Here is a 244,647-nt window from a genome sequence, read left to right as displayed (position 1 = left end):
AGTGTCATTAGGAGAGCTCAGCCATCTAACCACAAAAAGGCATCATTAGATGTTCACATTTCCTCTGAACCCCTCTCTCAGTGTGACAGCTCCTGGCTCACCACCACCACCATCCATGTGGACCTGGGGCTCCACAGGAAAGAGCTGTTGATTTATGGACCGGGATCAGCTCCAGTTTTGCCAGCATTTTTCCCCCCAAAGGACCCAAAACAGATAACAAAAATCTTTACTGTTGCAACACGGCTTCAAAACAGCCCTCCCAAGCCGGGGAGCTCTGGCCAAAAATGAGTGAATATCAATTTATGTCCTGGCACTGGGATCTCCTCCCCTGCTCTCCATAAGATCTTCCCACTGCAAGCAGATCCACGTGGCTTCCCACACCTTCTGAGCACTGCTCCTAAACAGGGATGGCAAAAACAAGAGCCAGGGGCAGAAAGCAGGGGATGAGTCACTGCTGGAGTGTTGCAGCTCCCTGGGCTCCTTTGAGACAGGACACAACAGCACTGAGAACAGAAGTCAGCAGTAAACTCGAGCTGAGAACAGCCCAGATGAGCAAATACTACTTGGATTAATGTGCCAACGTGGATCAGAGGTGAAGTGCAGCCTCACCTTCCCTTTCTGTCCCTGCTCCCTCGTGGCAACTCTTACTGCACTGCCCACCAAGGGAAACTGCCTCTCACTGACTGAGCTGGAACTCCTTAAATACAGGATAATAACATCCTGGGACACATTTACCCTCAGCACAGGATGAGGGGCTCAGAAAAGCCTTCCCTGGGCACTGGAGCCAGTTTTGTGCCCCCAGAGGCAGCGACTGAATCCACCCTTGGATCAGACCCGTGCTGAGAATGTCCCTCACACGTTCACACACACAGCCCCCACCAGCACAGAAATCCTTCCCCATCCCTCAGCAGGGACTCAAAGGCTTTCCACAGCAGAGATGTGAGCTCCACAAGGGAAAAGGAAAGGGAGGGAGGCACCCTCCAGGCTCCAGGGGAAGAAGGGAGGCAGGAGGAGGATGCCCAGGTGATGCAGGAGGTGTTGCTTTGTGCTGATTGTTCTGTTCATCAGCTTCAGTGGCTGAAACCTCTGCCAGTTCATGGCACAAAAGCATCTTACCCTTAAGCTGCATTAAGCAGCTTCCCCTCGTGTTTGGTGCTGGCTTTAGAGCCTATTTTAAACCCAGGGCACCTGTCTGCACAGGTAGGCATTTAAAACCAGCTCTGAACACGCTGCTGGGCAGGTTTGCATCCACAATGACCCATCTGGGGAACCCAAGGAGAGAGAAAACATCTTGAGACCCCTGATAAATAGATTTTCATGCTTTACTCTGCAACAAAAATGCCAGCCAGAGACAATGGTCCAGCAGAGGGAATTGCTGCACTGGAAATCCAGTGGACATTGTGGCTAAGCAGGTGTCATTTCCACCTGGAAAAAATGGGGGATAACTACAAAAAAACAGATTTCCAAGCAGTGCAACACTTTCAAGTGAAAACAGACAGGACTAAAGCTTCACATGTGCTCCACATCACCATGGCAGCAGGTGTATAATGTTGTTAACACAGAACCAGCAACCTCTCCCAAAGGTCTCAGGCAAAGATTTCCTGGATGACCAGCACTCCAAGGGAACTGGGATTTACTTCAATGGCAGGAGGAAGAACGGGAAGGACAAACAGTCAAACCAAAAACCTCGTGCTGGGAATTTGGAAGCAAAAAAAATCAAACCAAATCATCAAAGCCCACGATTTGGAAAGCAGAAAAAACCTCCCTTTTCCTTCTTGTTTTTACCCCCCTTTCCTCTCTCGTTTTTATCCCTTTCCCCTCTTGTTTTTACCTCTTTTCTCTCATTTTTGCCCTTTCCCCTCTTGTTTTTACCTCTTTTCTCTCTTGTCTTTACCCCTTTTCTCTCTTGTCTTTAACCCTTTTCCTTCTTGTTTTTACTCCTTTTCTCTCATTTTTATCCCTTTTCCCTCTTGTCTTTACCCCTTTCCCCTCTTGTCTTTACCCCTTTCCCCTCTTGTCTTTACCCCTTTCCCCTCTTGTCTTTACCCCTTTCCCCTCTTGTCTTTAACCCTTTTCTCTCTTTACTCTTTTTCTCTCTTGCCTCTACCCCTTTTCCCTCGTCTTCACCCCTTTTCCCTCATTTTTATCCCTTTTCCCTCTTGTTTTTACCCCTTTTCTCTCTTGTTTTTACCCCTTTTCCCTCTTGTTTTTACCCCTTTCCCCTCTTGTTTTTACCCCTTTCCCCTCTTGTTTTTACCCCTTTTCTCTCTTGTTTTCCCCTTCTGTCCCTTGTTTCCCCAGGGGTTTCTCCTCTCCCCAGCTGTGCTGCCTGGGGGAGCTGATGCAAACTGCTGAGACACGTTGCTGTCACTGAATTTTCCTGTTAAGCCCAGAAGAAGCTTCAAGCAGAAACATGCCCTGGGCTGGTTTTTGTGCTGCTCAGGTTCTTCCCTTTGCTGAAACATTTTGCCACCCTCAGCAGCCCACAGTGCCCAGTGGGAGAGCTCAGGCCCTTCTGAAGAGCCTTCAGCTGAGCACTCACACCCAAAATCATTTGTCAGTGCTGAAAATCTCATCTCATTACATTTTAAACAGCCAGGACCAGACAAAGGCAGCATTATTAGCCTCACTGTACACGGGGGAAATGAGGCAGAGAAATTCAAATTCACCCCAAAGCAGAGCAGCAGCCCCTGACACGGCAAGACAGCAGCCAGGCTCCTGCTGGGGAGATCCCCCTGCCTGGGGATGCTCCTGCCCTCACACCTTTCAGCCCCTATTTCTGGGCAGCAGCAAAGAAAGGACCAAACCCAGCCCCAGCAGAGAGATCCCAGCCCTCCCCGTGCTGCAGAGACATCAACCACCGTCCTCATGCTGCACTTATTAAATAAATCTAATCTTATTAAACTGCATTACAAGCTTTTATTTCATAAATCTGTGTGCCTCCCCGAGCAGGCAGAGAATTAACTCCTGCCTGGGCTCTGCCTTTCCCCCCTGTGGCCTGGCAGACCCCCCATCCCTGCAATCCCACTGCAGCTTGGGAGGGGTCACACAGGGGATGGAAACATCCCAGATGCTGCTTTGACACCCCCTAAACTTGGTGCTGCTCTTTCAAAAAGAGTACAAGTTGCATCCCCTCCAACATGTGCTTTATACACAGAAATATTTGCCTGAAATCACCCAAAAAGCCTCTTGCAATGAAATCACAGGGTGCCAGTAACTCCTGGAGGGGAGCAGGACCACGAGGTCAGGTCTGTGGCATCCTCAGATGCTGTGACATCCTCTGCAAAACAGCCCTTCCTGCCCTGGGGTGCTGGGATTGTGTTTGAATGATCCGAGGTCAAGGCAAAACAATTTGTTAGATAAACTTCAGTGAATCAAAATGCAAAATTTCAGGCCTCCATCCAGCAGGAAACATTTCATCTGGGGGCTGAGCAGGTGGTTGTTTTTTTTTTTTTTTTAAAGCTGAGTTGGACTTTTTGTAGGACCAAAGGAAACATTTGCAGAGAAAGATGTTCTCATTTCAAAATGCACTTGTTTAAGATCATTTAGAATATTTTAACTCTTCAAAAAAAAATTCCCTCTCAAGCATTTTGACAAGGGGCTCAAATCCATTTTGCCTCAATAGATAGGTTTATATTCAATACATACCAAATCCATTTTGGCTCAGTAGATAGGTTTATATTCAATACATACATGTGGGTAAAGAATATCCAGGATTTAAAGCTCCACACTCCCAAGTCTGAGCCCCACAACAGGCAGAATCCTCCCCAGGTCCATTAGAGCCTAATTAGTTTTTAATCTGGGTTTTTCCAATCTCCCAGAGATAAAACAAACAAACAATCTCCCTCCAATTACTCCCCACTTTCTTTCTCAAACAGAAGCCAAGAAATTCCCATTACAGAGGGGAAATATGCACAGAAACATTTCCTGTTTGCTCGGCAGAGGAGAGACTGGAATCTCGAGGCTGCTTTGGCAGGTATGTGAAGCACTCACTTGAGTGAGTCTTTACAAGCAAACCAGTCCCCTTTAGCAGCTTGTTCTGTTCCACCCTGAACACCAAAGCCTGGCAAGAGAAGCCTCAACATCACTTGTTCAGGGAAGGAAAATTCAGGTTCCCTGCTTGGCTTCCCAACTGACTCCTTTGGTGACCCCTGGCACCATCACTGCTTCCACCTGTGCCTAATGAGTGCTCCTAATATTAATTACCTGCAACTGATAGGGTCCTTAACTCCTTAATGAGTAGAGACTCATTTCAGACGTGGGGATCAAAGATCAAAAAGGCACAATAACAAGATGAAATTATTTAAGAAGTCTGCTGTGCCGTGCACTAATTAATCAGCACCTCAAAAATCAGGTTTGAGGAATATGAGCGTTGATATTTGCTGATAAAAACATGTGCACAGCTCAGCACTGAGCACAGTGTTCCCATCTTCTGAGAATCCAGGAAAGTCCAGTCAATTAGGAAAAGCAGGATTTTAAAGCCCAGTATTCCTATCATCTGCAAATCTGGGAAAGTCCAGTCAATTAGGAAAAGCAGGGGTTTAAAGCACACAATTTTTCAAAGGATCTCTCTCAGTTCAAGGCAGGGCACGTAGGATATATTCACACTCTCAAACACCAACAAACAAAATTCAAGTTAAGGCAAACCTTGAAAATGTTCCACCATCACCCCTGTGGGGGGAGGAATGTTCAGGTCTGGTAGAAAAGATGCTCTAACTGAGGATAAATTTGAGGCTGCTGGGAGGAAATGGTCACCACTAGGACTGGAAATGGTCACCATCTCTGGGAATAGTTAAGTTGGGAAGGTGGTTTAATTCTACCACAAGGAATGTGGTCTCTGGAAACCTGTCTCCTCACTGGAGGTGATTCAGAGTCTCTCACCTGTGCCTGTGCCCCCTCTGCCCCCCCTTTGGTGGTACCTGGGCACGTGCCCCCTTCACAATTAGGTCATTGCCGAGGTCATTTGGGTTCCGTTCTAAACAAAGGCTGTCGATGTGCCAGCGACCCCAAATTCCTGAGCTCCTTCCCCAGTTCTGGGGGAGCCCCCAACTCCTTTAACCGGGACGAGCCACTTAAAGGGCAGAGCCAGCAGTGCCCTGCTGCTCCCCCCGGACCGACCCACCCATCTCCTGTTTTCCACAGCAGATCCCAGAGGGAGGATGTGCTGGCAGGAGGAAAAGAGCTGCGTTCTGTCCGGAGAGGGGATGCCTGAATGGCGATAAAGGAGCACAAAGTCAGCCCTGGGAGCTGCCGGGTCCCCTTCACCTTGCACCGCCAGCTCCCACCTCCCCAAAAATGCCCGGCACTCCAAAGATCCGAGCGTTCCAAGCCCCCGGATCCCCCTCTTTGTGTGCCGAGCACATGTGGCTCGTTGCTGAGGGCGCGGAGACAAAAGGGAGGGAGCTCGGGCTCACAAAGGAACCCCCGGCTAAAAAGCCCCGTCCGCTCAAGGGTTAACGGGGAAAGCGAGCCGGGAGGATGTTTGGAACAGCGGGGCATCAGCTGGAGCCCGCCCGGAGCCTTCCCCGCCGCCATTCAGAGCAAAATCAGGAGGCAGAAAGTTACTATAGCAATGGGAGCAGAATGCAGCACTCGAGAGGGCAGGAGAGGCTGGGCGGACAGCGGGGCTCTGTGTGACACCCCTCGGGGTCTGTGACACCCATCAGGGCTCTGGGACACCCCTTGGGGCTCTGGGACACCCCTCGGGGTCTGTGACACCCACGGGGGCTCTGTGTGACACCCCTCGGGGCTCTGTGACACCCCTCGGGGTCTGTGACACCCACGGGGGCTCTGTGTGACACCCCTCGGGGCTCTGTGACACCCCTCGGGGCTCTGGGACACCCATGGGGGCTCTGTGTGACACCCATGAGGGCTCTGTGTGACACCCCTCGGGGTCTGTGACACCCCTCGGGGTCTGTGACACCCCTTAGGGCTCTGTGTGACACCCATGGGGGCTCTGGGACACCCCTCGGGGCTCTGTGTGACACCCCTCGGGGTCTGTGACACCCCTCGGGGCTCTGTGACAACCCTCGGGGTCTGTGACACCCCTCGGGGCTCTGTGTGACACCCCTCGGGGCTCTGTGACACCCATCAGGGCTCTGGGACACCCCTCGGGGCTCTGTGACACCCATCAGGGCTCTGTGACACCCATCAGGGCTCTGTGTGACCCATCAGGGCTCTGTGTGACCCATCGGGGCTCTGTGTGACACCCATCAGCTCCACTGCCCCAGCACACCCCCCCCCCCCTCCGAGGAACCCTCACTGCAGATCGCTGAATTTTAGCTTAAACCCCGCTGAGAGGAGGCCCAGCTGCAGACAAAGCACAACCACCCACCCCTGCACCCTCCAGGTGCTGAAGCAGCCAAAAAGCTGCCCAACAAAAGGCTGGGTTGGCTTCCCGAGGCAGAAGCACTGGGCAGTAAAAACGCCCGTGGCTGCAGACCCCTCCCCTAACGCCTTCAGCCAGGCAGTTTATCAGCTTCGGAAGGGATTTGCCCACTCCCAGCACGTGAAAGCTGAGCTGTGGGTGGGTGTGCCAGGGCATGGCAGGGGATTCTGCAGCCCAGGAGTTCAGGACCAGGCTCAGGCTTTGCCAGGAGGGTCCTGCAGAGCTGGACTCGCTCCCTGGCTCAGCCCCCATGGCCAGATTCGACACGACTTGGGCAGCTCAGCAGCCTTGGATGGTCTGGAATCAGTGCAGGGTTGTTGGTTCAGCTCTGGGGATCCCAGATCCCACCTGTGCTGAGGCAAAACTGAGCTCATCCCTCGGCAGATCCGATTGTCCAGGCACTGGAAAAACCCCGGGAATCCTGGACCACAAGGACTGGCTGGGACAGAGGGACAGAGGGACAGAGGGACAGAGAGCAGCCCCCTGCAGCTGTAGGAAAGCCCCCAGACGAGGCGTGGTTCAGATGCATCCCAAGATCCCCTCCCTACACCACAGATCCTTTCCTAAAAGCCTGAAATCACCACCTCGGGACTGAGCAGGAGAGATGCTGGAGGGATGTTGAGTGAAGGGAAAGAGGCCACCAGGCAAAGGACACCCCGGGGGGAATGCAAATGAAGGCAGCCCTCATACCTGTTAACCCTGGGAATGCAAATGAAGGCAGCCCTAATACCTGTTAACCCCTTACCCCTAATTCCTGTTAACCCCGGCTCGTTTAACAGACGAGGGGAGCACAAAAGTGCTTTAAGACACTCCCTGTGTCTCCCTCCCGTTTATCCCCATGGCAAATCGAGCCGTTCAAACCAGACCCAGAGGAATTTCCCCATTCAGGGGAGGCTTTCAGCTACATTTGGCCCCTTTCGTTGCAGCGTTGCAGGCTGAGTCCTGCCACTGAATTACAGCGTGAAAGCAGAGCCCGCTGGGAACTACTTTTACCCAAAAACTGCCCTTGCAATCCCTGTTCTCAGCTCTCAGCTGCCCACCCATCCCCACGGGGACCTGCCCTCACTCTGGGATGCAGCTCCACCGATTCCTTTGTTTGCCTCCCCCACCTCACCCTGTCCTCCCGAATTCCCAGTGCTGCCCAGTTCCCTGCACAAACTGGAGGGGCTGCAGCAAACTCTCAGCTCAGGAGAGGCCTCGTTGCCTTGGTTACCCATCACCAAGCTCTGCCCAAACCTGCCTTTTCCTTGCATTCGTCCTGCTTTTCCTACTAAAAACTCAGATTTTTTTTTTTGTTTTTGCTCTCAGACAGCTGGACTCAGAAGAATAAATTAGATCTAAAAATTAATCGGTTAAATGCATTAAGTACATTAAATAAATTAAATAAATAAATAAAAACCACGAGGGGAACGCCCTCGGATGTGCATTGGTCGTGAATTCTGGTACAAATCCCAGTGAGAAAGAGTAAAACCAGCAGAGGGGGAACAGCAGGATTTTCCAAGAGGATTGTCACATCTGGAGCCTGCACAGGTGCCAGGCAAGGGGTGGGGGGTGTTTGGCACACGTGCTCACAGAAAAAAGGGGGCTGAACACCCACCCCCACAGCACAGACCAACATCTACACCCAGACATTCACCAGGGGCTGCTTCTGATAAACAGAAAATCTTGGATGTGCCACTGGATAAACCTAAAGGAGAAAAGGAAGCCAAATCCAATGAAAACAACACTTACTGTTTAACTGTCCTCCGTTTCCTAAAAATTAGCTATTTTCTCTATCCACTGTTACACAGTTAAAAATAACATCTGATTTAATTTTTTCAGCACTGTCTGGGAGAATTGAATCAGAGCCCACTAAAATGTTAACACACACTCAGAAAGGTCTCAGCATTCTTCTGTGGAGAGAGCAAGTTAGATTTGGTTAATCCCATTTTTGGAAAGAACACGCAACATTCTCAGCACTGCAAACCAATGTGACTCTCAGAAAAATCATTCCCATCTATGTTTATGATATTTCCAATTGTCACATCAAGTGAAAATTACTGAAGGATGTGAGCTAAGTAAGAGATCAGGCAGCTCTCCTGCTCCACCTATATTGAATTGCAAAGGCCACCTCTAACTCTTTTCAGTGTTGGAGCTTAATTGGGTCTTCCAGACAGAAACAATCCCCTCCTCACACGGGGAGTGCCAGGAAGGAGAAAGAAAAAGGACAAGGAATTTTAATTGCACTGTAACCCTTCCAGGGAGGTTTCTTGCAAGCACCACATTGCAGGCACCCAACAGACTAGAACCAAAAGCAAAATCCACCAGGAACCTCTCAAAGAAAACACACTCAAACAAAGGTGACCTGCAGGATCCAGAGGTGGGTCTCCAGGCACTTGGCCACGCTAGGGTTTGATGTAGGGAAGCAATGTAAATTAAACCATTTGTCAGGCCTGGCTGAAAGGGGGAAAAAGGCTGATTTGTCAGTGGGGTTTTGCCTTCATCATAATTGCTGTGTCCATCTTTCCTGCCCCTCCTCACCCCCCCTCACCCCAGTGCAGGCTGCCAGCAGCTCTCACACTCCCATCTGTGGCCGAGGCAATGCTCCACTCTCCAGTTCATATATCTTGATGAGAGGCCTATAAATAGACTGCATTTCCTCCCCCTTGTCCCTGTGCTGTATCCATCACCCTGCCAGCACAGTCACCTTTCAGCACTGCATCAACTCGAGGGTTCTCACTGCAGAGCCAGGAGGGGAGAGCCCCCCGAGCCCCCCTGCACTCTGGAACCCCTGCAGTGTCCTCAGGAGCTCCAGCACGTGACAGGAGTGGTCCCAGCCTCCCCAAAATATTCCAGGTTGACAACAGACTGCCAACCCAACTGCTGGTAACGCAGCCAAAGGCTGCCCAGGAGGACTTGAGCTCCACAGCTCCCATTCTGGTCTGTGGTGCACCAGGCAGGGCTCTGCTGTGCCCCAGAAAGGGCTGGCAGGATGTGGGATGGGGTGGATCTCTTGGGGAGTAATTTCCCTCTGGTGTCACCCACTGCCCAGACCCTGCCAGGACCTCCAGCCCCAATTTGGTTTGGCAGCACCTCATTCCAGGCCTTTTGCTGCACCCTGGAATGGTTTGGCTTGGAAGAGACCTTTAAATCCCATCCAGTGCCACACCCTGCCATGGGCAGGGACACCTTCCACTAGACCAGGTTGCTCCAACCTGACCTTGGACACTTCCAGGGATCCAGGGGCAGCCACAGCTTCTCTGGGAATTCCATCCCAGCCCCTCCCCACCCTCCCAGGGAACAATTTCTTCCCAGTATCCCATCTAAATTCTCTGTCAGTGTGAAGCCATTCCCCCTTGTCCTGTCACTCCAGGCCCTTCTAAACAGTCCCTCTCCATCCTTCTTTCAGCTCCTTCAGGTCCTGCAAGGCCACAGTCAGGTCACCCTGAAGCTTCCCTTCTCCAGGCTGAACAATCCCAGCTCTCCCAGCCTTTCCTCCCAGCAGAGCTGCTCCATCCCTCTGATCATCCTGGTGCCTGCTCTGGACTGTCCCCAACACCTGCTCCTTCCCAAACCAGCCATGGAGAGGCCCCCAAACTCTTCCCACAGCAAAGTTGACAAACCTCTCCCAGTTTTGCTCGCAGAGCTGTCCCAGCAGAAGTCCCAGTTGCTGCCCAGGCAGGGTCCTGGCAGCCCTTCTGCAGGGCACCCAGGCAGGGTCCTGGCAGCCCATCTGCAGGCACCCAGGCCTAGGTGGAGCAGTTTAGCTGTGCTGCCCTTCCAGGATGGGGCTGACCCGGGACTTCAAAGGGCTTCTGTGTCTCCGTGAGGGCGTTTTGCAACCCTGGTGAAAACCAAATTGCATGTGCTCGTTGTGCTTGTCCCTGACTGCCCCAGCTAATGAGTTTTTAGTGCACTGAACCCTACTTAATACATTGCTTAATAAAATGAGAGTAATTAATCAATTAGCCAAGAGGGCCCAGCTGATGATCGTTCCTACGCACTTATCGCACCGGGCACGGTCCTGCCCCCCTCAGCACCACGGATCACCCCTTTCTGGTGCTGTTCCAGACACAAAGAGGGACCTCTCTTCTCCAGGAGGGCTGCAGGGCTGCTGGGATAACGTGGCTGCTGGCCATGCTTTGTTCTGCTGGGGGGGACAAACACTTGACCTCGTGCCCGTCGTCCCTCGCCCGGCTACTCCCAGGTGGGGACCACAGACACCCCTGTTTGGGATGGACATGCTGGACAGGGCAGTTACCATGGGATGGTGTGGGTTGGAAGGGACCTTAAATCATTTCATTCCACCCCCTGCCATGGGCAGGGACACCTTCCATAGCCCAGGTTGCTCCAGCCTGGCCTTGGACACTCCCAGGACGGGGCAGCCACAGCCTGTGCCGGTGTCTCCCCACCATCCCACATCTCCACCGAGGACAGATCTTCTTCACCCAGCTCTGCTGAGCTGCCTGTGCTGCCAGCTGGATATCCACACTGTGCCTGCAGCTGTTTGCATTCCAGAGGTGAAGTGCAAACCCACTGCACTAGGGATGACAATCCCCCCGCTCCAAACCCAGCCCCTAAATCTGTCCCTTCCCTCAAGCCCTAAAATTGCCCTCACTGCCAGAGCTCCAGGGGGTTCTCCTGCTTCCACTTGGCTCTTTCTCCAGACTCTCCTGCTGCCCTGCTGACCTTGACAGATGCCAAGTCTCTCCTCCTCCTCTAGCCCACTGAAGCTTCCAACTTTCTCACACGTTCCCTCTTTAACTCCAGCTGCCCCTCTTCCGTGGCATCACAGCAGTGAAACGTTTGGAAGTCATCCTGAAAGAGGAACTGCTGTAAATGGCAGCACTTCGCTGTTTACGCCCCAGAACTGAGGAAAAAAGGACCTTCCTTTATCTCAGAACTGACAAAAAAGAACTGGTGCTCCTGCAGGAGTCCACCTGGCAGGAAAAAAAGGATTTCTTCCACCTTAGTGACAAATGTTGTTTCATCCTGGTGGAGAAAAAAAAAAGGAGAAATCCTGAGCAACCCTGTGAAATCAGCCAAGGCCTCTCCACTCCTTGTGAGGTGTTTCCAAAGCTCTCCTGAGCCCCACAGGGAACAGCTCTGGGTGCATTTATTTGCCCGGGATCTTTCTGGGAGCAGAAAATATGTAGGTTTCTTTCTTTTGTGAGAAGATAAAACAGCCCCTGCGTGGCCACCTGACCTTAAAATTTGCTGAAACAGCCCCTGCACAACCTTAAAAGCTGGAAGGCAGGAAGGGAGTGAGCCTGGGAGAGAGTAAAGGAATAGAAGGGACCTAAATATTAGAGTTCTACTGAAAAAAACCCTCACCCTGACTTAGGCCAAGATGATCCCAGAACTCCAGAGCGTTCCATTTCACTCAGCTATGCCTGGATACATCTGAATACATCAGGGTCAGGCCCTGCCAGAACAATTCATGCAGACTGTGAGTCACTGTGCTCTGCCCTCCTTCCCCTCGCTCACGGACACGGGCAGGGCAGGGCAGGCTCTCAGCTGGGGGAGTCCCTGCCAGGGGATGGGAGCTGAAACCCGGCAATTCCACCGGGTTCAGAGCTGAACAAAACCACCCTTCAGCCCTGAATTAGCCCCTGAGCCCGGATAAAGCCGGGAGGAGCCCAGCCCCGGCCACAGGTCTGACCAGGGAGAGAGGAGCAGAGCAGGCTGGTGCCAACAGCCCCGCAGTCCAGGCTGGGTGGATCCCGGGGACACTCGGGAAATACCGGCTCTGACAGCCCTGCAGGGCAGGCAGAGGCTCCTGCCAGGCTGCCTGTGATCTCTGAACCAGCAAACTCAGGCAGCTGACCCCAGAACTGACAGCTGGGAGCAGCCCAGAGCTCCCCAGCTCTGCCACGAGCAGCTCCTGGGAGGATCCCCCTGGGAAAGGGAGGGGGGAACAATAGAAATCCACTGGCCAGGTGCCCATCCCAACGGGAAAAACCCTGCAGTGCTTACAGCCAGGATGTCAAAAGGGCTCAGCAATTAAGATTCCCAATTTAAGCTGTCTCCCAGGGGCCTGGACTGTCAGTGTGCATCCCCAGCCAGGTGTGCATCCCATTGCATCCCATTGCATCCCATTGCATCCCATTTCCTGGCACCTGGGAACAGGGAGATGTTCCCTGGCAGGGGAACACGGATGTGGAGCAGGGAAGGAAGCAGGTATTGCTTTTTTTATCTTTGTTTATTTACTCACCCTCTCATTAGAAGGATGGAGCAGCTCTGCTGGGAGGGAAGGCTGAGGGAACTGGGGTTGCTCAGCTTCAGGATGACCCAATTGTGGCCTTCCAGGACCTGAAGGAGCTGAAAGAAGGATGGAGAGGGACTATTTAGAAGGTCCTGGGGTGACAGGACAAGGGGGGAATGGCTTCCCACTGAGAGAGAGCAGATTTAGATTGGATGTTGGAAAGAAATTGTTCCCTGGGAGGGTGATGAGGGGCTGGGATGGAATTCCCAGAGAAGCTGTGGCTGCCCCTGGATCCCTGGAAGTGTCTAAGGCCAGGTTGGAGCAACCTGGGCTAGTGGGAGGTGTCCCTGCCCATGGCAGGGGGTGGGACTGGATGGGCTTTAAGGTCTCTTCCAAGCCAAACCACTCCATGATCCTACAATTTGTCAGACAGAGACCCTGAAATAGGTAGGAAGAAGCCACTAAAGAAGGGCCTCACCTGCAGATTTCCACCTAGGGCACAGCAGCTTCCAATCTATAGGAATATATCTATATTTTTTCCTATAAATCCTTGGAAAACTGCCTTTCTGATCTAGAGGGATTTTGTAGTCAGTCAGTGAAAGAACAGCCCACAGCAAGCTCAGGGCATGAACTGACACAGAAGAGATGCTGCTTGAAAGAACCTGGGAAAGCACACAGAGGAAAAGCTGCTCATTCAAATCCAGGGAACTGCACATCCCTCCTGGAACAATGCAGGTGCTTGGAGTGATGGAGGTGGGAGGATAAATCCAGGGAAGACAAGAGTGATTCCTTTGGCAAGGCAAGCACATGGAGGGATTGCTGCCTGGCCAAGGAGAAGCCACGGGAGGCAGAGGCACCACAGCTCCCAGAGTTTAATGGTCACCAGAAAGGGGCTGCAGGGGACAAAACAAAGGCAGGACAAACTCAGCTGGGTTTGCCCTGGGGTTTTCCAGGGGTTACCTGCACCCAGCCCTGGGAACCTGCTGGGATCTGCTGAATCCCACCCTCCCTCCCAGCTCCAGCTCAGCTGGCCCAGCTTTCTCCTCAGCTTAATCCAGAATTATCCATCCACCAGCACTCTGCAAGAAACTCCAGCTCAGCACAGAGACAGCTGTTGGAAGCTTCATATTCAACTTCTGTCTGAGCTGCCTTATAAAACTCTGTGTTATCCCACCCTGCTGTGTGCAGAGAGGAAAAAAACACACACAGATAGAATAAATAGGACTAATGAGGAAAACATCGGGCTGTGCAGGCTGCTGCCTGGAAATGTTTGACAGGAGCATCTTCAGGCTAAACCCTGGTCCTTGTTTCCCTGTCTGAGCCTGATGCTACCAATGTGCAGCACACCTTCCTCTTTGCTCTTATGGCCCATCAAAGAGAGACAGATTTTACTCATTTTATCCCCCTTCATCCTGAGCCAAATCTCCTTGGACTTACCCTCGAGGTGAAACACAAAGTAATTTGTGCATTGAGGGAAATTTTCTTTTATTTCAAACTATTCCCTCCCCTCCTCCAGGAATAAAAAAAAAAAACAAACCCCACCAGAACTGCAGACTTTCTTTTAAACATTTGAAATAGGAACAGGAAAATACCTTTACGGCTGTGAGAAAATAGAGCCAATTTTACCCAAGTTGTAGGTGATTTTTTTTAAAAAAAACCAACTTTTTAAAATGACAATGTGCTCTGGCCATGAGCCAGATGTTGGGTTTCCTTCTGGTGTCACACAGGACCAGCACAGCAAAGGTCATATGACAAAAAATCAGTGCCCACTGATTTAATTCTTTTAAAAAAAATCAAGCTGGGAGGAGAGAAAAGTGTGGGTTTCCAGGGAAGCTGCTGCTTTCTCAGGAAGGGCTGCAGCAGCTCCTGCTTAATCAAGCTGCTGAAAGGTTAATTATCTGTCAGGATCCACGTGGGGTGGGGAGAAGTCCCTGTGAGCAGCTGCCAGGGAGTGGAGGCTTTGGGGACAGAAGGCAAACGGGAGCTTGGGGCAAGGAATCCTCCTCCCTCTCTTCCCAGAGCATCTCCTGCAGCCACAGCTCAGCTTTAGGCCTGGCTGGGAATAAAGTGCAGTGCAGAATAAACTGCACCTGCCAGTCTGAACTGCAGCCCAAGCCAGAGCATCTGGAGGCAGAGCTGGTGCAGCCTCAGGGCTCCTGGAGCCAAACCCTGCTCCAGGCTGGGAATGGGATCACCAGGGTGGGACCACCAACGAGCCAGGGGGTTCCAAAGACACAGCCTGGGAAGAAAATCTCTTCATTGTGCCTTTTCTCCTTCCTTTTTTTACACTTATCCCATTATTTATTCCTAAATGCTCCAGGTAACTTCGGTCCATTTGCCTTCCTCGTGTCTCCACCAGTGCAAGGATTTCCAGCAGCTCCTCAGAAACCCCAAAGCACTGAAATCTAATCCTCCCCCCACTAATTTCAAGTTAACTTGGCTCCCACTGCAGTGCTGAGAGGACACTGGGGATTTATGGGTGACTGTCACAGGAGGAAGTGGAACAGCACCTTCAGCATCTCCTCCTCATCCTTCACACCAGTCCTCTTCCCACAGATGGAAGGACACTGAGAAGCATCCACTGCTCCTCCAGGGCCCCTGAAGGAACCTGGGGTGTGACCCAGCTCTAGGACACTGCCACAGGGTCACCTCTGCCAGCACAACCATGCCACAGCCTCCAGAGAGCAGGTCCTGCAGCCAACACAGAGCAGAGTTCAGCTTCCCTCCATGGACAGCTCATCCCACTGTGCCAGGCTGGCAAACCCAGGCAGAGAGGATAAAATCAACCCCCAGCAGCCAGCTTGTGGCAGCTTGGCCAAAAACCCCACAGAAAATCACTTCAGGAGGAGGAAAAAGCAGCTGCTGGTTGAACATCATGGAAGTTCCAAGGGAGAAGCCAGAGGTGCCAGCACAGGGCACAGGAACATTAATCAAGGCCCATTTCTCCAGGAGTCAAAACACGGAGATATTCAAGTGGTGCCTTGGAGAAAAGCCTTCAGGAGGTTTGGGTTATTCTGTCCAACCAAGATTTTAATGGCTCTGCCCAACCCCTGGAGATCACCATCAGGTTTCTGGCTCACTGCCCCACTGCAGGGGATGAAAGCATTCCAGGCTCACCAGAGAGGTTTTCATCAGGGGAGACTGGGAAGGCACTGGATTGTGCCTGGAGAGGGCTGGGAAGGCACTGGATTGTGCCTGGAAAGGGCTGGAAAGGCACTGGATTGTGCCTGGAAAAGGTTGGGAAGGCACTGGATTGTGCCTGGAAAAGGTTGGGAAGGCACTGGATTGTGCCTTTCCCATTTCCTTGCTGATAAAACCAGGGGGGAACAGGTTGTGTAACAGGCTCTGTGTGTCCCAACCCGACAGCATCACTCATCCCACCTGGAGTCACCCACAGGGTGTCCACAGGCTCCAGAATTCCAGAGTTCTACCCAGCAGAATCTGACACAGTCCCAGTGTGGTTCACACTAATAAAAAATATCTAATACACACTAATAACAATCCCCCCAGACCTGACCACAGACCCCCTGCTCTCCAGTGAGGCTCCACATCATCAATTCACAGATTTTTCAGATCCTGACCCTCCTGGTTCATCCAGTTCACACAGGATTCCCACTGCCTGATCCCACTGGACAAACACAGCGTTGTGCTGGATATGAATTATTCAAATGACATTTTATCTCTCAAAAACAAGAGATTAAAAGTACTGCCACTGACTCAGCATGCTGACACATCCAGCTCAGTAATTTAAGATTAAAGACCATCAGCTTGTTATTTCCCCGAGATGTGGCCCCCAAAACCAGCCCATCCCAAATCCTGGAGCTCCACACAACTTTGAATCTCAGAAGAATATTCTTCCCTAGGAATATCAATTCAGTAATTGCTTCCTGGGTCATTAAATGGCTCTTATAAACTAAGACAGACACAGCATTTAATCCAAACCTAATCAAAGCAGCACAGGTCAGAGAGCTCCATCAGCTGACACTCAAATTATCTCCACTGGCTGAGAAGCTGGAAAAAAATACCTTTGGCAGTTGAGATCATTAAGCAAAAGTATCATAGAAATCCTTTGCTTTGAACTGACGTCATTAACACCTTGTGTGCCTGGTTAATATTTCCATTTTACAGATGAGCCCTGAGTCACAAAGACTTTCCTACAGCCACCATTAACTCAGTGGCACAAAGGCAGCTGCTGCTTTAAGTGCTCATCCTGGAAAACAAACCCACAATTCCTATTTCTAGCCCAATTTAAAAATAAAATCCTTAACACCTGGAGAACAAATTCCAAGCAAACCACAACTATTTAAAAAAAAATAAAAATAAAGGTCAAATCCAGCAGAAGGGGTTAGACAGTAAAATAAACTGGTAAGAAAAGGGTGCAAAGGGTGAAGTTGTCCAGCCTGTGTGGCTTGGCTTGCAGTGGGAATGTCAATTATATATGCAAATTAGATGCTCAACTAGGTGTGCACAGCAAGAACAACATACAAGTGCTCTGGGGCTAAAAAGACGTGTTTGTAGCATCCAGTGTCACCAAACCCGAGTCAGAGGGTTCCAAAGACACGGCCTGGGAACAAAATCTCTTCATTGTGCCTTTTTTCCTCCTTTTTTTTAACACTTATCCCATTATTTATTCCTAAATGCTCCAGGTAATTTCAGCGCATTTGCCTTCCTCGTGTCTCCACCAGCACAAGGATTCCCAGCAGCTCCTCAGAAACCCCAAAGCACCGAAATCTAATCCTCCCCCCACTGATTTCCCATCAACTTGGCTCCCACTGCAGTGCTGAGAGGACACTGGGGATTTATGGGTGGCTGTCACAGGGGGAAGTGGAACAGCACCTTCAGCATCTCTCCCTCCCTCAAACACGTTTGTGCCGGGAAATAAAAGGCTCCCACCAGAGCCTGGTGTGGAGCTGCCAGGGTGACATCACACATGGTACCACCGCAGCTGCAGCCAATTGGGGAGGGCTCTGACGCTCCCCCAGAGCAGGGAAGCCTATAGGAACCTGCTCCAGATGGGAGAGGACCCCCTCTTTGGTCGCTGCTTGTCTTGCCACTCCTCCTCCGTCCCCCCTTCCCACACACCCGGCACAGCCCGGGCACAACAACCTGCCCGGCCCCAGCGGGGTCTGGCTGTCACATTCCTGGCAGGGATTCCCACCAGAGCTTCCTGCTGCTGGAGAGCTGTGTGTTTGTTCAGAGCTTTCTGTTCGAGGGAGAAGCTTCCTCCTCATCACTGATGGTTTTAACCCCTCACAGAATCCCAGAATCAGCTGGGTTGGAAGGGACCTCCCAGATCATCCAGTCCAACCCTTGATCCAACCCCGCCGTGGTTCCCAGCCCATGGCACTGATGCCACATCCAGTCTCTGCTTAAAAACCTCCAGGGATGGAGAATCCACCCCTTCCCTGGGCAGCCCATTCCAATGGCTGAGCACCCTCTCTGCAAAGAAATTCTTCCTGATCTCCAACCTAACCCTCCCCTGGCACAGCTGCAGACCCAGCCCTCTTGTCTTGCTGATGGTTGCCTGGGAAAAGAGACCAACCCCCCCTGGCTCCCCCCTCCTGGCAGGGAGTTGCAGAGAGTGAGGAGGTCTCCCCTGAGCCTCCTCTTCTCCAGGCTGAGCCCCCCCAGCTCCCTCAGCCTCTCCTCACAGCACTTGTGCTCCAGTCCCTTCCCCAGCCTTGTTGCCCTTCTCTGGCCCTGCTCCAGCCCCTCCATGTCCTTCCTGAGCTGAGGGCCCAGAACTGGACACAGCACTCCAGGGGTGGCCTCACCAGTGCTGAGTCCAGGGGCAGAATCACTTCCCTGGCCCTGTTGGCCACCCTGTTCCTGAGCCAGGCCAGGATCCATTGGCATCCTCGTGGTGCCACCGCAGCTGACAGACTTTGTGTTTCTGTCCCAAATCCATGAAAAGCAGACCTCCAGGCACAGAGCTTTAAACCCAACTAACTCACAGCACCTAAAAAACCAACAAGTGCCAACAGATTCTTATTTCACCTTCATCACAAGAATATCTGAGCACTGCTCCAGCTCTGTATAGCTCTCACACACCACAAGGCTTTAATTCTGACTTTGCAAAGATAAAGCTGAAAAATCCACCTCCAGGTCCATCTTGCTCTCGCTGACTCTGACAGGAACTTTTGTTCCCACCTTATCAGCATTTACAAAAAAGTATCTGTATTTTTACAAAGAATCCTGCAACTGGAGCTGACTGGATAAGCCCAGGAGCAGGAACACCCCGTTCCTGCCACAGGGGCAGAGGCTGCAGCTCCCTCAGACCTCCCTGCTGTGGGAAACCGAGCTCCAAGAAACTGTGTGTCACCCAGCACCACTGGGAGGGAACACTGCTCACAAAGCATCCTCCAGGCCTCCAGCTGGACTTGTCAAGACAGAAAAACCCAGGATACAACTCCAAGTTTGGAGCTGAATCCCTGTTTAGGCTGCATGACCCTCTGACCTAGAAATGGGACTGAGAACTTCAGAGAACCCCAGAACAGTTTGGGTTGGAAGGGACCTTAAAATCATCCAGTGCCACCCCCTGCCATGTGCAGGGACACCTTCCACTGTCCCAGGCTGCTCCAACCTGGCCTTGGACACTTCCAGGGGTGGGGCAGCCACAGCTTCTCTGGGAATTCCATCCCAGCTCCTCCACATCCTCCCAGGAAGGAATTCCTCCCCAGTATCCCATGTTATCCTACTGTCCTTCAGTTCAAAGCCATTAAAAGCAGTTTAAAGAATTTCCTCCTACAAATTCAACGGTATCTCACTGTAATTCAGAATTTCTGCCCAACATTTCACCTACTCCCAGCTTGAACCCCTTCCTCCTTGTCCCAACCCTCCAGTTCCTGATGAAACTCTGAACTTCCTTCATATCCCACTTCCTTGGAGGCAAAAGCCACCACCCCAGCCCTGGCTGTGCCAGCCCCAATTAGACACATCACCCTCAAATTAACCCCCTGCAAGCTCTGGAGCTCTGCAAGTGGCCACACACCCACCTGGGGGAAGTGCTGAGCTCCTGGAACCAGGGGATGCTCAGAACAGGGCAGTGTTTTATCTCAGGAACCAAAACTCCTCCTGACACAGGTGAGGGCTCAAAGAGGCTCTGCTTGCTCACGGAATTCGAGCAGAAATGGGAAGCAGGGTGAAAACACGAGGGAAGGAAGGGAAAAGGAGCACCCCAGAGGCAGCTGGGAGGGAATTCAGTGAGGCAGGAGAGAGCAGAGGCATCCAAGCAATGAACTTGGTGGGGAATAATGAGAATAATGCAGAAGCAGGAGAGGGTTTGAGCCTGCAGGGAGCTGCAGAGGAGGAGGGTTGTTCCAGCTGCACCGGCAGGATGGTCCCAAAAGCTCCTGGAGGACAAACTCACTCCCTGCTCCCCTCACAGAACCAGCTGGAAGAACCACCTGGGGGAAGTTTGCACCTGGAATTCCACCTGTGCACCGTTTACACTCGGTTTAGTCAAAAGCTCAGGCGACACTTTTGAAGTAAATAAGGAATTTTTATTATTTACTTGAAAGAAAAGAGGGGTCAGAAATGTTTCACTCCAGATTTTGCACATTTTTTTTTTTCTGTGGACGAGTCTCCCTGTATTTAGATGCAGGTCACAGGTGAGAAATAAAAGGCTGGGAGGAGATTTGCCTTAAAACACAGAGGTTTTCATGAAAACACTTATTTAGGAGATGCACCTGAGAGTGAAAGGCTCCTTCCTGTACCATGGAAAGGGATTTCCAGTGGCTGAAATTTAAAGTCCAAAGGAAGGAGGAAGTTAAAGGCTGGAACAGCTCAAATACAGGGGCAGGTCCAGCACCAGCTTTGCAAGGACTTGGCCTTTTGTGACCTGAATTACACACCTGAACTGCAGCAACTTCAAAGAGTTTTAAGGTCAGAAAATACCTTTTTCTGGTGGATATAACAGCAGAGAAGAACAATCCCACAGCTGTTGATTCCTTAGACAACAGCCAGTCAAGCAAAACTGCACCACTACAGAAGACTCTCCCCACGAACTCCCCAGCCTGAGCAGGAAAGTGTCTGAGGGAACAGCTGAAAACAGAAAATGCCTCTTCCCATCCCCTCAGCGTTCTGGCAGCAGCTCAAGAAGTTCAGTCCTGTTTCCTCTCCCTCATGGCAAAGCACCCCTCGCTCTCCCCCTAATGTCAGGACTGGGTGAGCTCAAACCCAGGGAGGGAGCCCAGGAAAGGGAAATTCCTTTGGCTTTCTCTGTCCCAAGGGCATTATTCAGGCAGCCCGAGCTTTTCCAGGGGTACTTCAAGGTTTTAGTGCTGGTTTCAAAGTGCTGGTTGAACTACAGGCCTGGCTGAGGAATCCTCGGGGTTTATTTTGAGGTTTAAGACCCAAACACAGAAGAGTTTTTATCAGTACAAAGCAAAGATCCTACAAACACCTGCAGGGCATCAGGACTTCATTTCAGAGAGGCTTTTCGCATCTGGGCACAACACAAATGTATAAATAATGTTCTGACAGTGAACTTTTTCCTAAAACAGTTCAAATTCCAACCTTTTGATACTGAACTTTTTCCTAAAACAGTTCAAATTCCATCTTTTTCATAGTGAACGTCTTCCTAAAACAATTCAAATTTTAATCTTTTCATAGTGAACTTTTCCTAAAACAATTCAAATTCCAACCTTTTCATAGTGAACTTTCTCCTAAAACAGTTCAAATTCCAACCTTTTCATAGTGAACTTTTTCCTAAAACAGTTCAAATTCTATCCTTTTCATAGTGAACTTTTTCCTAAAACAATTCAACTTCTAATGTTTTCATAGTGAACTTTTTCCTAAAACAATTCAAATTTTAATCTTTTCATAGTGAACTTTTCCTGAAACAATTCAAATTCTAATGTTTTCATAGTGAACTTTTTCCTAAAACAGTCAAATTCTAATCTTTTCATCACAGTTAAGCACAGAATTTAAGGGGAAATAAAACTTCTTGGTGCTAATTGCAGAGACACCACAGAGCTCACCTACCCACCTCCAACAGATAATCAATATTACTGAGCTGCTCTAAATTAAACACACAAATAAATCCCTTTTCTTCAGTCTTTACTTGAACACTCCTGTACTGGAATGGAAAGAAGCTTGAAGATTCCACAACTCCTTCAAAATGTGATTAATAATAATAATAATAATAATAATAATAATAATAATAATAATAATAATAATCCCAGTGCAGAGAAACTGCTCCCTTATGCAATATTATCTTGTATTTATTCCTAATTAGGTTTTGAAGCACAGAACGGATTTTTTTTCCCTGCAAACCTACTAAATAAATGTGTTTATCTCAGTTGGCTGCAAAGAAAGAACCTGCTCAGGCCTCCAGCCCTACTCAAAATTCAGGCCCAAGTCCCAGACACTGAAACTTTCTGAAAGTAAGATTTATATTTTTATCTCGTTCCTACAAAAAAAATAGCAAAAAAATCCCATTTTCACAAAGTTCTGGATGTAAACATTAAAACCGTGTCAAAGAGTAATTAAAATGGGCAGCACCAGGATGAGAATGGGGAAAATTCCCACCAGGAATGAAGGAGTCTCCTCGTGATCCTCCAGGAAATCACCCTCTGAACCAAGAACATGGAGGCAGATTAACAATCAGGGGGTTTTTGTCCCTTACTCTTTAATCTGCAAATTCAACAGAATTAGGGAACAGAAGAGAAGTACAAGGAGTACAACAGTTATACAAAATCTCACCAATTCCACTCGACATTCCATTTGCCACCAGAATATTTCTGCTTCCAGAGTTTTCCTGGACAAGGTGCTGGAGGACTTGGCACAGGAACCAAGGCCAAGCAGGGTAATATTTTTGTGAAGAGCTTCAGGAAACGAAGCTGATGATCCCAGGTCACTGAAAATAATAAGAATAATAAAAAAAACCAAACGACAACCCCCCCCAAAAAAAAAATTGATTCCAGTCTCTGAACAGCAGCTTTGGTGTCCACAGAACCCAGAACTTAAAACATGAGACAAAACAATCCTGTAAAAAACAAAACAAAAGGAAAAGAGGAGGAGGACAAAGCAGGAAGAGGCGCAGCACGAAGGGATTTCAGACCAGCAGTTTTGTGAGAGCTTTAATGGCACAAAATGTTTTATAAGCTACAACTTATACATGTAAACTGTAGGTAATGTTACAAAGTGCTAACTAATGGGTGAAGAATGCAGAATCACTTTGGCTCAGTTAACTCCGAGATCTCAACGAATGTCAATTAAAAAAAAAAAATAAAGGCTGAATTGCCAACAATCTTCAGCTTTTCACTTCTGAAAACAGCAAGTAAAGATGCTTTTCTGCTGCAGTTAAGGTCAGCCTGCTGCACTTCTCATGTGCCAGTTTATGCCTTTTTTATTTTCTTGATCCTATTTACAAATAGTCGAGGCCAGTTTTTCACTGAATGTAAGAAAAATGAAGCCTACTTTGTGTGTGGTTTTTTGTGTTGTTGTTTTTTTTGTGTGTGTTTTTTTCTTTTTTATTTGTTTTTTCCAAAACTGTAAACAGTATAAAGCTTTTTTTTTTTTTTAAACAACGTTTATCTTAACAAAACTTCCAACTTGTCAAGAGTTGAAACCCCTTTTTCAAATTGTACAACAATCTGTTCCTGCTCAGTGTAAAACTAACAGTTGTAGACTTTTCCTCCAGAGCTTATGTAGGGTATCAATAAATACTGCATTGTGTCCCAGCCAGTGTTACAGTGACCTCAGCTCGAATTTGCACAATTTTTATTTCATTTTACTTCAAATCTCACAGGTGGTGTTGATACTCCAGCCACAAGCTTGCAATGTTATTTAGCAGATATCCTGAAGAATTAATTACCTTGGAATTCAGAAATGGGGAATTCATTGGTTTGTTTTTTTTTTTTCTCTTTAAAAAGTACTCCCTGCTTGGTAAAAATCTACTTTTCCACTACTCCCAATTTCCATACAAAACAAGGTGCTGGGTTAGAACTGAGAAGTGTTTCAGCCTTTCTCTCTCCCCTGCCCTGGTTTTTAGGGCTGTGAAATGAAGTGCTTGGTGCTCCCTAAAACCCCCTCCAGCACTTCCCCCTTCCCTCCCCCCCCTCTGGGTGAAACCCAACTCCAGCCTGGAACAAACACACACTTGGAGGCAACTCAAGTGCCACTAAAAGGGGGGAAAAAAGCAGATTATTCCAGAGGATTTGCTGTTAGGCTGCCCTGTCACCCCGAAAGCATTGTCTGCCAGTGCTCAGAAACAGAGAATACAAAGAAATACACTTCAGCAGTGGGGTCATACTGCACTTGTTTTACTTCCTGGGAGCTAACTAAGTTGTTTTAAACCACATCTCAGCTGGGCTATAGCTTCTATGCATCAACTGGTTCAAGCAATCACTGCTCTATCAAATAATCAACTTATTATAAAGTCTGATGCAAGCAAACAATTATAGGTAGCTGTTCTCTCCAAACTGGCTGACTGGATTTCTTTATCTTCTGCAAGTCAGCCAACTAAAGTTTTTATTTAATTAAGATTTTTGCTAGTCTTAAAATTAGCATTGGTTCCCTAAATACTTAGTATTAAAGTCTATATCATATTTTTTTTTTATATATTCATATATATATAAAAAAAGAGTATTCTATCCTTCAGAGTCATGCTACATGTTCTGAACTCCAATAAAATCTATTTAAGGACACGAGTGTCCCAATGCTTTGTAACAATTTGGTACTAAAGCTTCACATTTTTGAAAAAGAAGTGTCACTGAAGGAGGACAAGGCTTAATAATGTTCCCTAAGATAAAAGTTCAACGACATCAGTGAGAGTCTGTCTAAGATGGAGACACCACGAGTGACTTCCAGGTTTCCAAGAGTATCCCCAAAAAGGAGATTGTACAGTAAACAATGAGAGAGAGGAGGATGGAAAAAATTCACCTGCAGAAGACATTCCACGACTTCTGAACCTTTTTTATGCACCTGCAAGATTGTCCCCCCCCTTAATGAGAAATTAATAACGAGCAATCAAACATTTGCTGGCTGAAACTGCCGTTTCATCTCGGTTGTAAATGGTTCCACAACAAACAGAGGCATTTCCTTTTACACTTAAGAGCTTAAACTACACCTACAGCTGTTGGGGTTTTTCCTTAATTTAAAACTACTTTTCCAAGGAAAACTTTCACATTTCAAATTTCCCCTTAAGAAAACAAGGTAAAGGAAAAGAAAAAAACTCTTCTTTACATGCAAACGATGCCATTTTTTGTTTTTCTAATATATTCTAGGTATCAGACAGGTTTTTTTTTTTTCCTACAAGGAATAAAGGAGCCGACTTCATAGAAAAAAGACAAGATTACAACAATCACCTAATATTAAAATATGCTGATGGATTTAAGTTTATCCTACTGGAAAATTGATGCAGTCTTGGCCTCCTGCAAATCAAATGGTGCCCGTGAGCCAAGAGGAGGGGCCAAGGAAACTCTCCCCCCAAAAAGCTGCTTTGAACTGGGGTTTTATTGCCGGTGATTCCTTGGGTGATTCTCGGAAGGACTCTTCAGTCCCTCCCTTCCTTCCAGAGGCTTTCCCTGCTTCCAGCAGGCCCAGGGCTCGGGGGGGGCACGAAAGGATCGGGGGGGACTTGCTGGTGGCAGTTTTGGCGTGGAGAGAAGAGAAGCCCTTGCGACGACAGAGCCACGGGGGGAACTCCTGAAGGAGGAACTCCTGAAGGAAGAACTCACTCCTGAAGGAGGAACTCCTGTGGGAGGAACTCACTCCTGAAGGAGGAACTCCTGTGGGAGGAACTCACTCCTGAAGGAGGAGGAGGAACTCCCTCCTGCGGGGGGAGCTCTGCCGGGGCCGGGGGCGGCCAAAGCCCTGGCGAGAGCGGCAGCAAGGCGGAATTCCGGCGGCACCCCGGGAGGGGAGGGCAGGGCGGAGGCAGGGGCATGCGGAGATGGGCTCGAACAGAGGACACAGAAGGGCCGTCACGGGCGGGGCTCATCAGTAGGTGCTGGCCGAGGGCGTGGTCAGGCGCTTCCCGATGTAGATCCTGCAAGGGAAAGGACACGTGGTGGGAAGGAGAACCGGGAATGGAGGTGGGAATGGGTTTAACTGAGTCGCTGGTTTGGGGATTATTTAGGTTTATGGTTGTAAGGTTGAAGCGAAAGAAAATGGAAATTAAATTAATTTAGGGTGTATAAATATGTATCTCTAGAGTTAGGCATATATTTAGACATAGTTATATATAATATTGTTATATATATTATATAGATATAATATACACATTATATTCACATATATTATATAGGTATAATATACACATTATATTCACATATATTATATAGGTATAATATACACATTATATTCACATATATTATATAGATATAATATACACATTATATTCACATATATTATATAGGTATAATATACACATTATATTCACATATATTATATAGATATAATATACACATTATATTCACATATATTATATAGGTATAATATACACATTATATTCACATATATTATATAGATATAATATACACATTATATTCACATATATTATATAGATATAATATACACATTATATTCACATATATAGATATAATATACACATTATATTCACATATATTATATAGATATAACACACACACTATATTCATATATATGAATATAACATATTCATATGTATATCTATGTATAGATATAACATACATATTATATATATTATATGGATATAATATACATATTATATTTAAATATATATTATATATTATATAGATATAATATACACATCATATTTATATATATTATATAGATATAATATACACATCATATTTATATATATTATATAGATATAATATACACATCATATTTATATATATTATATAGATATAATATACACATCATATTTATATATATTATATAGATATTATAATATATTACCAATAATATCATAACATATTTATTCTATTCACTTAGTTATTTAGATATATTATAGATTATCAATAACATCATTGTATTTATTTAGATATTTAGATATACTATCATAGATTATCAATAATATCATATTTATAGCTGTTTGTTTTATTTATTTATATATTGTATATTATAATACATTATAAGAGATTATTAATATTACCATATTTATATATTCATTTTATTTACTTATATATTTAACAAAAGTTCATAATCATATATTTATAGATAATTACATATTAATATAAATAAAAATTAATAAAAATGAAAATGGAATTTAAATGAAGTTTAAATTTAAAAAATCAAATTTTAAGTGAAATAAAAATATTTATAAAACACATCAATGGCTTTTTTTAATTATTATTTTTAATTTTATTTTTTTAATTGAATTTTTATTTCTTAGTTTAGTCTGAATCACTTCCCACACTGATAATCAAATGCCACAAATGACACTTGCAAAGATGATTTAAAAGTTCACCCGTGCATTTTCAATACAAAAATCTTTATATCTGGGGAGAAATAAAACACATCAATGGCTTTTTTTTTTAATTATTATTTTTAATTTTAGTTTTTCAGCTGAATTTTGTTTCCAATTTTAGTTTTAATTGCTGCCAAGTTTTCCTGCTTTTCAGCAGGACCTGAATTAGGCAGGGAAAAGCAAAGGCACGTGCAAAAGTTGAAGGGAAAATTAGTTCAATACTTACCCTAATCCCAGAGCCAAAACATGAGATATGAACAGAGATGGAATGAAAACCTTAAGGAATTCTGCAGAGAAAATGCCCCCTTTTTTCATTGCTCCACTTTTTCTCATACTTAGGGACACTGAACGTTTGGGATGTCTGAAATGGAATTCCCTGCAACAAAAAAATTCAACAAAATTCTTTTTGTTTCCCCTTTTTTTCCCCTCTTTTTTTTTTTTTTTTTTTGCACAGATCTTTGTAGGAACACTGATTTATTTATTTATTTATTTTTTAAATACAAAGAGCTAGAGATCAAAGCACAAGATCTCTTACCCAGAGTAAGGAATCCAAGAGAATTCTAGGAGGGATTGTGGAGAGACCACTTCCACAGACAGTACAGACACAAAGGGAGCAGGAGCTCCAAGAGAGGGAATTTCAGGATGTGATTTGTTAGCAAGAGCCTCAGTTTTTGTTCCAAACAGAGACACAGAAATCTCTATTTTAATAAAAAGGCTCTGCACTCAAGGATCTCAAGGTTTCCCCTGCCGTGGATGAGCATTACATATTTTCCATGGAAAGAAAAAAAGGGACAGAGAATTTAGGAGACTTGCTCAACACTCAAGACTAAAATCCCATGAATCCCAGCTCCAGGTACCCAGCTCTCCCAGGAACTGCAATTTGGTCAAGAAACCTTGTGGATTTATGTTACTTTTAAATAATTCTGTTGCTATTAAGATTTTCATACTTCATTGGTTTGACTTTTTGCAGCCTCCCCAGAGAGAAATCGAACTTCTCCTAAGATGAACCAGCTTGGAAAGCCAGAGTCATTCCTCTCCTTCCTATATTCATCAGAAAATATGAATATTCATGAAGAAAAGCAGAGTTGAACTCACTTGGGAGGAATGTTTTCAGGCCTACTTGACCAGTCTGACACCCAGTCTGCACTTTTCTTCAAAACTTCCAATTCTTTCTCTCCTTCTGCTGCTTCTTCTTCGGACTGAAAACACACATGGGACAAGGCTTTTAACACTCAATTAGCTCCTCCTCGGGGTGTTGAACTGAGAGTGACAATAACAGTGGTAAAATGATAAGAACCCAAATGCTGGCACCTGATAAACCACCAAGTGTTCCTGGACTGCTGATTGTTGGGAAGAGATTTTACTTTGCTAACACGAGTCAGTAAACCACAAATTTTATTGCTGTAGCCAGGATTTCCACATCATTGCAAGTTGTTTGTTTAGTTGACAACAACAACAACAAAAAAGGGATTATTTTACTCCTAAATAAAGCAGAACCATGCAAAAAAAAAATTATTTGCAAACAGTAAAAACATTGAGTTGATGGCATTCCATTTAAAACTCACAGAACGTGCCTGAAGCACAGAAAGTCGAATAAAAAGGTTTCAAAACCAGTATTTTGACTTCTTAAATGCTGTTATTGGTAATTTGAAATTTATATTACTTGCAACCAGCAGCTTGTACTGACTGCAGCAGGAAAAGGCAAGCACTCACTGTAATTATATGAGCCAAACTTTTAACTTTAAATCACTAGATGCAAACGTTAAAGGGAAAAACAATAAATTAGAAAGACTAGACTAACTTGGGCACAAACTCCTCCTTAGTATTAAAACAATTTGCTGAGTGACTCTTATTAAAATAAGATAAACCACTTGGAACATTAAGTGGGAACCACAGCAAAAGCAGAACTGGGGCAGTCCCAGGTGAGATGCAGAGCTCACCAACACCTTCCTTGGGCTCCTTGTGGCTCTCAGGGCACGACTGCCCCAGTGCCAGCTCTTGGACACAATTAAAGGCAAGGTTTCACTCTTCCAGGAGTGCTTTTTATTTATACTGCTGAAGACAGCAAATTGTACGATGTGGTGATCAAACTAAGAGTTCAGTCTCCTCTCAGTTTGTGGTGTGGAGATTACTCACTGTCATGTGAGGGAGTGCACAGCAATCACTGAACAGCCTCCAATCCTGGGCACAAATATCAACATTTCAGCCCAGGTCTGACAGCCAGTGTCACACAGCAACAGCACTGCTGTGGAAAAGCATTTCTCAGCTGCAGAGGTGGAGCCTTGTTCTTCCCCTCACTCCAGAGCTATTCATCTCTTAAGTCATGTTTCAAATACTACAAAATATAAGCCTCTTCACATCACAAAGACCTTGCTCTACCCCTCAAGTCTACATCAAACATCCACAGCTTACAAATCTATATTTAAAAGTGAAGAAGTTTTAAAGGTTAATGAAGAGAATACCTGAGAACTACTGTCTTTACTTGTGTGCATTTCCACATCAAAAGTTATCTGTCCATCATCTTGAGGTGAAGGGCTAAAGAAAAATTTGATTTTGTTATGTCATTTTGTCAACTAAAGAACCATCAGTGTAGATAAATGTCAGCTGAGTTATTCCCACATGCCCCTCTGCTCACTGCTGAGTTACAGACCATACCACCGTTCACACCCCAAAGAAAGTCTTCCAACACCCCCCACCTTTGCAGGTTTTTTCTATTTACAACCCTACCTTTTTCAACAGACCGAAGAAAAGCAAGCACTGCCCAAAATTCTACCATCCACAGAAAAGCTGTAAAAACCCCTTTGTCCTTTTAGGGAACACTGCCAGCATTGTGACCTACACCTCTTTTTGGAGAGGTGGGAATACCACAGTCATCATAAACTCCTCCCAATGCTGGAGCACAACAAACATCCCCCTGGGAAACAGCTTTACATCCCCGGGATCAGCGACCAGCAGAGCAGCAAACACTCCTTTACCTGTCACAGTGGGAACTACCTCTTGAGCTGCTCTGTCCTGACTCGTGCTGGGCATCCAGGAGGATCTTCTCCATGTCCCCGTTGTGGATGGAGGAGGAGGAGGGGACGTGCTCCAGGCCCCCGTTCTTGCCGTTGCCGTTGTCGGTGCTGTTGCCGTTGCCGTTCATCTGCAGCTCCACCCAGGAACCTGCAGGGCACCCAAAGGTCACCTCAGACAGCCCCACCTCATTAACCAACCCCATGTGCACTTTATCACCCCCCTCCAGGGGGAATCCCAGCCATGCTGCCCTCAGATAACACACACTGCCCTCCCAGAGCTCATCAACACGGGCCACACACAAGAGGGACACGTCTCCCCTTCCCTCATCAACAAAAACACCCCAAGAAGCTGCTTTGGTGCTACCAACCCCTGGAGCTGGTCAACAAAATGTCCCCTCCCTCCTCAATTATTAATACTCCCATCAGCCACACTTTTTGGAGCTTCAAGTCTCTACATATCACTCATTTATGTTCTACATTCCTTTCTGAAACCGGATTTTCATCCCCATGGCCCTCATGTGCAGCTTTCCCTTCTCCTTCCTCTGCTCCCAAAGGCCCTGAACTAACCCCTGATTTTTCTGGACATCATTCCATTCTCAGGCCTCAGTCAGTTTGCTTTGCCCTGGCCCAAACATCTCCTGTCCCACCATCCCATTCATTCCAGTCCCCAGTTCCAACCATGGGAATTCCAAGGACAAGGTTATTTCCTCACCAGCTGCAGGACATGCACAGTAACACAACATTATAACATTTCACTGCTAGTAAGAACTGAGGAGCAGCAGAAATCCAGCACTCCCACACATCATAACTGTTAATAAATTCAAAGCCACCACTTCAGCCTCTTCCACCTGCCCCTTCCTCTTTATTTCCCTGAGCCAGGGAAAGCTCTATAACCTAAAAGCTCAGATTTACTGGTGTTCCCCCTTTTATTTTAGCTGTACCTATGGATATCCATGTGAGATTCAACAAGGAGCAAGAGTGTATCGTGGCTGACAAGAGCAGCTGCTAAAAAGTTCAAATATTCTGCAGTTGAGGTGAGGATTTTTATTTTTAAATGTCTTCACTTGTATTTTATGTGCAGATTAACTAAGTGCAAGACTATATACAGTCATCAGTGACACGTTTCTACTGAAAACAAACAGGTTTCAGAAATATTCTTTATTTATAAACACACTACTTAATTATCCTGAGGGGTAAAGATAGGACAGACTTCTACTGCTCTGTATATTCCAAATATTTAAATACATTCCCTATCCAACTGCAATTCCAACCTTCTCTTTAAGAATCACTTGACCTTAGAGCCATGATACAGAGGGAAAGATCTCCAAGTTCTTATTTTGTTGTCAAAAGAACATTATTTCCCTCATCAGCCAAATAATGATTTCATAAATGTATATTAAGTCATCACAACTCCTGTGTAATTCAATTTATGCCACCTAAAGGCAGGTGCTTTTGGGTTTTGGTTTGGTTTGGGTTTTTTTTGTATTTGGTTGATTATTTAGTTTTTTAAAGTTTAGAAATCTTCATTACTGAGGTAAAAATCATCCAAAAAAACCAAAAAAGCCTGAAGATACAACATCTGAAACTACTTTTCAATCATTATTTGTAAAAGTTATAATTTTAACACTGATATTTGACTTATGCATGATGCCATTGCAGTGCTGACCATGCTCTGAGGAGTCCTGGTGGTTCACAGCCTGGATTCCTTGGGTTGTATCCACAAAAAAGGAATTTTGGGAGTGCACAGTCCCACTGGGCTTTTCAGATAATCAAGTGTTAACTGGGAAGAGGCAGCTTTGCCCAGTCAGCATCACCCAGAGACCTTGTTATTTCACATTGGTGAGGAAGGCTGGTGTCTAAATTTCAAAATAAAAAGGCCAACCTAGAATCAGGAAGGTTGATTTGCACCTTGACAGCAAGAAAAACACCTTCACACCTGCAGAAAAGCAGGTTGGTCAGAAGTCAGGTCAAAAAGCTCTGTGCTCCCCATAACCATTTTGGGGGAGGGAGAATTAAAACACTCAGGGTCTGCAAAGCCATCCAGGATTAAAAATGAGCAGCCAGGGACAAATAATGTGAGAAAACAGAGGGCAAAGGAAGATGATCGAGGTGGTTGCTCTGATCTGCAGCTCTTCAGACCCTCCACAAATAAAACCTTCAGGAATTTCTCCCCCCCCGCCTTTCTCTAAAACACTCGGGGGCCGTGGCAGGAAGAAAACCCAAATTACCCCGTGAGTGAAGAGTGCCAGGGAGCAGGAGGAGCTGACATGAGGAGCAGCACGTTCCCAGCTGACCTCACCGGGAATGACTCAAAACACAGTCCAGGAAGCACAATGTGACATCGGGCTCGAACTGGGAGAGGGAGCCAGAGAGCCCCGCCGGCCTCAAAGGCTCATCAGAGGGACACAAATCCCAGTTCCTTTAAAAGGATGGGCAGGAAGGTATCTGGGAATAAACAGCCCAACTAACAGAGGGTGGGTTTTGCCCCAAACCTTTTTCAGAATTAAGGAAGTTACTTTAAACACCCACCTGAGAACTCTTAATTTACCGTATTTCTACTTGACAGTACAATAGGAAATGTGGCAGAATTAAGAGTGGTAGAATTAACAGTGGTAGAATTAAGAACCGTGGTGGCATCTCCTCCCTTCACAAATGACATAACACACACACTTTGAAAAAAAAAACAAAACCCAAACAACTTTTTATATGAATGGTATTTTTCTCCAAATTTGTTTGACTTTTGTCCATGCTCCACAGCTGATTATTTCACCATGAACTGATATACACTGACTTAATTCCATGTTTTTCTATAACTGGTGACCTGTTTAAACAACGGGAGCTAAACATGTTGGGGCAAAAGGGCCTCATTTTGTTTATCCACTCAGTGATTTCACTTGGCTGGGTGTGGTGGATATATCAGAAATTGCATTCCTGTATACATTTTATAGATATAAAAATATTCCAAAGCAGCAGCTCACAAGAAGTCTGATGCACGGTCAACCTGAGTAATCTTATAAATATCACTTTTACAATGAAGTAGAATATTAACAAAAAACAAAGAAACAGAAAAAAAAAAAAGAGGGAAAGAAAAAGAAAGCCAAGCAGATTCCCATAATGGTAATTATTAAGCAGATTTTCCATGACAGAGATAGATGGGCTCTTGCCTCTTCTTGTCAATATGTAACAGAGCTTTATAATAATTAAAATATGGGAAACATCTAGAACTCCCAAGAACAAGCAGGGTTTTTTCCCCCACCTCTGTGAACCCAACAAAGCACAGGTTACCAGTTTTACTCCCAGCTCTCTTGCCCTCCAAGTACTAAGGGATCTTTGAATAAAAGGCCCTAAACGCGGGGAGCACAAAATGAATAGGTGTCTGAGCTCATTAGCCTGAAAAGGGTCACTGAAAAGCTGAGATAATGGCAGAAAATGCACCTCTGCCCCCAGAGCATTGTGCAGTGGCTGAACATCTGAAAGCAGCTCTAAGCCTGCCTGGGGCTGATGGGGGGCATTTGTTTGGTTCGGGGGGCACAGACTGTCAAACATTTCCTTGTGTTCAGTAAATCAGGGAGCTGGGGGAGCCTCTAATGCTGATCCAGCAGCAAGACCTACGTGGGCAGCTCCAGCCCCGGCTTACCGAGCTCGGGCTGCTCCCACCTCCCGGCAGATTAACGCGTCCCACGGACACCACCGACAGAGAGGAAACATTAACACACAGAACCATCAAAACTCGGCAACTCCTGAAGCGCCGGGCAACTCCGACGGAGTAATTGTTGTTTAACAGGCCTGAATAATTCGCCAGGATACCTGTTTGACTCAGGTAACGCTGTTTTAGCTGTTTTATCACGAGATGCAGCGTTACCACAACACAATGGCAGCGTTACGAAATGGGCACAGTTTATTCCCCCCTTCAGACAATCGCCACCGAACCCATATATTTCGTGGTCAGTTTAACTTCGTTGTAAACCACGGAGGTAACAGTTAATCATTAATGCTATTTATTCGCCTCTTGGAGTGCAGCATTCTTAATAATCGGACGGAAGGACACATGGAAAGAGCTGTTTAAAAGGAAGGGAAAGCATCTGCCAAGTAAGTAGCAGAGCCTACATGATGTGCCTCACTGGAGTTATCCCGGGAACAAAAGGATGCAGCAGAGCAGCTGACAGAGACGCCGGATATAGAGGGGAATAGCTCACGTCAGTGCTATTGACTCAGCCACTGAATAAACTCATTCCCACAGCCGCGCTCCTCCCCCTACCCCGCTGTATCCCCATCTTCGCTGCTCGGGTAAACTCCGCGGAGCCACGGGGCGCGCTCGGGGGGGGCTCGCTCGCCCTCAGCCCGCCGTGAGGGGCGGCCGGTCGGGACCCTCCGGGCCGCACCTCAAACCCGCTTTAACCACCCCAATAGAGCCACGAGGCCCCTCCGCTTTCCCAGGCCGCGCATCCAGCGGCTCCCGCCGGCCGAGGCCCCGGGAACGCTCCGGGAGGCCCCGGGAACGCTCCGGGAAGCCCCCGGTTCCCCCGCGCTGCCCTCACAGACCCCTCCGCGCCCGCCGTTACCCCTCTGCCCCCCGCCCGCCGCCGCCGGGGCTTTTATACCCGCTCCGCCGCCGCCCATTGGCCCCCGGCGGCTCGCGCGGCGCGGCCTCCGCCAATGGCGGCGCGCGGGGGTCGCGGTCCCCGCGGCCCCTCAGGATCCGTCCCCCCCCCCTCCCAGCGCCATTTCCCGCCCGCGGCCCCCGCGGGGCCGCCCCGCACTCACTGTTGAGCCCCGGCTCGCCCTGCGTCGCCTCGGCCGGCGGGTTGTTGTTGTTGTTGTGGTGCTGCTGCTGCGGCTCCTGAGGGCTGGACATGGCGGCGGCGGGAGCGGCGGGCAGGGGCGACCGGAGGAGCCGCTGTGGGGCAACAACAACAAACCCGGGGCTCTCCCGTTCCGGGGCCCGGCCGCTCCCGCCCCGCCCACAGCCCCGGCGCGCCTGCGCAGGCGCGGCGCGCGCCGCTCTCCGCCCTCCCGCCCTCCATGGCGCGACCCGCGGCCGCGCACGTCCCGCGCGTGCGCAGGGCGGGCGGCGCGAGGGCAGTGGGGCGGCCTGAGGGGAGCGGGGGGACGGAAACGCACAAATAAAGAGTTCTTTGGGGTGGAACGGCCAAATAAAGAGTTCTTTGGGGTGGAACGGCCGCCCAAGGCCATCGCATCCCACCTGTGGCCCATCCCCACCTCGTCCCCCAGCCCAGAGCTCTGAGCGCCACGTCCAGGCCTTCCTTGGGCACCTCCAGGGCTGGGGACTCCAAACCTCCCTGGGCAGTTCCAATGTTTAACCAACCCTTTCCATGAAGGAATTTCCCCAATATCCAACTTGACCCGCCCCTGGCACAGCTTGAGGCCGTTCCCTCTCCTCCTGTCCCTTGTTCCCTGGCAGCTCCCCCCTCCTGTCAGGGGGTTGCAGAGCCAGAAGGTCCCCCCTGAGCCTCCTTTTCTCCAGGCTGAGCCCCCCCAGCTCCCTCAGCCCCTCCTGCTGCTCCAGCCCCTTTCCCAGCTCCGTTCCCTTCCCTGCACACGCTCCAGCCCCTCCATGCCCCTCCTGAGCTGAGGATCCCAGAACCAACCCCAGGATTTGAGAGGCCTCCCCAGTGCTGAGTTCAGGGCCCTTTTGGCCCCCCAGGCACTGTGAGGGACCAGAGCCTCAGGTAACTAAGTCAACAATGAGGTCCGTGAAACACAGTTAAGACACTCTGAACTAATGTTTTTTAAGATTAATGTCCTCCCGAAACAACACTTTTAGCACACAAACCACCCTTGAGCATGGTTGGTTTTTTAATCAGCAGCAGCAAAGATAGAGGTGGCATTGCTGTTACAAAATTGGACTTCTTCCTAACGGGGATGCAAAACGAGCCACAAAAAGCCAAATTGTGAGTGTGCACCAGTTTCCTTTCCATATGAAAATGAAGAGACAACCTCAGGTTATTTGCTGGGGAGTAACATTTGAATTTCCATGGAAGAGGCTTTAAAAATGCAGAGAAATAGATGCAAACACCTGCCTGACCCTGCTGAGGTTTCTTCAGGCATTACACATGTAGCTTCAGTACGGATTTACCTATCGCTTTTGTGAAATTATCATATCTAGAAAATGAGGTTCTTCTAAAATTATTGATTTCAAGAGATAGTTTTAAATAGAAAATCAGGCGGGTCCATTCCTCAGCAGGGTGATTTCCAGGGGCACTTGGTGTGGCACTGAGCAGATTCTTCTGTTCTTCATCTCCTTTTTCTGCATTTGCTGACACAGAACCAGCAAGAGTAACTTATTTAAAAACAAGTTATTTCATTTGCTTTCACAGCTTGAGAAATCATGAGCTTTGTTCTGTTTGACATCACCTCAGCTTTAAGGTTTATTTGGAGGCCCAGAGTCTTTTTGGTGGAACTTGGTAACTGAAGTCCCATCTCAAACACACACATTATATATATATATATATATATATATGAGCATTTTGCTTCCAACAGCTGTAAAGGAGCCTTTTATACCACAAACTCCTCCCATCAGCAACCACAAAAATATGAATTGTGGTTTTTAACATTACAGTACCCACAGTAGGAGCTCAGTAACAGCGACACTGTCAGACTGAAGCCACACAGATACAACTCCATCAATGTTCTTTGTTACCTCCCCGTTGCAAATGCAAAGAAATCACTTTATTTGTGTGCCAGAACTATTTCAAGCTAGAGGAAAAAGCCTGTATGCACAAGTGTCACAGTCATCCTGTACTAGAATACCCATTTCAAGTGGTTTTTATCTTCATCTCCACTAATGTTGGGCATTTAAAACCCACCTTTTTTAACACCATCGTTTCTTCCCAGTTTGGCTGCACGCCCTGAGTGACAACTAAATATCTTGTGGAAAATCTGGATGTCTCTGGGATATCACTGGGAGAGAATTAGCCACATGTAGTACAAAGAAGGCAGTAATTAAAGCCATTTAATAAAACATGCTTACAGGTGGAAGGGCCGCAGATACATCTGAGATTGGAGTCAGAACAATGAGCTACTTATGATTTTAAATAGAAAAGCTGCCCAGGTAACCCAATCCCACTTTGCAGGCCTAAAATCACAGGTTAACAGGAGTGTTTGTCACCTCCCTCATTCAGGAAGCGTTTGCCACAACACCTGTGGCATGAATATTTATCAGCCAAGTGGGACTATTAAAATTGGTGAGTCAGAAATAAATGGATCGAGATTATAGAGTGAGTCACTGCAGAGCCAGAAATAGCATTCACAAGGCCTGACTTTCAGCCCTGTGCTCCAACCACTCCACAGGTTCCTTGAGGCATTTAAACGATGTAATTAATGTTTGTAAAGTAATTTGAATCCTTGGATGGAAAACGCTGTGACAATGGCAGGGTTGGAGGGACAGAAAACCACACGTTAATGGAGGAGAAACGATGGCCAAAAATTCCTGGGAAAGGCTTTTTGGACTGAAGTGCAAGAAAAAGGGTGTTCTTCCAGAAAAAGAAAAAAAAAAAAGCCTTTAAGTTGATGATTGAGATCAAACAAGTATTAAGGCAGTTTATTTACCTGAGCCAAGTTAATCCCACTGTTTTATCCCACGGTTCCAGGGTGTTCTATACATTTGAAGCAACTTAAGTAAAGAAGAGAAGCTGTGGCTGCCCCATCCCTGGGAGTGTCCAAGGCCAGGCTGGAGCAATCTGGGCTGGTGGAAGGTTTCCCTGCCCATGGCAGGGGTGGCACTGGATAATCCGTAAGGTCCCTTCCAAGCCAAACCATTATAAAGTCTTAATCACGCCATTATTACTTTTATTTTCTTAATTCAGCACTCCTAAATGCCAACCTGTTGCAGCCCAGCAGCACGAGGGCTCCTCGCCCTGCACACCTCGGCTGGATTCTTCCTGCTGGGATAAATGCTGGAAAAGCTTTCCTTGGATTTGGTATTTTACCGAATTTGATGTTTTATGCCAGTGTCGATTCCGGAGGTGACTTCAAGGCACAGCGGCCACACCTCACCGCGAGCACTCGCGTTTTTTTTTTGAAGCCTCCACCTCTTTTTGGTAACGTTTTGCCTCCTAGTGGAGATTCCCCGGCACAGAAAACCATCGGGAAAAAAAACCCAGCCGGTGCTGTTTTTTTCCTGCTTGCAAAGGAAAATCATCTCAATGATTTAAATGCAAGGATAAAATTCATTTCGTGGAGAAACGGGATTCAGGGTTTTTATTCTCTCAGCTGTCTCCCAGCAGAATCAAACACTGTTTTTATTCCAGCCACGGCTCGTTTTTACAAACCCGAACCTTTCCACAGCAGGTTAAATAAGATGTTTGCTAAGGGCAAACACAAACAGCTCCAGACAGTCAGAATCATCACACGGCAGCCTCTTTCCCACCTCGATCCAGTACAGCAGCCCTTCCCTTCCCAATTCCACGGGAAAGGGCAAAAGGAGGCCCCCTTTTCTTCAATAAAAGCAGTGTTTGATGCGAGTCGGGAGGTTTTCCACCTCCACAGCCCGAGGGGAAGAGCTGAAGAGCAGCACACAGGAAATCACCTCCCAGCTCTGTTGTCCCCAAAACCGAGAGGACAATGAAAAATCCTAGAAAAACGTTGACATTCCATCCTCCTGGAGCCCTTCTCCAAGAGGGGGAAAACTACAGGTTCCTGCTCGACAGCATTACCTGGCCTTGTTCCCATTAGGCTGGTAATAAAAGAACAGGGATTTCACTAATAAGTGCTGCAGTCCTGCCTCAGCAGAGCAGTAGGAAAGCAGGTGCTGCTGCATATCCAGTGTTTTCCAGGTTCTTCCCAGCAGGGAAGTGACAAATAGAGCCCAGGGCAGTGACCCAGCATCTCCTGCCTGGGGCAGGAACAGGGGGCACAGGGAAGGGACCAGGCCTGTCCAAAACACCTGTCCTGGAGAAAAGGAGAGGGGCAGGGAAGGGGATAAAAAGCATCCTGACAAAGTGTGTTCTCTGCAGACTTTTATTAATAAAATAGACGATTTACAGCAGGTATCAGTGGACAGTGTGCTTCGAGAAGCCTCGAGCTGGATATTGTGACAGCACAGGCAGGAGCTGGGGTTGGGGAGGAGAAACCAAACCTCTGATGACACATTACCAACAACCCCAAAACCCTGTCCCCAGCTAAGCCTTAAACCATCCCAGCAGGCCCAGCTGAGGTCCCAGAGGAGGACTGGACTGGAGTATTGCTCTGGGTGAAGCCACCTGGTCACTCTGTACCACCTTCACATCCCCAGGGCCTCTGGATCTGTGCTAAGAACCACCTCAGTGCATCCCTTAGGACATGGCCAGCTCAGGAGCAGCTGCCTCAGTGCCACGACCCTCATCTTCCCAAACCAGCATCCTTAAAGCCACACCCTTCACAAAACAGGGGAATTTTGCCAGCTCTGATGCAAAAACATCCCATCAGCTCTTCACCCTCCCGCTAAGGTAAGGAATAAACCTTGGCCCTGAGCCTGTAAACACCTGTACACATGATTAATGTTACTCAACAGATTGTTTCCTTAACCATTAGTAAGTCTGGTTGGAGTAAAATTAGTCACGTGCAGCAGGGCCCATGAGTTTATTCACCCTCTGGAAAAACAGCTGCTGTCCCTGGGGCAGTTCAGTTGTTTGTACAAGGCTAACAGGTGAGAAAAAAGGTCAAACCCTTACAAAGGCTCATGGTCAGGCATGCATGGTACAAGACAAATACTGTATTGAAGAGAACCAGATTAATAAATACTAGAATTTTTACATTTTCAAACCACTGCACAAGGACTTCAGAGAAATTAAAAAGAGTGATTGCAAGAGTAGTCTTGTTAACAACTTCTAACCCAGCCAGAATTTTACAGCAGAAACAGTATCTCAGCTGACCAAATCATAAAGGCATTTTAATAACTACCTCTAACTAAGCCACAGAAATAACTCAATATAGGCAGCTGAAAAGTGAAAACTCTCCCAGTCAAGGTAAGTTCACTAGGACTTTAAACTTCACTGAATATTTCCAGGAGGGAGGAGTAAAACCTAAAAGCACAAATCGCAAAAATACCTGGAGGTAAAAACTCATGAGCCTGATAAAGCATCAGTATGTAGTTCATCTTTGGATAAGCCTGATGTGCTGAGGAGTTTGGATCTCTCACACCACTACAAACACTGATTTCATGCAGCTTCTACATCCACACCTCGGGATCGTTGCACCAGCGAACATTTCTGGGGGGGCAGGAAGTTGGCAAAGCCAAGAAGCGACACTTGCATGGTTAAAACTACATTTCCACTGGGTTCTAGCAATAAAACACAGCCAGTGGAGCAGCAGAAGGCAGGGCAGTCATTCCCTGTGTGGGAACCACGGGGTGCTGGTGCCACACAACATCCCACACAACTGCCCCACACGAGCTCTGCCAACTTCTCACAAAGCCACGGGGGACTCGGGGCTCCAAACAAGGCATTCAAGGTATTTTGTCCTAAAAACAAGGCATCAAAGAAAACCAGGAGGAAACCAAACATTAAGACATCAGTCCCGTAACACGATGGATTTTAAAACCTGAAGGTTCTGTTCCCGTTGTGATTTAAGCAACAGTTTAAAAAAAGAGCCTTCAAGGGCCACTGGAGCAGGAGGTGGTGGTGCTGGGATGGAGGTGCTCACACACGGGCTGGTGTCCTGGTCACTCAGGAGTGAATGCAGGTACCTGTGAAATCCCTCCCTCTCTTCGTTCCCAGGAAAAATAATTAATACTGGTTAAAATCATTACAAAAAACATCATTTTATTTTCATGCATCTAAGGTAAAACACAGAGTATTTGTATAAAGAGGTAGATTAAAAAAAAAAAAAAAAAGAAAACAGATTCTCCATTCTTTGTCACTTTTATTCAGTAGTTTTGTTTTTTTTTTTCCTTATTTTCTCTTTTTTTTTTTTGGTGCCAGACATGGCAAGGAGTGATTACAGTCAACTGTTTATTAAAACATTTGTTGCAACACAGACCCCCTTTACCACTGACCCCAAACGGACCCATTTTATGTGCTTTATTTTGTTTTTTTTTTCTATACACCACCACCAAGGCGAGGTGGAGGGGGACAAGGGGGAAGGGGGGAGTCCAGGAGGCCAGAAGGAGGAGGAATGCTACAAGCCACAGCAAGAATGAGCTGTATTTAATAAAAAAAGGGGGCCACGAATGATACAGTAATGAGGTTACACAATTAAATCCCATAGCATGATTGAAGGCTTTCCCTGTGTCTGACGTCACCACAATGGAAGGCATAAAAAGTGGAGTAAACCGATGTTGATACAGTCCAGTCTAGTCCATTAGGCAAGATGGTGCAAGTAGTCATTTAAATTAAAAAGTGCCCTATCCTCACCTAAATGGCTAGCAGGCATGGAGACAACAGAGCCACAGAGCCTTCTCCATGGAGCTATAAAAGTGTGTTGTCATATGGCACGTTTTTAAACACTGGAAAGGGGTGCCATAATGGACCTCACTCGCTTTTCCTTACAGGTACAAATGCTAGAATTCAACTATTTCAACTATGCAGGAAGTGACTCTTCGCTTAGGAATGCCAACCCTAATTCAGCTTGTCTTGAAATATATACAAGTTGTTAGTGGTGGCCACGGCGATGATGTTCTCCTTGGGGTGCCAGGCCGTGTGCAGGATCTTCTTGTTGAAGTCCAAGCTGTCGACGCTGATCTCGTCCTTCTTCCTCTTGCCGCTGGCGCAGACCTTGCGCGGCTTCAGCACCGTGCGGGGCTTGTTGTTCTCCCGGGAGGCCTCCAGGGTGACGTCCCGCTTCGTGTTCCGGTCGAACATCCGGAAGAAGTTGTTGTAGGAGCCTGTCATGACAATGCTGCACGGGGAGGGAGCAAGAAGGGAAGAGTCAGGGGCAATTCCTGCTTTTGGAGAGCCTGAGTGGCCCTGCTCGGGTCACACCTTGGGATACAAGGGCAGAGGAGGCACAGCCCCTCCCACACCTGCTCCAGCCACAGGGAATGTTTAAGAGATCATTTAATAGATATATTTTATATTTATTTCATATATTAAAATATCTCTATTATATATATTTATCTTACATTATATATTTATATATTGTTTTAATTCATTATATATTACACGATATATTATATATTATATAATTATAATTATTATTTTATATATTTTATGTATAGAAATTCCTGCTTTTATCAAACCTGAGGATCCCCATTTGGATCACACCTTGGGACACACGTGGAGAGGAGGCACAGCCCCTCCCACACCTGCTCCAGCCACAGGGAATGTTTAATATATAATTTATTATATAGATTTGATACTTTATATTGATTTTCATGTATTATTGTGTATATTTCATCTATATAATTTTTATTATATAGATTTGATACTTTATATTGATTTTTATATATTATTCTCTATATACAATATACTATATATCATTTTAAAAATGATATTAAAATTATCTATAACTCTATATAATTAAAAATAGTTTATATTCTATATAAATTATATATTATATATAATTACTATATATATTATATATATAATTATTATATATAATGTTTATATAGATTTTACATTTTACAATTATTATATTGTTTTGACAAGGCAGCTTAGAGGGGACACACACCCCTGGATTCCCCACCAGGTCTGGGGTGGATTCTTGCACTGCTAAAATCTACTGCAGGACTAAAATACTGTCCAAGCCAGTCCATGAATAAAAGCAGCTATTTAGGGTCCTGCTTCATGTTGCCTGTTTTAAGAATAACCTGGAAAGAGCTGAAGTGGAGGAGAGCAGAATTCACTTGCCTGTCCAGGCCGTTCCAGCAGCACTCGAACTTGTCGAAGATGCAGTCGTTCTCGTAGAGCGAGCACAGCTTACTCCTGAGGTATTCGTGCACCTGGGGAGGGGGGACAACTGAGCCACTGGGAACAACCCTGCAGGGCTACAGGGGCACAGAGGGGCTGCAGAGCAGCCAGGCAGGGAGGGAGCTGGGAGTGGGGATGGGCAGGGAGCTGAACAGGAGCCAGAGTGTGCCCAGGGGGACAAGAAGGCCAATGGATCCTGGCCTGGCTCAGGAACAGGGTGGCCAACAGGGCCAGGGAAGGGATTCTGCCCCTGGACTCAGCGCTGGTGAGGCCACCCCTGGAGTGCTGTGTCCAGTTCTGGGCCCTCAGCTCAGGAAGGACATGGAGGGGCTGGAGCAGGGCCAGAGAAGGGCAACAAGGCTGGGGAAGGGACTGGAGCACAAGTGCTGTGAGGAGAGGCTGAGGGAGCTGGGGGGGCTCAGCCTGGAGAAGAGGAGGCTCAGGGGAGACCTCCTCACTCTCTGCAACTCCCTGCCAGGAGGGGGGAGCCAGGGGGGGTTGGTCTCTTTTCCCAGGCAACCATCAGCAAGACAAGAGGGCTGGGTCTGCAGCTGTGCCAGGGGAGGGTTAGGTTGGAGATCAGGAAGAATTTCTTTGCAGAGAGGGTGCTCAGCCATTGGAATGGGCTGCCCAGGGAAGGGGGGGATTCTCCATCCCTGGAGGTTTTTAAGCAGAGACTGGATGTGGCATCAGTGCCATGGGCTGGGAACCACGGCGGGGTTGGATCAAGGGTTGGACTGGATGATCTCAGAGGTCCCTTCCAACCCAGCTGATTCTGGGATTCTATGAACACACCAGGAAAACAACTGCTCAGAGTCTGTACCAAGAGCAAGGAAGGACCTGGGACTGCTCCCGAGAGCTCTTTCTAACAAACTGAACAGCCCAGCACTTCTCAGGGGCAGCTTGAAACATTCTCTGCCAAGGAAATGTTTCACCTCCTGTTTCCTCCAGGAAATAAAGTCAACTGAAGGCCTGTCCTGCCCCCACATGGCTGGAGATCCCCCTTCCACATTCCCACTGCGTGAGGGGGAGGCTTTTCCAGCCCCAGCCATGGGTTTGGGCTCTGCCATCACCCTGTGAGTACCCAGATCCTCCAGCAGGAGGGACCCCCCAAATCCCACGGATGCTCTGCCTGCACCCACAAACAAAAATGGAACTTTGCCACCCAAGACCACCAGCAGGACTCAGCCTCTTTCAAGGTTTTCATTTCCAGCCTCCATGATCGTCACCCAATACCTGGTATGTTTCCACAGGTCTGTTTTCCATATTTAAATCCCAGATCTTCACTGACAGGTAATCTCTAGTCATCATATATCGACCACTATGGCTAAATTTGACATCAGATATGGAAGAGATGATTTCAGAGAAGAACGATCTGTTGCTAGGATCTTCTGGCTCTTCAAACACTGTGTAAAAACGAGACAGGCATTTCAAGAGTAAATTTGTGTCTCTTCAATTCAAGATACACCCAAATTAGATTAACGTTTCCTCAACAAGCTTTCCACACTGGGCTACTCTGTGTTATATAAAACAGCTTTAGGGAGAAACCCTTATAATACACTTGCCATACTCTGAAATTCATTTCACTTATCAAGGTCAGGTTCTAAACAAGCAAATTACTTGTTAATATGTGAAATCTTCACTCATTTGTGCAAGATTTCCAGCATCAAGTGGTATTTGACTCTGAAGTCTGCAGTGTCTACACTGACTCCCCAGCTGAAGCTGCTACTCATCTTATTTGAGTGCTGTGTCCAGTTCTGGGCCCTCAGCTCAGGAAGGACATGGAGGGGCTGGAGCAGGGCCAGAGAAGGGCAACAAGGCTGGGGAAGGGACTGGAGCACAAGTGCTGTGAGGAGAGGCTGAGGGAGCTGGGGCTGTTCAGCCTGGAGAAGAGGAGGCTCAGGGGAGACCTCCTCACTCTCTGCAACTCCCTGCCAGGAGGGGGGAGCCGGGGGGGGTTGGTCTCTTTTCCCAGGCACCCATCAGCAAGACAAGAGGGCTGGGTCTGCAGCTGTGCCAGGGGAGGGTTAGGTTGGAGATCAGGAAGAATTTCTTTGCAGAGAGGGTGCTCAGCCATTGGAATGGGCTGCCCAGGGAAGGGGAGGATTCTCCATCCCTGGAGGTTTTTAAGCAGAGACTGGATGTGGCATCAGTGCCATGGGCTGGGAACCACGGCGGGGTTGGATCAAGGGTTGGACTGGATGATCTCGGAGGTCCCTTCCAACCCAGCTGATTCTGGGATTCTGTGATTCACTGCTTTGGCCAAATACGAATCTAAATTTCAGATTTATTTAGATTTTGTACAGCACAGAAATCCAATATGAACACATCCCCACCCTCCAGTGTTTAACATCTCACTGAACGCTCGGTTTGAGCCAACAGCCAGATGTCAGACTGCCCATGAGACACTGAAAGGGGTGACAACTCACACTTTGAGTGTCTGTCACAGAGAGCTGAGGCCCTCATGTCGCAGAGGCGGATGGTGCCTTTACTGCTGCTGTACACGAAGGTGCTGCAGCTGTTGGGGTGGAACTCGGCGGCCGTGATCACCTCCGTGAGCTCCTCCATGTTGGCAGGCTTGATATCTACAATGTCTGCAGCACCCTGATAAGGAATCTGCTCTGCTCTGCACAAGGGATTTGGGATTTTTCAGCTTGAAATGTATTCAGCAAAGCTCTGCCAGGCCTGAGGAACCCGGTCATAAACCGGGTAAAAGTTAAAATCAATTTGCCTGGAAAGCAAAATGGTAACATCACATTCTCCATCAGTTTGAAGTTAATTCTTCTAACAGCAAAACCTTCTTCATTTCTGCCCCACTGCAGCAGTAATTAGTTCTGTGCTACGGATTATTGCCCAAGTTTTTCATACAGAACTTAATTTTGCTTAAATTCTAAGTACACTGTTACCTTATAATTAAAAACATAGCACAGGTTGCCCAAAGAAGCTGTGGCTGCTCCATCCCTGGAAGTGTCCAGGGCCAGGTTGGAGCAACCTGGGCTAGTGGAAGGTGTCCCTGCCCATGGCAGGGGGTGGAACAAGGTGATCTCTAAGCTCCCTTCCAACTCAAACCATCCCACGATTTCCTTGTGCTCTCCAAAAGCCCCTACAATTACCAAGGAGAAATAACATGGAGAAAACATGCTACACAAAACACTTCTCATGAAAGCAAATAAAATCCAACAGTTTCCTTGTTCCCACCCCACCAAACAATGGCCAAAGGATACTAAAACTCCTGTCTGTGATTTCTAGGTGCCACAGGTTGATCCGCAGGTCGTCTGCAGACAAATACGTTTCATAATCACTATTGATGGAGATGGAATTGATGTGATACGTGTGAGCATTGGCAAATATCCTCCGGGGGCTGGCTTCCACCATGAGGTCCATGGGCCTGAACACTGGCACCTGCAACACACACAGCAAGGCAGGTTGGAGGGGTGAACACACCACCAGCACCTAAAATCACAGTCCTTCCACACACTGAGCTGGCTGAAATATCTCAAAAGCACCTCAGAAGTAAATATTTCTGTGGTATCACAGAAAAATTAAGGCTCTAATGGGGCAGTTACTCCCTGGTCTGTGCTGGGGGAGGGAGAGAGGAATGACCTGAACGTGGCCGGTCCAGAGTGAACGACTCACCCGTAGTGTTGTAACTGTAGTAGGATCCCTATACCGTCCATCTTCCTCCTTTAAATTATAACCCTCTGGTCTTTTGTCCCTTTCACTGATTTTCCATAACTTTATTGTTTTATCTGAAATGAAAACAGGCACAGTTTTAAAATGGGGGCTGTGGCAGAGACACCAGTTGTCACCGCTGATGCCTTCGAACAAGACAAGGCCGCCCACGAGCACCAAAAAAGACAAAAATGCTGCTTGGGGAAAACAAGGCAAGATAAAAAGCATTAAAAAACCTCCTCCACGGTTTGTTCTTTTTATAAGAGAAGTTAGAGCCAAGTTTCATTTAGGACAGGGATTGTCATGAATAATGTAAGCTCTGGCACAGGGACTCACACCATGAAGGTGCTGAGCGGTGCTGGGTGAAGCCCCTGGGCTATAAAGCAACCAAATCCCAAATCCCAAATCCCCCACCCTGTGCCCAGGGAAGCCAAAAGAGCCACAACCCCAGATACTTGCATTTAAACCCAGCTTGATTCCAGCCTTTTGGCAGTGGAGAGGGTTAGACCCAATCCTAACAGCAAACCTACAAAATAACACACGACCACGGCAAATAAAGTCACAACTTACCATTTGTAGACAATAAAAACTGAGCAGCATTTTTCTGGGGTAACCACCTAATTTTGTTGATCTTCTCTTCAATTTCTAAACTTTTCAAGTAGTCAAACTCTGGTTCATGGCTTTGAAAGGTACTGTAAACATTGTATTCTCCCCTACTGTGAGACTGGGTTTTGTTCTAAAAAGAGAATTAAATGATCAAGTTACATATGCAATGGACAGAGTATGCTTTGCAAGGCTGATTTATTTTAACAAGTCTGTAGAATAGACAAACACAGGATTATCTCTCTTGCAAGAATTTGATTAGGGTTTCTACTATTTTGGCTAAGAAAACCTCAGAGAAGAAACAGTTATTGCAGCAACTTGTGATTCCTAAAGTTTCCAGAAATTCCCCTAGGCCACGTGAATATCCAGCAAGTTCTCATATCAATTCCAAGAAGCTGAATATAAAAACTATTTTTGCCTACACATTTTCTTTACAAACAAACAAACAAATAAACAAACAAAAATCTTCATTATTCTCTCACATCTTTAATTTTTCCACCTTGGCTTTTTTAAGGAGAATATTCCTTCCCCTACTACCCAGACACACATATGGCAGATCTACTCAGTGAGTACGTTCAGCTCTCCAGGCACACTATGGAAATCCCACATGTCACCTCTAAATTTGTACCAGCAGCTCCACTATTCTGGTTTATAATCCCCACGTTCCCTGAGAGCTTCTAAACTGCTTAAGAAGCTTTTTTCTTCCTCATTCTAGAAGGGGGAAAAAAAAAACCACCTTAACACCTCTGCTGAATACATCTCTGACACTGGAGTCACCCCTGCAAGGTGGAAATGCTTGGAAAACTGAAGCCCACCCGGATTTGCATGATCCCCTCTCCAAAAGCTGTGGTTTAGACTGCACTGCATGGACTGAACCTTCACTTCCCTGCCATGGATGATGGAAAACTGGAGCCATTTGTGCCCCAGCGCTCCCCAGGGGTACCTGAACTGGGCTCCAGCTGAATTCAGTGATTTATTCCTGTCCCACCCACTGCAGGGATTGCACCATCAGATGCCTTTGCTGTGATAGCTGCTCCTGACTGGGGACTTTGCTCCTTCCTCCTCCTGTGTCTCATGTCCTCTGCTCCTTTCAGCCCTCAGGACCTCCCCCAAACAACACATCTGTCACATTCCTCCCATGGTTTTCTGCTGCTTCATCCCCTGAGAGCTGTCAGGAATTCTGACACTTCAAAATAAGCTGAGGGGGGGGAGGGAAAAAGTGGACAAAATGCTTAGAAATCAAATTTGGCACTGGAATTCTGCACCACACCTCTCCCTTCCAGGCTTTCCCACCCTGGAGAACGGAAAGGACTTTGTTCCAAGTCTCAGTTAGAACTAACAAGTGGAGCTGGGTCGCTGCAGGGAAAGGAAATCCATTGTGCTGGAGGAAATGCCTTAGGAAATTCAGGCAACTTTCCTTCAATTCCATGCTTACCATAATGATGGAGGCCTAAACAGTCTGTGTGTGTATTCTAGTAAAACTCCACAGGAGCAGAATAATACCTAAAGCCAATAATATATGAAATCCATCCTGGGGAGAAAAGCAAAATCTAAAAACTATCTCATGGTGCTCAAAGCAAAAAAATCAATCAAACCAAGGAGAGGTGTTGGCCCCAGTGCCTGATGTTAAAATGCAACTGAGGTAATTACAGGCTGCCCACGCAAATTCCTGCCCAGTTTCTGTGAGATCCACACTCATTTCCTGCCTGGTGCTGCTCTGATGTCACTGCCTGCCACATTCCAGCCCGGAGGTGGCACCACTTTGGCAGTGGGTAAAGTCCCATAGGTTTGTACAGCTCTGTGCTCTGGCAGTGTTGCAGGTGTGGCCTGCAAAGCCCTGGAATGCAGCAGCACAGAAAGGGGGCACAGAAATCCAAGTTAAATACTCGTATTTTAGGTACTTTCACATATAAAACCTGCTCCAGACAGGTGTGTGTGTGGCAGAGCTAACTACAGGCAATCAAGTCCCTGCTGTCCATTCCCTAAAAAGTCCAGCAGTCAAATTATGCCAAAAATAATCCTGTGCAACTTAATGTGCCAACCCAGGTGGTTCTTCCCACAGCTGGATCCCAGATCAGAAGGATGGGAGCCAGGGGTTCCACACCAAAAAACAAGGAGTGCCTCAAATACAGCTCAGGGGAACAGGCAATGAGCTTTGAGTTACACTAAAGCACCCTTAAAGGAATCAAGGTAAAACTCAAAAGAGTTGAAAAATAATTAAAAAAAAACAATAGAAAGAAAACAACAAAAAGCCACCAAACACCTGAGGAGCTGGGCAGGGCAGGGCAGCCCCCACTAGATGTCAGCACTGACCGAGGGGATTTACTGGGATCGGGAAGGTGCCATTCCCACGGGCCAGCACGGACCAACTTCTGCTGGGAATTCCTGCGGGTTGGGATTTTTGGGATTGAAACTGAATGAACCACTAAGGAAAAAGCAACAGCCTGACGTTTCTGGGCAGGGGGGTGACATCTCCCTGGAATATCCTGCATTATCCTCTCCCTGGAATACATTCTAACCAAAACAACTTCCAACCTCAGCCTTAGTTTAAAAAAAAAAAAACCAGGCACTCCAGCTCATCTTCTCACCTCCAACATGGGATTAGAGCCCAAAGATCAAAGGAACAAGGGTTAAATGAGAAGATCCCTTTGCTGTTATGGTTATGTGAGTTTACCTGACTGATATCAGAATGGAAAAGGACATCTGAGGTCACAGCCACACACTTGCTTAAGGGTTACTTTTAATTTCCCCAGCTCCAGTGAAATCTGAAATCATCATCCCAGCCAGGCAGAGCCATTGGAAGAACCAACTTCAGCTCCCTCAAGGCCTTTCCTGTCCTACCCCCATTTTCTGGTTTTCACTTCAAACATTCTTTAGACCACATGAAGAGTGTATAAAATAATTTCTATTCCTGTCACAAAGTTCTCAATCATTTCTTTACTCTTAAATGTCATTATTTTCATGACTCCTGACACAGACATTCACTTTGTCTACAGTTTTTTATAAAAGCATGCTCCTTTTCTTTAAGAAGGGAATGGATAAGAACAGAACATTCAATATGGTGTAATTAGACAGACTCACCTCCTGCTCCTGCTGAAAGATGACAACTCTCCCTCCCTTGTCTCCTGTTGCTAACAACTCTCCAGAATGGTTAAATTCTACTGTAGAAATTATATCCGCTGCAGAAAAACAGAAATAAACCCCCCCAGTTGATAATTCTTCTCATTACCAAGTGACCAAGAAAACTATGACAAGTGTAAGAGAAAATCCATACTTTGATTTAAGGATATTTGTATTATAAAATGCAAATAATTTCTTTTAAAATAGAGCAGTCATTTTTTAAACTTTACATTTGAAAAGCAGTAAGAGTTCACCATGCTAGAGTTAAAGGCTCACTGTTCTGCATTACTTGGTTTTTAAAGGCTTTATATCTTGTTATATTTTCTGCTATGACTGTACTTCAGCTGTAGCAGCACAGAGAAACTGTGTACATAAATATTCCTACCTTTATGTTCCCAATTATTCCTGACAGAGGATTTAAATACAATCATTACCCACATGATCTTAAAGCATCTTTTTTTTTTTTTTTAAGGATTCTATACACATTTGACAACTTAAGGGCAAAAAGTATCAGGGTAGAGAAGTTCAGACATCAGTGTCTAAGGAATGCAAGGAACAATCAGGTACAGAAAATTAGGAAATAAACTCATCAGTCTCTGAAAAACTTAAGTATTTATTCTGGATGAGGAAAGTTTGCATGACCATAAGTATTTTTATCAGTGCTAAAATTAAATAGTGACTATACACAGACAAGAAGAGCAATCCCTAATATCAAACTGAGCTGTTCCCACAGCAAAAAGGACAAGTTGCAATCACAATTCCCATTTCCAGGTGCACACCTTGCCCCTTGTACTCTCCAGTACAGAATCAGAAGCCAAACCATCTTTCAAACACCAGACTGCAACACAACAATATAAACCTCATTTCCTGCAGGAGAAACTACCTGAGAGTTTTTCCACACACAAGTCTTCAGGGGACTTTACTCCCACAGCAGTCAAACGGAGATAAACAGTATTTCCTACAGGGTGGTTTCCTTATAGAATCTCCATCTCAAAACATTTCATTCACAGCATTTTAGAGTTACAAAAGGTTGGTATCTGCTCAACTTGGAGCTGAACCACAGCTCCACTGTGCCCTGTTATGTCCCATTAAAGCTTAAACTGCCCCAGCCACCTCCTGCCGTGGTTATCTGCTCAAAAATGGATTTAAATTCCCCAAGAACACGAAGGATAAAAATATGATGTCACCTTGCACACAGATAACCAGGGTCCAGATCTCACACAGAAAAACTGGGATCTGGGGGCACATCCTTTCCCCCCTGGAAGGCAGTGGTTACCTCAGCCAGCCCTTCATTTGTCATGTATTTGTGCCCCAGATGAAGTGATTTCTCTCCCATCTGTGGGGCTGCAGAGCACTCAGCTGAAGAGCTGCCATTAAATATGGACCTTTCACAGGTGAAAGGGATATAAAGAATTAATCAAAGCCAGCGAAAGAGTGAAGTGCAAACCAAAAAATCTCATTTAGACTATGCCACACAATGCAAACCACATCCTTCTCTTTTCCAGTGGTAACTGTAATTCCTGTAGGATTGTTTCAGTCCTGCAGCACCACAACAGCAAAGGGGCATCCCCAGCCTTGCTGCCTCCTCCCTGTGTCCCTGCTGTTTGTGCTCCAGCCTCCAGGTGGGAGCTGCAAACACGGAGCTGCTCCACACACTGCTGAGTGATCCTAACCCATCCCTTCCCAATGCTGATCAGTGCTCCTAACCCATCCCATCCCTTCCCACCACTGCTGGGTGCTCCTAACCCCCTTCCCAACGCTGATCAGTGCTCCTAACCCATCCCTTCCCAACACTGCTGAGTGATCCTAACCCATCCCTTCCAAACTCATCCCTTCCCAATGCTGCTGAGTGCTCCCAACCCATCCCTTCCCACTGCCCAGAGCACAGGGGAGGGGTATTTAGGGGAGAAGCAGATCTCCAGTGCCCACTGTCACCACCCCCTGGCCTCTGGACACGTGGGGCATTCATTTCAATGCCCTTTTTCCCCAGCAGCAGCATGGGAGATAAAGAACCATTAACAAGCCCTTCTGTGATGCCACCCCCTCCCTGGACACGGTGACACAGCCCCATGTGCTGTCACACTGCCACAGCTCCCCCTGCCCTGCACCTCTGGCTCTCTGCTCCCCTCAAGCACCTCCAGACACCTTGGACACCAAGATGCCCCCGTGACACTGCGAGTGTGGAGGTTTTAAAGCAGCAGCAAACACAAAGAATTAAGGTTATGATTCTGACAGAAACAAAAAACAGGGCAGAAATGTGTATTTCCATTCTTGCAGTGCACCTGCACCAAGTTTCTCCCTCTTGCATCACTTGGGTCCCACAGCTCAGGGGTTACTACAGCACTTACAAATACTTCTTTGCACAGATCTATACATTTGGCCTTTGGTCCCACATAAATATCCCTTTATAGCACTTACTGTTGTAGAAACACTTCTGAGACTACTAAAGACTTCCAAATAATGGCTTTCAGTGACCTGAAAGCAAATGGGTGGCAGGGTGGGAATCACCTGCACAACCTGAAATCCATTTATGAGGGAAAATGTTTTGCAGCAGGTCGAGCAAAACACTCTGAAAACACAGAGCTACTACACAGCTGTACCCTGACCTCAAAGAAATGGAACTCTACAGCCAAATCAAGCCACTGATCCCCAAAATCTCAAACTGCCAAGAGAGGCTTTGGTCTCTGAGCCATCAGCACATGGAGACAGGGCAGAGTCTGCTTTCCCTGCAGTCATCCAAAGCTCCTGACAGCCCTCCCAGACACAGCAGCTACAACCCAGTGAAGGTTTCTTTTCCTTCTGCACATCATCTGTATTTTCCCAACCTGCTCTAAGCTTTTTATGTATCCCTTCAATGAGACATCTTCACTTCTGAAGTGCTCCAACAAAAATCAGACCCACCAGCAAGGATCAGACACTTCACTGGATTCAAGCACGACTGGATTTGTCCATGGCAGACACAGAGGCAGGAATCTGAGGAACCAAAGGAACTAAAATAAGGGGACAGGGAAAGGGAAGGGGGAAAGACACTTCTCTCAAAGCTTAAGTAAGGCCCTGAGGCCACTGAGCCAGTACAGTGGGAAGGTGACCAGTTCAAAGGAAGAAAAAGCAAATTCTGGTGTTCAAAGACAGATGAATAAAGGAATCCAACAGGAATAAAGGAATCCAACAGATCTCCAATGCCTTTTGCCCTGTTAAAAGCCATGTTTGAAACAAGAAGAACTCAGTGACAGGTATTCAGTGACCTTCCCCACTGCCCAGTGAGTGCAGAACCAGAACCACACACGCACTGGCACCAGTAAGATCCCCAAATATCACAGCAAGGCTTGGGCTGAAGTTTTATTCCATGGAAGAAGGGAATAAAACAGCTCCATCAATCCAAACAATACTGTAATCCAATGACTTGGTTCCAGAAGGCCCATCACAAACCTGAAAAGCAATTCTGTATTAAATTTGTTTCCAATAATAGAATAAAAGGGATTTTATTAGTAGAGAAGAGGCTATCTATTTTAATGTACCATGAACTTTATATAAACTCTGCTTATAAAACATGCTTGGTAGGCAAAACATGTCACCTACTCTCCAGCAGAGAGTCAATCATGGCAGGAACAAAGAGAGTCTTTATTCCACCAGACCTAAAAGGTTTCTGTGCAAGTTTTGGGACTCATGTTGATCTGCTGCCTAAGCAGAGAGCAAGTAAATCAGTGTGTTTACACAAGTGGAGCAAACTCCTGATGTTTCCAAGGACTGAACAAAGAATTGTAGTCTTTAAAAAGCATTTTAGGACTTCTTTCATTGTTTATACACCTTCCCAGTGGCTCAAAATACCATTTCTGGAATTTTCCAAAGGAGCAACTCCAATCTCATCCATAATGTAGAGAAGTTACTTAGGATGGTAATTCTGTCCTGAAAACACAATTCACTGGCCTCATGTAGAGCCCACTTCCTCAGTTTGCCAGCTCTAAGGGTAGAAGAAGCTATTTTGATCCAACTAAACACCGACTGATCATTCCAAGGATACTTCAGAAACTGTATCCAACGGGAAACACTAAGAAACCCACTTTTAGGATTACTGTTAAAATCTAAGGAAGCTCAGAAAGCCTCAGAGTGAGGAAGCAGCACAGGAATGGATGAATTCAAAGCACAATTGCTGAGCATAGCTGAGCCATTCTTCCTAGATTGTCTCCAAAGAGAACAAGAGATCTCTCCAGGAGAATTTGCACACCTTGAGTGCCTGGAAATCACTTGTGGATTGTTCCTTTCCAATCCAGGGTGAAGCAAAACCTCCCTGCTTCAGGCTCCTGAACAGATGCAGCTTCCAAAAACTCCAGGTCAAGTCACAGCTAATGACAGAAAATTGTGCCTTTTGATTGGGCTTTCTTGTTTCCAGTGCTGATTTTGTTGTGGAGCTACATGCTTCATTGTTGGGGGAAAAAAAATACAATGAAAAACACTGGAGAGAAAACAAAAGCTCTTCCAAGGCTTCAAATATTTGAAGCAGCTACACAATGCACTGAGTCATCCCACCAGCACCCCATTGTTTGGGATTTGGATTTACTACATTTATCAGGAGCCCTGATATATCGTGTATTAATCTCTGAAGGTAGACAGTGAGGTGTTAATCTCCAAGTGAACAGGAAGGCTGTTTAAATAAGATAAAGGAAGAGTGACCACACATGTGTGAGGCAGAGAAGAGCTCCCAGCCCAGGGTGCCACAAGTGCACACTCCTGGGGAGGAGCAGGACAGCCAAAGGGCAGCCACTGCTTAGTGCTGATGGCATAAAAGAAAGCACCCTCTGCATTCCAGCTTCATCCCTAATTTATGGATGTGGAGAGGGGGAAGGGAACACCAGGACTGTGTGCTTCTAAGTTGCCATGACTGGTTTTACTATTGACTTCATTTCCCTTCTCTTCATTCACTTGCAAGAGCGATTCCCTGCATTCATTCCCAGCTCTCCAAGTGACTAGGCAACAAATCCAAAGGCAGCTGGGATAAGGCATTCCTACTGTTCAACCTACTGCTCAAGAGTCCTTCCAGAAGGCCTTTAAATAGATCTCTTCTCTACCAGGCACGGCATGAAAAATATATGAATTCCTCACACATATGGGGATGGGAAGAAATACATAGAAATACAGAAGAAAGAGGTTCTTACCCTTGGGGCAAAAATCCTCCCTCCTGGGCTGCCAGGCTTTGCCAGAGCCAGCTGGCTACTTGTTCTCTCCCAGGTCCCAGGCCTGGAATTGTGCTGCAGAGCTGCCCTCCTTAGCAGGGAGGGGAATTTGTGTGCTGGCCAAGGCTGTGCTCAGAGCTGCTGGCCCTGCCAGGGCAGAGCACAAGCACAGGGGAGCCCAGGCTGCAGCTCCAGCAGGCAGGAATGAGCCTGGGTCTGTTGGGGAGCCCAGGCTGCAGCTCCAGCAGGCAGGAATGAGCCTGGGTCTGTTGGGGAGCCCAGGCTGCAGCTCCAGCAGGCAGGAATGAGCCTGGGTCTGTTGGGGAGCCCAGGCTGCAGCTCCAGCAGGCAGAGGTTAGGCTGGGTCTGTTGGCCTCTGTGAATCCAGGAGCTCTACAGAGAGGGAGGAAGGTTTACAGACTGTTCCCTGGCCTGTTCATTCCAAGAGCTCCAGGTCCTGGGATGCTGAAGTGAAAAACACCCAGTCATCATACACTTGTCACTGAGCTGGGCTGGAAGCAGCTGGTGCTGTTTGGTGAAGATGCACTTCAGGGTTGGGACTCTCCCAGCCCAGTTTCATCCCTATCTGTGTGTGACATACAGACAGCACTCTCCAAACACACAGAACTTCACACCTCAAATTCACTGCATCAATTACTCACCCAAATAACCAAACAAACACTGCCAAGCAGGCCTAACCCCCCTGCTTTCCCTCTATTTCCTACACTTCTCTATATTCCCATTTCTGTTCTTTTATTCACTTTCTTCTCCTTGCTCCAACTTTGCCAATCTTTGAGAAAAAATATCACTGGGCAAGTTCTAGTTCAACTTTGGACTCGGAAACCAGAGTGATTTACTTATCATCATCATTATTATTATTATTACACATTTTATTTTTAACTTTTTATTTAGCTCCCTAAAATAAAAGTTGGACAATTCTTAATTGAGCTTTTCCTGTCACTTCCTAGGCCACATTAACATGCCTTCCTTGCTCCCAGGTAAGCAAGGAAGGAACTCCTCCAGAGTATCCTCAAGTGCCACATCCTTCTGAGATCACTCTTTGTGCTGTCACATCCATGTGTTAGCAATGACAGCAAGACCACTCTGTTATCAACAGCCTTCAGAAGCAGGAGCTGGAATTCAGTCACTTTTTTGTAGTGGAAGGAGGAACTGGAGCCAAGGGAAAGAACCAGCGCTCCAAGACAACTATTCCATAGGATTTACAAGTATTAGGATGGCTTAGAACTTACAGATGCATTTATAACACGTTCTTAGATGGTTTAGAGATAATGCAACTTAATACTAAAGTTCAAAACAATGTTATTTAGTGGGTTTGCAAATTCATGCAAATCACTTTTTGTTAAAGCCTCGTGACTTCCTAGAAAACAAGAGCAAACTTCCATCCCCTCCCACTGCAATAACAGCAACAGCAGCCTGAAATCCTGTTGCCATCAGTTTTATGTAATAAGGTTGGTAATGCTCCTAAATAGCTTTACTGGGCTCAATGCTCAGAGCAGGATCCAACTCCAAATCCACCTGCCCTACGCAGCAAAGCTGCTCCTGCCTGCAAAGCCACGGGGAGAAGGTGGAACTGCAGAGAACAGGATTAGCACAGAAGTGACTCTCAAAACCTTTGGAGGTTGGGATAGTAACAAATCCAAAGTATTTTACAAGGTGATAGTAAAGAAGAGAACAGAATCCCCATCTGTGAAAATCTCTCATCTGGAACAGCAGCTCCTCCAGCATCCAGAAATCTTTACGGGATCTCAAGTTAACTGTGTTATCAAAGCAACTTCCTCATTTAAACAAAGAACATATAAACATATAAACCAGAAACCCATATATTAAACATATAAACAATTCATAGAAAGCACAATCTATGTTCAGTATTACTATCTAAATTGTCCAGGGAGTAGCACACTGTGACTCCTGTTTGGCAAACAACTGCTGGGCATCGCTGGGCAGCTGCTTCAACATCTCCACTCAGGTCATGTTCCCAACACCTAATTCATCATTATTTCCCCCCATGGTCCATTTCTGGACCAATAAACGTGTGCAAGAACAGCAATTCTCAGAGGTAGCAGAAATCACTAGAGGGAACACTCTTCTGACACGTTTGACGCTGCCACCACCTCAAACTCCTGGGAGTGATCCCCAGCACATCTCAGTTCTGTTAAGCAACTTGTGTTTTGCTACCAGAGTTCACCAGGGCTCAACTGAAGGTATTAGATGAGCACATCTGCTGGGGGAAGCATGGAATATGCTCAGGAGCAACCCCATCTCCACCAGCACAGTTGTATTTGCAGAAAGCTGCCGAGCCCACAACCAAAAAGCCAATTAACTGCATTTCTGTCTGTATGTACAGGCTCCACCAGCTCCCACTACAACAGCTCCCTAAACAAGGTCAGGACTGGGCTTTGTGGAACAGAAAGGAAATGGATTTAAACCACAGACCCCTGGCTTCCTGCCTCCTCTATAGTAGGAAGCTCAGTCTCCAGCACACGGGCCTGTGAGCCACCTGTGGTGGCCGAGGGAAGCAGAGATGACAAAGGCAGAGCCCTCTGCAAACAGATGTCAGACCCTGCTGGGAACTGGGCTGTGCTTCTGACAGCAAACTGCCCTCAAGTTGGAGCTTTGGGTAAAGAAAGCATTCACACTGACAGACAGGGTGAGCCTGGAGAAGGAACTTGCACATCTTACATTGATTTGCCCCTGATCCACCCTGCAATACCTGACCACAGTTACTGGAACCACTGGGCTGGACCCCACTGCAGGTTTTATTCCCGCTCACCAAGTCTGGCACTGCATCCTGTAACTCTTTTTATGCCAACTTCATTGTAAACCTACAGAAAAACCCCACAGGGCCAGGATGAGTTAGATGGGAACAGTCCTGAACTGGCCCCTTGAAACCACTTCATCTGACGAGACAATGACACAGTTCTGGGGTTTTTAACCCCGAATAAGTTATTAATAAATGTTTCCAAAATTACTGTGAAAAATCCCCTCATGTTAAACTCATAACAACAGCAGACAGAAGAATGTTCTCTCTATACAAACAAATGCAAAGCTGTTTGGTTTCTGGATAGAAACCATTAACCCTCCTCACCCTGATTAATTACTTTCTATTTTTAAACCTTAAGACAAGACATTACTGCGGTTCCTTTCAGAACACATGCACAGGAAACCAGCAGGCAAATTCCCTTCTTCTACCAGGTGAAAGAGAATAAATGGAATGAATTTAGTTCACCAGAAGCTGCAAACCAGAGTTCCCAGTACCTGCCTTGCCCTTAAGCTGGACATGATCTAGTTGGGAGAACAGAGGAAGTCTGAGCACATTCCGAGAAGCAGGAAAATAAACACAAAGAGCAGGTACAAACAGCCCAAGAAACTCCTGCTGGCTGGGCTGCCCACACCCAGGCACTGCATATTTAACTAGTAAAGCTTAACTTGGCTCCAGCATCAGGTGATGTAAAGAATGGAACACACTGGAACCAGCTGTGGCCTTTGGTGCAGCTTCCAAACCCTCAGGATCTGCCTCCACCTTGTACCTCTGAGGGTGTATTTTACACCAACACCTCAGCTCATCCATCCTATGATCCTTCCCATCCTGGAATTGAGGGGGTGTGCGTGTCTGAAGCTCCTTCCAGCCCTCCACAGCTCCAGGAGGCTGCCACTATCCCAGCAATTCCATGTGCACGACCAGCTCAACACAGAGCCATTTTTCAACTCAACACAAGCTGGATCAGCCTGCAAATACCCCAAACTCAATAACAGGGGATCATTTAACCCCTGACAAGAGTTCCCTCGAGTCTCCAGAGGCATCCTCTGCCTCCAAACCACAAACAGCACTGTCACAGTGCTTGGAGACACCACTCAGTTATTTTATTTTATCCAAACAGTTTCTGGGCTTTGCAACAGGCCTTGAAGTTTTCACTTGAGGAACAAACCGGATTAGGAAAGCAACAACTAAGTCAATTCTCCCTTTTTAAAATCTTCATTACCCAGGGTTAGAGAGTTTTCCCCCTGAAGAATACTGGGAATAATCTATTCAAACAAATGGGATTCCACCTGACTTTATTAGTACTGCAAACATGTTTATAAAGACTAACAGAGATGCACAAATACACAGGGGGCGTTTTACCAGGGACAAAAAGCAAATGATGAGCATTCAGTTCCCATCTCTTAATACACGTGCTTCCCAAACCCAAATATTCCTTAAAACATGACAGGAAGTGCCTATTTGCTTTTCCTAGTCACACTAATTCAGGTCTATTGTTGGCTGAAACAAAGGTCTTTCAACCTGCATCACCCGTTCCCAGGACATTTGACACCAGTTTATTAATATCATAAACACAAGAGGCCTGAGTGGCAGAAATCCAGCCCTGGTGCCCAGCTTGAATAACCTCAGAGAGGAGGGTGAATCTCTCACAGCTGTGGAACCACAACATTTATCCACAACCAGGAACGAGCAGTTAAAGTCACAACTTCTCCCTGAGCCTGTTCTTTGCAGCTACTGCAATATTATGGAACAATAATAAGGTTTTCTAAAATAAGTTTAATCTGTCCCCAGGCCTTTCCTCCTCCCTCCAACCAGAATTGTTCTGCTTTTAAATAAGAAAAGCAATCAACAGCAAATCCAGCATTTTTCAATGCTGGCCAGCTGCTGGATGTCAAAGTCACCATAGGGGTTTTTTTCTGAACATCACAAAATTCAGCTGCTGAGAGATTCCAGCCTCTGAAGCTTAAATCTATTTTCAGGTGGGGAAGAGGAAAAGAAGAGTGGCCTCCTACTGAGGATGTGTCACACTCGGTGTTGCATCAATTCCCTTTCAATCACAGTGAGAACTCCTCTTCACTCAGGGTTTAGGATTACCAAAAAAAGCCTGGGAGCAGTGGTTACCCAGAGGCTGGATAACATCACCTGCAGAGGCAATGCAATCCCTGAGGAGGGAGGGTTTGGATGTAAAACAGAAACATGAAGTACATAAAACACCCAAGTGACATCTGTGTTGTAATTCTTCAATTATTTGCTTTCAAGGCCTCAGCTATCAGATAAAAAGCCATCTGACATTCTGGATACCTGGCCTAGGTTTGCTTGTGTCCCATTCCCATCCCACACTACAGCAATTCCACCTCACCTGGAAAATTAAGTGTCCCTGTTTAGATGCAAACAAAGCAGCCCAGAACCTCAGGCTGCCCTCCAGTGCCACAGAATTCTGGACACCAACAAAGTTTTTAACAGTCACAGGACCAAACCTTCCTTAAATCCACTGCAAAAGATGAGAACACACACAGTGTTCTTTGGTGCTGCAGCAATAAAACTCTCCCTAAAAGCAAATTTCTTGTATCCCCAAGTGAAATCTCAGCTAAAAGGTAAGAATATGAAGCCTGTGGTTTGTTTGGAGGGGGACTGGCAGGGTCAGGGTTCTGAAGGTTGTAATACAGAGTATTAAGTGTTACTGCAGACAGAGAGATAATTTGAGTAAATGACACAAGACAAAGAGCTTCCTCCCCTTGGAATTTTCCCATTTCAACCACACATTATCCCTTTAAACCAAGTTATTCCCCCAAGCAGCAGGTACACAATCCACACCAGCTCTGTTCCTTTCAGAAGGATCCATCCTATGATCCTGCTTTTCCTTTCTTTCAGCCAGCAAAACCTACCCTGCTTTCTGAGACAAAGATGACAGAATGGTTCAGTTCTATTTGTATTGTGCAGAATTTAGTTTGGGAGTTACTCATCATTTCTGTCCTTTGTACAACTGCATACAGATCATACATATCTAATTATAGGGGAACAAAATTAACTCCAGCAGGAACTTCATGCCCACAATGGCTTCATCTGAGATCCCCTCAGGTATCTGAACATTCTGTCACCAGCACTCACAAAACTGAGGGACCTGTTGAGCAACATGAGGAGAATTCAGGCAAAAAGGCTTATAAATAACCGATTTGATTATCTCTCCTCAAACACAGCATTTGTCTGGTTTTTAATACTCTGGTACATGACTTGTTCCAATATATTTTCTGCTTGCAGAGCTTTAATTTACAGTCTATCATTAATAAAGCTACAGGAAAACTGATTTTGCATATCTAGTTTCCAAGAGAGTAACAACTCAATTTTAGCACTGCTGAGGGGAAAAATTCAGGTTTACTGATTTTCCAGAATAAATTTTATGTTGGAACAAGAGAAATTAAATGTCTGTTTGGGGAGAACAGCACTGCCATGTTGAAGCTCTTGAAAATGTTCCTGCTTACCTGGAGATAAAGGACATCCTATAAACCCATAAAGATTCAGGAGACCACAAACTCAAGCTCCCTGGAAAACCTGTATTCCCAGAGCTAAGTCACAGCACATCCTCACCAGGCTCCTCAAGGTTTATCCATAATGCCACACAAGTGCTCCATAATTCTCCTAAGCCAGGCTTTGGAATGCAGGTTATACAGAGGAATGAGGGTTTCCCAAAACACATTAAAAGAATTTGACTCAGTTTTATTCAAGCTTTAAAGCTTGATTTCTTCTCCCTGTGATAAATATGTGAGCAATGGATCTGTTTTCCAAACCCAGGCTCATTACCCCTTGGTAGCAGAAGTGCTTTGCTGGATTGCTTGGTTGCTTTATTTATACTTCCATTTTCTTAGGGAGCTGCTCTCAATGTGCCTACAAGGAATGAAAAAGAATGTTCTAGAAATAAAAAAAAAAAAATCTCAACGAGCTCAAAACCCCATTTGCCTTAAAAAGGAGAAGGATCAGCAGTTAAGCTGTTCCCACCAAAAAAGATGGAGAGGGACTTTGGACAAGGAGATGGAGTGCCAGGACAAGGGGGAATGGCTTCCCACTGCCAGAGGGCAGGGAGAGATGGGATATTGGGGAGGAATTGTTCCCTGGGAAGGTGGGATATTGGGGAGGAATTGTTCCCTGGGAGGGTGGGGAGAGGCTGGGATGGAATTCCCACAGAAGCTGTGGCTGCTCCATCCCTGGAAGAGTCCAAGGGCAGGTTGGAGCGAGCTGGGCTAGTGGAAGGTGTCCCTGCCCATGGCAGGGGGTGGCACTGGATTGTCCTTAATGTCCCTTCCAACCCAAATCCATGATTGTGTGATTCCAAGCTCCATCCAGCTCCCAGCACAGTCAGTGCCTCCCACAGGGATCACAGCTGATTCCATGTGTGCATCCCACACACACATTCCAGGGGCTCCTTCCCCAAAGGTGACTTCAGACATTCTGGCAGAAGGTTGTGGGCAGTGAAGCTCCCAGAGATCCCTCAGAGGCTGCACCAAGGTTTGGAACAAACATCCCAGAGGAGCAAGAGGTGGAGCTGAGAGCTCTGCACACAGGATGGAGCTCCCTCAGTGCCACCAGCCCCAGGCTGGGGTGTCAGCAGATAAACACACTGGCTCTGATAACCAGGGGCTGAGGACACTCCAGAGTCTCCACTCAGAGCAGGGATTTCACAAATGCCAAAGTTATTTTTGTGCTCTTTGATTGCCTTTAAAAGGGGATTTCTGCTCTGTTAAAAAGTGTTTCTGAGCGACAGGACTAGCAGAAAAGCAGCCCTGTGATACAGGCAAAGCACAGAAGGATTTATTCACCCCTTTCTTAACTCACAGAATGTTTCTCCTCAAGACTATGGAGTAATTTCTAATATATTCTGGCCTGTTAAATTAACTTGCCTCTTAAAATTACTCAGGACAGCTTACACCAATTATAACTGAATATACTACAAAAAAAGATGCCCCTGAATTACTTACTCCAGAGGGTGTTCACCTACACAGCACTGAAAAACCTGCACAACACAACAGGCTGTGTATTAATTCACATAACAAACATCCAATCAGCACAGATTTTAAAAGGGTGCTTAATTTGGATATCTATTCATTCAAAGAATAACTCATTTTTACTTCAAGTTGTACTTACTTGAACCATAACCTAATGCTTCAAGTCATTACCTAATGAGTTTTATTTAAAAAAATAAATAAATTTCAATACTAAAAAGAAAACCTACCTGCTTCTGCTTCTATTTATTCAGTTTTATTATTCTTTTTGTCCTGTGCTCAACACAGGTGATTCTTGAGTCCTTGCAACTAATGTGCTTGGTAATTATTTATTTCCCAGTTCCTGCTGGCAGCCCCCACATGCAGAATGTACCTCCCCCAAGTCCACACTAAGAACAGGCTGAACCTCAGCAGACCCCACCTCAGATCTGTCCAGGGTTTGTTTGTGTTCCCAAGTAGTACAGAGCTATTTATGGAAAAATCTCAGCTGGAATCACAGCCAGAATTTCAATAGGCTGCACGGCTCAGAGCAGCCAGGGGTTGGTGTTCTGTTTGCAAATAACAATATATTTGGAAATAACATACTGGGCCATTGTTTGGCACGAAGAGAACAGAAGCCTTCAGGCAATGCCTTTCTTGTCACTGAGAAAGCTGCAGAGCACTGGAATAGCTGCATTTTCTTGCTGAAGCCATTCCAAAACATGCCCAGCAAGGTAAAAATTAGTAGGTGTATTAGAGAAAGACATAATGCTTTTTGTAATTAGAATTCTGTGACTTGGAGTGCATTTGTGTTGTAGATTTAAATTAAAAAAAAACCCACACCAACTCCTAGAAACTACCCTGCTGTTTGAGCCTCTTCTCACACATTCCCTGAGCAAAGCTTTTATTTCAGGCTCAAAAAGCTCAGGCCAAACATTTCCAGGCTTTTAATCTCGGTGTGGAGAATGCAGGAGGCTCTTGTGCCTCGGCCAATGTGTGAAGTGGCTCCTCCTAAGCGAGGCAAAGGCAAGGAGAAATCCCTCTCCCCGGCCATAAAGGCAGGGAGGGCAGCAGGGAGGGCAGGGCACTCCCCAGCTGAATTTCGGGCAGCTTGCCGGGAGCACAGAGCCTGTGAAGGTCACAAGTACAACTGAAGTTTCCAGCAGAGATAAATACACAGTTCTATTAAGTGACTGTGGAAGAAAAATCTCTGATTACTCCCCTCGCTATGGTCACTCACTCAGCAGTTCATTTTAATACTTAATGCATCTTTAGTGGCTCTTGGAGCCTTAAAGAACTGTCTTCCCTTTACCAATTGCCTTTTCTTCTTTTTTTTTCTGGCCCCAGCATACATGTTTCTTAAAAAATCATTATTAAACAGAGGCCAATTTTAATTTCTGGCCTGGACTTTGAAAATCCTGACACTCACTTCTCTGAATGATGCAAAATGGAATCTTGACAACTCTAAGGCAGGCACCTCTTAAAATGATATATATAGTCTACTAATCTGAGCAAAATACCAACTTTTATTTTTAAGTGCCTTATTTTAAATCTCTCACCACCTCTATTTATAGATTAGGGCCTTTTCTTTGGATTTTGGAAGAGTTGTATAACAGCTGAAAACAAGATAGAGAGTATTAAGTAGTATTACTGCCCTGCAAGGATCTCAAAGATCCTTAAAAACCATCAAAAGCTTTGGAATTACATCTTAGGGAAGAGGCACACTAGTCCTAGACAGGGAAAATAAAGCAGGGAGAGGTTAAAATGTTATTCCCAGGCTTGGGATGAGCTTCCTCGGGTCACAGGGAGGAAAAGCATCCACGGGGAGCCAACGAGCTCATGGGCAGAATATCCCAGGGATTTTGTTTGGTTTCAAATGCTCTTTGTCTTCCCACTGCCCTTCCTTCTGAGGCATCTGAGCCCCAGGAGACAGGAGCTGGGCTGAGCAGAGCTGGGCTGAGCACAGCCTGGGTCCTGCTGCAGGAGCACAGTCCTGCTGCTTCCAGGGGTGGGCTGCCACTTCCAGAGGGGGCTGCAGGAGAATGGAAGACCCTGGATAGAAAAGGCAGAAGGATGATAGAGAAAGTCTTAAACCTTTGGGCAAAATGCCATTCCTGCCAGTTCCACGTTCCTTTAAAGCAGATTATAAAGGTGCCACTGTTACCTCCACACACAGTGCCATTTTCTCCCTGCTGGACTGTGTCATGGACAAGTCCAGGGGCTTCAACTTCAACTGCTGTTTGTTCATCTGGATCTGTGAGGACAAATCTCCTCAAAGGTGGATCTGAACCCACTGGCAGCAGAGTTTCCCTTGTGCAAGGCAGCCCATGACCAAGCACATCCCAACTGAGCCATGGAAAGGCTCACAACTGGTCCCAATTCCACAGCTGCCCATGTTGCCTTCAAACCCCCACCATCTCCCCAAGAGCAGAGATCCCTCCAGTCACCCCTCAGCCCATTCCCGGGCCTTCACCACCTATCCCACCACAAACACTTGTTACAGAGGGACAAATTAGGGCTGGGGAAGCTGACTTGGGACAAAAATCAATCTGAGAGCAAATAACCCAAGCCCTGCAATTTTCTTTTGGGTCAGTTCTCCAATATTTCTATATATTATTCCCTACACAGCACACCAACACCAGTACCTGGGAATGTAATTCCATTGGAAAATAGTCCAGGAACTCTCAAACAAGTGTCTTTGAGAACCATTATATATTTATGAGAGCCAAAGCTAAAGCTTTATTTCAGTCTGTAGTTCTTTTCTGCTGGACCAATTTACTTTACAGTTCTAAGTTATTTGAAAATAAAATAAGACCTTCAGATTACATTTATAAGCCCTGTACTCAAACTCACACAGGTCACAGCTTCTCAAAACATCATTTAACAACAGCACCAAGACCAGCTGAAATCACTGCTTTTAAGAATCAAAGAATGGTCACTGAAACACTTTTTATATTCATCAGGGGAAAAAAAAGAGGAAAATACAGTTACTGGCATTCAACAGGCAAGAATATATTAGAAATTACTCTGTATTTAAATAAGCAACTATAATATGAAGTCTCAATTACCTTCACTGTTCCTGAATATATGCAATTATCTTTTCTCAGGTTCTCAAAACCACAGTGCCAAGTGTGTGTGTTTGGAGATCACATTATTCCCAAAGCATTAATTTAAGGACTGCAATTGAAAAAAATGCAAAGAGAAACATTTCCACACCAAATGCATTCTATATACCCGGGAAACCAATCTTCCTCACAATACAACTCTTCTAAACCCTCTTTTCCTGACCCTAAAATTTTCCTCCCAAATTAGATGCAAGCAGAGCTGCCTCGGGGCTTTAACATGTGACCTAAATATGCTGCTTTTCTTCACGGTGTTCTCACTTGTGGATCACTGAGAGGAAAATACACTGGGAGAAAGAATGGCTGACCAAAGGAATAACTTCTCCTCCAGTGCTCAACAAAGGAGTGAGAACTCAGGAGAGGGAAGGGAGCAGCTTCCAGCCACTTCTGTTCCTGGCACTGGATCAGTCGTGCACAGAAGCCTCAAATAATTGTGGTCAGGAATATCAGCTCACCCCACAGCAGTACCTGATGGGGGTACTTTGTTTTAAAGGCAAATTAATGACCCCAAAGCTTCCAGTCACTCCAGAGAATGAGGTAAGAGCACCCTCCTGCACCACCACACTGCCCAGAGCAATGGCCCAACACAGGACTGGCTGGGAAGCACCAAAGTGAGAACCAGGACATCCAACCAAGGAAATCCTGCTACAAAAATCATTAACAAGTGCACACACACGGTATCAGATCATTAACAAGGTATTAATACTTTAACTCTGAAGGTAAGACTCATTTTTAGGCTTCCCCCATTTTCCAAGGCATAAAAGAATGACCATGTCCTTTCTATTCCCAGTTTACTGACACACTGACCCTACAAAAGCAGTATTTAGCTGGTGCATGTTGGGAGAGCATAACTGAGCTACAGCAATGGAACAGAGCTGTAATTAAATATGCTCCATTCAAGTTTAAAACCTAGAAAAGTGACCTGACATAGTTATTTTGACTGCGAGACCTTCTTGAAAGAGATTATTCTAAATTGGTTTGGATCAATAAATACTTCCTGCATTTATCTGCCTTCAATCTCATTGGAACACGGTAACTTGTTGCCTCTGTTCACATTCACAACCTACACATGTACCTAAGCCAAGGCTTTTCATTCCTTTCAACCACTTCTTTTAAAAGTGCAAACCTCAGTTTCACGTGATGACTGAACACTGAACTTGTCCTGCTAAACTTTTCACTCCCCACCAAAAATGCTGCAGACTCAGTTATGGCACTGCATGGCAATGCTACAGAGCACTGAAAACAGGAAAAAATGCCTGAAAAACACCCCTGAGGCAGATACTAAAACATCTTATATAAATGCAGTTACTTTGGGAGCACAGTGGTGCCCACAGATGAAGGAACAAACTGGAGCTTTAACGTGGTACCCCCAGTAATTGGTGTTTTTGCTGCAAGAGGCACAGCTCACAGCAGATTTAATTGCAGGCACACTTAAACAGCAGCTAAAACAAAGGCAGCCTAATTCCACAGCGTTTAATGCAAGACAATACACATTAGTTTAGGTGAAGACCAAACCCCAAACAAGGGATCCATTTTTCAAATCATATTAAGGCTGATAAGACACGATAAGAGAAGATTATCATTTGTCAGATTAGCTTTTAAAGTGCTTTGCAGTAAAGCAATCAGCAATAATCCATCTCCCATTTAAGTGGTATTATTTTCTACAACGACTTCAAAGAAACTCCACTGTGTTGATATTAACAGGCTGGTTTTACTAACAGAGCTACTAAACACTAAGCAAACCTCATTTCTGCCTGCGTGGACAGAGCAGAAAAACCTCTCCGTGAGCACTAAAAAAATCTGTCATTTCGAATAATACTGTTACCATAACAGTATTTTATTGCTGGCCTTCAGATACATACTTTGAACATGCACTATCTCCAGCAGCAAAGGTTTAAAGTCCTTTTCAGCAGCTGAATTTACCATTTGTAGCAGCACAGCACACAGAGATCAGGGGCTTGCAGTGACTGCACAGAAAGTCCTATAAAGACACCAACCCTCTTCCAGAGCTCCCTGTGTCCCTTGGAGCCACTTGCTCACCCTCCACGCTCTGCTGGTGTAGAGAATCACACCAGGGTTCGATTCAGCCAAAAAATAATCCGGTCAAAAAGCACAATATTGGGGATTTTTCAGCCGGATCAGCTTCCCAAACAAGTTCCTTGTGCAGTGACGTGCCAGCAGAGTGGGAAGGAGCGCCTCTTTAAGCAGAAATGCTGCCAAACATGTAGCTGTGGCCTAAATAGGCAAGTCAGGAGAGAAGAGAAAGAAGAGGGGAAAAAAAAAAAAAAAAAAGGCAGGCAGACAGTGGAGGCAGGAAGAGCCAGCTCTTCACTCTTCCCCCAGCACTGCAGCCACTGCGAGTTTGGGCTTCGGTTCAGCTCTTCCAACACACACTGGGTGAAGCTGCAGCTACCACAGAAAGCCCTGCCTGGGGCAGGAATGCCCCCACCAGCACCATTTAGGTTGCACCTCTAAAATTAAAAGCCAGGAAGGGCCCCAAAGCTGCTGCAGGGCTGTAACCCCCCAGCACTGCTGCTGAGAGCGAGCTGCACTCCTTTGAGCTGGGCAGGAGCACTGGGACACCGGGTTTTCAGCACAGAGCCCTCGCTCCCCTTTCCAACTCATTTTAAATTTCAGACAGAGATTCCAAGAACAGCAAAGCCTCACAGAATAACCAGAACAACACTGGGCAGCTTGACTGACAAGCTGAAGTGCCCCAACTACCAAAGCCATTCCAGAGAGAGGACTGAATTACTTCTGGGGAGCTGAGCAGCCCCGGACTATTTCTCTGTTTGTTAAATGTTCTTTGTTTTGGGGCACTTCACACTCCAGTCAATCCAGAGCAGCAGTTCCTAGAACACAGTAGCCTATTTCTCTCTCTAGATACAGACAGTCATTCTACAAACAGCTGAAGAGAAAAGAGCTCAAAACCAGAAGCAGACTCAGGAATACAGAACAGGACTATAACCAGGGGTCTTTTTATTCATCTACAGCCTATTTCAAACTACCTCTTAAAACCAAACTTATTACTAGTCCTTGCTCCTTGTACCTGATGCTACAGAACATTACCACAGCCCTCAAAACCCCAAATTAGCTTCCCTCCCACAACTATATCCCAATCTTTCCTCAGCAATATTATCACAACCTCACGCTGTCACTCCTTCTCTGAGAATTTTTCAGCCTCTCCCATTCCATCAATCCCCATTAAAAAAAAAGCCCAGATTGTGGTAAACTGCCTTTTTTTACAGCACTCCTCATTCCTGGCTTCAGTTTTCCTTACTCAGAGATAACACTTTTCATGCACTGAGGACAAACTACCATTGCTGAAGCAACAAGTTCCCATTCCTGCTCTGCAATTTTGAAGCCTGTCAAATATAAATATCAAACTGCACTTGACAGATGTAACACACTGAGAACCAAACACTGAAAGCATTCCTGAACAAGGGATTTGGCCTGTTTTGGCTCAAAAACAGGGAACATGAAGCAAGTCCCAGGTTAGGAACAAAGCAGCACAGAATGGTTAAGCATCAGACTTCAAAATTAAAGCAGTAACAAGCACCCACAGCAAATATTCAGGTTCTTCTTTCAGAGACATTTTTGGGCATAAAATAGTTAAACAACTTGTGAAAGATGACTAGTGATTACTCAGGTTTAAAGCTGACAACTTAAGTTCCTGGCTCCCAGCCTTGGACCTGGACTATCAGACTTTTACATATCTTTGAATTACACCTGAAAGAACATTTAGATACAGCAGCTTGACTCTCTTCCTTCTGCCAAGCAATTAAACAAATGTGACTTAATTTGTTCTGAAGTACAAACTCACTCCATTAAGCAAGTGTCTAGTTTAGAGACAGTTTAAACTCACAATCCTTAGTTGTTCCCAACTGCAGTTGCTACTGTGCCACATCCTGGAGAGCAGCACAAGAGTAAAACCAACAAAACTGCTGCTGAAAATCTTTGTAATCCTTTGCTGTAATCATTCCCATAAAGGAAACTTGGACTAAGAAAACACTGAAGTACTTCTGGACAATTAAGTCTTCCTTGCACTGAAACTGTGATGGCACAAAAGGAAGAAATCTGTGTATTAAAGACACTTCTGATAAACTGATTATTGAACTTATCACCAACAATCACTCCGTGTTCTCCACTGGAGAAGTCCTGTCTGATCCTGAGCACATGGAACAAGCCGAACACAGATACATTGTAGGACTGGGCTTCAGCAAGACAAATATGAAATTAAAAAGGGAGGAAAATGATTTCAGAAACAGAGGCAGCACAAACTCCAACCTTTGCCCTCCTACAATGGGCTGTTAAATCACAAAAAGGCAAACTCCTGCCACCAGTCAAAATTAAGGACCCCGGTTATAACGAAGCTGGCACTGAGATTTCAAGTTATAACCTGATTTCTGTGCTTAACTGTGACCTGATGGAGCCAGGCCACAGCTGAGAGCTGAGGATAAATTCCACACATACCAAGGGAAGAGAGGCTGGTTCTGCTCCTCACATTCATACTGCTCATCAGAAAAGCTGTGCCACAGCAGTGACCCAGGCAGGCCCCAGACAGGCCCCATTGCCATCTTCCCCCAAGCTTTAGTTACAGTTTGTCCTCCTTTCCCTTACGTGTCACATCCATCCATCACAAAGGGCTGGGAAAGCCAGAAAATTAAAAACTCTGTATCAGAGTTCATGTTTCAGCCACCAAAGCCATCAAATATTGACTTTGTTACAGCCAACCACTCTGGCCTAAGTATCCCCAGAATTACAGGTTAGCCATGTGATGTGAAGGCTGCCGGTCAGAGCTGACCTTAAATACACCAGGAGTTACACAGCAGCATTCTTGACAAGCTTTTACAGTTGCTGCCACTCTCACTGGATTAAAAGTGTTACTCTGCAAAATGTTATTCCCCATTGGCCTGTTTTATAGACAACACCATGGAGAAACCACTGGCTTTGCATCCCACTGACTAATGCCATGAAATATTGCAGTTTTCCTGGTTAACTCTGCCTTTAGCTTAGTTTAAGCCACTCTCCAGTGCAATTGTTGCAACACTGATTTCCCGAGGGGAAGAGAACAGAAAGCGAAGTTTCTTTGGGGTTTGTTTTCAGCGAAGTTTCAGCTCAGGTTTGTTTTCAGTGAAGCTGCAGCATTCTGGGGTTTAAAATGTGAGCTCCAAAGCCATTCCAAACCCCAGAAATACACACCCTGGTGCTCCCATACCCAAATTGGTACCGTCCTCACCACAGACACGACTGGAGTGCAGACCTGTTCAGTGGCAGACCACAGTGGTTAAACAGTCATTAGAGTTTGAGACAGACAGATTTCCTTCAGCTTTCACCCCGGGGATGCCACAAGAAAGCAGATGGAAAGGCAGGGAGGGAAAAGAGGTCCTCAGTCTGCCCTTGGATCCACCATCAACTCGGGTATTCCAAAGGAGCAGAAGCTGCTGCTCCAATTTGTACAAGAACACACACGGCTCTGTGTCATAAAAGTGAACCCTAAAGCCAGAAATACAGCCAATAAAAGGAAAAATGCAACCAGCTTGATGCATTGTGGACCCTTCCAACAGACACTAAGAAGCATAACAACTCAAAAGAGCTGCTTTCAACAACTTCCAGGGTGGACTGTGGGAGCCAAACCCACAGGAAGAGGAGAGAATGTCAACAAATTAATCACAACCAAATATAACATCAGTAATACAATAATACTTGGGATCTCTCTCCAGGTCAGTCTGAGAAGGTCTTGCAGTTTATTAAGGTTTGTACCTTAAGGCTCATCCTAAGTCAGGTATGATGACAACCAAACAAAAATGCTCTTTGGGTCACAAACTCACATGGGGCATAAAATCCAAAGTGGCCCTTCTCCCCAGGGTTTGGAAACCAAGCTGCCTGCCTGCCACTGAAGCTCCTGAATTCCTTCCAAGGCCTCCCTGAACCCCACCCCTGTGACTCCAGCAGCCCCAGAGCAGCTCCCAACCTGTCAGGAGGCACAAGGCTGGCGAGGCACCTTTCGTAACAACAGGTGCAACCCTCCCGAACAGTTCAGGAAGTTCAGGACAGGCTGTTTCCTCACTTCTGCATTCCCTGGGAAAGCCACTTCTCTGTACACAACTTCACTGCTGTTACATGCATGTCAACATGGCTATTTTAACAAAGAATTACGTGCAAGCTCCTGCCACGCAACCACAACTTCTTCAATATTCCTATTTAATTAAGGATTTAGTTCAATATGTAAATAAAAACAGAGGTTACAGAATTTAAAGTCTGACAAGAAAAAACTACACCACATTTAAAAGTAGTTTTGAGTTCAAGCTTTAAAAACTACTTCCTGAAGGATTTAAAATTAAATTGGGAGTTGTTACAGCTTTCTTGTTTCCAAAAAAGCCATCTTTAATCTTGCAAACGACAGCAGCCTTTGACAGTGCATTGTTTGCCACATGCTGCAACTAATAAATAAAAACAAGGCACTCATGTTTATACTGGTCTTTTTTTTGGCCTCTGGAAGCTAATTTGAACCACATGTCAAATGGGGAAATAATGGAAACTGTAGTTACTGCTTTTCTAAATATAACATTAATCTCACTTGTAAGTCAGAGCATCCAAGATATGTAAAAAAAGAAAAAAAAAAAAACCAGGAATTACATAAGTGACAAGGCCAACTGCTTGCAAAAGAAACATTTTAACTCCTGATCTTACGGGCTGCCTTGTGCAAACAAGACTTTGTGGCCACAGAAATTCCAAAGTCAGAGGGACTTCCCTCAAAAAAAAAAAATCACAGAGGAGATTTTTGCTCTCCAGCACAGAGAAAAGGACCATTCCTCTGACACTCCCAAATCCAAGGAAAAGCAAATAACCAGCACAGTTTTTGCAGGGACAATCAGAGGCAGCCATCTTAGTGGAAGATGACACTTGTCACTGCCAGCTTCAAAAAGTTTTAGGCAATCTCCAGTATCAGTTCAAACTCAAACCTGCTCTTTCTGCACACAAGAATATTCAGATTTATTCCTCTTCTGGTTAATAGAGGTTGGAAAGATTGGGAAAATTACTTTATCTAGTACTTAGATCTTCAAAGAGAACAATTATTAATTAATTCTCACAACACCTCCCTGTGGAATGCGAGTATCACATTCCCCATTTTGCAGATTAGGAAAAAAAAAACACAAACCAAGAGCTGAGAGGCAGAAAAATCTTAACAATCTTGGAAAAGAATTCCAGCAAAAATAGTTAGGAAGCCTGAACTTTTTTTACAAGTGTGCAGAACAGGACTCTCAAAGCACAGTTTAATCCTGACTGTGGGTATGGGAATGCAGATTAAGTGTCTGTTTGCTTTGCTCAAGCCGAATACAGCAGCACTGGGCTATTTTACTGATTGCACCCAGACCAAGTAGTTAAAAAGTCAAAAAACAGCAGAAAACATCGCTCTTACCTTCTGCTACATCATCATCTACAGCGCCTTTCACCTGAGAAAAACACCACTGAATGTCATTTCCTCCTCCAGCTCCTGAAAAATAAAAAAAAGAAGGGAACAATTGAAGAGCTGAGCCCCCCCAGCGCAGCCCCGGCGACACAATGGTTGCAGAGCACATTTGGGAGCCTGAGCACGCCCACTTCCTCAGCAGAGCCCAGGCACAATCACAGCCACCCTCCCCACCTTTTTCCTCTGGATATTGTTTTTGTCAGCCTTCAATGCAAGGGTTTGTGGAAAACAGGGAAGCACAAGCAGTGTGAAAGCTCCTCTCACCGAAAGCTCGCTGGGCGGAGAACCATCAACTCCGAATTTAAAATGCACGGATTTCAGAGGAACCCTCTTCCTGCTTTAGCAGAACCCTCTAAACACACACACACACACACACACACAACTTTAAATATAAACCAAACAACTTTAAATATAAATTATCAGAGCTGTACACTTTCGGAAAACTCCCACCCTCCCCCGAGCACACGATTCATTTCCTCCTCTCACCGAACCTCCACGCTAAAGGCTAAAGAAAAAGAATTTTACCACAATTTTAGAGTCTCTTCGCAGAGGTAACGAAAGCAATTAGCAGCCTGGGAAAAATAATAATTAAAAAAAAAAAAAAAAGGCAGCAAATCCGAGCAGAAAAGCAAACAAGCAATCGGATGGGAACAAGTTCTACTACCATAGAAAACGGATCGGAGAGAAAACTTCAGGAACATTACTGCCTCGGCGGAAGGCAGTGATTCATTTGAACCCTGCCACCAAAACACACACCACAATCACCACCCATTTCTTTTGCATTTCGTTCTGAGCAAATCACTGCAGGGCTGAGGACATACAGGAAGAGACAGAAATGGGCTTGTCTCGCTCGGCTGTTTTTTTTTTTCCTGCCCTTTTTTTTTTTTAACTTCTTCCCCCACCCGAAAGCCACTGTCAAAATGGAACTTTTCCTGCACACAACTCGAACCGGCTGAGCAACAGATGGCATTTCCACATTAATCCAGAGCTCTGGGAGGGCTTTGGGGATAACAAAGAATACAGGAGAGACTTCTTCCTAAGTTCAGAGGGGGGGGAAAAAAAAAGAAGTAAACGAGAAGGAAATCAGAAGCCCAAAAATAATCTTTCCAGAAAAGACCAAGTCTCTCAGAATGAGAAGTGCTGGAATAGAGGGTGCAGTTTGCATTTTTTTTTTGCTTGCCTTAAATTCTTCCCTGAAGGATTACAGGTGCATAACCCGAGAAGGTGAAGGCAAGTTACAGCACCCATTTATGCAGGGAATGGCAAAACGCCTTTTTTTTCTTTTAGCTCTACAATTCCCCCCCAAAAATCCTACAGCCCATTTCCTTTCCTCCCCCCCAACCTCTTCATTTGTCATTCAGCAGCTGGCACCATGGAAGCACTTAAAGGGGACAGCTTGGAAGGAAAAAAAAAATCACTGCTCCAGCTACTTCAGGCTGAAATTCTCTTTTCCATACAATTTACTTGAACCAAGTTGGCACTTCCCCCCCTCCCCGCGACTAAATCGGCAAGAGGAGGGTGGAGCATGTGCATATGGTGTAGGGGGGAAAGGCAAAGCACAAACCTCACAGAGCCTCCCATGCTCTGCTCCTCCACATGCCAAGCGCTGAAAAGACAATTCGTGTGCAGAGGAGGGGGATGAACATATCTCCAAATGAAGGAATCGCGAGGAAAAAGTAAAGAGGGAAGAAACGCCTTCTGCATCCACGCTTCTAGCTACCAACAGCACTTTCGGGATGCAAAATGGGGAGCGAGCACGGGAAGGAACGAGGAAAAAAAAACACCACCACGGGAGACCTGTGTTACTTAATTACACCCTGTACCCAATTTTAGTCGCGTTTGCAGATGCTCAGAGGGTGCGACTGTCCCTGGCCACCGCCTGCACCTGGGAACTCCCCGTGCACAGCCCCGAAAACTGGGGAATAAACCCCAACAGCAGCCCCAAAGCCCGGAGGGGAAAACTCCTTACAGGAGCGTGTAGTGACAGGGCACGGGGGAACGGGTTCGAATGGGAAGGGGGCAGGGTTAGCTGGGATACGGGGGAGGAATTCTGCCCCGGGAGGGCGGGCAGGCCCTGGCACGGGTCGCCCAGCAGAGCTGGGGCTGCCCCCGGATCCCTGGAAGTGTCCAAGGCCAGGCTGGAGCGACCTGGTCTGGGGGAAGGTGTCCCTGCCCACGGCGGGGGGCTGGAGGTGCTTTCGGGTCCCTTCCAACCCAAACCATTCCAGTGACTCCGCGCACAGACCCACCCTGCCCGCGAGCTCCTCAACTCCCAAAAAACACACCGCTTCCCCCTCCCGCCTTGCTCCTTCCATGCCTTCTTTTTTTTTTTTTTTTTTTTTTCCTCCCCCTCTCCGCCAGACGGGAGGGGTGGGTGGGAGCAAAAGCACGAATTCCCAGAAGGGAGCATTATTAAAATAAAAAAAAAAAAAAAAAAAAAAGAAGAAGAAACCAGCAGGAAGGCGCAGGCAGGAACGGGAGAGGAGGGAGGCAGCGGGGCGAGCCCCCCCGAGCCATGGGGGGCCGGGCTGCCCTTACCTGCCATGTTGTGCTGGCGATAGCGGCGGCGGCGGGGCCGGGCGGCGCGGGCGGTGCCGGCGGGGCGGGCGGCGCGGGGCGGGCGGCGGCGGCGGGCGGCGATGGCGGCGGATGGAGGAGGAGGAGGAGGAGGAGGAGAAGGAGGAGGAGGAGGCGGCGGCGGCGGCGCGGCCGCGGCGGGGCTGGGGCGGCCCCGCTCCGGCCCCCCCGGCGAGGAGCGTCCAAAATGGCGCCGGCCGAGCTCCGGGTGACGTCAGCGCAGGGCGGGAACCGGGCCGCCCTCATGAGGGAGGGCGGCGCCGCCATGGCCCCCCGACCGCCCCCTCCCGACCGCCCCTCATGGCGGCGAGGCCGCCCCTCGCAGCGCCCGTGCTCGCCCGCCGCCCCTCCGCGCTCGCGGGTCCGGGAGCCGCTGCCCGGGGGAGCCGCTGTCTTCCGGGGAGCCCTGTCCCCCCGGGTGCACCACCCTTCACGGAGTACCCCGGCCTGGAAGGGACCCATCGGGATCACGGAACATTCCGACTTGGGGCTGGATGATCCTTGTGGGGCCCTCCCAACTCCTGGCCCTGGACAGGACAACGCAAAGAGTCCCCCCCCAGTCCTCAAATCTCAGCACCTGAGAACACTGTCCAGCACTCCCTGACCTCTAGGACTATGGAATATCCTCGGCCGGAAGGGACCCGCAAGGATCATCCAGTCCCTACTCCTGGCTCTGCATGGGACGATTCCAAAAGTCTTCCCTCGTCCCAGCCTCTGAGAATACCATCCAAGCACTCCCTGACCTCCAGAATCATGGAATATCCTAAGCTGGAAGGGACCCATCAGGATCACAGAACATTCTCATTTGGGAGAGACACACAAGGATCATCCAGTCCCAACTCCTGGCCCCGCACGGGACAACTCCAAAAGTCCCTCCAGTCCCCAAATCTCGACACCTGAGAACACTGTCGGAGCACTCCTTGACCTCCAGGATTATGGAATATCCTGATCTGGAAGGGACCCCCAGGGATCATCCAGTGCAACTCCTGGCCCTGCCAGACACCCCAACAATCCCACCCTGTCCCTGAGAGTGTTGTCCAAACGCTCCTCGAGCTCTGGCAGCTTTGGGGCCATGACCAGTTCCCTTGGGAACCTGTTCCAGCTCAGCCATCCTCTGGATCAAACACCTTTTCCAGATACATCATATCACTCAAGTATCTCCCCTTCATGTCCTTCAGGGCATCTTCCCCTCACTTGTCCTTTGCTTTTGGGATTTTTTCCCCCCTTCCTCGCTCCCTCCTCCTGCCATCCCCTCGTGCAGCAGTAGCCACAGAACCTGTTTGCTGCACATTTTCCACCCCCTTGGACGCTTTCCACGGCGTCCGAGGCTCGGGCTCTGATTTCACTCTGTTCTCATTGCTATTCCCTGCATACACCAGCCGTGCTCCTGAGCCATTTTTAGCCTCCATCCACCTTTCACACTGACAGCCAGCAAGATCCACAAAGAAAGGCTTTCAGCCGAGCCCAGCTTGGCACAGCTCCCGCTGGCTCGGGAAGGATGGAGGCTCCTTTTTAGCTCGCCGGGTCCCAGTTACAGTCTCAGCTGTACTTAAACTACAGGACTCGGATAATTGATTCAGTACAATCTATTTAAGATCTTGTGAAAGTCATCAGTTTTCCTGCACAGATGTTTGTGCAAACGTTTTTCTTTCTTCTCGGGCTGGGTAGAGCTTGCTAATCCAGATTTCACTCGGAGATTCATGAGCTCATCCTGCAAACCCAGTACTGCCGCAAACTCCTTGGAACGAGCCTCCCAAGCCCTCACGTACGCCAATTTTGCATTTCCAGCTCAAAACACCTAAGAGGCTGCTTTTCTAAATGAGAGACCATTGAATTGCTGGGCAAGTCCGGCACAAAACACAGAGCTGTGGGAACTGGGCACTGCTGAAAACACAAACACACTGCCAGGCTCCCACCAGAAACCCGCAACTGGCCCAAATTACAGGCTGCTTTGGAAAAAACGCTGATTTGTCACTACATCCCTGATAAAAAAATGGCACGCGCAGATGAAATCAAACTTGGAAACAACAATAACGTTTGAAATAGCACGGACATACGTGGGGTGTTCTTAAGGGCTGTAACTCACCTAAGTTTGGGAATCTCTGGAACCAAGTGTTTTGTTTAGTCTGTTTTGAGAACGATCCAAAAATCGAAAAAAACAAACATACTGCAAGTTTGAAAACAGTCACAGTGAAAACAAACTGGTTTTGAATCACTACAGCACCAAGGGCCTCGACACCCAGGACCCTGTTCCCCAGAGCTCAAAACCAAATTCACTCAATTCTACGAATTTCTGGCCATGTTTAGTTGATACCAAATTCAGAATGAAAGCTGGCATTGTTCCTTTCAGAATTCCTTAAAAACATTCTTTTCAACCTAAACAGAATTCTTCTGCAACCATTTAGCAGGAAATTTTGCACATTTAGTCCAATTCATCCATTGCCTTCTGTATAATTCCCACAGAATTTGCCCTCAGGAGAATGAGCATTGGTTCAAGAACTTTTCCTGCTAAAAAAAAATAAAAAAAGCAGAGACCTGCAATTAGCTCTGTAATATAAATTAATGAAGCTTTAGCACATACCTTATAATTAAAATAAAATCCCTCTTAGAAAAGATTTAATATCATGGTGCCGGGACGATGGATCATGACTGCAACGTTTCAGGTTTTTGTTGTGAACTAACTGAGCTGCAGAATATAATGGAGTCTAATAAATAAATAACATTAAATCACAGCCCTGGTAATTAGTAAAACATCTCAGGAACCACAGCCTTCGCTTGGGTGTTCACTTGCTCGTTAATTCAGACAACACAGGTATTCACACCAGTATGAATGGTTGGTGTAAATTAGGCAGAGGGTGTTTTGCAGCTCTGATTCAAAGTTTGTCAGCACACACTTTGATTTCACTGGAGTTTGAGCATTTGCTCAGGTGCTCTGGGGGGATAGTAACTGTGTTATGTTAAATTTATACACAACCACCCACAGCACAAAGCTTTAATGAGCATTTATCTACTCCAATCATGCTGCAATTACTAATCCTTGCTCTACACACAAACCCCTTCAGTTCAGACTAAAGATCTCCAGGAAATGGGAGGGACTTACAGGAACAAGGACCCACAAAAAAAGCATTTCTGGTTGTATTTGTTGTAAAATTTGTCAGTGGACTACATACAGAGGGGTCAGTTCACAGCAGCTTAAATTGTGAGCAGTGGAAGTTAGAAAAGCCTAAAAATCAAAATGTAAAACGTGAGTGGCAGCCAATAAAAATATACAATAATGTCAAAGGACTGATCAAACAACTAAGGCTCCAAAGAAGAACTTTATCAGCAACTCATTTTGTGTCTGCTTTAGTTTCCCAGTAATTTGACCTGTTAGACAAGACTATAATGAATTATAACAGTTCGGTTTAGAAATAAAGGGAGCAATTATCACCAAAATTATCGCTGGAATTTAGTCAGAGCTGAGCCATCTGAGGTCACATGCAGGTTAACATCAGGGCAATGTAATTCCCTGCAGCAGTCCCTTCATTCTAGCCAGCTTCAAGTGTCTCAGTAAGAGCTTTCTATGGCATTTTGGCACAGAATTTCACAGAATAGCAGCCTTAACTCCTGGGAAGTGTTTGTTAATATTCACCCCCTGTTCCCCCTCTCTTAATTTCACATAAACAGCCATTATCCAACCAGGTTCCACCTGCAAAGCCCCAGCTGCCAGTGGCCAGAGATCTCCAGCTAAAGCCAAGGTTTAAACAAAGGTTTAAACATCTCCAGTTCCTGCCTCACTATCCTAAACTTGAACACTATAAAGATATTTATTGTGCCCTGTTCCACCAGGGCAGTTCCAAAGTCACTGGGGTTTATTTTTTTGGAAAGGGAAAAATGAAAGTTTCTTGCAGTTCCCAGCATCTGCACTGTTGGGGAAACCGTGGAGTGGTTTGGGTTGGAAGAGACCTTAAAGATTATTCAATTCTGCTGCCATGGGCAGGGACACACAGCACGAAAAATCACCCTCCCTCATCAATCACTGGGCAGTTTAATTGGAGTATTATCAATGATAAAAAGCAGAAGAGGGTGACATGCAACTTTTAGTTCGCTTTACAGGTGCCAGTCATTTCCAGAGAGCCATTTCCCAAAGAAAACAACCTAAAAAAGTTACTATCCAATGGTTCTGGAACCCAGTGCCCCAAACTACCCATCGCTGAGCAAACCTGGGCAATGGAAGTTCACTAATCCTGGTAAACAAGCAGCTTGTGTCATCCCAAAAGTGTAAAGTTCATTGGATTAAAGCTCTGCTGTTACAAGGGGAAGCCTTAGCATTATATTTTTTTTTCCATAAATTATTAAGGCTTTTTTTTCTTAACTTTAGCCTTGTGCAAGCAAACAGAAGAGCTAATTAGGCTTGGAAAGAATTTTGGGTGTTCATTAAAGCAGTAGTTTGCAAGACAGGTTTAAAACCAGCTTCAAATTTGATTTGTTTAGAGCAGGTCTAAATTAGAGTGATTGAAGCCACAGCTTGCAATGTATTGGTTTAATGGATTATTTAGGTGCAATCTGTAGAGGGTTCATGCACCTGAGTTTTATTTTAAATCACATGCAAAAATGCAGGGAAAGATAAAGGGAAAATGAGGCTTCTGGAAAAGAAGAAGAAAGGTCTTGTAGGTAGTCAGGAAGCACCTGTTTGGAGGGAGGGAAACAAGTATTTTTCAACTAGGAGGGGTTGTTCAGGAGGGCAGGAGTGTCCCAGTATTCTGGGATTAAAAACTAAGAGGAGAGGAATAGCTTGAGGCTCATAGAAAAATCACATTCTTATTATTTTGCTGTCTTTTACTACTTTTTTTCTTTTTTTTTTTTTTTACAAACTGTAGTTGCTTCTGTGAAAGGGTGAGCCCAAGCAAAAAGTAAGAGAACTGTTACGGGAAATTTAATAATCCTATTGAAACTAAAACTGCAGCCATAGGAGAAGATTGGAGGTTCACAAAGCAGAGGTTTAACCCTTCCTGAAACGTAGTAGCTACAATTAAAGTGCATGGTTCAGAATAACCTGGCACTGTGAAGCTTCCACCTCAGGATAATTTGGACATAACTTGGAAATCTGGGAGGTACTTGCAGCAAGAAAAACAAACCAACAAAAAGAGAAACACCATCCCAGGTTAAACACCATGAAGACAACACGAGGCACTCAGGAAGTGGTTTTGTTGTAACAAAAACCATTAAACACTGAACTGAAAAATCTGCAGCACATCCACTACGAGGCATTTTTAGGCACTGATTAGACACCCACCTCCTGGGAATAGTCTAAGTGGAGCTGCTCCCTGCCTAAGGGGGAGAGATGCTTCAGCCCCATTTTTCACCATTCTACAGAGGAACAGATTCCTCAGCTTGAAAGCACGACTGCTTTGCACCAGGACAAAACCAAGCTGCACCAGACCAAATAAACCCACGCTCCCAGAATACTTTTAAAGCTGTTCAGTTCTCCTTTTCCTGTTAGTCTCCAGAAATGGGATCATTAACACTGCTCAGGCTCTTTGAATGAGAGCAATGAAGGGAAGGGAACAGAAGTACCAACAATGAGAAGGAAAAGTTACCTTGGGGGGGAAAACCCCCCAATTCATGCACAGACAACTGCTGATATGGTGCATCTCTGAGGAGCACAGGGAACCATCCCCCAGGTGAGGGGAGCTTTAGCCATCACCACCTTTATGAGGCACCTGGCAGGAAGGGGAGGAACTTGGAGCCACAACCCCAAAGGGCCTCGAGGAGTTTTCATTTGAGTTTGGTCACTTTTGCTTTCTAAACCTCCAAACTCTCGTGGAAGGGTTGCAGGGTGATAAGGAACAGGTTCCTCAGCTTGAAAGCACGACTGCTTTGCACCAGGACAAAACCAAGCTGCACCAGACCCAATAAACCCACACTCCCAGAAAACTTTTAAAGCTGTTCAGTTCTCCTTTTCCTGTTAGTCTCCAGAAATGGGATAATTAACACTGCTCAGGCTCTTTGAATGCATTGAGATCAACAAAGGGAATGGAACAGAAGTGCCAACAATAAGAAGGAAAAGTTACCTTGGGGGGGAAAAATCCCCAATTCACGCACAGACAACTGCTGATATGGTGCATCTCTGAGGAGCACAGGGAACCATCCCCCAGGTGAGGGGAGCTTTAGCCATCACCACCTTTATGAGGCACCTGGCAGGAAGGGGAGGAGTTGGGAGCCACAACCCCGAAGGGCCTTGAGGAGTTTTCATTTGGGTTTGGTCACTTTTGCTTTTTAAACCTCCAAACTCTCGTGGAAGGGTTGCAGGGTGATGAAGAGAACAGAAGTATTAGTTTGTCCTTCATAATAAACCTGCCTAGGTGATCTAAATAAGTGAAACAGAAGCCTCAGAGACTTTTATGAAACATTTTTGCTTAACAAAAGCAGGAAGCTGGGAGCAAGTGTGTTAAAAACACTGCCTTCTATAGGATTTCCCTGTTATTTTTAACAGTGGGGTTTAGCATCTTCTATTTTAGATTCTTACTGAGGCAAAGTACTTTTATACATTAATTAAGTTAACAAGCTATTATCCTTCACTGGGAGCTGGAAGAATTATGCCTGCACAGGTGTATTTCAAAAGGGAGACATAAATATAAGTTTAGCTCGAGCCCTGTAGTTATCTTGGTGTATCACTGGAGCTGTTGTTACTAAAACACACATAAAAAGCCAACTGATCTGAAAGGAGCAGGATCAGCTCTTTGGAATCCTGGTTTTGTTCTTTGAAGAAGCCTGTAATTTTAGCAGCATTTTGCAGCAAGGAGTTAATTGGTAGCTCTGTGTGGTGCCAGCGGGGAGTATGAACTTATCACATCACTCTTTTGCCAGGAGAAATGCTCCTTAAAAAACAGGGATTGTGATTAAATATATAATTTGGAATAAAATGCCACTGGAGCCTTTGAACTTGGGCATTCCTGCTCTTGAACTTAAGCTTTAGACAAGCCTGGTACATTCAATCAGCCTCTCAGGGTGTTTAAAGGGTGTGAACACACTGATGTCCTGAGCCCTGGAATCATAGAAAGACAGGAGAAATTCAGCTGATATTTTTCCAGGAGTTTTTAGCTTTTGATTCCAGAGGGAAAGGTGAAAATGTGACTTCTAAAATAAAAACATAACCAAAAAAAACCAAAAAGGAAAGTAAATGCACAGAGCCTGAAGATATTATCTCTTTAAAACTCTCCTGATTCTTAAGCTGAACTAGTAATTTACTCTGAGTAATAACACTATCACTGTAGTATTGCTGAAGTCATGCAGAAAATGCCATGTGCAGGTAAGTAGCATGATTGCCTTTAGTCATTCATTAACTTACTCCTTGATGCAGGGGTTCATTTACCTTTTGGTTTCGTTTTTCATTAACAAGAGCACGTTATTTCGAGGGTGCTTTTAAAGTGTTTTGAATTTGATTTAGCAAACATTATTCGAGTATTTGCACCCAAAATGTTTGTTCTGCCACGCTCTTTGCCTGCTTTGCTTCGTCCCCCAGTTCTTCTGGTACCAGGTTTGTAAGGACCTGGAGGTAATGCCAGGAATGAACTGAGAGGGGAAGGAAGGGAGGCCGAAACAGCAGAATGAATTGTTCCATTCACATGGCTTTTCTGCTTGGGAATAAGTTCACATTGTAAACAGGAGAGAGGTGTGGTTTGCAGATCGGACAGGAAATCCTTAGTTCTAATCCTTGCTGGGTTGTTGATTCCCTCGGAGACCTTGGGCAAATGGATTCTGTCCCTAGTTTTTTAATTGGCAATAAATTGGGGATGGGAGCCCCTGACCAGCTCATCAGACTGGGCTCTCAGTTGAAACATTTATAACATGTTTAAAAACAGTTCGTGGTGCACAGGCTTGAACTCAACTTGTCTCCTGAGGTCTGGGGGAGTTCCTCACCCTGCTCTGAGCACCTCTGGGGCTGAGTCACCAGCACACACACTGGGCTTCATTTTTCTCACTCCCAACAGGGCCAAGCAGATGCTTCAGCAGGGATAGAAGGAAATGTAGCCTCAGTCAGGTGGGAACTGTGGCCTGGCAGTCTGTTCTGCCACCCTCAGTGCACACACCATTTAGCCCTGCTGGAATCACACTTCTTACCCTTTTTTCCCTCGGGGTACAGGAAACACACCTGTGGGTGAAGGTGTGTGAGACCTGACTGAGGGATTTTTCTCAGGAGAAGGACCCTTGTTAGAAATCACACACTCCAGTTGTTGAACAGTGTCCTTTGTCACCTGGGACCCCCCACACCAGAGGCAGCCAGAGGCAAGTGTTCAGCCCTGTGTGATGTGAAGGGTCCTGGAGGCAGCAGATGGTGGTGCTGGGAATGCTGTAGGAGCATTCCTGGGGGTGTGACAGCCCTGCAGGGAGCCAGGGCCCAGATCCTCATTTTTCTGGTGTGGATTCTCTGCACAGAGGTAAATGGCTCTGTGTGAGTGATGAATCAGACTCGCAGGCTTGTCGTGCTGCTTTAATCAGGGAGAACCTGCAGTGATGTGCTCTGCTGACAGCAGCCCGAAGAGGCAAAGGTCTCAACTCCCAGGAAGTGTTTCCACACATAGGTTCCTCACTTTTCCTTTACTGGTGCTCCCAGACAGTGTCAGAGCTGCTGAGCACACACAGCTCATGTGGAGAGAGCCCCAGAGAAACAGGAAAAGGGCAGGTTGTTTAACAGTGATACTTCACTGGCCAACTAGAGACTGTTTAAAAATCCTAGACAATCCTGAATTACTCTCCTTATTGATCTTCCCTCCTTTCCCTTTCTGTGCCTTTATCATCTTTGCACTGCTCTACCTGGAATAGAACAAATGTCCCTTGGAGGTTCCCTGTACATACTGGTTTGGACATGATCCTGTTTCTTGCTTTCTCTGCCCATCAATAAAGGGACCTGAGCACTTCTATCCCAGGGGGAAAAGGAAAAAAAGCCTTTATTTTTTAAACCAAAAGTTATTTTATAAAGACTCCAAGAGGGACAGAGGAGTAGAAAAGTAAACAATTCCTTTACTGATACTCGATCATGAATTCATTTAAACTACATGAACCTGCTCTTGGGCAAACACAAGCATGCAGAATTCCAGAACTAAACATCCAGGGATCTTTGAAAGGAGCCACCAGTACAAAGCAGGTGGAATCCAGAGCGTGGTCACACAAGGACACAAGCCCCAGCTGACAGTGTCTGACAGGCACTGCAATAATTAGTCACACCACATCTGCCCAGCGTGCTGCATGCAAAGAGAAATGAGTCCATCTGAGCCACCAGTGCAAGGTTTAATTATTAAAAGGTGCTTCATTTGACTCCTTTCACTTTGCTTAACAGCAGATGGAGAGTTTGCACGGAGCTCCAAGTGTTATTCCCAGTGCTGAGCCAGGCCCAGGGACAGAGCTGCAGTTCTGCAGTTTCATTGCTTCTCCTTTTTGGTTACTGAAATAAAAAGTAATCTTCTCTGCTCCCTGTTGCTTAAAGGTGAGGCTGACACGTTCATACTCTATCTGTCCACTTCCTCATAGGAGCTTTCAGCTCAATTCCAATTAGGGTTTGTAGTAATGGATGTTCCAAGGATATTCAACAGCTTCGAGAAAATGGGATTGAATTTTTGCCTGCTCTGACAGAGGCTGCACAGACAGTTTGGGCTTGTTAAACTCCAGAGAATCCACACTGGAAAACTGGTGTTCAAGTGATTTATCTGTGGGAAACATCTTAATCAAAGTTTGCATCCTACTAGGCAGTGGAGAATCCAACTGTGAGGCAAATGTGTCTTGGAGATCAGACTTTCCAAGTTTTCCTGCTTACCAGGCTCCCTGTTCCTGCTTTTTGCACAGACCCTCCTCTCCTTGGTGACACTGAATCCAAGGCTGAACAGCCCTGATGGGCAAACCCACAAGGTTAGAATAACCCAGTTTGTCACATTCCATATTTTATCACAACTGCAAGCAGTGATAAGAATTTGGGTGGCAAATGAGAGCTACTCTTTGAAAACACAGAGCTGCTCTCCAGGCAAACCTGAGCCACAAAAGAATGCACAGAGATATTCAGCGCCAGAAAATCACCCTCTGCCCAAAAAGTAAAAGTATTCCTGGTTCATCTTTCCAAAACTCGGTTTCAGTCCAAACTGGACAGCAACTGGAAATATTTCCCACCAAGTGGAAGTTCCCTGGAACTCTGCAGGGGCTCTGGGAACCCAACAAGTTTATCAGTCGTGTTTCCAAGAAGGCACAAGAAGAAAGGCTGCAGGAACAATGAATCAGTCCCAGGCAAAAAGGGAGAAGTTCACGGAGCCTACAGGGCTTCAAATGAAACATTTGGGGCTCAGCAGAGCAGTGTTTGGTTTCTCAGAGCGTGTTTGAGCAGCTCTTATTGATATTGTGAGCACAATAATGAGTTTTAATCAAACACATTGATGGCAATTATATCGTACCATACCTGGAGACGAAGCTAATTATAACATTTTATGTAAAGAAAGGCTGGGATCACCAGGAAATGATCTAAGATGAGAAGGCAAGGTACAGGGTTTTAATTTGATTTTTTCCTAGCAAGTGTTTCCCACAAGAGGCTCAATTTGAGTTCTTGTTCTGCTTGATTCTGCCCAAGATCTTGAACTTAGCCTGTCACATTGCAAACCAGTGCCCTAATTAAATTTGTTGCTGGCCATCATCAGCAAAAGCTGAGTCTCTTTCTCTGTACTTTGCCAAGCAACAACAAAAGGGTTTTGAAAGGCCTCCGTTTTTCACTACACTGTAGAAAAAAAATGCATTTCAAAGCTTGGAAAACTTCCCTTAGCAGCATAAAAATAAAATGTAATACAGAATCTTCTCTGCCTGCTCTTGCCCAACACTGGAGACAGGCAGGATCTTTAGGGATCCTCAGCAAAACAATGGCACAACAAAGTACTTGTTGCAATCAGAACTTTGTTTTACCTGGACCCTCCACAAATCAGGTCATTTTAAAAACCTGTCATCTGATACCTTCTGCACACCAGGCTATTTTAGCACATTCATCACAACTTCAGTTTAAAGTACCCATAAAAACCTCTCTCTGCCCTCAGAGGAAGCAGCAAACCATGAGGTACCACAGCCCTAACACCTTGTCTCTGCTCTCTTGCTCAAAAAGAGCCTTTTATTCCTCAACCACCTACCTACTCGTTCTCATTTTCCTGTTTTCTCTCTGTTTTTGGCCGTGTTTTTGCTGAGAGTTCTCCCTGCATTGGCTGGAACGTTGCATAAGGAGGCAATTGTTTGCTTAAAGCACTGGATCTCTATTGTCCCTCCAGAGCAGGAACGAGACAACTGGACTTTGGCTCTGCCACGAGAAACCAGACCAGCCAGCACAGAAAATCAAGCTGCAGTGCTCGTTTTGCAGCAGCTTCAAACAGATTCTTGCTCTGCTTCTCTTCCCCCTGCTTTCCCTGGGCAGTGCCAGCACCAGCAGAGCTGTTGCAGCAGCCTTGGGTGTAGCACCAGTTTCACCCAGCGCTGCCAAATGTGCAGCTCCCAGAGCCTGCCCACTCCTTCCTCCCCAGCCTGAGGAAGCTGCTGGGGTTGGTGGCATGTTTGGATTGAGTGATGCACAGAGCTCCAAATCAAATGGGACCCCTGTGGAATGAGCCCCCTGCTTTTGCTGTCGCTGGGATGGGGGGTTTGTTCATCCATGAGTGAATCCCGAAATGCATTAATTCTGAATTCCTCACCAAATTCCTCTGGAACTGATGTGACACCCTCGTGAGGGGGAGGCTGGGGCAGCAATAAACAGTGGATTGGAAAACACCATCCACAGGGCCCAGCCTGACATCCCTAACTCTGCCTGAACCAGGGTGATGTTTATCCAGTGCTGCTCCCTGCATTTAGAAATGTGGGTTTGGCCAGGAGACAACTCAAACCAAGAGCTCCACGAGGAGCATTCCAACCCACCTAGGACTTGTGTTGACAGCAGTAATAAACCATCAGACCTCTGTTTTCCCAGCCTCTGATGTCTCTAGGACTCCTAGAGAGGGTCCAGCTACGTGCACTGCTCAGTGTTGTTGTTCCTCACTTTGTCCTGATCCCCGTCCTCGGAACGATCCAGGCGAGTGTTTCCACTTGCATCGTGTCAGAGATCATCCCAGAGTCGAATGGGAAGTTAAAAACAGCTAACCACTCTTGGAAACAAGCTTTCTTCCATGGTCATCTGCAATCCTAATGATTTTATAATGTTTTTTAAGCTGGAACCTCCCTTTTTGCTTTTCAAGTTGTATCAATTTTAAGATCTGCTTCACATAGCCTTGAAGTGCAGCCATTTCTGGGCTAGATTTCTGTTTAGTGAAAATCTTCCAGCACGGATCAAAAAGAGACTGATCCTATAGTTCTTCCTTATAAAAATCAAGGGTGAGTTCTTCACTAGAAGGCTGACAAGGAACTGAAGGGATCTGGATTTTTTTCCCTGTTCCATTTCGCATTTGTTGTGTGAGCTAAGCAAGTCATCTCATTTCTTCCTTCCTTTTTTTAATAAAAGTAGGAAAAATAATGGCTTCTCTAGGCAGGTTTATGCATTTTGGTCATCTTACTACACCCAACTTTTAAGAAACCTCTTTTTTTTTTTTTTTTTTTTTTTTTTTTGCTGCATGGATGACTGGAATTCTTATTTACTGATTAAGACCTGAAAGTCTTTTGGCTCCTTGGACAAGTTTTTATGGGGAACTCTTTTGGCTCTATGGGTGAGTTTTCGTGTGATGTCAGAAAAACTGTAAAAGAAAACAAAATGGAAAACATCATAAGCTGAAGGAGGGCAGGGTTAGATGGGATGTTGGGAAGAAATTCCTCCCTGGGAGGGTGGTGAGAGGCTGGGATGGAATTCCCAGAGAAGCTGTGGCTGCCCCTGGATCCCTGGAAGTGCCCAAGGCCAGGTTGGAGCAACCTGGGATAGTGGAAGGTATCCCTGCCCATGGCAGGAGGTGGCACTGGATGAGCTTTGAGGTCCCTTCCAACCCAAACCATTCCACCATTCCATGATTCTCTATAAAACTGGGAGATTCAAGGCAGGGAACAATTCCCCTTCGTGGAATTTGGCTGAGAACAATAAAAATAACTCTCTGAAAAACACACAGCCTATAAAAAACCCTTTAAAAACACTCGGCACGTGGAGGAAAACCAAGTCATTGTCCCTTTAAATGTACACAAGGCTCTTGGGTTCTCTCTCCCAGCTGAGGAGGTGTAGGGTTTCCAGGGCCGTGCCAAGCACGAGGACAGGGATGGCTCTGGACAGAAGGGACACTTGCTCCGTTATTTTTGGCCACATGAGCACTTCAGTCAATGCCACCAGTGTTTGCAGCTGCAACAAAGAGAGGCCTCTGTGCTGCTGAGGGGACAAAACCCGAGGGGATGCCAGGAGGAGGGGAGGAGAAGAGGAATCACAGAATCCCAGAATCAGCTGGGTTGGAAGGGACCTCTGAGATCATCCAGTCCAACCCTTGATCCAACCCCGCCGTGGTTCCCAGCCCATGGCACTGATGCCACATCCAGTCTCTGCTTAAAAACCTCCAGGGATGGAGAATCCACCCCTTCCCTGGGCAGCCCATTCCAATGGCTGAGCACCCTCTCTGCAAAGAAATTCTTCCTGATATCCAACCTAACGCTTGTTGCGTTTTTCAGTTGGTTTTAAGGAAACAGAAATCAATTCCTGGTTGTTCCCTGGATTTTGGGGAGCTCACAGAGCACTGATCTGATCCTTTCTAGCAGGGATAGGTCGTGGTGCAAGAGATCCCTGTGCTTTAGGGAGAGTGTTTAGAAAATTCTGGGCAAATGTACCAAAATAAGAGTAGCAGTTTGTTTGGGGTCAGTTTTTTAAAGAGGGAATTTCTCTTTATATATATGTAATAAATGGGGAGGAGATTAAGGAGAAGAGCTGCGCTGGAAGGAAGATGGAGAGTCACGAAAACAAAACAAAACAAAAATGAGATTTTTAAAATGTTCTGTGAATATCTAAAGGAAAAATTCAGACTTCCCCTATTTTTAGTAGGAATGGCAACTGTTTGTTAAAATGCTGTGAAACAGGAGGGAAGCCTAGAGAAGTTATAACTAACTTTCATACCTGTATAGTCAAAAATATAAAGTATTCATTGCCAAAATGAGAATTTATGTGAAATTTCCAGTTAAAGTTTTGGTGTGATTTTTTTGAGGTAGGAGCCTGTCAAAATTCTCAAAATGCTTCAAATAAGAATCGAATTGGGAAAAAAAATCAACTTTGAGATTTGTTTTGGGTCCTTTCAAAAAGAAATCCTGGACAGACTCGATCAGGTCTGTCCCATCTGTGTGTTCCCAGAGGTGGCATTTTGGTGAATGCTGAATCCAGGAACACTTCCAGGTTTTCCAGAGGAACTCAGGGTGTTTGCCCTTGACAGACCTGAGGGTGGCACTTGGTGTGGGGACACTCAGCTGGGTCAGGAGGGAGGTTTGAGGAGAAGTTCTGTTCACAGTTTCCATCCCAAATCTCAGTTTTCAACTGATGATCCAGCACAGCTTGTGAAATAGGGAATCTCTCCACCCTTCTCTAAAATTATTGGTTTATACTTCACCATTTTCTCCTTATTTTTTTGGATGAAACCAGCCAGGAGAGGGAAGCAAAGGCATGAGGGGCTCAGGCAGCTGTGGAACAGCAGCACTGAGATAACAGGCAGCTTCCTTTTGGACATTTATTTAGGCCCTAAAATAAAGATGAGAAAGGGGAAGCAGGAATTCTGAATCACATGCACATATGAAGCTGATGAAGCAGTTGGAGAGCTGAGGAAAATCAGCTTTGAGAGGTTTCTGCTGCTCTGTGGATTGTGGGGGGACACTGGTTTTAAATGTTATGTTGTGAGTGAGACTCTGTTGGGGGGCAACCCCCCTAATTCTGCCTCTAGAATTAAAGCCTGACTTTATTGGTAATTAATTACAGGCCTATTAAAATCTATACATTAACAATCCAGCCTTCTTTGGGCGGAATTCCAGCCTTTCTCCCGGATTTTTAAAATCCTCCCTCCAGGTTTGTGTGGCAGCCTGGGCTGAGCGCCTGCAGAATAAAGTAATTATTTCCTAGAAGGTTTTTCCCAGAAGGGAAAAAAACCGTCCTGCTCCTCTGGATTTCTCCCTAAAATCCTGCAGTAATGCTGCCACCTATGGAAGCTTCCCAAAGCCCGACCTTTGCAGCCTACCCTGCTGCATTTGCAGCTGTGAAAACAGGATCTGAACGCCCACCTCTGATCTGCTGATAAAACCCCGTATTTTTATTTTATTTTTTTTTTTTTTTGCCGGACCTTTGTTAATCTGGACGCGAGGAGGCTCAAATTCGCTTCCTCCCAAATAAATTAGTTTTGAAATTGAAATTGCTGCCGGAAATTCGCCCTTAAGACAATATTTTTCCTTGACAGTGGCACCTCAAGGCCCCCGATGTAAAATAGCATTTTAAGTGCTGTAAAAACACCAGAAAGAGCTGGGCAGCACTTCCAGCTTCCTTTTTTTTCCCCCCCTTTTTGTGGTACTCAAAGTGTTTGTTTTTTTTCTGTGGCTGCCTCTTTTTGGTTTGCTGTGATCCTGCCCAAAAACTGCTTTTTGTGCTTGGGGAAGGGCTGTGATGGGGTTAATCTGCTCCTTCTTTTTTTGTGATAACACCTCCTTGGCCTTTTTTTGGGGGGGGTTCCAGTTCAATTGGATTTACTGTAACTGGTGTAACTGTGAAATAATGACCAGTGAAACTCCTCCACAGTGTCCTTAGAGGTATCCTGAGGTAAAACACTAAGACCTGCAAAAAAAAGAGGAGTTCATAAATATTCACAATGTTCTCTGCTTAAGTTCTATTTTTTCCCAGTGTACATGATAAATGGAAGATGATTTTATTGCAGAGAAAGTGTCTGCTGGTGGAGCTGCAGCCACTGCACTTCATATTCTTATTTATCTTAAAATCACAGAATTATAGATAGGGGTTAGACAGGTGAGAATAGAAAATACAAACTAATATTCTGTTGTGCATAAACCATCATGTCTACATTTCTTTTTCTTGCTTGTTCTTCTCCCTCCCTGGTTTCCAGCTGATGGGATGGGGTGAGGGTGTCGTGGCAGAGCAGGTTTGATTTTTCCACCGGCGTGGATGGGTCATGTCTTTTATTTTATCCAAGAAGGGGGTTAGTTTGGGGTCAAACTCTCTGAGATCTGTGATTATTTGGCAGGTGGGAGCTAAACTGAGCAGTGGAACTGCACAATCAGCTGGTCAAACAGGTATGAAATGGGGAGGGTTTTATTTCAGCAAAGAGTTGCAGCACAAATTAATAGTTTAATTAATAATAAGGATATAATTCTGCCCCCTGATGAGATACTGCAGTGTCCTCTCCTTGGAGGGTGTGCCCTTGGCTCTGGTGTTACCCTGAGCCAGTTCTGTGCTGCTCAGGGCAGGGCAAAGTGCTGTAAATGCTCCTGTGCACCCATGCCCTGGAAAGAACCTGTGCTGCCACCACACAGGATGGCTTGGTTAAATCAGCAGGAGGCATCAAACCCACTTTTATGGCTTTAGGGCACTTTCAGAGCTGCTTTTTCTAGTTCGAGTAGGACTGAATTCTGCAATAAATGTCTTGTGACCAAACAGGAGGACTTTGATATCTACTTTTTTTTTTAATTTTGTTTTTTTTTTGCCTGCCACCTGAGGATCTCCAGCCAGACTTCCAAGGCACGACCTCCTCAGCAAAACCTGGGATTGTTAATCCTCCGTTTTCTGCCCCAGCTGGTTGTTGGTGTGTGGCTCTAACCCAGAAGGCAGTGCCCCTTTGTGCAGAACAGTTTTGGGGTGGGCTGGGCCAGAGCTTCCCCTTCTTTCTGTGGGTGGCATCACTTCAAACCCACCCTGCCACTTGTGCCTGGAGGGGTAAAATCCTCAAAATCCTCATTGTGGAGGGAGGCTTTTCATGCCTCTGACTCCATGAAATTCGGTTTTGATTGAGGACATCATAAATTTCTCTGAGTGGGGCTGTAAAACTGGGTTCCTGCTCCAGTGCCTGGCACAGTGGCCCCCACTGACCTGCAGGACAAGTTACTGTCCTGGAAAAACTACCAAATGTGCATGATTTCATACTTGAAATGGGCAGCACGTCCAAAACCTTACAGCCAAAAGATGTGCCTTAAATTCATCAGAGAGGTGGCCACCAGAACTCCCACAGTAATTAGTGTGTGGTCTTTGTTGGGGATGTTTGGTTTGATTTTTTTTCTCCTTTTTTTTTACCTTTTTTTGTTTGGTTTTGGGTTTTTGTTTTGGTTTTTTTTTCCAGTTTTTTGGGTTGTTGGGGTTTTTTTTGGTTTTCCTTTTTTTTTTTTTTTTGTTTTGTTTTGTTTTGTTTTAACTCTATTTTTGTTTGGTTAGTTTTGGTTTTTTCTCCAAGACCAGCAGCTATCCAAGTGCTCCCCATCCTTCCAGGGATGGTTGAGTTACAGGTTCTGCCACAGGATTCTGTGACAGGAAAAAGCAGGTTGGGAGTTGCAATATTTTCAGTTTGTGGAGGATTAACTTCTGTGGTGCTGTTGATCTGCCTCTGCCAGTAGTGCTAAAGTAATTCCATTATTACAGAGGACATATCCTCCTGTGTGTGTCAGGAAATGTTCCATCCTCCCACCACTAGTGCCAGGCTCTAAAATAGTGCCAAAATACTGAGTTTCTGCTCAGGACATAAGGAATGAGCAAACATTTCTGTCAAGGATCACCTGGGAAGCCAAGTGGAGATTCACTGCTGGGAGTGGCAAGATATTATGAGGGTTAGTTTGATCCTAAAATACTGTATGGAAAAGTTAAGATGGGAAAGCCTGCTGGAATGCAGCGTGATCAGAAGGCAGAAAAGGAGTTTTTGTTGGAATAACAGTAAAAAAGGCCCTTTTTTGAGGGTTACATGAGCAGGAGGTGTTATATTCAGTCCTGGAGTGTAGCTTGGTGTTGAGAACAGATATTTGTGGGAACAGTGAGTAAATCCTCGTGCAGCATTAAATGACATCAGAGCATCCCAGGCAGAGCTGCTGGGGCTGCTCAGGAGTGAAACCTAAGCAGAGCTCTCCCAAAAGAGAGCAGAAACAGCTCTGGGTTTATTCACTGATGAAGGCATTGAGATTGGAGCAGTGTGTGACTGTGCAGACCACAAGGTGGTGGCATTGCCCAGGTAAACAGTGCCTGAAATACCGAGATTTCAATATTATTTTCTTTTTTTTTTTTTTTTTTATGATTGAGCTGCAGGTTTGTCTTTTGTGCCAACTTTGTTTTGGGAAAGGGAAATCGCATTTTAAATATTTTACTCTCTTGCATCGTTAATCAGGGGTGTAAAACACTCTTCTTGACGGGAGGGACTTTTATTTTCTCTCTTAGATCACTTTCCCTCTCCTGCTACCCCCAACCTTAGTTGTTAAGCCATTAGAATAACATTTACCAGCCCTACAAAAGGCAGTTGTGCTCTGGAAAACAGCTCTGCAAAGTGGGAAATGGGGTTGAGTTCTTGTTCTCCTGTGTGACTTCGGGCAAGTGGCTTAAATTTCATGGACCTCTGTTTCTGAGCATTAAATTGGGAATCTATCATTCCATCTTCTCTTTCACTTGTGGTGCAGCCTTTGCAGGCACAGTGTGTGCAGGTGGTGCCCAGCTCAGCAGCATCCTCTCTTTTCTGGAGGATTTCAAGAAATCTCCTTGTGTTTGCAAAGCCAAGAGGTTCAGCACAAAAAAATCCTTCTTTTCCTTGTCGTTAATGACCTTGCAGAGGTGATTGGAGTGATGGGGGCTCAGTGGAACTGCTGAGCCCAGTTCCTGCTCCTGTGGACTTGAAATGTCAGTGAACCCTCTCAGATTTTAAAGATATTTTAAAGACCTGAGTCACAGATATTTTAAATACCTGAGTTTTATCTTTCTACCTGGATTTCAAGGCTTGGGCTGCAGGACAGGGCTCTCCTGCCCCCGTGGCTGTGCTGGCAGCTGCTCTGCTCCCAGCTGGCTGACAGTGCTGCTGGTGGGACCAGTTTGGGGCACTGGTGCAACCACCCTGTTCTGTTCTGCTGTTCCTTCATCCAGCCTTTTCCCAGATCTTTCCATGGCCTCTCTAAGGGCCTTTCTCCAGTGCTTTCAGAGCTCCTGCCTTACCAGCCTGGTGACCTCACCTTTCCCCAGCAGTGGTGTGGGCTCAGTTCAGCTCCCTCTTCCCTCCTTTCCAGAGCATCCGTGTCTGCCTGAGGAGAAAGTTGCCTGACAGGCTCTTCAGGCTTTGGAAAGTTTAAAACAAGCTTGGTATTCTTTCCCCTTTCCTCTTCTAGGAGTCCTCTTGATCCAAAGGTGAGCTTCATAGGAGGCTGGGAGGCAAATGGGGGTCAGAATGGACCTGCTTTGTTCTGAAGAGCTTTAAATTGTGTCCTATGGATTAAATCATAGACTGCATTTTAAATCCTTTGTGTTTGGCTTTGGTCAACTGAATGGTGAGTAAGAGCATCTCCTTTTCTATCAGCTGCTGCTTTTACATTTAACCTACAAATATATCCTTTTTATTTCCTCTAACATTTATTTCCTGACTTCCACACAGATCCTGAACTGGATACCTGGACTTTCTGGGCCAGACTGAACAGCACATGGGAAATTTGGGTTTTGCTGTGCCAAAGGGTAAGGCTGGAGTGTGTTGTGAAGTCAGTGATCAGATGTCCAAGTGTCTTCAGTGCTGCAGAAACTGAGGGTGAAGCTTTCCCAGCCCACCAGCCCCCTAATTCTCCTCTGTCCTGCTTATGAATCACAAATGTACCCAAGATACTGGGGCCAGGAAATCAGTGCAGGTGTTAAAACACGTCAGATGACCAAATATTCGGTTCCTATCTCACAAAATAATAAGGCCAGGTGTAAAGCAGCACTTCTGTTAACTATTAAGACTTGCAAATTATATTTCCCATCTTACAAAAAAAGTGTGGAAGTGGAAACTTTCCAACTGTTGAGCAGAACACTCAGTACCTGCAGTTTTACCTCTGGTGGCAAGCTAGACATATAAATTTGTTATAAATGCCCATATGTTCATGCACACTGTGTTCCTGCAAGTGTGTGAGTGCAGTGATCCCAGTTTTTGGGTAACATTGTCCATACAAGGGACTGGACTTGGCTCATTTAACCACTCCTGGGTGGAAAGGCAGAGGTTGTTGTGCTCCCAGCCCACGGCGTGTTCCTTAAAACAGATGTTTGTGCCTTGGCTGTCGATGGGTTTGCTCCTTGAACGTTGTGATTTTGCAGGGTGTGTGGCAAATGTGCCAATAACTGAGCCCTGGGGACATATTTTCACGTGTTCATGGGTAAGGTTGTCCCAGAATCCGGGAGCTTCCAATCCCATCTCTGCAGCTTCTCCTTTTCACTGAGCAGGGGTGACACAGCATTTGTGGGTGCTGAGAAACAGGTCTTGGTGCTTGCTTTAAAAAGGGAAAAACTAACAGTGAAAATGGCATCAAACAACCCATTTTTAGGGCTTCTTGATGCCTTCAATCCCAAAGTGTTTGACCTGTAAGAAAAACCTGTGGGGTGTTGGATAACTGTGTTACACTTGGGCGTTCACTGAGATGGTTTTTTTGTCAATTTGTGTGTGAATAAGGAAGAAAAACCCCATTTAACTCTTAGTGGATTATAATTTTATGGAAAGTAGCTCACAGTGGTCTACAAAACCAGGGAAAAAATGAAAATTAAGGGAAAACAGGAAGAAATTATCTGGGGTAATTCTTCCAAGAGCCCTCTTCCAAACTGAGCTCTGAGTTGAAGGGAACGAAGGAAACTTCCTTCAATGAAGGAAACTTGATTCTTGGTTTTATGATCTGGAGATGTGAGATTGGAAATGTTTTTAAGGTGATTTATTAGTTTACACAAAGTGTTTTGTCTCACTGGTGATGTTGTGTGCTGCTTAAAAAATGGGAATAGCAGCGGAGATGGTGGAATGTGGTTTTTTGCTTTGAAATGCAGCTCCTCACCACTTGGCCAAATCTGCTTAAGCTGCATGCTGTGCAATTCTAATTCCCCTCAAAAATCTGATTTCTTTCTTATTTCATCTTTTTTCTTTTTTTTTTTTTTTTATTTCTTCCCACAGGAAGGTTCTCTTTAGAAATCCTTTCAAAAAACACTGAACAGTTTAGCACTGGGGAGCCCTGGACACTTGGTTTGAGCCTTCACATGCTCTTTGGACAAGGGATGATAATAAAAGTAGAAAATTTTTCATTGTCTGGCTTCCCAACCTAAGTTCTTGTTTGGAGCCTTGGCAGCTGAATGAGTGAATAATGAGATTTTCCCTTATCCATTAGAAATACATCTTTAAAAGCAAGGGCGTGTGTCTGGGAAAAAAAATTCCTTCCTTTCTGGTTTTCAGGTGATTAAAAAAAAGAGAAATCAAAAAGTAATAGGTTTTCTGTGTGTTTTCTCACTGGGAACCAGCAAGACCATGTAATTACTTACTGGTCACTGGTGCTGGGGTAGGAAGTGCTGGCTGGCTGTGGCAGCTGGCAGAGAGCCAAAGCAAAGTTTGGAGCTGTTTGATACCTGCAAAGGCCTTTTTATTGCCTGTAGGCTCTGTCACCATTAACATTATTCATGTTCTACGTGGGGAAAAAGAGGATGCCATAAACCATCCCGGGAAATGGGCTTTTCCCCCTCCAGGGGTTGGATGTGCTGGGCTGCTCTTCCAGCCTGGCCTTCCACGGGGGGTTTGTTCCACTGAGCCAGCCCTGCCCAGCCCAAACAGGGTCAGCAGAGCCAGCCTGGGCTCTGGGAGGGTCTGTGCACAGCCTGGGGCAAAATCCAGTGGCTTCTGCTGGGAGATTTGATCTTAGGTCACCACCCATCCTTCTGTGTCAGAGACTCAAGCAAGTCTCAAATATTATAGCTCAGATCTTGCAGCTGCAACCTCAGATCTTCCAACTCTAATCCCAAATCTTGCAGCTCCAACCCCAAATCTTCCAACTCCAACCCCAGATCTTCCAACTCCAACCCCAGATCTTCCAATTTCAGCCCCAGATCTCGCAGCTCTAACCTCAGGTCTTGCAGCTGCAACCTCAGATCTTCCACTTCCAACCTCAGATCTCGCAGCTCCAATCCCAGATCCTGCAGCTCCAACCCCAGATCTTCCAACTCTAACCCCAAATCTTGCAGCTGCCACCTCAGATCTTCAAGCTCCAACCTCAGATTTTCCAACTCCAACCCCAGATCTTCCAGCTCCAAACTTGTATCTCAGATCTTGCAGCTCGGATCTCAAACCTTGGGGCACAAGCCTCTAAAGCATCAGGGACTTTGAGGTTTAAGGCATGGCCCATATCTGAGGATGCTGTCACTCCTGCAGGTTGATGTTCTCCTCCCCCCTGGCCTGGCCTGTGAGGATTTGGAGCATTCTTTGAGCAGACAGGGCTGTAGTGAAGGGGAAAGTCAATAAGTGGCAAGTGTCTGTCCTTCATTTCCTCACTAGTTACATTCTGTGTTCTTAGGTGTTCTGAGGTTATGTTTTCTCCTCCTGGCCTCTCTGTCTGTGCCTCTGCTTTATCTTCTCTCCCCTCATTGTTTCTTTCATTGTTTGGATCGTGAGCAGTGCAGTGAAGGAGCTTTATTTCATCAGGATTAGACCTCAGATATTAGGTTGGTATAAAAGCACAAAGTTGAGAGCCCCATCATTTGCTGTTTGGTCCCCACTGTGAGATCTCAGTGGAGGCAGAGAGCAAACTGCTCAGCCCACCCCCAGCAATGGTCCCTCAGCCCTTTTCTGACACTCATTTCCATCAAGGTGATGCAGAAGAGCAAAAATAACCTTTGCTGCTCCCGAGTCCACAGGACAGCAACGACAACAAAACATTCAGAGGCTTTCAGAGCATCACCCTGAGCAGCCCCAGCCTTGTGGGCCACGTGCATTCTTTGGCTTTAGGGAAGGAAAACACCCTCTGTTGTTTTCAGGAGCATGTGTTGGGAGCATCTGAAGGCTGGAATATGTTGAAGCATATGGCATATAATTCCCTTTCTTCCATTCATAATCTGCAGCAAGATCAGTTCCAGTAAGAACAAGCTCCAGGCTTTCATCTGAAAACATTTCTGTAGCTGTGTCCTTCCAGCAAGCAGTGCTTTCTCTTGAAATACATTAGTAATATCAGATTATTCAGTAAAATGCATGACTTTTCCTTACCCAGCTGATGGAAATGTGATGTTTTACCCCAGGCTGATCAAATCCTTTTAAGTTTCAGAATCATTTAGTTGTGAGTAACTCTCAAAGCCATTGCTCTTTAGCCTGCCTATAAATACTTAAAATCAGTGATGAAAGTAACAGTTCCAGTGGTAACCTGTAATTAAACAGCACAGGAGGCACAAAACCCTGGGCAGATTTCTTACCTCCTATAGAAGGTAACGTTTGGGCTAACCCAGGACCTGGTGACTTAAATTCTGAGCTTTGGTATTTGACATTTTTAGTAGTTATGGGGCATAAACCACGGGAAGATCCCGTGAGAGGAGCTGGTTTTGGGCACCATCAGCTTCCCTGCAGTGCAAATGTTCTCAGCATCAGAGCCTGGCTGTGGAACTTGGCAGTTTTCAGGATGGACTGAGGTACAAACCCTTCTGAAGGTGGGTGTGTTACCAGTTCTGGTTCCACCACAGAACCTGAAGTTTCTTTGTTTAATGTGCTTCAGAAAAGGGCTGAGCTGTCCCTCCAAGGCTGTAAAACTCTAATTATAACACACTGAGCTTTTTACAGCATCTTTCTTGCCTTATTGGAAGACTGTAGGAATAGTCAGATTAAATTAGATTTCTTGGGTGTTGTGCATTAGTTTCTGTTAGCAGATGCTTTAAAAGAAGACACAGGAAACTTTGTTGTGATTATTGAACATCACCAAGACATTTTCCTAATCCTAATGTGCTCCCCCCACCTTTTCTATCAACTGGGCAAATTTGGAATTAAACACAGTTTGCATATTCCTGCTGCACTGCTGGTTTACATCAAAGCAGTTTTATATCCCTGTCACTTGAGAGCACCCAAACCAGCAGGTGTTTGCAACTCTCACATTTTTCAACTCTTTAAAAACCAGGGGTTTATCCTGTAAGGTTTGCTGACTTTTGAGCAGGGAAAGTGTCCCTGTGCCATCACTTCAGAGTGACTATCCATGTAATTAAAGTGAGACACCTGTTTAAGGCAGAGCTGCATTCAGTGGAGTCGAGAAATAAAAATTAGGCCCTGGCTGTACAGATGTTTGAGCAGGAGGTTAAGCATGCCTGTGTTGTCAGGTAATTCTTGTAAGACCACTTGAGTGACTAAAGCAGGTTAAGTGCCAGTATAACAACGTTTGTATTACTGGGGACCACTTTTATTTGGTTCATACCTTAATGAATTAATTTAATTTTGATCTCCAGCGTGTTTGTGTTTATCTAGTCGTTGTGGAGACTCTTTTTGACAGCTGGAGTTGAATCCTAAGTACCTAGAAAGGCTGAGATAACCTAAACTGCTTCCTGGTGACTATTTTAGACAGTTTATATACAAAGTAATATTGAAAAGTTGACTTTGATTGCTTTCCATAAAGTGCAAAGTGAGAGAGAGGATCCCAGCACAAATATACACCCTCTTAAAGCATTTTTCCTGAATGTGCTTGTTGCTTCAAACCTCCATGTGGTTAGAAAAACAAACTTCAGTGCTACGACTTCTCAAATCTGCATTATAAAATAAAATGGAACATACTCTCCCCACGGTAAAATATTATTTGCTAACGTGTTCCAAGAGCTGTGCGAGGCAAAAGGCAGTAAAAGTATCTTTTAAAAGGAAAGAGGAAAAAAAAAAAGGGTTGGATATAAAACCTTGCAGATGTGTTTTCCTGTTCTAGAGAAAAAAGCACCTACTTATTGGAACGAACAGGAGACTCCAAAGAGGATCTGATGGATACAATATTTTCTCTCTTTTGGGAAAGATGAGGTGGAGAAGAAGTTATTAAATGTTTGCTCGTGCATCTGTCAGTTTGAAAGCACTGCTTTGTTCACTGTGATGAGGGTGATGGGTGGGATCTCCGAAGCTCAGTTTGTGAGGGCTGATGAGTGTGGAGGAGCTGCCTCCAGTAAAAAGTGTCTTTATGGTGCCACAGGGAAGGGGGAGAGAAAGAGGTAGAGAGCAGGTAGAGCTCACGATTTTACAGCCCTAAACCCGGGGTTCTGTTTGTTTGCTGATGGAATGCCAGGGATGGGGGAGTTCTGTGATGAGGATCAGTTATTTTATACTTGGGGGGTTTCAATTATTTTGTACTCGGGGGATCAACTTTTTCCAGCTCTCAGGTGGGGAGTTCTTTTCTGAGAGAACCTGGGTGTGGATTATCTAAAACCGGGCTCATAATGAACGTCACCAAAAGCACTCCAGCGCTTTACTCCTTGTCCTGCAGTTTCCCTTCACAGTTTAAAACTCGATGTGCTTTCAGGATTTAGTTGGGGGCACCTGAGCTGCTTTAAGCCTCTCCTATCAAAAGCGTTTTAAAGAATCTCCCCCCTCCGCCCCCCTTAACTTCTGTACGTTCTTACTGCAGTTAAATCGAGAGTTTGTAAATCCAGAGTAGTCTTGCATGAGGCAGAGCAGGATCCTCATCCAGCCCTGTCTGTGGAGCTCCGACTGCCTCCACACCCTCCTCATTCCTCAGTTCAGGACTCAGCCTGGTCCTGTTTCTCGCAGCCCCGTTTCTGTTTCGGGGTATCCCGTGCACGCAAATCTTTGGTTGATGCTTATCTTGGGCTCTTGAAAGTTATTTTCGGGGACTTCTTTGTTTGTCAGATACCGTTATAGCGCCCAAAGTGTGATCGATGTGTGCTTGAGCACGGATGGCTTAAAACTTTAAGCTGTTACCAGCTTGAAGAAACGTTCCTAACGGGCACATTTACTTTTCCGGTGGAGATGTGTTGGAAAAATGAACCTTCCAGGGAGATTAGTGGATAAAGGGGCAAAGATTAGTTATCCTTCTCCATTCCGACACTGATAATTTTAACCTACAATTCGTTCCCTCGAGACACCTGAAGGTCGGTGAATTCTCACAAATTAAATGGAACAAGAATTAAATGCTGCCTTCTAAGTGTCGTCTTTAGGCGCAGTTTAACTTTTTCACCTGACACTTCGCTCCTTAAACGTGAGAGGAAACAATACTAGTTTAAACTTATGCTTTTAAATGCCTTAAGTGTTGTCTCCTGTATGCGTTTCTTCCTGCTGGGAGCTGCTGAGATGTGCCGAGGAGTGAAAGTTGGCTGTGGTGCATGAAACGACGCTGCTAAAAACCCGCTAACAAAGACGAGCATCCCTTCACCACGTCAAAACCGCCTCACCTGTCATTTTGACCCCGGCGTGTGGGAACGAGCGCGGCAGTCTGGAGGGGAACAGCTCTCCCTCCAGAAGGAAATGATCAGCGCTCACCGAACCAGTTGCTTTGCTGGTTTTTTTTTTTAATTCTATTTTTTTTTTTAATTCTATTTTTTTTTTTTTTTTTAGTCAAGAGGAAGAAAATCTCTCGGAGCGACTCACGGAATGAAACCCTGAAAGTTGCGGGGGGCCCGGGGGGGGTGTGAGGGATGCCCGGCTGGCACCGTCCCCCCCCGGGGAAGGGGCTCCGCGGCCGCCCCGCCGCTCCCACCGCGGAGAACCGCGGAGTCGGATCCGCTCCCGGCTCCGAGAGCCCCTTCCCCAAACCTTCGGCCACCGTTTGTGCCCCTAATTGTATTTACGGCACGGAAGATGCGCTGCTGGAGGCTCCCTCCTCTTTCCCGGCAGGTCCTCGCCGGGGCTGGAAGGGTTGTTTTTTTTTTCCTCCCGGAGTTCCGCGGTGCCTTTTACCTGCCGCTGGTTCCGACTCCCCGAGCCGAACCGCGGGAACCTCCAAAGTGCGAATCCCGATTTATCGGCGGCTGCGCGGGTACAAACGCTTCTTTTACCGGGTGAATTTACAGCTGGAGAGTCGGAGAGAAGGGCTTTTCACTCGGTTTAAACACGATCTGGGCTCGAAATGCGGAATCTAGAGCAGGAGCCTGTAATTTCAGAAGTATTTAAGGACTCCTGTCCTTCTGCAGCGTGTCTTAAAGGCGAGAAACTTAGTTGGGGGGGGGGAGAAAATTACGTCCCCTAAAGCGCTGCCTCTTCCCGGAGAGGTGAGACGGCGGGTCCGGGGTCGCGGTGCAGCCCCTGCACCGCTCACAGACCCCCCCGGCATCGTGGGGAGGGCACCCCGGGGCCGACAGCCCCCGCTGGGACCCCCATCTCCTTCCCCACCATGGTGGGGAGGGCACCCCGGGGCCGGGAGGGGACGAATCCCGGCATTTTCTGTGCCTGAAGCGCGGAATTGTGGTGGCAGCTGTTTGGGGCGAGGGGAGCGCGTCCCCTCTGACCCGCGCCCTGCCCTCTGACCCGCCACGAATCCCTAAAAGCGGGGGTCCCCCGGGGCCACGGCACACGAGCCCCTTTTGTTCCCGGCGCTGGCACCGTCCCGGGGGGCTGGAGCCACCGGGCTGGAGCTGAGCGAGCGTCTGGACCCGACCTTGCAGGGACAGGCTCGGCTTTATCCCCGGGAGCGAGAGGCTTCGGTTCTTAGGGAGCGTTCTCTCCTCGTGAATCCATCGGCCAAGGTTACACCGAGCGGGAATTCCGCCCCCCTCCCCTCCCGCCCCTGCCTCAGGTTTGAGAATAAACGCAGGAACTGTCAGTGGCATCGCCAAAAACGATCTTAGGACAAAGAGGGGGCTTCCATTCGAGGAAATGTTCCCACGCCTATTGCGAAATGGTTAAAAAAAAACCAAAAAACCAAAACACAACACCATAATATGCGTTCCCATCGCCTGTATATTTATCTCGTACGCCGTGCTTTTCTCACGGTTTTCTTTTTTTTTTAATTTATCTTACCCCCTTTGGTTGGATCGGGCTTTTTTAGTAGCGAGAAATGGCATCTCAAAGATGCTGAGATCGTATCTGCAAAGACCGGCCTCCCCTCTGTAGCACCGTCAAAATGCCGTTGCTTTTCTCCGACGCTAAAATAACGCCAGGCTCGCCTTTTGCTAACCTGGCAAAATCACTTCCTGCATATTTATCAATTTGGGGAGGTGGGTTAGCATGGCAAATTTCCCTGAACAAAGATTGGGTGAGATGTATCAGTTCATCCAATACCATGTCTGTCACTTATGTAGACAGAATAAATCGGAGTCCCGGCTTTGCCCTCAGTCGTGCCTGAATTAAGGATATATTTTTATGAAAGTTTTATGGGAAGATTTCAATTTGCGATTCTTTTAGGAGAGAACTGCATGAAACTCTATGAAAATAATCTAGTATTTAATAGGTGGCTTTTTGAAATGCGGCCGAACGTGGATGGAAGGAATCCGGATTTATTCCGAAATGGAAATTATAGTTCTATCCCGTTAAAAAAAGCCCAAAAAACCCCAAAACCCCAACAAAGCAGGTTAAAGAGAGGAGCTGCACATAATGAGTCAAGGAAATCCTTGCGCTGTCCCTTTAACCACCGAACATCTGATTCCCTCATCTGGCAGATGGTCTCTGAGCACAGATTTGCATTCATTGTCTTGAAATCTGTTTTCGCGTTGGTGTTATATAGATTTCAGAGGCAGATCTATACACGGATCAGAATACAAAAGGGCCAGGAGGAAAATATCGCCAGGGCAGAGCGGTTTAAAAAAAAAAATAAATTAAAATAAATGCAGGCGTAGGTATCGTCCGGGGTCACAGCGGGCTGGGCTGGGGCGAGCTCCAGTTTCCTTTAATGGGAAATTTTGCCTTCACGGGATGTTATAAAAAGTTTTAAGGCGATATCTGACAGCTCGCGTGGTGTAACTTCGGGCTCTGCCGGGTGCCTCGCAGTGTCTGCCTGGCTCTCGCCCTGCAGGCAGCCCCTTCCTACAACCCCCCCGCGGACCCATTTCGCTCCCTCCGAGCGCTTTTAATTTTTAAATCCCGCGCCCGAAACCAAACCAGCCAACTAAACCTGTGCGGCGGCTTTGGCAGCGCGGCGCGGGCAGGGATGCAGCGATCGCTGCTTTGGAGCCGCAGTTTGTGCCCTCTGGGGCAGCACCCTTCGCTGTGTGGCTGTCGGGCCATCGCGATAAATCATCGCCATAAATCATCACGATAAATCATCATTCCCCTGCCCGGGCTGCGGCTGCCCCAGGGCGGGCGCCGGGAGTGGTTCTCCCGCTCCGGCCCCGCTGCTTTTAGCCCGGTTTGGGCGTTCTGTGCGGGGCTGCCGGGCCAGCACGGTAACCCAGCATCGTAATCCAGCAGGATAACCCAGCACTGTAACCCAGCACGATACCCCAGCACTGTAACCCAGGACGATAACCCAGCACTACAACCCATCACGACAAACCCGCGCTTCCCCTGGCCGGGCTCGGCGGTGCCGGGGCGGGCACCGGGAGTGCTTCTCCCGCTCGCCCCTCTCCGGCCCCGCTGATTTTAGCACAGTTTATGCGTTCTCGGGCAGCACCGTTCTGTGCGGGGCTGCCGGGCCATCACCATAAACCATCACGATAAGCCATCGCGATAAACCCACGGTCACCCTGTCCGGGCTCGGCGGTGCCGGGGCGGGCACCGGGAGCTCTTCTCCCGCTCCTGCCGCTCCGGCCCCGCTGCTTTCAGCCCGGTTTGTGCGTTCAGTGGCAGGACCGTTCTGTGCGGGGCTGCCGGGTCATCCCGGTACCCCATCCCGATCTCCCATCCAGATCTCCCATCCCGGTACCCCATCCCAATCTCCCATCCCGATCTCCCATCCCGGTACCCCATCCCGGTACCCCATTCCGATCTCCCATCCCGGTACCCCATCCCGGTACCCCATCCCGATCCCTCAACCCCTACCCCATCCCGATCCCCCATCCCGATCTCCCATCCCGGTACCCCATCCCGATCTCCCATCCCGGTACCCCCTCCCAATCCCCATCTCCGCAGCCCCGCCGTTCCCAGCCCGTGCTCGGCGGTGCCGCGGGTGGACACCACGGGCTCTCCTCCCTCTCCGGCCCCGCCGCTTTTCGCCCAGCTCGGGCGTCCTGCTCCGGGCCGCCGGTGCCCCCCCGCCATCCCGCCATCCCCCCGCCATCCCGCCATCCCTCCCCATCCCGACATCCCTCCCCATCCCGACATCCCCCCCATCCCTCCATCTCCCCCCATCCCGCCATTCCCCCCCATCCCGACATCCCTCTCCCCTATCGCGACATCCCCGTCTCCCCTTCCCGGGGCGGGCGGGCGGGAGGGGGCGTGGCTAAGCCTCCCCGTCCCGACCAATCACGGCGCGGGATGCAAATGAGACGGCCTTATACGGCGGCGGGCCCCGCCCCGTGCGCGCTCCCGCTCCGCCGTGTGCCGTTGATGGCGCGGGCGCTGCGCGGGCGCGGGCGGGACTACGCGCTGCTCGCTCCGCTCCGTCCCTTCGCCTCCTCTCCGCCGCTTTATCCGCCCCCCTCCGGGTGTTTCTCCCCCCCTCCCTTTCCCGGATTAGGCGGCGATCAATCCTTCCTCCCCGCCGCGGCTGCTGAGGAACAGGTGACCCTCGTTAGCGGTGGGTTCGCGGATGCGGTTCGCTCCTCCAAGGATGGTGGTGCCGGGCGAGGCTCAGTCGGCGTAACTTCTGCTTGGCGAGAGGAGAAACTTTCTGCCCCGGTTCGAAGGCGTTAAAAGCGCGTAGCGTTTAAAAAGCAGAAGAAAGTTGGTTTCAGAGCTGAACTTCACTTTCCTGGGATTTGTGTGTGTCAGACTCAAAGGCTGCGTCGTTTTTTGCTTTTCTTTTTTTTTTTGTATTTTTTTTTTTTCTTCCCTTCTCCTTTATCTCCCGAAAGGAAACTGTTGCTAGTTGGAATAGACTTTTTAAATGTTTGGGATTCAAGATACTTTAGGAAGAGGACCAATTCTGAAAGATAAATCTCTAGGTTCTGAGATGGATTCCGTCAGGTCCTGGGTCAGAAACGTTGGGGTTGTGGATGCAAACGTAGCAGCACAAAGGTAACCGTGACTATTTCTCCCCCACTTTCCCCTTGCGTTTTATTTCTTTTTTCCTTTTTTTTTTCTCCCTTTTTTAAGCAAGCCTTTTCTTTACTCCCTGTTGTTTGCATTTGATATTAAATTTACTCTCTCCCTTTCTGTCCCGCTCCCGGTCTCCTCTAGTCAGTGCAAATTGAAGGTGGTAGCAGTAAGTAGAGCAAGGGAGAAGCGCTCCAAAACCGGAGAGCATCAGTCCTAAAACCCCGTGCAGGGGCTCAGATGACAGCGAGATCGGACCCTTCTTTCGTTTTCCGCACCAGGAAGATGCTGGGGGAGCGGGTTGGGTGTACCCGGAGATACAGAACACTCCTTCCCGCTTCCCGGGGCACGCAGCCGGATAGGAGGGGACCGAGTTAGAATTAACTGAAATGTGGATCTTCCCCCCCAAACCTCCGGCCCATCTTGTTTTTCGTGGCCGAAATGTTCACCCGTGGGTTCGAGGCGGGTGACAGACTAAGCCAGGCAGGCAGAGCAGGCTCTGGGTGAGCAGAGGAGGGCACAGACATCCCGGAGCCCCGCGGGCATCCCTCTGCCCGGAGCACCTGCCCGAGTGTCCGAGAGGTCTCTGCTGAGCCCAGATGCCAGCGAACACCCCGAAACTGTTTGTTCTTTACTTGTTTGGGCGAGTTATCTCCCCCCCCACGCCCGTCTTTTATTTTCTCTCCCCAGCCGAGTCGGCACAGGACAGTTATTCCAGTCTCTTCCCGTTAGGGGTAAAAGGACGAAACCCTTTTAGATATTTTATTTTCCTCCTCGGTCTCTGAACAGCCTTAAAAAAAAAAGTTAAAAAGGAAAAAAAAAAGAAAAGAAAAAAGTAGCAGCGTCGGGGAAGGCTAAATTGGGAACCCCGGGAATAAGTCGGGTTTTATTTAGTAGGGAGACAAGGTGAAGGGCACGAAACAGCAGATGGGACTTCAGCTGAAACAGGGACGTTTTAGAAATAGTACATCCGTGCCCCCACCCACGGCCTGATCCGGGAGCGAGGTTTTCCAAGCGCCAGGGGAGGAGTTATCAGAGTTTTATGGATGTCGATAGACCCTTTAATAAATACGACTGAGGGGAAGGAGGTTTATTCCCGAGGAAACCGAAAGTAAAAGGAAAGGGCTCCTGAGCAGCCTCTAATTCACGGGAGCGGTGGAGGTGCAGCCCGAGGTTGTGCTGCCCGCTGGCATCGCCAGGTTTTTCTGCAGAGATTCGTAATAAACCCAGAAACGCGAGTTTTTACACGCAGAATGAGAGGAAGCCCCAAACTAGGTGCAGTTGTGGCGGATGTGGTGAGTTCACACCGTACCTATTTGGCAAGGGAAACACGGGGAAACATCTGCGGGTCTCCGAAAGAGTCAAAATACTTTTTGTCAGTGCTGTGGAGCTGTTTTGGGGACTGAAAAACAAAGATGTTCTGACTCTCAACTAGGCTGTCAGACGCTTAATCTGTCTATTAAGTAACATGGAGGTGCTCATGTGCGCCTATTTCCTCTGCAGTAAGTAGAAACCGGCTTTAGGGAGAGGGAGCTACAATTAGTTTCGTGAAGAAATAAAGCTGCAGCGAGGGATACTGTGGGTAAGCACAAGCATTTGAATCTTTCCAAGCCGGGAAATGCGTGGGAAACATCCCTGCATTTTCAGCACTCAGGGACAAGATTTGGGCAAGGGCTGATTAACCCGACTCTAAATTCTTTCCGCTTAAATCAGAGACTGAAGTCCCGGGAATCGGTTCAAGTAACTCAGTGACTGAAGACAAACTTCGCTGCCGAGGAAAGTGGCTGCCCCGCTCGAAACTAGTTGTCTCTGCCCAAAATGTGGGTGTCCTCGAGTTGACAGCGCGCCCGTAGGAAAGATTTTAAGGTCGCTTAGTTTTGCCTGCGGGAAAAGGGACTGGGATGTGCAGGGAGCACTTCCAGGCTCCCCGACACCCCGCAGCCACTTCCCACCCCGCTGCATCCCAGCCGCGAGTGTGACGGGCGAGAAAACAGGTAGAGGAGGAAGGGGAACACTCGGTGCATTCAGCAATAACTTCTTTAACACTGAGGGGCTGTAAATGGTTGTTGTCCTCGGGTACAGACAGCGGGGAAAGCCGAACTCCCATTTCAGTGACAGCCCCGTCCCGCCCGGCTCCCGGCGGGGACCGGGGACAGAACGAGCGTGTCCTGCCTTTTCTGTTGTTTTGCTGTTACTGCTGCACAACCTGGTAATGTCTTTGTCTCTCCCCCCTCACCCCATCCCGTGTGTTTCCTCCACAGCGGAGTAGCTTTGTCCAGAGCCCACTTTGAAAAGCAGCCACCCTCCAACTTGAGGAAATCCAATTTCTTTCACTTTGTTCTGGCTCTCTACGACAGACAGGGGCAGCCCGTGGAAATAGAGAGGACAGCTTTTGTGGACTTTGTAGAAAATGATAAAGTAAGGCTTGTTACCTTTCTTCTTCCTCTTCTCCTCTCCAAATTTAATCTTCCCCCCCCAATGAGCTGATAACTTGTAATACCTGTTGTCCCTGACAAAACACAACCAGAGCTTGCTCAGGGTTCAGGTGCTTTCCTGGAGCTGTTGCCTTCTTTGTGCTGCCGTAGTTAAAAAAGCTTGGAAGCCACTGCTATGTCAGGAACACGGTGGGAATTTCATACACCCACTAAAAATGAAATAAAATTCATATGAATTAAAATGCACTTCTTTTTTTCGTACCTATTAGATCTTTATTAGTACCTGAACAGAAGTGGAATCTCACCTGTAATATGTCATATTCCCTGTTGTTTGATTATATATATTTCTTAAGAGTCCAGGATAACTGTCAGGACTTGAAAAACATTTGCTTTTTGTTTTTAAATCCGTGTCTTGACCACTTTGCATTTTTTTCAATTATTTTCTTAGCCAGGGACAAGATTTTTTAAAAATTGTGTATCATAAATAACTATCTTATAGGAAATTGCTGTTAAAAAAAAAAAAAAAAAGAGTAAGAAACATCCCTGTAACACAACCTTCAGGAAACAAATCTCAATAATGACTCAAAATAAGAGATCAGAAACCAAACTCACTGAACTTTCCCCCTGCTTTATATTTGAAATGCACGAATTCTTCTCAGGGTATTGCCCTGAAAAAGTTGAGAGCACAATGGCAAATAAGAGAGGGAGAGAAGTTCTTGAACTCCTGCAGGAAAAGATGTCAGCAGTATTTTGTAGCTTGTCCTGGGTCACTCGGAAGGTTAATACATCCCAATCAGTGGATTCACCTCTCGGAATTTTAATGAACTTTGTTGTCACTTCCATCATGATTATCAGCTCTCTTGCATTTTAAATGTGCCAAGTGGAAGTTCTGGAAGGGTTTTTCTTTAATTCCCCCCTCAGGAGCAAGGCAACGAGAAGACCAACAACGGCACACACTACAAACTGCAGCTCCTCTACAGCAACGGTGAGTCCCCCCCAGCCCTCCCGGGGGCTGCAAAGGCTGGAGGTGCTGCCACTGATTCCTAAAATCCCCAGAAATCCCCCTCCATGAGGCCCCTTCAGCGCTGGGATGGGCCCTGGAGTTTACCTGGGCTTGGGGAACAAAATTCCCCGGGCTTGTTGAGGGCGTTTAATAAAGCTAAATGATGAAATATTAAGGTTTAATACTGAAACTAAACGGGTTTGTGCTGGTGGTGAGGGAAAGGCGCCCGTCCCAACCCTGTTTATTCCTCCTCTCCCTCGCTGTAGGTGTCAGGACCGAGCAGGATCTCTATGTCAGGCTCATCGACTCGGTCACCAAGCAGGTGAGCAGAGCTGGGATGTGCCCCCTTACCCTGTCCCACCTCACCCTTCCTTTCTCCTCGACATCTCCCTGCCTGCTTTTATTCCTCTGCTTCATTTTTGTCTCTTGCTCAGCTCTATCACACACCTGGTTTTGAGGTGAATTAAAAAACAATGCTCTTCAGCCTCTTTTTTTCCCCTCTGTGGACTGCAGGTTTTATCCCCTTTGCCCCAATATTTCTGTAAAGCTCCTTTCCCTGCACATAAAAGCTTTGGGGGGAGATATTTATTTGCCTGAGCAGCGGTAAAAAACCCCTTCCCCTCACACCTGAATGTTATTATAATTAATGCTCCTGGCTGATCCCTTTCACCTGATTTTTGTAGCCCATAACCTACGAAGGACAGAACAAGAACCCCGAGATGTGCAGAGTGTTGCTCACCCACGAAGTCATGTGCAGGTAAGATGACTTTATTTGCTTCCTTAGATGCCAAAAAAGGCCTTTCTGATGAACTTGTAGGTAGGAAGAGTTTGACTTTCGTATTTATTTGTTTTGCTGTTGACGCAGGGAAGTTCTTTGTGTAGGAAGACTTTCTTTTTCACACGTGGGTAATACTTGATTTGGGTTCAAAACAGATATTTGGGGTGTTTTTTGCCTTTTTTTATGCCCTTTTTTTTTCCCCTGCAGGAGATTTAGCAACCACAGCCGTGCTGGTTTTGTTTAAACCAGGCCTTTGCATGTGCTCCTTAAATGGAGACTTTTAGATGCTGATTTCTTACAAAATTCCTTCTCACCTTATGAGAAGGAGCAGTTTAACTTACATATTTTTACCTGGAAACTACAAGGCAGTTTTGTGCAATTTTCTTTGGTGAACTATTTTAATTTTTCCTCAATTAAAGTAACATCATCAGTGCTCTTTAATTTTGCCCCCACCAAAAGAGAAACCCCTCAACCAAAACACAAACCCTTCCTTCCTCTGCGTGTGAACAATATCTAGGGGGCTTCCACTTTTTAATTAAAAATCCACACGGTTTTAGCATGTAAAGTTATAAATTAGAGGGTAAAACGAGGATGTTTTTAATAACATTTGTGTAAGTCTGGAGTTACATGTACCTCATGTATGTACATCGTGCTTCCATGGTAACTTATTACTTTTCCTGCCCTCGTGTAATGACATTTTTTTTCAGTACATACAACAGTGCAAACAGCCAATGCTCTTATATTAAAACATGTTAAATTGTGCATAGAATGTTCCTTCATAGCACGGGAGGCAAACCCCAGTCCTGACCTTTATTAAACACGGGTTGGGATTTATTGTATCGGTGGGAGAGGGTTAAGTTTTCAGACTGAGTGTTGCTTCTTTTAATGGTGCAGTTTGCTACTTGATTTTTTTATTTATTTATTTATTTAATTTTTTTTTATTATTTCTTTTAAGTTAAGAGCAGCTTATTTGGGCAGAATTTTTGTCAAGGGAAAGTCTCAGTTTTGGTACTTCATTATTTCAACGATTCTGTTACTTTATATACTAAGAATCAAGTTTATGCATATTATTTATCTCTTGTGCTTAGCTCTCATTAATTAAAAAAACGAGCTTTTGACCAACATTTCCATATTTATGCCCCAACACAACGTATATCACACATGAGGGATGCAGAGGATGGGCTTCACAAGGACCTGTAGATGTGGTAGCAAAGATCAAAGGTCTATAAGTTACTTTATGGCACGTCTAGAACTTGTGTATGTATTTTATATATATATATATATATAAATCTATACTGTTCAAAGTCTTCACTGTAACTAGGTGGGCACTAGAGAAGAAAAACCTGCATTGTGCAATTAGGTTGTGGTCTGTGCTAATAAAATAGCAGTGGCCACACTTCAGCCCTCCCCACTCTCCCTGTGCAAAGTGCAGCTCGGGCTTAAAATATTCCAGCACCTCCTCACCCAAACGGACTTGTTGGAATTCAAACCAACCTGGCTTTTCTCTTGCTTCTTGGCCGTGCCTTTCTGGCATCAAATGCTCTTTTTGAGGTACCTGATGCCTGTAAACACCCCCCGTGCTCGATTTAGGGCTGCACAAAATCCACCCCGTTATTCTGATTACACAGAGCTCTCCTGCCCGATGGACCATCCAGGGCAGAATCGCAACTCGGGGACGTCCTTGCCGTGTAAAACACAGATCAGCGCGGGAAATCAAAGGCTTTCTGTAACCTAATCAAGACATTTGAGTTTTTAAACGCCGCGTTTTCCTCGAGTGCCTCCGCCGGGTGCTCTGAAGAGGCATCACTTTGAATAACGCCAGGGGAACGGCTCCGGCTCGAGCCGAACTTGACATTTTATTTTATTTCTTTTAAGTACAATAATCAAATCTCCCTCATTGTGAGCTCCTTAAGTGGCGGCATCAATTTTTAAAGGCCCTGGTTTAGTTCGCATTAGGAACAGTAGATAAAAATTTAATGCACTGTACCCACTCTGCTGTCCAAGCTGATGCCTCCTGCTCTTAAAAAGGAAAAACAAGAAGGGTCTGTCTGTCTTTCTGCTCTTCTTCCACTGGTTGAAGGTAGGCTTTTTTTTTTGAGGGGGTCGTTTTTATAATCACACACAGAGATATTTTTGCTTTACAGGGACAAACACACCCGTAACTCAGCATTTCCCCCCCCCAGACAGTGACAGATGCATCTGAGCAGCAAAGTTGTCTAAATATTGATGTGGCTGCACCAATCTGTCAGACACCCCCGGAAAGTTCACCCCTCAACTCCCAACAATCAGTGCTTCCCGTGCCAGGCTCTATTTCTTTATTTATTTATTTGCCCATTTGAAATTTTCCCATTTCCATTATTCCTATTCCCCATTATTCCAGCCTACCATGGGTGGGTTTACATGGAATAACACAACCCCGCTTGGAAATCAAGGTAAACACCCTCCTCTGCCGGAATAACTTTATTTCCACCCCCCTACGACCCCCCCGTTCCCTCTTCTTCTCTTTCTCCCAATTATCGACTAAGAGGAAAGTAGTTGTTATGCTGCTGCCAGCAACCCCCTCTGCCCCCAATGCTCAGAGGGTTAAAAGGTATTATAATTTGAACAGAAGTAGTCTCAGGCCTACAGCTGGCTAATAACAGAGTTGTATTGAGTGCGAGCGAGCCCCACAGCTGTGACTTTCGCCACAAGGCTCAGACTAGACGGGAGCTCTAATCAGCTGGGCCAGGCGGCCGCTGGGGCCCGTGTCTTTATCGGCCAGATGGTGTGAATTTAGACACTTTTGTTATGCAATTGCAGGGAGGAGTTGGGGGAGAAGAAAACAAAACAAAGGCCACCATGCTGTGAGCTTATTTGAGTTTGAAATTAGAGACAGATTTTTTTTTTATTTATTTATTTATCTACTTATTTATTTATTTTATTCATTTATTTATTTTATTTATTATATTTATTTATTTAATTTATTTATTTTTATTTATTTAACTTATTTACTTTTATTTATTTATTTAATTTATTTAATTTATTGTATTTATTTATTGTATTTATTTATTGTATTTATTTATTGTATTTATTTATTGTATTTATTTATTGTATTTATTTATTGTATTTATTTATTGTATTTATTTATTTATTTATTTATTTATTTTTAATTTTGGTGTCGGAGGCTGAATTTTCTTAAAGCCGTTTTAGGATGGAAGTTTGGCTCTCTGGGCACTCGAATTGTAGGGCTGGTGTTGTCTCTTCCTAACACAAACCACCATTTTCATGATATAGATCTAATTAGAGGAGAAAGTATAACAACAAAAGGTGTGGAAAGCAGAAGTCTTCAGCCTTGATATTCTTGTCTTAAGCATCATTAAAAAGTGTGTTCCCAGCCCAACATTGTAGCAGAAATGTAAATATTGGGGAAGTCACACCAATAATTTACTCAAAGACCCTGGACCACTTATTTGAGTTTGAAATTAGATAGATTTTTTTTTTTTATTTCTTTTTATTTTGGTGTTGAGGTGAGAGTAGGATGAACTTTTAAAGCCATTTTAGGCAAGTGTGAGGATGTAAGTTTGGCCTTCTGGACACTCAGTTTGTAGGTCTGGTGTTGTCTCTTGGAGCTTTTGGTTTTCTGGGTTTGTTTTTAGTTCTTTCCTGGACCATTCAAAACATAAACCACCACTTTCATCATATAAATCTAATTAGAGGAGAAAGTATAGCAACCAAAAGTGTTGAAAATAGAAGTCTTCAACCTTGACATTCTTGTCATAAGCAAGTGAGCATCTCTAAAGCCCAGCATTGTGGCAGAAATGTAAATATTGGGGAAGTCACCCCAATAATTTGCTCCAAGAGAATCTTGTAGTTTAGACCCTGGACCACTTCTTTGAGTTTGAAATTAGAGAGATTTATTTTTTTATTTCTTTTTATTTTGGTGTTGGGGTGAGGGAAGTTGGGAGCTGAATTTTTAAAGCCATTTTAGGCAAGTGGGAGGATGTAAGTTTGGCTTTCTGGAGAATATTCACATAGAATATTATAGGTTTGACCCTGGACTACCAGAGTTTGGGGTTTTTGGTTTTTTTTCTTATGGGTTTGGGCTCTGGAAGTGTTACAGTCAAAGGGGACAAACCCCATCACTCTGAGAAAAATCTGTGACCCCAAAGGGATAAGAATGTAGATGTTGGTAAAATGCTTGGAGAACTTCAGCTGCAAGTTTGGAAAGAAAGTGTTTATATATTAAAAATGTGAAGTTCAGAACTGCAGTCATTGGGAAAAGGAAAAAAAACCAAGGTGCACTTATTGCAGGACCCATATAGGTTCAATCTCACATAACTCATCCTAAAAAACTCTGCCAAGGAATGGCAACATCCCTGGAAGTGTGGATGAGGTGGAGGGCAACCAGAATTATTTTAACAGCCACCTGCAAAAGTGACACGAGTAAAGGATATTTCATTTAATCTTATGGCAAAGAGGGGAAGCCACTGCTCTTTCAGCTGTCAAAAAAACCAAAGGGAACACGACAGAAGTATTTTTAAAATTGAGTTCCTTTTGCTGCTTTATTACAGGGACACATAAACCAGCAAGGCATTTATTCCCAATGTTATTTTCGATGCCTCCTTCTATTGGACACGTCAGAGAACATGCCAAATTTCTGTTATTCTGAGAGGGTTCTCTGCTTTTTTTGGGGTGGGTTTGTTATTATTTTCTCCTTCAGAAAACATCTCTCATCCTGGCTTTCAGTACAAAAATACCCCCATTCTTTAGAAACAACTCTTAGAGCAGGGGAAATACATAAAAGAGGCACTTAAAATAAAGTTGGGAGAAGGAGGGAGTAGGATATTCTGAGCTGGTATGAATTTCCAGAGCTGCACTGAAGTCGATGGAGCCCTGACAATTTACAGCAGCTCCAGGGGCTGCCCCAGGGATTTTTAAATATTTAGTGTCTCCTTTTATTTTAAAAGGATTGGCATCGATGAATAAGTGCAGGGTTGAGGCAATGCAGGAATGTTGAAACACGTGGAGCTGTTATTCAAACAGAGCTGCCACTTCCAGCTCGTCTCACTGGGCAATTCCTGGGAACAGGAGATTCCTGGAACACCCTGGAAGTGCAGGAGGAAGTGCAGGCACTTGGAATTTTTCACATCTGAGAGAGTTTTTTGTCTAACTGCTCGTTTTAGAGGTTTATAATTGAATATTAGGCATATCAAGGAAAAAAAAAGCCATTTCCATATTTTATACTGAGTTCAAGTATTTTATTGAAATTATTGGGTTTTTTTAATTTTATTTTTGATCCCTCTGCTCCCTGGCTGGAAAACTGTGGGATTCAGAGTGACTGGAGAATTCCATGGGTGTATTCAGCACCTCTCACACCCCTGCACAAAAACCTAAAGAATTTCCCCATTTCATGTGTAAATTTGAATAATCTCTGCAGGATGAAACATCATTGGGAAAGACATTTGAGTGACTTAAGGCACAACCTGATCTGGTGATTTTTGAGGGATATTGGGCTTCTAAGAGAGTCTTCTTAAAGTTTTGGGGGCCTCAGTCCTTCCCCTCCCCTGTTGGCTTTGGTTGGAACAATCTCCTTGAGCATGAAAACAGCTTCAATCTTCAAACAGATTTTTGTGCTGCTACAAATTATTAAAATTGTGATTTTTTTTTTTTTCAGAGTAAAGGCTGTTTTTAAAGTCTATTAAACTTTTGGTACTCAGCTGCTCTATGTGCAAGGACCATCACCCATGTCAATGGGTATATAAATTAAAATAAAGATAAATTGTCTCTTGATTTTAATATTATTTTTGAATTAATTAATATTATTATTATTATAAAAAGTGTATAAATATATGCTTAATCTTAAGGTCTTATTGCAAAGGGATTGCAAATGCCAATCTGGAAAACATCCCTTCAGATCCTTACTGGGATCTAAGTGTGTTCAGCTTCTGGTTTTTCATTTAGCCTTGAAGTTTAAACTTAAGTTGAGCATAAAACTTACACACTACTTGATATTTAATAATCAAAAAATCAGTTATTGCAACAGAACAAACCATTAGGCTGCTTATAGTCAGTTCTAACCCCTTTTGATGGACTTTTAACCCTCCACAACAGGTGCTGCTCGTGCCTGTAACGACATCATGGCATCTGTTGATCACTTATTGTATTTCTAAATATCCCTTTAGTCTAAAGTGTGACCACATTGCTGCTCCTTTCTGGCTGGGAAATCCAAAAAAGGATCGCAGGGATCCAAGTGCCCAAATCCAGCTGGGACCAGCCAGGACTCGGGCACCCAATTCCCTGAATTCTTCTCCCTCCTGGAACGCCCAGCCAGAATTTCCACCCCTCTGGAGCCCCGAGGGTTTGCTGGAATATTTCATCTGATTTCTCTGCTGTGAGCTGTCCCAGCAGTTCCTTAATTTGGGTTTTCTTTCCCTCTCCAGCCGGTGCTGTGAGAAGAAAAGTTGCGGCAACAGGAACGAGACTCCGTCCGACCCCGTCATCATCGACAGGTAGGAGATGAACCTTCCTGTTCAAAACCATCCCAGAATTGTTGTTCCCACTCTGAGGCATCTTTCTTGCTGGTTGTCTGTCGGTCTCTGCCCCTTGACAAAGTTGGTGTTTAGTTTTTCAGTCGATGTTGACGTTTATTTTTCCGCGGGTGTCGTTTTTTGTGGGGGCCAAATATTCCCTGTGTGCACCTGGGATGCACTTTCTGCTCCCAGGGGATGTGATCCAGCTGGATTATTGAAGGGAGACAAAGCTCTGAGCAGCCTGGCAGCTTCAGTGATGTTCCTTAACAAAAAGAAAACACTGTTTTTGTAGAAATGTGGGGAGGAAGGAAGGAGTAAAGGCAAAGGTGGGACCCATCAGGGGGGATTAAAACACAGTCTGAACAATTTTAGGCAGAACAGCTGCTTCAAATATTACTCAGGTCCAGGTTCTTTTGCCAATTTACAGGTAATAACATCAATAGGGGAGAGCAGCAGTTTCCTAAATCATGAGCTGGTACGTTAAAGGTTGTGTTTGGTGTAAGAAAACTTGCCTGTGGAACTCACTGGGTCAGCAGTGCTTGAGATCTGGAGCTCAGCAAGGTTCAAACAGGAGAAATCAGAACAGGCAGAGCTGTTTCAGAAAGGAGCACAAACAAGCAAGGGCTCCAGAAGGAGAACAGTAAATAAGGAAGAGCCAGGAAGAAATGTCTCCCCCCAGATTATTCTGCAGTGCCTGTTTAAAGAGTTCCTTCTCCCTGAAGCAGCTGGTACGAGGGGCCAGTGGAGAGTTGCTGCTGGAGTGGATTGATTGTGGATTCAGTTTTTATGTCTGTCTGTGTCTGGTGTGTTCCATCTCCAGCCTAATAAGCATTATTTTGTTGTGGTATTGCTTGTGAATTTTCTTTGGCATTCAGAGACGGCCAAGCTGGTTTGAATTAAAGAACTACAATTGTTTCCTTAATTTTTTCATCCTGGTAAATCTAAATAATTTTGGAACTCTGCTGTGATGGGGTTCTTCCACTCCCTTTACCCTCATGGTTTTCCCTTTTAATTCTGTGCTTACAAGTTGTGCTTGGGGCCAGAGCTGGTTGGGTGGGTGTGGGGGGCAATTTCCTGACTGGAAGCACAAGTCTTGGATGTGCCATCTTGACCTTTCCTAAGAAATTTCGAGCTTATTTTTGGCTGTGTTGATGTTTTGCTGTGAAATCTGCATTTGGGAGCTTTCCAACCTGAAGTCTGAATTTTGTAAAGCCCATGTTGCTGCTGGGGGAGCAGAATGATGTCAGGCACTGTCTTTCCCTGGGATTTAAGCCCAGGAAAGGGGTAGTTCCTGCCCTTACCTGAATTTCTGTCATCCTGAGCAAGCTGTCCAGCCTTGTGCAAAATGAAGGTTCTGATGCTTTCTGTGAGGATTTGAGACCTGCTGATGTGAAAGGCAATGGGAGGGGAAACTCTTAGAAACCACAGGGTTATTCTTTTGAACAACTGTGTGTAAAATGTGCATCACAAGGGACCTGAGTGCTCAGTGAGCCCTAAACCTTCCCTAAGTTCTGCTCTAAGCCCAGAACTTCCTGCTAACAGCAACAGGCATTCCCTGGGCATGGAAGCATCCTGGAGGTTCAGGCTGGCACTTTATTTCTGTGTGTTGGTCCTTCCCTTTCACCCCTCTGTGTGTGTCTCAGTTGCACGTGAAATCTGGAGCTCAGCAAGGATGGGTGAGGGCAGGAAGGGGGCCAGCCTGATAAAGCTGCTGCTTTTGGGTTTAAAGGCATTTAAAGTCATTCAGAAATGACTCCAGATCTGCTCTGCTCTCTGGAGGGGACACGTCTCAGTGAACAGAGTGGGGAATAAAAGCTAAACTCAAAGCTGAATATTTCTCTTTTTTTTTTTTTTACCACTAACCTGCAATTCAGTGTCAAGCAGTGACTCCTTCTCCTGTACAGTTATTTCTGCACAGCTCTTTCTGTTCCCCCTCTTCACCCAGTCCAACAAGGCTTGAGCAGCCAGGGCTCATCCTGGGCACTGCACCTGAATCAACACTTGCCATGCAGGTACAACCCCAGAGTTCTGGCACAGAGGAACCCTTGGCTGGTCTGGCACCCTCCCAGATTCCCCCAGCAATAAGTACAACTGCTTGGGAGTTCAGCTGCCCAGCCCACTCACCCAAAATACACACAATGGGCAAATTTTTTTGTCTTACAACCAAGCAGAAAACGTTTCTGCAGAGTCCTGCATGCTCAGAACTCGGGGACCTGGGCAGCACTGCTTTTATTTATTTAGGAGGGGGCTTCATATGGCTTCTTTACAGGAACACTTTCATGCTTAAGGACTTGGTAGCCAGTGGAATTGAATTTCTGAACTGCAATTTGCACCCCTGGTGATCATGTGGGTCACTAAATAAGATTTTCAGTCCGTTATTTCTTTCATGGTGTGGTTTTTTTACTTATTTTAAAGCAAATTACAGGTTTTCTTTAAGTAATAATTGGAATGAAGGTGTTTTTTCCTCTGTTTGAAGTGATAGGTAAATGTAAAAACACAGCTACCACGTTGTGACAGGTCCCCAGAGCAGTGAGACAAGTGAAGTGGGGAGAGAAGGGATGGCAAAAATGCATTTGTGTGGTGCAGAGCTGTGTCTAAACAGGGTGTGCACAGTGAGACAGGCCCAGGGCTTTCATGGATTGGGATCACAGGATCATTGAGGCTGGAAAGATCTCCCAGGTCATCGAGTTCAACCACTAACTGAACATCCTCCACCAGCAGTACAGTGATTTCTCCTTTATTTGTTTCTCTCCCCACTTTTTGGGCTTCCAGAAGTCAATTCTCAGACTGTTGTGCTGCTTTACCTGCTCACTGCTGGAGGCAGACACAGTTCCTTGGTGTTCCCCAAGTCCAGGGGGCTTGTTATCCCTGTTTGGAAAGGAAGAAACAGTTCAGTGGGAAAGAAATGTCGGCCATGTGGTTGTTGTTGGTGTTCTTTTTTTCTTCTCCTTGAAAGAATTCCAAAAGTTCTTATGCTGAATAAAACATTTCTGCAGTGACCTTTGCTCTGGGGACTGGATTTAGATCCCAAGGACCTCGCAGTTATTTTTCCACTGGCTCTTGGAAACGAGGATGTTTCTGTAGGAAAAGGAGCTTCTTCCCCAGAATTCAGTGTGTGCCTTGTCCCACAGACAAAGCTCTGCGGGGCACATTGGAATATTTAGGTTCTTGTGGTGTTCTGAGTCAGAATTTCAGGGTAACTCTGACCAGACTCTGGTTTCCCAGCGATGACACAGCTCAGCTCCTGCTGTTGCAGACATTAAACCCCACATGATCCCCCCTGCAGCAGAGCACTGAAAACACCCTTGGAATCACATTTTTAACCCACAATCATTCTCACTCTGGGTTTTTTAGACAACACGAGCCACCACCGGTTCTCAAAACCTCCCAACAAGCTTTAACTTGGTGTCCAGGAGCCAAATTAACCCGTGTTAATTGGGTGTGGTTCGGTGTCTGTGGGATTGGGAGCTTTAAGAGACTTCAGAAATGTAAATGTTGGGTTTTTTTCCCCCCTCCCCTCATGGCTCAAGTGGTGGTTCTCGAAGTTCCTTGTGGTTCCCAGAAATCACAGCGTGATTTTTCTGATGTTTCTTTTATTGGAAGCACAGAAAGGGATTTGAAGTGGAGGGGTTGGAGGGCTTTTGGATAGAAGGGTGGAAGCTCCTTCTTTTAAAGGTGATGCTTCCAAATGAAAACTGTGTTTTCTCAAGCCTGGATCACAATTATTTAGTTTGTTGCCTTCCCCACCTCAGTTCTGCACATAACAAGGAACTTGGTGTTAGGGTTAAGAGGTTGTGGATGCTACAAATTAACTTAATTCCTCACTTTAATGCAGATTTTCTCTCTAATTTTAGGTGATCTGTGTGGCTTAGGGTAGAAATTTCCCATTCATCAAACAGGAGCGATCTTTTGATTTTATTTTTCTTTGTGTTTCTTGAAGATTTAAGCTCTTTAGAGAAGGTCATTTCATGTGCTTGTTACTCTTGGTGCTTTAATGAGTTTACTGAGACTGTGATCTAATTGAAGCCTCCAAGGTACTGGGGAGAATTGGGTGACTTTTTTTGGTTGAACAGTTTATTTGCTCTTCTTTTTTTTAAATTTTTTTTATTTTTTTTCCCTTTTTAACAGAGAGAAACAGTCAAAAGACATTTCTATGTGAGTCAAACGAAACCTCTTAAGAATCAAAAGGAAGTTTTATGCAATTCAAACGAAATGTCTTCATTGCAGTAAAAATGCAGCATCACTGGGGTGGGACAGATTTTTTTTGTTGCTGCAGGGGAAATTACTGGGAACAGCCCAACAAACTGAACACAAGCCCTCTGTAGGCTCTGCCTTCTTGGTCTTCTGCTGTCTTTGGGCTCATGGAACAAAATCATTCAGCTCAGATGCTTTCCCAGCCTGAGACCTCGAGTCCAATCCCTCCTGCTTTTATCCTAAACTCTTCCTGGTTGTCCCAGAAGGAGTTTAATGTGTGTTGTTACAACATTTTGCTTATTTGTTTATTGTGATTTATTTATTTAACGTGTCTTGTTACCACATTTTACTTGTTTATTTATCGTGGGGCAGGTGGATGGGGTTGGAGGGGATTGTTGGGATGTGGGGAATGTCAGTGTGGGTTGGGATGGGCTCTGACCAGTGAGGGTTAGATGGCACTGCCTGGCACCAGCTGAGCACTGGGCACACTGGTTTCAGGGGGTGGGGAACTGCAGCATCCATCAGCTGACACGTGCTCTCAGCATTTAGGGGGTTATGGTTATTATTTAACAAAAAAACCACCCATTCCAAGCCATGAGCACAGCTGGCAGCTTGTCAGCATCTCTGGGAAGAAGCAGAGGAGCCTGGATGACATTCCTGGGCCGTGGGGGTCCAACCCTTCCTGCACAATCAGGGCACCAGGGATGGAGGTTTCCTTCCCTGCTGCTCCCTGCCCTACCTGCTGGATGGATAAGCAGAGGAGGGAGCTCTCCCTGGACCCCTGGCACTCTCCCTGGATCCCTGGCACTCTCCCTGGATCCCTGGCACTCTCCCTGGATCCCTGGCACTCTCCCTGGATCCCTGGCACTCTCCCTGGATCCCTGGCACTCTCCCTGGATCCCTGGCACCTTTCACAGGCACTAAAGCTCCCTTTGGAAAGGCAGCTGTTGGCAGCCTCCAACCCTGGGACCTGCAGTGTCCAAGTGCTCTGTGTGAGGTGTCCACCACAACAGGGTTGGGCTTTACATCTTCTGTGACAGGTTGTGTGTCCCTCCATCCACAGTTCCCCATCCCTAAAAATGGCATCTTCCATTTGGAAGGATCTAACTTGACCTAAGTGCAGAATTCTGGCCATCCTGTTCCTTTTCCCTTTTTCTTTGTTTCTCTTTCCCCTTCTTTCCTCTTAATCTCAGCCATCTGAAAAGGACTTTATCTCTTTCATCCAGGATTTATTCCTTCCATCCATCATCCCTTTATCCAGGATAAATGCCCTTTTGGGCTGAGCAACACGAGGTTGTTTCCCAAAGCTCAGGGGCAGAACAACCTGAATGGAGAGATCTGGATCCCATTCCCACCACCCCAGAGCTGCCCTGTCCCCTCAAGTCACACAAATCCCTGCCTCAGTTTCCCCCCTCAAAAGCCAAGCATTAGCAACTACCTGGCTGTGGAAAGTGGTTCCAGGCCCTTGGACAGGAGTTTTTGGGTTTGCTGTTCATGTTTGTGCTGCCAGGAGGGTTTAACCTCCGTGACAGGGTCCCGTTGTGTCTCAGTTTGAGACCCTCAAAAATCCGATTTCCAAGTTCAATTTCCTTGCTCTGCTCCGTTCTCCTGCTCCCTGTGAGCCTGCCAAGGTGGAATAAACATCTCAAATCTGTTGCTGCTCTGGGGTGAAACCAGGAGCCACAATCCACACAGCCCTCTTCAGCCCCCTGTGTGCTCCAGTCCCCCCTTCCAAGCCCCCCAAACCTACAATGATCCCTCCTCTTGTCCTAGGGAGCCCCAGTCCTTTGTTCCCTGCTAAACCCTGCTCTCCTGCAAAGAGCTGCTGTTGTGCCATCTGTCTCTTTATGAATTTTTTAGTAGACTGGATGTTTGTGGGGAGTCAGTAACTCAGAGTGCACTATCCCAGCCATTTGACAAGTGCTTCTCTTAGTGCCTAATTTGTTTGTTTGCTTCTTTTTTTTTTTCTCTCTTTAAGGCAAAAAAGAAAATTCTTTACTAGTTTGCTGTCCAAAACATCTTGAAATTTTTGATGTGTACAAACACTTAGAGCTTGTAAATGGACTAAACTGGAGACTAGCTTGTGTCACTTAATGTTTTTCATTTCATGTTGACACACAACAGATTTTCCAGCAAGCTGGCGAGTCAAAAGAAGCTTAAACATCTTTTTGAGTGTGCTAGAAAAATGAAAATGGGCTGGTTTGGTCTGTGGAAGTCCTGGGTTTTGCTCCCTGTATTTTTCTAGCCATTCTCAGAGTCTCTGTTTAACTATAAACCACGTGTGTACCTGCTTTTCTCTGGTAACTCAAAGATACCTGTGCTGAGAATTGATGTGTGGCAACGCTGTGGTGATGTGGGAAACTGCTGCTGTTGCAGTGGAGATGGTTTTGGAAGGATTTAAAAAGTTACTCTCCCCCCCCCCCCCAGACTGGTTGGTTGCTGAGGGTGCTGCTGCTTCTGCAAGGAAGCAGGAAATAAATGAGTTTAAATCACTGCTGATTTCAAGCACAGATTTATTGGGGAATTAGAGCTGGAACCTCCTTTGCACTGTTGTTCTGTACCATGTGCTGGCACTGTGACTGTGCACCCCAGAGATGCTTTTTGGGATGTGTTGTAGGGGAAAAAAACCCTGTATTTGTGGGATTCTCAACCACTGTTCATCACTTCAGCTCCACTAAATCTGTGACTGGATCACTCAGCACATGTTCTGGTTTGAGAACTGCAAGGGAAACATGGGGAAGTCTAAGCAAGGACATATTATACAATTTAAAGAAATATAATCTGACTATTGCTACTACTGCCTGGAAGCCTTAGGAAAATAAGCCCAGTGAAGACAAGACCCAAAGGATTTTAGCAATTCTGCATAAATCTGATAAGCTTCCATGATGCTTTAGAGCAGTTTGGACACAAGCATGGATGAATTCCAATCTTGTTAGATTAGTTGTGCTTTAGCTGAGATAAAAACACTGATGGTGCTGGCTGGGTGAATCCTGCCTGAGCAAGGCAAAGTTCTGAGCAGAGTTTAAACACAGTGCAGGAAAACCCTTTGCCCCCTTTGAAATTGGAGCTTTGTCCCTGCAATGAGGGGAATTTGATGCAGTTTGTGCTCGTGAAAAGTGAGTGAGGAGGTTGAGGGGCTGCAGAGCCAGGAGGGCAGTGTGAGGAGCCACTGCAGTCAATGGCTTTGGTAGCAGTGGAAAGGGGAATGGAATACAAGTTTCCCATGAACCAAAGCACCTCTGGGAATAGAAGCTGAGGATAAAGTCACTGTGCAAACAGCACAGAAGAAATTCTGGGCACGTGGAGCAGCCGTGTGTGACACGGGACCTCCACAACTCAACTCCTTGGGAGTGGGTCTGTGTTTGCCTGGGTCCATCTGCACTCATCAATGAAAAAACCAATATTCCAGAGTATCTGCATCCTAATCAAAGCATCCTCTGTGTATTTATGACCTGAAATACCCTTCCTCATCACTTTTGCCTTCCCCTCTGCCTCTGTCCAGACCCGGGTTTGTCACTTCATCCACCCCAACCTTTTTTGTTGCTGCCTCTCGCCTTCCTTTTGAACCTTTTGGTTCTCTCCAGCCCTTCCTTGGGTGTTGCTCTCACCATCTGTTTCTGGGGGGGACTCGTAGATTTTCCTACCCTGTAAACATCCCAGGATTTCAGGCTCTCTGAAGCCAGAGCTTCACCCCTGGAGGAGTCCTCCCAGTTAACGTGCTCCTGCTTTCAGATCCTCCCAGTTAGTGTCTCCTGCCTCCAGGGAGGGGATGAAATCATTTGTCCTGCTTGGAACATCAATGAAGACAAGACTGAGACTGAAAATATCTAATGGATATCTGAAGCTTGTTCTAAAGTCAGCTGGAGGTGTGATTTTAAAGCCATTAAAGGTTTACATGGGCTGCCCAAGATGATGTAGGAGGCAGAGTTTGTGACACAGTGAGGAGTGGAATCCAAGTCATGTGTGTTCCACCATGGAAGCACGTCCTGGAACTGCATTTCCCCTCTGCAGCTGTAGTTCATATTCCCATTTTTCTCCCTGATTTGGACCTCTGACACGCCGCTGTCATCCAACCCACCTTTTCTTTTCTCCTTCTTTTCCCTCCATTTTATTTTTCCTTTTCTCTCCACACTCCCCTGCTCATTTCCTTCCCCAATAAATGCTGATTTCTCCATGGGCTCTCCACTTAGAGCTCCACATTTGGTGGCTTTCCCTTCAAGTGGAGTCCACGGAGCTTGTAAATTGTGTTGGATCAGTGAGCCCATAATGAGGCTTCTAAGTCCAAACAGTGCAAGTCTGCTGGGATTTTATTGTTCATAAAGCTCCTTCCCTGGGGAGTGATAGAGCCATTAGGTGTGTGCTGTGTTTAATATTTGGCCATGACAGGAAGCAATAATTTTCCATCTTTTACTGTGGCTCCCCAGTTGTTTTTAAGCACTCAGCTTATTTGAGTCTCGGGGACTGGGAGCCCATTAGGCAAAAGGCTCTTCCCTGCCTGGGTTTGTGTCTTCCTACAAAGGCTGTTTCAAGGAAATAAAATAAAATGAAGTGGCAACTGATTGTTCTGGGGTGGCTGGAATCACTTGCCCCTCTCAGGAGCTCCCAGTGGCTGCCAGGAGTTGGCAGAAAGCTCTTTTTCCCCCACAAAATGGCATTTCTCACACTGACTGGGGATTTATTTATTTTTTATGTATCACAGCAGAGAACAACCCCTGTTTATATGTGTTCAATCCCCTGCATGGGCCCTTCACTTGAGAGCTGGACTCGATGATCCCTGTGGGTCCCTTCTAACTCAGAACATCCCGTGACTCTGTGACACAACATGTGATGGGTTTGGGTTTTTATCTCACAAAAATCCCTGTCAAACCTTCATTTAATGGCAGCATAAACAGGTGCAAGGTTGTGTTCAAGTATTCTGGAGGTGGTTTTATATCTATATATCTATATATCTATATATCTATATATCTATATATCTATATATCTATATATCTATATATCTATATATCTATATATCTATATATCTATATATCTATATATCTATATATCTATATATCTATATATCTATCTATTATCTATCTATTATCTATCTATTATCTATCTATTATCTATCTATTATCTATCTATTATCTATCTATTATCTATCTATTATCTATCTATTATCTATCTATTATCTATCTATTATCTATCTATTATCTATCTATTATCTATCTATTATCTATCTATTATCTATCTATTATCTATCTATTATCTATCTATCTATATATTATCTATCTATTATCTATATATCTATCTATATCTCTATCTATCTATTATCTATATATCTATCTATATCTCTATCTATCTATTATCTATATATCTATCTATATCTATCTATGTATCTATCTATATATCTATTATCTGTATATCTATCTTTATATCTATTATCTATATATCTATCTATATCTCTATATATCTATCTATAAATGTATCTATATATCTATATATGTATCTATATATCTATATATAAAGAAAAAGAAAAGTAAAATCAAAAGCATGGAAGAATTTTGGGTGTATCTGTGGGGAGCTGCTCCTCTGACAGTCCTTGCCTCGTGTTCCCAATGTTTCCCTCAAAGAACCAGTGGATTTTCTCCCTGGGATGTGCCCCCAGTGCAGATGTTGCACACATTCCTTGCGCTTCCCATCCTGAACACACAAAATCATAAAGAAATTACCCTTTGAGCCCAGTGCTGACGCCAATATAAATTGGATTTAATTATTTTTTCAAGAGGTGTGTTTAGGTTTTTTTCTGCAACACTGATAAAAAGTTATTTCGAATGGATCCCAACTCAGCAAAGCAATTAGCACTGGGTATTATAAGGAGCACGTCTGTAATTATTTCATTTAAACTAAGGCCTGAAAAGAAAAGGGAACCTGCAAAGATTTGATGTCTGGGCTTCTGGTTCCTTTCACATTTATTAACTTTCTGCAAGAAACTACAGAAAATATACAATGGATATCTTCCATTCAAGAACTTCAAGTTCTTGAAGCTTCCTTTTATTTTTTTCCTGGAAAAAGTAAAACTTGGGATTCTTGTGTTCACATGAATTTAAACCCCAAATCTCTGATCTGGGTGATTGATAAAGCTGAGAGGTGTCTCCTCTGCTCAGTCAAAATTCCTCTGCTAAAGAGGGGGGAAAAAAAAGTACCCAGTGTTGTGTCAGTGTCACTTGTTGACATGGAACCTCCAAAAAAAAAAATATCCTCTGGGATGTTTTGGTTAAAGGTGGTTTTTTTTTTTATTTTTATTTTTTTTCCCCTCTCCCTCCTTTCCCTTTATCTCAAACATTTCCCAGCATTCCTTCAGGGACATCTGGTTCTCTCATTTTCCAGCTTTACTTCGGTGCCTTCAAAAAGTGTCACTGTCAGTCCTTTCCCTTTAGCCAAAAAACACAAGCAGGACAGTAGCCCTGCCCAATAGATTGCCTAAAATATATATTAAAAAAATACCTAAAAATACATAGAAGAGAAATTTATTTTTATGTATTTCTTGGGATTTATTAAATTTCTCATTTATTTTATATAAACATATATAAATCTACACACAAAATATAAATATATATAATATATAAATATATATATAATATATAAAAATATATATAATATATAAATATATAAATATATAAAATATATAAATATATATAATATAAAAATATATATAATATATAAATATATAAATATATATAATATAAAAATATATATAATATATAAATATATAAATATATATAATATACAAATATATATAATATATCTAAATGTATATAATATATAAATATATAAAAATATATATAATATATAAATATATATATAATATATAAATATATATATAATATATAAATATATATATATTTATGCAGATCAAAACTGGGTTTAGAGCAGCATAGGTTCCAATTCTTTGGTTAATGGGAATTGTTGTGCAGCTGAGACAGTTTAGATCCTTGCCTGGAACACTTGTGGATATATTGGGCATATTTTGGGAGCATCCTCTTGGTGGCTTACAGGCAGTGTGGGAAAATGGTACTTGTGGTGAGGAAAACTGGGCTTTAAGGTTTAATACTGGATTAGGAATCTTGGCTGGAGGATTAGGACTGATAATTGGGCTGGGAAAGAGGCAAGAAGCAGCTGAGATGAGCAGCCAAAAATAGGGATGAGGGTGAGGTATGTGCTGACATTGGGGGGAGGAATTGCATCATAATAAAGATGTCATAATGCAATAAAGGGTTGGACTGTGTATGTCAAAAAAAGGATTTAATGTAGAGTTCTCTCTTTGATCCTAGCATTTGGTAGCTCCTGCATGAGTTTTGTGAGCTCAGGAATGTTTCTGTGCCTCAGGTCTGTGGCATGTGAAGGATTTCCCTTTAACATTGCTGGAGCTGCGAGGTGGTGAAGTTTTATCCTTTAAAATAATAATAATAATAGTAATAATAATATTCACGTGTATCTTTCCTGTACATTATTTTTCTCCATCTAAGAAATCTGGAGCTGTTCCATGAGCTGTTTGAACACAGCTGTGACCATTCCCATGTACAAAACCTCCAGGATTGTTCCAGACTCCCCGGATTTTGCTCAGCTGAACCCCACACCCATTGAGTCTCTCTGTCATCATCACCTTCTCCTTCTCCCCCCAGATAAATTTAGGGTTCCCTCTGCAGGTCTCAGTGACCCTGAGGCCACTGGAGACACAACTGGCTTTGAGCTGCAGCCCTTCCCCTCCAAGACCCAGAGCTGAAGGTGGAAAACTCCCTGAGTTTCCCCTGAGTTTCCCCTGAGTTTTCCCCGAGTTTTCCCCGAGTTTTCCCCGAGTTTTCCCCGAGTTTTCCCCGAGTTTTCCCCGAGTTTTCCCCGAGTTTCCCCCGAGTTTCCCCCGAGTTTCCCCCGAGTTTCCCCCGAGTTTCCCCCGAGTTTCCCCCGAGTGTTCCCCGAGTGTTCCCCGAGTGTTCCCCGAGTTTTCCCCGAGTGTTCCCCGAGTTTTCCCCGAGTTTTCCCCGAGTTTCTCCCTCCTGCTGCTTTCAGCCCACCCTGAAGCACTGAAGGTGAGCCTGCAGAAAACACAGGCTGAGATTGGCAGCTCCCCGGGGAGCAGTGGGGGCTCCAGGAGGGAAGGGGCACGGGAGGAGTTGATGTTTCCCTACCAGGAGCCCGAGGGGGCAGCTCGGTGCCCACCCCACCCTCCTCTGCCCTGGGGTCTCTCCTGGATACAGAGGGAACTGCAGGTCTTAGGGCCATAAACCGAATTTTGGGGTCTTAACCTCCTTCCCCCCTGGTCCCCAGAGGTCTGGGTGAAGTGTTTCATCTCCTCTGAGCTGGTCCCTGCCCCTTTTTGAGAGCAGCACATCCTTCACCTGCCTGCAGCCCCTCCTTGGAGCAGCACATCATCCCCTTCTGGCATTTCTCAGAGCAGAAATGTGCCTTTTTTAACCACCTGCCACTGTTGCAGGTATCTTTATTGAGTGGAATGGCCCTGGAACTCTGCTGCTCTGTGTCTCTCTGTGTCCCTGACTGTCATCCTGTGCAAGCTGCTTTTCCTCTTGAGGAGCTGGCTGGGACACAGGTGGTTGTGTTCTCACCTCTGCCTGGTGTCAGAGCCATGTTAGGAATCATGTCTTATTGTCTGGATGAGCTGAAGTTTTGTATTTAATGGAGAATTAGTCTGGAGTTGCAGGAACACTTGGGAATGCAGCTCCTGAAAGGACAGAGGGAGTGGTTTGTTAGTATGTACCAAAAAATTAAGATCCAACTTTTATTCTGTGGGTCCTCTACCTTTCACTGGTTGTGTTAAAAGCCTCAAATTGGGCTCTTGCTTATATTAATTTAAAGATCTCTTTTAGGCTCCTGATATTTTCAGCCTGTCCAAGACAACTGGGCTGTTTTTGTTGTGTTTCAGCCTTTCCTTCTCCATCCTTTCTCTTTAGGAAGCTCTGGAATGAAGGAGGTTTGTGCTTTGACTTTGTACAGTGCCTAAAATCCTGCTCTAGGCTGAGTCTGTAGCTGCTCCTAAAATAATACAATCATTTCAACTTGCACCTCACAGTGGTTGCTGCCCTCCATGGAAATGTTTTTATTCATTGGGACTCAGTGGAAAAGGTCTCCTTTCTCCCCATCCCACAGCTGTTCGAACCAATCTGATACATTATAAAGTAATTCATAAAACTGAATAACCATTTAAATATTTCCAGTAGCTTTGAAAAAAAAAATTGGCTTCCAAAATTCCTCATTATTTTCTCCTGGTTGGCAAAACATTTCAGTAGGTTTTGTTTTGTCACTTGTTGAAACTGTCTTTAAAGATAAGAAGTTTTGCTTTCTAAAACCTTGTCCTACCCCCAGGATGCTCTTGCAACCTTCTAATGTGATCACCAAGGAAAAAAGTAATCTCAGATTAAAAAATTAGGGATAACTGAAGCTGGATGAAATCCTTCATGAGAATTATTCTCCTCATATGCCCCAAATAATCCCTGCTAACAATGGGGGTCTCTGATTTCCAGGCTGCTGGTTCTAATTGATGTCATTTGATCTGATCTGTTTGCTGGTCAGTGAGTGGCACCTGAAACATGAGATGGCTTTTGGAGGGTCTGTGTGAAAAAAATTTACTGCCACGATGGTGTCACCAAAGAGCTTCTGGCTGGGGGTGAAATTCCTCTTCTGTGTGAACACAAAATCTTCCTCCCAGACCATTTTTATTTGACCCATCATTTGTATTCCCAAATATTTGCTATAAATGGCAGCAGCCTTTTTTTCTGTGCTTGCCAGGCCCAGGTGGGATCACCTGTGAGTTCTTTAGGACCAGTGTGTGCCACTCCAATGATCCATATGGAACAAAATTTACTGCCATGGTGGCCTCATGGAAGAGCTTCTGGCTGGGGGTGAAATTCCTCTTCTGTGCAAACACAAAATCTTCCTCCCAGACCTTTTTTGTTTGGCCCATCATTCCCATTCCCAAATATTTGCTATAAATGGCAGTAGCCTTTTTTCTGTGCTTGCCAGGCCCAGGTGAGATCACCTGTGAGTTCTGTAGGACCAGTGTGTGCCACTCCAATGCTCCACATGGAACAAAATTTACTGCCATGGTGGTGTCACCAAAGAGCTTCTGGCTGGGGGTGAAATTCCTCTTCTGTGCAAACACAAAACCTGCCTCCCAGACCGTTTTTATTCGGCCCATGATTCATATTCCCAAATATTTGCTATAAATGGCAGCAGCCTTTTTTCTGTGCTTGCCAGGCCCAGGTGGGATCACCTGTGAGTTCTTTAGGACCAGTGTGTGCCACTCCAATGATCCACATGGAAAACTGCCCTCCAGCACGTTTCCCACCCAGAACTTCCCAATAAAACCTCCTCCTCCCTTCTCCCCTGGAAGATGTCCCTCATTGCATCATTCCCTGGCTCTCCCAGGCCGTGTTTTCTCCTGGAGTTCACCATTGTTTTGCCAGCCCACCCATCACAAAGCAGAGGTCACATCAACACGACCTCTGGCTGGTACGAGGAGGCTGCTAAATAATTCACGTGGCCAACTTGATTTCGGGGGTCCACATTTGTTTTTTCCACTCTCCTAATCAAGATGCTCATTTAATTCTATTCCAGCACCTGTTCAGCAATTAACACCCTACAATTTGCATCTTACCCTGACATTTGCTATCTTTCCAATTAGTTTTTATATCAGTATAATTAGGTAGGGTTATTACAGTGCATCAAGCAGGGTCGAGGATATTCCCAAGCCTTTAAGCTCTTTCCCAGATTTGTTTAGGGAAGCCACGGAGGGTAAACGGTTGATTAGGATCACTGTTTTTCTTCTTCATTCAGATCAGGCGAAAACTGTTTCCCCAAGTGGCTCGTGAAAGATCAGGGAAATATGTCAGCCTGTAAGAACTAATATTATGTAGTTCATGACTTTTTGGGCGAATTTACAGGGGATTATGAGGAAGGGTCAGGCTGGGCAGCCCCTTGCAGCACCATTCAGGAGGGGACATTCAGCTCTTGCTTTGTGTTAAGCTGAGCAAATTGCAACAATGACTGTGATTTTTTTTAAGCTCAGGTTTTTGGGGTGAACACGTGGGTGGGTGAAAAATCCAAATTAGAGGGGCAAGCCGAGCATATTGAACACTTGGCTTAATTGGTGAAGACTATGGGAGTGAAATGACTATTCCTAACACCTTTTAATTTAAATTTCACGGAGGGAAGGTCTTGCTGTTCAGCTGGGATTGGTTTGGGTTGCAGGCTCTTGGAGTCAAAAATGGTCTTGCAGCCAATGTGCTGGCACAGTGGAGCTTCCTAAAATGACTGAGCTCCTGTAATAAGTGATGACTGAAGTGATCCCCCCCTCAATATACTGTGCTGGCAGAAAGGAGAGTGATGTGTGTGTAGGGAAGTGGGACAGGAGGAGGTGACATCCAGAGTAGGGATCAGAGGGGAGAAGATTTTCTGTTTTCAGGTTTAGTTTGAAATTCTCTCCCTCCAGCCCCCAAATTCCCCTGCATCTCTCTTCATTCTGTAGGTGCACACAAAGCTTTGTATTATCAGGAGGCAACAATGCCCTGGGCAAGATTGCAGGGAGGGATGTGACTGTGGGAAGATCACAACTCGCTGGGTGAAGTGAAGGGGTGGATAAAACAACCCCCCCACCCCACTTGGTGGCTGCTGGATTGCTCCTGTGTTCCTGGCTGTTCCTCTGAGCCTTCCTGCAACATCCCTTAATGATGCTCTGCAGGCCTTGGCAGGGAGGGCTGCTGGGACCCCAAAGGAGGGATCAGCCCACTCCAATTCCCCAGCCTGCCAAAGCTGGAGAGAGGCACAGATCTCCTCTGCTGGCTTGGTACAAGCAGTTCTGGTGGTTGCAAGTGTGCAGTGGATTCAGCCTTGTGCAATTTAATATTTATTGTCACGAGCTTTGTCTCTCCCCACCCTGTATTTTTAATCTCTAGGTGGGTATCTGAACAGGTTCAGGGGGTTGAAATACCTGGGGAAATCTGGGCAACAAGGAAGAAGTGAGGGGTTGTTTTATGGGGTGGGAGGAAGGGCTGGATGTAAAGAAGGCAAAGCATAACACCAGTATAATGCAAATAATTCCCTTTACCAGTGCTCAGACCCAGCCTTGTTCATCACTCTCCTCAGCCTGTGGGAGCAGAATCTGACCTAAAAAGCAAAAGCATTCCCATTTCTTGCTCTGAACCTTGTGTCAGACTGTTCCAGTAGAAGTTACTTCCTAAAAACACTGGAGATACAGTGGAGGAGAGAGGAAAAGAAAAGGAATGAACCTTTGTGGCCTGCTTGCCCCCAAGGTTTTGGATGGTAAAAATTGAAGCTTTAGCTCCCCCATCACTGTTTAGACTGAAATATTCTGTGCTGCTAAGAGCTTATAGTAGGAATTATAATCCAAATCTAAGAGCTCCTTGGAAAAATCAGCTTTGAGGCAGCAATTGATGGCACAGAAATAACTGGCCCTTAAGAACTTTTGAAAATGAAGATATTTCTAGCCTATTGCTTTTGAATTGGAGAATTCTGTTCTAAATCATTACATACATAACACCAATGACCTCTTTTCAGGAGAGAGGATGAAGTTGGTCTGAGCAACCTTTTATCAGTGCCCAAGGAGAAAATTTCACCTCCAGGGTTCTCAGAACGTGCATTTCTCTGTGAATCCTTTGGTTTTGGGCTGCTTTGTCAACGGAATCAAACTTAGAAAAGTTGGGTCTTTTCCAGCTGGATTAGGTCACCCTGTGCTCTTCCTGCCCGAGGATCTCTTGCTGGATTTTATGAATATATTCCCTGGATTTTATGAGTATATTCCCTGGATTTTATGAATATATTCCCTGGATTTTCTGAATATATTCCCTGCTGGAACTTGGGGTGCTGCTCCCCTGAGGGCAGGTGTCCAACATTCATGGGAATTACACTCCCCAGGGCAGGGACACGTGGGGTCCTTGGTGTGCTGTCTCTAGGAATGGGAGAAGAAAGAGCTGAATTAAGCAAATGAATAATCATATTAATGATGTTTGCTGGGTCTCTCCTCCAGTGCTCCAGCCAGTGTAATTGCTTCAGTGCTTTGTGTGCAAGCCAGCAGGCTGATGGAGAAACATAAACAGAATTATTCCCCTCCCTTCTCCCCAAACAAGAAAATAGCCATTAATAAGGGCTCTTTGTTTCCTAAAAATCTAAAAATAGGAGCATAATGTGCAAGCAGGCAAGATTTGTGTATATAATCAGCACTGGCTACGCTGCCAACTGGATTGAATTTCCTCTAGTTTGGGGGGATCTCTCAGGGCTTTTGCAGTTGTGTTAATGGAAACGGAGTTTCTCTGGATGCACATCCAAATATTCGTGTGTGAGAACCAAGCAGAGACGAGTCTGAGCTGCTTTTTCAACCCCAGGTTTATCAGCACCTTATTAAATTGAAACGAGGCGAAACTCTGCAAATAATTTAGGGGTTTTTTTTTAATCTTTAGGTTTTTTTTAACCTTTAAAAGCAAATTTTGGAGAAACAATAACAATAATAATAACAATAGTAAGAAAAATATGATACCAATAATAATAATAATAATAATAATAATAACAATAATAATAATAATAATAAAAAAAGTTGAAACCAAAGTTTAAAATAAGGCAGAAATCCTGCGGGTTAGGGAATAACAGGGTGTTTGACTCCTCGGTTTCTCCTGTGAGTCTCTTTGGTGAGTGATCACAGCGGGAATCAAGTGATCACAAGCTGTCAGGTACAAAAGGAGGCGGCTGCTGTTGGGAAAGGAATAAATTTGGGAGATTAAAGGTCGCGCCAAATATTTGGGGGTTTTAGAGGCTCTGCAGCTGGACTGGGAGCAGCTGGGGGGGTTCCCTCCTCGAGGTGCTGCCGGGATGTTTTTGGGGGTGTCTCAGAGGGGACCGGGCTGGGGAAGGGGGAACCCGGCGGGTGTTTTTGAGCAGGTGCCCAAATTGCCGGAGTGGCTGCCGGGCGTTGTTCGAGGAGGGGTCCGGGGACAAAACGGGGAGGGGGGTCCGGGCTCTGCGTGGCTGCATTTTCACACCTCCCGTGGCCGAGCAGGGGCCGGCTCGGGGGGGTAAATTCCTGTCTGGGCCGTCAATCGGTGCGCTGGAGGGGGGTTTGCAGGGATGGGAGCTCCGGGAGCTCCAGCGGCCGCAGCCACTAGGGAGCTGTCTTTAGCTCGGATACAGCCCCGGCCGGCGGCAGAGCCGCCCGCAGCCTTCGCCTGCCAGAGTTTGGCGAGCAGGGGTGTGTTTTGTGGAGTTGTGGGTCCCCGGTGCTGGTATGGCAGCTCTGAGAGCGGGGGGGCACGGTGTCTCATAGAGCAGGTTTCCCGTCTCGGGGTTATTCCTGTTTGGGTAGAATTCTAGAATCAGAGAATTACAGAATCATAGAAATACAGAATCGTAAAATCACAGAAATACAGCATCATAGAAATACAGAATCATAGCATTACAGAATTATGGAATTACAGAATCACAGTCACAGAATCGTAGAATCACAAAATCACAGAAATGCAGAATTGTAAAATCACAGAAATACAGAATCATAGAATTACAGAATCATAGAATCACAGAATAATAGAATTACAGAATTACAGAATTACAGAATCACAGAATCATAGAATCACAGAATCACAGAATCACAGAATCACAGAATTACAGAATTACAGAATCACAGAGTCATAGAATCACAGAATCATAGAAATACAGAATTGTAAAATCACAGAAATATAGAATCACAGAATCACAGAATCATAGAATCACAGAATCATAGAACCATAGAATCACAGAATCCCAGAATCAGCTGGGTTGGAAGGGACCTCTGAGATCATCCAGTCCAACCCTTGATCCAACCCCGCCGTGGTTCCCAGCCCATGGCACTGATGCCACATCCAGTCTCTGCTTAAAAACCTCCAGGGATGGAGAATCCACCCCTTTCCTGGGCAGCCCATTCCAATGGCTGAGCACCCTCTCTGCAAAGAAATTCTTCCTGATATCTTTAGATGGGTATCTAGATGGGTATTTAGGTGGGTAATATCTAACCTAAACCTCCCCTGGCACAGCATAAGACCATGCCCTCTTGTCTTACTGATCCTCCCCCCTCACCCTGCAGTAATCTCTGTCTCACAAGGAATTTGGGGAGGAATTGCCAAATTCTTTGCCTCTTCTCAGAACTGGGGCTCTAATTTGAACACTCACTCCTGAGGAAGTTATGGGGAAATGTTACATCACCACTCCATCAGGAAAATCCCTTCTGTGGGATGTGTCCATGCCCTCTGGACAGATGAGGCAGCCCTGGTAATGCAAGTGCAGGAGAAAACATGGAACAACCAGAAAAACATAAACCAGGAGCTCCAGTTGTGTTTAACACCTGATACAGCTCCCCTTAACCAAGATATTTAATGTCTGTACTTCAGTATCAATAGTCAGATTTGACTGTTTTCAGCCTCCATAACTAGAAGGGGGGAAAGTGAGAAAGAAAAATAATAATAAAAAAAATTAATATTTTAAAATTCCAACCCTAATTGATGAAAAATGTGACTTGCAGCTCTTCAGCCTGATTCAGGGTCTCATAAACAGACCCTTCTCAGCCTGACATTAGAGATAGTTAAACCAGAGCAGTGGTGTCATGGCTTAAAGCTGGAGTGAGCAGGAAAGAAAGTCTGGAAATGTGCTGTGTGATCTTATTTTTGGGGCTTGCAAGCTGCTCTGGTGAGCAGGTAGGAATCCTGCAGCCCATCTGTTGTGGCAGGGCAGGCAGGATATGGTTTTGGGAGGAAGGATGTGAGTGCACTGTGACCTCCCACTCTAAAATGTCATCCCCCAGCGCTGGGGAAGCTGGGGATGGATTTCAGGGCTGGGTCACAGCAGGAGCTTCAGCAGTGTCTGCTCTCAGACCTCAGGGCTCTGGGGTTCCATTCCAAAGGAGAAATGACTCAATCTGCCCGTCATTCCCAGATAGTGACACCTGGTGTGTTTAGGCTTGGAATACAGAGAGGAAAGCTGGAAACTGGGGGGGGAGAACTAGAGCTAAATATATGTATTTACGCACGTATTTACATAATAAAATATAAATATTTGTAAAATAGATACATAAATACATTTATATTTCTCTATAAACACATACCTATAGATAAATAGACAGATAGAAGGTGTTGGAAACTCAGTGATGCTTTTCATGCCTCTTTGAGCACAGATGAAAAATCCTGCACACAGAGAACCCCTGAGCTGAGCTAACAGGAGTCTTATTGTTGCTCGATCAAAATACTCTCTCCCAGCTTTGGATCTCAGCCTAAAACTTGTCCAGCTGGTATATCTCTATATGGGAAAGAGTCCAAACATGGCTTACAGGCCAAACTGATGTCCAAATTTGTTTTACCAGAGTAATGTCACCGTAAATAAGTTTAAAAAAAAAATTTAATGGAGTGTCAAGTTGAGCAGGAGAACGGGAGAACAGGATAATGGTGGCTGTTCCTCACCAGACAGGGGATGGGGCTTCCCTTGCTGTCCCTCTTTGCTCTTGCTCAGGTCCTGAAGGGAGTGGGGTTTGTGTCCAGTGGTGTCCTGGAACTTCTGGAATGCCAGAGCTGCCCCCAGAAATCATTCCCATCATTCATCCATCACAACAGCTCCTCAGTTTTGGGCCCCTCTTTGCTCTTCCATGACTGGCAGAGCTGGGAATTCTGCACTGGAGGCCCCAGTTTGGTGTTTGAGCTCCTTCCCAGCAGGAGATGTAGAACAGGCGGGTCCAGCCCAGGGTCTGGCACAAGGCACTGGCAAAGTGACCATTAATTAAACAGCTGATAAAGTTTCATTTGGTTCATTTTCCCTGCAATAAACCACTAATTATGTCAAAATGGGAACGTTTCTGGGCACTGCAGCAGGATGGGACTGGAATGACTGGGATTGGAATGACCAGGACTGGAAAGACTGGGACTGGAATGACCAGGACTGGAATGAGTGGGATTGGAATGACCAGGACTGGAATGGCTGGGACTGGAATGACCAGGACTGGAATGACTGGGACTGGAATGACTGGGATTGGAATGACCAGAACTGGAATGACTGGGACTGGAATGACCAGGACTGGAATGACCAGGACTGGAATGGCTGGGATTGGAATGACTGGGACTGGAAAGACTGGGATTGGAATGACTGGGACTGGAATGACTGGGACTGGAAAGACTGGGATTGGAATGACTGGGACTGGAATGACTGGGATTGGAATGACCGGGACTGGAATGACTGGGATTGGAATGACCAGAACTGGAATGACTGGGACTGGAATGACCAGGACTGGAATGACTGGGAGTGGAATGACCAGGACTGGAATGACCAGGACTGGAATGACTGGGATTGGAATGACCAGGATTGCTCCCAGTGCAAACCCAGCCCGTCCTCCCACACGCTGCTGCAGGGAGGGAACAACACAGGGACAATGTTTCCAGAGCCAGAGGATGAGGTTAAAGAGGAAGTGGTGGGTTTTGGTGGTTAAATCTTTCATTGAATCCGTTTGGTTTTTCACTGAACAGCATCTTTCTGCTTCCTGACAGAAGGAAACTTCCACTCAGATGGGTGGTAATGGGAATTAGAGGTGGTTGGAAGCTGTTTGGTGCTTTATGTTTGCATAAAAACCCCTAAAAATTAACAGTGTCAAAGTTTTCCTCTCTTGGCAAGAAGCCCTTGAAGCTTGGAAGTGTATTTTCAATTATTGTAGGGGGAAAAAACCAATACTTTTTCAGCCAATAAATGCCCAGAAGAAGATGAACAGTTGCACTGCAACACTTGAGGTCTTCTGGAGGAAAGAGCATAACTAATAATGGAGATAATTGCGTTGTGACTGTTTCAGAATTTGGAAAGTTTTGGGGGATCCAGGGACAAAAACAAAGATAAAATTGCAGGACATGGAGTAGGATTGGTTAACAGTATTTCTGAATGAATTTCTTAGTAACTTTTGTAGTAATAAAGATGCTTTTCAGTTGTTTTTTTGTTACCAGCTGGCCAAAATTACCAGTTTTGTTAGTTGTGTGCTAATTTCAGGACGACTTCCTTAGTAAGAACCACCTTCTTTACAACTTTTGAATCGAATTAATGGATTTTTACTGCTGAAGGTGTAAAACAAGCAGGTTCCCAGTGCCCAGATTAATCTGTGACTGGGACTTTGATCTGTGTGTTTGGATTATAAGTATGCAGAATATGAGAGTCTGTGATAAGGCTGACTAAGGAGAGGTCAATAATCTCATCTTGGAAGGGCTACATAATTCTTTGTGACAGGAAATTTGGGCAGTGCTGTTCTCTGAGCACAGACCTGAAGGCAGGAGAACAATTTTGAGATCTCCTTCAGTGTTATTTTTCAAAGACTGAGTGTGGTGTAGCCTAATTTCCTTCAACAACAACAACAACATTGAGTGTCCCTGCCTTGGTGGGGGCATTCCTGGGGAATGGAGAATCCTGGGATCCATCTGGCAGCCCGTGTTCCAGGCCAGGCCTCCCCAGATGTCACCAGGGTGGCAGTTTCATGCCTGATTTTGCAGAAATAAAACCATGTTTTTAGGTTTTGCCTCATCCTTCCTCCTCCCCCATCTCCCCCGTGGCTCTTTCTCCTCCGAGGTTCAGCCCCAGTTTTTTTTTTTTTTAGAGAGAATAAACTAACGAAGGCAAGGAGGAAAAGAACCCGGGGTTTTTCTTTTTTAGCATTTCAATTTTATCCCTGTCAAATGACACTTGAGGAGCTGGAGCCCGTTAATGCTCTCTCCAAGGAGCGAGGCTTCTTTTGAGACAGGAACCACAGGGAAAAACGCAGCAGCAGCAGCAACAAAAGTGCACCAGAATTCCCTCAGACCTGGGCACTCTCCAAAGAGCTCTGCCTGTCATAATTTACACACCTTGCCTAATTCAGAGCACATGTCTCAGCTCCAACAGGCACTCAGCAGACACGCTGCTGTCTTCCTCTCAGTGGGCCTGCTGTGAGTTTGTCAGCAGTGCTGTTAACAATGACAAAGTAGTTCATCAATATATTTCTTTTTTTTCCTCCTTTTTTTTTAACACCAATATCCCAGAAACAGCAAAAAAAAAAAAATAAAATAAATCTCCTGTGCTGCTCCTGTGCAGCCTTAGGGGGAAACAGGGTAGTAATAGAGCTGCTGCTGGATGCTGGAACCCTGCTCTTTAATCAGGGAATTGGCAGTTTGGCTTTTAATTCAGCCCTGTCTCTGGGTCCTTCTCATACCTGAGAGGGATTACCTGGGATTTGGGTCCCTCAGGATGGTTTTGGAAGCTGGAATAGTTTAATGTTGGGAGAAATGGAAGAGTGTTGGGTAAAGGTTCTGTGCAGCCTGAAAGTTCTGGTGAGGCTCCTGTGGCACAACGAGCTTGTTGGAGCCTGGAGAAACACTGTGAGAGTGGGAAGGGATAAAAAGGTGACATTAGGGAATGTAAAACAACACCTGGCATGGAACTGGAACATGGAAGTTAAGCAGAGAGAACATTCAATGAATGGAAAGACTGGAGGCAAAGGAAGAAATAGGATTATTTTGAGGTCTGGTTGGTCACTGACGTTTGTTCTCTGTTGATATTTTACAGAATTCATGATGGTCAAGGTTTATAAATATTCTGTCTGGATGTGATATTGAGAATAGAGAGTTTATTTCAGTTTGGTGAACTCTGATACCAACCAATACCTCTAAATCAGGCATTGCAGGGTTTTCTAGAAGGGCTCATGACAGGATTTTTAGGGTCAAATGTGTCTGATGTGGCAACATCCATGGCAGAGCTGCTGGAAAAGTCCTTTTTAGCAGCAGATTGGAGGAACAAATGGAAGTGGGAGAGAGTAGATGAGCCAATCCAGAGCTGTGAGCCTCAGAGCTCACCTCATTTCAATATAAAAATTTAAATTTAATTAGGTTGAGCTCATCCTCAGCCTCCAGGAGAACAGGCAGACCCTCTGCACCTCCCCCTGCCCAGCTGATGGTCCCTGAGGATGTGCTGACCCTCTGGGAGTTTACTGGCCAATAAAAGCAGGAACACCACCATTTTCATGCTGCTTTTATGAATTTCTTGATGGTCTTTAATTTTCAGCTGCTTGGTGGGACAGTTTTTGATGGTGCTGTGGGATCTCCATGGTGTGTGGAGTGGGCAGGCTGGGAAATGCCCCCTCTCTTGACTGGCAAAGGAACCCTCCCCTCTGCTCACCTCCTCTCTCCCCCTCCCTGGTCTGACTCATGTCTGGCCTTTTCAACATGTGGTAAGAGTTAGGAGGAAGGAAAAAAAGAAAAAAAAAAAACCAAAAAAATAAGTGGGGGAAGGGTAGGATGGGAAGGTTGCACTGAATTTAATAAGACTGCTTAGAATTTATGCTAAAATCCTACAGGGAGAGTCCACACAAACACACACACACACAGAGAGAGTTTTTGCAAGTTTAGAGCCAAGAAGTGTAAAATTTGGGTGGAGGTGTCAGAAAAGACATGGAGGAAGGGCTTGCAGGTAGAAAAAATGAAGAAAGGGGCATTAAAAAGGACACAGAGTTAGACCCTTGTCTTAAAGCTGTTGAGGTCACATTGCTTTGGACACCAGCTGCAGGTCTGAGCCTCTCCCCAAGAATGTTTGGGAAGACTGAGCTCCCACTTGGCTGCAATGTTGGGTGTTTAAGGACATAAAATGGACGTTGTTCAAGCCAAAGTTGCAGAATCCATGTCTTCTCCCTCCCATCCGTATTTTTCAGCCCCATGGAAGATGGTTTGGAATCGTTTCTGTGGTAAAAGATGGCTCATAAAACAGAGCTCAGCTGCAGGGATTTCAGGCCTGGCTTTCCTTTGTACCCAGCCTTGATCCAGAGTTTATGGGAATTGCTCCTGAGTGCACTGCAAAGTCAGGCCTTAGTGTAGGTCCTACAGGGAGAGTTTGTGTTTCCTTTGAATGTCTTCAGGACACATTTGTTGTGTTACCTCTGTGTGGGCTTTTTGGCTGCTCGTGCACTAATTTGTTGACATAAGAATATAACCAGCTTTTCAAGCAGCATCTGCTTGTCTTTCCTCCATGAATCCTGCATATTTTTTTTACTCTGTTTTTCCAAAAGCTGCTGGGCCCACATCCAGTAACCTCTCCCCAGCTCTTCCCAAAAAAAGTGTTTCCGGCGATTGCCCAACAGCCTGAAGAAGGATGAGAAAAAAAGGGACTGATCTGCACGAGGGTGATTGATTGATTGTAAGAGTGCAGTAAAATTGGAAAAACCAAGCCCTCCCTCCCCAGGAAAAGCGTGTGATCAGTGGAGTCCACGGCAATGAAGTTTTAAAAGCAAGGCCTTGGGGTATAGTTTTCAGCAGAGCTATAAAATCAGTTTGAAATCTGCTCACTTAGGGCTTTGATTTGTGTTTATTTACAGCACTTTAGTTCAGATGGTGCCTCTTTTCCGCTGCAGAGCTGGTGGAGTGAATCATAGGATCCTGGAATGGTTTGCTGGGAAGGGACCTCAGAGGTAGTCCAGTTCCACCCCAGTGGGCACCTTCCACTAGCCCAGGTTGCTCCAAGCTGGCCTTGGACACTTCCAGGGATCCAGGGGCAACCACAGCCTCTCTAGACAACAAGTGTTCCTGCATCTTACTCAAGTTGTGGACAGAGTGCAGCTGAAGCTGGGTTTGAGCCAAGCTGAGCTGCTTTTACCATCTGCTCTGAGAGAGGTGACCCTGAAAAGCAGCTGAGGACAGAACATCCTCTCAAACCTCACCGGTGGGGTTGGGAGAGCGCGACGGTCAGCGCGTTCCCTGGGCAAGTTTCGGGATGAAAACCAACTAAACTGCACAAAAAAGCCTACAGAGGATGAATTTCTGTGCCACCCTTGTGCTCCAGGAGTTGTGAGGGTGGATCATCAGCTCCTCTGGAAAGGAGATCCATCTTTTCATGCGGTGCCAGCCCCAGCTCTTAACGGCCCTGTTGTAAGGCGTTATTCCTCCGCTAATAGTTTGAGTTATTTCTTTGTTAACCTTTACACAGCCAATAACAAATTAAACATCATTATCTGAGTTTCAAATAGGCCGTAAATCTTGGAGCCCCTGCTCAGTGCTCAGGTACTCACAACCAGGGAGCAATAAAAGGGCATTTAATGACACTCCCGAACGCGACGTGGGAAGTGTTATAAGCAGAAGAGAAGAAAACAGGGCAGTTATGAATTGTCCATGGGAAGATTAGTTTACATAAATGACAGGGATCTTGAAACGTGGTGCTGATCAAAGTGGGGAGCTTTTCAAATTGCTGGCAAATTGTCGTGGTTCCAATGCTCTGGATGTCGCTTTGACTCAGCAAAATAGAAGGCACAGAGTGAGGTTTTCAACAAAAATCACTCAGTGCTCTGCAAATGACAGTGTGTGGCTTCTTTTTGTGACACAGAGACTCAAGACATCCAGAACAAACCCCAAAAAAACCCTCCAAGCCACATCTCCCTTCTCCTCTCCCCTGCCAAAAGTACACAGAGCTGGCACACAAAACATCAGCTGATGTTCAGAAAGGCAGGGACAGAGAACTAAGTGATATATTCTGTTCATCTCTGAATGGCAAGAGGTCAGGGCAGGCAGCTCAGGTGTGAGACAGTTTATTTGTCTGGCTCTGGCCTCCCTTGTCCCCAAACTCAGAACAAACAGGGACCAACAACCAAAAACTCGGGAAAATCTGATTTTCCTCAGCGCCCTGAGGAAAAACCACCCTGATTTTCCTCCCCCACTTCACTAATGCTGGGAGCCAAAGGGTTAACAAAGGCTGCAGGGTGAGTGTCTGTGTGTGTGTGTACAACAGCTACAGTTTTTGCTTGTTTGGAGCACAATCCCTGCAAATTTTGGCCACTCAGCAAAGTCTTTTTGGTCTTGTCTTCCTTGTGCCTCGGGGGTGGGGACCTGGAGCACGGCCTTTCCCGTGCTGGGAGGCTCAGAGTTCCCAGCATCTCTAACCCTGCTTATCCACAGGAACCTGGCTTCCCCTGAGAGGCTGGATAAGTGGGATTTAGACTTTTATATGAGATGGCCTGGCAGGGAGTTTTCAGTGGAATATAACGAGGGAGTCTGTCCAAGCTGGGGATGGAGGGCTGTGTGAGCAAAAACCCTTACAATCTATTTCTTGGTGTTTTAAATGTTTATTTTTTTTTTTAATGATTGCAATTGCAAATTGTGATTTGTCTTTCTGCCCTCCTGCAACACAGCATAACCCAACAGAAAGTTGGGTTTTCTTCCTGCAGCAAGGAATTGCTTCAGTTTGGGGGCTCAGAAATGTTCTCCCCTGAGGGACAAACCCATTGACAGGAGAAGAGCTGAAGTGCAGGAGATGTTAAAGAAAAAGCAAGCTCAGATTTTCAATCATTTATAAAAATATATGTATGCATGTATTTATGCTCCATCCCTGGAAGTGCCCAAGGCCAGGCTGGAGCAACCTGGGATAGTGGAAGGTGTCCCTGCCCGTGGCAGGGGGTGGAACAGGATGAGTTTCAAGGTCCTTTCCCAGTAATTTCAAGGAGATTGGGGGTTTTCCCCATATCATTCTAGAGAACCAGTGTCTTAAGCATTATTTTATATTTTCATTTTTATTTTATTTTTATTCTATGCTGAAAAATATGTTGTGGCATCAACAATACTGCGGTGGTTTCCTCTGGAGGAGGAATTGTTGGCCCTGATGTCCTCAGCCAGGGGCCAGTTTAGGAACTGGTGATCCCATTTTTTTACTGTAATTCTTGACAGTGTTCTTGAATAACATCTGTGCCATGACCTACAGGAGGCAAATAACTCCTGCTTGCACTGCTTGAAGGGATTCCTTCCCCCAGAATTCCTTTAAAACCTGTGCAGATGAAATAAAAAGAGGTGATGCCATTTTAATAAGGAGATATAAAATAAATAAATTACCAGAAATAAATAGAAAGAAAAAGATGTGCTGAGGTGGACTTGAATAGAGGACTGGAGTGTGTTTTTCTTTCTCTTTTCTGCTCCTGGAGATGGGTGGCTTTGGCTCCCACCAGCCTAAGCCCAAGATGAGAAATATGGGGGGAGAGGCCAGATCTGGATCTGGGCAGCTCCTCTGACCTCCTGCATGTCAGCAGCAAACATTTGAGGGCACAAAAAAAAAGTGGGCACAAGGCAGCACTTTTATTGATTTTTATTTTTGTTTTTATTTTTATTTTTATTTTTATTTTTATTTTTATTTTTATTTTTATTTCTATTTTTATTTTTATTTTTATTTTTATTTTTATTTTTTATTTTTATTTTTGTTTTTATTTTTATTTTTGTTTTTTATTTTTATTTTTTAAAGGACTTGTTTAGCTTTTTAACTGTTTAACACCTGTTACCTTTTATCACCACCTGAACTGGAAATACTTGAAAAAGAAAAAAAAATATATAATTAGCTGTTAGTTTTTTTGAGCCTTGTAGGGTTCAGCAGTGTGGAGTTTGCATTTTACCTGGGACAAAACCAACACAGAGGGCTCGATGCTGAAAGTGTGGTTGCCCTTAGGGTGGTTTGGAGTGTTTAGTGGGCCAGGAGCATCTGTGAAGTGGCCCAGCTATTTATCTTCTCACTCGGGGAGACTTTGGGAAGTTTGTGGTGCCCGGGGGCAGCGGGACCTGGAGGGGGAGGACTCTGGGCATCATTAGGGGTGTCAGAGGTCGGGGATCTCAGCACTGACACACTTGACCCATTTCCCTGCCCCGCCGGCCCCCGGAGCCGGGAGGGAACTCCCGAGGGGCTGGAGCAGCGGGTTTGGAGCTGAATGCTCAGCCCTGCCCTCCCCCGAGGGGTATAATTCGGTATTTATAGCCTTTCTCTCCAACAAGGTCTACGGCACCTCGGGGACCCATTGGGTAAAGAATGCTGATTCCCTTTATGAATTTTTGATGGGGGAGGAGGAGCAAGGGAGGCCACAGGGGGAACTTGTGAAATGTTAATATTTTTTTCTTTTTAGCAACGTTCCGAGCACCCCACTCTGATTGTGTTTGCTGGGATGAACTCCCCTGAATTTCCCTTCTCTTCCCTTCCCCTGTTCTTGCCTGCAAAGCAAGAAAAGGAGCCAGGAAGTAACATCTCCCACCCCACAACTTCAGGAATCAGGGATTCTTCAGCTGCTCTCCTCCTCCAAAAATCAAGATGCTCAGTAAACAGGATATTTGCCCTGAATATGGTCTAAATGAGCCTCCTTTGTTCAGCTTTAGTTTGGTGGTCCATGGGGGTGGCACTCCTGGGACTGGGAGTGTCTGACTGTATTTCAGTGCAGAGGAGGAAATGAAGGGTTTGTTTTTATTAGAGTGGATGAATGCACATTACTCACTCGTCATTTTTCTTCTTCCCATCATCCACACAAACAAATGTACACCCCTGCCTTCTTTTTGCAGGTGAAATGTTCACCAGTGTGACTTTAATCACAGCTTCAATCACAGAGGGGGTCTCCTGGTGTTGTTTTTTTTGGGTTTTTTTGGTGTTCCTTTTTTAAAAAATATATATGTGTAATTTAAACAAAGCTTTGCAGAAGTAAATCTGATTTTGTGTCCTTCTCTGGTGGGTTTAGTTCAGTATTTAATTAGAGATTTCTTTTGCTTAGGGTGATGTATGGTCCATGTTGTAATGAAGAGGAACTGGTGATGCTTAATTTTTATAAGGGAACATCAGTCAAGGGTCAAACAGGGCAAAGGTGCCCAAGTAAGAAGAGCCAGTTAGAAGTGGTGAAAGGAAGGAAATGGTGGCACAGGAGCTCAGATAGTGATTTTTGGGGGGAAGAATTTATTTGATTTATAGGAGAAAAGCTTCGGTGCCCTGTGTGTGCATCACAGGGGGGTTTGACCCTGTTTGTCACAGGTGACTTTACCTTGCAGAGGTAACAAATGGAACAAATGTTGTTTTCCTGCCTCTGTGGCCAGGACATGTTTCCCCCTTTCATCTTTCCCTCGCCTGTGGAGGGTTTTGGAGTGTCTGTGGTTGAGTGCCAGGGCCAGCAAAGCTCCCTGGCTGTGCCAGGAGGGACAGCAGGAAGGGGCCCATGGAGGTGCCGGGCTCAGGGGGAGTCCCTGGGCTTGGGGCTGCAACCTCCAGGCCAAATATTGCTGCACTGCTGGGACTGCTGTGAACAGGAGTGCCTGGGGGATGTGGCAGTGCAGGGGACAGGGCCAGGTTTCAGTAACCTCCTGCAGGCACAGCAGCATCTGCTTTGCTCTCTCTGTGTGAGGCTGCAGGAATCATAGAATCACAGAATCAGAGAATCACAGAATCCCAGAATCAGCTGGGTTGGAAGGGACCTCTGAGATCATCCAGTCCAACCCTTGATCCAACCCCGCCGTGGTTCCCAGCCCATGGCACTGATACCACATCCAGTCTCTGCTTAAAAACCTCCAGGGATGGAGAATCCCCCCCTTCCCTGGGCAGCCCATTCCAATGGCTGAGCACCCTCTCTGCAAAGAAATTCTTCCTGATCTCCAACCTACCCCTCCCCTGGCACAGCTGCAGACCCAGCCCTCTTGTCTTGCTGATGGTTGCCTGGGAAAAGAGACCAACCCCCCCTGGCTCCCCCCTCCTGGCAGGGAGTTGCAGAGAGTGAGGAGGTCTCCCCTGAGCCTCCTCTTCTCCAGGCTGAGCCCCCCCAGCTCCCTCAGCCTCTCCTCACAGCACTTGTGCTCCAGTCCCTTCCCCAGCCTTGTTGCCCTTCTCTGGCCCTGCTCCAGCCCCTCCATGTCCTTCCTGAGCTGAGGGCCCAGAACTGGACACAGCACTCCAGGGGTGGCCTCACCAGTGCTGAGTCCAGGGGCAGAATCACTTCCCTGGCCCTGTTGACCACCCTGTTCCTGAGCCAGGCCAGGATCCATTGGCCTTCTTGTCCCCCTGGGCACACTCTGGCTCCTGTTCAGCTCCCTGTCCATCCCCACTCCCAGCTCCCTTCCTGCCTGGCTGCTCTCCAGCCCCTCTGTGCCCAGCCTGGAACACCAGACGTGCTCCAGCTCTGCCACATCCTCCTTTTGAGCTTGGGCTGTAAGGCCTGGGTTTGCTCCACGTTCAGTCTGAGGGCAGTTTGTGCTCCATAAATAACGTTTCCCCCTCTCCCTGCATGTTCTGAGGGGAGAGTGTCAGACAGGACAGTTTGTGTGATGCTTTTTTGGATGCAGCATGTTGGCACATGGACCTGCTTTCCTGGCTGAGCCCACACTGAACCCATGGAACTCACTACTGCCTGGTTTTATTAGGGCTGAGCAGTTTGTGTTACACAAAACTCTCCTCTTCATGGGAGAATTCAAATATTAAATCAAATAAAAATTAAAAATAAACCCTCACCTCTTTGGAGCTGGCTGGTCATTCTGGTTTAATTAGTGTTCTGTTCCTCTCACATTCTGCCTCTTCCTACCCTGAGGTGGGATTTGGTGCTTGAGAGTCCTGTTTGAATGTTCTCATCTGGATCTGTCCCCAGACACCTCATCCACTTGCTTCCTCCTTTAATGAGAATAAGACTTGACCTCTGTGAGCTGTGAAGGCTCTGAGATGCTGCAAAATGATGTTGCAGACTCTTTTCCTGGTGTGGTGGGTCGAGCCCCCTTCCCAGGGCAGGGTGATGCAGACTTTGCTGTGCTCAGTCAGGGAACTCCAAGTGCCAGCAGGAAATCGAGATTTTGAGACTATCACAGGCTTTTTGCTGTGGCTGGGGCAGGTAATAAATCCAACATCTGCAATGCCTTGTCTTTTCCTACTGCTTGACTCACAAAACCACATTGGTGAGAACAATCACCAACTCAGCCTTGATCCTGGAGACACTTAAAACACATTTAACTTTGCTCTTGTGGGCAGTCATGGAAAATAAGCCACTGCCTGTGTTTTTGGGATCTCATTGCTGGACTGTTGGATCAGGAAACTGGAAATCAGAGCTCTCAGTGCCCTGCCTTGCTCCAAGGGGTGTGTATTGTGTAGCAGTGGGATGAAGGAAAGGGCATCAGGGAATAGATGAGGGGTCTGCTGTGCTTGGGACTTCAGAGGAGTTAAAAAAAAACACACCAAACAAGAGGTCTGGATCTTTGCCTTAGATTTTCCCATCTGTTCAATAAGGATTAAGATACTTTCTCTGCCTCCCATCGGGGTGTAAAATGTAATGGATTAGACTGGCTGCTCTTTGACTCCACCTGTGAGGTGCTGGATTTCCAGGCCTGTGAGATGCTGTGTTCCCCAGCAGCTCCTCCCTGTACAATCTTTATCCTCGTTGCTTTTTGTAAAGTCATTCAGACTTTACTTTTGGCTTCATTTTCTGTTCTCAGACTGATCTTCCAGAATTTCACTTTGTTTCAACCTCTACCTTCTCTGACCCAATCCTCAGACACCCCCCTTTGTCCTGTCTGTCACTCACACTCCCTGCTTCCCTGCCTGGCCAACACTCAGTTCCATATTTGTGCCCCTCTAGCAGTGGCCTTGTGAGCTAAATTCAACTTTTATTCTGACAATGATGTCAGATTCTATTCCAAGAAGTTTTAGTGCTCCATCACCTTAAAGCATCTTGGTTCTTTCCTAACAATGGGCAGGATCCTTCACCTGGTAATTCGTGTTCCTGCCTTTGATATCAGCTTCAGCTTTTCTCCTTTCATTTTTTTTGTTATTGTTTGGTTGGTTTTTCGTTTGTTTGTGTGTTTTGTGGGGTTTTTGTTTGTTTGTTTTGTTTTGTTTTGCCTTTTCCTGCTGCTGCCTCTCTTTGTAAATCCCTCTTTAAAGCAGATCTCTTTCTTCTCCTGTTGAGACTTGATCACCTCATACATGGGTTATTACACCTTCATGTCCTCTCCAGTCACCTAAACCCCATTCCCATCATTAAAACTCTTCACCCTGTTTCCTCTGCAAACTCTTCATGGTTTTATATGACCCCTGAGCAGTTCCTCTTCATTTCATCATGCCTTTTTCCTGCACCAAGCCCTATTTCTTCCCTCTTCCCTGCTGTTGTCCAATCCTGCACTATTCATGACTTGTTTTTTTTCTCCTTTTCCAACTTCTTCAAACCCTTTGGGAACTCAGAAAAAAGCTCCCAGACTCTTCTGTCAAAACAACCTTTAACATTAACTTTTGTGATGAGCCACTTTGCCATCTTGATACTCTGCTGGTTGACTTTGTCTTCCTTCTTTTCCTCTTGAATATGTTCACCCAGGAGTTTGCTCAGGAAACCCTCTGGACAGGCAGTGTTTGAGCAGCATATTGCCAACCAGGCTGAAACTCCTGCCAGTGCTCTGCAAATATTTGCCCAAGAGTTGCTTTACATGGACGTCTTGTTGGGAACAGTCTAGGGATGCAGAAAGCTTTTAGTATCAGGAGGGACAGGGACAACAACTTTCCTGCTTAGTTTAAAGCAGAATATAAAAGCCTTCACACAAATGTGTTAAAAGGAGGCTGTTAGGACCTTCTTAAATAAAGCACCCAATACAATTAAAGTGAAGTAGGCTATTAAAAACATACATTCCCATCGTGATGAAAGTGGGTTAATCCAAACATTGATAAAACCCCCACCATCACCCAGTAACAGTTCTCCAAACCCCTGCATAAACCTCCCCATCATAATAAACACGCAGGAGACAGCAAGCATTTAACAGAAGCCTCGTTCACCATAATAAAAGCAAATTAGGCAGGCAAATACCACAGGCATCTGTCAGTAGAATCCCTGCTCTATTTTGAGTAACTTGGAGCATCTTGGTTCCCAACAGCCATCTTGACATGTGGCTGCACTGCAAATTGCTTGGGGAGAAAGGCAGGCATTTAGCAGTCGTAAAAGCAAAGGCTGCCTGCTGCTGCTGGGAGGGATTCCTGCCCTGCACACTTCAGCTCCCAGCCCCTGCAGCACTGGGGGAGCTGCAGGTAAACCTGGCTGAGCTTTCTGTCTGTCTGTCTGTCAGTGTTCCCTTCCAGGGGAGGGGTGAGATTTGTGGGTGTGCAGCTCTGGTTTCCATGGGGGGGGACACAAGGGTTCAGTGACAGCCACTTGTGGCCACTCTGGGGCCACCAGGCTGGGAGGGCTGGCTCTGCTGCTGGGGGGGTTCATGGTGCTCTACCCACTGCTGCAAAGGGACAAGGGGCAAAATCAGTGTTCTGAGTGGCCAGGAAAAGGACAGGTAAATGGGGATGAGAGGAGAGAGGCACATTAACTCCCAGCCTGGATAGGGACACAGGGAAGTTCACTCAGGGTCCCACACAGGTTGTAGGGTGGAAAGGAGTGAACCAATTTATAAAAATGGCTCCCCCTTTTGTAGGGGAGCTGGGAGAACTTTCTAAAGCATGGTGAACAAGGAGTTTTGGGAAGGAGGAACAACAATTGAGTACAGAGCATAGAGGGGAGGGATAACAATAGGATATGCATGAGAAGGGAGTGGAACCCTTGTGGGAACAAACCATTACAACATGGGGATAGGGACAAACCATTATTAAAAAACATTGAAACAGCCATAAACTTGTAATTTCTCTCCATTCAACAGTCTCAGTTAAACAAGTCCATTATTTCAAGTCCATTCCTCTTCTGTGGCTTCTTTCAGTGCCTCAGAGCAGCACTGGTAGGCTTTTCTCTCTGGTTCTTTGAAGTCCTTATCCACATCCAGGCTCTTCTGGTCCTTAGACCAGTGTTGCTTTCTCCTTATTATGGGGTTAAAGTGCCACCAGTGTTTCTCACTCAGGTACTGAGCCCTTGACAGCTCCCAAATGGATTTGACTTTCACCTTCCAAAGCAAGACCTGAACTAAAATTTCCTATCCTGGCACTTAGGAAGCCCTTCACACCCTTAGCAAAGCTGGCAGCAAAGTCCTTCACCAAATTTAGGAGCAAGACAATGAGTTTCCACATTCCTGATGATCCTTGGTCCTCCATGCCCAGCTACAGCTTCCCTTTGATTGAGTGGCACTGAGGCCCAAAGTGGGTGTTACAGAGCCCTGCCCCTGCTCCCCCAGGCATTCCCAAAGGATTTGTGTCCCATCCACAGCCTTCTGTTCTAGATGGATAATAACCACTATATCTACTTAAGTCAACAAGCTCCTTGGTGATTAAAATGCTGGTGGGAAGGCAGGAAAGCACCAGCTGTATTGTGCCAGCCCCATGTGTTGTATCCATTGATTGTAGGAAGGCATTGGGTTCTGGGGGTTGTCAGAGACTGATGTTTGTTCTGGTGGGACCCTTTATTTTTTTCTGGTGTGGAAGAGGGAAAGAAGAACAATCACCTGAAGTTAAAAATCTAATGCTTGAGTGACCTGCTTTCAATGTTGGGCTTTGTCTCGGTGACTTGGGGTTGCTCAGGTCACTTCAAACCTTGGTTTTCCTGTCTGTGAAATGTTTATTGTGGTACTTTTCCTACAACTAGTGATTGTCTGGGTTTCTGGGATCCAGTGCTCAGAGTGTTTCATGCACAGATGGGCCAGAAAGATCTGAAGTGGGCTGGGAGTTGATTGTTCAGTGTGTACAAACATTTCCTACAGTTTGTTTGGAAGGTGGTTGTGTGGCTGAAATTCTGCTCCTGCTCTGCTGGGCAATTATTTTGGAGGAGCAATTAGTGCTTGGGATCTGATTTCTTTCCAGTTTACCTTCTTGTTAGTAAACAGAAAGCACCGAGTGCTGCTGGTGGTTATCAGTGAGTTACTGCTCTGGGTTATTTTGTTCAGCTCCAGCTTTGGAAATGCCTCTTTTCTCTATTCCCTAATTGGATATCAGTCAGAAAACAAGCCAGTCCTGGGAACATGAGATTTTAATGTGCAATGAATAAGTACCTTGAGACCGAAGCCTGTCACTAGAACTCATCTGGAATTGCTTACCACGGGGTGAATTTACTGGGAGCTGTGCTTAATGCTGAGTTTAAAAGGTGGCACCTCAAGAAATCCTCTTAATGTCTCAACAAGCTGATGTTGACAAGTCCTTTGCATTTAAGGACTTATGGCAAAGTCCAAAATCCTTCCTCGGTGTGTTAGGCAAATAATTATGGGGAATTTTTCTCTGGGTCCTTTGCTCCGAGGTATCCATTCATAAAATATTTACAGGAGCTGCAGAGAAAGCAACAATCAGTTTTGGGGGTTTTTCTTCCTTTCTCTTTCTTCTCTCTCCTCAGAACTGTAAGAATAAAAAACAGGCTTTAAATTTTTAGCAAAGACCCTTCCCGGGTGAACCTGAATATTTTATTTTTTTTTCCTCCTGTAAAACTTCTGTTCAACAAATGCAAGAAAACCTGAGGAATCACACCCAAATAATAACTGTGTTTTTTGCAGCTCACTCCCACTTTGTGGCATTTTCCCGAGCCTTATGCCCAGAATATTATGAAGCTTCTAAAGATGTCAAATGGCCATTCAGCACCTACTGGGGCCCACAAACCTTTCTGGAAGTCAGCAAGCTGAGCACTTGGCTGGGCTTTCAGAGCAGCCTGGGGTGGGAAGTTGCCAAATTGGCCAAATTATCCCGATTTTGATTCTGAAGTGGGGAAATAACATGGAAAAAAAAAGCTGCATGTGGTTTTGAGGAACCGTGCTCAATAATGATTTAACCATTTTAACCACATCCTATTTTAAAAGAAAAAAATATTAATTTATTTTTATGATGCGACGTGTTTTATCTCATGAGGAGTTTAATCATTAGAATCAGAAATGACTCATAATAAGTATTATTTATATATGTGGGCATAGCTATCTAGTTTTTAATTGGCTGTTGGTTTAAGCATTATTTAAGAATCCTGTGAAGATTTAAGCCAGTAGCATCAATTTATTTTTTGGCTTTACATTTTTACTTTTCATTGGTGGCTGGCTAAACTCTGCAAAACATTCCTGAGAAACCATTATTATTTAAATCCAACTCCATGACTCGCTGGTATTTTTTTAAATGCACATTAATTTTGTATGGTGCCTAATTCTTTGTTTGGAAAAACAACATCCATGTGAGGCAGTTAGCAAAGGCTTGGGGTTCTTTTTTAATTCTTTTGGAAATTATTTCGGGCCCAAAAACCAAGGAGATATTTTGAAAGCTGCTGTTTAGAAAAACACAAAAACCTGCTGTGAGTTGGGTGCCTCTTATTTTGCATTGCAAGTTTAAAGTTCAGACAGAGATGGGTTGGATGGAATATTTAAAACACATGATTTAATTAGTAAGTGAACACATTGAAAGAGCACACAAATCCATGTGTTAGAGGATGGAAACAGTGATTCTGACCTGGAGTTTGGTTGAGGTGTGCAAACAATTCCGTGGGAAAAAAGGAGGGAAAAATCACTCTTTTACCCATTTGCCGAAATATTTTTATTTATTTTTTTTTTCCCCCAGCAAATAATTTTCCTACCTAATTTCTCAAGCAAACACTGTGAGTTTATGACCAGATCTAAGAGACTCAACGTGAATAATAAGGTTGGGTTTGGTGCTTGGTGTTTTTTCACAGCTTCAGACCCTAACGTAGCTCTTCCTGGATTTTCCACCCGTTAGAGCCTTTGTTCCAGGTGCTTTCAGAATGGTCCAGAGAAAAGGCCCTTCCCATCCCAGAATTCCTCATTTTACATGATATAAACCTCTAAGAAACCTGGGAATTCAGCCCTTGCTCAGCTTCCAGAGCAGCACTCGGGGCTGGAGTTACTTTCAGCCGGAAACTTTTATTCGGATTTTGTTTTTTGGGGGGATGTGTGGATGTGGGTTCTGACTTAAAAGAATTAAACCACTAAAGAAGGAGACTATCTCAAATTAATCTTCTGCCTCTGGGTTTCCCATTGCTCGTGGCAGGGGCTATTTCTCTCCCCCAGTGTCAGCCTGGTAACGAGGGGGGAGGCACAGCCAGTAGCTTGATTGTTCTGGATGAACTATCAGCCATCCAGGGGGAATTCTGGTACCTTGACCTCCCTGACCCTCAAAGTGCTGAGTGTGGAAAATGTGAAGTCTCCATGGACCTCAATATGCACAAGATGTCAGAAAAATGCAGTTCTTGGAAAACTGTACCTTTTTTTTTCTAAGGTTGCATCGTCGTGCTAACGTTACAAGTTCGCCTCCTTTTTGTTTGGTTTTGTCCCCAAATGGGTGTTTTCTTTCTTCCCCCCCCCCCATCCTTTCAGTAATGTTCACATTTTTATTGTGTTTTCGGGTGTCTGCAGCTGTCCCAAGAGAAGAAAAAACGTAAGAGAGGATTTTAAACAACGCTTCCATTGCAAAATTGTATTGTGTTCCTTCTCCCACCTCCACCACGGAGCTGGGATCTCTCTATTTTAATAATGTCTTCCCCACATTTCGCCAAAATCTCTGCTGAACTTGAGTAAACTTCCTCCAGCTCCTTTTGGACTCGTTAAGGGCCCAGCTATATTTCAATTTTGATATTTGGGTGTTTCCTTGGCAACAGCTTTTTTCATTTGGACCCGGGGAAGGTTATGGATCATCCACTTGCTGCTCTGAATTCCCGGTGTAGCGGAGCCCAGGCTGGGGCTGGACAATAACAGAGCTGATTGCAGGCTGATGGTGGGGATTGATGTTGCAATTGCACATTTCTAAGCATTTCCAGATTTTTTTTCCCCCCCCTTCCAATATCCAGAAATGTGTATGGTGAGCAGACAACTCGCAGAAAGTTTAGTCAACAGTTTAAGATTTCAGCGAGCGAGCCAAGATTTAATTTCTTTCCTCCCCCTTCCCTTCTGAGGACAGGAGGGTGTATTTGATTTAAAGCCTCTATAATGTGCCTCTTCAGGGCTTGAGTTCGTGGGTTTGTTGTTTTTTTTTTTTTTATTTAATCATAATTTTTTAATCTCTGAACACACCTGCCCTCTTAGCCCACTGTGGGTGAAAGTCTCTCCTGTTTTCCAGGGTGATGCTCAACCCTGGATTTTAGGAGTTGAGAAGAAAAGTTCAGCTTAGGCTGAATAAATTCATTTATTAATTTATTAATTTACAATGCTTCGGTTTCTGCATCTTGAAGGGAAAACCCCAGCCATTTAGGAGGGGCTGAGAGTGGATTTTTAAGGATCCTGAATGATTTGCTGTTGCAAACGAGCCCCTTATCTGAGCACAGATGCTGAGGCAGCAGCACAGGCCAGGCTTTGTCCTGGATTTGCCAAACTCCAGCACTTCCCAGTCCTTGGTGGGATTTCATTAGTGGATCTTGGAGTGTCTTAGCAGAGGAGGTGCACCAGTCTTTTCATTTGAGTGCTTTTGACATGGATGATGGGGTTTGTTTTTTTAAGATGCTGTTCTTAATGAGGTGTAATCATTTAGACATGCCAAAAAACTCTTAATTAACAGGAGAAATCAACAGAGAGAACTAACATAGTTAAAAAAAATATATATATATATGCACTGTACACACGAGATTCTGCTCTTTTTACTCTTGAAACAGGAATGATTCAAGTCTGCTACTTGAAAATGAAAATACTGAAGGAGTGACACCTTTTTAAGGAATATTGGAAAGGCAAAGGGTTTCTTTCTTTCCTGTGGTCACTTTAGACCATTGTGAAAATTTAAATCAAAACTGCTCCTGGTTTTCAGCCACTTCAGCATCATCAAAGCAACATAATGAGGCCCTGACACAGAGAAAAATTGGGCTTATTGTGCTGCACTGTAAAAATATCATTGCATATATTCAGTGTGTCATCAAAGGAGCCTTAAAAAAGGTGTTTGAGTTCTTCATTGCTGCAGATTAAATCCTTATTTACCTGAGAGACCAACCATCTCCAGGGGTGGTTTTTCTGGCCTTCTGGGTCAATAATGACCCCCTTCCAGAAGAGCTTTGTTCCCACCCTCACCCAGGACACAGCAGCAGTGCCTGGGGTCAATTCTGTGTTTGGTGGAGCTGGGAAGAATTAAATACCTAACCCAGCCCTGAAATAACGTCAGGAGGGTTATATGTGTGTGCACTTGCACTTCCATCTGTGTCCAAGTGGGCTTGAGCCTAAGGATGAAAAGTCCTGGCAGGGATTATTTATGGCTCAGGCCATTTTGTCTTTGCCTTTTCTCTCGTTCATAAAAGCCAGAATTTGTTACTATCAGCCTTAACTTTCAATTTCCTGGGCTTTGTCAGCTTAAGCCAGACACTTAACCTTAGTCAAAAACTTTTTTTGTTTGTTTAACTTTCCTCAGGTTCTGTTGAGGCAGAAATGTTATGAAAAATTGAAAAGGGAAACAAAAAAAGAAAAGAAAAAAGACTTGGCTCGAATAATATCGAAGGCCAAAGTTATTTTTCAGCTCCTTGAAACAAAAGGGAAGGTGAAAAATGCTGATTTTTTTACCACTGCTCCCCCAGAGGAAAAAAAAAGGGGAGGTTGAGGCAGGAAAATGGCCCTGTCTGCGTTGGACTTTGCAAATATAATTTGAAAATCCAGATGTGTAATTAAAGGCAGTGAGTCAGAAACCTGCAAATGTTGCAGCAGAGCTCCCCAGCAGGAAGTGTGAGCAACAGAGGCAGCAGCAAAGACAAGATCAGGGGTTGGTTTTGGTTGTACTTATGGAAAGTTCTGGGTTGGAAAAGACCTTAAAGCCCATCTTGTTCCACCCCTGCCATGGGCAGGGACACCTTCCACCAGCCCAGGTTGTTAAAATCAGCATTATCATCATCATCATGGTGGAGCTGAAGCATTTTAGGCTCATATTTTGAGCTTAAATAAATATATTTACCGATATTTTGAGGCTTCCTGTTGGCTTCCCAGAAATATTGGTAAACCTGGCACCCTTGGAGACACCAGAAGTTGAATTAATGGTGGGCATGGAGCAGTTTTTACAGCACTAGGACTTTATGTTGGTGTGGCCCAGTGTCTGTGGTGAACAGAAATCCTAATTATACTTGCACTGTAACTTCCAGCAGTTAAATAAAAAATACCCTGATAAAACTTGTCCTTTAAGGTGACTTCTCTCCCAATTTTTTTTCCTCTTTTTTTGGGCAAGAGTGAAAAAGACAGCGTCATATTAAATTTTTAATTCCTTTTTCTGTCTTCTTCTTCTTCTCGAACCTCGACTTTCTGCAGATAAAAATCCCAGAACAGGAAAGCAAAAATCAATAAGGGAGGGAATAAAGGGAAGGACAAGACATAAGAGACATTCTTGGGTTCAGGTGTGTCTTGCTGTAGGTTATTTCTGTGGCTCTGGGATATCTGAGGGTAGAATCTAGAAGGATTTTTTTTTAAAAAAAGGAATTTTGGGAGTTAGAAAAGCCAGGTCTTTGCCTGGAGGGGGTTGGAAAAGCCAACTCTTTGCCTGGTGCACCTCAGCTTGCCACGTGGGGACGAGTTAGAACGGAAAACACGAAATATTTCCGCGGCTCCTGAGGAGAAAAGGGGCCCTGGCTGGTTGTTTTTGAGAGGATTAATGGTGTTCTTTCCACTGCAGCACTAACGAGGCTCGGGGTGGTGCCAGGGGGGACTGGGTTCCCCCCAGAGTTTGCAGGAGGCAGAGCACAGCACGATCCTGCCTCTGATGAGGGGTCTGGGGATTTTCCAAGCCGGGCTCAAAAATCCCCCCCCAAAACCTTCTCTGGGAAGAGAAATGTCTTCCCAAGCCCTGTGTCCTTCCCAGGGAGGTGGGAAAATGGGGCAGGAGTGACCCCTGAGCAGCTCCTTTGTTTTTTTGGGGGGGTGAAAAGCGACTCTCCCCGTTTGTGAGTCTGAGGAGAGCTTAATTAAACCGATTTTCTGTGACTTAAAATACTCCTCCACCTGCTTCTGTGGGGCTCTGAGAGGCTCCTGCTCCCAGAAGGCCGGGGCAGAAGGGAAGGGAATCAGGAAGAGACTCACATTGCAATTTGTTTTTTTTTTTATCCATGTTTGGATTCGAAAGTTTGGAGAGAAAAGTGGAATTTAAGTGGCTTTCTTGGGGGAAAATTCTCAAGTAGCAGCAAATTCTGCGTGTGTTTAAGAAGCTTATTTCTTATTCACTTTGGATTTTTTTTTAAAAATACTGTGGTTGTCATTTGGTTGTTCACAGCTTTTTAAAGTGGTTACTGAACAATTATTTTATTTTTCTCTTCTTTTTATTTTTCTCTTCTTTTTGTTTTTCTCTTCTTTTTATTTTTCCCATTCTGGAATTTTTTTTTATGGAATTTCATACAGAATTTTTTAATATAGAAAACTGAGGTGGGAGAAGAAGACAGAAAAATGAACTAAAAATTAATATTTATTATATAATATATATTATATATTATATAATATATATATTATATAATATATAATAAAATACTGTCTTGCCCAAACATGGGGAAAAATTTGGGAGAGAAGTCACCTTTAATGACAAGTTTCAGTCAAGCAAGTAGTTTAAAGAAATATTGCACCAGCTCTGATTTTGGGAGCAATTATTCCTTGTACAGCCCAAATTTCAGTGTCATGTTGCAACATCCTAAGCATGATATAATATTTATTATTATAATAAGTGTAATAAATATTTAGGGGGTGTTTGGCACAGATAATTGAAGCCTCCTGGTGTGATGCTGAGGAGCTGCACTGGTGGGATCCTCACCCTCAGCATCCAGGTGAGCTCCAGGAAAACCTGGAATGCTGTTTGAGGGCACAAGGAGTGTCCTTGCTCTGCTCTTCCCATTCCCAGGTCGTGGAGGCGGCTGGGTGGGACAAGGATTCAAGTTTTGGGTTCACTCCTTGGGATTCTGGTTGACATCAGGAAGGAAAAAGGGTCTGTGGGACAAGGATTCAAGTTTTGGGTTCACTCCTCGGGGTTTTGGTTGATACCAGGAAGGAAAAAGGGTCTGTGGGACAAGGATTCAAGTTTTGGGTTCACTTCTTGGGGTTTTGGTTGGCACCAGGAAGGGAAAAGGTTGTGTGAGGACAAGGATTAGAGCTCCCTGTTTTCCCAGGGGAGCTGCAGGTGAGGAGACACTGCTTTGGGACTGTCTTGGAGCTGTTTTAAGGTGAGGAGACACTACTTTGGGACTGTCTTGGAGCTGTTTTAACCCCTGTGGGCACAGTGCCCAGGGCAGCAGCACCCAGGGAGAGCTGCCCCCACTGGGATGAAGCCCCGTGACCTGCAGCAAGCCCTGCAATAAACAGTTAATTACTCTAAAAGCCAATTAACATGAGTAGTTCCATTGCAAGTGCTGACTTTGTGCAGTGTCCTGACATCAAATGGGGTCACTGAGCCCTGTCCTGTGTCTTTAAGGCAAATGTTGCTTGGGGTGTGTGTGAAAATTTGGGGGGATTTCTGCCTTATTTTTTAAAGTTGTTTTCCTACAGTGCAAAGGCTCTTTGTCCTCTCCTGGTTAAGCCTCAGCAGCAGATTCCCAGGCTCCTTTTTCCCCCCTCTGTTCTCAGCAGTGATTTAATAAATACATTTCAAAATCACTTTTTCCTTTCTCCTCCACCCAGCTGCCAACTCCCACCCCCAGAATGTGTCTGCACATGGATGCATGTGAACTGAATTCACATCCCAGCACTGACAGGTCTCATTTCACCACAATTAATACAATCTTGACTCTATTTTTTTTTACTAGTTCCTTTTTTAATTATTATTTATTATTTATTATTTATTATTTATTATTTATTATTTATTATTTATTATTTATTATTTATTATTTATTATTTATTATTTATTATTTTTTATTTTTTATTTTTTATTTTTTATGATTTTATTATTTGTTTTTCCCCTTCTCCCACTGCCCTTTTTGGATCTGGGGTAAAAATCCATCTCACAGTTAGAATGGGAACTAAATATTAGACTGTGGAGAAAGGAAAGAGGAGGGTGAGCAGGTCACAGTTACCACCAGATACTGTGCTGAAGCTTTTGCCAAAACCTGTTGGCTCTAAACAGAATTCCCAAAATTCCCTAGCCAGATTTGCTCAGTGGTACAGTAAATACAAAAGGGTGTTTGACTGCAGTGGGATTTCCTGGTGTGGATGTGTAGCTCTGCTTTCCAGTGCTGGAGCATTTATGGGAATTTTCTGCTTCTGAGATCTCAAATTCAACTTTCATTGGCACTGCTCTGTCACAGTTCCCGTGGATTTCAGTGGCACTTCTGGCACAGGAGCTCTGAATATTTGAGTGGAGCCCTGGAGGACAGGGGTTTGTGCTCTGTGTTGCTGTGAGCTGCAGTGGCTTTGGGGGCTGGCAGTGGTTTTGGGGGCTGGCAGTGGTTTTGGGGGCTGGCAGTGGCTTTGGGGGCTGGCAGTGGTTTTGGGTGCTGGCAGTGGTTTTGGGGGCTGGCAGCTCCATGGGGAAACTCCTGCTGAGCCCATCCATGCAAAGCAGAGATAATTCACTATAAATGGGCCAAATCAATAAAAAAGGGAGAAAAGGGAAAGAGCTGCTTGGAGGAAAGACTTGACCCATTGATTGATTTGGGTTGGAGGGACCTCAAAGCCCATCCTGTCCCACCCCCTGCCATGAGACACCTTCCACTATTCCAGGTTGTTCCAACCTGGCCTTGGACACTTCCAGGGATGGAGCAGTCACAGCTTCTCTGGGAATTCCCTCCCAGCCCCTCCCAGGGAGGAATTTCTTCCCAGTATCTAATCTTGCTGCACCATGAGACCACAATCCTCCAATTTTCCTGCCCCTGGGCTGCTTTATCTGCTGTTATCTTCACTTGGGACTTCCTTTACGTCTCGCATGCAATAAATTCAGATCAAATTAATGCCCAACAAGGAATTAAATAGCAAAGTTCTTGTCTCCTGTTCATTCATCCCGATGGCCACAACGACTGCAATAAAAATTCAGGAGTGGTTTGCTGTGAGTAAACCTGAGACAGAATATGGCCCCAAGATTCCTGCTTTTGAAACAGGCCTATCTAAGCTGGACCTGCTGCCTCATTGGAGAGAAAAAAGCATTAAAGACCTGAATGTAAGTGAAGTAATGCAAGACAAGATCTGTCAGCACAGGCTTTAATGTTGCTTAACAAAATATGTTACAGTAAATCTTTATAGACTGTATAAGTACGTCGAGTTCCAACAAAGTAAACCAAAGTAAACATTTCTCTTATGGGAAATTAAATTCCATGTGGTTAGTGCAGAGCCATGATTAATTCAGAGGCAATGAGAATATAGTAAAGTTATTGACTGTGTCTGAGAAACAATTTCATGTCAGGGAAAAAATAGGAGGGGGAGAAGAAGAAGAAAAAAAAAAAAAGTTTAAACACCAAAGATAGTAGGGGAGGGGAAAACCAGAAGTGGAGTTTCTGGTGTTTAATTATAAATGAAAGCATCGGTGCTGTAGGTATTAAAGGGGCATCAATTATTGATAACGAGCCGGCTGCAGGATCAGGGAGGAGCCCTGGGTGCTCTGAACCAGAGCTGGGGGGGGTCTGTGTTTACACACACGTGTGATTTCCTGCCCTGCCCTCCCCGGGATCCCCAGGAAAAGGAGCACTCCGAGGGCTCTTGGCCGCCGGCCCCGGTTTCATAATGCTCGGTTTTTAACTCGAAATGATTTTTAATATTCCACATATGGTTTCATGGTTTTTTAAGCCTCCTCACTGGGAATGAACAAGGCTGTGGTATTATGATGAATAGTGGATGGGGTCCAGGAACACCCACTTGCTTCCCTACATATCAAACATGTGGCGCTCCCATTAAATCTGGGAATCTCCCCTGGGATCAGAGTTGTCCTATCTAATCCAGTCCTATTTAGTTCCCCCAGCCCGAATTGAGTAGGATGCATTGTTCCCATACATTCTTCTTTTAATTAAATGCAGTAGATATGTCATGTCAATGAAATATTCCAGGTCTGTTTTTACATCTGTAGCCATTTTCTCCTCCTGTACTTCCATTTGCCTTCTTGGACAGAAATTCTGCATTAAATACAGCCCTGGATTAGTTGATTGGCTGTGTGGAGGCTGCCAGAACAGTTCAAATAAAAATCATAATGTTGTTTTTTTTATTTTTTTTTAATTATTATTTTTTTTCTGGCCTCTGTAAAACTAGACCATAATGTCATAGAGACACTGTTCCTCTCGAGAAGTTTCAGACCCTCCAGAAAATCCAGCCCCCAAATTACCTGCCTTGCCTTGTTTGTTTTGCTGAGTATGGATGGATTTTGCATCCCAACCCTTTCCCTCCTTGTTCCTGCTGTAATCCCTGCAGGTATCAGCAGGGCAGCCACTGAACCAGGTTCTTTGGGAGATTTGCTGGGGATCATTTGGTAACTGATCCAATTGATACAAATCTGCACCGTTATTTAAACCCCAAACCCCTCTCTGAGTATCTGCCAAGCAGATTATCCAGGTTTGAAAACTTGATCTCCTTTTAAAAACGCCGTGTTCAATTATTATTTTTAAAATGCTGGATTACAGCTCTGAATTCTCTGGAGGTTAAACTGGAGCCTTATTATAAGGGGAACTACAAGTAAACATTATTAATTATAAAAAAAAAATTGCTTAAATTAGGTTTTTTTTCACACCTGCTTCTTTCTTAATTAGCTCGTAGTCCACATATTTCAGTCAGTTGAACTCTTTAGTATTTATTCAAGCATACTTGACATTAACATACTGTTTGATGTTTGATATCCCGAGTTTTTAATTTAACCACATGACAACAAATGGTATTTATGAAATATCAGTGAGCTGGAAAAATATCCTGTGTTGCAGTTGTGCTCTGTGGCGAGCTGAAAGCTGCTTCCTTTTGGAGCTTTAAGCAGGGCTTAAATGCACAGGGGGAATGTGTGCCTCGTGCTGATACCCCTATTTTTTTATCCTCAGCGAGATTTACAGGCTGCCAGGGGTGCAGAGCTACCAAGAGAGCAGCAGACTCGCTGCAGGATCTGGGAGGGGGAAGAAACACCAAAATTCTTTTCGAGTGATGTCATAACTCAGGGGTTTCTTACAAAATGGAATTTGTCCTGACACACGAGTCAGCAGCAAACTATGCAGCATCTCTTTGTCTGGGTTTGTTAATGCTGTCACACTCAGTATTTGGGCTGTGCTTTCCTGACAGTGGTTTTGGTTGTATTTACAGTTATTCCCCCTCGGAGTGTGCAAACCTGTGCTGTTTGTGTGGCAGCAGTGCTGGGATCAGGCCTGGCTCTGGTGGGTGCTGTTCACCAGCAGTTCCTGCCAAGGAGGACTTGCATTCAGGGCAGATTGGACAAACACAGGGTGCTGAGCCCAGAAACCACATGGGCACGAGGAACAACCCCCTCGGTTCAGCATCTTCCCCAAATCCCTGGCTCAGCTCTGACACCCCCAGCCCACGGATTCCTTTTCTTTCTGTGTTTTTAAGCGGGGCAAATTTTAACAAGCATTTCACGAGTTGTCAAGAAGTCAGTGATACTGAGGAACATCAAACCCATGGCTTTAAAGCTGGAATGATTCTTCCTAAGCCTCAACTGTTATGACTGTGGTTCAGAACTGCTGTTGTGTGTGTTGTGTGTGTCTATGGTTGCACTTACATTGGTGCAGGTGAGCAGTTTGGGGAGTACCTGTCTGTCAATGTAACATTTGTGCTTTGCTATACCTTGGTGCTGATATGTCCAAGAACAAGGCAGGGGACTTCTGGGGTACAACCCAGTGGGATTATCTCAGGAGGAAGTTTGGAGTGCTCAGCCTGGTTTCTCAGAGCCCTGGGATGAGCCCCAGCCCCAGGGCTTGAGTTGGGGTGCAGGGCTGACCCGGGGATGTGGCAGCTCCCCGTGGCCAAGGGAACAATCCCACAGTTGTAATTCCACAGCCCCGTGGCCAACAGTGACTGTTCCCAGCCCTGGCCCGAGTTAAACTTGTGAAATCCTCGCCAAACCCTCTCCAAACCCTCGCTACCTGCTGTGCTGGTGCTCGTGTGTCATCCGTGCAGGGTCCCGGGGAAGAGCTGGGCTGGGGAGGGGGAGGGTTCCCAGCAAAGGGTGGGGGAGTTCTGAGTAATTTGTTAAATCTGCTGCAGATTCTCTTGTGCAAACCTCGTCCTCCTCTCTCTGCTCCCTCTCTGACAGCAAAGTTCTCTGAGTTTTGGTGCGTGGCTGTTACACAAAGCAGAGCTCAGGGTTTTGAGCAGAGCTGTGTTGTTAGTTCACGTTGTAGTTTGTTGCTTAAAACACTGCAGGGATAGCAAACGAACAATTGTTCAACAAACTGAAATACTAAAAATAGGAAATTTCAAGTTGGCTTAGGCTGGGATTTTATTTGATCTTTGAGTTTGTGTGATTTTTGAGTTTAAAAACAGAATTCCGTTTTAAAATCAACCCCCTCATTTTAGAAAGTGATGATAAAATACTTCTGTACTTTTGGTGCCTTTTGCTTGCTGTGAAAATGTAACAAACTCCAAACACCTTTTTGACTTTTGTTTTGCACATTGAAGCCTCATCTATGAATTCTCTGCTTGTAAAAATGCCATTAATCAAGACTGTGACATTTTTAGCTTTTCCTAAGCCACGTGGACCATAACAAAGGTTAGAAGAACAAAATATTTGAGGCTAAACGTGTATCACCTTTGTGATCCCTACTTCTGGGTCAGTAGGAACGATCAGAATTCCAGGAGGAATTCCATCCTGATGAGGAAAAAAAATGATATAAAAGCCTAGTTTCAGGCTAATAGTTCTGGGTTTTCTTAAAGAAAGATTGCTAGTTGTTGTAGTAGGCATAAGTTTCCATGTGATCTTGATCAGCAGTAAATCACTTTATCATCAGCCAGGTGGATGTGTGAACACAGTTGTGTTGTCACTGTTGCTGCTGGTAGAGTTTGATGGCAGGTATGAGCTCTACCTGCTCTCTGTGCCATTCAAATGTTAATAATCAACAAAAGAAGGCAAGGAGAGGATATCTGGGCCTGCACCCCAGATCTCAGCAGTGGGAGCTGCTGCTGGGGTGGGGTTCACTCAGGACCAGGCCGGGCTGTGCAACAAATGAAGTGTCAAGAAATATGAAGGAGGGATTCAGAGAAAATCCCTCACGTTAGAGGAATGTTCTAAGCTGAGAGGAATATCTTCATAAAAATAAATGGGAGACAGATGCATGAATTTCAAGTGGCAGGATAAATTGAGTGGGGAGAAAGCTCGTTTGTGATGTTCACACTTGTTAGCGGGTCAGGATGACACGGGAGGAGATGCAGCTCTATTTAGGCTCGTTCAAACTCATTCACACAAAACTGCACTGCCTTTGCTGGGATCTTCAGAGCTGCCTGTGTCTTAATTAACGTGGGCTAAGGATGCACTTTGCTGGTTTTGTTCCTCCTGAAAGGAAAGCTGATGTCAGTGGGAACCTCTTACAGATCTTGGCTGAGCTGGGCTGGAACGTGGGGCTCGGAGCACTGAATGCAGTCCTGGTGTCTTTGGCACACCAAGATGGATGAAGAATTCTGCTTTTAGGAATTTAGGGAAGGAATATTTTGCTCTGATGAGCTCCCAGGCCAAACAGAGCCGAGAACATGTGTTGACCCTGGAGAGGAAGTGGCAGGATTACGGGAGAGATGAATGGGAGAGCTCCAACCAGCCCCGTGGTGTTCCTCTGACTCAGGAAAGCCACGCTGCCCTTGATCCCCTGTCTGACTCTTTAGCTCAGAGATACATCCAGAAAGCAGTTTTTTCCATATCTTGCCCCTCCCTCTTGCCTGCCAGGCTGTATTAGTCCCTGTCTGAGAGTTAAAACTTCGCTTTATTTTCCTTATAATTACAATTTGCCTCTGGTAGGTGGACTTGGTCGGACAACTGTTGCTCTTGGGCACGTGGGAGAGCTGTGAGATGCAGTGTGTCAGCCCACAGCACTGCTGGAAAACATGCAGACAGGCCCAGAACTGTGAAAAAGCATGCTGCTTTTCAAATTTACTGTTATTACTTTGAGCAGGACGAACAAATAAACAAAAAGGGAACGTAGCTCAGCAAAGGGGGCAGCACATCTGTGCCATAAATCCTCACAAGGAGGCAAAGTCCCTTTGGAAGTCTGAGCTGTGACAAGGCAGGGGCAGGGGGTGGTGTTGGGGCACATTTGAGCTCCCCTTGAACACTCTGGGCCTGAAATTTTGGTCTGTGTGTGGGATTATTTTGAACAAACTGTTGCTCGAGTTCTTTCTCTCCCCAAGGAGGTCAATGAGAAGCTTGAGGGGGGCAGTGGGATCTAGTTTTGCCAGCTCCCATCAAAGTGAAATACAGGGTTGTCCCCTTGAGTGTCCTCAGAATTAGGTTCTCTACTACCTGAAAAGGAGAAGGGAATGTTGAATAATAGTAGTTCACTGTCCAAATTTCAGATCTGCAGCCATTAGCCTGAAGGGAAAAGCCCAAAACTAAGAAGGGTGAAGGTGCTGAAAGCTGCAGGGTGAAGTTCTGAGTTACACCAGAGGGAAAAGAGCAGAAGGCCCTGATGCCACTGTTGCTCCTTGGGGGCAGGAGTTATTTTGGAGAGGGGATGAAGGGATGGGTGCTGCAGATGGGGATGCCAGGAACATTTATTCATTTAAATTTAAAAATAAAAGCGTTTCTGGAGTGTTCACTCCCACAAGAGTGGAAGAGAATGCTTAGGGAGAGGTGGAGAAGTCTGTGAGGATGCTTTGAAGTGGGAGTCCAAGAAAATGGGTAGGGATTGCTGGAATAAGCTGACCTGGAGGAAGGAGGTGCTAGAGAGGAGCTGCTCTAGAAGACCTGGTGAATATGGAAGAAAGGCACCAAACCCAGGCTCATGAAGAAGAGGTCCAGCCCTTTCCATTTGCAGCTTGAGGGAAACATCATTTTGTGTTTGGGATTACTTTTACCTTGGTATCTTTGGTCCTTTACCTGATCCTCTGTTACCTGTTGGTTGATGGCACCTGCTCAGGGTGAGTGAGAGCCCTGAGATTCTGCTTCCCATTTATTAACAGCATTTCCTTTCCGTGTGAAAAGGGGTGAGAGACACTTTGCAAACCCACCAGAACAGCTCTGTGTGACTTAGAACTGGAATCCTCTGTCAAGAGTGCAGGAACTTTCCAAGCTTTTGGGTTCCACCTGCATGAACCACTAAGAGTATGATTTTCCTTTAAAGACCACAATCCTAATACCAGTTTATTCCACGTGTAGGAACAGAGCCAGATCAACAGACCTGTGTAAACAAGACACCACAGACTTTCCTCTTGATTTTTTTTTTTAGTTCCCAATCATTTTTTTTTGTTTTTACTTATATATAAAGAGGCTACTTCAGATTCTGCAGAAGTAATAATAAAACCAGACCTAATGGGTCACCATATGTGGAGAGGAGATCTCTTGGGTCTTAGGATATACACTTAGAGAGTGAAGTAAAGAAAAGGAAAAAAGCAGTAATATTGGCAACTGTTGTTAGGTAGTATAAACAATAGCCAGCCATTGGCTTGGAGCAGCAGATCAAGTTCCAATAGCACTCAATAGGGAGCCTTCCTTAAAAAATTAGAAGAAGCTGGGTTGGAGCTGGTCCATGCTGGGAATGGCAGAAGAAGCAAAAACAAGAGTAAATGAATGGAAATTAAGCAGCAGGAAATGGGGATTTGGCACAAGGCTGGAATTTGAAACTGCAGAGAGGTGTCAGTGATAAAGGTTGGATAGAGTTTCTGGCCAAAAACAGAAAGAAAGAATGCAGATGTGTTCATTGAATAAAGTACAGATGTAGGGAGCGGGGAGGGGGGGGGCTGGTGGGGAGAGAGAAATAAAGAAAAAGAAAAAAAAAAAGAGGAGAAAAAACCAGAGGAAATAATGCTGAAAGTAGGGGCAGTCATGTTTAATGTTTTTTTGAAACCATTTTTCTCTGTGACTCCTCAGAGAACAGCAGGTCTGGGCTCAGCTCGAGTGTTGTGTTCTGCAGGGAGACTGTTTTGGCATTTAACTTATTCTTGCCCCTCATGTGTTTTGGCCCCACATTCCTTTGGATCATGCCCTGTTCCACATGTAGGTGTGAGGTGGGGTTGGGGATCTGCTCCTTTCTCCTCTGCCAGGATCTCCTCGGGAAGGGGAGCTGATGTCACTGCCGGGACTGCAGGGTTTGTGTCCTGCACCTCTTCTGAAGAGCCTGGGATGTAAAGTCTACTGGGCAGCTTTTTAGTGGTGTTATCATTTTCCCAGTTGTTTTTTTGTTCCTTTCTGCCTCTCTACAGTGGAGTATTTGTGCCTAACTCCAGACATATGGCAGCACAACCAAAATTCACTGTGTATTATTTAAACAAGCCCACACTGACAGTGGGGATGTTCTTCCTAATTACAAAGTGGGCTGATTGGCTTAAACTGTTGTGACTGTGAACCCATTTCCCCCTGCAGTTGGGCAGCCTGATTGCAGTTTTGTTTCTGTTTCTGATGAGTAATGCTGCTGTATTCCTTCCCCTAAGTCCTTTTATGGCCCCCATTACAGTCGCTCCTGAGCACTTCTGTACAGATCTGGCTTCAGATCCCCCCAGTGACAGAGGGAAATCCTGTCACTCCTGCTCTACGCTCAGCAAACCCAAAGCTGGGAGCTTTGAAGGCACTTAGCCACTTGTCTCCTATTGATTTGAGCCCATAAAATAAGAAATACGGTCTCGACAACTTGCCAAATAATCACGTAGCCTGGAGCAGAGCTTAGGGTGGGATCTGGGCTTTGTAAATCTGGGCTTCAACTGTTGAACCAGCTCCTCCAGCATTGTGCTCACAGAGCTGGAGCTCAGGGAATGAACAGCCCAGGGACTGAGCAGTGGAGCTGCTTCACCCTGGAGACCCTACCAAGGTAATTACTTTTAATTGGCACCTCGTGCCTTGAACTCACACGTTTAGATGTGTACCTTGGAAATGTCGTGGTGGGTTCCTGAAGGGCCTGATTCTCCACTGACCCCTGCCACTTGCTAAGTAGGAGAAGCCAGCATTTGGTGTCTCCTTCCCAGTTAATATTAATAAATGACGTGCAGAGCTGCACGAGGCCACAGCTCCCTGCAAACAGCTCCGAAAATGAATGGCAGCCTTTGAGTAACGCCTGCCCAAATTATTCTGTGGTTTATGGGTTCGTGGTGTTAGACCCTCATCTTGTAACTCAATCTGTTCTGTGCCCTGTTGACTTTTTTAAGAGCCTTTTCCAGGAAAATTGTTTTCCCTGCGCCGGGATTTACCCAGGGCAGTTGCAAAGAACCACAGGAGGGATGTGCTGGGCCTTCCCACGTGGAGAGGTGGGCAGACCTTCACAAAGGAGCTGTTATTTGGCTTTTAAGTTCAGTGTGAAGCTCACAATTACAACTTGGTTTATTATTGGTGCACAGCAGAGGTGAGGAAAACAAGACATGGAGGGGTTGAGTGGAAAACAAGACATGGAGAGGTTGAATAGAAAACAAGACATGGAGAGGTTGAATAGAAAACAAAACATGGAGGGGTTGAGTGGAAAACAAGACATGGAGAGGTTGAGTTGAAAACAAGACATGGAGGGGTTGAGTTGAAAACAAGACATGGAAAAGTTGAATAGAAAACAAGACATGGAGAGGTTGAATAGAAAGCAGGATATGGAGGGGTTGAGTTGAAGACAAGACATGGAGAGGTTTAAAAACTTGATAAAGATGACAGGAAGTTTAATGGACAAAACAGGGATCTGACAAGAGAACAATTTATATGGATTTAAATCTGTTCCCTCCCTCGAGCCCTTCCACCAGCAACCTTGAAGGTGCAGTTCATCAAAGTTTTACTGATTACTAAAAGAAAAGCTGTGAAGAGATATCAAAGCTCCCATTTCAGGGCTAAATCCAACTTCTCCATGGCTTTGTGATGTATTATCTCCTGAGGAAGTGCTGCTGATTGACATCTGGGTGTAATGGTGCCTGATGCTGGCTCAGGTCAGAGAGCAGCTCTGAGGTTAAATGGCTCAATGGCACTGTAAAAATAATATAATATATATGATGTGATGTGCCAGTCCTTGTGCTTTCTGGTTATCTATGTTTTTACATCACCACTGGACAATTTTCTGACTAAAACACCTTGTTGGTACTCAGTGAAATCAGTCCAGCCTTCCCAGATTTTTTTGGACAGGCCATTAAATACCTGTGGCTGGGTTGTACTAATGACACCAATGAAAACTCTGGCAGGTGCTGTCAGCCCCAAAGGCCTGGAGGAGGCGAACTGAAGCCAAACTGGGGACAATCTGAGTGTCTCTGAGCTCTTTATTAGACCTTTGTGCTTTGTGATATCAGTTGGTGCCAACTATTCTAACAGGTGCTTCACAAGGCTTGAGGCTTCATAAGAGCTCAGATCTCCTCTGATTGTGGCTGTTTTTAAAGGAGGGAAGACCTCAATCAGCCTAAACCCAACAATAATAAATCAAACTTCCCTGTTACTTATCACAAAACAAATATTAGCCATTAACTAAACCACTGCAGCTTTGTTTGCTGTTTTACTTCTAATTGCTACAGTTTAGGGCTTGACCATCTGACTCTGGATTTTTTCATTCAGACAGAAAATAGGGAGCATTTTGGCATCTAAGCCTCATTTGATATTTTGCTTAAGTATGAAATGTCTTGATTCCAGAAAGTCTTTATTGTCTTTTGAGCCTAGAAGGAGTTTGTAGTGCTTTTTCACAGCTGTTGTTTTGCTCTTAACTGTGAGTAGTGGTTGCACAACATTTCCTTTATGTTTCAGGGTATTTCTGAAAAAATAAACCTGCAAAATCAAATGTGTTTTTGAGGGGCACAGGATTAAAAGGACTGTCATCTCTGCTTTTTAAGCAGCATCTGGCCACCTTCCTTCTTCTATTTCTCCATTTCTGCTTCATAACTATTCCCCTCTCCCCTCACTCTTGCCTTTATGGAATCTTTTAAGTATAGATGCTACTTACAGGCCTAAACAGCTGTAAAACTACCAGAGCAAACCCCCTGTAAATGCTGAACAGATGTGCAGGGGTGAGAGTCACATCTGGACAGCACTGTCACCACGGCAGAGCCCGGACTCTTCACCTCCTCCCCTCACTGAGAGGACAGAATAAAAAAGAGCTCTGCTCCAAGGTTTGGCTCCTTTAGCTAAGGAAAGGTGATGCTGAAGCCTGGAAAGGGAGTGTGTCATCATGGAATCATGGAGTGGTTTGGGTTGGAAGGACCTTAAAGCCCTTGGAGCCATGGGCAGGGACACCTTTCACTCTCCCAGGTTGCTCCAACCTGGCCTTGGACACTTCCAGGGATGGGGCAGCCACAGCTCCTCTGGGCAAACATCTTTATTTTGGGTTTGGGTTCATTTTGATCCGGTTTTGTTGGTTTTTATTAAAGAGAATAATAGACTTACAAAGACTGTGGTGGTGCCAGGTGACAAAGGGGGGCACAGAGTGTTGTTCCTGCCAACTCTCTCTTTCCCCCTACCCTGAGGGTGCAGACTTGGCTTTCCAGGCACGGGACTTCCACAGTCCTTTCACCAGATCCTTTAACTTGCCTGTCTCCATAGTTTGGTGCCTTCCACAGGTGTCCCATTGTCCCTGGGGGAGGTGGCAGTGGTGCAAACCTTGCCTCCCTTCTTTAAAAAGGTTCAAGAGACTCTTTGGAGTCAGGGGTTCTCAGCAAGCACATACTCCACTGGGGGCTCTGATGTTCCTGTCAGGAATTTGGTGATACTCAATCACCTTGAGTTTGCTTAGGCCTGAGCTTAACACTGACTTATTTTTTTGGCTGCTTGTTCTGTGCAACTCCAAACTCCTGAAGGAGTTTTGGGCTCTTACAGGACCTTTTCCTCACTACTGAAGTGACAGTCAGAGCAGAGCACCTGGTTTTCTAGCAGATAATCAACAAAATGAAGAAGAAAATCAGCTCCTTTGTTCCACCTTTCATTAACAGCCCCCACAGGTTGTGAGGGAGATGCTTTTGTTCACCTTGTAGGGGCTGATATTTAGTGGCTGTTCCTCAAAGGCTTTGAGAGGCTGCATCTAAAGACACTTTCCTGTTGCTAATAATGTATAACCACGTCTAATAACAATGTATAGATTGTAGTATTTGGCACATGTCATCCCAAAAAGTGTTTTGCAAGAGAGCCACAAGGCCACTGAAGTGCAGCCAGCTCGAGGGTGGAGGACAGCAATCAGGCAGGCAGGAGCTGTTCACGTGGTGGTAATGGGAGGGCAAAAAGAAGTCCTCAGGAGAGCACCAAACCCTTCCCACCTCCACCAAAAATCCACCCCCTGAATATCAAAGTTAATGCTTGGCAGGCAGGAAACTGCCTTTCCATCCCCTTTCCATCCACATGGCACATGGGGGGATTTTTGGGGGTGTCCTGTTGGAGTTGGACTTTGATGATCCTCGTGGGTCCCTTCCAGCTCAGGATATTCAAGATTCCATGATTCCATCCAGCCTTTCCATCTCTGAGTGTCGTGTCCACACCCTGCACAGAGCACAGGAGTGCAGGTCAAAGGAAGGGGATTGAGAGCGAAGAGAAACAGCAATTTATTGAGAAGTAAAATAAGAAGGAGGCAGAAATATTCTTTGCAGATAGAACAGGCTTGGAAAAATCTCCCTTCTGATCCATGCTGGCAGGAAAGAGTGGTGTGAGACTGGGATGGGGCTGCTCCTGGTCCTCACTGGTGCTGTTCTGCCGTGGCAAAGGACACAGACCAGGAGTGAGTCACTTCCCTGAAATAAAAGATGTGCTCATGTTGTCCATGAGAACTTGTGCCACTATAAAGGCTTGACCTCAGAGCCCTTTTCACACTGATTTTGTTCCTCACTTGCCTTTGTTGTGTGAGGTGTTATCACTGGGGTTCCAAGATGGGATGTTCCCTGACCCGCTGTCGGTGTCCGCGTGTCTTACCTTGGGTTTTCAGCTGGAACCCCAGCAAAGTGCTGACTCTGTTGCTGGTCCTTATGTGCTCAGATGGCCTCTTCAGGGGAAGATTCTTTGCTGCACCTCTCCTGGGAGCCCCCTCCTTGGCCACCTCCCAGTGCTCACTGGTTGTTGTGCCTCCCCGTGCTCTCTGCACCAGCAGGTTGTGTTACCCATCTAACAGCCACGCTCCAGGGGAACAATTCCCGGTTCATTCCCTTTTTCACAGGCTGTATCCCGTAGCAGAGATGAGTCAGACACCTTTTCTTAATCACTCACTTCACTGCTACAGAAATCCTTTGCTGCCCAGCAGTGGTTTGTCAAGAAGCAGCCTGTTAATTCAGGGTGAGCTGCTAATGCTGAGTGGGATCTGCATCAGTGCCTGAAAGGTTATATCATCCACCACAATCAGGAATGTTTCCACAGCTGAGATCTCGCTCTCTTATCCAAGACATGTGCAATCCTGCCTGTGACAACACTGGCCTTCAGTTTTCAAACTCCAGATCTTCTCCCTGTGCCTGAAATGACCTGGTTTGGCCCGGGCAGTTGTCAGTCTGAGATGTCCCTTGCTGAAGGACAGAGTGTGATGTGATTGCCATTTAACCCCAAATCATTCACTGTTTGGGGGATACCCAGTTTTCCAGGGGTATCCCAGCTTCCTGATTTAATATATCTGTGAGGTTGTTGCCCATATTTTGTTGGGACAGAGTGGGACTCATCTCTAATTAAGGTTCTTGGCAGTTGCATTCTATTAACGATGGGGGGGAGGTCAAAATTCACAGTCTCTGCTTTAAGGTCCACGCAAAAACCTTTAAATCTCGTAGTTTGTGTCAAATCTGAGGGGACTGACAGGGGGATGAAGGAAGGGGGTGCATTTCCAGCCTCAGAAATAGGACCAGCTTTGCCAATAAGGTTGGGAGGACTTCCTGACCTGCGGGGGTGGCTAATGGGGCTGTTTTTGTGTCGAAACTATGTGAAAACTGCAGCTGTGAATAAGGATGTGTCTGAGCCACAAGGTTTGGATCCATTTCCAGATTCACAGTCATGGGCGTTGGGAAGTGAGATTACAGTCTGAGCTACTCCTTGGGTCGGGTCCAGCTCGGATTGTTGTGTTTTCTTTTCTGGCTTGTTTTGTCCCCTCAAAGCCACAGCACAGGCTGGTGAGGGTTTGCAGCTCTTGAAGTTTGTAGTCAGGGAGGGCAGAATTGTGCTGGAGGGAAGGAATTGTAGGTGTTCTTCTGAGGAGGGGTCCCAGTTAGGCAAAAATGCAAAGATTAGGATGGAATATTTGCAGGCTGGATGTGCAGGAATGCTCTAACTGGGCACAGGGCTTACACCCAAATTGGGATCATCATTCCTTGCACCATCCCTGCGTGATCCTTGCACGTTTCCCAAATTTTGGAGTGTAGTGTGCAAATTGCAACTGTGGTTCCAGGGAACCTCCGAGGGTTGAAGTTCTGTGCAAACAATTACTGCTGAGTTCTGCCTCAAACAGACCCCGGGAAACCACTCCACAGCAGCAAAGTGGGATTTTGTTTTCACCCCCAAACTCCAGCTCCATCCCACCCCCCCTGATTTCAGCAGTTTGGCCAAATGTTTAATTACTGCAATTACAAAAGGGCATCGTGCTGCACGTCAATCATCCTGCATGGCAAATGTTTGCACATCACCGAGATTGAGAGGAAAACAAATATACAAGATGTGCATATGTTCTAATTTCAATGTGAAATAATAATCTTGGAGCCTGTTAATATGCAGCTAAATTGGAGCAACACTGTTACAGGGAAGAACTCTGAACTGGCTCACTGAGATCTCAGAGCTGGATGAGCATCCCTTTGTTAGGAATGTTAACTATGAGTTCTGTGAGGGTTTTGAAGAGAGAAATCCTTCCTGCAAGTCTTTTGACACTTCTGTGTATGAGTCTTTACATTTTGCATCCATGTGATTCAATTCACTGGAGTAGGAGCTGGAAAAAAATATTTATTTCTTCCCTCTTGGAATTCTACTGAGTAAATATCCATAGGATCCTACATGCTAAATTATGATAGAACCATATGGTTTATTCCCAGCTGAATATAGGACTTCTGAAAAGGAGGATGGTGGCATAAATTTTTTTTTCAGTATAACCATCATTGTCTATTTACATCACTTTCACAAGTATATATTAGGGAAATGAAGCTGTTAAAATATTCTGTTTTCTTTTTTTTTTTTGAAGGGCCACTCTGGGATGTTGGGAGTCGATTTTTTGATTTTAAGAGAGATGTTCTGACAGTCGAGCTTGTGAACAAATATGGAAGAAAAATCCAGAAATGTGTGACTTTTTGTTGTTGTTGTTGTTGCTGGCTGATATTTGATTCCCTGTTCTCTATTGTATCTAATTTTTTTTTTTAATCAAGAGACTTCTTTCTGTGCAACTGCTGAAAAATTTTCTCTGGAGGGCGACACACAGTTGCACTCCCACTCCTGTGGCTTTTGCCTCTCTTAAAAAATAGATGATGTCATTAGGGCTTCCTTCCTCATTTTCATTTTTTTCAGGTATTTATTTGGTTTTTTTTTAGCTAAATCCCACTAAGCAGACCAGATTCATCCATGCCTTTAAAAATCCTGTACAAGGTTAAGATTTGAGGCATCTCTGTGTGTTTTAGCCCAAGAAAGACTCTTTAACAACCATGGAGCTATTACTGATTTATTTTTTTTTTTCTTTCTCCTTGATTTCTTTTGACTCCTGGGGGGGGCAGGGGAATAAGAAGAGAGGCAAGCAAAAAAAAATATAACATTAACACAAAGGAGCACTTCTTATTAAGAGTAGGTGGGTGAAGGCATTGGAAAAATAATACCTCAAGATGCATTGAAACATTTTAGGGAATTAGGGAATTCTGATCTCCTGCAAAAGGAAAAAAAAAAAAAAAAAAAAAAAGAAGGGGGGGCGTGGGGGGGAGAAAATTAATATTAAAGACAAGCTGTGAGTTTCCATCTGGCCTTGCCGCTTTCGACTAACGCTTCCATGACGGAATTCATCTGTCCATCAACTGTCAGAAATTCTCCTGTCAGTAAATCCCTGGGCACTCCTGCCAGCCCACCCCTCTCAAAAATATTCCGAGGCACGGGAGTCCTCCGAATTCCGAATGGCCCCTTCTCTCTCCCTCCCTCCATCCCCCCTCCCTGCTCCCAAAGTTGTAGGGATTGATTTGGGTTATTTATTTATTTACATATATATTTATTTATATATATATTTATTTATATATATTTATTTATATATATTTATTTATATATATATTTATTTATATATATATTTATTTATATATATTTTTATATATATATATATATATATATTTATATATTTCTTTATTTGTTTCCGTCCTCCTCCTTCCCAGCGGGGCTTCCCGGAGGAGGGGAGATGCGCCGGGGAAGGGAGCGGGGCGAGCTTTCCATCCTGGGGAGGTTTAAAATTCCCAGCCGGATCCTCGGGATCCGTCCCCCTTCTCCCGCAGCCCCGCCGGCAGCGAGCCCACATCTGCTTTGGAGCACTTTGGGAAGTGGGAACTCCCCACTGTTTAATGTAACTACACGACTATTTAACGCACGCGGTGGTGGAGGAGCAGCTCCCGACGCCAAACTGTTGTGACACGCCTGAAGGACACGAATAAACAGAATATTCCGGTGACAAAGTGCATCCCCACCACCGCCAGAGAGGGATCACTCTGCTCCTGCCCTGAGCAGGACACGGTTTACCATGGATTTAAACCCCCCAAAGAAAGATTATTATTTTTTTATTATTTTTTTCATCCAAAAATATATATATTCTAGGCTGCTATTGATGCTGGGGATAAGGCTGAAGGGAATTTAGGCAGCTTGTTCCACTCCCAGCTCCTGTAAAGCTGCATCACTCTACCCAGCCCCAAAAATCTCATTTCATGGTCATATTTAAAGGGTTTACACCTCAAAAAAATGGGTTTTCTAACCTTAACCGGAGTACTGATTGTTTTGTTTTATATTCAATTTTTTTTTGACCACGCTGAAAACTCAAACTGGCCCCAAAAATCTCGTTTCATGTTCATATTTAAAGGGTTTACACCCCCCCAAAAATGTGGGGGTTCTCTAACCTTAACTGCAGTATTGATTATTGTGCTTTTTATATTCCATTTTTTTTTGACCACGCTGAAAACTCAAACTGCCTTTGAAACAGCTGGTGGGAAGAGAAGTGGGAGAAGCATAAAAATCTTTAAAAGTACATTTTATTTTGGTGTTTTTCCTCCAAAAAAGTGTTGGTTACTTGTGGCTTCTGACACCTCATTAATCAAGTGATCAGAATTCAGTATTTTACAGCAGCAAGGCCAATTAACCTTTGCTGGCTACAGAGCAGCCAAAAATAATTTCTAATTGTCAAATGGGAGGGGGAAAAAAATACAACCCCCCCAAACAGCGAAGATAAAAAAAGTGGGATATCTATTTTGTTTGTTTTGCAAGCATTTAATCCGAGAGAAATCCCAAACTCTGCCTGTGTGCAGAGTTTCTTTTCCTTTTTTTTTGTTTTGAAACTTCTGAAAAGACTGAAGAAATTTGGAGAGCACGAAGTTCAAAGGTTTGACTTCGCTCCTCGCCGAGGTCCAGTCCTGAATTCCCTTTGGGTGGGAGCTCAGGCTTCCCTTCCCTTCCCCGGGAACTCGAGCTGCTGTTTTCCATAAAACCTGCCCTGCTCAGGATGTTGGGAGGAGACAAAAGGTGGTGGGAAAAGCTCAGCTCAAAGGATTTAGTTCAAGCTTAAACCCTCACCTATGCAGGAGTCACTGCTGGGCTGTTCCTTTGTGGACACAAATTGTGGATATTTATATTTATATTCATATTTATAGTCATAGTCATAGTCATATTTATATTTATTTATCCCCACCCTGCCGAATTCCTCGTGGCATTCCTGGGGGGAATTGTGCCAGCTGGGAATGTGGCCTTCAGGCTTTGTGTGCAGCTCCCAACCTGGGAATCTCCTGTTAAACCCAAATATTACCACTCAGGGGTTACTTTGCAGTGAAGACTTCCTGCACTCCTTAAAGGCAATCCATTTGTAGTTATTAATTATATTTATTGCAGTTTTGAAGGCAACCCTGGCCATGCAGCTTTGAGTTTGGAGTGGAGATCATTTTCAAACAGCTTTTAAATATCAATGGAGGGGAAGGGTGGTGGCCATAGCAAGTCCTTCCTAAAGGAGAAAAGTTATCCAAATTGTCCTTATTTCTTTTATTATTTCTCACTTGGTCAAAATTCCATCCTGGATCTTCAAATATACCCAGTTAAGCAGTTTGGAGGGAATGGCCCCCACTCTGCAAACAGCCATCTTCTGCTTTCTCCTTTATCTCCCCTTCTTGTCTTTTGCTTTTACACTATTATTTAACTTTCTATTTTCTTATCATAGAAGCCATCAGAAGATCTGAGTACAAAGTCATGCTGAAGTTCAAATCCTGGATAAGCTTTGGTGTGGAGTATTATTCCAAGATTTTACTTAAGGCTGTGATGAAATTTGCAGTCAAAATAGAGCTCAGCTTGTAAATATTGTCATTTATTCCTGACAGTTTGATTATTTTTTTTTCTTTATGGGCTGATAACCTCCATTTATTTATACATTTATTATAAACCAACATTTGAATCAAATTTTCAAATGTGTGGACTCACCTTTAAGAAATGTCTCATTATAAACCAAAATTTGATTCAGGCATTTGAATCAAATTTTCAAGTGCTTGGTCTTACTTTTAAGATGTATTTTAAATTCTGGGTTTTCCTGTTGCTTAAATTTCACCTCTTCTTTTTGAATCAAATTTTCAAGTGCTTGGACCCCCCTTTAAGAATCAAATTTTCAAGTGCTTGGACTCTCCTTTAAGAATCAAATTTTCAAGTGCTCGGACTCACCTTTAAGAAGTATTTTAAATTCTGAGTTTTCCCGTTGCTTAAATTTCACCTCTCACCCTTTTAATTCAACCCGGGGCGTCTCCAACCCTTTTGGGGGACTCTCCACCCCACTTGGGGCACGAAGTTCAGCCCGAAATCGCGTCTCGGGCAGGACTCTGGAGGTCGGGATGTTTTTCTCCCTCTCCTCCAGGTCGGGATGTTTTCTCCTATCAAGGTGGGGATGTTTTCTCCCTCCCCTCCAGGTCGGGATGTTTTTTGCCTCCTATCAAGGTGGGGATGTTTTCTCCCTCCCCTCCAGATTGGGATGCTTTTTCCCTCCCCTCCAGGTCGGGATGTTTTTCCCTCCCCTCCAGATTGGGATGCTTTTTCCCTCACCTCTAGGTCGGGATGTTTTTTGCCTCCTATCAAAGTGGGGATGTTTTCTCCCTCCCCTCCAGATCAGGATATTTTCTCGCTCCCCTCCAGGTGGGGATGTTTTTTTCCCTCCCCTCCAGGTCGGGATCTTTTCTCCCTCCCCTGCAGGTCGGGATGTTTCTTGCCTCCTATCAAGGTGGGAATGTTTTCTCGCTCCCCTGCAGGTCGGGATGTTTTTTGCCTCCTCTCCAGGTGGGGATGTTTTCTCCCTCCCCTGCAGGTCGGGATGTTTTCTCCCTCCTCTCCAGGTGGGGATGTTTTCTCGCTCCCCTGCAGGTCCCCCCTGGCTGTATCCCGAGCAGAGGAGGTCACCAACACGGGTGCATATTGAAGAGCCCCACAAATGTCCTCCCGGCGGGGTTGGGTGACATGTGTCACCCCTGCCAGGGGGACAAGGCAGGCGGAGTGCCGGGACAAAGGCGAGGGTGGGCTGTCCCCAGCCGGGCCAAGCCTGACCCGCACGCGGGGTCTTTGTGCGGCAGCTGCCGCCTCTCATTGTCCCCCCGGGCCCTCCCCGGCCCCCCTGACAACAGCCACCGCCGCTGGCATCCCACCCTGACATCTGTTCGCCTTTATTGATGCTCTCCTGGAGGAATTCCCAGTGTAAACAGGGAATTCTCTACGGGAGCCCCGTGTTGTAAAAGGGATGAGCTGCATAATGCAAAGATTTAACCACTATTTAAAGGTGTGACACTTGATTGAGAGTGACTGGGGTGGGTTTTTTTCTTGTCCTCTCCCCCCTTCTCTCCCCAGCCACTTTTAACTGTATTTGGCACAAACTGTCTGGGTTGGACCTTACTTCCATCCATCCATCTATCTATCTATCTATCTATCTATCTATCTGTCTATCTATCTATCTACTTATCTAACTATTTATCTATCTACTTATTTAATTATCTATCTATCTGCAGTTTATTTATATAAACTGTATTTGGCACAAACTGCCTGGGTTGGACCTTACTTCTATCTATCTATCTATTTATCTATCTATCTATCTATTTATCTATCTATCTATCTATCTGTCTATCTATCTATCTATCTATCTATCTATCTATCTAACTATTTATCTAACTATTTATCTATCTACTTATTTAATTATCTATCTATCTGCAGTTTATTTATGTAAACTGTATTTGGCACAAACTGCCTGGGTTGGACCTTACTTCTATCTATCTATCTATCTATCTATCTATCTATCTATCTATCTATCTATTTATTTAACTATGTATCTATCTATGTATCTATCTATTTATTTATATAACTTTTTATTAATTTATTTTCATTTTGGGGATTTCTCCTCCTCCTCCTCCTCCCCCCCCTCCCTGTCCCTTCGCCCCTTCCTCCATTCTTTTGTTTTCCCTGAGTGGAATCATCAGGATGAATGAAAACTAGGAAAATGGAGGTGCACCAAAAAAATTGGAGGACGAAGGGAAAAACTTGAAAAAAACCCTGGAAAAGTGGGAGAGAAAAACCTGGTTTGTGTGAAGTGGAGTTTGGTTGCTCCCATAAAAGCTGGCAAAGCCCACCCACTCTTAGGACTGACTTCTGGCTTAGGGATCTTTGTGCTGCCTGAATTAGGGAGAATTCCTTCTGAGGGGGCTGGAAACTAGGACACTAGATCCAAAATAACGTCCTGAACCATAACACCTTTTCATTCACACCTTTTATATCAGTATTTTTCCAAGGGAATCCTGTCTGCTCCGAGTGGATTTTGCTCCACGAGCACAGATCCTGCAGGATCTGCTCCTGCAGGAAATATTCCCCTGAATTTTGGCACCAGAAGAACCTGATCCAAAATCCATAACAGCTGATGAGGATCAGCCCCTAGATTGGAATTGGCTTTGGGGCAGGAATATCAGCTGCTGAGGTGGCCAAAACAGCAGGAGGGTTGGGAATTGCTGTGTGCTCTTGTCACCCGGGGAGCACCAGGCAGGGACTGGAGCTGGCATTATTTTGGCTCCCTGGTTTGTTTAAGTAAATATGTGACAATAAACGTGGCTGCTCCAAATGCAAACAGCAGGTTCTCTGCTCAGCAGAACGAGCAAAAATACACAGGGAAGAAATCGTGCCACAAAAGTCCTGGAACAGCTCAAATGATCCTGGAATTGCTCTCCAAAACCATTGTGCCTCATACTGGAGGTACAGCTGAGGTTCCCCAGGCCCAAACACACCCTTATTTAAATTAACTATGGGTCTGACCCATAAACCCTCACTCTTTGTTCAAGTTCTGTCTGTATTTTTACTGGTTTAAGCAAACTTGGATGTTAGGCATGAATATTTCTGCTGTTGGATAATATACAGGTATAAGAACATCCACCCAAAAGCACAATAAGAGACACCAAACCTACCATGAAAATTACACACGAGGAAATAAAATGTTATAAATATATAAGTAACAGGAAGAAGGGCTACATTATAGAGAAATCTCTGAAGTCTGAAAATGTGACACTTTAAAATCAATTCAAGGTTAGTCTGTGTTAGGAATGGAGAACACTCTGCAGTTATTTTAGTTCTTAGTGGGATCTAATCATCCAGGCTGGAGTTTTTATTAGGTTTATGGCATCACTGGGATGAATAAAGTAATCTCAGATACGTAGCAGAAATGCAGAGTCTGCATTGGTTTAGATTAATAAAAATTTCTGTGGTGGTTGTTACGAGGAAAGGTCTTATTGAAACGAGGATGTGAAGTTTTATTGGCTTGTCTGTGGGATTTCACAGTCAGTTGTGTATTTATCCTACAGTTCCACGGGATTGTTTAAAAAATATTGCTAATCTCCTGGTGGCATCTCATTTTAAACAGAAATTTACAGCATTTTAGAGGAATTTGTTTTAGGAATCTCTGGCTAAGTTTTATTATGGTCTTTTGGAGCTGTCTCTGAGAAGGGGAGTAAATATCTGAGTTGGATTATTTTTTTTTTTTAATTGCCTTGATCCTTGATGTTTTTTCCTTTTAAAGAATCTCCCTCCTTCAAATTCCAACTGAGCATCTTTTTGTCCTGGTGGAGCTGCCAGGAAATGTGTCCCTGCCCTTGGTGGGCTGGGGGGGGAGTGGGGTAGAATGAGATGATCTTTAAGGTCCTTCCAAGCCAAACCACTCTGGGACTCTTGGAAATGAGAGGCCTCAGTGACCAGAGGGATCATCCAGTGACCAGAGGGATCACCCAGTGCCAGAACAAGACATTTATGATGCCAGAGGTGGAGCTCCCACCAGAGTCAGGGTGGTGGGATCGAGCCCTGGGAGGTTATTTAAAGGCAGGATTGTAGGAGAAGAAATGAGAGGCTCCAGCTGAAGTTCCAGGGAGGGGGATTGGGTTGGATTTGGAGGAGTGTCTCGAGTTAGAATGTCTCATTTTCCCCCTCACTTCTCTTTTCTCCTGGTAGTGAAAAATAAGGAACACAAACCCCGGGGTGTTGATGGATGGCCAAAGTCGTGGCCAAATCCCACTTTGTGCTTCCTGCCCAGTTCCAGCTGAAGCACAGGGAGAAGCTGCTCCTGGAATTCTCCCCAGCAGTCAATCAAGGACACATTTACAACAGCAATGAGGGACAAACCACTCAAAGATCTGAGGATGTTAACAAGGCTCTTGTAGGGTCTGTTTGAAGCAGGGAGTGATTATGGTTTCATTAGAAGGTGATGCTTCAAAACGTTCTGAAGTGCAGCTTTTCTCCCCTGTTGGCTGTAAATATTCTGGGAAAACGGGTGTTTTCTAAAAAAAAAAAGTTAGTGAACATTCTGTGTGTTTGTCTTAATGTGAGAGGAGTGACAGGAATAATGTGTTCATGCACTTAATAAATGTGTGTGGCAGTATATAGTATCTCTAGGTGTATGTATGCATATTTGCACAAATATATTTGCATCCAGGTCAAATAACAGCTGTTATTATTGAGTTCAGCTTTTATTATCAATTTGTTGGTAGATTCAGGCACTATTTAAAAAAAAACCCCAACAAAAACAACAAACCAGGAGTCCACATCTGAGCTTTTTCCTAATCAGTTCCCTCATTTTGCTAATATTCTAACGACTGTCAATTTACTTCAGTGGTGCCATTTGCAGAATTTTCCAATTAGCAGGAAACCTGTTCCACCTTCTCCCATAATTACGGGGGACTCGCTTCAGATCAGCTGTGGCCAGACAGCATATGATGTACTTGCCAAAATCTGTGCACTGTGGGGTTTTTTTTTCTCTGTGTGTGTGTGTGTGGAATTTTTTTTTAACCTTTGCATGAGCTGGCACAGACTTTACATCTCTCTTGTAGGCAGGGAGCTCCCTCAGTAGTGGCATGTGTCAAAATATCCCAATAATTTCGGATAAACACACCACAGTGGAAACACAAATACGAGTCTCTGCGTGCTTTGATGGTGGGTGATGGATGTTCTGCCACGAATCTTCTGTTCATGGCTCTGAAAATCAGGGAAATATTCAGGAACTGCTCTGCTCCACTCAGGCTGGATGATTTTATTCAAGAAGCAGCTGTTTGGTCACTTTTTATCACCTTTATCCTTCGGTGCTGTGTCACACGGGGCAATGTTGTTCTGACATACTCTGATTTTTCACCAGCTGATCAAAAAGCAAATCAACCCCTCCTTTTCTTTTTTTTTAGAACTGCTTAAGCAGCTGATATTACAGCTCTAACAATGGAGCAGCAATAACTATTATTGTTACATGAAAGGAAAATATATTTAATAATAAGCTCATTGATTTTTAACAGCATCTCTGTGTTGCCTAATTGATGGGAAGTTGTATGTTTGTGTAGCCAACGGGGGTTATGAATTAAATATGGTCGTCATTCCTTGAGGGATGCATGTCAATGCAAGAAAGATGGAGGATCTACATTTCCCCCAAGCTAAACAATCCCCTTGCAAAAGACATAGGAAAGTCTGGCATGGGAGGAAGGGGGGAAAGGGAATAAAAAGCATCCATCACTGTTTATTAAGTGCTGCTACTTGAAGGTAAAAGGGGTATTGAACTGTTTTCAGATTGGAAGGAATGTAGCCAGACAAAACATTGATGGTGATATTAGGCTGGTGACAAATTTTATTCATTTGTCTACATTTGTTACAGTAGCAATTTGAGATGATTTATGCCTCTTCCTCCTCCAAGCCTCTGCATATGGACACACACCAAAATTCAGTGTCTTCGAGGGATAAAATGAACTCTTTTGGTAACAGCCACAAAAATATGAGGTGAAGGTGTCTGGAAATACTGGATCTTAAATTTAAGACACTCTTGAGGCTGGTGATCAGCACTTGGAAAAAATTAGGCTGGTCTGAACCTGTCTGAAAGTGGGGACCTGACACAGAATCACTGGGCACTGGTGCAAACCTTGCCCAGCCTGTGCTGAGCTCAGAGGGACATGAGAAATGCTGGGGATGCTGAGGGCTACAGCAGCTTATTTTTTGGAGATTTTAAACCCAACTTCCTTAGGTCTTGAGCTGGAACTGTAAATTAAAGGGAAGTTCTGATGACCAGTTGTAAGTGGAGGGTGGGTCAGTGCTTGTGTGAGCAACCACCTCTTTCTCACTCACGTGTATAAAAACTTCTGTCACATGACCTAAACCCCCCAAAATGCTCTCCCATGCATCTGGTGGTGTCCCATGATCAGGACTGTTCTGCAGAATGACACATTTCACCCTTTACATGGCAATTCTTAGTCTCTGCTGAATGTGAGGGTTGTTACTTGTCTCTTTTCAAGTTCCTTTCGCCCCAGTTTTGCCTCAGACTTCCCACACTGTGGGATAATTTGCTGCCTGCTGAGAAGTTCAGCTGGGCCAAAGAGGGCAAGGCTGGGTGGGTATTAGTGGGCAGTATCTCTTTGACCACAAGGATGCACTTGGGAGGATAAAAACAGGGCACACTTTAAGAACTGAGGGCAGCTGGACCATCCCAGTGGTGTTGAACTGTGCTGTGCTGACTTTCAGGGTGTTTGCAAACCCTTGGTCTCTGGCTTTGTCAAACAGATTCCTATTAACAAGATCTCTGAGTCATAAATGTCATTCTGATTCCTTCTGGCTGCTGCTGTTTTATGGGCAGATCTGTTATTTCCCTGTGATTAATGGGGGGGGGGAGGAGGATTCAGCACAGAGCAAAGTTTGGGGTGATCATGCATTTGCAGGGCCTGTGCAGTGGAATCTGTAGATACAACTTCAGCTACAGTAGAATATTAAGTCTTAATCATCAAAGAATTCCTGCTAACTTTCAATAAGGCTGCTGGACATGGAGCTGGAGTGGTGGGGTCTGTTCTTGTGAACAGCTATGAACAAAAACAGTGTTAAAACAACCACTGGGGATGCTCATGAAATGGGCAGATTCACACCCAGGCTGCACCAGGCAGAGTTTGCCACGTTTAGCCCAAAGTTTAGCCCAAGCAGGGAGTTCCCCACAGGATGCTGCAGGAAAATGAGAGTAACCCTCCCGCCCCAAAAAGGAACAAAGTGCTCTGGGCGGTTCTGAGAAGGAAAGAGGGTTTATTAAAGAGGAGAGTTGTGGGTTTGTGTCACATCTTAACAGTAAACTTCACTTCCCACTCCTGATTTCAGCTGCAAACTCGAACAAATGGGCTGTAAACGCTCCGAGATGGGAACAGTCATCGGTAAAACAAAACTCCTCTTGGATCTGAGCAGGTTTTGGAACCGATTTCCCCTCGTTGTCAGATCCTTAGAGGCTCAGGAAAGGCACTGCTCTGCCTCCTGCTTTTTTACAACAGCTGGGACAGCGGGGCCCTGAGCCCTCTTTAAGGGTTTTGGATGGTCTCAGTAAAACCTTGAGCCCTCTTTAAAGATTTTTGGGAAGAAAACGAGCAGGTTTTTATTTTATTAGAAAGAAACCCTCTGCTGTGTGCAAAAGACACTTTCCCCCCCCTAATATTTTACTTGCTAATGGATAAGTACAAAGCAATTATGTAGGACAGATTAAATGGTTTCTAATGCCTCATTTCAAGAATTACAGTGAATGTTTTCCTGAGCTGTCCTCCAAATTGGGAGTCTAATTAAGCAACAAAAAATTATGTTGGCATTCACTGAGTTATTACAAAACTAGAATTTAGACTAATTTTTTTTTTTTTTGGAAGGTGGAGAGAGAAAGGAGGGATAGATGAGGGAAAGATCTAATATTAGAGGAACTGATTAATCCTCTAAAAATCTGTAAGTGTCCTGGCAGAGATCAGAGTTTCTGCCTTGACATCCTTGGGTTTGATGATTCCTTATGAGTGTGATTAGTAGATTTAAACCCCAAGAGCTTCAAAGCTGTGGCACATCCCAGTAGCACTTATATTAAGATGTGCAAGTCTTTCAGCTAATCTTCTAAAAAGAGATGTAAGGTTTTTATTCTGGGTCCCCAAGAAAACATATTCTGCTGGAATCAATGGCTGTGAGCTGTGTAAAGCCACTTAACCTCAAGTTTGTGTATTAAACTTAATTTTTGCCTGCGAGATCTCACACATAAAACGTTACTGTAATTGTCCTGGTAAAACAATGATGCACAGTTTCATTATATGGATCTTTGGAGAAGCAAATGCTGGCAGTGGGTGCAAACCCAGCTCTGATGGATTTATTGGGGGATTTTTGACTTCATCTGAGCTGTAATTATACATTTATGCATGAAGGAACTTTGCAGAGTTGATTTGCCAGGTAGCAAAAAAATACCTTTGGAAATCTCCTGGTCCTTTATGGAGCACTTTCTCCTCTCCTGCTGGCTCCTTATAAAAGATGGATTTGGGGCCCAGTGGCCCATAACTCCTGTAAAATAGCTGTTCCATGGATATTTCAGCAGATACTTCTTAACAACTCCAAAGAAGCCTTTCCAAGGGATTGCATCATGATGTGGACTCATTAAGATCTTTTGGATATTGGGGGAAAACAGTTGTGCTGTGGGGTGGGGAGGGAATTTCCAGCAGCTGATTTCAGTCTTTACCTGCTTCAGATCATCACAGCTCCCCAGTTCCTGGGTGGGTTTACAGAGCTGAGATGTGGCTGCAAGGATTTAAAGAATCAGGGAAAAAAACCTTCAAGAAACATTGGAAATTTCAGTGATCACAAGGCTCAGTCACCGTGCTCAGTTACAGCAATGGGACTGAAAAGGTGACTTTTAAAAATCAACTTAACAAAGCTGCTTCAAACCTGAATAGAGTCTTACTTCCTCTTGAGCTTGACTTGACTTCAGGGAGGTGAAGGTTGATTTTTGGGAGGTTCAAATTAAAACAAACCCGGAGTTTAACGATGCAGACAGAAATTAGGACAGCTCAAGGGTCCAGATAAAAATTCCCAGTGATTTGAGTAGAGCCCATGTACCCTCAGACTGGAAATTGCACTGGGAGCCTGGAAACCTTAAATCAAAACAACTTATCCTAAAGTTAAGCAACAACTGCAGCATTTTATTTGGGAGCTTCAGAAACCACCCTTGCTGTGAAATGAGCTTAGTGAGTGGGTCTACAAAGTGGAGGAATGGAAATAATTCCTTTTTTATTTTATTTTTTGTGCATGTGTGTGTGCAACTAAATCAAGCCACGTGAAGAAAGAAAAGATTTTATAATGGCAGAGCTCACAATTGACTTTTCCTTACAAGTTCTGGGCAGTTTGTGTCAAATCTTGCTCAGCAGCCTCTCCTGCTGCTTTGATGGGTGATTTTTTCCAACAAGCTGCACTCCTTCCTTGCTCTAACCTGTCCTGACACTGCAGGGACTGACTCCTGATCCAGTGTCTCATCAGACAAGTTCTCTGTAACGACAGCACGACTCCCATTAGCCTTCCTTGATGTCTATTTACCAGAGCAGCTCCTCAATTATTTAAAATGTAAACATCTGGATTAAATAAATGAAGGAAAACGCTCGGCAAATGTTGCAGGCACTCACTCAGAAACTTTTCTCCAGGAATTGTGGCAGCAGTAGAGCTTGAGAAGGGATAAAAAAAAAAAAGAAATCAATTCAGAATTCCCTGCACACATCAACACAAGGGATGTGGGCAGGAAGTCCTGAAGCTGGGAAGTGCCAAGAGACCCTTTTTCAGGAGAGGGCACGTTGTGATGATGCATCTGGAATGGTACCTTGTTGTTTAAAGCATCAAAACCTGGGTGTTTTGCAGTCAATAAGCCAACTGTGAGTCTGTGCTCTGGGTGGATGTGTGTGTGCCTGCACTTGGAGTGTATAAAAGATGGATGTGAGCATGAAAATATGTTGGACATCTCCAAGAGTGAAGTGCTTTGGATTTTCTCCCTGAAGTGTCTTTCAGAGTCAGTTAAATGTGGGTTTGGGTCCAGCTTTATCGCTGCCAGAACTCTTGACAGAGTCTCATCTCTGGCTTTTGCAAGAACTCCTTCAGCGTTGACTTCAGTCTGTCCCTCTGATCTCCACAAACTGGGGAAGAATATTAGAATTTGAAGAGAATGAGGAATGTGGCTGGGAACATCTGGAGCCCTCACACGAGCTCGTTAGTCTGGCCCTAAAGCAGAGCACTGCAGAAGTTTCACCTAAATGAGGTTAAACCCAAGCCCAAACAGCCCCCTGTGGGAATGACCCCCTGGGCTGGGCAGGGGCAGCTGTTGGTTCCACAGGGAATTTGTTCATCCCTGCCCTGAGCTGTGTGGTCAGAACCTGGGTGGGGGTAGAAAGTTTGGTCAGTGCACTGGTCCCAGACTTGTCACAGTTTTCAGCCTGCTGGGATTCCCCTGGAGGACATGGAGAGCCATGGAGTGTCCTGAGCTGGATCATCCATCCAGCTCCTGGCCCTGCACAGACACCCCAACAATCCCACCCTGTCCCTCAGAGCATTGTCCAAACACTCTTTGAGCTCTGGCAGCCTTGGGGCTGTGACCAAACCCTGGGAGCCTCGTCAGCGCCCAGCCAGCCTCTGGGGGAAGAACCTTTCCCTGGGATCCAACCTGAGCCTGCCCTGACACAGCTCCTGCTGTTCCAGGGTCCTGTCCCTGCTCACAGAGATGGAGCTGCCCCTCAGGAGGAGCTGCAGACCCCAGTGAGTCTCCCCTCAGTCTCCTCTTCTCCAGCTGAACAAGCCAAGTGCCCTCAGCATCTTCTTGTAGGGCCCCTCCAGGCCCTTCCCCAACTTTGTGTCCCTCCTTTGGCCATCCTGCAGTCCAAAGCCAGGGCTGGATCTGCCTTGGGAAGAGACCCAGCAATGGGATGTTTTGCATTTGGTGCCCTTTCACCGGGGGGAAGGCCAGGAGATGCAATTCTAGCACAAGTGCTGTGAGGAGAGGCTGAGGGAGCTGGGGGGGCTCAGCCTGGAGAAGAGGAGGCTCAGGGGAGACCTCCTCACTCTCTGCAACTCCCTGCCAGGAGGGGGGAGCCAGGGGGGGTTGGTCTCTTTTCCCAGGCAACCATCAGCAAGACAAGAGGGCTGGGTCTGCAGCTGTGCCAGGGGAGGGTTAGGTTGGAGATCAGGAAGAATTTCTTTGCAGAGAGGGTGCTCAGCCCTTGGAATGGGCTGCCCAGGGAAGGGGTGGATTCTCCATCCCTGGAGGTTTTTAAGCAGAGACTGGATGTGGCATCAGTGCCATGGGCTGGGAACCACGGCGGGGTTGGATCAAGGGCTGGACTGGATGATCTCAGAGGTCCCTTCCAACCCAGCTGATTCTGGGATTCTGTGATTCCATGATTCTGTGATTCTGTGATTCTTTGATTCTATGGTTCTGTGAATTCCCGAGTGTCACCTCAGGATCTCTCCCAGAAGCCCTGGGAACGTGTCTGGCTGTGGCTGAACACAAACCCCTACAATAACCCCATGAACACACACACAGAAGGGGGAAATCAAAGCTCTGATCTATCCCCCAAACCACTGCTCTCTGTGCTGGAGGAGCAGCTCCCTCCCCAGATTTTGGGTGTCCCGTAGGGGGACACCACCAAGCCCAGCTCTGAGCTCATGAACATCCCCCCAGCCCAGGTGAGCAGCAGGTTTTGGGCTGCCTGAAGCTCTGTGGGAACAGGTATTATTATATATACACACCAAAATGAAACCAATCTCATGCTTCAGGGTGTAAATTGATCCCTGGAAAGGTCAGGAAGCAATTTTCCCCTCCTGTTAACATCACTGCACAACCAACTTGGGGTGCGAGGCAGAGGGATGGAGGGAAGAGAAGCAATTTCTCCTGTAGCACAAAGTATTTGCCAGAGGCAAAATAACTCATCCAGCCCAGAATTTACAGCAAAGTGATCACCCAAGTGTTTGAATTTTACCTCATGTTTTTTCTGGGTGCCCAGTCTAAGATGCTTTAAAGGATTGTGGCTTTGGTGATACAAAAATAAAGTGAATTTTTGGGTTGTTTTGAGCTGAGACTTGGCCAAGTTACACCAAGTTTCTTGCATGAAACCTCTTCTGAGATGTCCTTGTCATGCCCACAACCCTCTGCCCCTTCCCTACAGCCCCCTATAAAGATCCTGGAAAAAAAAATATATATATAAAAAAATCAACTCTGAGGTGTTTCTTCACTGATGTCTCATCCCCTGCAAATTAACACAGTTCATACCCCAAAATACTGATGCTTTTTTGGCCTCTGGCACGTTTGTGCTACATCAAAGGGGACTGAAAAGGTTAATTAAATTTGGGGGCCAGTACAGAGGGATGAATGAAATGTTTGCTGTGAAATATTTGCTTGAAATTTATTAATTTATTTAGTGCACGTCAGGAATTTTCACGTTCCTCGTAAATAAAGGATGGTGCATATATGTCTAAAATATGGATTTTTGAGGATTTATGGGAAAAGGTAGGAAAAGGTGGGTTTCAGAGCTCAGAATTTTTCCTCTCTAAGGCAAAATTACCAGAAATCTGAGAGACATTTGGGTTTGGCCATATGCTGGGGCTGCAAAGTGTCTTCTTCTGACAAAACTAGAATAGCTTTAAAGAATTCCAGGGACTTGCACTGTGGCTCTGGAGATATGGATTCTATTTCTGCCTCAGCCATGTGACCTAAATATCTTTGGGCCAATTCATCCATGGTTTGAAAAAAAAAAGAAAAAAAAAAGTGCAGGCAGAAACGTGGAGGGAAAAAATAGAGACCTAATCCTGATTTTTATTTATTTATTTTTTTAACTCATTACATCTTTTCTGTTTGCTGAGCTGGGATGGAGTAACTAAGAAAAAGAGATGGAGGAAGCAGAAAGATGTTTTTTCCTGTTCATTTTATTCCTCTCCAACTTGCCTTGTCACCTGGTGGTGTGTTCAGTGGTTATCAGAAAAAAACCCATATATATTTATATGTGTAAAATATGTCTATAAATACATAACTCAGAATTGTTAGAGCTATTCCATGTCCAGAGTCCTGTATATACATATATTTATATATATAATATGTCTCTAAATATATAACTCAGAATTTTTAGAGCTATTCCATGTCCAGAGTCCTTTATATACATATATTTATGTATATATTATATGTCTATAAATTTATATATATATAATATGTCTCTAAATATATAACTCAGAACTGTTAGAGCTATTCCATGTCCAGAGTCCTTTGGTTCTGTGGTTTCAGGAGGTTGCTGTGCTCTGGGAATGCACAGGATTCCAAGTGTGCAATTCTTCTATATCTTCCATCTCAAGGTGAAGTTTTTAGTTTAAAGAGAGATTTTTGTAAACATGTGCCATTCACAAGCACATTTCCATTTTGAGAAGGTCTATGACCAGCTAAAGCACAGCAGGATAATTTCCAGTCTTCCTTGGGCCAAAGAGTTGTTGGGTTTGATTTTTATTTTAAGAAGAGTAATTTCCCATTGACCATCCAGCAGGAAACACTAGAAAGAGGCTTGGTTGGCACCCAGGGCCAAAAACTTGTCCCGTTTAAGCTTTTACCTTTTCTATTTGTGCAGAACCCGAGTCAATTTAAATGATATATTTACCTGAAGAAGGGCCCTTGTCCAAATTAATGAAAAAACAACAGAGACTTCAGGCAGAAGTGTCTGATAAGGATGTTATGTGCAGGTTTTTGTGGTAGACAAGCCACACCTGAAGGCTTGAAGTGGTTCAGGAATCTCCTGGCACAGGAGTTGATTCTTTTCTTGCCTCCTTTGTTTGGGTTGGATCAGGTCTTGTTGCAGATTCTGGTTACTCACACTTGGAGCAAACAGCCCATGAGGTTGGGGGTGCTGAATTTGAGAAAGAGTGAGGTGGAGACAACAAAAGGATGTAGCAAGAGAGCTGAAATGATCCATCCCAAAGTCCAGAGGTGAACAGAGCACACGAGGTTCCAGGCGCTGCCTGAGAGAGTTTGCAAAGACAACCCTCGTGTTATTGTTGGCCTTCTGGTTTGCAAAATCACAGAATCCCAGAATCAGCTGGGCTGGAAGGGACCTCTGAGATCATCAAGTCCAACCCTTGATCCAACCCCGCCGTGGTTCCCAGCCCATGGCACTGATGCCACATCCAGTCTCTGCTTAAAAACCTCCAGGGATGGAGAATCCACCCCTTCCCTGGGCAGCCCATTCCAATGGCTGAGCACCCTCTCTGCAAATATCCTGTGATGTTTGGGCTGCTCCTTCCCTCTTTCTCTGCAGGATTATCTCAGGGATAGATGTCTCAGATCTCAGGATTTGGCTGCTTTATGCACAAGGGTTCTTTGTGCACCAGGCACGGGCTCCCCAGTCCAACCCAGCGCGTTTCAAGCCCGTGTTGGCACGTGCTGTCCTCTTCAACATGAAAGCAAGACCCTTCATTTTAATCATTAGAGAGTGAATCCTGTGCTAATAGCACTTAATTGTTGCACTAGAACCGTCTCAGTGAGCTTTGGCAGCCGAAATGAAAACAATTCCAAATCCCATCAAAGGAGTTTCTCCACACACGGCGTGGCCAGGGGTGACACCAGAACATCTCCTGCTGCCACACACGGCCCTGCAAGCCTGCTCTGCCTCAGCCTGTGATCTTGGAAGGTCCAAAAGGAATAAAGCAAACACGGGAAATCTTGCTCCATGCCCCTGGAAAGGCAGCACTGACAGTGCCTGTGCCTGGAGCACACACCTAGATTAATCCTGACTTCCTCGGAGCTCGCCCGCTCGTTTAAATTTGTATGCGACATCAAACATACCTTTTCACATATGTTCTTTCCAGATTTTTTTTAACAGTTACTTAGCAGTTTATAGAAGGAAGTGAATGATCTCATCAAGCTGCTTAGAAATTAAAAAAAAATCTGTGCTTATTAATTATGCAGGATTAGTCTAATTATAATTCAGCAAATTAATTAGCGACAGAAGGTGTTCTGAAACATTGGAGTACATTTGCATGTTAAATGGAGAGGCTAGTCTGTAATATATGTAAATTTATGCATGGCTTCATAGTTTAATTTAAAAATTTGCAGCTGCATATGGTATGGGAGCAGGTGAAAAGTCAGTTTTAGTTTAATGATGCTAACAAACATTGGATGCTGTCCTGTCTCAGGGAAGGAATGCACCCCTGTCTGCCAATCCATAAATCTGTCATAGGAATATAATGTTACACCAGCGCTCCCATTCAAGGTCATCTGCGACTAGACCCACAAGTACAATAGGTGCAGATCTAACGACTGAACAGACCTCGGAGCAGGGAGGAGGCAAAACGTGCCCGGCCCGAGTGGCCGGGATGTAAATTCGCCTCTTTAGCAAATGAATGAGCGCGTTTATTCTCCGCAGAAGCGGTCCGGGGACAGGCAGAGCTCTCTCCTGCAGGAGCGGAGCTTTCAGCTGAGCGATATCCACTCTGGCAGGTGGAAAATAGGTGCCTAACCTTGGATCCTCCTCTCGCTGTTCCCACCGGCGCAACTCCGCGATCTCCTGGAAGTTATTAGCGGGTTGTGCATCAACTGCGGGGTCGGGAGCGCTGCTGGGCTGGCCGCTGCCATCTGGCAGCCACGGTAAAAACCAGCCGAGCCAGCAGAGCAGAGAGGCCAGTGGGGGAATCGGTGCTCACTGCTCAGCCTTGCGTGGCTCCAGGCACCGAGGGGCTGAGAGAGGGTGGAGGAGTCCAAAGAGAAAGGAGTCGTAGGTTGTTCTGGGCATTGGGGAAAAAAAAAGAGTGGGGATCAGTCTGTGCTTAACAACTACCCAAGGCTTTCTGGGATCTGCAGCGTTTGCAAAGTAGGTCTGGAGGTAAATTTGCCCCCGTGTGGAGCTGTGAGGGTGAAGGGAACAGGACCTGCTTTAGACATGAGAACTGTGCACAAGGTGGAAAATGTACAGAATAGCAGAATTTATTTCTGTCAGAATATAAATATCAAGAATGACTGGATTTCCCCAGGACTGCAGGGCATCCTCAGGCCTGTGTTGGTGTGACACAGCCCAGCAGAGAACCCCATGGGTGCTCCTGAGGCTGGCAGGGGTGTAAGGAAGGAGAATTTGACCATGGTGAGGCAAGGAGCTTTATGAAATTCTGGTCACTGCTAAAAAGAACCAGCAAAATCCCAACCAGGAATGAGGAGGTGGCTGTTGGCTGGAAGAGCAGCTCCGTCTGTGCCACTGGATTTCCCCGTGCCTCGACTTCCCCGTCCCTGAGCTGCACAAAAACCTTTCTTCCCTCCTGCCCTTTGTGTGCCTTTTCTCCAGGAACAATTTCAGGACATGGCTGTGCAGTGCTGGGCACAGTTGGAGCCCACAGATCCCGTAATAAACCGGGGAATATTATGGGAGCTGCCCTTTCAGCAGCCCGTCAGCCCAATCCTCTCCTCCATTCCCTCCCTGCCCTTTTGATCATGCTCTGGCATCTGGGCCCGTGCCAAATGGCAGGAATAACAGGGTAAATAAAGCTTTCAGCCATTGTCTTGCAAGTTACTGGAAAGTTTTGGTGTGGGAGGAAGGAGGAAAACCCAAAGGATCAGGGAGACCTCTCGGATTGCAGAGAGTCCTCCAAAGACTTTTTTTTGGAGAACAATTGCAATTACAACCACGCTGTTAGGGTTGTGTTTCATTTTCAATTCGAACCCATAGAGTTCAATTATTATTTTCATTAGTGGTGTCAGGTTTTCATCAGAGTGCACAAACAAGGAGGTTTTCCTTGGAGATTTTTTTTTTCCCTCTCCCTCCCCTCTACCAAATGTGGCCAAATAACTGCATCCAGCACCCAGAAACGACTCTCTGCCTCCCCCAGCCCTTGTTTCTTTGAAATGGGATCACTTTGCAAGACAGAAGAAGAGTTTATTTACCCAAGGAGTGTGAGCTGCAGTTGTGGGGGGGTATGCCCGAGGGGAACACGACTTGCTTTAGAGATGAGAACTGTGCACAAGGTGGAAAACGTACAGAAAATCAGAATTTATTTGTATCAGAATATAAACATCAAGTTCCCTGGCGTGTTTGGAGGTTGGGTGACACGTTGCAGGTTTGCATTCAGGTGCTATTAGTTTGAAAATTAAGCTTTTTTTTTTTTTTTAATAAAAGAAAAAGGCACTAGATAGAGGGCAGAGAGAAATATGATGTTCCAGGCTGTGGAGAAAGGGGATATTTGAGGTGGAATTGCTCTGTGGTTGAGGCACAAGGCTGGGAGTTGGGCATGAATCGAGCCCAGGCGTTGCTGTGGACTCCTGGTGCAATGTTCTTTCTTGATCCACCTGAAATACAGGAAACTTCCATCCTGTGTCTTCTTTAATACATTATAAGGAGTGTTACTTACCTGAGTGTGATTAGGAACCTCTTGCTGTGGCAAACAAATCATAACTAGGAGCAGTTTTAAGATGGGTTCTGCCACCCTGTATATTCTTAAGGTTGATTTTTAAGCTAGTCTAGTCTCTTGGGCTCCCTTAGCTGATTCCCCAACCCTTTTTTTTGTTCCATTTTCACCTCTGTCTCCTGTGTCAGCTGGTCTGAGCTCAGTCTTGCAAGAATACTGATTGTATTCTGCTTTCCTATGGTGTTGTTTGGGTGGCATTTCAGAGATCAGCTACAGAAAAAATAATGTTCCCACATCGAAACTGAGACTTTAAACTGAAAATCTAAACTGGAGTGAGTGACTGCAAGCAGAAATGTGGAGCTGGAGAACAGTCTAAGCAGGCTGAAGAAGTTACTTTGAATTAAGACAAAAGGATTGAGAGGTGTTTCTGGTTTGTCCCATCAGGAAATGAGGAGGTTGTTGGGGGAAAGAATAACAGGCATGAGGTTATTCTGCCCTTTTTCTGGGGTGTAACTGGAGTCTTTCTATTAAAAAAAAATCTTCTTCTCCTGGTCTAGGCTTGGGATCTCATCACATCTCACTCCTGCTCCCTCCTCCTCCTCCACCAGTGAATCTCTGACAAACTCAGAGAAGTCTCTTGACCTACATATGTTGGTTTTCACGTTTGTTAAACTGGGTTCACACTTTATGCACAGGAGTTTTGTGAAGATTAATTAGCTGCTGTTTGTGGAGTATCATATAAATACTCTGGCTTATTGTAATAACCTCCCTCATTTCTCACACAGTATAAGGTGTATGTTCATTTAAAGTGCCTCTGTGCAATCCCTGATCCCACACTGACTATAACTGCTGGAAAAAGAGTGGGAAATTTTCTCATCAGCTCCCTAATAACACACACTGACATAATAGACCGAAATTACTCCAGAGATAAATATTCAGATTACAAAGAAGTCTTCTACTGTGATAGTCATTAAAATCAGGATGATGGTATCAAATAAATGCAATTAATTGATTTGGAACAGCGACCTTCAAATCTGACCTAGTCCCTTTGAAAGGAAGAAATCTGAAGTAAAGCTTCAAAATACTTTGTCATGTTGGGGCACTGGGTAGAGTTACTTGTCACACTTATCTCAGAGTTTGCACTGCCAAGACACACATGGGTGAGCTGAGGGGAGGATGGGACACCCTGATCCAGAATTTCCCTGCTCTGATGGAGTTGGAGTCAGGCCCTCACTGGAATAATAACAGTTTTGCAGTTCATAGTATATTTAAACTTGATATTTTTTAACTGGGGCACAGATACTCATAATAACAACTTCTGTTTCTTTCTTTGCTCCCTTTGTGACTTTTTCCAGCTATTTAAGCAGAATGGCACCATGTCTTTATGTTTTCATTAGATTTTGGCATCACAGGATTTGCTGATAAACATAATCACAATTATTTAGATGAGAGGCTTGTTCTCATGCCAAAAAACCACTGAGGCCACAAACCCAGATTCCACAGCAACCCAAACAAGCCAGAATTACCTCAGGGTTTGCTTTACAAGGGGTGGTTTGGAAGTGCATCCAGAGGCTGTTCACAAGATACAACCAATACTGTACCTCTTGATTTTAAGAAGGCACAGAGGGTGGATGGGAAGATTAGGGAAGATGCAGAACCAGGAGTCAGGAGGGATGGGATGGGATGGGATGGGATGGGATGGGATGGGATGGGATGGGATGGGATGGGATGGGATGGGATGGGATGGGATGAGATGGGGAGCAGTTCCCTCCCAGTTTCCATGCCCTGGGATTTTGGCCTGTGCACTGGTGGGTGGCAGCACCTCTGCAGAGGGGTTTTCTGAGGCAGAATTCATGGAATTTTGAGTCCCCCAGACTGGCACTGTGAGAACACAAAGCACATTCTCTGTTCCTGAGGGCCCCTGTGGTGACACTTGCCCATCCCAGCTCTTGGGGTAGGGTGTTAAAACATTATTAATGGGGTTTTTTTCAAAGTTTCACCTTCTGTTGCACGTGGGGCTGCTGTTTAAGCCACCAGGAAGCTTTTTCTGACTCCACTGGGATTTGGTTCAGGTCAGTTTGATTCTTCTCAGTCACCTGAGATGGATAAACACCCCCAGAGGTGTGGGACAGACGTTCCAGTTGCCTCAGGTAGGGGCATAACCTGAAAATCTGGGCACACACAGGGACTGGGGGGCAACAGCTGCTTGATTGATGCAAAACTTGACTTAGTCTGCATCACCCTTTCTCCCTGTCCATGAACAGCTCTGGGATGGATGGAACCAGCATTCCCAACCTGCTTCCCCCCCAGGTCAGACAGGATTGCTCATGGCACTGCTAAAAAGCAGCTGAGGTAACACAGCTGTCTTTGTCCTGAAGTGAAAAAGGGGCACTTCAGTGATTCCTCAGCTCGGGGGTGACTCCCAGCAGGAGGAGCAGCAACTTTTAAAACAGCTCCCTCTGAACCCTGACAGAGGGAGGCAGATTTAAGGTGGCATTTTGGAGATGCAAAGGCATCAATCTGTGCCCAGGGAGGTCGAGTGTGTGAGAGACAACAGGAAAAGAAAAAGTCCACAGTTATATCTTCATTAATTTTATGTTTCTGCGTTAAGTCAAGCAGGTTTTCTATGGCAATGCCAGAGTTTTTAGGGGTAGTTGTTCAAAAGTGTTTGTTTTCCCCCAGCACCCTGAAATGCTGATCTGTGAGAGGAAGAACCACACTCCCTCTGCTTGGCTGGAGTCAGAGTTACCTGCTAAACTCAGACCTAAAGCTGGCCTTAGCAAGACCAAAAGCTGGCTAAGAGACATGACAATGAGATAATTTTATAATTCCTTTTTCCCCAATAATTTTTTGGATATATATATATATATATATATATATATATAGGTTAAAGCCAAAAACTGGCTAAAGGTTCTAATTTAAAAAAATTAATAAAGCCTTTCTGCAATTCTCCTGTTACCCCTAAATCAGCTTCATTTAGTGCTAAACCTTCCCTCCTCTTTGCTCCCCCCAAGTCATTTTTATTCTAATGCTGCAATAAATATTAATGCCATTCCCAGATGCAACCACTTAAAAATATATATATATGTGTATATATATATATAACAACCTACCAAATTCTTCATGCAGATGCCCGGTTGCAGCTAAAATGTGACTGGAGGAACCCTGAGAGGAGAAAAAGAGAGATGTGGTTGAACTGGAGAAAAGATAAAAATTCTTGTGCGTGCATCTAAACGAAATTCAACCTAAATTTGGGGGTGGTGGGAGGGAAAACCATCACAGTGCAGCGTATTCAGCGAGCTCTGAAGAAACTACAAATGTCTTAGCAATAAATCTGAATTCTGCCACGATGTTTAAGTGCTAAAGTCAAAGCCAGCACTTTCAGAGGGGAGATGAGGCGATTTTGGGGGGTCCTAAAGGGGCAAAATTTCCAGCAGTCGAGCTGCTCAGCAATTGCAGAAAGTTATCCCAGGTGGGATAAACCACAACAGATCCCCAGATTGCTGCTGGATAAATCTCCTGGTCCAGGAGCCCAGAGCTCCGTGGCTTGGGATGTGTCTGGGGCAGAGCAGTCAGTGATGCAGCAGCACAGGGAGAGTTTTCTCTTCTGTGTGTTTTTAACGGACAACACACCCCCTTGGTCTGAATCAGCCCAGATTTAATTCAAAATCCACCTTAATTTTCACACACCTTGGTAGTTTATGCTTGATGAGGATCTAAACCTTAATTTTCTGGAGGCATTTAGCAGGAAAATATCATTTTAGTTCACTGTGCTGCAGAGTTTGCTCGTGGATGCTGTTAAATGTGCATTTAGAATTTTGCTTCTCTGTACCTGCCTTTGAGGGGTTGCATTTAGATTTTTTTCCCCCCTGTACCTGCATTTTAGGGGTTACATTTAGAGCTTTTGCCCCTCTGTATCTGCCCTTTAGGGGTTTGTGTCACACACAGCCCTGCAGGATCTTTGCTCTTCCCAAACTCGGCCGCGAGTTCCCTCCCAGACACTTTTCTTTGCTCGTTTTCCTCGTTTTTAGTTCTTTATCTGATCGTTTTTCTCCTCTCAAGGAACGGGATGCAAAGCATTCACCAAAAAAAAAAAAAATTAAAAAAGGAAAGGGGCAGTTTTCCTGATTAATTTGTTTTATTTTTTTTTCCCCCTGGAAGCAACAACTTGTGGATTTTTGTTTGCAGTTTTCCTGCAGGACAATCAGCTCGTTGATTTTCGCGTCAAAGTTACCTCGTTGTCTTAGTTTGGTTCCACTTTGCAGTTTTCCCTTCCACAGGAACGCCTCAGGGCCGCCTTTATCTACCTGCAAATAATTTTTTGGACATCTGTGGGAAGAGGGGGAGATAAAAAAGGGGTGTTTGTGAGCAGCATTTCTGCCTCAAACCCTTCCGTGAACGTCGGAGCGCGCCGGCGCGCGGAGGAGTTTTCCCTGGGAAAACATTCTCCTGGATAAAATCTCACTCCAAGAAAAGAGGTCCCAAATCATTCAAATAAAAAGGGTCACAGGTTTCAGCACGAGGAGTCAGTAGGACTTATTTGAGGGAATGTATTCGCTCGGTGCTGCTCCCGAGGAAGGAAGTTCTGGAGGGTTTTTAGGTCGGAATCCAGGGAGGTGCCCGGGATCTGTCGGCAGGATTGACCCCCTGAGAGCTGAGCACTGACACCCCTTTCCTGCTCAACCTGCTCAGGTGAAGGGAGATCCCAGTAGGACCCCCTGGAAAAAACCCCAAGAGCTCTTTAAATGGGGAATGAGAAGGAAAACCAGAGAAAACAAGAGCCTGTAAAACGCACTCGCAGAGAAAAGAAACACTCTTTCAACATCTCATACATTTAAGGGGGGGGGGGGGGGGAAAGGGGAGATTTTAATTTAAAAATTAAAATCCCAGCTCGCTCTCGGGGTGGATTTTGGAGCAGTTGTTTTATAGGAGGTTTCCTGGGCGTTTTTTGCAGGTTTAGTGCTGGTGGGGTTTCCAAAGGGTTTTGTTTGTTCCAGCAACACCCAAACGGGTCCAACCCTTGGTTTCTCTGCATTTTGGGGCAGGAGGAGCAGGAACACCCCGGGCCAAGGGGGGCCCTAAACAAGGCAGAGAGGGTTTTTCTGCCTCATTGTCTCGTGGCAGGACTGCTTTGGGGGGTGTTGTTGGTAAACCCAGGAAATATCCATCTTTCTCCTTTAAAGTTCTAATTCAAGGCATGAATGTGTGAGTTCTGAAGGGACTTAGGGACTGCGGTAAAAAATCGTTGTCATAGTAACAGGAAGGGAAATAGGCCTGGCTCACCTGGGACTTTAACTTACTGCAAAAGCTGATTTTTTTTTTTTTTTTTTAAGGAAAGCACTCGGCAAGAGAAATAAATAAATAACTTGTTCTTTGTATTCCAAATCAATTCTTCGACTATTTATTTTTTTCTTATATCCGAGGTTGTTTGTTTTTGTTTTTTTTTCCCTTCTAAAGCCATCTTTGATTTATTTTTGTAATTGAGATCGTTGTGGTTCAACGTATTTTGTCCTATAAATAGAAAGGAAAAGAATCACAGGGAATATTTTCATTTGTGACAGAGGATGCCGAAAAATTTCTTGCTCATGTCTGAATTTTGAAGACGGGCTTGTTTTGCTTTTAATCCAAAAAATGTGGATTTTCGTGGAGTTTCTTTCTTTATGAAGTTCACAAATTTAATCAGAGTAATCAAATAAAGGGATGAGTCCTCTCCTCCCTGGATTTGACATAAAATTCGGTGGAAAAGCTCACAGAAAAATCACTGCTTAATATTTCCAAACTCTCAAATCTCTTATGTACGGTGTTGGGTAAGTCACCCAAGAGTGCTGAAGGTTCAACTTGATGAGCTGAACTCTCCAGAGTATTAAGACACATTAAAAAAAAAAAGAAAAAAAAGAGGGTGTGACAGGGCAAAAATAATTGGCAGCAGAAGTTTGTCCAGTGTTAATGGGTTTATCTGCTCGGACAGCGTGAGCTGTCATGTAGCACTTGGGTTTGTGTTTTCCTTGTCCTCCCTCTAAATCTTGGTGAGATTATAATCTGGATATTTTACTGCTTCTCTGCTTCAGTCACTGGAATCTTCACCACAAAAAAAAAATATCAGCTGAGGGAACCTCCTCAGGTTCCTCTCCTGGTTCTGGTTTTAAACCCCCCGAAGTGGTTTGGAGGCTTATCTGCTGCAGGGTTGCCCTGTTGGTTTTTGTCATTCCCACAATACCATTATCCTCCTGTATTGTTTCATGGAAAATCCCTCCAGACAGCAAAAGAAAGACCTTGTATGGGAGGGAGAGATAAAGGAAGGGACTAAAACTGTGTGGTCAAACCCAGAGTGGGTTTCAGGCACCTTGGTTGCACTTTACCTGATTTTTTTTTTGTTGTTTTAAACTTCTCTCTGTTAAGATTTGGCTTTATTTGTTTGGTTTCTCTTTTGACATCCTTTAAGATACCCCATCGTGTAAATCACTGCATAAATCCCTGGCATATGTACTTTAACACGGGATACAACAGCACCTTTCCCTGTGGGTAACAGGAGTGATGTGGTTCTTTGTCTTTCCAGATTCTTCTTAAAATTTTTTCTCAAGTGCAATCAGAACTGCTTGAAAACAGCAGGAAACCCAAGAGACATGAGACGGTTCCAGGTAAGTCTTATAAGGCTCAGCATTAACCTGTCTGCTCCTTTTCCTCTCTTCCTTTCCCCCCTCCTCTCTCCTCCATAATAAATACGATGACAGCCCAGGAGAACCCAGAGCAGGCAGTGCTCAAGTTTTTCTCCATTTGTTGTGTTTAAACCTTCCCCCCCCCCTTTTTTTTTTAATTTTTTATTTATTTTTTTTTATTCCCCCCTCTTTTTCCCCTCCGAATCCCCCAGGGGGAGTGATGTGCTGTACCAACCAGCAGTGGATATTTGATTTGACACCCTCGGGCAAAGCTCTCTCGCATCCAGCTGCCCACAGCAGGGATCGTGTTTGTGATACTTAGAAGCCTCAGAATTTTTCAAAGTAACTCTCTACGTGCTACTCCTCATTTCCCTCCTCTCCTTACCTCTTTCCACCCTTTTTTTTTTTTTTTTTTTCCAGCCTGTTAACACTCTCATACCCTCCTTTTTGGCTTCTTTAAAAAAACAAACAACAACCAAACAAACACCCAAGGAGCCAAAATAGCGATGGTCACTTTAAGATCTCACACAGCAAAGCAACAAGCCCCTCGGGACGATGACCCAGCTGCTTTGCAGTGAAATCTGCCACTGGTTTCATCATCCCCGTGGCTGATGGATTGTGAATTCCAGCTCATAAAAACGCAGGAGGAGGTGAAGTGTGGCCGTGGCGGGGAGGGAGAGGCACACGCGGGCTCCCGGCCCTCTCAGCTTTCATAAATAAAGGCTTTCACCTGTAGCTCAGCCCTTATGAAAATGGAAAGGGAACGGGGTGGCCTTTTCCTCCCTGGGTGTGCTGGCAGGTGGGAAGGGACGTGGCTGAGGAAAGTGGTGCTGGAATGGACTGTGGAGAGAGGAGAGTGAGGGACCACAGGGATGCAAATCTGGTGCTCGGACCGTGCCCCAAATTTACTGTGTGACCTTTACTGAGCCATTTCCCCTTTCATTTCGTATATATTATACAAATATATATACATTTAGTATGTATATTTAGTATATATTATACAATTAGTACATATATTTAGTGTATATTATACAATTAGTGCATATATTTAGTGTATATTATACAATTAGTGCATATATTTAGTATATATTATACAAATGTAATATTCACTGCTCACCTTGGTAAAACTTTGTGGTCAAACCCAGGAGAACATTTGAAAATCCACGTGTCCTTTGTCATCCAGAGCCTTCAAAAGCCACCGATGGAAAGCAGGACTATCCCTGTTCTCATCATTATTGTGTCTTCCCTGGGTCACATCCCTGCTACAAATTGGATTTTATCTCACTGAGGGATGGGTGGTTTTCTTGTAGACCCACAAGGCTTGACAAGGGAAGGTGACATCTGTAGGTCTGGCAATTCATGTTTCATTGCTTCATGTTTCGTGCTCACTTGCATCAGCTTCCTCATTTATTAAATGAAGTTAAAGCTCCACAGGAGCTGACAGAGTTGCTTAAAACTTTCCACCAAAACATGTTTTCACAGACAAGTGATTTTTATATTTTATTTTTAACTTTTCCTCACGATGAAAAATTTGCAGGAGGTAAATTTTTATTGAAGAAAAAAGGTTCAAATTTAAGAGGAATCCTGCAAAACAAAAGCTCAAAAAAATTAAAGAACTGTAGGCAAAAAAATAAATAAAAAAGAGTTATTAATTTTTTTTTTTTTATTTGGAGCAGGAAGGAATTTAAAGAAAAAATCCTGACCAACTTAATTTTTTTCACTTGTAGTTTAAAGGGGCTGCAGTGACTTCTTCATTCTGTGTTTTTTAGAGATGATAAGACAGGAGGAAAAAAAAGAGGTGCTCATTGTTAGGAAATTCAGACTGATTTTTTTATTTCAGATGGCAGTTTCCAGAAAGAAAAAAAACACCAATTAGTTTTCGTCTGCCAAGAACGAAAAAAAAAATAAAAAAAAAATCTGGAGAGCAAAGGAAAACCCATTTTACAGCATGTAAACAGATCTTGTTGGCTCTTGGAGCTGACTGTGGAATGGAATGAAACCTAAATACAGGCTCTTTTTTGGGGGGGTTTGTTATGAGTTTGTAAAAGAAATCGTGCTCCTGATCAGCACCTGGGGACTGGAGGCACTGCCATGGTACACAGAATATTGGTTGTCACAGCCAAAATTGAAATTCTGGGTCCAAACACACCTGGCCACTGGAGCAGTTCAGCTCTGATTTCAAGCTCGTGCTGGCTCTTCCCAAAAGCCCCTCGGTTTAAACCCCAGATTTCTGTCAGGTGCTGAACTGCAGGAGGTCGGATCCGATTTTTTGGGGCAGGAATCTGAAACACCAACCCCGTTCTCTGGGTCACCTCTGGGCCTCCACACCCAAATGCAGATGGAGCAGAGCCCCAACAGCCTCAGATTCCCAGGGAAACACGACAGGGCAGCTGAACCGAGTCCTGCAGCCCCACCTGGATGGGGCTGGAATTCCGTGGAATTCCTCCATTCCTCGGCACATCCGCCTGGCAGTGCCTGCACGGGAGAAAGTGTGGCCTTGCTTTTGATCTCTGCACCAAAATCAGCACTTTAGGAGAGGAAAAGGAGCTGGGAGAGACTCTTCCTCTGCCTTTTCTGCCTTGGCACAAGCCAGGGTGGGAAAAGCTGAGCCAAGTGAACCTCCATGGTTCTGTTTTTCAGGGATAACTTCAACTCCTCCCACACTCCCAGTCTCCAGGAGTTCATCCCCTCGGAGTTTCAGTGTGAGAATTCCAGCTCAGACCCCCGAATTAACCGAGATCAGGCAAAACCACCGAGTTTAATTTACTTTCTATCAAACCTAAAAATGTCGATGGGGCTTTTTTGGGATCGCAAAAATGAACCCTCTGAGCCAAACTGCAAAATTCCTGAGGTTTTCATTCCTCGTTCAAAGCTGGACACGGGGCTCCACGAGCTTTGTTCTGGGCTGCAGAGGTCAGTGAGGATAAAAAAAGACACAAAAAAGCGGCTTGATTGCTAAAATTTGACACTTTGGGACTAGCAGAGCTCCCTGTTCCAAGGGAAATCAGCCGTGATGAACAGGGAAGACAATAAGCAAAGACAGCTTGTTTTCTGTCTGCCTCCTTGTTTCTAAGGATAGGAGGATGACTTCCCTGGATACAACCAAAGTTAAGAGTGTTCTTGAATGCTCCAGTGTCTTCTGTACCCTTCTCTTTTTTTTTCTTTTTAACTGATTTTTTTTTTTTAATTTGTTGCGTTTTAAGATTTTGAATTTTGGCAAATTTTTTTTGTGCCTGCTTCTCGTGGCCTGTCATCAACCCCTAAAGTCAGAAGTGGAGGGAAAAAAAAAAAAAGATTCTTTTAAAGGATTAAGGGTCTGTTTGCACACCAATTTTCATTTGAATCGTTAAGATTTACAGCAGGCAAAGTCATTAATGTGCAGAATTGTTTATTAGGCTTGAAAGGACAGTTGTTCCCTGACCAGCACAGGAACACGTGAGAGAGAAAAATCAAGGTGAAAAAGCACAGGGCAGTAGGTGCTTGATTTGTGTTATGATTTCATTCCTTATGTTTCAGTCTTGGGCCATATCTAAAACCTCCACTGATTTTTTTTGGTAATAAATGAGTTGTACAGCTGTTATCATTAAGGCCCCCCCTTTTCCAGGCTTTTCCATGCACTTCACTTGCCTTCTGCAAACAGATTTTGCAGTGATGCTCAGCTGGGGATGTCTTAATTCCTACCTGTGTTCTTCTGTTTTTCATTTTCAATGGAGTAGAGCTCGTCAGACCTCCAGGAGACACCAAGATATTCTTTTTTTAATTATTTTAATGATTATTAAACAAAACAGAAGAGATAATCCTCACTTCAAAGTTCTAATTTACATTACTACTCAAACCTGGAGCTGAAAAGGTCTCACCAAAACCCTTTTATTTTTTTTTTTTTGCTCTTTGGAGCTTGAATGAAAGCCCAAAACTCAGGCTTTGTTGTCAAGCCCCAAAATATGAATAAGAGACATGGAAATAAGTGCTGTACAATGCATCCTATTGAGTTCCTGCAGCATGGAAGAATGGTTACTCATGGCTGGAAAAGTGTCAAGTTAATGCTTCTGATTAGAGATGGGTGTGAAGCTGCACAGTTTGGGCTTGGTTTGGCTCATCCCCAATTTTCCAAGGCCTTGGGATCCGCTCTCTGAGCCCAGCCCAAGCCTCCCCTGTAGACACATGACAAGATCTCCAGATTTTATGGCACAGTTGCAGTACATTCAGCTGAATTAAATGTTAGATTTCACTTCTATCACAGTCATTTAAAAGAAAAGAGAAAAAAAGGGGGAGTGGGGAGAAAAAGGAGAGGAAAGGTTACATTAACACTGCATTGCAAATTTAATCCTGCTCCAGATGCCTGAAGAGGTGGGGGTTTTTTTTAGTATAATTCTTTTAGTTTGGAGAGCAACACCAGCTGCTTTGTGATCAGGTTCACTCCTCGAAATTTGCTTTGATATCAAGTAGAGCTTCAAAGATACCATGAAAATCTCTTACCTTTCTTTTTGTGTGGGTTTGGTTTTTTTTTAACCAAATACAAATATTTTTCTGCTGTTGAAAAACATGTTTTACCTCAGAAGTGAAGGAATGTGTGATCATTACTTTAGTGGGTTTTTTCCTCCTGTAGCAACATAATTTTATTGTGAATCACTTACTGCTTCAATGCCAGTGGATAAAGAAGGGAAAAGAAATCTTTCTAGAACCATTTCCATGGTTATTTTCATGGCATTGCTGCCCAAACCCCACAGAGATCGAGTAATATGAACATATTGTGAATTCAGCTGGAGTAAATATTATTATTTATCAATTAGAATATTTTCAAGTGAAACCTTTTAGTGGAAAAAGGGGACAAAAGGCATCCTAAAATCACCCTTTCAAACACGGTGCTGACTGTTTGAGTTCAGCTACTCTGCAAATCTGAGTTTACACAGGGAAATTTAGTCTGTGCTGTGTTCTCAGGGAAGGAGTCTCCCTGGAATGGAATTTAAAAAAAAAAAAAAAAGAAATATTAAAACGGATGCCCCCCATTTAATGAGGATTTCTCCTGGAGAACTTGATTGGAGCCCAATGACACTTAATGGGAACGACCAGCATGTGATGGGGGCCAATAATTCCAGGGGATTAAGATGAGGCACTTCAGCTAAAATGCTTCAGCTGAGACCTGGTGATCACACCCCCCCACCCCTGCCGAGTGGGAATTCTGCTTCCTCCAGTAACCCTGGGATTAAAGAGCTCCTGGCAGAACGTCGGTGCTAACACTGGTCAGCTCTGAACCAACACGCTTTTGTAGGGACAAAAAGAGAAAGGTCAGTAATTGCCCTCTGTTTTCAGCAGAAAACATGACATGGAATGTTTCCTGGCAGGTACAGCCCCCCCTCTGGATGCTCCAGGGGGGAAGAGAAAGGAAAAATAACAAGGTGTGTCCCTGGGGAGGTTTCCTTCCTGACCTCCGAGCGCTCGGCTCAGTTCATCATCGGGCACGTGAGCAAAGCTGGCTGGGGCTGGGAATTCACCCAGCTCTGCTCTGCCACAAAGCACCGAGGGCTCTGTGTCATCCGGGGGGGGGGAGATGATTAAGAGGGGTGGGGTGAGACCGGGAGAAAGGAATGTGGGCTGGGAGAACCAAAAAGGGGCAGCGGGAATGAAACAGAACCGGCCCGAACCAAAATCCCTTTCGGACTGATGGGGAAGGAATGGGCCAGACACCCAGATTTGGGCATGGATAGGGATCACTGAGCTGTTAGAGGTGAATATTGCATGGACTGATCATCGTGGGAGACTAATTTCCCAGGTATAGATCCCAAAATACATGCAGCTGGTATCAGCAGGGCCTGGGCTGGGGGGCAAATTCGTTCATCAGGTGGTGACTGACCCAAGAGAAGGTGCTGTTATTTTAGATTCTGTATGAGGAAGGGAAGGACTGACTCAGCTGTGAGAGAAAAAGCACTCAAGGAGCTAAATTTGCTCAGATCTGCAGCCCAAATAGCCACTGGGACAGTGAGTTCCCAGAGCTGTGCCTCATCCATTAAAAACAAACCAGAGAGGAGATCCACTGTGTCCCATCCTGCCAGGAGAAAGGAGGGTGCATCTGTACCATTGTACCCCACTGATTCCCTGTTGGATCCAATATCCTGGTGTAACCATAGTACAAGAGAATAAAAGTGCCATTGGAGCAGCTGCAGGAAATGGTCCTTGAGGTGAGAGGGGCTGGACAAGAGCTGGGCTCCAGGGACATGCACTGAGAAGGGATGGAGCTGCTCTCTGAAAAGATCCTCAGGTAGGTCAGGATGGGAAAGAGGAATTTTGAAGCTGCTGTTAAATATAAAGTGGCCAGGAAGGAATTTAGGCTGTGAACCAGAAATGCTCCAAGCCCCAGGACGAGGAGGCTTTAAAACAAGAGGAGTGTCAGAGGCAAAAGCTCCAAATGGTGGAGAATGACTTTCTAAAAGCAGCTCCATGGTTGGGGTGTCTGTGGCAGCAGGAGACAAGGTGGCAGTGACCCAGGATCTGCCTCCTAACCCTGTGTCCCAGAAAATTTGGAGACCCCAGCCTGCAATGAAGGCCACGTGCACACTTTGTCCTGTTGGCAGCAGGCTCAGGGGGCTCAGGGAGGATTTCCCAAAGAATTCAATGGAAGTTTGGAGCAGAGAGAGGCTCTGCTGGCATTTTCCACGTTGTTTATCTTATTCCTAATCCAACTATGAAGCAAACACATCATATCCAGGCTCTACTCCTGAATTACTCTCTCAACCAAAAAGCCTGTTGACATCAATGGCAGCCCTGTCCAAGTGCAGGCAGCAGGATGAGGCCTGACATCTTTCCTTCCACTCAGCTGGAAAATAATAATAATAATAATGATGATCATTTTTTTAATCCTCATAGTAGTTTTTTGTGGTTTGTTTTTTTTTTATTTTGTTTTTTAAAGTTAAAATAACATGGTGCTGCGACTGGAGAGAGTTACAAGGGAAAGTGCATCAGGAATGTAATATTGTTTCCAGATGTACAATGTCATAAAGAATTTTTTCCACACTTGGAATGGTAACAGGAATTTTTTGAGAGAGATCATTTACACAGTGATGAGATATGTTACATGTAAGTCAATGCCTGTATGCCTGGAATGTTTGCACCATATGTCTAAATAGGTGTCTGTGACTGATACAGCTTTAAAATACACGGGGAGTTGTATTTATTTGCATATCTGGGATCTGAAGAGGAGCACCCATTAGAATATGGAAATACTGGGACAGTGTGTAGGGGGGGGAGGGAAATTTGCAGTGTCCAGGTGAAGGTTTGCAGAGAAATCCAACCCCCTGAGCTGTGCAGGGAGGTGAAGGAGGGGCAGTGCAGCTCAGAGAGCCCCAGTTTAACGTGCTGAAGGTGGTTTGTCTGCGTGTCACGGGGGGTGAACCCTCCTCGGGGGCTCTGAGCAGGGGGTGCCCCACCCAAATCCACCTGGGAGACACAATAATGGGCAGATCCAGCACAGGCATTTCTCCAGGACTGCTGGGGGATCATTGCTTTGGGTCCGTGGCTGCTGAGAGCAGGACCCTGCAGGTTGGCAGAGAGGACTTCAGGGCTGCTGAGAACACACGTGGAGTCCTGGAAGTGCCTCTGTGCTCCTGGAGGTGGGATCTGTGTCTGGAAGGGTGCAGGAACAGCACATTGCCCTCTCTGCTTCTCGCTTGGTTGTCCTCTGAAACTCCAGCAGAGCTGTTTGACCCAGGTGGCACAAAATCTTCAGTCTTTGTGCTGTTCGTGTCCAAATTTGGCTGCAATGACCAGAATCCATGGCCTACCTGACGTGTTTTGTTGTTCTCAGATCATTCCCTTAGGGTTAACTTTTCCATTAACCACTGATTTTAGAGAAAAGCCCCTCAACTGAACAGGCAAAGGCGCCAAATTTTCATACCCAAGCAGTGGTGCCACCAGAGCAGGAAAAGAAAAACCCACCAAAGCCATTTGCCAGCGATTTGCTGCGGGCAAAAGTGAGAATTGAAGCCTCCAGGGAAGTTTGCACATCACCTTTCATCGGCACTAAACACAGGGACCTTAAAACAAGGGGCTTGGACTGGTTTACGACGTTGGGAGAACAAGTGTTATTGATAAATACGTGTTCAGAAGGGTTTTGGCAAAAATGCACAGAAATGGTTAACAAGGTAATGGTAAGAAACGTTGACCTTGATTTGTTTAGCTAAGATGTAAAGATTTTTGAAGGTCAAAGGTGTTCTTGTGTAGTGTTTTGGAGTCTAACTGTGTCTGACCCTCTAACATTAAGCTGCTGTGGCCTGCAGTTTTGAAGAGTGAAGCAAACCAGGGGGAAAGAGGGAAGGGGGAGAGAACAGGAAATGGAGTGAGGTGTTTCAGGAAGTTGTCAGGAGTTGACTGATTGATTCCAGATGGAAGGGGTCACCCTTCGTGACCCAGGAAATACTCACTGGGGGAAAGCAGTTGGCTTGTGAGAGGGAAGGGCCTGGGAGTTAGAGACCATAGTGGAATGCACATTCCTCTTCCTTTTATCCATAAAACATTGTTTTTTAATCTTCAGTATGAAGCTATTGTGTCGTGATCTCCACCAGGCAAGAGGGAATGGCTGGAGCAAAGTGAAGTTCAACCCTTTTTGTGCCCACAGTCTCACAGCTCTCACTCCCCACCACTGGTGATGAGTTGGGCAGGGGTGTTGTGGCCATGACAAAGGGCTCTGCTGGATTTCAGCAGGCAGGACCTTGGAGAGGACTGCAAAGAAGAGCCAAACCTTTGGGTTCAGATCTGAACTTTGCACTCATCCCGTCCCTGTGACGTTCCAAGTGGCTCTGAGCCTCCTGTGAGGAGTGGGAGAGGTGAATCCAAACGGAGCCACACGTGGACAGAGGTCTGGAAGTGCATCTTCCATTCCTGCTGGATGCTCAGCACTTGTCTTCTGGACTGCTCAGGCTCTGGGGATCTCTACATCTCTTACCAAAATGTGGGTCTTGTGTTTTGCACAACATTTACACCCAAATGATTATTCAGACACCGATCTCTGCTCTCTGGGAGCAGGGACAGGACCCTGGAATGGCTGGAGCTCTGTCAGGGCTGGTTTAGGAGGGACAGTAGGGAAAGTTTCTTTCCCCAGAGGGTGGTTGGGCACTGAACAGGATCCCCAGGGTTTGGTCACTGCCCCAAGGCTGCCAGAGCTCCAGGAGTGTTTGGACAACGCTCTCAGGGACAGGGTGGGATTTTGGGGTGTCTGTGCAGGGCCAGGAGTGGGATGGATGATCCTTGGGGGTCCCTTCCAGCTCAGGATGTTCTACAATTCTATTCTATATGTGTACACTCAGGGTCTGCCTATATTCTCAGTCTCTCATCCTGAGAGCGTGTGGGTGTGTATTTATCACACAGAACCTCGTGTGGGTGAGTTCAGACCCCTGTATATTACACAGGGTAACTGTATGGATGCGATCACTTTTTATTTACATTTGGTTACAATTTAAACACTTGTCGTAAATATTTCAGACACTGGAATAATTCAGGGCTATTCCCCTGTTGCCACAGCGCTGGCCAGTGAGAGATTAAAATTTATTTCCATTGTTTAAGGGAAAATAATGAAGTGCATCTGAGTGGGCTCAGCGATGTCATGCGGGAAACGTTCCCTTTGGACAGAGACACACTCCACCCTAATGTGCAATGAGGAAATCAGTTGGCACACAAAAGCAACACATTTTGTGACAAGAATGCTTGAGAAGTATAAGAGTACAGCATGACAAGAGCCTTTTGGAATGAATTAAAGTTGTCTCGAGAAAGAAAGTGTTCTTCAAGCTCTCACAATCCCGGGGAGGGCAAGGTTTCTCCTCTGTATGCTGAATAGAGTTTTATCAGCAACTGGAGCCTGACATTCTCTTACCTGGACTATGACAGCTGTCTCTGAAAATCCATGAACTCATCCAGGGTTTGATTTTCCATAGCTCTGACTTTCTCTAGGTGTGTAGTGGCATAAGCTGATTTACACCATTGAGCTGATTTACACCAACTGATGGTCCAAACTTGAATGTTTCAATAAGATACATCTTCTTTCAGGAGCTGAACCACGGTTTGTTCATATTTCCTAAAAGTTTGTGGTTTAAGGGTGCACTACATTATTTCTGGATTGATGGGGATTTAGAGCTTTGGATATTGTAAAAACTAAAGTGGGATTAATTAGCATATACAGTTACTTCCTCTAAGAATTCAAACGCTACTGGAGCTCAGTCGTGGGGGCTGAGGCTTAAAAACTGCTGCTTGAGGTGGAGTCCTCGGGCTCAAATGATTTTCAGGAGGCACTGATATGTCAGCAGCAGGTTTTAGTTGGTTTTCATGGAGCTGCAGGCAGTGGAGCCTCGTCTCCAGGCAGATGCAGGGCCATTTGCATGAGTGTGCCAGAAGCAGATGGCTGGGAGCCTGCAGGAGGATCCCAGGGCACATTGCTGGGCTGCTCTGAGCCTGCCCCGTGCCTGGTGTACACAGCCCTCTCTGCCATCAGCAATGCCACAATGCACCTCAGCAACTGAATGTAGGGCCATCTGCAGTGGCTGGTTCATTATACAGCCAGGCCTTTATATGGCCCTCAGGATGCTGTGTTAAATGGAATTAATGCCCAGAATGGAGGCTGAAAATATTTCCTCCCCTTCCTGCCAGGGAGCAAAACCCTGCAGGACGTGGTGCTGTTTTCCAAACGGAGGGGGGCTTTGGCCAAACTGAATAATTAACGCTTAAGAAGGCAAATCTCGAAGCAAATTGTTTACCTGCCTCCTTTTCCTTCCCTTTCTCGCCATCCAGGTTGTGCTATCAACAACAGTGAACGTTGATGGGCACGTGCTGGCAGTGTCTGACAACATGTTTGTTCACAACAACTCCAAGCACGGACGGAGAGCGAGGAGACTCGACCCCTCAGAAGGTGGGATATTTGTCTGGAGAGCAGAGCACGAATGAATGCAAAAACATCTCCCCCATTCTTCAGCTTCTATTTGTTTTGAGGAGGGAAGGGGAGCCAAGGGGGAACTGCAGACCCTCAGGGGGTTTAGAGAAGGAAGAGGCAGGAAAACAGTGTCTGTGCATGCAAAATATGCTCCTCTTCACATCTAAGAGACTGGCTCCCCCTCCCCCTCCAATTTATTAATTAGTATGTGCTGCAAAGATGAAAAACACAGAAAACACCGAGCACCATCGAAATTTCAGCCTTCTCATTCAGCTGGGATAGATTTGATTTCAGGCAAATTAGGCAACATGACATCTTAGTTAAACAGAGCCGCCGCAGCACAAGATGTGTATGAAAAAGTGTCACTGGTTCCCTTAAACAAACTCTGCACGGAGCAGAACGATGCACAGAGGGAGCTGACACTAATTGATGGGAGTTTGTTTGGCTAAGCCAGGCTCATGGCCTGCTGCAGGATGGGTTGGGGACTGTATTAAAGCAATTGCAAACCCTCGTATCTGCTAAGCCTCAAAAAAAAAAAAAATACCCCTCCTCTCCCTCTCCCTCTCCCTGTATGTTCATTCCTGACACATTCCACCTCCCTCACGCTCCAAATTACTGGAAAATGCTATCTTGTGTCTGCTTCTCCCTCCCCTGCAGCCAGGGAAAGTGAGAAGAGCTGGTGATGTTAGTAGAAAAGACAAGCAAGGATATTATTTCATTATAATGTTTTGCTGCCCCACTTCTTAACTGTGCCCTGTATCAACCTAAAAGAAGAATTAATGAACTGGAAGAAAATGATTGAATCAGTAAAGAATTCAGAGTGGTGTTAATTCTCCCCCAGCGGGCAGTGAAATGGTAGAAGGAAAATCCCAGGATTCCTAGCCTAGGAAGCCATCCAGTTTTTCCTTGACTGATTGGATGTGATTGACTGGCTGTTCAAAGGAGTCTCATGTTTTTGGAGCACTGCCAAAGTTCCCCTCCACCTCTGACCCTGTCAACATTGGGAATGGAGTGATGGATTGACTTTGGTTATGGCCTGGAAACCATATTGGGTTCCTGATGGGACGTATAGTCCAGAGGCCTTGAACATATGGAAGAGAGAAGGGAAAAAAAGTCTGCTCTATAAAATCAAGAAAGTGATTAGACATTGTCTCCTGATAGGAATTGGAGGAGACATTTGATATTCCCATATCTTTTTTCACCCATTGATAAATTTAACAAACCTGACTCTGCCTTTTTTATTTTTTCCACAGGGTTTGTTTTTGTGGGATCACATGTTAATGAGTGGGTGCTGGGTTGGGTTTTTTTTTTCTTAAACAGCCTCTGCACAATCATTTAAGCATTTCATTTTTACACTCACTACAGTTGGCCTATTAGGCTTTAATGACACCATGTTAAGTGCCAGTAATGAATAGGCAAGTAATTAACACTTGCAAGGCAGAAAACACGCTTTTATTCATTCATTTATTTATTTATTATTTATTTGCTGGGGTTTGTGGAAGGGTGAAGCAGCCTCCATGGGTGAATGGTTGGAGAGGACTTGTCCTAGGCCTTTGGCAGCTCTGGGAATTCAGAAATTCCCAGGTGTGGACGGGTGAAGCTGCTCCTGAGGCTCACAGGATTTCACCGTTCCGCTCCAGGGATTTACACCCAGTGTTCCAAACAGCTGTTGGGGGAAAAGAAAAAAAATAAAAAAACAAACTAAAACCCCTCCTAATGTGATGCTCTGCTGTCCTCTGTGCTCTGTTCAGCCACCCCCTGCATCAAAGCCATCAGCCCCAGCGAAGGGTGGACCACGGGCGGGGCCATGGTCATCATCATCGGGGACAACTTCTTCGATGGGCTGCAGGTGGTCTTTGGGACCATGCTGGTGTGGAGTGAGGTGGGTAGGAAAAGCCCTTCCCCGAGGAGGGATAGTGGTGATCCCTGTTCCAGGAGTGGTGGGGTGGAAAGCAGGCCGTGCTAACCCGTGGGGGGGGAATTCGGGGAACGTGTTTTCCTTGCTGTGGGATCTTATTGGAGCCAGAATGGGACTGAACAATTCCGGGCATCTGGAGACAGGTAAAGGGAGAGAAATAAAGAAAGAATTCCCTCTGGGTCCAGGATAAGCCAGCATTTAACCAATGGGCTTAACAGTACAAGTTTCCTGATGAGATTTCATCCTAAGATGTGTCTTCTTCTCCTGAAGGCAAGGAACTGGAGCAGATGTGTCACTTTGTGTCTCCTGCACAGGAATAAAGACTTTTAACTCAGGGGTGGGATGGCAGAACCAGGGGTAATGGTTTTAAAATGAAAGAGGGATATAAGGAAGGCATTTTTTTAGGATGAGGGTGGGCAAGCCCTGGCACAGGTTGCCCAGAGAAGCTGTGGCTGCTCCATCCCTGGAAGTGTCCAAGACCAGGTTGGAGCAACCTGGGCTAGGGGAAGGTGTCCCTGCCCATGGCAGGGGGTGGCACTGGGTGGTCTTGAAAGGTCATTTCCAGGATATTATTCTGTTATTTACTCACAAAGAAAAGGGGTGACACAGACACCTGACTGTGCCTCTCCTGGTGCTGTTCCAGCTCATCACCCCTCACGCCATCCGAGTCCAGACGCCTCCCCGGCACATTCCCGGCGTGGTCGAGGTGACATTATCCTACAAATCCAAACAGTTCTGCAAAGGTGCACCAGGCAGGTTTATTTACACAGGTAGGTGGCTGATTTTGGCTGGGGGGGCAGGAGCTCCCAGCTTTTTGTTTTGGTGACTGGTGTTGACAACTCTCAGCTCGGTTTGTGTGTTTGTTTTTATTTGTCCTCTTGCTCTTTGAAGGCCACTCGGGCAGTTTGGATGTGATTTTTCCAGATTAAAGCTCATGTTGCCAAGATGTGGGTCTGCTTATTGGATATTGAGTGTGCAGGAACATGGTAAAATTGCTCTGGAAGTTGTTTTATCCAGAACAGTATTTATTTTACATTCCACTCTGCCTGGGGAGAGCCTTTCATTTTTAGGATAATCCCAGGGGACCAGGAGAGCATCTTGTACCAAGAGAAGCCAAAAGAGCTGAAAACAAATCTGGGGTTTTTTGATTCTTAGGTGGATTATCAACTTATTTAGAGAACATTATATATGGACGTGAAAGGAGAAATCAGGTGGCACCAGGGTGACCAGAAGTGACAGTGATGACATGCAATGTATGCACTAAAGTTCCTGAAATTATAAACCATGGCTGGAGAGTGTTGAGTTCTAAAGGATGGATTTATCTCCGAGTTGAAAGACTCTCAAATTGTATTCAGAATTCCCAAAAATGGAAGGATTTATCTAATTTTATGTAAGCCTCTTGCTAGCCACGATCCTCATGAAATACACTTTGTGTATTATAAATGTCAATTTTTAAATAATAATTTAACACAGAAATCATAATGAAGGTTCAAGAAATTTTTAATTAAAAATTTGAAGGTAAAAACTTTGCCACCTGTTGAATGAATTAGTTGGAATTTTCCCCAAAATGGAAAAATTTGAATGAAAATCTGACAGCTCAGGACTTTTAGAAAGAGTCAATGATATGTGAAGATCCTGGTAGTGGTTTATGCCATTTTATATATCTAAATTAGTGTATTTATGTATTTATTCATGCAACTGCCACACCTAGAAACCTGCAGCAAGAATTAAGTATACAATTATAGTTATAATTAAGGAAATATAAGTTTTTGTTATAATAGAGTCCTAATCCACAGTTAATCAAAAGTACTGAAATGATATCCATTGACTGGAACTGATTTTGAGTCAACTCAAATTGATTAGGACAAATCAAGCCTGTTCAAATACCTTTAGGTTTCAGCACCTTGCAGGTGTTTTAGAGGAAGAGATATTATTACTTTATCAGGTTTTATCACAGATTTAAATGTAAAATTCTTCTTTTTCTGCTCCTTGAGGCCCTGCCCTTGGTGTCTTCAACACTGAGCTGTTGGTGCCTGTGCTGACATAGGGTTAGAATTAAGAAATGTGTCATAAAAATATCTATTCCTCTATGAAAAAAAAAATCTTATCATTGTTGTAAAGCTGTTTTAAGTGCAAGACTGATCAGTACCATCCAGGGGGGGTGTGAGTCAGGCCAGTGCAGCTCTTTGAGGTGTTAATTTGAGACCTTCCACACAAAAAAAGGACACAGGAATCAGCAGGAAAGAAAGTTAAACACGCTCTGCCTGTTTTCCTGCTGTCCCTGGCACGGGGATGTGTGTTCCCATCCTCTGAGGAGTGAGTGGGTGCTCCTGCCATATGTTGAGGAACACCTCAGAGGAGCTGCTGGAGCGAGGGTTGGCCAAACACCTTCCCAATCTGTCTCTCCAAGAACCTGCAGCTCTCCCACCACGGCAGGCAGAACGAGAAACACAGCTCTGAGGCAGAGCCTCACCTGGGTAACTAATTCCCCCAGGCTGGTGCTGCTAATAGCAATAAAAACAACTTCTAAGCTAGGAAAATAACAGGGTGGCTTTTTTTTTTTCTCCCCCTTCCCTGTGTTATCAGGAAACCGCTGTGGCCCCGTGGACAAAAGCATTGGGTTTGAAGCCATGGTCAGGCAGGCAGGGCCCTTCTGCTTCCAAGGCCAGGGGCATCCTGGCCTGGATCAGGAATAGTGTGGCCAACAGGAGCAGGGAAGTGATTCTTCCTTGGGGAGGCCACCCCTGGAGTGCTGTGCCCAGCTCTGGGCCCTCAGGTTGGGAAGGATGTTGAGGGGCTGGAGCAGGGGCAGAGAAGGGCAGCGAGGCTGGGGAAGGGTGTGGAGCACAAGTGCTGTGAGGAGAGGCTGAGGGAGCTGGGGGGGCTCAGCCTGGACAGGAGGAGGCTCAGGGGAGACCTTCTCACTCTCTGCAACTCCCTGCCAGGAGGGGGGAGCCAGGGTGGGGTTGGTCTCTTTTCCCAGGAACCAGCAGTGGGACAAGAGGGCACAGCCTGGAGCTGCCCCAGGGCAGGTTTAGGTTGGATATTAGGAAGAATTTCTTTGCAGAGAGGGTGCTCAGCCATTGGAATGGGCTGCCCATGCAGGGGGTGGATTCTCCATCCCTGGAGGTTTTTAAGCAGAGACTGGATGTGGCATCAGTGCCATGGGCTGGGAACCACGGCGGGGTTGGATCAAGGGTTGAACTGGATGATCTTGGAGGTCTTTTCCAACCTGGCTGATTCTCTGATTCCATGATTCCATGATTCTCTGATTCTATGAATCCATGATCCTATGATCCTAAGGCTTCTTCAGAACTCCCCCAGCTTTCGAACCTCTTGCTCAGTTTCTGTCAGATATTATCAGAAAGGTTGTGGAGCATCAAAGGTGCAGTTCCAGCAGGTTTTTGGATGAAATCTCGATTAATGCCTCACTGGAAGAAAGGGTGAAGAGCTCAACCATGTTATCAGACAGCAGAGAAGTTACCAGCAGGTCAAGCCTCAGGAAACCAGGTTGTTTAAATGGCACTGCCCACAGAGTGCACGTGTGCATCCATAGAAAAATATAAATAGCAAAATATACTCAGTTAGAGCACAGGAGGGCAGCTATTTGTTGGGTAGAATGTAGCAGACAAATACCTATAAAATACGGAATAGGAAACTTCAACAGATTTAATAATTCTTGGTCGTGTAGACTTGGGCATCATAGCAAAAATCTGGTTGTTGTTTTTTTTTCCATGATAATTGAAGTTGATTATTTTCTTGATACTTTAAGTGTTAATAACTAGTGTAGCTGCTTCCATAAATGAGAATTTCTCCTCTAAATACCTTCAGCTTGCACTTGGCCAAACCCTAAGAAATGCAGACATGGAACATCAAGCCCAGGAGACTGAAAAGTGTGAAATCCTGCAAACTAAAAGCAGGGGAAGATGTAATTCTGTCAGAACCAGGAACAGCAGCAAGAGCAAACAGCCTCAGTATTATCAGGGTCATGTTGTATCGAGTCCTTCACAATTATCAAGTGCTGAGGTGGAACCTCTGATGAAAAGCACAAAGGGTCAAGTCATGTGAAAAACAGAGAGTGGGTGGCTGTAGGGACTTCAAAGGTATAAGGAGAATAATTATTCATGTAAAACCAGACCTCAGAAGGTTTATCAGGGCATCAGAAATGGGCAATCAGTTACAGAAAGACATGTGCTTCTGTTTTATATGTGAGATGTTGCCACAGAAGGATGAAGATTAACCCCTTGCCTGTGGTTGTACAGGAAAAATAGACAGGGAAATAGGTCTTACAGGTTCTAGTCATGTCCTTTAACTGCCAGAACACAACACTCTCCTAAAAGATGGAAACAACAGTGATCCCAGTATTGTATCCATGCCCCCAATATTTAATATACAATCAAATATTTATGCTCAACATGATTATACTTGAGTTCTCTTTTACTTTTTTCTTCTTTAAAGAGTCACAGGAAGACTGTTTGAAGAGGAAAATGATAAACTGTTGAAGAGATGAATATAAAAATTAGGTATACATTTCAAGGGTAAATCTAAATGCCACAGTGGAGCTGTTATGGGAGCTCATAATGTGTATTTATAATGGGCTCCTGCAAAGTGTGCTGTGCTGGCACTGCTGCAGTTACGGGCCTGTCAGCATTTCCACTCCTCAGGGTTATCACTCAGGGTGCTGCAGCTCAGCCATCAAACTCCTCTCATCACCAGAACGGGCTGTCTGGACTTTTCCATAAGGTTCCCAGCTGGAAAACGTCTCGTAAGAGCGAAGCCAAGGGGATCCTGGAGAGAACAGCCCAAACCTGCAGAAATGGCTCGTTAGGTGCTAATGGCAGCTGCTGTGCTTAAGTATATCCTTAAAATACTTGAAATGAGAGATAAAGGGTGCATTTTTAAATCCCCACAGCTAAACTTTCAGTCCCCTCGTGCACCCTGATCCGCGAGAACGCAGGTTGCACAGACCCGTCTCGATGCTCTGAATCACTTTTCTCCCATCAGCTGTTCCTACAGCAATAAGGCATTTTTTTTTTTCTCTGCTGGTAATCTTTCAGTAGCCTCATATTCTGCTTTTAATACTACACAAATTCAAATTCTCTGCTGCTGTAAGTAGTTCCATTATAGTTCCCCTGACTTTAATAACACGTCGGTTTACGCCAGCTGAGGGCATGTCTTGCAGGCTTTCATATCTCAGGTTTGATCACAGCTCTGCATTTACCTTGTCACAGGGATGCTAACCTGGAAATGTGTATATCAGGGAGATTTGGAACATAATTTTCCTTGCTTGAGCAGAAATCCTCCAGGGGTTCCCTTGTCAGAGCAATGCAATATAAAATCATCCGTGGGAAAGGCTGGGCTCGGGGTTGTGCTGTATCAGACTCTGTGCTGGGCTCCAAGGATAGGAAGCTACTGGTTTGCTACAGCTTGTGAGTAGATTTGAGGAGGTCTTGTGAGAAACAACACTCCCAAGGATGCAGAGAGCTCTGCAGGTTGGAAGGGTGAGTGCCCTTGTTCAGAACACAGCTGAGGTGACAGCAAACATGTGCTCCTGCCACTGCCTTAACCTGGGAGAGACACAGGGAATAAGTGATGTACAGCACCTGAAGGGGCCTGCAGGGAAGCCAGAGAGGGATTCTTCATCAGGAACTGGAGTGATGGGTTCAAGCTGAACCAGGGGAAATTCAGGTTAGATATATGAGGGTGGTGATGCCCTGGCACAGGTTGCCCACAGAAGCTGTGGCTGCCCCATCCCTGGAAGTGTCCAAGGCCAGGTTGGAGCAACCTGGGCTAGTGGAAGGTGTCCCTGCCCATGGCAGGGCATGGAATGAGAGGATCTCTAAGGTCCCTTCCAACCCAAACCATTCCATGATTCCATGATTCAAGATCTAAGGCCACAGGTGCCTTTTCTCTGTTACCTCTTTGAGCTTTGGGCATCCCCCTGCAAACACTGCTCTCCCTCTGGGTTCAGGATATTCCTGGAGGTGTCCATATTTCATTTCCTCTGGTTGCCCTCTGCTCTGCTTCGTGGAGCAAAGCAAAGACAAGCTGCAGAGCTTTGCTGAGGTGCCTGAACGTGGCCCTTTCCCAAGGAAATGTCTGCCTTTCCCAAGGAACGTGGCCCTTTCCCAACCGGCGGAGAGGGGGAGAGAGAGAGCACATCTCCCAAGGCAACATCAGAACGAGCTGTCACTCAGGGTAAATTGTGCAGATCTTCATAACATCATCTTCCTTCAGCAGTCCTATGTGCTTTGATGTGTGGTGAAATAATTAATACTTTAAATGTCAGCACTGCTACCGTCGGGTGTCGGAGCCGGTCCCCGTTGAGCTGAGCTGGGCTGAGCTGCTGAGCAGGTTTTGCAGCTCCAGACAGGTGTCATGGCAGCAGTTGCTCAGCTGGGAGGATTTATTTTTCCTCCAGTTCCAGCGAGTCACAGGGTATTTAAAAGGAAAGCGTGGCTTTTGGAGGGCTGGGGGTGACGTAAAAGGGGAAGCAGTGCCCATAATCCATTGGAGCCTCAAATAAATAAAGTCAGTCTGGGGCACGTTTAGACCTCTCCCTAGTGCTGACCTTAACAAACCTGGGGTTAAACAGTAGTTCTAGAGTGAGGTCTGTGGGCTCACTGACAGTTTAGTTTATTCACTAGGTGGCTGCTCTTTTTTGCATACATTAGATTGTGGCATGCCCAATTTTTTAAACCATGTTCTGGGAAGTTCAAGAGAACTCCTCGAGCCTGAAATGCTGGATATGAGGGTTGCCAAAGGGATTTTTGCTGGGCCTGAATCAGTTTTCTGGGGGGTTTAATTTCAGCTGTCTGTTTTCCAGGGCATAATGAACAGCCTGCTTGTGTGTCAGACCCCTTCATGGTCCCTGAATCCAGGAACCCAAAAGCACTGGGACATAATTTTGGCGTATTTCTGTCTAATACACAGATAAATCCCTACTGATCCAGGAGCTCTTTTCTCAGTGGAAGTGGCATCGTGGGGGAGCTGTTTAAACTTGCTGGTGGATTCTATAGCAAGGTGTCATTCACTCCCATAAATGCTGCTTTTTAGCAGGATTTCACGACAGAGATATTTTTGTTTCATTAATGAGTGAAACTAGTAGCAGGCAATTTGGTTGCAGGCTGTACAGAAAAGCTTTGTGCTGAAAGACATAGTATATACATTGATTCAGAAGGGCTGAGTTCTTAGAACAATTCAGCACTGTCGAGAAATGATTTGCTTCTGTTTATCCATCAGGATGAAAATCTCCACGCCAATCCATTGGAAAAATGTTGGTTGAACAATGGCCAATTTCTTCTTCCCAAATTTAGCATTTTGCCTATTCCCATTAGCTATTTTTAGTGAACTATGTACATAGATATATGTTTGGATTCCTATATGTTTCATATTTCTTTTGCTGAAGATACATAACTCAGCTGATTAGATTGGTAATCAAGAAGGGAAATGGCACAAAATGATGTACAGGCTCTTGGGAGAACTGGCCTATAATTCTCAGGATTATTGGCAAAATAACCCACCCCCCAAAAAAAAACCCCTCTTCCCAAATGGGATGTAGATTCTGTGGCAGTTGAAATGTGTATTATTAAACTCCTTAAGCAAACCAGAATGGCTCCCAGTGGAGAGCAAAGACATTCTAAGTATAGCCAAGACTAAATTCTCAGGTCTGGGTTTTCTCTACTCAATTCCCACTTGATTATCTCCTGTAATATTTAAACTTCATGCCATGCCATAATTATTTAATAAAAAGTAAATATAAAATGTATCTCAGTGGGGAATATGACCTTTTACCTTCATGTTGTTATACCAGAGACAGACCCAGGCAAACAGAGAGCCTGGATCAGTGGAATAGTCTGTCTCACTTGATAGTTTCATCCTCCTGGTGCCTCAGATGGTTCTCCTGGAAGGAGCTGAGGATATTTTGGAAGATTCAATAAGTGCCACCAGCATCTCTTGCAATCAGGGGGTTTTCAGCTGTACCAGTCACCAGTCGTTTAAAAAAAACCCAAAAAAGCTATTTTTTTCCCAAAAGAATCACAAATGGTGCGAGAGGATCAAATCCAGCACCAAATGAGGGCAGTGCTGAAGGACTTGCACGTGTTACTTATTAAATGTGTCACGAAACTCCGAGCAGGATGCTCAGCATGAATGTGGGGTTTGTGTTCCAAGGCACACGCTGAAGGACAAGGGAATCCCAAGGAAAACATCCCCGGGGCTGTGCCGGTGCCCACTGCTCGTGCTGATGTGCCAGAGGCAGGCAAGGCTGACTTTTGGGGTCTGCACCCGTGGAAATTGGAGTCTCCTCCTGAACAAGCAGAAATGGGATCCTTATTTCCCAATTACAAACACAATTTGGCTGTGAAAGCACGGGAAGCTTTCTGGGATCGTCAGAGGGCTCTGCCAGCTCTTGCTGACTAAAGATCTGGGTCAAAACCTCCTGGTTTATCCACCAGAGATTCCCATCGTTCCAGGGAAGTGGGGATGTTTGCAGAACACAACTGGAGAGCTGAACGTGCCTAACGAAGAGCTGTGCCCTACTTTGGGGCTGCAGAACTTCGGGGGCGTGGGTGGGATGTGTTTATTGAAAAAGCAAATATCACACTCTGATTTCTGCCTCCACAACCAACAGCACGAGACCTGCTCTGATTTATGTTTGTCCCATAATTTGCTTTATTTCTGCCATGGTCAGTTTGTCCAGAGCAAACATGTTCACCTTGAAAAGAGGTATTTTGTGCTGGTGCTGCTGTGTCTCCCAAATTATTCATTCAGCCTTTGGTAGGTGGTGAGAAGTCAGAACTGGAGCAGTTTTAAGTGCAGAAGTCATGATTTCTTTGTTCCCTTATTGAGATAGAGCCATACAAATATATATTTTTATATATATTTATATATATATATTTAAAGATACATATGTCTCAAAGATAAATATATCAAAGAAATATATCTCAAAGGTGTATATATATATATGGATATATAATATAAAGATATATGTCTCAAAGATATATATATATCAAATATGTATATCTCAAAGGTGTATATATATATACATATCTCTCAAAAGTATATATATTTTTATATATATAGGTATCTCTCAAAGAGATATATATCTCAAATATATATATCTCAAAGGTATATATATATAGGTATATCTCAAAGGTATATATATTTATATATATAAATATCTCAAAGGTGTATTTATATATAAATAAATATATAAAAATAAATATATATATTCATATAATATTATGGGGTTTTATGTTTTCCTTCCAGCTCTAAATGAACCTACCATAGATTATGGCTTCCAAAGACTGCAGAAGGTCATCCCAAGACACCCTGGTGACCCTGAAAGACTAGCTAAGGTAAAATATTTTTAAGCATTTCACTCAGTCAAATAAATATGGGGGTTTTTTCACTTCTAATTCATAAAAGAGACAAAATTATGCCTTAAATGACAATCACATCTGGAAATAATTCCCCAATTAGTTGTAAGTCCAAACAAGGAGGTGATTGTGTGGAACCCAGAGGTGCCAGAAAATTTTTATCTGTTGGAGCTCCAGCACTGTCTGTGAACCTTTGCTGCTAAAATGAGAGTCCACTGCAGATATTTCCCCAGTTTGTGGTCACTGTGCTCTGCATTCATCCAGAGTGGCAAAAAGAATGTTTTGAATTATAGACACGTATTTATGTGTCTATGCAAAGGAATATATTGCATTATAGGCACATATTTACGTGTCTATGCACAAGAATAAATGGAAATTCAGTAGGGAACGGGCACATCCGAAATGTGTCTCCCTTTTTGAGGCTGGTGAGGCAGAGCAGGTTCAGGACTCTGGAGAGCTCCAGGTCAGGATGGAGCCCTGGGCTCTCCACAGCCACTGGCAGGGAAAAGGGATTGATAGTCTGGGATGTCTGGGAGACACTGGAAGGGGTTCCATTTTTCAGACACTTGGCAAATAATTCCTCTGTAAGGAGGAATTAAAACTGTCACCCAGTTTTCAGAGTGGCCACACACAAACATTGGTTTTTCTTCTGTTAAAAATGTCTCTTTTCTGCTCCTCCCCCAGGAGATGCTGTTGAAACGAGCTGCTGACCTGGTGGAGGCCCTGTATGGGACACCCCACAACAACCAGGTCAGGGGAGTGAGTGGGACATGGGCAGGTTCCCTAAAAACCCCTGGAATTCATAGAATCAGAGAATCAGCTGGGTTGGAAGGGACCTCTGAGATCATCCAGTCCAACCCTTGATCCAACCCCGCCGTGGTTCCCAGCCCATGGCACTGATGCCACATCCAGTCTCTGCTTAAAAACCTCCAGGGATGGAGAATCCCCCCCTTCCCTGGGCAGCCCATTCCAATGGCTGAGCACCCTCTCTGCAAAGAAATTCTTCCTGATCTCCAACCTAACCCTCCCCTGGCACAGCTGCAGACCCAGCCCTCTTGTCTTGCTGATGGTTGCCTGGGAAAAGAGACCAACCCCCCCTGGCTCCCCCCTCCTGTCAGGGAGTTGCAGAGAGTGAGGAGGTCTCCCCTGAGCCTCCTCTTCTCCAGGCTGAGCCCCCCCAGCTCCCTCAGCCTCTCCTCACAGCACTTGTGCTCCAGTCCCTTCCCCAGCCTCGTTGCCCTTCTCTGGCCCTGCTCCAGCCCCTCCATGTCCTTCCTGCCACCCCATTTCTGATTCTATGTCCCTCCCCCAGGACATCATCCTGAAGAGAGCGGCCGACATCGCCGAGGCCCTGTACAGCGTTCCCAGGAATCCTGCCCAGCTCCCGGCGCTGTCCAGCTCCCCTGCCCACAGCAGCATGATGGGCATCAACTCCTACGGCAGCCAGCTGGGCGTCAGCATCTCCGACTCCACCCAGGGCAACAACCAAGGTGAGCCCGCGCAGGATCCTGGGCACTGCACCCCAAAAATCCCAGTTACGGGGATGCCAAGGCAGCTCTGCCGCCCCTCCAGGGCTGATGCTGCTGGGTCTGCACCACCTTCCACTCACCACATCACCCATGGCTGAACCACTTATTGGGTGTATTTGATAACCAGAGGACATTTGATAACCAGATTTGATAACCATTTCACTGACCAGACAATGAAACAATTATTGAGCATATTCGATAACCAGAATATATTTGATAACCAGATTTGATAACTATTTAATTAACCAGATAATGAAACAGTTATTGGGTATATTCGATAACCAGAGTACCTTTGATAACCAGATTTGATAACCATTTCATTAACCAGACAATGAAACAATTATTGGGTGTATTTGATAACTGATAACCAGATTTGATAACCATTTCATTAACCAGATAATGAAACAATTATTGGGTGTATTTGATAGCTGATAACCAGATTTGATAACCATTTCACTCACCAGATAATGAAACAATTATTGGGTGTATTTGATAGCCAGAATATATTTGATACCCAGAATATATTTGATAACCAGATTTGATAACCAGATTTGATAACCATTTCAGTAACCAGATAATGAAACAATTATTTGGTGTATTTGATAACCAGAATATATTTGATACCCAGAATATATTTGATAACCAGATTTGATAACCATTTCATTAACCAGATAATGAAACAATTACTGAGCGTATTTGATAGCTGATAACCAGATTTGATAACAATTTCATTAACCAGATAATGAAACAATTACTGGGTGTATTTGATAGCTGATAACCAGATTTGATAACCATTTCATTAACCAGATAATGAAACAATTACTGGGTGTATTTGATAGCCAGCATATATTTGATACCCAGAATATATTTGATAATCAGATTTGATAACCATTTCATTAACCAGATAATGAAACAGTTATTTGGTATATTTGATAACCAGAGTACCTTTGATAACCAGATTTGATAACCATTTCATTAACCAGATAATGAAACAATTACTGAGTGTATTTGATAACTGATAGCCAGATTTGATAACCACTTCACTGACCAGATAATGAAACAATTATTGGGTGTATTTGATAGCCAGAATATATTTGATAACCAGATTTGATAACCACTTCACTAATGAGATAATGAAACAATTATTGGGTGTATTTGATAACCAGAATATATTTGATAACCAGATTTGATAACCACTTCACTAACCAGATAATGAAATAATTATTGAGTTATTTGATAACCAGATTAACCATGGTTTAAACAGTTTTTGAGCAGTTTTGGTAACCATATATATATAAAATATATTTTTATATAAATATAAAAAATAGAAATAATAGAAATATATACACATGCATGTGTTTAAACCATGGTTTAAACAGTTTTTGAGCATTTTTGATAACCATATATATATAAAATATATCTGTATATAAACATAAAAATATAGAAATATATATGTATATATATGTATACATATATGTAAATATATAAATATATGTGTAGAACATCCCACATATATATATAAAAATAATATATATAAATATATACAATATATAATATATATAATAATTTATATACAATCTATAATATATATAATATATTATATACAATATATAAAAATAAATATAATATATATTATATAATATATAATATATAATATATAATATAAAATATATTATATTATATATAATATGTTATATATTATATATAAAAATATATATATTATATATATATATATATATATATAAATATATATATCCCACATATATATACATTCTAGCTCACAAAAAAAGATAAACACAAAATATTGTCCGGGGGTTTTGAGTAAATTTAAGTTTTTAGTAAATCAAACCTCCTTACAAAAATACACATCAGTTCACTTCCAAAAGTCGACTTAAACCATAATATTGTTTAATTTGAAAAAACCACTGAGTTAAATGGTATTTGCTGGAATGTTTTAGTTAAGCTTGGTTGAAATGAGTCAGTTATTTAAGGGGGAGTTTAATTTTTTAGCTTGGTTTAAGTGAGTCAATTATTTAAGGGGGGGTGAGTTTTTAAGCTTGGTTTAAATGAGTCGATTATTTAAGGGGGGGTTTAATTTTTAAGCTTGGTTTAAGTGAGTCCATTATTTAAGGGGGAGTTTAATTTTTAAGCTTGGTTTAAATGAGTCAATTATTTAAGGGGGGGTTAATTTTTAAGCTTGGTTTAAATGTGTCTATTATTTAAGGGGGGGTTTAATTTTTAAGCCGGACTCATGGATGCATTTGGAACTGTTTCGCAGGTTATATCCGGAACACCAGCAGCATCTCCCCCCGGGGTTACTCCTCCAGCTCCACCCCCCAACAGTCCAACTACAGCACCTCCAGCAACAGCATGAACGGCTACAGCAACGTGCCCATGGGCAACCTGGGCGTGCCGGGCTCGCCGGGCTTCATCAACGGCTCTCCCACGGGATCTCCCTACGGATGTACGGCCCCGGCCTTCCCACTGTGCCTGCTCTGCTCCCTGAGTCCAGTTACTGAGCCCAAAAGCCCCCCGGCCTTCCCACTGTGCCTGCTCTGCTCCCTAATTCCAGTTATTGAACCCAAAAGGCCCCCGGCCTTCCCACTGTGCCTGCTCTGCTCCCAAATTCCAGTTATTGAGCCCAAAAGGCCCCCGGCCTTCCCACTGTGCCTGCTCTGCTCCCAAATTCCAGTTACTGAGCCCAAAAGGCCCCTGGGCTTCCCATTGTGCCTGCTCTGCTCCCAAATTCCAGTTATTGAGCCCAAAAGGCCCCCGGGCTTCCCACTGTGCCTGCTCTGCTCCCAAATTCCAGTTATTGAACCCAAAAGGGGCAGCAAGGGAGGGTTTAGGGAGCAGGGGTTGATTTGGGGTTTGGGGGGTTTGGTGCTGACGAAAAATATTCGTGTTCTTCAAGAGAAGGAGAGGAATAGTCAAGATTGTTTCTTTTTTCCTTCCTTTTTGAATCCTTACATGATTATTACTATTATATGTTATTGCATATTACACATTATAGTATTACATATATATATTACATATATAGTATATTATTATATGTTATTGCATACTACACATTCTAGTATTACATATACAGATATATTACATATATAGTATATTATTATATATTATTGTATATTGCACATTATAGTATTCCATATACATCTATATTACATATATAGTATATTATTATATGTTATTGCATATTACACATGATAGTATTACATATACATATATATAACATATATAGTATATTATTATATATTATTGCATATTACACATGATAGTATTACATATACATATAGATTGCATATATAGTATATTATGATATATTATTGCATATTACACATTATAGTATTACATACACATATATATTACATATATAGTATATTATTATATATTATATATCATTATGGATTATATCACTATATTAATATTACATATTACTATATTTTATAATGGACTATATATAATATATTGTTATATATTATAGATTATAGATAATTACATATTATATTATATATCATTATGGATTATCCATTATAGATTACTATATATGTCTATATATTATATATTGTTATACATCATAGATAATTATCAATTATATTTCGATTATATATCGATTATAGATCACTAGATACTATATATGACTATATAATATATATTGTTATATATTATAAATAATTATATATAATATTATATATCATTATGGATATTCGATTATATATGACTATATATTATATATTATCACACATCATAGATAATTATACATTATAAATTGATTAAAGATTATATATCATATTAATGATTAATATTATTGATATTAATGATTATATATAATATATCATTATATACTATATATTACCATATATTATATATCATATATGAATGAATGAACCACATATTATATAGTACTATTAATAATATATTATCATATATTATATATATCATTGTATATATTATATACAATATAAAATAGATATTATATTACTAGATATTATATAAATAGATATTAGAGAAACATATCCTTACACAAATTCCAAAGTGGCAAAGGCCACAGTGAGAAAGGAGGCCCAATTTGCAACTTTATTAAGCAAGTCACCATTACTTTTAGCACAGGGACTTTTCCAAAGCCTGGGCAAAAGCCACTGTGAAATAATTTTTATGAGCTTGAACACATCATCAATAACTGAGAGCTGAATTGGGGATTAATTTCCTCTGGAACTATATTCCCTTAATAACCAGAAATAGAACAGCGATAGAATTAAGCTCTGCATTTCTAGTTACTGGGTCTACCATGAGCAGTCACTCTTTATTTCATGCCTTGAGTTCCATCTGGCAAGAGAGTGTGTGTGTAAAATATATATATATATAAAATATATACATATTATATATAAAATATATACATATTACATATATAATATACATTAATATTTATTTATTATATATATTTTATGTATATACCACAAACTGTGATGTAGATAAATAATTAAATATATATTTTATATATGTACATATATAAAAACAAGATGAGCAATTACACCTATATTGAATTATTATAATTTAAATATTTACCTCCCCCATGGCTTGTGGAGGATCACACCTTTCCAGAAAGCCCCTGGTATCCCATAAAATACCATTTTATTTCATTTACATGTTAAGCAGAGTAGTGTTTAGGCCTGGATTAAAACCAGCCTAAACAGAGGGAGCTGTACAAGCTTCACCCTCAGATTAACATTCCTGTTATTATTCTGGAAGCTCAGCAAACAATTCCTTAACAAAGCACTGGACACATAATTTTTTTTTTTTTCTTGCAAGATGCTTCTTTAAAAAGAAGCCAATTTAGATGAAAATCTAAGAAACAGCTTAAAAACAAGGAAATTTTATTTTTAAAAGAAAATGGAGAGGGCAGAGGAATTACCAGCCTTCCCAATTTCCAAAGGCACCAAGTGGCCAGGCCATTACTGTTCATATTGATGAATATGAACATTTGATGACTTACCATTTTCTGGTCTCCTCACCCCTTCATTTTCGAAGATTTAAAATAAAATATATTATATAAAACAGAATTATATATAAATAAAATACATTTATTCTAAATATATAATATTTTATATATATTATACATTTAATAAATATATTTAATATATAAATATATTTAATATATAAATATATTTAATATATAAATATATTTAGTAATGTCTATAAAATATATATTCTATATATATATAAATATATTTAGTAATGTCTATAAAATATATATTTTATATATATAAAAATAGATATAAAAATATAATTCGAGTCTCTACAAGAACAAGACCTTCTTGAAGAGCTAAAACGAGGTGTTTTCAGCAGTTTTACCAAACTTCCACAGTTGCATTTCTGATGAAAAAAATGCCTTTTTTTGGTTTTTTTTGTTCCCTTTGCAGTGATGTCCTCCAGCCCCACAGTTGGCTCCTCCAGCACTTCTTCCATCCTCCCCTTCTCCTCCTCCGTCTTCCCCGCTGTCAAACAGAAGAGTGCCTTTGCTCCTGTCATCAGACCCCAAGGGTCTCCTTCCCCTGCCTGCTCTAGTGGCAATGGAAATGGGTTCAGAGGTAAGACATGCTCGAAATTGGACATTAAATTGATATTAAACCCCTGGCAGAGGCAGACACAGCCACCACCTGAGTGCCATCCCACTGATATCCCAGGGAAAGTCTGCCCAGGGAACTGGATTAAAGCAACAATCCAAGTTCACAGGATCATCCTAGAGTCAGTTGGGTTCCACCATGAGCAGTCACTCTTTATTTCACACCTTGATTTCCATCTGGCAAGAGAATGTGTGTATAAAATATATATACATTATATAATATATAAATTATATATATAATGATGATTATATAGATATAATATATATAATATATATAATATATATAATATATAATATATATCATAATTATATATCTAATATAATTATATATAGTATATATAATGATGATTATATATATAATATATATAATATATATAATATATATAATATATATATCATCATTCTATATCATTATATATATTATATACATATAATCATCATTCTATATATAACATTATATTATATAATGTATATATATATCAAAGATACATTACATTTATTTATTATAGATATTTTCTATATATACCACAAACTGTGATGTAGACCAATAATTAAATATATATAATATATATATTATATAATGTGTATATATATAAAATATACATTACATTTATTTATTATAGATATTTTCTATATATACCACAAACTGTGGTGTAGATAAATAATTAAATATATATATTATATATGTACATATATAAAAACAGGATGAGCAATTACACCTATATTGAATTATTATAATTTAATTATTTACCTCCCCCATGGCTTGTGGAGGATCACACCTTTCCAGAAAGCACGTGGTATCCCACAAAATACCATTTTATTTCATTTACATGTTAAGCAGAGCAGTGTTTAGGCCTGGATTAAAACCAGCTGGGTTGGAAGGGACCTCTGAGATCATCCAGTCCAACCCTTGATCCAACCCCGCCGTGGTTCCCAGCCCATGGCACTGATGCCACATCCAGTCTCTGCTTAAAAACCTCCAGGGATGGAGAATCCCCCCCTTCCCTGGGCAGCCCATTCCAATGGCTGAGCACCCTCTCTGCAAAGAAATTCCTCCCAAGTTTTTCTGTTTGGTTTTAAACCAGCAGGGGCCAAAATTCGTTTTCACCCCGAGAAGGGTCTGAGCTGATGGGGCACTTCAACCACAGACTGGTTTGGGTTGGGAAGGACCTTAAACCCATCCCTTTCCAACCACTTTCTCCTAGAATATAGCGGACTAGCAGCTCTTTCGTGAGGAATGGCTTCTCCTCGGGCTGCGGGGATTTGTTAAACACGGGTTAACACTCAGCTCTGCGCAAAACAATCCCGGCTCGAAACCCGCTGCGAGGTTTGGGCTCAGCCCGGGACTTGAGCCCCGCAGCCCATTTAGAGCCCTTTAAAGGTGCTCTGCGAAACAAATGTGGGCAGCGAGGTAAGAACGGGAACCTGCGCTCAGTTCTGGCTTTTAACAGGCTGCGAGGGGGGGAGCTGTGGCACATAAATGTGCTCCGAGTCTCCATAAAAAAGCCTTTATAGGGCCGGGGAAGTCATCTGGCTCCGTCAGCCTTCGCTGGGGATCCCAGAGCAAACCCGGCTCTGGGAATTGAGCCCAGCCAAGAGGCAGTGGGAATTCTAAATGAGCCCTACAAACCACACCTGCCGGGGTGGGGGGGGACAGAAACCCTCAGCTGGGCCACGGGGACTCACAGAAACTGGGATTATTTGGTGTCACAAGGAAATTCTGAGCGTGCCGACCAAAAACAATTCGGTTTTTAAAAGCCAGCTTAGGGAATTCTGCAACAGCTTCTTCCCCTGCCCCATTTCCATGAAAATCCGTGTTTTTCTAAGATCATCATCACCCCATTAATGAAAGATCATCATCACCCCATTAATGAAAGATTTTCTCCCTATTAATGAAAGATCATCATCTCCCCATTAATGGGCATTGATCTGCCCCTGTAAATCCACAGGTATTGTGTAGACAGGGAATATAATTTCTTTTCTCTGTTTAAGGAAGATGAACAGAAGGACTTCAGGCAATTTTTTTAAACTCTAGGTATAGAAAGTTTTGTTGGCCCAACAGTTAAACTATTTAGGAATGGGTTTACCTTTGTTAATGTTCTGTATGATGCTGGTGTCTAAAGAGTCACCATCACTACCCACCCTGCAGGTATTTTTTTTTCCCTTTTTTTTTTAGGGGGAAGTGTTTTCTGCATCAGTCATTGAAAGGGTGTATTTATTTCACTGCAATTTTATAAAAAAGGAGAGGGTTTTGCTGTTTTAGGGAACTGTTTCAGGGCGACGTAATTTCAAACTGTTTTAATTAAACATTTAAGTAGGAAGGCCCATTAAATTAAGAGCAGTTTGCTTGTTTAGCTTAAGCTTAATTTAAGGATAAATCAGTGTTTTCAGAACAGATTTAAATCTGCTTTAAACTTGTCTAACTGCTTTGTAGAGAAGGTCTAAATATTAAGAAGTTACCTGAGGTAGAGCTGAACATAAATCAGTGAGAAAAATCACTCAGATTGTTCCTGGGAGACAGAAAGAGGACAGATTAAAACCCAACTGACTTCGTATTTAATTTAATAATTTAAATTAAAGGAAGGTAAATCTGCTTAGCAAAAGTTTCCTTCTTTTTTAACCTGTCTATAAAGAGGTGAAGTACCAGAGACCATTTGGTGCCATTTATGCCACTTGGTGTTGACAACATGTTTGATGCAGTGATCAAATATGAGATCGATAAATCAGTGATCAATAAGAGATTGTAAAAATGAAGCTCTGATATTAAATATAACAAAATCTCCACGCTAAAACCTCACATCCATGAATTTTTAGTGACAAAAGCCCACTCCTTGTTCAGAATTAAAGTTCAGGGTTAATTAATGAGTTAAGTCAGGATACAAAGACCCGGGCATAGACAAATGGCTACAGAATTTATTGACCATGTCCCTTTTTTTTTTTGGTGGGATCTCTACACCAACACAAACATAAATATATTAATTTAAGGAGCTGTGGTTCCCTCACAAACACATCTGCCCAGGGTTTGTTACGCCAGGTCCTTGGAACTCCTGAACTCTTCCAGCCACGGAGGCGAATTCCAAGTGAAATATTGAAATGGCTGCAAGCTGGGGAGCACATGCCTTGGAAAGGCTCCAGGTACACAGAGCCTGATCTCCAAATGAACATTCCCACAGTGCTGACAGACACATGTGGCCAAAAACTCAACGGGAGGCTCCCAGAGAGGCTCCTTGAATGGACTCACTGTGCTGGGGCAATGGGAGACTGAGAATTCCTGCCCCCTCCCTGTGCCAGAAACCAGGAATGGCTGGGCTGGGCATGTAATTCCTGGTTTGTTTGCTGTTGGATCAAACTTGGGCATCAGCAAACAGAGCTGGATTGGAACAGCCAAAGCACAGTGAATATCTGCAGGTCCCTTCCCAAAGCCCATCAGGGAAGTGTTTTGACATCACCTCTCCATTTCCCCACCCATAATACGTGGAAAACATCCCCAGGGGGATTTTTTTAGCTTTAATGTAAAGTTTGGGATGTGTTTTGGCTACATCTTTTGTTCAAAGGCAGGTTTCCTGGTGATACAACCTCCATCCTCCTCACTGCAGCCTGTTGCAATGAGGATATCTGAAATAATAATATGTATGATCTAATTGTATATTTATAATTAGTAGTTATAGCCATATTTGTTATTATTATATCCATTAATTAATAGCAGCCCCTCAGAGCATGCCATTCTACTCACAAGCACTACTGAAAATCTAGAATATAACTTCCATGTGTGGTAACCACAGCAGTGTTTAAGCCTGGGTTAAAACCAGTCTAAACAGAAGCTTCATCCTCAGATCAGCATTCCCATTATTCCAGCAGTTTACAGGGAGAAGTTTTTTTTTCCAAAAATGTATTTTTGGAGAATTTGTTGATGCTCAAAAGCTGCTGGTAGGAAATATGTATATAATATACTTCTATATTATATATTAATACTTATAATACTTCTACTATATTAATACCTCTAAATAATAATGCTATATTAATATATTATGTGTAGAAATATATATATCTAAAATATATAGAAGTATTAACTAAGCCTGAAACTTGCAGCTCTGCTGACTTTGGGCTGCACAACAGCCAAGACATGTGGGATCCCCTTGGATAACCCCCCTTGCCACGTGTTCCTGCTTTTCCTCTCCCCCCTGCCATCTGCTCCACATTCCCACAGTGTAACAGCCCGTGGTAGGTAGGGAAGGAGCAGGAATTCCAGCCTGGCCCCCTCTGCCTTCCCTGTGCTCTCCAGACTGGGAGCAGGTGATTCCCAGCCCAGCAACCCTCGTGCCCGTGTCAAGGCTGTTTAGGAAGGGCCCTGGGAAGATAAGAAGTGATGGGACACAGGAATAAAACCCAACTGCCCAACCCACTCACCCCACTGATGGGAAAAGCAGGAAAATTGGAACCTGCTGGAGCAGATTCCCTTTGGCTCAGCACGTGAAAATGCAAAGCTCAGTTCCAAGGAACAGCAGGCAAAGCCCAGAAGGGCAGATATTCCATGAACCACCAGGATCTGGCCAGTCCTAGAGGTATTGGAGGTATTGGAGGCTGCTGCCCTAAGGAACAGCCTCCATTTGCACTATTCCCTAAATAAATCCAGGTGTTTATGCTGAAGGATCTAATTATTAGGATCTTGTCTGGAGGAAGTTAGGAGTGTCAGCAGCACTGGGCATTCCAGCCCCTTTCCAATAAAAGGCTGGGAAAACAGGTAACAGGAAAAGGAGTTGCTCTGGAAGCCTTGTAAGGGGTGGGATTTGTCAACACTCCAGACACAGCATCTCAAAATAACTCTCAGCAGAGACTCTGACCAGGTAAAAATGACAGGACTGATTCCACATTTTCAGCAATGTGCTCCTGCCTGAACCAGAATGATTCCAGAGCCCAGACAGGGATTTAGGTCTGCAAATCATATATAAACTATGTCAATATATATGAAAAATATGTATTTATCATCTGATTAAATTTGATACCTCAGAAGGATCAAGGACATTTTCCTGCCCTGTTTATTGGCAGAGGTAGAAGTGGCCCAGACTGCTTAGAAACAAATAAAACCTGAGGTGTCAGCAAGAAGTTTGAAATATCTCTCAACTAAACAAAATTTTAATTAACTAATTATTTTCTCATTTTTTGGGATGGTCATTTGAGTCGCTCTTCCCGTTTCACAGGCTAGACAAGAGCTCTATTTTTAATGAGAGAAAACAAAAATCTGCCTTTTCACTAAGAAAATATTCCTCCCTGTGAGGGTGGGGAGGGGCTGGGATGGAATTCCCAGAGGAGCTGTGGCTGCCCCTGGATCCCTGGAAGTGTCCAAGGCCAGGTTGGAGCAACCTGGGCTGGTGGAAGGTGTCCCTGCCCATGGCAGGGGGTGGGACTGGATGATTTTAAGGTCCCTTCCAACCCAAAGCATTCCAGAATTCCATGATTCAGCACTAAGCCCCTTCCCAGTTGTCACCAAATGCCTGTTGGAATTGCAGAGAGTCCTTTCCCACTCCAAGGCAGCATTTTCAAAGGCTACTTGTACCCACTAGGCTTATGATCATTATTAATTACACCCATTAAAGGTGCCTATCACCACAGCATCTGGGTACTACCCGTGTTTGATTATTTATTTATAAAAAAATTCTCCAACCTTGTGACAATTTTAATCAAGTGTTTCAGTTGATAATTGCAAGCTGTCAAGGTTAATACAATAAGGCTCATCTCTAATTCTTTTTCCATTTCCCTCCAAGAGGAAAAGAAAAAAAAAAGAAGAAGAAAAAAAAAACCCTCTGGGATAATGACTGTGGTTTCTATATTCCCAACTCATCTGGGAGTGTCCTGCATTGAACCACCTTTATTGAAAAGTTACATCGATTCAATATATAGTAATACAGGCAAAAATAATTACAGCTTTGCTTGCAGTGTAAGACCTTAATCCAAACCTCACAAACATTCAATAAAAAGCCATCCAGGCTGGGAATAGGCTTTTGACAGTGCAGCCCCAACGGGGGGTGGAGGTGGGGTGGAAATGGGCAGGGGAGGGGGTGTGAAAGGAGAGGGAAGCACAGAGCAAAGCCTTTGGATGAGCTGGGGGAAGCCAGGGGAGAATTCCAGGCAATATTCCTCAACTGACTTGGCCTTTGTTGCAGCAGGAGATGAAATGCCAGTGACACAACTGGGCTTTTCTGGGTTATTTTGAAGTCTTACCTGAGTTTGGGCTCTGGCAGGGTCATCCTGGCAACTTCCAAGGAGCACTTACAGCCTGTAATGACAAAATATTTGAGCTGGGGGTGCAAAAGTGAGGAGAGGAAAAAGAGGGAATTCTCCTTGCCCCGGAGGAAAGGAAGGGAGGGAAATTAGGGATCAGCAGACCCGAGGGGTAACAACACACTCCTGAGTGCAGTTCTGCTGCTGCCATCACTAGTTTGAGTCCAGGACTGCTGGATAATCATGGAATCATGGAATGCTTTGGGTTGGAGGGGACTTAAAGCTCACTCAGTGCCACCCTCTGCCAAGGGCAGGGTCACCTTCCACAATTCCAGGTCTCTCCAACCTGGCTTTGGACACTTCCAGGGATGAGGCAGCCACAGCTTCTCTGGGCAACCTGTGCCAGTGCACATCTTTTTTTTATTTTTTATAATTAATATTTTTAATTATACAGTAAAAAATGTACTTTCTCTTCAATCTAATGAACTTCCCAAAATTCTGCATCTGCAAGAATGAAAATATTTTTAAAGAGATGTGGCAGAAATTCAGGCTGGGTCTTTGCTTCTGTTTGCTGGCTGAAGTTTCCCATGCTTAAAAAAAAGTGGAAACAGCTTTGCTAACAATAAGAAAAAAGCATTTATGCCAATATGGACTTAGTCCCTTGGGAGCAGAGTTTAAACTACGCTGGCAACAGCCCCTGGATGTCTCAAATTAAGCCATGCTTAGCCATGCCAGGGGCTGCAGCAGCCACAGGCTGACCCTGTGCCAGGAGAAAAGGTTCCCCCAGGTAGGGACTGTGCAGGTGCTCCTGGATTTGCTTCAGGCAGAAGACCTGGCCAGGTTTGTCAGACACAGGGGAGTTTAAATTCCAGGTTAGTCAGACACAGAGGAGTTTAAATTCCAGGTTAGTCAGACACAGAGTTTAAATTCCTGGAGCCAACCTGGCTGATTTTGCCTGAGGCAGGTGAGGAGGATCCTGTTCCTCTGGGATACCTGTGGGAAGCACCACACACTCCCCTTCCCTCTTCCCCAGCCCAGCAGAGCCTGGAGCAGGGCAGCAATCCAAGGCTCCATCGAGTTTCTAAGGCATGTGGTGAATCTATAGGGAGAAGGCTCTCCAGCCATCAGGATGAATTTTGGGGCTTGGGGGTGAGGAGAAGGAAAGAGCAGCCTCTTAGTGTTGGCAAAAAAAATCTCTCTTCCAATGCACAATACCCCGAAAAAAACCCCACAAAAACTAACAGGCTTATAAATGTTTACCTGTTTTATTTAGGGTTATGTATGTTTTATTTAGGTTTATGTATGTAGGGTTCGAAACTGAAAAACAACAACAAATTCCTAAGCGATTACAAAGAAGGGGATATTTGACTTGGGGCTGTTTGGTTTCACTTTCTCTTTCAGCTAGCTGCTAAAATTGGCAGGGACTTCAGCCCCAGTCATTAGAAAACACGAAAATATTTATTTTCCCATTGTATTAAATCACGGACCGTGTCCACAGTTGTTTGCAAACACAGCTCGGATAAAAGACTCGTGTGAGCTGAGGAACTTGCCCTAAGCATTTTTTTAAATGCTCTGAGCGTGAGGGTGAAATTAATTCTCGGGGGAAAAGGGCTTTTAAACACAGGAATAATCCCACAAATTTCAGTGCCCATAAATCTTTGCAGGATTAGGAACCTCGCGCTGCACCGAGGCCCCTTTGAAAATATGAGTCACTCATTTGTTATATAAATACATATAAACTTCACTCGGCCCTGCAAACCTTGGGGAGCAGCAGCAGTTCCAGGCAGCTTCAAACGTGGCTGTTGTTGTCAGTTGTGAGGAGCAGAACTGCAATTAAAGGCGGGCAGAGCGACTAATAAATGATTTACACGAGGCCAGAGCTCCGGGAACTGCCAGCTACGACTGCAGGGCTTCAGACTGATGGGGAAACCAAGCAGGGCAGTGAGGCTGGTCCTTCAGCTGGAAGGCAGGAGGGCTCTGCAGAGGGACCTGGGCAGGTTGGAGAGTTGGGCTGATTCCAAGGGGATGAGGTTTAAGCAGGTCAAGGGCCGGGTCCTGCACTTTGGCCACAACAACCCCTGGGGACAGAGGGGCTGGAGAGCAGCCAGGCAGGGAGGGAGCTGGGAGTGGGGATGGACAGGGAGCTGAACAGGAGCCAGAGTGTGCCCAGGGGGACAAGAAGGCCAATGGATCCTGGCCTGGCTCAGGAACAGGGTGGCCAACAGGGCCAGGGAAGTGATTCTGCCCCTGGACTCAGCACTGGTGAGGCCACCTGGAGTGCTGTGTCCAGTTCTGGGCCCTGAGCTCAGGAAGGACATGGAGGGGCTGGAGCAGGGCCAGAGAAGGGCAACAAGGCTGGGGAAGGGACTGGAGCACAAGTGCTGGGAGGAGAGGCTGAGGGAGCTGGGGCTGTTCAGCCTGGAGAAGAGGAGGCTCAGGGGAGACCTCCTCACTCTCTGCAACTCCCTGCCAGGAGGGGGGAGCCAGGGGGGGTTGGTCTCTTTTCCCAGGCAACCATCAGCAAGACAAGAGGGCTGGGTCTGCAGCTGTGCCAGGGGAGGGTTAGGTTGGAGATCAGGAAGAATTTCTTTGCAGAGAGGGTGCTCAGCCATTGGAATGGGCTGCCCAGGGAAGGGGGGGATTCTCCATCCCTGGAGGTTTTTAAGCAGAGACTGGATGTGGCATCAGTGCCATGGGCTGGGAACCACGGCGGGGTTGGATCAAGGGTTGGACTGGATGATCTGGGAGGTCCCTTCCAACCCAGCTGATTCTGGGATTAGCAAAGCCCAGCCCTGGACCTTGCCCAGTGATCTGGGACTTGGAATTCCCCGCCTGGGTCCCCTCAGCAGCGGGGAGGGAATTCCCTTTGCTCCCACATCTCTCCTTGCTCGCAGCACAGCCCTTCCTGCCAGCAGGTGGGAAGGGAAGACCCTGCTCAGTTTGAGTTTTCAGGGATGGGTTTCACTGTTCAGCTCGAGAAAGGGGGAGAACTCTGAATTTTTGGGGCAGTTCTGAGCAATGTCCATCTCAGGAGATAAGGATGCAAAAATGGGTGGGCTTTGTTGAAAATACAAGTACTGAGGAGTGAATGAATCCTCTTTTACTCGTTTATAACCACAGTGGGCCTTGGCTTTTCATGGGACACCTTCCACCAGCCCAGGTTGCTCCAACCTGGCCTTGGACACTTCCAGGGATCCAGGGGCAGCCACAGCTTCTCTGGGAATCCCATCCCAGCCCCTCCCCACCCTCCCAGGGAGGAATTCCTTCCCTTTGGTGAATTCACTCTGCAGTATCACTTTGCCATTGCCTGTGTCACCGGCAGTTCTCACCATCTCTGTTCTCACTTCACCATCAAACCATCCAAAGACACCAAATCTCAAATTTAACCTCAGCTCAGGCCCTTCCTGACTTCACACAAGGGGGTGAAGGGCTCAAATATCTTTTGTTCCACAGCATTTTGCCACAATTTCATCTTTTTGTCCATTTTCTTTTGCAGCCATGACTGGTCTTGTCGTTCCCCCGATGTAAGGAAGGGGCAGCTTTGCCTCCTCTCCCTCTTCCCTTTTTTCCTCTTTTTTTTTTTTGTTTCATTTTTCTTTTACAGCACAAAACTACTTATTGTGATGGACCACTAAAAAGAAAAAAAAAATAGCACTACAAGCTCTTTTTTTGAAGGGAAAGCCAGGCCCAGGAAAAAAAAAAAAACAACAAACAAACAAAAAATGAACCAACAAAAAAAAAAGAAACATTTTTTATGGATTGGACAAGACAGAAATCTGCATCTTTTACCTGTTTAACGTTTCTGACACAACCACATCAACTCTTCAAACATTGTGAAGGAAGAATCAGCCAGAGCCAGGATGAACAAGAGTCAGCAGAACGGAATCAGAAATGCAAAGTCTTTCCTGGAAGACAAAGAAAACCTTCCTGAGATTTGTAAAATATTCAAAGGGAAAAAAAAAAGAAAAAAAAAGAAAAAAAAAAAGAAATTGGCAAAAAAACACGATTCAAGCTTGATATTTTGGATACAATTTGTTTTACTTTGTAGGGGTAAAAAGCTGAAGTTTCTATTTTCTATGGAGCCTTTCAGATATCGATTTAGTTTATGCAGAAAAAAACACAAACAATTCAACAAAACAGGGTACCAGCATGAAAGAATTTCTAGGACAAACTGACATGAATGATGGAACTTTGGTGTATGTGTGTATTTGCTTATAGTTTAACCTCTTTAAAAAAAAAATGTAAGATGTTTTACAATTATTTAAATAAATAAACTTGTAACTTATTGTATGTAGAGGTAGAAATTAAAACCCTTTTTTGGATTTTTTCCTCCAGCTGTACAATGAAGAAAGATGATGCAAAAATGTAGTGATAAGTTTGAGATATTATTATTACTGCTGCAACTGCTCCTCACTTTCCCCCCCCCCCCCCCTTACTGAATTCATGTGCAAGGATGTATAGGATTCTTTCTGGTGAACAAAAACCATCACAGACTTTTCCAGGCATTGTGGTTTTAATCCATGTATGAATTTTTCCCCCTCCTCATCTTCCCCCCCCCCTCGTGATTTTTTTGTCTCAATTAAAAATATTCAGGTACTGAGATGAACTGCTCAAAAGTCTCAAAGCCCCAAGTGGTGAGTGAGTGGCACTTTGGGATTTGAATGGATGGGGTTTTTTCATGAGGTACTGAGATTATTTTAGAGATTCAGTGTATGAATTTAGGAGGGAAAGGGTTCTCCGGGGTTTTCCATGTAGTTAGAACCTTAAGTTCAGTTATACTTCATATTAAAGG

General features: G+C 44.9%; 3 protein-coding genes across 6 annotated transcripts; 1 reads left to right on the top strand and 2 right to left on the bottom strand.

Moving 5' to 3' along the window:
- Nucleotides 1-22,627: 22,627 nt before the first annotated feature.
- Nucleotides 22,628-34,967, bottom strand: BNIP3L (BCL2 interacting protein 3 like). Of its 3 annotated transcripts, none has more exons than XM_051811941.1 (6): nucleotides 34,749-34,967; nucleotides 29,946-30,132; nucleotides 29,433-29,505; nucleotides 28,066-28,169; nucleotides 27,197-27,346; nucleotides 22,628-25,566 (listed from the first exon to the last, which is right to left on the bottom strand). In XM_051811941.1, exons 1-6 carry the CDS (start codon nucleotides 34,837-34,839, stop codon nucleotides 25,518-25,520), a joined length of 654 nt encoding a protein of 217 aa, XP_051667901.1. In that variant the 5' UTR covers nucleotides 34,840-34,967; the 3' UTR covers nucleotides 22,628-25,517. The 3 variants fall into 3 exon arrangements, with proteins under 3 accessions (XP_051667901.1, XP_051667902.1, XP_051667903.1); XM_051811942.1 differs by lacking the exon at nucleotides 34,749-34,967 and adding an exon at nucleotides 34,367-34,485; XM_051811943.1 differs by lacking the exon at nucleotides 34,749-34,967 and adding an exon at nucleotides 33,991-34,281.
- Nucleotides 34,968-40,824: 5,857 nt separating this feature from the next.
- PPP2R2A (protein phosphatase 2 regulatory subunit Balpha) lies at nucleotides 40,825-76,489 on the bottom strand. 2 transcript variants are annotated; one of them, XM_051811873.1, is made up of 10 exons: nucleotides 76,282-76,489; nucleotides 73,693-73,767; nucleotides 50,186-50,283; nucleotides 47,072-47,237; nucleotides 46,466-46,578; nucleotides 46,054-46,231; nucleotides 45,259-45,423; nucleotides 44,066-44,235; nucleotides 42,770-42,861; nucleotides 40,825-41,819 (listed from the first exon to the last, which is right to left on the bottom strand). In XM_051811873.1, the coding sequence occupies exons 1-10, from the start codon at nucleotides 76,286-76,288 to the stop codon at nucleotides 41,540-41,542; spliced, it is 1,344 nt and encodes a 447-aa protein (XP_051667833.1). In that variant the 5' UTR covers nucleotides 76,289-76,489; the 3' UTR covers nucleotides 40,825-41,539. The 2 variants fall into 2 exon arrangements, with proteins under 2 accessions (XP_051667833.1, XP_051667832.1); XM_051811872.1 differs by lacking the exon at nucleotides 76,282-76,489 and adding an exon at nucleotides 74,408-74,562.
- A 30,074-nt stretch (nucleotides 76,490-106,563) lies between these two features.
- EBF2 (EBF transcription factor 2) lies at nucleotides 106,564-244,223 on the top strand. Its single transcript, XM_051811853.1, has 16 exons — nucleotides 106,564-107,264; nucleotides 109,544-109,700; nucleotides 110,639-110,702; nucleotides 110,987-111,042; nucleotides 111,404-111,477; nucleotides 117,918-117,986; nucleotides 204,175-204,256; nucleotides 215,045-215,162; nucleotides 216,935-217,065; nucleotides 217,745-217,871; nucleotides 226,372-226,460; nucleotides 227,166-227,231; nucleotides 227,794-227,971; nucleotides 230,289-230,474; nucleotides 233,434-233,601; nucleotides 243,352-244,223. Exons 1-16 carry the CDS (start codon nucleotides 107,134-107,136, stop codon nucleotides 243,381-243,383), a joined length of 1,728 nt encoding a protein of 575 aa, XP_051667813.1. The 5' UTR covers nucleotides 106,564-107,133; the 3' UTR covers nucleotides 243,384-244,223.
- Nucleotides 244,224-244,647: the final 424 nt, after the last annotated feature.

Source organism: Manacus candei, unplaced genomic scaffold (genome assembly GCF_025592945.1).
Source record: "Manacus candei isolate 608988 ecotype Guabito, Panama unplaced genomic scaffold, ASM2559294v1 h1tg000084l, whole genome shotgun sequence".
NCBI lineage: Eukaryota > Metazoa > Chordata > Aves > Passeriformes > Pipridae > Manacus > Manacus candei.
This window is presented reverse-complemented; position numbering and strand designations above follow the sequence as displayed.

What these genes read in the sequence shown, in the direction of transcription:
- BNIP3L (XM_051811941.1), bottom strand. Translation starts at nt 34,839, where the DNA reads ATGTCCAGCCCTCAGGAGCCGCAGCAGCAGCACCACAACAACAACAAC. An exon ending in GGTAGTTCCCACTGTGACAG is followed by an intron (nt 29,506 to 29,945) that starts GTAAAGGAGTGT and finishes ATTTTTCTTTAG; the next exon opens with CCCTTCACCTCAAGATGATG. An exon ending in GTAAAGACAGTAGTTCTCAG is followed by an intron (nt 28,170 to 29,432) that starts GTATTCTCTTCA and finishes GTGTGTTTTCAG; the next exon opens with TCCGAAGAAGAAGCAGCAGA.
- PPP2R2A (XM_051811872.1), bottom strand. Translation starts at nt 74,444, where the DNA reads ATGTTCCTGAAGTTTTCTCTCCGATCCGTTTTCTATG. An exon ending in TCTCCGATCCGTTTTCTATG is followed by an intron (nt 73,768 to 74,407) that starts GTAGTAGAACTT and finishes TTTATTTTTCAG; the next exon opens with GAGCTGGAGGAGGAAATGAC. An exon ending in AATCACAGACAGGAGTTTTA is followed by an intron (nt 45,424 to 46,053) that starts GTATCCTTTGGC and finishes AGGGTGCTGCAG; the next exon opens with ACATTGTAGATATCAAGCCT.
- EBF2 (XM_051811853.1), top strand. Translation starts at nt 107,134, where the DNA reads ATGTTTGGGATTCAAGATACTTTAGGAAGAGGACCAATTCTGAAAGAT. An exon ending in GCAAACGTAGCAGCACAAAG is followed by an intron (nt 107,265 to 109,543) that starts GTAACCGTGACT and finishes TTTCCTCCACAG; the next exon opens with CGGAGTAGCTTTGTCCAGAG. An exon ending in AGGCAGGTTTATTTACACAG is followed by an intron (nt 217,872 to 226,371) that starts GTAGGTGGCTGA and finishes TTTTCCTTCCAG; the next exon opens with CTCTAAATGAACCTACCATA.